At 35.9% G+C, this 210,242-nt stretch overlaps 10 protein-coding genes, 2 long non-coding RNA genes and 1 pseudogene across 33 annotated transcripts; 7 read left to right on the top strand and 6 right to left on the bottom strand.

Moving 5' to 3' along the window:
* Positions 1 to 866: 866 nt before the first annotated feature.
* On the top strand, positions 867 to 9,245 carry mrj. 6 transcript variants are annotated; one of them, XM_053769712.2, is made up of 7 exons: positions 1,183 to 1,497; positions 3,323 to 3,418; positions 4,456 to 4,565; positions 4,842 to 4,979; positions 6,613 to 6,795; positions 7,097 to 7,355; positions 7,612 to 9,245. In XM_053769712.2, the coding sequence occupies exons 2-7, from the start codon at positions 3,354 to 3,356 to the stop codon at positions 7,709 to 7,711; spliced, it is 855 nt and encodes a 284-aa protein (XP_053625687.1). In that variant the 5' UTR covers positions 1,183 to 1,497; positions 3,323 to 3,353; the 3' UTR covers positions 7,712 to 9,245. The 6 variants fall into 6 exon arrangements, with proteins under 6 accessions (XP_053625692.1, XP_053625687.1, XP_053625690.1 ...); XM_053769715.1 differs by lacking the exon at positions 1,183 to 1,497 and adding an exon at positions 2,857 to 2,908; XM_053769714.2 differs by lacking the exon at positions 1,183 to 1,497 and adding an exon at positions 2,889 to 2,985.
* Positions 6,388 to 12,321, bottom strand: LOC128683779 (uncharacterized). Its single transcript, XR_008406320.2, has 2 exons — positions 12,166 to 12,321; positions 6,388 to 6,834 (listed from the first exon to the last, which is right to left on the bottom strand). It is a non-coding gene; the product is annotated as an uncharacterized LOC128683779 (long non-coding RNA).
* LOC128683778 (uncharacterized) lies at positions 9,879 to 12,078 on the top strand. The gene is made up of 5 exons (XM_053769722.1): positions 9,879 to 10,033; positions 10,424 to 10,559; positions 10,648 to 10,733; positions 11,371 to 11,527; positions 11,632 to 12,078. The coding sequence occupies exons 1-5, from the start codon at positions 9,959 to 9,961 to the stop codon at positions 11,901 to 11,903; spliced, it is 726 nt and encodes a 241-aa protein (XP_053625697.1). The 5' UTR covers positions 9,879 to 9,958; the 3' UTR covers positions 11,904 to 12,078.
* A 2,621-nt stretch (positions 12,322 to 14,942) lies between the features above and the next one.
* On the bottom strand, positions 14,943 to 20,553 carry Hyccin (hyccin). Of its 5 annotated transcripts, none has more exons than XM_053769703.2 (8): positions 20,258 to 20,550; positions 19,928 to 20,155; positions 19,139 to 19,304; positions 18,953 to 19,047; positions 18,507 to 18,724; positions 18,171 to 18,415; positions 17,935 to 18,051; positions 14,943 to 16,109 (listed from the first exon to the last, which is right to left on the bottom strand). In XM_053769703.2, the coding sequence occupies exons 2-8, from the start codon at positions 20,117 to 20,119 to the stop codon at positions 15,646 to 15,648; spliced, it is 1,497 nt and encodes a 498-aa protein (XP_053625678.1). In that variant the 5' UTR covers positions 20,120 to 20,155; positions 20,258 to 20,550; the 3' UTR covers positions 14,943 to 15,645. The 5 variants fall into 5 exon arrangements, with proteins under 5 accessions (XP_053625678.1, XP_053625677.1, XP_053625680.1 ...); XM_053769702.2 differs by having other exon boundaries at positions 19,928 to 20,144; XM_053769705.2 differs by having other exon boundaries at positions 20,301 to 20,550.
* An 869-nt stretch (positions 20,554 to 21,422) lies between these two features.
* On the top strand, positions 21,423 to 23,882 carry Grasp65. Its single transcript, XM_053769273.1, has 5 exons — positions 21,423 to 21,573; positions 21,713 to 21,997; positions 22,078 to 22,389; positions 22,738 to 23,044; positions 23,192 to 23,882. The coding sequence occupies exons 1-5, from the start codon at positions 21,511 to 21,513 to the stop codon at positions 23,581 to 23,583; spliced, it is 1,359 nt and encodes a 452-aa protein (XP_053625248.1). The 5' UTR covers positions 21,423 to 21,510; the 3' UTR covers positions 23,584 to 23,882.
* Positions 23,883 to 23,997: 115 nt separating this feature from the next.
* Positions 23,998 to 40,423, bottom strand: LOC128683546 (uncharacterized protein). Of its 3 annotated transcripts, XM_053769270.1 has the most exons (14): positions 40,196 to 40,423; positions 39,667 to 39,770; positions 34,316 to 34,620; positions 34,010 to 34,175; positions 32,858 to 32,969; positions 30,745 to 30,812; positions 30,312 to 30,466; positions 28,083 to 28,326; positions 27,471 to 27,586; positions 26,706 to 26,805; positions 25,901 to 26,071; positions 25,296 to 25,450; positions 24,834 to 25,032; positions 23,998 to 24,373 (listed from the first exon to the last, which is right to left on the bottom strand). In XM_053769270.1, exons 2-14 carry the CDS (start codon positions 39,694 to 39,696, stop codon positions 24,098 to 24,100), a joined length of 2,097 nt encoding a protein of 698 aa, XP_053625245.1. In that variant the 5' UTR covers positions 39,697 to 39,770; positions 40,196 to 40,423; the 3' UTR covers positions 23,998 to 24,097. The 3 variants fall into 3 exon arrangements, with proteins under 3 accessions (XP_053625245.1, XP_053625246.1, XP_053625244.1); XM_053769271.1 differs by lacking the exon at positions 39,667 to 39,770 and having other exon boundaries at positions 40,196 to 40,422; XM_053769269.2 differs by lacking the exon at positions 40,196 to 40,423 and having other exon boundaries at positions 39,667 to 39,811.
* A 2,001-nt stretch (positions 40,424 to 42,424) lies between these two features.
* LOC128683790 (uncharacterized) lies at positions 42,425 to 45,801 on the top strand (annotated as a pseudogene).
* Positions 45,802 to 48,464: 2,663 nt separating this feature from the next.
* On the top strand, positions 48,465 to 51,323 carry LOC128683738 (uncharacterized protein). The gene is made up of 5 exons (XM_053769651.2): positions 48,465 to 48,682; positions 49,041 to 49,268; positions 50,172 to 50,304; positions 50,409 to 50,569; positions 50,828 to 51,323. Exons 1-5 carry the CDS (start codon positions 48,581 to 48,583, stop codon positions 51,047 to 51,049), a joined length of 846 nt encoding a protein of 281 aa, XP_053625626.1. The 5' UTR covers positions 48,465 to 48,580; the 3' UTR covers positions 51,050 to 51,323.
* Positions 51,324 to 53,259: 1,936 nt separating this feature from the next.
* RtcB (RtcB RNA ligase) lies at positions 53,260 to 56,377 on the top strand. The gene is made up of 5 exons (XM_053770117.1): positions 53,260 to 53,699; positions 53,947 to 54,077; positions 54,481 to 55,185; positions 55,337 to 55,501; positions 55,779 to 56,377. Exons 1-5 carry the CDS (start codon positions 53,408 to 53,410, stop codon positions 56,004 to 56,006), a joined length of 1,521 nt encoding a protein of 506 aa, XP_053626092.1. The 5' UTR covers positions 53,260 to 53,407; the 3' UTR covers positions 56,007 to 56,377.
* Positions 56,378 to 56,566: 189 nt separating this feature from the next.
* LOC128683981 (glycerol kinase 3-like) lies at positions 56,567 to 62,560 on the bottom strand. 2 transcript variants are annotated; one of them, XM_053770115.1, is made up of 12 exons: positions 62,319 to 62,560; positions 62,072 to 62,200; positions 61,305 to 61,434; positions 60,977 to 61,194; positions 60,488 to 60,700; positions 59,551 to 59,653; positions 59,274 to 59,381; positions 58,834 to 58,996; positions 58,094 to 58,295; positions 57,564 to 57,723; positions 57,301 to 57,396; positions 56,567 to 56,804 (listed from the first exon to the last, which is right to left on the bottom strand). In XM_053770115.1, the coding sequence occupies exons 1-12, from the start codon at positions 62,394 to 62,396 to the stop codon at positions 56,707 to 56,709; spliced, it is 1,698 nt and encodes a 565-aa protein (XP_053626090.1). In that variant the 5' UTR covers positions 62,397 to 62,560; the 3' UTR covers positions 56,567 to 56,706. The 2 variants fall into 2 exon arrangements, with proteins under 2 accessions (XP_053626090.1, XP_053626091.1); XM_053770116.1 differs by having other exon boundaries at positions 57,594 to 57,723; positions 62,319 to 62,559.
* Positions 62,561 to 63,398: 838 nt separating this feature from the next.
* LOC135310044 (uncharacterized) lies at positions 63,399 to 68,393 on the top strand. Its single transcript, XR_010370318.1, has 2 exons — positions 63,399 to 63,908; positions 68,259 to 68,393. It is a non-coding gene; the product is annotated as an uncharacterized LOC135310044 (long non-coding RNA).
* Positions 68,389 to 86,109, bottom strand: LOC128683979 (sodium- and chloride-dependent GABA transporter ine-like). Its single transcript, XM_053770114.1, has 9 exons — positions 85,555 to 86,109; positions 81,075 to 81,265; positions 75,353 to 75,487; positions 74,382 to 74,595; positions 73,620 to 74,116; positions 73,239 to 73,351; positions 70,789 to 71,068; positions 69,618 to 69,850; positions 68,389 to 69,271 (listed from the first exon to the last, which is right to left on the bottom strand). Exons 1-9 carry the CDS (start codon positions 85,965 to 85,967, stop codon positions 69,161 to 69,163), a joined length of 2,187 nt encoding a protein of 728 aa, XP_053626089.1. The 5' UTR covers positions 85,968 to 86,109; the 3' UTR covers positions 68,389 to 69,160.
* A 2,051-nt stretch (positions 86,110 to 88,160) lies between these two features.
* dpy (dumpy) lies at positions 88,161 to 196,351 on the bottom strand. Of its 10 annotated transcripts, none has more exons than XM_053767126.1 (136): positions 196,038 to 196,351; positions 182,019 to 182,080; positions 181,082 to 181,283; positions 180,453 to 180,557; positions 180,248 to 180,364; positions 179,040 to 179,171; positions 178,766 to 178,881; positions 178,432 to 178,681; positions 177,686 to 177,951; positions 176,881 to 177,616; positions 175,603 to 176,775; positions 175,317 to 175,526; positions 174,313 to 174,606; positions 171,233 to 174,226; positions 170,164 to 170,835; positions 169,328 to 170,038; positions 168,973 to 169,164; positions 168,658 to 168,840; positions 168,447 to 168,578; positions 167,271 to 167,991; positions 166,804 to 166,979; positions 165,807 to 166,718; positions 165,526 to 165,663; positions 164,119 to 164,892; positions 163,193 to 163,336; positions 162,904 to 162,978; positions 162,061 to 162,138; positions 156,268 to 161,277; positions 155,835 to 156,050; positions 155,368 to 155,550; positions 154,212 to 154,412; positions 153,837 to 154,127; positions 152,580 to 153,731; positions 152,092 to 152,427; positions 150,746 to 152,005; positions 150,110 to 150,415; positions 146,716 to 147,030; positions 146,233 to 146,550; positions 145,830 to 146,141; positions 145,427 to 145,738; positions 145,017 to 145,328; positions 144,629 to 144,940; positions 144,173 to 144,487; positions 143,768 to 144,094; positions 143,361 to 143,672; positions 142,859 to 143,179; positions 142,462 to 142,776; positions 141,984 to 142,295; positions 141,217 to 141,534; positions 140,781 to 141,110; positions 140,372 to 140,671; positions 139,969 to 140,289; positions 138,951 to 139,886; positions 137,912 to 138,856; positions 137,283 to 137,591; positions 136,897 to 137,199; positions 136,484 to 136,798; positions 135,385 to 135,705; positions 134,988 to 135,302; positions 134,575 to 134,904; positions 134,091 to 134,399; positions 133,707 to 134,009; positions 132,985 to 133,623; positions 132,582 to 132,893; positions 132,124 to 132,456; positions 131,413 to 132,018; positions 130,683 to 131,309; positions 130,224 to 130,538; positions 129,811 to 130,131; positions 129,064 to 129,366; positions 128,383 to 128,688; positions 127,446 to 128,081; positions 127,048 to 127,362; positions 126,538 to 126,870; positions 126,157 to 126,450; positions 125,773 to 126,078; positions 125,051 to 125,683; positions 124,657 to 124,977; positions 124,234 to 124,557; positions 123,853 to 124,155; positions 123,451 to 123,759; positions 122,592 to 123,218; positions 121,482 to 121,796; positions 121,003 to 121,332; positions 120,441 to 120,740; positions 120,050 to 120,355; positions 119,316 to 119,954; positions 118,599 to 119,231; positions 117,244 to 117,552; positions 116,209 to 117,141; positions 115,807 to 116,121; positions 115,358 to 115,690; positions 114,973 to 115,275; positions 114,261 to 114,566; positions 113,545 to 114,174; positions 112,998 to 113,303; positions 112,571 to 112,903; positions 111,954 to 112,253; positions 111,560 to 111,862; positions 111,036 to 111,356; positions 110,623 to 110,943; positions 109,351 to 109,653; positions 108,935 to 109,267; positions 108,531 to 108,824; positions 108,144 to 108,452; positions 107,391 to 108,035; positions 106,671 to 107,303; positions 105,707 to 106,009; positions 105,319 to 105,615; positions 104,478 to 105,131; positions 104,086 to 104,394; positions 103,637 to 103,957; positions 103,195 to 103,500; positions 102,799 to 103,107; positions 102,388 to 102,702; positions 101,974 to 102,297; positions 101,248 to 101,865; positions 100,540 to 100,845; positions 100,055 to 100,369; positions 99,667 to 99,972; positions 99,068 to 99,382; positions 98,138 to 98,437; positions 97,457 to 97,933; positions 96,914 to 97,270; positions 96,629 to 96,835; positions 95,906 to 96,100; positions 95,391 to 95,582; positions 94,532 to 95,293; positions 94,103 to 94,297; positions 93,296 to 93,481; positions 90,980 to 93,085; positions 90,327 to 90,715; positions 89,936 to 90,118; positions 89,578 to 89,848; positions 89,250 to 89,494; positions 88,161 to 88,891 (listed from the first exon to the last, which is right to left on the bottom strand). In XM_053767126.1, exons 2-136 carry the CDS (start codon positions 182,073 to 182,075, stop codon positions 88,505 to 88,507), a joined length of 59,619 nt encoding a protein of 19,872 aa, XP_053623101.1. In that variant the 5' UTR covers positions 182,076 to 182,080; positions 196,038 to 196,351; the 3' UTR covers positions 88,161 to 88,504. The 10 variants fall into 10 exon arrangements, with proteins under 10 accessions (XP_053623101.1, XP_053623110.1, XP_053623117.1 ...); XM_053767135.1 differs by having other exon boundaries at positions 118,599 to 119,225; XM_053767142.1 differs by lacking the exon at positions 146,233 to 146,550.
* Positions 196,352 to 210,242: the final 13,891 nt, after the last annotated feature.

Here is a 210,242-nt window from a genome sequence, read left to right as displayed (position 1 = left end):
CAGAAGATTTGAATTAACCCGCCTGAGAGTACCAAATCAATTTTCTAACTTTTTCACACGCCTGCTTCTTTCCACAGAATGGAGGGTTACTAATACACCTATTTATCGCTGAACTTAGACATTAATTTGTGTCAATGAATGAACATTGCGTAGTTTCTATGAGTGCTTTTATTTACCGCAATGAAAAACCAGCAACGTGTACACCGAATCCGACAAGTTCGGCTAACTTCTAATAGAGTGAAGGCATAAAAAAAAGTAATTCATGCGTGATACAAGCAAGCAAATGCACTTTATTATTACATAATATTTCAGGCTTAATCAAAGCACTTTTCTTCATAAGATCAGTTTTTATAGTTCAAACCACATATATTTTAACAAACTTGCCCTCTGACAAATGGCTGATAAACACAGACCACAAGTCTTAGCAAGGGTTGTAAATATTTGAAAAATTACTTCATACAGACAGCGGCGTAGCTACCTGACTTAGAAATTGTAAATTAAAGTAGTGAAAATTTCTCCCAGTATTTAAATATTACATTAATTTTGACTTTTATAGATAATCTGAGTCACGATGAAATCGGAATACGGCGAAAACAGAATAAACAGTTTTAAATATTTTAGATGGGTCCCTGATTATTTTTTTGTCCTAGGGCCTTTGCATCCCTAGCTACGCTACTGGCTGGATACAGTAACAGAGCAGTATCACGAAGGTATCACGTAGTTCATATTTTTGTGACAACCCTGACTGCATTGTCAATGTTTCTCCTTTAGCGTGCTATTTTTAACCTTGACGTTGGCAAAATCATCTTTAAAATGAAAGTACTAACAACGGTAAAGTTACCGTTAAAACAGTTTAATTTTACATTAAAGTGACTGTTAATGTGATCAACAACGCCTTATTATCGAAAAAGTATCTATAATTGTAACGTTAACTGGTAAGATCGCCAATTAACGTTAATTGGCGACCTTACCATATGTATTTATCATCGATACATTTCATACCGTTACCGCTATAACGTAACTTATAGTAGTTTGGTAACAATATAAAACATACCTAGCTAAAATAAGCGAAGAGATTACTTATGCGATACATCCCGCACATCATACATGACACTGACATGCTATGTCAATTGTCAAGAAAAAAAGTGGCGGGGTGGGAGGGGCACTGTGGAATTGACTGAAGTGAAGTTCGATTCGTTTCGTTGATGATCGAAACGCACCGAACTGACTGATTGAAGAAGGTGTCATTGAACAAAAAGAAGAGCCTTTTTGTGCAGAATATTCGTTTATTGCATGTTTAGTGCTCAACATTTGTGTTTCTTAAATCGGGATTGTGATTCTGCCTATCATGAACTTTAAAACAACGTTCACATTAATTCGGCTGACGTGATAAGTGTACTCCATAATTTGTTTAGATTCACTGAGGTGGAAAAATTGCTGCTACTGTCTCTTCTGTTTGGCACCTTCTGTTCACCGGAAGAGTCAATGTCATTTTAGGTTCGTACCTTTACCAATTTTTACAAAATTCGTAGTTATTAATTCCATGTTTTTACTAAACAATTTGTTCATTACGAAACAGGTGTTTGTACGTGAAAATGTCGTAGCGATATCGTCGTGCATGTGTCATTATCGTAACAGAATTTTGCATGACTAAAATCATAGGTAGTGGAAGTGTAGGCGTAAGGTTCGTGAGATGTATACATACATCAAGTAGTTTATTGATGGAATATTATTAAGTTCTTAGTGTTTTTATCATGTAGGTATGGTTATAATAATGTCACGTTTCTGATAAGGATGAAAAAAAATAGAAATACCATACCCTATCCAGTACATTTCCTACTCAGCCAGTAACTTCAGTAAATATGATTTCACATTGAAAAATAAAACATGAATCCTTAAGCCATTTTTACAGTACCTAATATATGTATGTATGTTGTACTTGTGTAATATTATTAAATTCCAAGAGTAAATAAAGGAATTTAATGATATTAATAAACATAGTACAATATAAATAGTAATGAAAAAAAAAATTATATTATTATACATTACTATCTTAATAAGAAGCTTTTATAATTTGTGTTTCTGTAGGTTGAATGAATTTCATTATTATTATTATTTTCCTGCTATCACATAAAATTCATAACCCAAATCTAACAAATCAGAGAATGTGAAATCCTGTCTGTTGCAGAGCTAAACTGATTTGCCAATTTTGATGAATTATTGTATTGGATACAGTTGAAATATTTGGTTGAACATTTTATATGTTCAACCCAATTTTTTTAATGCTTATTTTTGTACTTTTTTACTATTTACTTACTATTCTTTACTTTTGTTTTTAATGATCAACCTCCATTCAAACATCAACCCCAATCTTACACTCCTAATGTAAGCTGCATTATGACCCGGATATAGCTAGGTCATCAGCTACTGAGTAGATAAAGTATATTAACAATATAGCTTCATAGTTGAATCATTAGGTTTTTAGGTGGGCTATATTTTAGGGCCAAAAAGAAGAAAAATTGAGAAAGGTACTTAATCATTTTGCCTTCATCCGCAGATATAACAACATATAGTAATTCACTTCAATGTAATGTTCTTATATCTGTGCCTTCATTACACATGAAATAAGTATAAATGTAAAAAAGAGAGAAGGGGTGAAACATATATTTTGAATGTGTACAATAGGTAGGCATTTGCTGAATTACATTTTATGAATGGAGAATTGATCATAATTTCTAGTTGTCAAGTAGGTAATATATCAAACTTGACTTGAATAAAGTATTTATGCTTTTTGAATTTTATTAATTATTCTAGTTTTCAGTAAACTGTCAGTGTCATTAAGAAAAAAAAAAAAACAAAATCAAAATGTTTTAATTTCATATGACACTGTTTTAAATTAAGTATTTGAGTAACTATTCATAATTTCTTATTTCTTTGTATATCTCAATTTAAACACATTGGTTCTTGCAAATATAACTGCATTAGGTGGCAAGATATATTTATACTTATAAAAACATTTTTGTGAATCTTGGTACCTATCTTCATATTATGGGTGTTATCTGCCCATCTACTTTGTCTAGAATGTATTTGTGTGTAGATGGTCTTTGTATAAATTATATGACTGTAGCAATTAGCTATATGTAGTGAATTGAAATATTTCTGGAATTAACTAAAAATGGCATTTATTCAGTTATGTAAAAAAGGTTCATGTATGTCTCTTTCTACATCTGCCTTTTTACTTTTGGTTGTTAATATTAGGAAAGAAGAATATAATGAATGCAATTTTAGCAACTTATCAATTCCCAATTAATTCCAATTTCAGAATATTTCCAGCCCCTTGAGGGAAAACAACTATGGTGGACTACTACAGGATATTGGGCGTAACTCGGACTGCCTCAGAGGCAGAAATAAAAAAAGCGTAAGTGTTCATTGTGAGAGTATTTAAGACGAATGTGTGTTGTATGATTATTTGTGTGTATACAGGGTATTAAGGTATTTATTGAACCCTGAAACAACTTGTTGGTCCTGAAAATCTAATGATAAAGTAATTATTAAAATGAATGTTCTATTACTTTGTATTCATATATACATTTGTTTTTTTCATAGTAATTTGGGTATGGTGGGTATGCATACTGCATACCTGCAGCTCTGACAGCTGTGGGCGAAGTATGGGTTTGCATTTAACTTCTCACAATTGAATCGATTTAAAGTGAAACACAGCGAACACACACAATGGCGCAATGTGATTGCGCCATTGTGACGCAACGACAACCAAACTGCAATGTGATTGGTTCGCTGTGTCTCACTTCGAATCAATTCGATGGTGAGAAGTGAAATGCAAAACCACACTAATGCTTCTGATGTATGGCGATAGTGCATGGGTATCTTGGGATTATATTAGGAAAAATATACCCATTAGTTGATGGAATGCAACCATTTCTTATATATTTTTAGTAATTAAATAGCTAACAAAGTCCTTTTTTGAATGACCTTAACAATAAGCATGTATGGGTATTTGAAATTTCCAAATAGACAAAGGATGACACATCACAGTGCGAGTATGTCATATGAAATACAATGTCATATGAAATACATGTAAAACTTGTTTTGCAAGGGTGGGATAGATCATCCTTACCCTCTAATTTTAAATTCATTTAAAAATATTGTTTAGTTGAAAGAAAAGACTTTTTTGTTTTGTTAATAATTAAGACAAAAGTATCAGCGGAACATTCAATTTATGAGGATGTTTTTAGTATGAATTGTATCATCAGTTTTGAACTCTACAACCTGTGTGCAATTCTATTTATTATTTATTCTATGGTTGTACTAATAAAAGATAGTTATTATTTTAGTTTAGTATAATATACTTTTATTCGATTCGATTAAATTAGAAATGGCTGTTGGTGGTGTTGGTTTTTAACACTAAAATAAAAATACTACAAATTATGTTTTCAGATATCGGAAACTAGCTCTAAAATGGCATCCTGATAAGAACCCTGACAATTCAGATGAAGCCAACAGAAAGTTTAAAGAAATTTCCGAAGCTTATGAAGTTCTTTCTGACGGTAAGTTAAATTAAGTCAAGTAGAAGCATTTTTTAATATATACATGAGTAAATCAAAGGGAAGATTATATTTATCATTACGTAAATATTCATTGAAAGGGTCATAATTGATGCACATAAATGCATAAATTCTTTTTATGACAAATATGAATGGTAATTGTGCAGCGGCCATACAGTTAAGTTTCTTGTTTACTTTTCTGAAGAATGTGCGACATAGCTGAAAGAAGTCAACAAGGTTTTCGCTGTGGAACTGTAATGTTGTTTTATTGTTGGGTAGAAAACAAGCGGAAAATGTATGACGCGAGGGGATCCGGTCACCACGGTCACAGATATCAAAGCAAGAATGGAGTCAATGGTCATCGGCACTTTAGCTTCAAGGGTTTTTTCGGAGATACACCATTCCACCGCTTCTTTGGTAGTTGTCCATAAAAACGTTATGAATATTATCATTACAGATCAGTATCATAATTTGTAATATACACCTATATTTCGAATTTTGTAAAATGTAAACACTTATTTAACTTTGCCACACATAATTTTTAATAGACTTCGGTGTTGGTTTCTCCTGGAAAATAAATTTCGCGGTAAATAAGTGTCACACCTTAATTTGAATTTCAAATTTATTTAATCATATACTATTTGTTTTTAAAGTAGTCTTGGTGCAGTTGAGTTATAATGACCTTTTCTCCCGATGACTCCCCCTAGGGGAGCTATCAGATAACAGCATCAGATTTAACTTATCATAAAGTCAACTCCATATCAAGCACCAGTTATGGATATTCTAAATAGACAATTTGTTTGAGAGAATCTAATAATTAATGATTAATAATTGTTTTACTCTAAACATCCAATAATAGGAATACACTGAAGTGGAACATATGCAAAATTAATTTATAATTACCTATATATGGAAGGCCTGGTACTTATTTCACTGGAAGCATATTAACATGAACAGGGTAAAATAATCCAAAATGCATATCACCATTTGGATACTCACTTTAACTTGATACCTATGAATAATGAGGGAAACAAAGAAAGACCTATGAATAATGGAGCAATGTATGATAATATTCATAACACAAGGAAAAAAAATACTTTTCACAAATAATACTACTAACTAGAGTTTTGTGTGGATCCCGCTAACAACTACCTGTACTTATTCTAAATCGGTCACACGGTTCTGTAAGGATCTAGAAATGTAATAAAATATTAATTTTTAAAACCTTTCAATGACAAATACATTAAGCAAACTCAAACCCTTGGATAATTATAAAACATTTTCCCATTTTTTTCGGTGCATCCTGTTACCTGGTTTAAATAATCCTTACCGTCCAATACTATTAATGCCGCATGATTATTTCTAAATTCTAAAAATGAAGGATGAGGGCGGATTTTTTCCGTTATATGTGTACGTACACGTTGAATTGAACGTTTAGATAAAAAACATGCGTCAGACACTTTGCAAACCACCTTTTGCGAGCTTTGTTTATGAAATGTTGTTGCAAACAACTAGCTGTAACACACGCCGTCCAGTTTTAAAGCGGCGTGATATGTTATCGATGTCAAGACTTTAGTGGTGGCTGTACAGTACTGGGACTCTGTTGTATGTACGGTCGGCTGCAAAAGTCCTCACATACTTTTGTACCTTTATTACCTAGGAGTACTAGGAATATACGATTTTTTACTTTACTCTTAAAAGTGCAAATAATTTTAATTTCTAGTGTTCTTCATAAACCTAGTATGATGCAGCTCTGCTGGAGGAAGTTTTTTTTTTAACAAAGTGCCGCAGAGATTTTAATCTCTTCTCCATAGAAAGATATAACTCAAAACTTAAACTATTTGGCTTTATTTAGCTAATAATTCCCGTTGACATGTGCTTGACAAACAAAACAATTTGGTTCGTCTCTTTTAAGTCCAGTATGATTGGATTCGGTCGCATTAAGACCGCCACCGCCGCCGAAAGAAAATGTTAAGTTGTCAAGAGTGTTGCAAAATAGTTTCTTCTACCGATACTTGTATTGATGTTAATTAATACTTTTTTTGTACAGAAAGGAAACGGCGTGTCTATGACCAGTACGGAAAAGAAGGATTGAACAGTGGTAGAGGCAGGCGTTCGGGAGTGGACGACGACTATGACTTCGGATACGCCAGCTTCCCATTCACATTCCGCGATCCCGAGGAAGTGTTTAGAGAATTCTTCGGCGGCTCTCCATTCGGCAACTTGTTCGCTGGTAGGTAACATTCTTGAAATGCATTGTTCCGCTAACCAACTGAAAATGAAAGATTAGATGTGACATTTCACGCATACAGGTACATTACGGTAGATGTTTAGTTTCGCATATTTCTGTAATATATGTAAATAAATTACTTAGACCGAAAATAAAAACAAATACAAACATTCATCGCCCTTCCTATACCCAGTACTGGTAACTTTACGTGGAAGGTCATAGATGTATATGAGAACATTTGTTACTCAAGAGATTCCGTCAATGCGATGAAACCGAAAAACAATATGACGTATAATAATTGCAGAAATAAACGGTCACGGTCACGGGCACCGGCACGGGCGCCGCAGCCACCACCCCAGCACGTCGCTGACGTCGTCGCTGTTCAGTCCGTTCGCGTTCGGCGTGGGGCTGGACGACATCTTCGCCCACGGCGGGGGCAATGGGAATACCTTCACCTCTTTTTCCACATTCAACAGTTCGCTGGCCGGCCCCGGCAGCGCCAATATGAGGAGCACCACGACTACTACGCGCGTCGTCAACGGGAAAAAGATTACTACTAAAAAGTAAGTTGTCGGTTTCATTTTTAATAATTCAAATACTTTTTTTAATCTAAGTCATTTAGTTTTTCATAGGATTGAGTCTTCTTTTGAGCACTTAAAATGACCAAAAGCAACGTTTTTCATGGATAGGGATTACTTATATCATGCTTATTCCTAGCAGTGGGAAAAAGGAGGCTGTCAATGATGATGATGATGTCATCGTGCTATGGTTTTAGTTCAAGTGTGTATGTATTTTTTTTACTTTATTTTATTGTTACAGGGTCACGGAGAACGGTCGCGAAACGGTGATGTCCTACGAGAACGGAGTCCTAAAATCAAAGACTGTCAACGGTGTAAACCAGTCACTAACATACAGTTAAATTCGATTTATACTTTCAATATAACCAAACATGATCCAAATGTGAACTCTACTCAGTACGAACGAGTTAACGTTCATAATTTTTAATTTCGCTTATTATAAACATTTAGTCTTTGACACACTGTAAATTGAAGAAGTGAAAACACTTATTTTAATTTAGGTATAGGATAATTTGCTTTGATATCGAGTGAGATAGTAGAGTAGACACCGACTGCTCAATGTTGAAGTCTCACTGCTCGCGCGCCGCGGCTGATCTCACGCGGAGCCGCAACTCCGCGTGCTGCGACTGTATATTCATTTGCTGCCAATACATTAGCGAAATAGTTTGTAAATTAGTCCTAATTACATTTTTAATTTAATCTTAATTTTTCAGAACAAGTAGGCCGTAAAATTTACATACTTATTTTATATGTACCTATATATTCTTTTAGGAAACGATAATGAGAATTTATAAACTTACTCAGCATTAGCACATGTACGTGAAATTAATGCATTTTATTTTTGCTCTTTTTTGGCAAATTAACTACATATTAATAAATAATTTTTTATATCGTACATAGATAGCCTGAAGTGGCGAATTTGATTAGGTAGGTATAAATTTCCATTCAGTAGCCACTGAAAGGCTCTGGCAGTGGTGGCGTTAATCTATCATGATCACCTCTCGCTCGCACATTCTTAGTCCGTGTTTACACTTATTCTTAGTCCGTGTTTACACTTATTAGTGAATACCGCGAAGCGAGAGGTTAAGGGGTACGCCTGTAATAGTTCATTCTTTAAAATTGACTCGTGTATAACGATCGGCCCGAGTAATTTACGTACGCTTTCTTATTTCTAAATAACAAAACGCGTATTTTTATGATAATATGACAAAGTAACAGCACTAGTAGGACGCAATGTTTATTTTAGTGTTTGTAGGTACTCACGACTTGCCCTCGACAGTATAGTTGGTATAATTTATCTCAAACCTCGGGAGTAATCTCGCCAAACTGCACTGCATTATAAATGGAGACTTAGTTTTATTTTTTCCGCATGCATTGCGACTTTAGCGAGATTATCATTTACTTGTTTGGAAATGTATCATTCCGCACTGTTAGAGAAAATAACAATGTTTCACTACTGCTTAAGTGTAAAATCATTTTCTGATCATTCTCGCCTAAATTAGCTAAATAATACTAAATTGAGTGAAGTGAATATGGCCATTTGAACTGATTATATTTTCTTTTTTCAAACATCTTTCTTGAATATATCTTGACACAAAATCATAATTTAGGTACTTACCTAAATAATTAACGGGTGTTTTCTAATTACCAATGACACTTGTTCAGCATGTACTTAAATTCATTTCAGTGTATTTGTCATCATAATTATAAACGTTTCAAAAATATGTACATCTATTTGGTAGTGCCATTAGGATAACTATAAGCGAGAGCAGAACCTATGTAAATGATTGTTTACAGATCTCGTATGAAATAAAAATTGTCAACAAATTTTGAGCACTGCATTCAAGATGAATGATTAAATAAAATTTAATATTATTGCTGTTTTTATTTTATTAACATAATTTAATCTTTGGTTTTTATTGCAACGTGTATCGGTTTTGTGTAATCAGATATAGAAATAGTTCATAAATGCATATTTTTAAAGTTCCTATGAAATCCTCATAAAATAAATCAGTATTATGTGACGCTATTAAACCATAGCGGTGTTATAGCCGCTGACACGCGATGTGCGGTATGACACGTAACTCCACTTGATTCTATTAGATCTAAAATATATATTACGTATGGTTCCGTATATCCTGACCAATGAGTTAGGCGATTACTAAGCGAGTTAGGAGTAATAGCCTATGCTAAGTGACGCTAGTGCGTCATTTCACATTTTTATTTCTTAGGGAAAACTAAAAAATACTTATAACAGATTATTAAATACTTTAATAATTTTCGTAAGCTATAAGATAATAAATAAAAACGTGAAATGGCGCTAGTGTGCAAGGAGTATTTGCCCGCATTCTTGCTGATGCCATCGAGTGTTTTCAAAAAATGTTCAATTTATTTAAAATTTATTTTAGAAAGGTTTTTCTTTTAAAAGATCTCCAATAATAAACAAATAGGTATCACGAAGGCTTTAATCAAAATAATCAATGTAAGATTTAATCTATTTAATTGCTCGGGTTTTGATATGTATTGTTGAAAAGCTTTTATTGCTCAATATTCATTTTTAATGGTAATGCTTAGAAGCTTTTTGGAAAATGGCCTTTGTGTACAGCTGTTGTTTCTGGTTTTCACTTCGCTTGGGAGGAATTTTAATCGCAATATATTCAATAGTAAGGTCTACATGTTATAATATTTTGTTGCTAGAGTTATCTTGAGTGTAACTCGAGCATATAACATCGGGCGGTGTGCAACAAAGACTTGCGAGTTTCAGAGAAACCTATGCATATATTGGATAGTAAAGGACGGTTACTAGAAGAATTTTATATTCTGTGCTATGGTCTAGATCTAGATTCAAACGAAAGTACCTATGTAGCAAAGTTTCATCAAAATCGGCATAGGTAGCGGTTTAGCCGAACAAGCGGGACATACTTTCTCATTTATAATATTTAGTACGGAGTATTAATTAAAACTGACATTTAATAATGTCGGTTTAAATTAATAATTTGGGGCCTTCCTTACTGTAGGTAAGTAGACTAAACATCGACATGTCTTTGAATCAGGTGCAGGCGTTGGTTGTGCTGATCGCATTGTGTTGGGGGTACACACATTCTGATAAATGTATCACTATGATAACCGAGTTTACAGATGACATGGTACTTATTTATACCAAGGAATATGTGGAGGATTTTAAAGCGGGTTAGTATGATTTGAAACTATATCGATAACCGCGAAGCCGCTAAGAAGGGAAGACATTTGTTGCTAAACTGTTTTCTTAATATTGCAGAACCTGAAAGATATTTTAAATCGAGCATCGGAACTACGTCCATTTATATTATTATATGCTTTATATTCATATATGGAGCTTATACGGTAAGAGTCGAACTGGGTTAGGTACACCTTACAGGACTAGACAGCTAACCCTCATTGTCCCTTCTTACTCCAGGTAGAACCGTGTGGCACTAATAACTGATTTGTTAACCAAAGAGAACAAACATTTCTAATGTTCTAAACAAGGCGAGGCTCGGGTTAGTCCCTAAGTTTACTACTTATTTGATAGAGTATTTGTTGGTATTTTTTAAGTAAGTACCTAACCGTAAAATTAACCATAATGCCAACATGATGCGCTTCGCGTTCAATTAATAATCCTTAAAATGGTCTGTGCCCACCACACACACAAAATATTTCATATCTGTCCAAAATAGGAGTCCCAAAGGAGAGAGCTTTTATTATTGTTATAAATAGAAGCTGTAATGAAAGACAATGAAGAATTCAACAATTTGAGATTTACATATTATATTCATCTGTACATGAAAGCAAAATATACAGTCAACGGCATATCAAGCTAACCTAAATCAAACTATGCGGAGGTAATAATGCTGATTAAGCAATGAATATTGTCTGGTTGATGTGTTGTTGACTGTACATGTACTTGTATAATGTAGGACATACGAGCGCCCGATTGGTGTGAAATGATACTGAATAATGTTTGTTTTTGAATTGGAAATAGTGTAGCAACATGCTTATGGTTCCATACATATTGATTGAGCTGGTGCGTCTAATCATGCTGTCGATAGCAGTGTCCACCGCGCTCTTGGTTCTTAAACAAAACTCAATGGACATAGGCTTGCTCATTGGAGCCAGCGTGGCAGCGGGGTTTTATCTTTGTAAGTATACTTTTACTGCTATTAGGTAGTTTACCGTGCTATATTTTGGTATAGTGGACTTCCTGAGACCAAAGGCTGCATTTTCATTACAAATATGCTTTCAGTGGGACACTTCTACTTATGGGTGTGCACGGCTAATCTGCCCATACTTGTAAATGAGGTAGACCATGATGAACAAGCAGCGACTATCGAGAGACTGCAACGACTGCTGCGTGCAAACAATCAGAACACCAATATGGATAACATACCTTTAGCCACAGACTACGGGAATGCCCAAAGTGATGTTTTTGTCGTACCAGAAAATGCTAAAGCCGATTTTGATAACATGCGAAGCCGTGTTAAGGTATATAAAAACACTTATTTCACACAGCGCTAATTCCCGTAGGTACTTAAACATAACGAGTACCTATGTCAGACGGAATATGTGGAAGGCTGGAACATCGAGGAAAACCTATATTCCTATTACAGTATCTAATATAATATTATATTGTCTTCGTATAAGAATATAATAATTTAAAAATATATATTATCATTACTGATATTATTATTATCATCATCATCTGACAAACGCGATTTCAACACCATCTCTTAGAGGTCAGATTTTTCTGCGGCAGACAGTACAGTCAACTGCACGTTACCTGGATATCTAACGGTGGCGGCGTGGCGTCGCATTGCGGCGGTAATCGACGAATTTGGGTAGTTTCATGTGCACTGTACATATTTGCTGTCAAAAAATAACTTCTAAATCACATAGCTTTGAAAATATTTTAATTATAAGTAGGTAAATTGATAAAAAAAAGACCAATCATATATAAACTTCGATTTGATAATGAATTCCGCTGCCACGTTCGCTCTTCAGACGCAGATTGACGTAGGGAAATCCCACGCCTCCTGACGTTATTGTGACACTCGCCTGCGTGTGTTCGATATCCCTTGCAACGATTGCCTACGAACAGTAATGTAAGTAAAAAAACGGTCAAAGACTTAGAATTCTAAGGGTTCCGTATCGGATTTAGGAGTTCTTTGTTTGAAAAAATCCGAAATGTAAAAAAGAAATAAATGTTACTTCTTGCCAAATTTAATTCCCTTTCCCATCAACATGCGAAATAAAAAATAAAATCATCTGTCGGTATGAACGCGACGCGATAGACTCAAAACTACCAGCCGGATTTTAGTACGGATTTCACATTAGTGTGATTTTTAAGAAAGATGTATAATTTATTATTATACACCTAGACCTTTTAACTATTTTTTATACACCGAACCCGGAATGGGCCGCTAGTAAAATATAAATTTTAACTTTTAAGTAAGTAGGTACTTAAGCGTACATAAAGAAGTCTTGACAGACGGACAACTATGTTATCTTGTTAGAGATTAGTTTTTATTTTTTTGAAGGTAGATTCTGCATAGCTACTTTTATCTTTTGAGATAAAAATAATAAATATTGATGACTACCTTTTTTACGCACAGTAGCGCCATCTACTTTTTAAAGCGTCATTGGCTATCAATCTAACGGGAATCGCGTACTTTAGGTACACTATACTCATAGGGTACCTACTTTTTATATTGAAAATATCAGTAACCAAAGTATCAGCTACCTCAATACCAAATTTCATAAAAAATGGCCCAGCCATTTGAGCGGGAAGAATAAACAATAATACAAACTTCCGCCTTTGTGTGATAAGATTTCTTACCCTAATATTCCTTTGATCGGGGTCTGAATAAAACACTTCCTTCACTCTTTTCTTGAACGGGATCCCCATGTAGTCTGCCTTATGCTGCCATGCCAGATGTGAATTATAAGTAGTACCGACGATTAAGTCCGTACAATAACATTTGGAAATACACACGAGCGATATCAAAGATAAAAATAAAAACAAGTTCATTATGACTAAAATGACAATATTTTTTTAATGAACTGTGTTCTGTATGAATCTCGACAGTGTTGTGGTCACCAGTAAGCGCTGTCTGGCCAGTTATCTTTAGGTTGATGTCATTAAATATTTCAATTAAACATAGTAAATGGGTTTCGAGATAAGTTCGGTAGGTTAGGTACTTACCTACACCCTATCTATCAACAAAAGATACATTTGTAGTGAGCTGTCTTTATCTTTATACACATAATATGATGATATTAATATCGTATTATCAATACATACTCGTATAATAAAACAGTAGAAAAATAATTCCTGTACATTGAATATAAGTATTTACATAAAAACAAAATTAGGCGATAGGGTATACATAGTAACAGAGAAAGAATTTAATAAAGAGTATAGCTAAACTATAGGAAATATAGAAATAACGACTTAACAAAAGTTGTTAAGCATTTTTTGTAGAGGTAAAAAAATCGAAGATCTGGAATACCTTATGCAGACCCAAGATAACACAGTTAAACTACAGGAAATATAGAATTGACGCCCTAATAAAAGTTGTTCAGTCTAATGAGCATCTTCTCTTTAGTTATAAAAAATTAAGATTTAGAACACCTGATGCAGACCCATGATGGTCTAGCGAAACTATTAGGAAATATAGAAATGACGCCACAAAAGTTGTTCAGACAGATGAGCATTTCCTATTGATGTATAAAAATTGAAGATCTGGAACACTTGAAGAAGAGTCATAATGGTCCAGCTAAACTATAGGAAATATATATTTCAGTCGTATGAGCATCTTCTGTATAGGTATCGTTACGCTTTGTCTGTACAGTTAAATTTCCCTAATATTTTGACTCCTTACCAAAAATTGTTCGGCCACGCGAACGGAGTCGCGGGCATCAGCTAGTGTTGTTTAAATGTACAAGTCAATTATCACTTATATCGTCCGGCTCCGGCTTATAAGTACCTAAATCTTGTGAAAACCGGACAATAATTCGCCATTAATTAGCCAAATGGCAAAAACCCTTATAGATTCGTCATGTCTGTCTGTCCGTCCGTATGTTACAGCCACTTTTTTACAAGTTTAAATAGATGTTTCTACAATTTCACGCCTCGTCGTCTGATGAGACGATTTTGATGAAATTTGATATTGGGTAGAGTAGGTACTTAAAATATAATACTGTTGAAGTAACATTAGTGTGTCACATTATCGCGAGGTCATCTACCAACAATACTATTATACTAATACATGACTATGTCTACTAATACGAAAAGACAACCATCATTTCTATATAGGTACTACTTAGAATAGTATTTATAGGTTTCACAACGCTGAACACCCTAAAGAATAAAATTTTCAAGTATTTCTTTAAATTCCTATGTGATTAAAATGTAATACTTAATGTTAATGGAGTACCTATATAGTATAGGCTCTTATCTGGTCTAGAATTAGTAATATATAAAAGAAATCTATAAATCATTCATCTAAGTAGTTAAGAAACGAAATATAAAGCTGTGCTATTAAAAAAACAATATAATGAATACCTATAATATTTATTCAATAATGTTGAATACACGCGGGCAATATTGGCTTCCATAGTAAAAAGAAATATACAACAATCAATAAACTAGAAACAGATACAAAAAGACATTGATAGCTGGGTGTTTTAAAATTTATTAAATTGTTACGAACATTTATGTGCTGAGCCTAGGGTTGCTAACTTGTTGTGGAGAAAAATATAATATTTATTTCAAAATATGTACCTACTTTTGGAGAATTCGAAAAAATAAATAATGAAGACACCGATTTTTCCATGGCATTTGATTGGATTAGTTGCAATTCCACCACGCCTCTAACATTTAATATGATTGAACTGAAATTTTAATAGCATGGACACGAGACTACAAACATGGTATAGGACCGTCAAAAGAGAAAGAGCCCATTTTATGGTGTCATAATATTTTTGATTAAAATTAAAGAGCTAGTAAACGTTCGGTGTGTGCGTGTACAGCACATGTATTTTGATCCTAAAGTCATTGTGAAATAACTGGCACCAAAACCGTAAACGAATGTGGTATAGATACATCAATTCACCTTTCCAAAAACCCTAAATAGTCTACCATATCTCCTACACTACCTACATGTGGAACAGAATGCTAACACCAACAAGAAGTAATATAAACTCTTAAACTATAACGGGATTAATGACCAACATGACCTATGCCCCTGAAGGCACTATATTATACAGAGCTGACTTGCATAGCGGCAAATCGGGGCGTTGTTTCTAGATCCAACGAATCGGAAGTTATTTGTGAACGGGAATCTGAATTCTCTGTACTATTTTGTATCGAGCTCATAGAAATTTTATCATCTTTTAAACTGCCATTTGCTTCAGCTGTACCATCCATGGTAGCCGACTTTTGCTGCGCATCTACAACGTCCCCGCCACCTCCGCTAAATGAATTCCAGATGCCTTTGGTAGAATCTCGCATTGTGACTTTTTTATCAACCGAAGTATTTTTTTCTTTGGAATCTTTTGCCTTTTTGCCAATGACGCCGAATGAACCAAGTTTCGGTTTAGAATTTCGTACTGCGGCACCTCGTTGGATTGGCGTGGAGTCTGTTTCACCTTCTTCCGTTATGGATGTTAACATATCTGTGGATTCTGTGGGCACTACTTGACCGGCTTGTATCGGAATATCGTCTAAAAATGACATAATAATTATTATTACTTACGTAATTATAATAATAACTAAGTACTTATACGTTTTGTGATAAGTTATAGCACATTTGCGCGATAAAGACTTGTCCAAAAAGATATTTGCGCACTAGATACAAACCTACAGATTTTGGGTTTTTATTATGACTATTTTGAGCCCATCAGTAACTTACAAGATACCTTTTCAATAATGAATCATATTTAAATCTCCTACTAGCGTAGTAAAATTATAAATACGAAGGTTTTGATATATGAGAAGTTGTTTATTACGCAGTCACGTAAAATTTACTGGGTGCATTTCGATGAAATTTGGTACAGGGGTAAAATATAATCTGAATATTATAGTAGGAGCGCAGTTTGTATAAAATGATCTTTAAAACTTTTTGTTTAATATTTTAACAAGGAATTTCCATTCTATATATTCAAGTGGGAACGAATACTGCATAATTTTCCTGTGGTATAGGTATTTATTAATAATATTTTTCGTATGCTTTATGGCAGGACATAGTTAAGCATCTTCTTATGTATAATATCTACTTGTACCTGTGTACACGATTTGTATTATTACTTGAATGTTTGATGATGAGCAGTGAGAGAATATGTAAATTATTATGTGACCCCCATGTTAAACACTAAGTGATGAAATGATGTAAATAAATAGAAGAATACGAAGAAGAGGTACGCAGTAATAACTATGCAAAGAAATGCCAACTTATGAAGGATCTACATAGAAAATACGATAACTTCAACACGCACCGCTACACAGTCTCATTTATAAAATGTGGAAAAACGTGTAGGATAGGACCACACTCTAATATACTTAAACCATCCATCCTCCTGTGAATATCGAGGCGATTAAGTTTCAAATAATTAATTTGTAACTGCAGTTTTAGGTAGAGAGACGTTTCTTGCTACTATGTCTTATATTTTATCTATGGCCAGCGAGTTTTATAATTACCTATTTATAAAATATTATTATTACTATCAGTTGAGGCACAGATAAAATAAGCTTAGCATTAGTTAAAGTTGCCTAAATAAATTGAAGGTGAACTTTGTTCTAAAATATAGTGTTCTACAGTCTTGGCAACACGTCATTGCATATGACCCAGATGTAATTCAGATTGAATAGTGATGATGAAAAATACATAAACACATATTTAGTGTATAGTAGATATAGTATAGAGTCCACGATATTAAAAAATGAAGAACTAAATAAATTTAATTGCAACAATATTTTGTAAACTAACTAAAGTGCACAGTGTGACATAGAACACATTCACTGGTTTAATTATTATTAATGAATGTCACCTTTAGTTATTTTTATTATGCTATAAAAATTATCTGAACACTTTCGAAATGTCAGCTGGTTTATTAAACTTTAAATTTTCATTTCCAAAGGTATCACCACCGGTTAATGATAACTTCCAGTACTCTCCATCAAAGATCTTTAATTTGCCATTTGATAACAAATCATTTGGTTGTATTGTTTGAATATTGAGGAAATTTTTTATCCATAACTTATATTCGCAAGATTGTGATGATGAGCATTCATTTGGCAGCATGCTTAATGTTTCGTGATCATCTGTATTCAATAAAGTTAAAAGTTGAAGGATATTGGAAAATGTTGTCATGATCATGAATGAACTGTTCAACGGGGTCAATAATGGTATGAATATAAAGAATAATGTAATGAGTTTAATAGTAATAATTGATTCTTAAGGCCTGCTAGGTACAATTAATAACATAAAATACTTAATTATATTACAATACAATAAAATTCTTGCACAGAAAAGAAATATATAAATTTTACCTGGTAACTTTTTGGTACGAAATGAAGCATTTGTTATCATAGATTTAGACATGGTGACAGTAGTAGTTGCAGGAGACAATGCAACACTAATGCCCATAGGTCCATCACATGGTTGACCTAAAAATAAGAAAATCTTATGCAGCACCTACAAAATCGATAACACAAAAACAAGTAAATGACTCGCATGCATTTTAACTCATATTTTAACCAATTAAAAACATTTAAATGACTCTTACCTGAGGAATTATTTTTAAGTGAATTTATGACAGCACTTGTAACCAGCATGACATCAGGGAAAAGTTCATATTGCGCTCGCTGATCAATGTCTTTAACAGCCTGTAGAGCTAGTGTGTAAAACTCATTAAACATAGCAAAATATGCTCCTTCTACCATTTCCAACAGAAAATTTGGTGACACTGGTATTCTCGGAACTGATTTTGCATTGCTACCAAGTTTTTTCTGGAATCCTTGAGTGACTATTCTGTAAAAACAGATAATAATTGTTTTTTTTTTAAATTTAATTTTGTATAAATACCTAAATGCTATATTTCAATGTTTGTTTTACAATTTACCTGGTGGCTGCAATGCAGAAATGTCTCAGTGCAAGTTTGGGTAATAAACTTAACTGACGATTATAAATGAAGAATAGAGCAGCCATGACTTTGAGACGATTCTGCGCATTGATTGCATCCACTTGGGAAAGTGGTCCCCAGCTAACTAGTTTTGTGTTGCATTCTTCCCAGCGCCTTAGTGCATTTTCAGTAAGAAATTGGGACCCCAGTGATAATGGCTGTAACATAATAGGTATTCTATTAAGCACATATGTGTTGTACACAGTAATTATAAATTAAGCACTAAAAAGTAATTGGTATTATAAACTTAGAATGATATTTTATCATAGGAATCATAATCATAATATAATTCTGCTTGCATGTAAGAGGAATGCTAATTAATTATATACCCAAGATAAGAAATATTATTAAATTTTAATGGAAAAAAATGAAAAATTTCTTCATACCTCATGATATATAGATGGTTGAGCTAAAGAAGGCAGTCTAAAAGAGACAACTTTTGGTTTTCCAGTTTCATCAACAACTTCAAAATTATACAAACCTGTAAAACAGATTTAATACATAAAGATTTCATCACCATTATCACCATTTACAAAAAATTTTTTAAAATTTAATATTTATTTAAAACTTACCTATAAGCAATGTTTCTATACATCGAAAAGTTTTTTTATTCCCAAGAGCTACTGAACTCAGATAATTAAAAATAAGAGTTGGTAAGAACTGCAGAGTAAATCTTTGTAATTCAACCTCTTTTGATCTATAAAAACTGAATAACTGGGTACACACATTTTCTAACACCTGTAACAAAACACATTGTCTTGAAAACATAAGGAAAAAAAAGGATGAATTTTTTATATTTCAACATTACTCTAGAAATTGAATTGGACATGTTTCTTTTCTATCCTAGAGATTGCATTAATAAAATAATCAAATAATTACTAAACTTCATCAGCAAACAGCATTAGCTGCATAAACTTGTCTATTATTATATGTTTATGTTGAACTAGATGTTGCCCAGGGCTTCGTTCCTGTGGGAATTTTGGCATAAAATATAGCCTATAGCTATCTTGGATAATGTACCTATCTAATGGAGAAAGAATTTTTGAAATTGGTTTGGTAGTTTTGGAGATCACCCACCTCAAACATACAAACTCACAAATACTTACCTCTTTATAATAATAGTATAGATTACATTATATCATTGTGTAAGAAGTAATCAATAAAACAAAAAGTATTTTTCTAATACTGTATGCTACAATTAGCTGTAGGCTGTGTGTAGCTTACTATGAATTGTTACATATCCTTTATTATTATTGCTAAAAGGAGCCTTCATGCCAACATAAAGGCTTGGCCTTATGCATATAAACTTCACAACAATATACAAGTGAATATATAGCATAACCAGAAACATAAAATCCTACCTCTTCATATAGTGAATCACTATCTGCTTTGATACAACAATCATTTTCACATCCATTATAAAACAAGTTGAATATGGCTGTTGCAATTTCATGATTGTGTTCATGTTCTGCTGCAAAGCTTTTTATTTCATTTTCTTGTAGTGAGGCATATTCTGATAGCCACTCTTTGATTAAAGGCTCGCATTCAGTCATTCTTATTGATTGAAGTTAACCTGGCCTGAAACAAGTCTAATGATGTCATCTTAATTTGTACCTAATGAGTGTTATATACATGAAAGGATGGACTTAAAATCACACACGCTTATACATAGAAAAAAACACGAAACTCACGTGAAATCGAGTGAATATATGTGATGTTTTATTATGTACTCACTGAAGTTGATAATGTAAAATAATGTATAATCTATCTGCGATTGAGAACGTTTTTGATTGATTTATTCCATATTGTAGTTTTAATTTACTTGAAGTAGAATAAAAAATACTATGATTTGGGTGTTGTATGATGAATTTATCCAATATCCAATGATAATCAATGATTGAATTTAATTCAACTGTCATGGAACACAGCTTGAAGGACTGGTTGAACCATGACTGAACCTCTAAGGACTGAACTGGCTGACTGACACTAACATTGGCAGTTTTATATCATTTTTAATTATTCCATAGTATCCCATATTTCATAAGTCTATGAAGTTAAGTCTATGAGTATTCTCAGAGAATTTTTTTCAGATCGTTCTTTATTTCCGATTAGAATTTCTTTTGGAAATCTTGGGCAATCGATGAAAAAATTTGAAGTGCTTGAATATTTTTCTGTTGAAAGGAATAACCAGAGATAAGATGGGAATAATCGAGGCCACGCGCTGAGCCCTTCTATATCTATGGGAATAACATTACTTAATTATGTCAGAAAATACTATCATAATTTTCTGTAAGCCAATAAATTTTAAATAGGGAGTATTACTGCACATTTATCCCACCAGAGTACTGATGATAGGTACACAAAAGCTTTGCCGCCTTTTGCTAAGTCGATTAAAACTTATTATACGTTTATATAAGAAGCTCGGAACATTTCACACGTGAAGACTTATTACAATTAAGATTTTCTTCACGTGTGAAGTGTTTCGAACTTCTTTTCGATTGTTTACTGGCTCGAAAATTTTACAGCGTGAGGAGTATCCCATAGTTTTCGAAGGTTTTTATCTTATGAAAAACTATTTTTCCCAATATTTTGGCACCCGAACATGCTATATTGTTGTATATTTTCACAAACGAATGCTTACCTAATGAAAGGATTAATAAAATACTCTAAAATAAACGTTTTAGTAGATATAGCAAAAGGTGGCAAAGCTTTTGTGTACCTATCATCAGTACTCTGGCGGGATAAATGTGCAGTAATACTCCCTGACAATGCTTTTTCGTTGGCCAAAATGCCACCTGGGCGTTTACATTTTAGTTAATGTCAGTGTCACATGCCACGTAAAAACAAAACGTCAAAGTCAATATGTCATCGTAGTAATTTTGGTGTTTGTGTCATCAAGTCATCAACAATTTTGATATTTTTCATTTGTTTAAAGTTTCCTATTATGGGTTCCTCGCATAGTACAGAAATTCCAGGAGGAGGATCTGAAGGGTATCATGTTTTACGGGTAAGTTCTTTCGTATGCGATTTTAAGCACATTAATTTATATCCATGTAGAAATGAAACCTACCTTCTAAAAAGACACGTCAATTATTATCCACAGGCTTCGATTACAGAAGTATTTATTAAGAATTCTTTATCCACAGGTTCAAGACGGTTCCCCTGGGCAAGCTGCGAAACTTGAAGCCTTTTTCGACTTTATAGTAGCAATAGAAAACACTAGGTTAGACCAAGATAATGACACATTGAAGGAACTTTTGAAAAATAATATAGACAAAACAATAAAAATGTTAATATATAGCAGTAAAACCCAAACAGTTCGTGAAGTTATGATAACTCCAAATGCAAACTGGGGCGGCCAAGGATTACTTGGAGTCAGCATTAAATTTTGTTCCTTTGAAGGTGCTAATGAAAATGTTTGGCATGTATTGGTAAGTAGACCACAATTTATAGGGGTTATATCAATGTAACCTAGTTCATAATCTTTTGACAAGTGTATTTTATTTTTTAGGAAGTTCATCCTACATCTCCAGCAGAAATTGCAGGGCTTAGGCCATTTTCTGATTATATAATTGGAGCTGATTCAATCATGCATGAGAGTGAAGATTTCTTTACATTAATTGAGGCTCATGAGGGTCGGCCATTGAAGCTCTATGTATATAATGCAAATGATGACACTTGCAGAGAAGTTCAGATCACTCCAAACCACAATTGGGGAGGTGAAGGCAGCCTTGGATGTGGTATTGGCTATGGATATTTACATAGGATTCCTGTCAGGAGTGTTCCTCAGTCACAAATAACTTATTCTGCAAGTACACCATTGGTATGTATTTATACTCAGTCAATTGAAATCATGAAACCCTGATCCTAAAGCCAGGTTTCCAGTAAATGTTTTTTTTTTAACTTAAAAAATAATCTCAATACTTTAGTTTCTTGACACACATTGTGGACAAAATTTAATTTCTCAAGCAAATAAAATGGGTTCTGATATGTCCATGCCTTGGCACGGCCCAAGTCCATGGTATAATTGTACTACTAACCTGATTGGGGTACATAAAAGGTTTCACCATTTGTTCTTTCAAGTAAAAGGATCTTAACTTTTTATTCATTGACACATTTATTTATATCAAATCATTCAATGGGGTCAATGTTGATTATATTTTGATTTTAGATATCATCACAAGCAACAAGTGTACAACAAAACATTATATCAGGAGTTCAACAATTAAGCTTAAATGAAGAAAAAGTTCCACTGACAAGTGGGCCTCAGGTGCCTAGTTTGCAGCCAGCACCAGTGCAGAACTCCCCTCCACCTTTCTTATCTGGAGTGCCAATGGTCAACCCTGTTACCCACACCACTGCAGATAACATTCAGGCCATATCACAAGAGCCAATTGCGCCTCAAACTGTACCGCTACAACAGCAGCCTATGTCACAGGCACAATCGGTCATATCTAATATGGCTGCCTATTCCAGCAGTAAGTATATTTGTTATTATGTCTTGGCCTTGTTATAATTGGCCTTTCATTGATATTCTTTATTCAAATAACTTTACATGTTTACTGAAGATTGCAGACTTATTTATTACAATATACTTAATACTGATAACATTATTCTTTCGTTAGGTTTTGCAGAAGCAACATTGACCAACCTTGGTAGCGTACCCACTGTGTCAAATATACAACCGCCAGCGCCGCTGCCGTCACTACCCGGTATTCCAATGAATCAGCCACAACCTTACATACCTATGATGCCTAATTACACTCAACCATCAGCCAACCTCATGCAGCCCTCTCCGGCACCTTATAGTTCACCAGACTTAGTACCAACTTTCAATATGAGCAATTTCCCTCAAGCTCCCATACAACCACCACCTATATCAAGTGGCATTTCAGTTTTAACTCCAGTGAGCTTGCCAGGCATGCCTCCGCTAACAGTAAGTGCTACGCTGCCTGTCTCCACTATGAAAGAAATTCATCAACAGCAGTCCATGCAGCAGCAAGATTTGTTATCGTGAAACATCAAAGTGGTAGGTAATTAGATAATACATATATTTCATTTATTTGCCCATAAAATATGATTAATATTGTTTATGTTAAAATCATGTACAATCAAACATAAGGTCAGCCAAAAAAAAAATCTTATGCTGTGCAATTAAGAATTATATTTTGACATTACTTTTGTTTGGCATTTAAGTAGCTGTACCTTTATTTTATTTTATTTGTTGTTGACACTATAATAATTTATAACTGCTTTCACTTACTATAACTTAAGTATAAATTTTACTGGAAATTATCAAATAAAGAAAGAAAATTCCATTGTGTTTTACTATAAAACAAAAGATACCTAAATATCTTCTAGTACTAAGTAGATCATGGGCCTACTTAGTAGAGTATCGTGTCCAGACACCTAGGCACATAAAACGCATTTAATATTTCTACTTATGATTTTATTAAATAAAGTTACTTAAAAAAATAACTTAAATAATTTAAACTCACTAAAATTACAAAAAATAAATAGTTACTTATGATCTACGTACTTCTCGCATGGTCTCCCGTAATCGATAACAGTTTAAAACTGGAAATATGTTTTTGGTCGTCTAGTGTAGACTTTTCGTTGTCTAGCCCTAACGCAGGGTTGTCGAGTCCTTGCGTGAGGCCGAGGCCGTCGCTGTAGAAGACGCCGCCCGCCAGCTCGGACAGCCGCCGGCGCCGGCGCGTGTCCTTGTCGTCCGACACGCTGGGCGGCCGCACGCTCGAACTGCGGCGACGCTCCGACCCCAGCCGCGTCGGGATCCGTAATGATTTCTAATCAAATATGTTTATGCGAATATGTACATAAATATACTACACTTAAGTAGGTGTCGTCGCTTACGACGTGCATATCTGTGCATGCATGCATATCTATAAAATGAGCAAGTGGAACGTCTTAGACGTTATCAATAGTTTAATTAAATCTACGCAATGGAATGTAGACGTTTCCCACTATTATTTCTTCGGGGTTGTTTACCTATATGTAGATGTAACACAAACTAAGCGGTCGCTAATATTCATATTCAATAATAAATAAGAATACGTATTGAAGATAGGTTTTATGTAGTATACATATATTATTAAAATAAGTCATTTCAATGTTTTTTAACGCCTTAAAAAAAATTCGACACCAGTGTTGTGAAATAACACCACAGGATAACACACTCGATTGGAAATAAAGAATAAAAACTTAATCTAAAGAAGTAAGCAATAAGTGATGACTAGTTGTTCTCACCTTTAATCTGTTTGGTAAGGAATTCAAAATCTTGACAATCGGCGGAGATAAGAGGTCAATTGGCACTTGACCGGGATTCGTGATCCCTGTAAAGATAGACACGAACAGTCCCGCCAGCAGGGTGGCCGCGCACCCTATGCTCGTGTACCAAAGGTACGAAATACGGAACAGCCAGAAAACGGCTTCGTCTCGATTATCTCTGAAAATATTATAAATAATAACTTTAGGTAATGGCAAAAGTTCATTGGGATTTTCGTATGTAGGTAATAGAAAAAATGTTAAGATCGAAACCTCATTAGGTAAGGATTCGCTCTTTTATATAACAGTGTCCATTTTAGTCTTAGAAATCGTTTCTAAAACATTATAAAATTAGAATTATCTGAATCTCAAGCAGCTATAAGAACGAAAGTGTTCTCAAATGAGATATATTTATGTGGATTTTTAAATGGAGACGACTCTTACATCGGGTAAATGGTCATGTGGGAGGTACTGTTGTGGCCCTCCACGCAGCCGGCGATGGAGGCGGGCAGATGTGGCAGCGGCAGCTGCGCCAACTGAGCACCTCCGCCCACCGCTACCACCAGTAGTAGGCCGAACACGCCGCCTGCGATGGCTCCCTGGAAATGGTGTCGGATTGTTTATATAAGTAGTAAGAGGCAGCACAAACATTTCGTATTATATATATTTATTTAGAAACCCTAAGTGCGAGGGACATTTTGCCGACTAATCGTTAAAGTGGGCGGGCACCTTTTGGATCAAAAGAATAGATTTCGTCAAGAAAAGAGTATAGTTTTCTCAAAAAGTCTGCGACTCATGTCTGTTTGCTGGTGAAAATGGGCTGTATTTACTTACCACCAGGCAACCCGCACGCTCGTTTGCATATCATTACATAGAATAAAACAAAGTCGCCCTCAGTGTCTGTCTGATTCCAAGCTTTCTTTTAAAACACGCAACGGATTTTGGTTCAGTTTTAACTGTTATTTAGTCGATTTATTCTCGAAGGTTTAGACCTCGTGCGAGCCAGGCCGGGTCGCTATTGTTATATAAAAAAGCAGATCAAAGCACACCGTGGCGTTGGCCCAGGGAAAGAACATGCCGAGTGTGAAAAGGCCGAGGGAGACGCCGCCGGCCATGCCGTTGAAGGACAACGCCAGCTGCAGGACCGGCCCGAGGCGCTCCACCGCGAACACTAGCCCGAACGACAGCGCGCCGCATCCCACGCACACCCAGCGCGCCACCTGATACATTCAAGTTTATATATACACAATATTACTGATAAAAAATTATACATAAATTTATATTTAAAAAATGGTAAGCCCTTCTGGCATAATAGGGATCAACACTGTTTGAATGAGTTTCTTTCGGCATTTCTTCTCGGCAGTGGTCGTTCCGAAATGCTAGTAGTTTGTAGCTTTGGTAAACATCATTTAATTTAGATTATGACGTGAAAAAGTGCCTGTGAAGGCCTAATTTCTGAATAAATGATTTGATTTTGATTTTGAAGTGCATGTAGAAGAATGCAAGTACTAACTAGGTACTAGATATTTGAATATTGTTTTAGTAAATTTAGTATATATACTGTTTCCCTGCTTCTGTGGATATAGAGTATCCAATGTGCTGTTGCAAAATTTTCGCATTTCTAAATATTAATGTCTCGAGTATGAAGTTCATTACGATTCATTCAACGTTCATACGAAGATCGTAGGTAGGTATTAAAGGAGTGCCCCCGTCGCGTCTGTCCGTAGGAACTCGATAAACTAAAAAAAACTATCGAATGGATTTTTATCGAATAGATGGTGTGATTTTTGAGGAAGGTTTAGGTGTATAATTTATTACTGGCCGTTGTACCTGATAATTTGATTAAGGACTTACTGAGGCCCCTTTGTTTTCTGGTAATGTTATCCCAAGAAGTCCTGTTACTAAGTCCTGACAAGCCACTGCGGCCAGAGAATTCAAGGCCGATGCTACAGTTCTGTAAAATAAACAATATACAAATAAATACTATTTACGTTGCTATAAATATTTGTAACCACATAATTTTCTGTTAATCATATGTCAAAATATTTTTTATTTTCAAAAAATATTTTGTTACGTTTTAGAGGTTTAAATAAACAACGAGCCACATAATGAAATTATATTCATCTTAGCTTTGGTATCTTCCAATTATGGCGCATCATAGAAATTGTGAACAATATAAATGTATCTTCTTAAATTAAAACCGGAATTTCAACTGGAAATGACCAGTGTAAATATTATTCAATACCAATGAGGAAATTTCAGGCAGTGTATGGGGTGCGTCTGATCTCTTAGGATGGTTCATGTCATTTTGTGCTTACTTTTTTGGTGTCATTATAAATATATAGTCATATAAATCTATAGACAATACAAGTAGCGGAAGTGGAATAGTGAAAATGACTGAGTTTGAAATTGAGGTTCGATTTTTCTTACGAGTCCTTAGGTACATGTGATATTGTTGAATTTTGTTGAAAATAAATCAAATGTTAGTTCCACCTTTTACATTGTAGAATAAACCATTTAGCCATCGAAAAAAATTACGTACTTACCTATTTATTTAGATGTCTAAATTAATGTGTAATATATAATAAGACTTGTAATAAATAAACTGAGCATATGTACCCTAGACTGGCGGCGAAGATGCCCGCGACGAAGAAACCCGGCACTCCTCGAGCGCTGCCAAGCTGCTGCACCACGTACAGCGGCAGCAGGCGGTCTGACGCCTTCGTCAGCCCAGCCTTCACAGCATACACGTCAGGTCAGTTTATTGCGTTCTTATTGTACTTTTACTGTTATCACGGGAAACCCAGGGCGCAGCAATCTCTGTCCTGTGCCGTGGGGCTCCCTGGGATGATGAAATTTAGAGATAACTAGTATTAGTTGGATAATAAATCTGGCTTCCATACAAGTAGTCATTATCAGATATCTATTTAATCTATTTTTGGTTAAAATGACAGTAGGCGACGAGCGGAGGGTGGTATTAATTTTGCCGTATATTCATAGAAAACACTTAGTTTTTGTAAAATTTATAAAAGTACCTACCTGTTGATAGTAGGTGGCATTGCGTAATACTTATATAAGACTTATGGAAGTATTTCAAACATAAATATTATATTTGCAATTGGTCTTCACAAGTATTTACTTGTAGACGAGGTGAGGCTAGAAAAATATATTGTAACTGTAATAAATAAACACTTGAAAGTCTGATTCGAATGCATATAGAGTCGAACCTACCTGAATGGGATCACAATCGGCATAATGAATGGCGAGGACGGCCCCGGTGAGGAAATTGACGGAGTAGACCGCGGTTAGGCCCACAGCGGAGACCCAGAGAGCCACCCGCACTTGGCTGATGCGCTCCACTGACAGGTACTTCTGGATCGAGGCCTGGTTGGCGCAGAACATGCTCAGCCAGTAGATGGTCCCGCCGACTACCACTGACCAAAATGAATGCCGCACCGTCGGGTCCGGATTCATGCTGAAAATTAAATGACTGAATAACCAAATCCTAAAATAAGTTTTTGTTACAATGTGCAAGTGCAATTAGTGAAAAAGTCGGCCACACATGGACAGTTATATATACATTCGTCTGGTATGCTAACGTGTAGGTGCATTTTTGCCATCTCATAGGTAGTTCATTGATCCCTTTACTAAAAAAACCATTCGGACGGGAATCAATAAAATCTTTGAAGGCGGTTTGGACTGTCCTATCGGAGTTGATTTTTTTCCCTTGGAAGAGAAATGGTAATCTGTTGGAGCAAGGTCCGGGGAGTAGACATTCCAATCGAAGCTCCTCTAATTAAGTAGCTGTCTGTTGTGCAGTGTGTGGTCTAGTGTTGTCGTGAAGCAGCAGTGGCGTGGAGCGATTGACCAGCCTCGGTTGTTTAGCAGCTAGCTTTTCCATCATAGTTTACAATTGCTGATAATAGGCGTCTGCCGTAATGGTCTGGCCAAATTTGAGAAAACTGTAATGAACGACACCGGCACTAGTCCACTAAACGCTTACAAGTAACTTTTTTTGGTTTGCTTCAAGTGGATTAAAATAGTTTTATTACTAACACCGAAGCCTGAAGCTAACTTGGACGTGGTTTGCGATGGATCCGCTTCTACAATAGCCTTCAATTCTTCATTGTCAACTAGGGTCTCCGGCCAAAAACGAAAACGTTGGAACCAAAAACGCACTGTGTTTTCTTTTGCGACACGACCGCCATACACATCATTAACCCTTCGAGCCGTTTCCGCGGCACTGGTGGAACTAGTACTCGTAAATAACGCGATATTTCAAGTTTTCCATTTTGTAAACTGAGTGATACAAACAGAAAAATCTGAAGAAAAAAAAACAAATGAATGACGGTTAACGAAACACAAATACATGTGTAAAGAAACTCAATAGCTGTATAAATTTGAATTTAGAATTCCTAACCAAAGAGAAATTTGTGATTATAGTGGCCAGTACAACAAAACGCCAATTTCATATGTAAGGACCTAATAATAGTTATTTTGCATCCTGCCCAAGGTTATGTCCAAATTGATAAAAAATATACGGAAAAATCAGTAGTCGTGGCGTACATGATTTCTCGATGCATTTCCAAATCGATAAAATAATTGTGAAGAATAGGTACCCCTAATTGCATATTAATCAATGTTTGCGCTACTGTTGATGAGCATCGCTATATAGAAACTAATTACATTCGTGTACTCGTGACCATCATCAGATTTTATCAAATGATTTACTGACTTTATCACGAATAGCATCATGTGAGATATTTCGGTCACGGTCATGTCAGTTGTAGCGGTGGTGGTTGAGTGGTTAAGATGTTTCCCTGTGGCCAGCTTGGAATCCTACTCATGATTCACGTGTTTGTAAGCATATCAATCTCACCACCCATATATAGTTATTTACTGAGAATAACTCCGGAAGTAGGTATTATATATTATAATCTGTGCTCTGGTGAAGGAAAACAACATGACCAAAACATATTCTCTAGTTCGTGATTTACCAACTAATGTGGTACTATATAACAAAAAATTTAACAATTCTTCATAAACTTGGATATTAAGTGACCATTTTTTTAATTTATTTGTGAATTTTGACAGATGCTATTTAAATATGTATTTGAGTACAAAGGGTTTTTGTGTTGGAACAAAAAAAATTCGCGTGCATTTATATTCCACGTGTGACAACGACAAGATAGCTTAATGATAGCTCTCTTAATAATAGATATGATGCTCTCGACATCTAAGAGGATAGACATTTGATGTACTTACTCAAAGAAATACATTCTGTCGGTTTGCCGGAAGTCGTCCCAGGTGACACCGGCGGTGAGGCTTTCCGGACCATTGAGTTGAATTCCAAAATTTTTTATTTGATCGAACCCCGGCTAACAAAATGACTCCAGCGTCACTGCAGCGGTAGGTCGAAAAGCGTCCGTCATAATTTAATAGACAGTGGATGGTCCTTACTCAAAGAAGTGTAGCCTGTTGGTTTGCCGGGCGTGGTCCCATGCGACGTCGAGACCTCCGACCTGCGCGGCTCCTAGTGCCAGCACGGCCGCCAGTGACCCCAGCAGCACGGCAGATTGAAATGCGTCTGTCATTATTACCGCCTTCATACCTCCCTGAAATCATTATTGGATCTTGAAGCCTAATATATATATATATATATATATTAGAAAGCTAATTTATAGATATTTTAACATTAATCAAACTGCACTTGTCGCTGCCTACATTATTATATTCATGATTGGAAATAAAAAAAAAATACTGCAACGATATGAGTATTTAACTAGATTTATGAACTCATACATTTTGAGGATAAGGGATAAATAATATTGTTGAAAAAAATAAGTAAATAAAAAATAATAAAATAAAAAAAGTAAAATAAAAAAGTGCATACCTGTGATGCATAAAATATACACACGGCGTAGACCAACGTCACAGCTAAATATGTATTTAAACCCGTCACTGAAAAAAATGCTTTATAAATCGATATATATCGATATATTTTATTAGTTTATTTCCTTCATAAAGATCTACTCAGTTCCAATTTACTCAGATCTAAAACAAAGCAACGGTTTCGCAAGTTACCACAAAAAGAAATGAATCACTGGCCATCAACATAAATACATAATTGTAATGATGACAGCGCTTTATGGTCGCGATGCATCATTGCAGTGGCTGTTGAAATCACATACTTAAAGTGCAATACTGTCATACTAAACTGTACACTATGTCATGTGCAAAGCATTAGCGGACTAGTTCAGTAGAAAGTCGTAAATAACCGATGTCCATTTTGGCAACACTCATCTATCTGCGTTGAATGCTTAAGTAATTACGAAATAGTTACTAATTTAATGCAACATTCTTACCGTCAGCGACTTCATATTGTATGTTATTGAATATGAAGAATTCTTAAACAAAAACTTCATAGCCAACTGTAAAATATTTATTATAATTGATTTCCATTGCCGTTTCAAAGTGCGCACCCAGTATGATGTGCAGTGTCAATGATGGGCTATTAACGCCATGTTTGAATCTAATAATGATTTAATTTATGTTCCCTTTGCCATTCTATTACATAATTCGGGTTATCTATGCGCGTGCAGTGCAGTAACTTCATGTCGTGGTTGGCACATTATATAGCATATAAAATGTGAGGAATGCAACGGCCCTTAACTTTCACCTTCCTTCACTGAATATCCAAGGTAGATAACATTTACTACCTATTGCTGTTTTAAAATATTCTATTTAATCTACATTTACATTAATGTCACTTACTGTATAAATGACTTTCTTTCGGCATTTCTTCTCTGCCGCATTTGTCTGTTCGCGATAAACTCAAAAATACCGGACGGATTTTTGTACGGCTTTCACCAATAGATAGAGTGATTCCTGAGGAATCATTCCCATTGAGATTATAGACGATATATAGGTATCTCGATTTTTACAGTAGGTAATGAACTTTATCCATACATGTTCTTATTTTAAAAAATTGAGGTTATGTAAATGCAGAGGGTTCTATCGACCACATCAAGTCTATTGTGTAACATAGTACTTATATCGTAACATCATGATTCCAATTTATACTTAGGTCAATTTTCGGTATGTTGCGTAGTACGTATTAACAACCTACATTCTTTGCTAGTAATAAAATTGTTACCTTAAACATGAGTTAGGAAAAAAAAGTTAGGGATTAAAAATATGCTTTGTTGACGTTTCCTCAGAGTGCGAATTTTAATCACAAACAGACATAAAAATGTATATCAATTGAGGCAGTATTTTTACTTAACTTGTTCCACTTAGTTGTAAGCATGGGGACACGTAGACGACATAGAGGTAGGTACTTATCTGTATGGCCCATGGCACCTATACCATGCCCTAAATCGACACCTATTTGGTCATAGCTATTGCAAAATTTTTCATGTGACATTGAACACCTACTTATTTAAAAATGTGATTTAAATGTGCTTTGTATAACTTGGATGTGTTTGTGTTACATAGTTTTTTTTTCTTTATAACTTAAAACCTTCTTATAAATTTTTACAGAATTACCAAAATCGAAAAATATGACAAATGTAATACATATATAAAATATTTGTTTCGAATGGATTTGTTATTTATGATTTAATTGTTTTAAGTACTTTTAATATAGTTATAACATTTCAAACAAAAGAGCGAGAAATATCCATTTTTATCTCCATATGTAAGAGAGGCTGGGTCTAATGATAGCGTGTAGCTATTAATTGTTATGGTATTCAATAATTACAGCTACAGGTATTATTACGTCATTTATAATTTTGCTTGTTTCGCCAGCTTTCTTATTACTTTGTAGTAAATACTTGAATGTTGTGATTTTTCTAAATGTTTTTTTATTATGGGAAATAGCCCACTCAATAAGTGTTATGTAATTATTCCATTAAAATAAGTCATCTCAAATTTTCTTTGTCTTAACTTTATGCCGGAGCTTCTAATTCTAGAATTACTGACAAAAGTTTGCAGGGAGTGCATACCATCAGATAGCGCGAGCGCCGGAGCGTAGACGGCCACGGAGGTGTACAGTATCATCTGCAGCATGTACAGGCTGCTCGCGTACACGCGAATCCACTTGCAGAAACGCACTTCCTGTAAACAAGGCGTTTCATTAGTGCCTCTCTCAGCCGCAACTGTGGCTACAGAAATATAGCAACGCCATTGCTAGCGGTCAGAAACTTTGTCATCTTTTATTAAGCCTTGTCTCCCATCCCAAGACTATGTTGTATTGTGTACATCTTTAAATCTATCCCTTCCCTTGCTCCCTAATTAATCACACAATGTACATATTATGGTTATTATTATATCACCATTAATCAGTAGTTGATCCCTTACCTTTACCAAAACTTAGAGGAAGAGAAGTAATGGTCTGTCCTATTATTTTCAAGTAAAACGTTACGAGTGTATTCGTTGATTGTTTTTAGTAATGATATGAGTATTTTAGTCGTAACTGACATATTCTATACTTTCATTATTTTATAACTGATTCACACACAGGGTCAGTTAGTCACGGCACTTGATTTAACAACGAAACGAACATTCAACAACATACGCTACGCGACATAGAATGTGCCTACCTAGAATAGGATCTTCAATAATGAAAATCATACAACTATTAAAAATTATTTGGTTTGAAATCCTTGCGTATGAACTACACAATGTCGCATTTGTCATGTACTTTTCGTTTCCCTTAATTATAGGCTTAAAAACATTTGTCTTTTTTTTTAGATAGTCAATAAAATATCATGAAAATCATAAAGTAATTAAAGTAATGTAAATATATTAGGACAAATCACACAGATTGAGCTAGCCCCAAAGTAAGTTCGAGACTTGTGTTATGGGATACTAACTCAACGATACTATATTTTATAACATATACATATATAGATAAACATCCAAGACCCGGGCCAATCGGAAAAATATCATTTTCCATCATGACCCGACCGGGGTTCGAACCCGGGACCTCTCGGTTCAGTGGCAAGAACTTTACCACTGCGCCACCGAGGTCGTCAAATGAAAATCATGAATGCTTCTATTTTGACACATATACGCTGTATCTGAGGCGTAGTCAACGTAGCGTTCATCGCAAGATGAGTTCGGGCAAGTTTTCACTAGAGATATTAATGTTTTACCAAATATTCGTAGCAAGAAGTGAGGCGCAGTCTCATGAAGACGGGCAGGTACAGCTGGCTCGCGATGGGCACGACGAGCACAAAGGCCACACAAATCATCCAGAACTGCGCTCCTGCCATGTACATCTCCGCTGGGTTTCCTAACAACTCTATCGCTGTTATGAAACTGAAACATTCAGAAAATAACTTATCATTTATTGTAAATACCCTGAGGTGATGGAGTGGCACTAAGTGATAATTTGACTTAATATAAAATGTTTTTGTCAATTGTTTACAAGAGAACGAAGAGATGCAAATGTTAATCACCTGGCGGCTAAGCTTAAAGCCATCGGCATCGTTCCCATCGACGAGCCCCCGAGTAGAAAGTCATCTCCCGTAGTTTGTTTTTCGCTAAAATATCCGTAGAATATTCCGATGGCACAAGATACGATGAGCATTGTCGCTAGCACGCTGTAGTCTTCCCAACCGAACAATACCGTAATGGTTTCATTGGCATGTGTTGCAGATTTATTTATCTTTGTAACATTATTAATTGAATTGGGTGCCGCTGCTACTAAAGACGTACATAGACAATTATAGCTCCAAGCAGCTAAGAAATATAATAAAAATTTCTGCAAAAGAAAAAAAAACACTTTTAATTGATTTCATTCATCGAGGGGATGTACTAGCTTAGTAAATCTATAATTTCACATTGTAAAATGTGAATATGAAAATAAATTCAATTAGAAAGATATCAACGCGTCAAAAATGAATTATAAAACAAAGTCCTGTGTCGCGTCTGTCTGTCTATATGTCTGTTCGCGATAAACTCAAAAACTACTGCACGGATTTTCGTGCGGTTTTCATCAATATATAGTATGATTCTTGAGGAAAGTTTAGGTGTACAATTTATTACATTTTTATGCGAGCGAAGCCGCTAATCGGTATCATAATACCCACTAGCGACGGGCCGCTAGTGGGTATTATGATAGATTGATACGAGTTATTTGTACAAGGTGATTTTCTCAATACACTATCGGGCAGTATAATATAGGATGTCAAATATAAAGAATATCAAAATGATTGTGTCTTAATCATAACTATTTTATCATATTTATTCTGACCTATCTTATATTTATATATATTTATTCTTATAGTGCTAAGTAATTAATTTGAGAATAGCCTTCAAAGCCATTCAAAATTTAAAACCACACTTTAGAACTGCAATTACACTCTTCAAGAATTAACATATGGAATCTATCAATCAATTTAAAAACATGAGGAGGTTAAATTGCATAATCGCCAAGGGATCGGCTAGACTGCACCACATCAACGAGAAATAATTTATTTAATTACGCAGATTGTACGTTCGTTGTGTTTTTTCAATTACGAAAATTAAACACTAGGTACAATTGGCTATAAATTGTCAGGAGATTAACCGCCTACGTTTGTGTCATTTTGTAATGAATCGCCACGACCAATTAATTTCATTGTCACAACGGAACTAGGTAGTAATATATCGCTTCAATGGGCTGCGAGCAGAACTGTTACTTCCGTAGCATACGTGTTTAAACACTAATAAACCTTAGGTTACGTATCAGAAATGTAATGACTTATTTAAGCCTATCTTGTTGAATATGAAAAAGGGTCTTTTCATGTGAATTTCCAATAATTAAAATAAAATGAGACATTTGCTGAGCAAGCTTAAAACCATGTGTAGTTGTTACACATGGTTTTAACTATTCTCGTTTATTTAATCTGACCCCTAAGTGCTGCTATGTGCTTAAAGTATGCTTTAACTTTTTTATGAATACCAGGGCTATCTTATTATAGGTTTTTTTTTAAATTTACCAAATATTTTGTAAATGAAGTAGCACCCTGTTTATGGTTGCATGCGAAGCATACGCATACATGGCATCGAGAGAAGCCAGCGGACGATAAGCGCGGCAAACATAAGCAGAATAATCCGGTTTACTGCTGTCAGCGGCCCTCAGAACCGGATGGTTCCGGACCCCAGCAGATCAGTTAATGAAGCTTAGGCTTGGACATGGGAACGACCGTTCTTACATTCCAAACAATTAAACATTGTATATACTTGCACATGTTTATTCGTTTACGCTTTTTTATTAATACGAACTCATCAACATATACAATAATACAATGTTATTTATATACTAAACCAGGTAAGACAATTATAATTATAATAAGTACTTATATTACTGATATGGTCTTATTATAAGTATAATTATAATTATAATAAGACCATATCAATTAAAATACTATTTCTGTGACAATTGTCACAAGCTGTCACAACTAGGCTTGGTTACTTGTCACAGAAACATCGTCAAATGTGGTCTAGGTCAGTCAGCTGACTGACCGGAGGTTGGTGGGCACGAAATCACGAAGACACGAAAGGACATTTACCGCCATCGTTAATTACTAGAGTAGAACTGCCTGCCCTACATCGCTGTTACCGTCAACCGTGTGATTTTCTAATTCAACAAATACCATACGAACACGACGCAGTAATGTGTGCGAAAATTCATTAATAACCAATTCAAATTAATAAATATGAATTCATGATTATTCATTTGCATTAGATATACATTTTTGTGATTACCTATGATATGATTGAAGGGGTTCGAAAGAACCCCTTCATTTTGATACTATTCCATCTGTCCAAATAAGAAGTGTTCAGTTTTCAGTCCTTGCGGTATCCGGTATAAGACAGGCTACATGACATTCAGAACAATAGCCGTAATTTTAATTGTTTCGTTAGGTATATATTATTCAAATTTCATACTAATACCATCGCGTCGAAATGGAGCCCAACCAGAAGATAAAAACAAATTTATACCTAGTATAAAACCTACTTGTGTAAAGGGTTAAATAATATTTGTGAAATCTTATTTTATCTCTACATTTTAAATAAAATACATTATAACATATATATTATTTACTGTTATATAAACTTCAATTAAATGCATGATTATATACTTTTATGAGGATGACGTACTGAATTGAGTTTTTCACTAGGTTTAGGACCTTACGCAACCTTCTTCTAACGCACTATACGCGTCAGAGAGGTCATTCGTGAAGCGGCTAATTATCCTACATGCAGTATTTTTTATTTTATTTCGACCATTAACACATAATGTCGAAATGTTAAACTTGTGAAAGATTACATTTACTTCACTTGCGATTCCAAATAAAGTTTAAGTAATAACATACATACGACTAACTATAATACATACTACGTTTTAAGCTCTATGGTTACGCAACTTGTATGAATTAATTTTTAGTAATTATTTATGTGTAGGATTAGGTAAATATTTACGTATTTTTATTGATTTGCAAAATCTTCCAGGACTCTCGCTTTAGCAGGTACAATTCATCAGATTTTTTTGAGCAAAAATGTTTTGCTTGAAGATTAGACATGATATGAAGAGCTTGCACAAGTACGAGTCTGATTCATGGATTTAGTAAGTACTTCACGGAGTACCTACTAATTCCATGTCAACTTCGATTAAAGTATATGACATGTGTACTGTTTAAAAAAGGGTAAAATCGATTTTATGCCAGCCAGCAATTTGTATACTAGCGCTTTCGTTTTTAATCATGTCAATAAATAGTACTTACCTATTTAATTTATCATGTGTTCCAGTTTCACCTGACATTCACATTCACTAATTCACGCAGGGGCGAAAGGATTTTAAGGTAAGGATTATCTATGCGACAGCTAAAAAGCCATATTACTACTTTAACCGATTCATTGCGGATGGCACGCCTGCCGTGCCATTACTTTCTTTTACGTGTGGCGTAGGGCGCGGGAGCCGTGTCATTTTTAAATCGATGATAACTCCTTCAAATTAGGTTTTAGGGAGATCTACCCAGAACAAAATTGTCGCTATTTTTCATCTAAATCAAGGTCGTAGCCTTCGTTTCTGGTAATTGTATGATTTTATTAAAAGCAGGTGTAACCAACCTTTTCAGATGCTTAAAATTGCAATTTAATAATACCTAGGCTACATGACTCAATTTTGTTTTGTTTAAATATGGAAACACCTCTAAAAATAAGCCCACTAGTAAAAGAAATACCATGATTACTGAAGAACTCTTTGACATAAAGTCACACTTTTTTGGCGAGTCCAAAACGTTCCATAGAGAAGGCTACCTAGGTGTGACGTCACTTCTAAATAATATGTATTTCGTAGGACACGTGCGTGAACTTTATATGATAACTATGTAAAATATTGTGTTTATGGTATAGGCCTCATAATAAAAGTTGCTTTGATTTTAATAAGTTACCTTATGATAATACAATTTTTTGCTTTTTCTATAGTTTTAAAATGGACTTGCCCAACTAACTTCAAATAATCTTTAATATAAAAATAAATCGCTAAATGTGTTGGTAAGCGCATAACTCAAGAACGCCTGGACCAATTTGGCCAATTCTTTTTTTTTAATATTCTTCGTAGCTCAAGGATGGTTTTTACGGCGAGAAAATGTATGTACCTCGGGCGAAGCCGGGGCGAGCAGCTAGTAGTTACAAAATTAAAAGTGTGATTATTAGTTTCGGTTAGGTAAAAATTTATGTATTATGAAACATTATTTCCAAAACTCTACTCCTGTCATGTAGCCTATTAGTTATGGAAAAATACCACGTGCGGTTCAATATGGCTAATATGAGTCTTATTGCACACGACACTTCATGTCCTAAACAATGGAGGATCCCTGCCGGAGAGATAACAAGTTGCATGTCCCTACGAAGTACCAACAATGTAAAATGACCAGTACGTTTTGTACAATATGGTCCATTTTTGCGTGGACAGATAAGAAAAAGGTCCTAAAAAATTCGAAGGTGAATGTTTTCTTATCTTTTGTGAATTAGTTCTGTTTTGCTATCCTTATACCTATTAAGTACTAAATCAAACTTGACAGTTTATCATTACGTAGTGTAAATAAGTTGAAATTTCTTGTGAGCAAAACCAAAACAATAATTACAAAACTAACTTAAAACCTCATTTAGTCAAGCCCACATTCCTATAAAACTATTCAAACCATTAGGACTTAAAAATAAGTTCAAAAGGTTTTGCACACCTTCATTAGAAATGTCACTTACCTTCCATTTTCAAAAATACACTTGTTATGCCACTTATAATCACTTGAAACAACGTTTCTGTATGTTCGCGTTAGATTTCGAATGTCAACTAAAAGTATGTAAGCCTAAAACATGTAAAAACTGGTTGAAATACTGTATTCTTTTCCACATGGCTGAAGACACAGGAGGCGTGTCATGTAATCGTATGGCGCTTGACCCGGCAGCCGTGTCACATAGTTTTTGTTGAACGCCATTAGTAAAAGTTTGCAAAATTAGGCATCGCAATGAATCGGTTAATGAAATACTGACTGGCTTTTTAAACTCTAGTCTAATTTTCACCGAATTTCTTTATTTTCGACTTTGAAGAATGAAATATTATTTATGCACAATACGTTATTGATAGGAATAAAGTACAATCATTTTATGTAGTGTTAATAAGAAATATATTTTGTTCCCTAAAAAAATTAATTTTGTAACTAAATCATGCCCCATAGTTTATTACGTAGTTAAATAAATAGTATTATAAATATTGACCAGTCAAAACTTTATTTTTGACACATAACATTATTCGACTTACCTTATACTTCCAGTTAGTTCTTGTAATCATTTTGAAGCTGTGTCGATATATTGACGTGTGATTGTTGTGCTCCCGGAATTAAACTGCGTGGCTTGGAAGATGTCCTGTTATGTGACCAATCCTCTTAACAATCAATGAGATGACACGAGATAGTGGGTGAATAAACGATGTGTGTAGAGTTCTTAAACGCCCGACTTGTATAGAAGATTTATTACTTCAATTTAAATCCTATTTTCCTTTCAGCTTCCGATTGGATGAATATTAATGTTTAGTCTATTTACGTATTTATTTAATGAAATTATTCTGAACTGTGAATAATGAAATAATGAAAATTAAGAAAGTCATGTCGATAATAAATCAAAATTTATCGACGTTATATGTTATTCCGATTCAGAATATTATGGGCGCATCATCTACTGTCATATTATTATATGCTAACTTGCAAAATAATAAACTCATTGTAATAATTAAATTATTCCATATTAAAGTCGTCTGACAAGATACCTGCCTTAAGTTATTACAAACTTACCCAATGCCCCACCAGTATTTCCACACATATTGTGGACAGGCTTTAGTTAGATCAAGGGTCAATTATTCCAACTTGGCACAGAAATTCATCCTTGTTCAATTTTCTACGGAAAGTTGTTACAATTTGATTCCTGGATATACTGCGTAAAACAGTTTTCCTGCTTGTATATTGAGTTACAATTAATCTTGAAATGTCTTAAAAACACGGTTCTTACTAACATGTGCATTGCTAATGACTTGTCCAACATTTAATAGTTGTATCAAATCTAAAGAACCAAGGCTAATATTTACCACTATCGTACTTAATAATTTCATGCTTAATTTTTCTTCATAAACCGTAAAAATACGCGTCTATATACTGTAATATAACTATTCTAGACGTGCATAGATTTGCTGTTAAGTTGTTATTTCTGTTTCATCCAGTTATTTCTCAATTTATTCTTGCTTTGAAGATCTGAAGGTTTATCACTGAATCTGAATCAGTAGGCAATAGTTATCAGAAGCAATTAATTCGTATGCATGTCGAAGACAGGCGGATCAGAAGTGTTTTAAAAATATTTGTAAATTTAACAGAATATAGACAAAATCGACCTGACTGGCCACTTTGAATGTCATGGTCGCGGTTGATAGGAAAAACAGCATTCCCAAAGAGAGTTGACGTAAGGCAGGTGGCCGGTTGTAAAATCACAGCCGAACTTCAAACCGGTTTAATTTTTACGCAGACCCTGGATTTTGCGACGTCATATCATATTCATATACGATTTTCTCGAAACCCTAAAAATGTCAGTTATTTCCGAGAAAGAATATCAACTCATGAAATCTCATGAGGTAGGATTTGACTTAAAATTATATAAATTTTTAATATTGTGTCATTTTATTTACAATGAATTTTCTATTTTTTCCTATAAGTAGTGTTATTTTAAAACAGTAAGAGAAAAAAACGGAACTTCGATCTTACTTAATCATACTCTCAGAATAGTATTATATTGGAAGGCAGTTATGGCGTGAGATGAGAATATAACCTACAAAAAGTAAATAACGGAAACGAGCATTTTTATCGTTTTTATAGGTATTACAGCATACTTTGTAACCTAGGCATTTATTGTTGTTTCATTGCTTTACTCTTAAGTCACTGTGTCTCATGATTATTTACCTAAGTCTAATATCGACGTAGGTAACACAATTTACTTATTGGTGGTTGCTAAACAGTGTACAAGAAAGGTTAGCAGTGTTGGTACCGGCTACCTAACCTGATATTAATATTTGAACTCGCAACAGATGTGCTACTTTACGTTCACCTCACTGCTACACTTACCCGGTGATTTCAACTGTCTAGAATGTATTCACCCAAATACGATTAACAGATGAGCATTTTGAAATATACGCAATTTTCGAAATCCAATTGAAGACTTATTATTTTGTCTTTAAAAAAGGAACGTATACCTACGTTCCTTTTTTAAAGACAAAATAATATCATATTTTATGTAGGTGTATACATACGAGTATACTCTTATATTTTAATGTTCTATACAAAATTAAATACTTACCAAAGTTGTGTAAAATGTATGGATTAGTTGTTTTTTTTTTCGCGATTTCAAGATTGCTTCCATACGAAAAGTAAATATTCAGTACCATCGACTGAGCATGTAGATAAAATAATGCCAATGTATAATAAGATACCACCCTGTATATTAGAATAAATATATACATAATTAAATAGACCAATTTAAGCTTATCTTTCTATATTGCAATATTGCAATATTTTACGTAAGTTGGTTTGCGAAGATATAATAAGTTGATCTCGCAGCCAATGGGGCTAGTGATTTTTGGGCAGAAAAATGTATTGGTTTACCACGGTGGTTGCTTTAGCAAGGTGGTGTTTAGTAAACATACCATTACAATTACGACTTAAGAATTATTTTACGATACCGTAAGGTAAGGTCCTAAAACCTTATAAGCCTGACCCATTTCTCATATATAATTTATTTGAAAAATAGTGTTACGAATGCATTTCAGTAAGATAAACCTTTTAAATGTAGGTACCTAGTTGAACAATTAAAGGTGGGTAATACATACGCATGTATATAGGATGCGGAAAAACTATTTATGCTGAAATTATGTGTCTCTTAACTGGACTAGTTTAGTATGTTTAAATTCAAATATCGAAATTCAAATAATTTCAAATAGGTGAGAGATAAGTTCAGTTTATATCCTGAGTACGTTGGATCACACGGTCGAAGCATTGATGTTCAGAGCGTCCTTGTCGGCAGTAGGAGGGCGGCGCGTGAGCACCATCGCGTTGCGCAAACTATGTGTACCATCGAAAGTGCCCCCTCCCCCGGATATGGAGCGAACATCTCTTATAAACACTGGTGGCGCCTGGTCACTGGACATTACACTATCCAAACCTGTGTTTAAACGTACCCAGGATGTGTGACAAAACGGTAGGTTCCAGTGAAATACTAAGTGGAAAAATATACCGGTCTCGTGGTCTGGTGATACCTTCGCCGAAGAGTTTGGATTTCATCGTCAGTGTTCATCAGTTTCCATGACAAAGTGTTAAAGTGATAATAATGTCTTCCTGTGAATTAATAAATCGATCAAATTATGAATAAAGTCCATTGGTTTGTGTGTGCAGGTGCTGAGGTCGTTGGTGTTGGTGGCGGTGGCGGCGTGCGCCGTCGCGCGCCCCGAGCCGCCGTCGTCTTATGGTGCGCCCTCCTCGTCGTATAACGCCCCTTCGAGCTCGTATGGTGCCCCCGCACCTCAGTACGGCCCTCCTCAGCAGCAACCCATAGTGCACAAACACGTTTATGTGCACGTTCCTCCACCAGATAATGAATACCCTGCGCCCCGCAAACAAATATACGTGCCTCCCCCACAGAAACACTACAAGATTGTGTTCATCAAGGCACCCACTCCTCCTACACCAACTGCTCCAGTCATCCCAGTGCAGCCACAGAACGAAGAGAAGACTTTAGTATATGTGTTGGTGAAGAAACCCGAAGACCAACCAGAAATCGTTATCCCAACCCCAGCGCCCACACAACCTGCCAAACCAGAAGTCTACTTCATCAGATACAAAACTCAGGTTAGTTCAATCTATATTTTTGATGGGGCTTGAAATGACGTGCCAAAATGAAATAGTGGTCATCGCGTCATTTTTACATTGAAGAGCTATAGTTGCCTTCAGATATAATCTAAGTACAATTAACAGGACAGATGCGAAAGTAGGTTTATTTAGGTTTGTTTCCTGTAAAAATGCCACTGTGCAGGTTTTTGAAGATACAGAAAAAGACTATCATTAGGTATTTGATGATCGTTATGCGTAAACAGAGCTACGCTTTGAGGTCAGCTTTTTAAAGATAGACTGTTTTACCTACCAGCACCAATTTAAAACGAAAATATTTTCAATACCTTGGAAAAGAATTCAACAATCTATTAACTTTGTTACAAATAAAATGCACATTCACAGCATATGCACGCGTGTGAAAGTATTGAGATTAAAATCAAAATAGCTATGCATCAGGCTGTAATTATCAGGAGATGTATCGCCAGAGCCATGTGCCATGACCCGTCTCGTGAAAGTGGCCGAACACATTTCCTGGTGTTCCAGGAAGCATAGCAGCGTGACCCAGCATGTCTACTGCACCTGCTATCATCATTACATTGATGCAACATAGGATGCTTTTATCCTCAAATAACACAATAACCGCACAACGTAACGCAATGAAGATGAGATACATTTTCTGTCATTAACGTCTGACTGCCCGAAGATTATTTCTTGCATTGTGTCATAGGCTGTGGGAACTGTTCAAGGATAAAGATATTGGATTTTCATTCCAATTAAGGTGTTAGTCACCACTGCCTGTAAACAATTATGCAAATAATTTTTGTCATTTTTTTTTTAAATATTTATGCTTGTATGCGTTATAGAATTAGAATGTCAGTTTGGGACACCTACACATTACATTCAAATACATGCGTACATTATATTTTAGTATATGGTTACTATAAATGGTAGTGGGTTAATTGCAGGTGAACGCACCATCGAAACTCATGCTACACATACATTATGTATTATGTAACATGTTAAAACTCTAACGACTGTAATTTCCAGCAAATAGCATTATAATTGATGCACCATTTGGATTCTGAATGAAGTCCACTATGTAATATGTATGAATAGGTACATGAAAGTAATTTACAAGCAAAGTTGTAGCTAGCATAATTACATGGTGTTGAGTTACGTGTTCAAGAAAATATTTAAGTAGGCCAGTTGCCATTATCATCGTATGGATACGATAACGTATAGATCATTATATGGCCATTGATTCGAATGGTCACAATACCTATTCTAATAAGTATTTTACCTAAGTGTCAACCGTATTATTACTATTATCATGTAGCATGCGGGGTCCGTGGTACCGGAGGCATGTCATACCTTGGGTATTTTTGTACTGACCCCATTACCTTCACTCACAACGGGAACTCTGACGGAGGATTGCATTACTTTCAGAATGTTATCCTGTAGTCTGTGCCTGTACCTAGTCCTATAGGTCCGAATATGCTAATCCAGTCGTTATCGAGTCGCAATAGTACAATATATGTGTCATAGAGTCCCAATCCACGCATCCTGCACAGGCCCTACTGAGAGGGCTGTCGACAAGTTTTAATTTTAAAAGGTGACTACGGTTTTTAAAATGACCTTATAGATCTCATCTGTGGGAAAGCTCATCGTCTAAAACATCTAAAGCAGCGAAATTATATGCATATAATTTCGCTGTCTATATTTTGAGCGTGAATTCAGATCTTATTATTGTAATTAAAACTACCAAGAACTAAGTTTCTGAATATTTAGGCAATATTTAGAAATAATATCCCTTATTTATTTCAAATAATATTTTGAAATGTTTTACAGAAACAAGAAGGCTATCCAGCGGCAGCCCCCGCAACCGAGTACGGCGCTCCCGCCGCCGCGCCCTCCTCCGAATACGGAGCGCCCTCTGGTGGAAGCTCCTACTGAACTCGCCTCACCCTGGACCTTGACCCGATCCACTCTCAAATATTTACCAAAAACGAACCGAGCGATATAAACGTGATGATAGGATAGTCGTGTAGTTTAGGTACAACCATACAGCTAGTACGGATGGTTGATTTGTTTTCAAGCCTATTTGAAATTAATTTTAATCGGCTGTATCGCGGCAAATTACTCCTTACGTAAATTACTTTCACTATTTACCAAATTTTATGCTTCGAGTTGAATAATATACTCCAAAGATCGAGTGATTGTATGGGCTTTCATATGTCGTTAACGAATTTGATAAATAGTAAAGTGACAGGTAAAAAAAATAGGGTTGAACTGACTTTCGTAGAGCTTGTTGGTTGTCTTGAGACTACAAGTATAGTGTTAGAGAAAATATAGGAATGCCGTGGCAAGTTCGCATCGGCCATGTCGGTAGAGCGGACGACGCGGAGCTAGCCGGGAGACCGCTGGCGCTGCCCTCAACTGTGCTGCATTCCATGTTTTATTTGCATCAAATTGATGTCATTGTTTGTAAATATATTATTTTATACTTATTATTAAATGTTTTATAATAATAATAACATTGTTTTATTTCGTCGTCCTCGTAGTCTGCTGCAAAAAATTATATATATTTTATTTATTTACTACTAATTACCTAGGCGATATGAATAAGCTAAAATCGGTAATAAAACTACGTACTAATTAATAATAAATATCATACCTAATATTATACATATGTAGTGCGTATATCCAAAACTAAGTATCTACTTAAGTATGTACCAATCGATAATTTCACATTTAACGCCAGTATTTCGTAGATCGGAATTCTAATTACACATAAATCTCTTATTTATGTGGCTTGACCTGACCTGAAGAGATGTGACCGATCTCGAGACTCCACAAATATGTTACCTATTTAAAACAGATGTCAGTAATAATCAAGTTGGTGTTGCAAATAACTATAAATTACAGCGATACTTAAGAATCGTGCGTTGTATTATAATTATTTCGTAAGCCCTCTGGCTGTTGTCATACAAAAAGCTACTTACATGGATTTTATCTCAAAACGATTACTAATTTGTGCATTGATGAATAAAGAATCAATAAGAAGCAGCGGAGAATATTCCAGCTGCTTGTCGTCGTCGATGTCGAAAGGTGTTAATCAACGTCCAAGAACTCCTGATTAGTGAACCGCTAAAAGCGAAAACTTACCTGTGTTATAAATGGTAATTCTTGTTGCAGAACGATTTGACAGGATTACGCAACACAAGTTTTCAAATTTCAAAAATTACATAAATGCCCTCTATTGAAGCAATAACAATAATTTTCGTTAGTTGCGTGTTACCGCTCTCCTCGGCTTCAAGTGGCTCTCCAATTGATCGAGGGCCTGCCTGTGCTTCGTCCGTCATTTGAGCTGATTCGATAGTACTTTGTTATAAAATTGTTCAAAAATAAATACTTAAATATATGATTTCGCAATAGAGCTGTGAGGCCAATTTTAGTTTCGAGATGAACTAAACTCGAAATGACCGATTACCGACCGGTTAGTTTGAAAATATCACCCTGTCGATGTCAATAATTAACAACTATCATGTTCAAATGCTATATGTTATTCTAATTAATATTAAATTATATATATAAAATTAAGGCATAAGTTACTCAATACAAAAGACATCAACGGTATACCTCCATAGAATTTTTATTATAGGTAAAATTAATAATTTATCTTAGTAATTTTCTTTTTAGTTACGGTACCTACATTTACTAAAATAATTGGAATGTTGTTAGTAAATAAAACGAAATCTTTGTATGTAACGTTAAACACTTACAAAGATACTTTATGAATATGTATAAGCCACATTTGTTTCGATTACATACGTACGCAAACCCTAACGAAACCCTAAATGCTATGTTTAGTTTTGCTAAAAACATTGAGGTTTCAGATTTGTCAATAACAATGATATCTGTGTTTAAATATAATGCCAACAAACAAAATCATCCTCTGTAGGTGTATTATTATCAAACAAGTCACAACTATACACTTAGTACTACTAACAATCACACAAATTTAATATTTTCACTTTCTTCTGAGTTTCACAGACTTTGTATAAGCTTCTACACTGCACCCCGTACGTAATCTGCAGCTGGATTTCATGTATTTGGCTAGGTATCTAATCAAACGGGGTATAAGTACTTAGGTATGGATAAGGATTAAGTATCTACTCAAGTTAAAATAGCACTCAATTACTAAGATTCTGCTGTCCGATGAACTGTCTATCACCAGGCTATCTAATATGAACCGTGATAGACATAACAACAAATACAAAAATATAGAACAAATCAATATATAAATGGCTCCCATACAACAAAAGTTACTTTTTCCGTTTTTACAGTGTCCTTCGTGAACGAGTCCGTCTCGCACTTGGCAGGTTTTTTTTTGCCAAGGATCACTTCAACTGTACTATATTTACGTAGGTAAGTATGCGATTATGAAACTGATTGAAGTGTAATGTAACGTAATGTTGCGTAGTTAAAACTCCTATCGAATTTATAAACTGACACTTGACCTGCGATTTACGACTTTCGCTAGCCATAAAATCATATCTATTAATTCAATATAACCTCAATGTATGATCCTCAATTACGATTCTGTACACTTGACGTACGCAACTACGACATTATACAATTACATTAGTAGGCATGTTTTTTTTATAATTTCATATTTAGGTAGAGTATACCCTCCTAGCTGGTACCTACCTAGTTAGGTTCGAATATTTTGAAGAAAAATATAACTAAAGTATCTTCTACTACTTTTATACATGTTAATGCATCACTCAGTATCCAAGTATTTAAGTAACTCGTCACTTTAATACCTATGTATTTTGTATCACAAAATTTGTGTCTGGGTTTTGTAAATAAAAAAATAATATAGGTATGCAATGAAAAAAAAAAATTTTTTCCTAATGTTTACGGGTATAGGTACCTACACTACAGTACTTAGTCAACTTCTAGGTTTTAGTTTTGGAATTTATTTTTAATTTCATCGGTAACTTCATGTCACTACGATTAATCAAAATACTTATTTATATTCATAGTAAAAACTTCTTAAGTATACCTACAATATTTCTTCATGAAAGCTACGAAATTGTAAAAACATTTTATTTATAGTAAATAACATCCAGATTCGTCTAGAATATTTTTAGTGGAATAGGTCAACATACGCATACTAGTGTTTTATTTTGGTCCCAGAGACGCGGTTGCTGGTAAAAGTACTTACGTACGTTTCAAATAAATCCACATTAAGAAGGCACGTGTATATCTATCTCTTTGATTATTGTCAATAAACCAGAGCAGGATATTATGTCACTGAAAATTGAAGCTGAAATTAAAATCGATTCCGAGCCCTGTGTAGCTGCTTGGGATAAGAAATTGTTCATTGGTACGGAGGATGGCTCTATAAAGGTATAATTAATTCAGTTATACGACTCTAAATCGATCTGTGGCTTGTTGTTATTAACTGAAATAGTTTTGGATGTTAACTTCTAGATAAGTTGTGTTTAGTAGGTCTTACTAAAGATTAGTTTCACGAAGATAAACGTTCTTATTACGTGATTCAGTTACAACATATTAGTGAATTATAAATAGTCGATTGAGACTACCAAAGGAATTCAGTTAGGTTAGGTAAATATTCAAGTAACTAGAATAGTAAAAAGTAATTAAATATTTGACGATACCATGCTAGGTTCTCGTAGTAGATAATGAGGTAGTAGTAGTAACACATAACATAATTAGTTGGATAAGAAAGTCACTTACTTTTCAGTCTTTCGATCAAGATCTAAACTTGGTCTCGTCCTGGCCGGCTCATGCCGTCCAGATATTTGCGGTGGCTGCAGGCAATGGTAGCGTGTACTCTGCATCCAACGACGGAGGAGTCCGAGTGTGGTCGGCAGACGGACAGAAGATAGTGGAATTGACCACAGCAGGGCCTGACGTTGGAGTGCTGCGTGTCTTCGGTAAAGCTGTTTATGTTGGGGATGAGGGCGGGAACGTAAGTTATTTTCTAAAGTAGATTAAATATATTTCCCGGATTGCACATCATATTTGCACGAATGCAGAAAAATTACATGAACCTTTCACGTACTGTCTGTTCTAATCAGGAATTAATAAGTATATTAAATAAAATGACAAATAATAATCTAATAAATAAAATGTCACTACCTTAATAGTACCTGGTATGAAGGTGAAGGTCGTTTTATTCTGACCAAAATCAATATTCGACGCTACTCAATTTACTACTGCCTCTAATCTGCTGATACCCTGCAGTTTTGTTCTTATTGATAAGGTTACTTAATTATCGTGCCGAGCAAAAAAAGCGGCACGCTGTACCATACTTCTCTTGAAGCAATTCAAGCCAATTTCGAACCCCAATAACTTCGTTGTGGATAAAACAGAAAGCCTGAATTTTCTGTAACTAAGCAGGTATTGTATAAACACAGTAAATTTTAAATTTCATTCAATTTGAACCACTATTAAAGTTTCTTTATTTTGTCACTCACTCACTGACCTATCATCAAAAGTCCAAGGCACTTCTAGCAGACATAGAAGCTTCAAATTTAGTGTCTAAATCAAGGGAAAACTTAAATATTGGAATTTCGGTCCACTTTTCTAAATACCTTTGTTGCAGTTAATGAACCATACCTGTATAATGGAAAGGGTGTGTTCAGCCCATGAAATTGAACAACATTCCCATAGAAAAATAATGCAATAACCAAGTCGATCTATTTATTTAAAACCTAAAAGATTTTTAATATTGATATGATAATAACTTACTATATTATAGGTATTACATGGATCTCACAATTTTTTACGGTAGAAAAACTGAGCTGTGAGACTTGGGTTTTTTACAGCATGTTTTTGATGGCATTATTTAGGTATTTCTAATGTATTTTAGGTTTTAGTTTTTGAAGATAACGCTGAAAAAGCAAGATACAATGTACTGGAAGAAGTAAAAGACTTGGAGTTCAGTCCGCCATACATGTTTACAGTCCGAGATCTTAATGTCACGATTACAGAAATAAAACCTGGTGGGTATTTATTAGTGAGGAATCTCTATGAGAATTCATAATTTATGTTTTTACAGTAACAGTACGGTATGTATGTCCTTCTATGATTACCTATACCATTTCAGAAGAATCAAAATCTCGGTTTGTCACACGCCACACAATGGAGGGAAGAGCACCGCTGCAAATGGCTGGCAAGCGCCTCTTGTGCACCGCGCGAGGTGGGAACAACTTGCGGCTTCATGACGCTTCCGTTGACTCCTCATTTAAACTGCTGCATGATGTGAAGGTTGATAGCCACTTATCATTTATTAAAATTTATTTAAATAGTAGCTTTTTAAAAAATAATGTGCGCCGCTATTCGAGAATAGGCATAAATACCGTGCATGATTACCACGTGAATATGAAAACCCGCGGTTATTACATTACGCGTACCATGACTACATGGCACTGGTGCTCGTCAATTGATCGAGTAAAATTTGATGTCCACTTAATCAGATATACCTAGCCATTACAAATTCATGTGCAATATTTTTTATTCCAATAGGTAAGCGATATGATACTGACCAGTTTAGTAGTAAATGGAGACTACGCTTGGACGGGCGGTTGGGACGGGTGCGTACGTCGATGGAAGATAGCCGAAGATCGGTTGGAAGCGGCTGGGGAAGTTAATCTAGGCGCATGTGTCAATGCACTACAGAGTACAGATGCTAATAGAGCGTATGCGGTATTGGCTGGAGGAAGAATTGTTTACTTAAAAGTTTTATAATTTTTCATTATTTATTAATGAGTTGTTGCCCGCTACATTTACGGTTATATATACATTTACATTATGTACCTAAGTAAGTTATGTAAGTTAATAACAATTGGAAATATGTATAGTCTCTACCTTTCTTTAATGAAGTTGAAATGTGATTTGTTAATAAAATGAACATGTATATTTGTATGTAGTATTTTATGTATTAAAATGATGATTATTTGCATTTGTACACTGCTAGATAGCATAAGTGACATACATATAATAAAACATTATAAAACTGTAAATAAATATCTTTTAGTTGAAAAACAGATGTTAGAGGGTCTGGAGTGGATTGGAAGCATAATAATACAAGTAAAAAGACAAATAAAGTATTTAATTTAAAATATGGATGTATTTACATAGATGTCACATTATTTATACATACAAAAAATATATTATTTTTCAGTATAAATTGATTGAAATCATCTTCTTGTTGAGTCAGAATGTCTATCATAATGAAGTGTTACTTATCTATGGAATATTGGGTAACAATATTTTACTTTCATTCAATGTTACCTTATGACTGGTGCAAATGTGTATGTCAAATAATTTTTATCTATTGTGTCTTGATTCTCTATTAAGAGATAATTGCTAAAAATTCCTATGAAATTGAGATATAGTAGAATAATGCCTTTGGTACTATATGATCTGCTAATTGTGTACCTACATTCAAAAGAAACAATAGTGTTGGCAGTACTGCTATCCTGCCAACACTAAACTTAATTAAATAAATTAACACAGCATCTTACCAGTCTAATGCAAGCACTAGACTGGTGATTGGTGACTCTTATTTTGAAGCTGAAGTTGATGCAATTTACAGTAATGGTAGGTAGATTGCCACAAAATAAAACATTAAATTCAGTAACAATATTTACTACATAGAAACAATTACCTACAATAAATAAAATTAGATACAATTAGATAATTATTTCCACATCTGCCAGTTGTGATTCTGAAGGCAGTTTCATATATTTCGTAGGGATATAATTAGGATCAATGGGGCGTAACCCTGCTCTTTCACGACGACGAAGTTCCAAGAAAGCTTCACGTTGAGCCCAATCTCTCATGTGTACATCAGGAGCATAAGCCCAAGCAAATCCACCAAATATGAGGCACAGAGTAACCGAGAAGAAGAACGAAGCATGATGATGATTAGTATCTTCTTTCTGATCTGTGTAATCGAAGCCATAGCTCACCCAATTCTTTGTTGGTTCACATGGAGGGTTCACAGGGGGACAAACTGTATCGCTATTCTTTTTGTTATTAGACGTAGAAATGTTTCTGCACATTCTGCTGTAATGATTTAAAATACACCTTTGCATCAAAGGGATCTGGGGTAATTTAATCAATGCCGCCATTGTATTTACTTTATTCTTGGGTGTTCTATTAAAAACACTCGAAAAAATACTTTGTAAGATTTGACATAAAAGAAAGGTTACGAAACCAGTTTTGAGTTTTAGCGTTTTCTTTTGCTTGCTTTGCCTACTGTAGTGTTGCCAGATAATGGAATGTCTCTTTGCGGCGTGTGGCTGCAGGCAGTTCTCTTCCTGCCCTACTGTCCTGCTTACTATTAGGGCGCCAACTTTATTTTCAGTTCTATTAGACGCATTGCGCTATGCGTTCAATTTGAAAATTTCATTTCTGTGATGTAAATCGTATGATTTATTCGCACTGGACGGATGGCCACAATGCGGCTAACCTTGTTGTTGTTGTGATTCCTACCTACTAATTCCGTGATAAATACATAATTGATATTATTTAAATCATTTCCGAGAACCGATATAAGAACATTGCGTAATCTATATATATAAAAGAACATAAAAGCTAAACGCGAAATTTGATGAAAAGAAATAACGAATAATCCTATTCAAAATTTCGTCAATTAAAGATACGAGTAGACAGCTCAGCGGTAAACACCTTTGAATTTACCTTGTTACTGTTAGGGCTAAGGCGTGAGGCGTATCCCATGGTTTTCGAAGTTTTTTTATCTTATGGAAAACGATTTTTCCTAACATTTCGGCACCCGAATATGCTACATTCTTGTATATTTTCATAAAGGAATGCTTACATAATGAAATGATTAATAAAGTACTCTTAAATAAATGTTTTAATCGACTTAGAGTACAGTGCTGTACTCTGTCGGGATAAATGTGCAGTAATACTCCCTATAAACTGGTGGTAAATTTTTATGTCGCAACACAACACTATCTATTCGTTCGAATCAACCTATTGTAAAAAGGTTTCTTGAGTAGTTATCGAATTTACTTAGTAAATAGTTACTTCTAGTAGAGATAGTTATTTTACGTTTCACTAAAATAATATAAAAAAATGGTTGTTAGGCAATATAACGAAGAACTAAAATACTTAGAAAAAATTAACCCACATTGCTGGAGGATTAAAAAAGGCTTCCAAACTAATATGAATGTGGAGGGTGTCTTTTATGTTAACAGCACTTTAGAGAAGTTGATGTTGGACGAGTTGAGGAATTCCTGTAGGCCTGGGATGACTGGTGGTTTCTTACCTGGCGTGAAGCAGATAGCTAATGTTGCAGCTTTGCCGGGTATTGTCGGCCGGTCTGTCGGTCTTCCTGATGTGCACTCTGGATATGGATTTGCCATTGGTAATATACATAAATATATAGACTTATCAGTATTCTAAATTTCACAAAAATTGTTTGCATTGAACAGCAATACCCAGTTTTCGTGGTTTTAGCAGCTAATTCACAGTTAATTATTTATTCATTCAAAATGATTCTGTATCTATATGCTTGTTTGTTGCTCTAATCTAAAAATTAACACTTAGTGAAATACCTATGATAAATGCTAAATATACAAATACCTAAATATTTTAATTTCATAAATTTTCAGGAAATATGGCAGCCTTTGATATGTCTGATTCTAAGTCTATAGTATCTCCTGGTGGAGTAGGATTTGATATCAATTGTGGTGTGCGTTTGCTGAGAACAAACTTACATGAGAAGGATGTTCAGCCCATCAAGGTATAAAAAGCTTTATAAAATAATCACTTACATTATATTTTTAACTAGCTGATGCCCGAAAGAAGAAGAAAATGCTCATCAAACTGAACAATTTTTGTTAAGGTGTCATTTCTATAGTTTCGCTGGACCATCATTGTTCTCCATCAGGTGTTCCAGTTTTTATTTATACCCTATATGTTTCCCAGGCTTAATAGCTATATAACAAAAAAAGTTTCATTCAGATTCGTCCAGTAGTTCTGAAAATTAGCATGTACAAACAGACAGACATATTCTTACTCTGTTACTAGGACTCTATCATCTAATTTTGTCTTTGTGCAAGTTTATTAAATGTACAGATTTTTTTTCTACTGTTTTATTATATGTATTGAAGTAAATAAGCAGACAATAAAAAACTAATTTTCAGGAACAACTGGCTCAGAGTCTATTTGATCATATTCCAGTAGGAGTAGGCTCAAAAGGTATAATTCCAATGAATGCACGAGATCTGGAGGAGGCATTAGAAATGGGCATGGATTGGTCTCTTCGTGAAGGGTATGTTTGGGCTGAAGATAAAGAACATTGTGAGGAATATGGACGAATGCTTAATGCTGATCCTTCCAAAGTCAGTCTTCGAGCTAAGAAAAGAGGACTACCCCAACTTGGCACATTAGGTGCTGGAAATCATTATGCAGAGATCCAAGTAGTTGATGAAATATTTGATAAATATGCTGCTGGTAAAATGGGCATTGAAAGAGTTGGACAAGTGTGTGTTATGATCCATTCAGGGAGCAGGGGATTTGGTCATCAGGTAGCTACTGATGCTTTAGTGCAGATGGAAAAGGCCATGAAAAGAGATAATATTGAAACAAATGACAGACAGTTGGCTTGTGCTAGAATCAATTCAGTAGAAGGCCAAGACTACTTGAAAGCCATGGCCGCAGCTGCCAATTTTGCATGGGTCAATCGAAGTTCAATGACTTTCCTCACTCGGCAAGCCTTTGCAAAACAGTTCAAAATGGCACCTGACGACTTAGACATGCATGTCATATATGATGTATCACATAACATTGCTAAAATTGAAGAACACCTTGTTGATGGAAAAATAAAGACATTGCTTGTTCATAGAAAGGTCAGGAAACTTATTTGAAATTATTGCATAGGGAATACTATTTGTTATTATTAAAGTTTACATAATTATTGTATTGCATGCAACTCTATTTGTAACAATTTGTAAATGTTTTATTGAAAAATAATAATGTTGTTTACACTTTATTTTGTAGGGATCAACCAGAGCATTTCCACCACATCACCCTCTGATTCCAGTTGATTATCAGTTGACTGGGCAGCCTGTTCTTATTGGAGGAACTATGGGAACATGTAGTTATGTCCTCACTGGGACTCATCAGGGAATGACAGAGACATTTGGATCCACATGCCATGGTGCTGTAAGTAACTAAAAAAAGTTTTTAATGATGTTATCTCAAGAGTCCACCAAGGCCTCATTTCCAACTACTTCTATTGCTCAACAGCTATCCCTTATCAAAGATTAAGTTTTATAATTTAATTTAAAATACTTATCCCATGTAAAGAAAATGTTTCGTCACTATCACATTTTATATATTATTATACTACCATTCACAGAAAAAGACAAAACATATTTTAGCTTAAAGTATGATTTAACAGGTATACTGAAAATGTATTATTATATTTCTTAAATTTCAGGGCCGTGCATTGTCCCGTGCAAAATCTAGACGAAATCTTGATTACAAGGATGTTCTAACTAAACTAGAAACTTTGGGTATATCCATAAGAGTGGCATCACCAAAGTTAGTGATGGAGGAAGCACCAGAATCTTATAAAAATGTAACAGATGTAGTAAACACATGCCATGCTGCTGGTATCAGTAAGAAAACTGTGAAATTACGACCTATTGCAGTAATTAAGGGATAAAAAGTTTATATTTTACTATTTATGTATGTTAAGAATTTTGTTCATAATTTACGGAATCTAAAGGAAATTGTGAAGTCAATTGTTTTTTGGCCAAAATGTTTTTATTTACATTCAAGTTAACTCTTGAATATATATTCTTAAAATAGACTACTATACTATATACTTGAAAAGGCCAGAAGCTAAAGATAATGCACCATGCATTATCGCAACCAACTTCAACAATCTTAATACATAAAATATGTAATTACTACTTATTTTATACTGGTATCCAGCATTTATGCTGAAATAAAAATGTTATGATTTTATGTAATGTATAATTGAAATTTTTATACTCTGTGATTTTGTGATGAAATTAAATTTAATAATGCAAATTTAGTTTAAATTTTGTTTTTTCTATCACTACTCAAATGTTTAATCGGTTTTCAATGTATATGCTCAAATATCGCGCGGATAGTATCACGATTTTATGTGGAATAAGGTGATAAGAAAATTCCAAATTGAGTATAAATAATACTCAATTTGGAATTTTCTTATCACCTATACCATAAAATATATATACAAAACTTTTAAATCTTTTATTAACAACGGACAACAACTTATTCACCTATAAGTAATAAATTAATACTTTAAATTTTTTTGGAGGTATGTATGTATCTAAAACTACGATTGAGCCCGCTCAATATTGACTATATAACTTTGACTATATAACTTGTAATTTATCAGCTACGACCATCAACAGCGCGGTGCCCAAGAAAAACAATCCTGAAGGTAATGCCGCTATTGTATTGTCTGGTTCCTCTGAAAATAAAAACAAAATAACTGCATATATAATAGGTGATTCATGGACATCAAAATTTTCAAATTTTTAACAAGAATTATTTTTACTATCCGACTTTGAAATAATTAATTTGTACTGTGGTAATATTGTCAATTTTATGAATGATTGATTTTGGAAATGATCCTTCCTCAAGAAAATTGACGGGTCGTAATGACAGTGCGGCCGCAGCGGTCGAAAGCTTTGAGAACCATCCAATATAATGATTTATTGATATTCTCCATTAGCCTAGTCCTACGACCGGCCGCCTACCTGACGCTAATCGTCTTCGGGAGAGCATGTTGTTGCCATTAAAAGCTTTTTATCCCTTACTCGCCTAGTCCATCATCGTGGTGTAGTCTAATAACGCGCGTTAACTGTACCATACTTTTGATTATAGTGCATTATTATCATATAATTAATATACACAAAATCGTATAGATAAGAAGCGAAAATGAAATAGAAGCTTGTTGCGCTTACCAGATTGATGAGGTTTCACTTTTCCATCTGAATCGTTGGTCCAGCCCAGACAACGTTCAAGTGCAGATTCCCAACGTTCTCGTCTGATGTCTCTTTCTGTTACATAAAACATTACAAAAATATCATATTTTGTACAAGTTAGTTTGATGGGGAGAAGTTAGTCTGTAATTTTTAAAATAACAAATTGAATAGTTGGTCAAAACAGAAGGGCTGAAGAGTTACATGATAATATTTTATAAAAATACATTTTCCGTATTATATACCTAGACAATAAACATAAAAGGCCATTAAACCTTCGCTAGATATAGATGGTAAGAATGTATCAGCTGGGGGAACAGGAGTGGTCGCGGGCCAAACACTGAGCGCCCGCCCGGCCGCCATCGCAGCACCCAAAGCCGTGCTCTCCATCATTAGGGGTCGGATCTGCAATACATAAAGTGGAAGGATTTTAATTGATATGTGAATACATCACAACATATAATGTAAATAAAATTTACTGTAGGGTATTTCCAACTCATTAAAGACTTTTTTCTTAAATACTTCATGAAATATCGATATACCATTCTCGAGAAAATGTTTGGATAGATGTTAGTCACCTATAAACAACTATTTCACGCAAAACGGACGGAGACAAAATTCGATAACATTACTTGTCATTCCAGCCCTTGGGCGCAGCCATGGAGTTGTAGGTAATAGGCAGGTACAGACTGTCAAGAAAGTGACGAACTAGAAAACGAGAGAAAACAAAAAACATTTTTGGAATGAAGAGATCGAATTTTTTTGGCATACTTACGAGCGGTATGCCCAAGACGTCGGCCTGCATCTGCATGAGCAGCGAGTTCTGCGCCATGCCGCCGTCCGCCAGCAGCCGCTGCAGCGGCGCGCAGTCGCGCTGCAGCGCCGCGGCCGCCGCGCGCGTCTGCTGGCACACCGCCTCCAGCGCCGCGCGCGCCACGTGCCGCCGCCGCGTACGGCTGCTCAATCCGCACAATATGCTAAAAAATATTTGCATTCTTTGTATCGCTCGAGGGATCCAGCCAATGCCGGAGCATTTATTCAGAAATTAGACCTTCAAGGGCGCTTTTTCACGTCAAATTATATCAAACTACTGGCTAATGAAATAAAGATGTTATTAATTATAAATTATTTTATATAGAAAATACTACTTTTGTACATGCTAAGTAATGTCAAAGATGGATGTCTGTTTTCAATCTTAAATTCCTGTCTATGAAATCAGGTACACGAGTAGAATTATAATCTGGAATACTTTTTGAGCAAATCTTCATTTATTTTATTATATGCAAATAGTCCTTTATTTTATTCATGACCCGACTATCTATAGGCCCGTCCCGACTTCGCTTGAGTAAAACCATGATATGTTACTTCTGAATGTTTTGTCTCTGTGCCAAATTTCACCAAAATCGGTAAATCTTTTCTCTTTATAATTTTAGTATGGATAACCATCACAGCAAATGATGAAAATTATAAAATGCATACTACTTAAGTAGGTATGATTTGTAAAATTATATTTACCCTCTAGCATCTTTCCTCCAGTGTGGTGTATACAACCCATTGAAAGCTGGTACGAAAGAGACGCTGCCTTCCTCGTCGTCCTCCGCCTCAGCGGCCAGCTGTTCACTGTCCTTCACATCATTTATTATTTCGAGACTCTCCTTCAGCCATTGAATTGTATCTCCTGTCGAAGCGATAATATTTCATATTAAAAACTAGGACTTATATTGCATATTGGAAGTAATAATTAACGTATTATAATAGGTATGCACGCTAAGTATATTAAGTACATTGAGAATAAATTTTGCATGAATATTTAAAGCCATATCTGAACAATTTCCATATCAGATCAGATTATAATAAAACAAAGTAGTAATAAGACTTTCAGATATTTACATTAAATTCTTAAATGATTTAGGTCAAAACTAATAAAATAAATGGATAAACTTAATTGCTGTTACCTGCTATTGCCACGGAGCCTTCCAAAGCATATACTGGTGGGGCATCTGGCCCTAGTTTATATGCCACAGTAGTGATTAGTCCATTCTCAGAGTAAACTATCGAATCTCCTAATTAAAAACAAAACATTTAAAACTCAAAATAAATGTTACAGATACTTTGAGATATTTCAGCACATGTGTTATATTAGATCCATCTCAAGTATTATGTTGGTAGAGAGAATAAAGGAAAAAAAAAAGAAATTGGCAACAATAAAAATTTAAAGTATTTTGTTATTACCCGTATTGTACAACAGGAAGCAACCGGTCCCAAAAGTGCATTTTACTTGTCCAAATCTCATGCAACCTTGTCCTACAAGCGCTGCTTGCTGGTCTCCCAAGCACTGTAAAATCAATAAATGGAATTTTAGGTGGTTTGCAAAATGTTACTTTTTATTGAATAAAGGATCTGTAGAAATAGTCCATACATCACATTGGCCTAACATTATGTCGCCAGTCCATATTAACCATATCCATAATAATATTATAAGGAGAAAAGCATCATCTTATCTACGCGCAAAATGTAAAAATATATTATAATATAATAATAATATATAATAATAATAAAATACTGATTAATAGAATAATGTCTACTGTATACAGACAAGGGAAAGAAAAATGTATTTTATAACGTGAATCATTACAGTAGTACGTGAGCCTTCGTTACTTCGTTACTGACCGTTGATTGATTGCCCACTGATTTAAATTTTGACGCGGATTTTTGCTCGCGGCAACACGCCAAGAGCGATTTATTAGTAAAACACACGTGGCATGTTTTGTCGCAGTGAACGTGTTAATAATGCCTATATATATACATGTGGCAATGAGCTCTTTACCTTTATGGATTGCTCGTAATTGACATGTGAACACAGTCACGGAATTACAGTTTAGGTACTTCGCACATGTATAACCAATATATTGCAGTCAATAGATCTGTAAATTAATTAATTTCTTACTTTAAAGCAAACTACAGTTAAAGAGCTATCATCAACCATGTATCAGTTGTCACAGGTTTCAATTCTTTACTTAATACTTTATCTATCAGTGTTGTTATAAGCACAAATTAAAAATGTATTGGGTATCAGTTGACATTAGTTTTGTTACAATTGAGCTGTGTGTGGTCAACTTTATCTACAATTTCAGTTCTAGAAGCCATTCAATAAATAGGTAGAACTTACTCCTGCTATAGGGACACCAATAAGGGACCCTGTGGAAATATAACCATATATTTCAGAGGAACTTTTAATTTTGGGCAAAATTTGCAATGGTATATCGAAAAATCGTAGTAAGCCTTTATCCCAATTAAGACTTTTAAGAGACATGAGTTGTGTTCGTGATGCATTGGTAACATCGGTCACATGAATCCCACCAAGATTGCCACCTGTTAGATTCTGAAACAAAATTTATATGTATTAATTTGTGTATTATGGAGCCACCTCCTTTAGGAACTCTTACCATACTTTAGCAAAAACCTTACTCAATTACAACTGTTGCATCAATTTGTCCAATGAGTATTGGAATTTCTTATGATAAGCATAAGAAAATCAGTGCCATGTATAATGGCCTCACATAGGATATCTAAATTGCTTACCATCAGCATAATAAATTGTAAATAAACAATGACACTAGGGCTAAACCAATTTAATTATAATATTTCTATGCCTTACCCATATTAGCCAAGAATCAACAGTGCCTGCCATACAATTCCCATTCACCACAGACTCTTTGATTGCTGTTACATTTTGCAGCAGCCATTTGAGCTTAACTGATGAAAAGTATGTGGACAGTGGAAGCCCACTACACCGCACAACAGCATTTACACATTGAGCTCCTTTATTCTTGACTAATTCATCTACAATTTTAGATGTCCTTACATCTAACCAAACTGAAAAAAGTGGGTTATTTTTTATTAACCTTAAATAAAGAAATAAATAATTTCAAGTTCTAAGTATGTGTAAGTATTAATATATTAACAAAATAAATACAGACGCACACCTATTGCACTATAGAGAGGTTGTCCTGTGTCAGAGTTCCATACTACAGTAGTTTCTCTTTGATTTGAAATACCTATGCCAACAATATCTTCCGGGTTTATATCCAATTTTCTCAGATTATCTGTTGTCACCTACAATAAAGAATAACTATAAAAAATAATATTTTTAAATAGAAACTAATATTGCATTACAATTGAAATGTAGTACCAAAAAGTGTGACAAATAGAGCACTACTATAATCAAGGCATCAAGTTATATAGAAATTTCTCTAAAAGCTACAAACTATTGACATTAAGGAACAATGATTGCTTAGAAAAAATGCTGCAAGAAAGTAATTTAAACAATATTTGTTCCTATCATGCCAGAATGGCTGGTATAAAAAAGTACTTGGTTCAAAGTAAACAAATAACATGTTCTGATTGGTTATGTATGCAACCATGGTTGACAAACATGTTTAACTAACAAAATAATGACAAATTGAGCTGACTAGTTCCCCCTGGCAGCACCTGTAATAATAATTTACAAATGGGTTAGACATTGGCTGTGGCTAGGCAGAGACATCCAGAGTGGAAATGTTTATTCAATTATTTATTACATTTATAATTATGAGTAATTATGATATAGACATTAATAAATTAATTTATTGTTTAGATGTGGACAATATTAAAGTCGCCAGGGCCAACCTTGACCAGGATTGCAGCATCAAGATATTATATATGTATACATATATTTAGAAATAGAAGAAATCAGGACCGAAACTATACTAACATCTATACATTCCAAAACAGCATCAAGAATTTCTAATGCATCTTGTTCAACCCAACCTTCCTGAGGGCTAAATCTCTTGAGTGATATTTGATGGTATGTTAACACTTCAGATGTATTGGCGGCAAATATCTGCAATAGAATAATAATAATAATTAACGACATTATGCCTTTAAGAAAAAAAAAACAATATTTATATATAAGATTTACATAAAGAAAATTAGATCTATTTATCGCATGATTTTCTTACCAAAAACTTCACATTGGAGGTCCCTTCATCAATAGCACCTATTAATGGGCCAAATCTGCCAAATTCACGCATATTCATAGGGTAGGTACTACATAATGTAGTGTAGTGAGTTTTAAAGTTATTCCGTAGACTTATTATACATGTTTCTTGGATTCACAAATAATACCTACTATATGTAGCTACACATTTAGAGAAAAGACCGACAACGGCACGACGACACAGTAGGTACCTAGGTACATTTATTCATTGCTCAGATGAGTTTGACATTTGATTTGATTGACAGCCGTTATGTCTAAAGTGTGTCTAGCACAGATATAAAAACATTACCTACATAAATCTGTGGTCCAAAGCATGGAACATGAATTTAGCAAGTGCTTCGGTTGTACCGAGTACCTACTAATAGGGCTTTATTATCGTATCGTATTATATCGTTTTTCATAAGATAAAAAACTTCGCAAACCAGGGGATACGCCTCACGCTGTAAAATTTTCGAGCCAGTAAACGTGAAGATTTATTAAAATATGGACTTCATACAGGTAAGATCTTCAGTCAAAATCAAGTTTGTATCAGTTTATCACCACAGTTGACCAAATAATGCAGAACATAACCTAAAATAGTGTTATTATTTTCAGGACCAGTTATCCGCCCTTCAGTTTTCTCATGGTCTAAAACTAAAGTCTTAAAAGTGTACTCAAAGGCGGTAAAGAGCCGCTAAACGTGAAGCTGAAAAATGAAATATATGTCGTCGTATACGAAGTTGACTCTATAGATGGTTTTTTGTATTTATATTTTTGATTTGAATAGTTTTTGGGTGGAAGTGGTAAATTGATTATGTTAAAGAAGTGGTGGTTGAAAATAATATACATATCCCAATCCCACAAATAGTGCAATGTGATATCAATAGTGTTCAATAATTATAATATATGTATTTGTGTTTTACAATGGACTTGAATCATTTATCACATAATTCTACTTGTATTTAACACTTTGTGATCAGAAAGCCTATTCAATAATCCACTAAATCCTTCCTTTTTCCTTTAAACTCGCACAACGATTGCGTAGGTGTTTTTGGTCGTAAATCTGAAACAATATTGACAATTGGCGCTTTTTGCCTCCATTGGCAATGTTCGTTAACCCCAGTACACTAGTAGTGCCATCTGCGCCGAGCTTTACGTACTATTCCCTATTCCATGAGCTGGGCACTTCATCGAACCATAAACATAGCTTTCGTTGTCACTGTCACTGTCCTCTATCAAATTTGGATAAAAATAAACTCGATGTCAAAATAAAATGATATTGATTGTTTACATTTTCTTAATTTACGTGCCTAAAATTAGTTACGAAAGATACGATCATTTAAAATACAATTTCTATTTTGATTAAAATACATACACTTAACATTACGTAACCACGCGAGCATAATGGTTCAAGAGTTAAAGTTAATAATTTCAGATACTAAAAGAACAATTGATACCATATCGAAAGAAACTCATGACACTAATCCTGCGTTCATGGTCCAGGCGTTAAATGAATTCCGTCAACAAGTTAATGCTGCAATAACAAAGTTAATTGAAGATCCTGACGATACAAGTATGTCATATTCAGTTAAGATTACAGTTCAGGATCAGTAAGGTTGAGATTTATGAAGGAGGCGGACGGTGGCATAGCTAAAATAAAGAAAAAGTTCAGCTTAATTTTTTTGTAATTATTGATGAGCTGCACCAATAGTTGACAAACTTTTGGATTTGATGACTATACAAAAGCCCTTATATTAATAAAAAACACTAATGAAAACTTACTATGATTATGATAATGCTTTTAAAGATGTGACAAACATAAAATAAGATATTTTTTACTCACCCAAATGCTTCATATACTAAACAACATGTAGCGACATCACATGTTGTAATATATTCACAAAAAACTACCTATGATTTGTCTTATCAAAGTTGTTACAGTTTTTTATGATGGTTGAGTTTGTTTTTTGATAAATGTGACTGAATATGTAGTATAGGTATGCCATACAATATATATGTGATTTTGTTTATTAAAAAAATCACATAAATTAAATTTTATCTAAGTAGTAACCATCATAAATACTAACAAAATTTTTGATTATTTATGTACACAACATAACAGTGTTGACACAACAAATAGGAAACTAAGTACAAAAGTATTTTTATAGAAATTTCTTACAGTAGATCTGTAGTCTTTTGTTTTTTCCAGTAGTTTTTTGTTTTACATTAATTCAAAATTCAAATCATTTATTCAGAAATTAGACCTTCACAGGCACTTTTTCTCGTCAATCTTTAAATTTATAGTTATTTCTCACAAGCTAGAAACTACTGGCATTTCGGAACGACCACTGCTGAGAAGAAATGCCGAAAGAAACTCATTTGAACAGTGTTGGTCCCTATCATGCCAGATCGGCTTACCATTATTGTTTCTTACAAAAAATTTTTTTTTTCTTTTCTTTCTAATAATATATAAAAGTACATAATGTACATAGTCAAAAGGTATATCAAAACAGGTTATGATTGTGATCCGAGTGCTGATTATAATATATATATATATATTATATATATATATATATATATATATATATATATATATATATATATATATATATATATATATATATATATATATATATATATATATATCGATGTGAAACACAATTAACTTACATGAAAATATATGAGAAACGAGATGACCAGTTCCCTCTGGCATTTCCTTGTCCCCTTTGAGTGAGCATGACACACTCGATTCCCATGACTTCATAATTACAATTCTTATTCGTCGAAATAGAAGTATAATTCAGACACTTGAAGATCACAAATCACGTACATGTTTTACAAATAAAATTTAAATGCCATACGAATTATTATAACAAAATTCAAAATTGTGAATAAAATAAAAATTAGGAGATCATGTGTGGAGTGGCAAAGTTGTCGGGAGGATCCAAGCGTTTTTATCAGTCAAATAGGCGTTAATTGTGTAATACGCTTTATCCATTAAATTTTTCTTAACATAAATTTTAAAATTTTTCATTGGCAGATTAATAGCCTCTGCAGGGAGTTTATTGAATAATTTTACACTTTGACCCACGAAAGACCGCCGAACCTTTTTAAGCCTGAATCTATTCATACAAAGTTTGTGCTTATTTCTAGTGTTTACACTATTTACTTCGTTTAATTTTTTATATAAATGTAAATTTGATTTGACAAAAATAAGCACATCAAAGATATACTGACATACCACAGTGAGGATGTTAATTGATTTGAAGAGTTCTTGAAGAGAATCTCGAGGTTTTAACCCATAAATAAAACGGATAGCTCTTTTCTGTAATACAAAAATTTTTCCTATGTCAGCTGCATTACCCCAAACTAATAGTCCGTAGGACATAATGCTATGAAAGTAGCTGAAATACACAAGTCTAGCTGTATCTATGTTCGTACACTGTCTGATCCTTCTCACTGCAAAAGCTGCCGTACTAAGTTTTTTGGCCGTGATTTCAATATGTTTATCCCACTTTAATTTGTCGTCCACAGTAATGCCCAGGAATTTAGTACTATGTACCCATTCCAGAGCTTTACCATTTACTGTTAAAGGTATAACATTGTGCGAGTTATTTAAGAGAGAAAATTTAATACATTTTGTCTTCTCTGTATTTAGAGCTAAGTTGTTGGTTGTAAACCAGTTAAGCACTACCGACATGCTATTACTTATAAAGTTATAGTTTTCACTTTTTCTATCGACTTTAAATAATAAGGATGTATCGTCTGCAAATAGAACTACTTCGCATAAATGTTGGGCAAGGCATGGGAGGTCGTTAATATAAATCAAAAATAAAAAGGGACCGATAATGGAGCCTTGAGGTACGCCTATGTGAACAGGTGCACTATCGGAAATTGTTTTGTTAATTTCTACTCTCTGTGTTCTATTATCTAGGTAAGACGAAAGAACACTAAGAGCCGCGCCAGTGACACCGTAATGTTGAAGTTTATTTTTGAGTATATTATGATCTACACAGTCAAAAGCTTTCGATAAGTCACAGAAAATACCTACGACATCTTGCTTGGATTCCCAAGCTTCATTAATTATTTCGACTAAAGTGGCTGCTGCATCAGTAGTTGAACGACCTTTGGTGAAACCGTATTGACGATTATGTAAAATTTTATTTATATTAAAATACGACACAAGTTGACTGAAAATAATTTTTTCAAATATTTTACTTAGAGTGGGTAATATAGAAATAGGTCTATAGTTTGTGGGATCATGTTTAACGCCTTGTTTAAATAGAGGAATTACTTTACTTATTTTCATTAAGTCTGGGAACACGCCTTCAGATATACATTTATTGAATATTATGGTTAGGTGAGGAGCAATCAGGTCAATAATGCTGCTCAATACTGAGACGGAAAACCCCCACAGGTCCTCAGTGTTTTTAACATTTAGGGCTTTAAAAGCAGATATAATTTCATCTGGTGTAATATGTCTGAATGTAAAAGTGGACTTAGGGTCCGGAGCATTTCTTTTTAATAGATCATCTGCCGCATAGGAGCAAGAGAAAAGGGATCCTGTGATATTCTTAGAAATGTTGGAAAAGAAATTATTAAATTCGTTGGAAACTTCGTCATCTGCACTTATGGTTTTACCGTCAAGTTTTAATACAAAATTTACGTCGCGCGTGTTAATTTTACCAGTCTCCTTATTTATGATGGACCAGGCGGTCTTTATCTTATCACTCGAATTTTTTATTTTATTAGTTAAATACAAAGATTTCGCGACAGAACATACTTTTTTAAAAGTTTTAGAATAGCGTTTAACATATGTTATGAATTCCGCATTAAGATTGTACTGTTTTTGGCCATAAAGTTCATAAAGTCTGTTTCTACTAATATAGATACCGTTTGAGGCCCAATCACAAAAGTTAAGTTTATCTTTCTTGATGAAAGTTTTGATAGGAAAAGATTTTTTGAATTCTTTTTCTACTATATTGAACACCTCATTGTATTGGTCATTCGGGTTTTTTGTGAGGTCTACATCTGGCAATTTGTTATAAACGGATTCGCGAAAACGCATTTTACGTTGCTTAGTTAGAGGCCTACAAGTTACAGGAGCGGTGCTTAGGTCAGACTCTCCGTCACGTATAAGTGATACCTGTTGACCCAGGTGGTCAGACCCCAGACAGGCGAACAGTTTTTGATTATAAACAGCGCAATCGCAGAAAACGTTATCTATACATCTGGCTGAGGTCGAGGTTATTCTAGTGGGTTCAAAGAATGTGTGCTTTAAGTTAAATGAGTCTAGTAGATTTTTAAATCCATTGGTTTCCGAACATGAAACTAAAATGTCTATATTAAAATCACCGCATAAAATTATATGCTTATTGTTAGATGTAACTCGCCTGAGTGCTTCCTCCAAAACGTCTAAAAGAGTTTCGCAACAAGCTGATGGAGGTCTATAAGCAGAAATAATAATATATTTATCCAACTCCACACAAGAAAGTTCTATAGTACATTCAACTGATAGACTTACTATGTCTTTCCTTTCTTTATACTTATAACTCTTATTTAATAGTATTAATGATCCTCCGTGTTCGGCATTTTGTCTTACAAATGCACTTGCTAATATATACTTATCGGGAAAATTTAATTTAATTTCATTTCTAAAAAAGTGTTCAGTTACACAGAAAATATCAATACTATTATTTTCTAAATATAAACAAACTTCATTGAATTTGCTGGTGAAGCCCTGGATATTTTGATGTATAAGATTTAAATAGGAGGGCTTCACCGCTGTCTTATTATCTAGTTTAAAACTAAATTATTAGTACTTGTACTAATATTTGGTAATTTCGTTATATCGGCTATAACGGGTCTATTATATATTATTATACAATGTACTTTTTGTTTTGAACAATATGGTTGTCTGCAGGTGACATCATGGAAGAGGATGAAGGTGACAATGATAATGATGAAGAAATAATTGAAGTAAGTCCCAAGAAGCAGAAAAAGTAGTTAAATATGTAGTTTGTTAAGTATTGTAAGTAAATAAAACTAATATACATTTCTTCATGAATTTTATTTTAAACTTCTCAAAATAACTTTGTGATTTATGTACACTTTCAATATTTACACTGGTAACATTTCCTTTGTATTTAGTTTGTTATTGTACTTTTATTTAAATGTAGAATACCATTCAATAGAATATTATTCTAATATTGTAATCACCTTTATTGTTCTGACAACATTTAAACAAAAGCTTTTCCATAGCACAACCATAAATATTGCTTAACTTGGTCCATAATATTACACTTTTATGTACTTAATAAATAGCTCTTATTCATTCTCTTATCACCTTTTTAAGGTTCCTACTTAAATCTATTTCATTTATCTAAAACTGGAATGTCTTTTGATCACAAGTGTTTAAATATAATATTTGATATGTATTTATTACATATATATGTATAATAAAAAAATAATAAAATGTAACATTCGTTATTTTGGTTTAAAATCTTTAATTTTGTAGATATAATCGATAGTTAGATACCAGTAAATAGATATCAAGAAATTTACTATGTTATAGATAAGTATGTGGATTATCGTCTTTTTAACATTTCTAATTATGTAGGTTTTGTACACTTAGTTAATGTTCGTTATCTAGAGTGGTTCGGTGACGAGTGGCGCAAACTGTGTCACCGGTGTTTATGACTACTATTGTTGTAGGTCGAATGCGGTCGGCAACTATAAATTATGACGACTAATGTGGAAGAACGCGTTACCACATTGTTCGTTCGTCATGTGATTTGAAATCTTTAATGCTAAATTGAAAATGGACTAGTTAATATTAGTTTTGTCGTCTGCTGGATCCGACTCAGAGCCACATATATCACATCCGTTCACGCCGCAGTCGCATATTGACGTCGGACGGATGGAATTGCGTAATTTCTGCAAAAAAAACAATATTGTTTTATATATTATATCTTATCAATCATGCAATTATGGAATATACACAGGTAGTTAAGCTTTATATAATCAAAATAAATATATTAAGATTATTTATAATCGATTAAAGGTTGTACGCATCGAATATGCCAAGTTATAATAGCGTCTATACTACTTATATTACCTAATCTGATGTCTGATAGAATTATTTCTTTAGCGTTATAAAACAGATGTGTATCTAAAATATCATTAAACCTAAAAGTACCATTTATCCATCACTATGCTCATGTGGACTATATTTACTATGAATAAAACATGAGAAAATCCCTTCACACGGACAAACACTCACCTCTCTCAAACTGTCACCTGGCGATCTAATCACCATGACTACAGCATACACTGGTATGCACAAGAGTGACAGTGAGGCAATGGTCCATCCAAGGACCTGCGCCCAGACAGGGTATTGGTACTGACGATAGCTGGGTGGCGTGTAATCTACCAAGCTGGCCACCCACAGAGCCAACAGCAGTGCGGGTGTAGCCAGAAGCCAGCAGAAACGGAAGTAAAATGATGGATAACGCCCTGAAAACATTTATATTATCATTATTGCGAGTAAAAGTTTTTAACGATTTTGATGTCAAAGACATAACACAAATAGTAGACATCAAAATATACACTTTAAAAATAATTGTGGAGTTCAAACTTCAGAGTGATACTTTGCATGTTCTATTATAAAAGGTATATTGTTTTAGGTTAGTAGTAACCAATTGACATTATGTTAGGCATATAATAATACGGAAGTTCATTGAGTGAAATAACCTCGTTTACATCATACTCCTTGCACATGGACAATGCGCAACCACGAAACGTAACAACCTTGTTGTTGTTGATATGGGATAAATCATAAGGTAAATGGCGTGTAGGCGTGACGTGACCCATATATAAGTAGAGCGGCACGGTCTCTTCACTCTACATAACTTTGTTGTTTTATTATTGACAGATACGAGTATATACACAGGTATATAGAAAAGCTCAAGTTACTGGACTTGAGCAAGAGACTTGAGGTTCAGACATACTGTTGTTTATTATGACCTACTAAGATAGGTAGGTGTAGCTACATACGAGTACATGCTGTCTGAACATAAGAGCATAATGTATAAAAGTTTAATATACAAGTGAAACAGAATAGCGTAGGAAGAAAAACGTGTTGCGAAATTAGCAGATATTTTTAGTGACCTATTACCGATGTCGTGTGAACATTTAGTGGAAAGGCGTACTTATTTCTGGCTTCTAAAGGAGAGGTTATTATAAGACCACGCATAATATGACTTGTAAATACCTTTTAGATTCTATTCTAGAAATCTTTATTGATTTTCTTATTATTGTATCTATGTATTTTTTAAGGTATTCATTATAAATTAACCAAATATTTATTAAATGGATAATAGACTTCATTCTTTCAGTTTATCTGTTAATTCAAACAAAGTGATTGATGATTTGGACTTATATTTACAACTCACCTGTCATTTGTTTTATATTTTGTGACAGTTTTCCAACTCCATAGAACCACGCTATGGCCACGACTTCGAAGAAAGCCAAATATGTAATACTGAGGGAGGCGGCGTAGTAATCCATCAGTTGAAATACATATATACCGCTGTGTATGATATGTGGTAGGCCGAAGAAGAGTGAAATAGCACACACACACAGCACTAGTAATTCGTGGTATACTAATTTCTTGCGAATCATATCAGGGAAGCCATCCTGTATTGATGTCACGACCACTTCGACTATAGCAAACTGTAATATGTAAAAAAAACTATTATTAAAAACTAGCTGATGCCGGCGACTTCGTTCGCATGCCTGATAAATTTTTGGTAAGGAGTCAAAATTATTAGAGAGATTAAAACATTTCTTTATATAACTATATTAAATAAATATATAGAAACAAATCACACAGATTGAGTTAGCCTCAAAGTAAGTTCGAAACTTGTGTTATGGGTATATATAGATAAACATCCAAGATTCAGGTCAATCTGAAAAAGATAATTTTCCATGGTAACTTGACCGGGGATCGAACCCGGGACCTCCAGTGTAGCAGTCCGTGACCATCAAGGTCACGGAAGTTATTGGAGTTCTTTTCTTCGGCCACCAAGTTATTGTTTATTGTGATAAATTATGAATAAAAGAAAAACTTTATACTGAACAGTTCTTCGATGTTTTAAATATTTGAATATATGTCTCACATTGTACTTGAATCCCGAATCTCCGAAGATACCAAACCGATTTCAAAAATTCTTTCACCATTAGAAAACTAAACTATCCGAGATTGCTATAGACAATATTTTGTTTTGAAATAAATTAATTTTCAGCAATATCAATGAACACATGTATTAATCCGAAAAAGCTACCAAAAATCTTAACATGCGTGCGCTGGCCCTACTCTTGATTATACATGCATATAATGTACTACAAAAATATAGGTTTTTAGTAGATCCATAAAAAAGTTCGCGAAACTATACATCTATCTTTTATAATTAAGTAACTATAAGGCATTTTATATGTAAAAAGATATTGTAAAATAAAAGGTGCATTTGGACAATTATTACTACACAAGCATATTAATCCTTATGATTAAAAGTTATTTCATCATCTAGATAATTTCATGAAGATAAATTTTATCCTTTACAGCACTTTACAGCATAAATTGGATGAATAGATTCTGAAATATCATGGAATTAAAAAATACGCACGCCAAATTATTTTATATAGGTAGGTACTAGCTATATATTGTCGTGTGAAGTCAAAAGACTGTAAGTTTGAAAAAGGTGTTTTGAGATATTTGACATTATATCTTAAAATGTAAAAATAAATTGCTAAAAATTTTGTATTCGCGAAGTCTACGTTCGCGGCGAACGACTAGTTATAAACACAATGGAAATAAATTTAACTGTACAGACAAAGCGTAACAATACTTATACAGAGGGGTTAGTGTGGGTTTGCATTTCACTTCTCACCATCAAATCGATTGAAGATGAAGTGAGACGCAGCGTACCAATCACAATGCGCCATTGTGACGCTACGACAACCACACTGCAGGCTTAATAGATAAAAAGTTTCATTCAAATCCGTCTAGTAGTTCCGGAGATTAGCGTGTACAAACTGACATACCGACAAACAAACAGTTTTTTTTCAAATTCTTGCTCTATTGCTTTGACTCTATCGCCTAATTTTGTTTTCGTGGACATTGAAATATATTCAAAGTACAGATTTTTTTTCTACTCTTTATTATATGTATTGATAATATAATAGACTACTACAATTCCTTCACAAAGTAAACCTCAGAGTGTAATTTGTTAAACTTAGGAGAAAAGCCTGCCCGTAACCTTTAATCGAACTATACGTATCAAAATATTTTCAATAGCAAGTTCATTATTATACCAGACCGGTCAACATCACGAGTTCTCAACCAGACACAAAAGAAGTTTCAAGTTTTTAAATGTGTCCGTGAAATTGTTAAACCAATGCGATGATTCATACTATGGCCACTTAGGTAATTTATTACCTACGTTCATTATTATGATGGTTTGTCGTATTCGATTTGTCTGGTTATTCAACATAGAGCTATTGATATTATATTATTAGTTTAATCTCCATTATTCAATTAATTATATTCTAATACTTGACTCTATGAAATCGTAGATCCAAGTAATTTAACATTTATAACTTTTCCTTCTAGACAGTCAAACGGATATGAAAAGATACAATTGATTATTAGATATAAAATATATTATTACTACTAACCTAAATACCAAATGAGTGGCCCCAAAATGTCTTTCTACATATAGATTCTTCACTTTTATATATAATTTTGTGACAGACGACATGAATGACAGAAAATTGAGATTCACGACTGCAGATGAAAGTTAACGAACATGACATGAATATTCATCAGTTACAAGTTAATTACCTGGCTGTTCAATCCCAGACAAAGAAACATGAAGAAGAACAACACAGCCCATAATTGCGATGCTGGCATCTTGGCTATAGCTTGTGGATACACGACAAATAACAGACCTGGGCCTGAAATTAATATAAATTTTTAAAATTTGATATTTTTAATCCACGCAGTTATACTATTGTGGGCAGTTTATCAGATTGCACTTGTTGATTGTGTTCTTACGTTATAATTAGTAGTATAACTTAATGCACTAGTTAGTCATAACAAATTGCTAAATCAAATCTTTGTTCGAAGTCCATAAAGAAGGCATTTAGTAATATTTAACAGCAAAAAGATTTATGTCAATCATTAGAATATCTAACAACAATAACTGATTGTCATTATACTCACTATCTGCAATAACGTCCTTCACGCTAGTATTCTGTTCAAAAGCTATGTTTCCAATAGTAGCGAAGGTAAATATCCCTACTATGAGACTGGTGACCGCGTTGATAAGAGAAACCGCCAGTGTGTCGTGAAGGAAGTTGTTGTCGAATCGGTTGTATGAAGCGAACATTATCATTGAACCAAATGCAATGCCAATTGAATTGAAGATTTGTGAAGCCGCATTCACCCAAGGTCTCGATTGTTTTAATAGTTCCCATTCCGGCTTGAAAAAAAATCTTAATCCCTTATCAGCACCGTCCAGTGTTAGAGATCGGCCAAGAAAAACTATGATCAAGAGAAAGGGTAATGTCGTGGTGATGTATCTGACTTTGGCTGAAGATTTGATGCTTTTCCATAGGGCAAAGTAAACTAGGAGCCAAGCACAGACTAAACAGGCTGCCAGTTCCCACCGCATGCCACCGGGCCACTCAATGCCATCGCTCATGCTCAAGACCTTTTTCCTGGGAACAATATTTATAATATTTATTTTTATTTTGCACCAAATATTTATAAGAAATTTAAGTCAATATAGTAATTAAAATTTCAGTATTTGTGAAAGTCCTATAGTGCTATACGTACATATAGTCATATAATTTAATCATTATGTTATATATCGACGTCAGAGTCACGTTTAGAGACTGATTTGTATGATATGATGCTATCTGTATCTATTTATCAATGGATTTGAGTTTTTATTTATAGGTACAACAAAAAATCAAACCTTACTCGAAGAATTGTTCGGTGGGTGTTTGAGATCCGTTAGGTTTGCTGATGTTGTGATGCGGCACCCAGCATTGGGGAGTGTTCCAGCGGTTAGAGCAACTAGCCCATGGTACTTCAGACTTAAACGATGTGAAGAAGTAGTAGATTGCCCATGCAATTATCACAGCGTAATATGTAGACATGAGAAACGAGATCACCACACTTGCTAGGCCGGCACCTTCAACAGAGGACGTCATAAAATTAACATAGCTAAATATTCTTCAAAGTGTATTATTTTACTGACGTCATACAGTGGTGGACGTATAATTAGAAACACTCAAACACAAAACGGTCCGTGATACTTACTTGATAAGATTCTTCACCGCAATCGATTTTATTTTGAAATTAAACAATAAATAGGACAACATTTATTAGAAAAGCCCATTACATATGTAAATCCCATTACACAAGTGCATTTTCAATATTACATTACGGATAAACATTTAAATTACCGGACCGCTATGTATATTCGAAATATTCGAAAATATGTATATATTTTCGAATATTTCTAATTAGGCGTTCACATGCGTGTAAGACTCATTTTAAAATTAAAAAGTAAGATATGTTTTATTTTTTATCCATTTAATTAGTTTTTTATTTGAGTACCTTGATATTACATGGTTATTAACTATTTAATATATATATTTTTCACGAATATTTGTACGTTAAAGTCATACTTTTTTTATTCATAAGAGGTGTTTTAAAAAATTTACAACCACTGTATTTCTAGCGGATTATAGCAAGCTTGTATTAATAAAGTTTCATTTTATGTTTTACTTCAGCGTCACAACGTAACGATTGCGCGTTCACTATAACTGTCTGTATTTTATGACATTTATAAATTAAGCCATTATCTATTGAATCATAATATATAGATATAGATTAATATAATAATTTATATTCTATAAGATCACTTATTAAAAATATTACGTTACCTTTAAAGAGCGGACAAATTTGAGAGAGGGCGCCGATGGGTCCATGTGCCGTGTACTGTCCTACAGCTAACTCCATAAATAGCATAGGTACACCGCATACCAGGAGTATTATGAAGTAAGGAATGAGAAATGCACCTGAAACAAAAACATTATCATTTAATTATTATGACGACTATATAGCTAATGAGAGAAACAGTTCAACATCGGACCAAGATAAATAAAATACATATTGTACATTTATGTTGACAATATAAGTATAAAATGGAAGAAGATTATTTACATACTAAATTGGTCCATAAGTTAGAAAAGAAGTAATGGTAGAGTATGGTTAAAAAAATCTAATTGCGCACTTTTGCATTCATTAAATTTATTTACTGCCGGTGATAAAATTTAAAAGGTATGTAGGATCTGTCAATAGAATGTTTAAGTTCGTGGGGCATCAAAATCGGTTAAGTCGTTTTCGAAATATTCACAATTTTGTAAAACCTCATCAAAATTTATTGTATTCGCGAGGTCTACGTTCGCGGCGAACGACTTGTTAAATATAAATTGTAGGCCGCCTACAGTAACATGCCGCTACACACATGCGAAGGGGCCTGGATATTTCTCGATGGCTTCCTAGATGAATAAATAGGACTATGCGACCTACAGGAACTGGCACAATTAACCTGATAATTGGCTCTTAAACGATAATTTAGTCACGCCGTGCCACGGTCATCTTCACTCATTTCAGATTAGCACTACGTCCTATCTGCGTTTTGTTCATACATTCGTTGTCCTCTATCTGTGTAATAAGTCAGAAAACTTATTTTATCATTTATCTTTTTCTGTTTAAATATATAAACTTAACTTATCAAATTACCTATAACTAGATTAGTCAGGTTTTTGATAAATAAATATATGAGAAATAAATAGATAAATATATGAGTCATTTTGTATGTTATTTTTGTTGGGAGAAATGTTAATGGTTGACGGGTTGCACTGACGTTTCTTCCCATTTTCCATACCTGGTCCCATTTTACTTGGGTTCGGATTGCAAGGATTGTTTAAAACACACACACACATTTTTACTATAAATCTAACCCGTTCATTAATGAAAAAGCCTGATTAGGCCTCGTTTCGTTTCGTTTCGTTTCAATATCAAAAAGTTTTTTTTACAAGAATGTCGTCGTTACTTTTATTGTCGTCAAAGAGATCTCATGGCATTCAATACGTTATAATAACTCATGCCCATGCTGTAAATCGTTGAGGAGTTCCATCGTTCATAATAATGCATTGTTAGCCAAGCAAAACGTGTATGCAGTGTTGAACGTGAATGTTGATTTGCAAAATTCCACCTGAACTAATATAGTTGGTCTCAAAATACATTGTGAGTTAGATAAAAGCTTGTTAAAAAGGAAGAGGTGGTTCCTATCCATGTTTTAATCTCCTTGCACAACTTTGTATTATGCTATTTGCAACGATTTTTTTACATGTTTTTAAATTAGTAAAATATACTAAGTTTGATTGTATATTTTATTTGCTCAAGCCATATATGTACCATAGTTTTAACTTGTTATATAGTAAAAGAGTAACAAACACTTTGTACTATTGTTCATTATTTTTCATACAGATCTGGAGTGGAGCAGTTACAGGAAGAGCCCAATGAGGGAGTCGGAGGGACATGGAAGGAAGACGCGCACAGGATAATGAATCGGCCACTTTATGCCGCCACTGCACACTTGCATCATAATTCGTATGTAAGCATATGATATTCATACCTATATAATGTTTGCGAAAAATAATATGAGGATTTCCTCTCCGTTTGTGCATACGAAATGAAGTTACAATAGACAGTAAATGTACTTCTTAGAATTTATTCGTCGAAGTACTGAGGTTATCTGGTTACTCTGTCAACTCTGATCATAGAGTAAAATATTTAATTTTTTGATTAATCCAATGGGTACGAGTAATTCTGTAACTCAGCCATTTATCTTCCATATATATAAAAGCGAAAACTCACTCATCACGAAATCTCAAAAACTACTGAGGCCATAAAGATGAAATTTGACATGAAGTGACTAAGGAGACGTCCTCTAAGACAGGTTATTTCGAAATTCCCTCTCTAAGGGGATGAAATAGGGATTTCCGGTTTGTATGAAACTTCGTCATTTTTGAAGTGAGACACATGAAATGTTTAATATAAATAAATAAATATATTAGGACAAATCACACAGATTGAGCTAGCCCCAAAGTAAGTTCAAGACTTGTGTTATGGGATACTAACTCAACGATACTATATTTTATAACAAATACATATATAGATAAACATCCAAGACCCGGGCCAATCAGAAAAAGATCATTTTCCATTATGACCCGACCGGGGATCGAACCCGGGACCTCTCGGTCCAGTGGCAAGAACTTTACCACTGCGCCACCGAGGTCGTCTATTAATTATAATTTGTAGAATATAAATTTGTAGTTGGTAAAAATAATAATGCATTAATTCGATTTTGAAAATTCCATCCCTACAGGGGTAAAATAGGGGTTGCAAGTTTGTATGAAACGTCGCCATTTTTATTTTGATTGAAATTTGTAGTTGGTAAAAAATAATAATGCATTTATTAGATTTTGTAAATTTCATCCCCGAGGATGAATTAGGGGTTGCAAATTTATTTGAAACTTCCTAATTTTTGAAGCGAGATTAAGTGGCATTGTTGACAACATTTTACTATTTTTTGCTTACACAGGTTGGTTGTGACGAGACATGAAGGAAATAGAACTAAAGATGAGAAAAAAATACGAATTTGATTCATATATGTTTACCAGTCTTATAGTATACGCGATAAAAGAATAATTAAGATTTTACTATGAAATAACTATGAACGGGCAAAAGCTAGTTATAATTATACTATACGACGAAACTATTTGACTATTATTGTAAGATTAGCATGCATGCTCTATGGATTAGTAACAATAAACTAAATGTGGCTCAAAAATGGACATCAGAAGAATACGATGATTATAAGAATATTAATTAAGGTAGGGTTGAAATATTTAGACATGGACTAATACCTCACACGTAATCACGGTACATGAATTTAATCGAATAATATACAAGATTCCTTGCAACGTCGCTACGTTTCCCTTCTTTGAAAATTGGATAGTGTTGCTCGAAAACCGGTCCACCTGTCCATGGCCTCACACTTTTCATGAAACTTAGAAGATTATGGACGCTAGGAATTGAGCCGAATTTAAGTTTCAGCTTTATATAGTTCTACTGGGATGCTGACTTCTGATAAGATACGATATAGCTTTACTAGATCCGTTAGTTAACCGAATTGGTTAGTTACGTTCTTTTGGATCCACTTTTATTATTTTTTCTTCCTCTACCTAATCACAATGTGAAATACCTCATATCCTTAAATGCTTGTTATAATAAGTGATAAATCATATGATATCTCAAGACATGTAAACATACGCGGTGTCAGTTTACTGAGACTATCAACAGTAATTCACACCAAGTTGTTGTTGTTGGTTCGTGTTGTAGCCTCAGTGGCAATACTATCAAATTAGCGCGCGGGACACAAATAGAGATTGGTCACGATTTCTCACCAATATGTGTATTAAAAATTCTACACGGATATTTATTAGCCTTTATTATCATTATCTTCCGCGGTTTTTCGAACCTCTCCTCTGGTACCTATTTGGAGGTTGGTGTATTTAAAATGTGGCCAATGTTAAGTCGAATAAGAATCCAGTATACATGATGTAGTTATTTTACAGACATTCTTCAAATTCTTATTTTTCGGTTAGTTGCGGAGAATAAAGCTTTGTTTTATAACTAACATAATTACACTTTATTGTCTTTATTTCAAAAGTGATATACAATTATTAGCTATATTACTAAATATTAATAGCTAGGTATACTTATTAAATTAGTGCTCATATTGTTAAGAGCTAAGCGTTTATTTTCACGACCGTCTCGCCTTTACACTGAGACTGCAACGTCTATCTTGTCCTAATTATTGTATTAATATCCTGTCTTAATTAATTTTTTAAATTACCAAAGTAAGCAATAGTACAAAGGCGACATATTATACTTTCTATCCTAAAGATCCCAAGGGGATATCCTATTATTGCATTGCAATACCTGAGTCATAGGATGTTTTTAATAAGTATTTTATTCGTATTATTCATTTTTATATTTAATGTTATTATTATTATTATGTCTCAATCTAAAACCTTTATGCACGTGTATTTCCTCGCTTTATCTTTTACATATCAGTGAAAGGTCCGGAGTTTTTAAATATTCAAGGTTGATTATATAAATTGGAAGATTTGTTTAAGACGTAGCATCATTACACAGTTACTAACGTATTTTATATTAAAAACTGATAAAATTAGTATGATGGATATATACATTCTCAGTGGATCCAGTGCAATAATTTATTTTAATAATTAAAATGACGATTTGAAGATGTAACGAATAATATTATTCCCAGAACTTGTTTTCACGTAGAGGTGTAGAAGCAATGTCACGACCATCACGATCTTTTTGTCACCCTAATTAGTTTAATTTACATAGGCAATCCTTTGTAGACATTTTCGTTTAGCCCATGCGAAAATACTTCTCACTAGCAATATTCTACTAGCAAGGGGAATTGAGAGATATAGGTACCTAAAAATAGATAAGTCTCACTTTTTTCAGATTTATGAAATGTCAATCTCAACCTTGACGTTGGCAAAATTATCGTTTTGGATGGAGCCATAACACAAAATAATAATAATAATTACTCTCTCTTTCTTATCTAACCGCGTTTAGCTTAACATTCTCGGCTGTGACGTCGAGGGCCACGGTGTGTGGTGGATTTCACCGATATTTTCTAAAGGTTTATATTTAAGTGGATTAATTCCGCTTAAAAATTGTGAATATTTCAAAAACGGCATTTGAAACCGTTGCACAAGAGCGAGCGAGATCTAACATGTACTTGGGGCAAAAATAAATTTTTTGTATGTATGTATGTATGTATGTATCTATTTATGTATGTATGTATGTAAGGTCGATAACTTTCGAACCGTGGTCCGATTTTGATGAAATTTAAAAGGTATGTAGGTTCTGTCAATAGAATTTTTAAGTTCGTGGGTCATCAAAATCGGCTAGGTTGTTTTTGAAATATTCACAATTTTGAATTGAAGACCTCGGAAGGCTTGGCGGAAGCATGACATGCCACCAATATGAGGTGTAGTGTTACTACTTACTTGTACAAGGTAATGCTCGTTAAATAAATGTGTCACTGTTTATCTAAGGTTCGAGAGTGCCGTGGGAGTTTACTAAAATTTAATAAATGTAGTAATATGAGTTTCTCCATCATTTCGCATTGCTGAGGGTCGTTAAATTTACTTACTAGTATTATTAGCTACGTATTTACTACTGTATTTATTCGCTTAATAAGTTTTTAGAAAATTTCACCACTCAATCGCTTAAATTTAGGCTTACATTATAGAAAAAATATAGCGAATTATCTAATCCCGTAAATCCATAATAAAGTAATAAACTATTTCGATATGAGTAACGCTAAGGAGTAACGATATGATCAAAGATACTGTATAATATAGAAAAACCAAATATCACATGAAGTTGCTTGTATGTACTTACATACTATCATTTTATGTGAGAGAAAATCTCGTTTTTTATTAGAAAGTTCATTGATGTATTTATTGGTAACCAAATCAGACTTACCGCCGCCACTTTTATAGCAAAGGTATGGGAAACGCCACACGTTTCCCAAACCCACTGAATATCCAACACAGGCCAAAACAAATTGTATTTTATTGGCCCAGAATGGTCTTCGAGGCTTCAGGTGTGGATCTTCTTCATCTTCTTCCTCTTCCTCACAGGTCTCGTGTGATCCTGTATCTTCATCGGGCGGCCTGTCATGAGAAAATGTTTTTCGTTAAGTAATTTTTCTTGAAAATGTGGGCAAGTTAAGAAATCAATTCTACAGTTTTGCTATCATGAAACAATTGATTGTGAAGATACTGTTGGATGATTACTGGTTATTGGTTTTATTTGACAGGATTACGTAATTGCTGCTCCAATTCATATTTGCAATTTAGGATTTAGGATTACTAATAAACTGGAAATAATGAAATATCTGTGTTGGTCTATTAAAAAATAGCTGGCTCTTGCTATCATAACTGTCACTCTAATAGGAACGATTTACATTTGTAATGGATGCAAAAATATAAGAAATGTAATGAAATCGAAAAAATATATTATAATTTAAAATCTGTACCCCGTGGCTACTTTGATATAAAGAATCATCTGTTTCTTTAGAAAGATTTTTCTTTCATCTGTTTTTTCTTTTCTTTTGTGTAGAATATAATTTTCATTATTACAACACGTCTTTTTGCATTAGTTTGGTTGCAATTAAATCAATTCGTGTCGAGTCTATTATTTAGTGTTATTTGTTGCTCTGCTACTTACGCGGGAAAAAGATTTTGAAATCGAATATATGTTTGGGGTAACAAATAAAAGCGTCTACGTTTAGTGTTACATAAATCAACAAAAGATTTAAATGTCTGAGATAATTTGATCATATATAATGTGTTGGTTTCAAATTAAATGACACTTTGTTGATATAAGCAATGAAATATGATACACGCAGAGATAACGTCACTATGTGAAGAAAATAATACAACTTTAACAAATATAAATTGCTGTTATATTTTACGCAGACGCTATCGTTGCAATAAAATAACACCAAATAGGATAAGTCCTTTAGAAATAAAAATATGATACAGAATTGAAGACTTCGTCAAGGCAAGTTTCCTTCGTCAACGTTAAGTGCAAGTTAAAAAAGAAAAGAAATGCTAAATACTTAACTGTCCTATTTCTAATTTAATCGCACTTCCTGATTGTTACGATGACAGGCTTTTAACCATGAAATATTCCGTCTACTAATAACCTTGATATTATACTTTGTTTGGATTAGAGATGGATGACCTACAATGATAGCTTGTAGATTACCTGTGCATGGCGTCACGTAGCTAAAAGGCTTTTCTTCGCGCGTACATCAAGGCAAGATTAAAGGACTATTACTTTTATGAGGGCCGGACTATTAGCTATCTATTCTATTACAAGGTTACGATTGTTAGGTGTTTGAAATTACGCCTACCATTTAGTAATTTGAATTTCTCCCTTTCATCTTTTTAAATCGTAAACTAAGATTCTTGCACGTGAAATCACTGTTTCTAAACATTGCCTTGCATGTACCGTGCGTTTCGTTTTCCAAACTAAAAGCATATGGTAATGATGTTCATGCTTCTTACTTGAATTCAAAGTATTTTTACCTATTTAAATAATTACGTGTTGATCTGTGGGTAGAGAGATAGAGACTGCTAGACTAGATTCTAGAATAAGGTAATCTTTTGCTCATTAATTCATTTACATACGAAAGCATCTTTCAAACGAGATTGAGGGTGAGAGATATCATGCTATTAAATATTATATATTGATATTTGTGTAACCGATACGGAGAGAACTGTTCAGATCAAATCAACCTGCTACGATAATTACTAACAGTAAATATAAGTAGCTATTCTACGAGTGTGGGTTTGTTTCTGGTTCGTTTTTATAACGATCTTTTTAAGTAGGAGACATTATTATTTGTACAAATATTGAAAATCCACATATCGTTTGAGTAAAATATCAATATTGCTCTACATTTGAGATGAAGATTTCATGACAAGATTCATTATTTCACTCATACATTTTAATTGATGTTGCATTTTAATTGTTGTTATCATTTTGGGATTTTATGCACTTTAGTTTCTTGTTCGATACTACATCTTATTATCGGAATAAATAAATTTTAGAAAATATATAGTAATCCTAATGTCAATGCGTAAGTATAAAAACGTATTTTAAAATCATTATCAAGTAGGCAGCGATAAGACCGGCCGCACGATCAATCGTGGTATTCATGTCGTATGCGAGATATGCGAGAACAGATAACGTTGCAGCTATATCACTCCTGTCTTGAAGGTCATGAGTTAACAATTGTCCCTGTAATCCTTAGTAATACAAGATTTGGAGGCTGTCGTCGAAATCCGCGGCCTGTCACGGGCTTTCCAACGTAATCTTCTTTACCTATCTATCTAATGACAATTGATAAAGTAGTTAAAACTAAAACAAGTAAATATAATGTAAAATTATTTAACTCGGCATATCGTCTATATAACTTGCAGAATTTTTAAATTATCTGTAGTGAAGTTGAACGAAATAAAAGTAACTGAATCAAAACCTCGCTACACAGTATGTATGTGTATATAGTACCAAAATGCCCTTATACTTTAAATACTTTTATATCTCGGGTTCATACTAAATCTTGAAACAGGAATTCCTGGAATCTGGATAAAACTATCATGTTTCCATGAGATACAGATAGCTAAAAATTAGTTCAACAATAATTACATTTAGTTTTCACCATTCGTAAAAGCAAAATGAGAAACGCACTGTGATAGGAAAAATCGTAAATCATTTTTTGATTTATCAGTCAAAGGACTTTGTTTCGTTAAATAAAATAAGTTATCAGGTCTACTACCCCTTAGAGACAATACTAAACGACATTTTAAAAATACGCTTACGCTATACGCTTAATTTATTTTACTTGAGGTTTTTTCCGCTCAATAACATATATTAACCAATCAAATCTACTGACAGTAGATCATCATCACTAGGTTTTCTAAAATTTTTTGGTACAAAATTTCGAGTTTAATGTTTCAATATGAATACTTCAAGTATCAAATTATGTATCCAATTCCATGGCCATAGGAAAAATAATTATTATAGATTCATATTATAGATGCATGTTCAGCTCAAAAACAGGGAAGATGGTCTTTTCCCGCGACACATGGTAGGCAGATGTAACTAATTAAGAATTTTATAGTATTTGAATTGCTTTGTATGGATATTCGAAATAAGTATAAGTGATATAATAATAATAACAATAATTTATTTCAGATTTCAATCGATATGGGAACATAAAAGATTTTATAGTTGGTAATCATTCATTAGGAAGTTCTAGTAAGTAATAGATTGTTTCCTTCGCTATCATACATCGAAACTGGGTTCCTCCATTGCGTTTGCCACAGACAAGTGACGAAGTTTAAAGAGTGCATTATTTATGTGCTACGTCAATCTACGTCAACTGTCTTTTCATTATAAGATATTTTATAATTATTAAATATTTCAAAATTATATACTAGCGGCCCGACCTAAACTTTCCTCAGGAATCATACCCTCTACTGGTGAAAAGTGTACAAAAATCCGTTTAGTAGTTTTTAAGTTGATCGCGTGATAGTGCCCTTATTTTTGTATTTTTGTAAGGACGTAATCGAACAAATAATATTGTTGGTTATTTTTACTATAATTTTTTGCGTCAATTTAATTGCGTCATATATAAACCATTTTGTAATAGTTAATACGTACTAAAATGTTGTTATGGTCATATGGTGCGATAACTACCTAGGTACCCAATATATGTAATTATTACATAATGTGATCATTTAATTTATTTGACTAGTTGTAAACAATATAATAGTTACTGTATAAATCAAACAGTAGGTTCTGAAATATACTATGCATTTGAAACACAATAGTATAATAATGTTTTGTTGATGCAAAAGATCAGAAATGTGTATACTAGAGGCGGTGCCGGTGGTTATAACGTGATAACCTAGGTGAACTTATGCAATCCTGCTCCTATAATCTGGTCGGTCTATTAATCAAGTCACATTGATAATATCATGTCAATATCACAAACCCGGGTTTGTGATTACTGGTTATTGGAAATAACAGACAGACACATACATATTTACTACCGGTAGTAAATTTGTATGTAAACGTCTGTCTGTTTACTATTCACAGTGGAGTTTAGAAATTATCTCTGGAAAGTAAGCTTGTCCCACTTGGTGTTTTACAAAGGTAGTAAGTAGGTACCCTGTGATTTGTAGTCATTTTGTATTATGCATGCATTTTTAAACCTCATTGTAGGCATTTATTTATTTAGGTACTTCTTTATTCCGATAATTTTTTTTGCTTGTTTAATTTTATTTTGCAAATATTTTTTCACAATGGAGGCAGGATATGGAGGAACAGTTTGATACTTAAGTCAATTGAATAATGACAAAGGATGTTAGCACATCCAGATACTCACGTAGGAGGTCGTACTAGATGGAACAATTCCGTAGGTGAAGTTGGCACACGCTTTATAACCATTTTACGGCCATCCGTGCATCCCATTCCAATCGAAGCCAAGGAACGTACAGATGGAGCTCCATAGTGAGTCGTACCACTTTCCGAAGGCTCAGGGAAGGCATTTACTTCATGGCGGTCGTATGGTCGGAGACACCTTGCTGAGGCTGCTCCAGATGTATCTCTTATATCGTGAATTCGGTGTGTATCTGTAAAGCTCTTCACTTTTCGCATTTGCCCAGAGGGCGTAACAATCGGCGTTGGAGCGTGTAGTCCGAGAAGCTTTGAGTTTTCTTCATCCTGGTCATCAAAGTGGTCCACGTGGATTGCCACGCTGGGCGCGGCGGCTTCCGCCGAGACTTCGGCTTTACTCATGCTATCACGTCACAGGGTCATGACGCGGTGAAATATGTCGCGTGCGTCGCTAGCGACGCGCGACTGTGAATAATAAACTGAGACGAACGAGTTACGCCTGTATAGTTGACCGAACGACTAGTTCGTCAGTTTGAGCATTTGGTAAACAAAGTGCGATTCCAGTAGTGGGGAGTAGGCGAGTCCGAAGTGGGGGGGAGTCACGCATGCGCAATGACTGCAGAGCTATGTAGAGTTGCGCCTGCTCATTTTCAGGGTTACCTATTTATCGCGAATAATTATATCACTTTGATAATTATCTTTAAAAAAAACCTAATTGTAAATTAAGGGTCGTAGGTAGGTGAGCATCTGCTCACCTACCTACGATCTATCAAGTTTGGAGACGTAGTTGTATTAAGTTATGGCACGTTCCTAAAATCGTTATAATTGATTTTTATTTTTTTGAATATGTAGTAATCAAATTGAGTTATTGGACTACATAATATTTACTTAATACGAACGTCACTTTTTCTATATAGTTATATCCACAGGACTCAATGTAGTCATTATTCGCTTATGACATAATTAGCCTGTTTTTTTTTATGCCATCATATAATTTCATATTGTGCCCGTCAATAAATAATGTTCGAGTAAATTATAAAACTGTTGATCAAACTGAGTAACAATTGATTCTGAATCCTTCTTTTTCTAGACAATGTATGCAAAAATCCACATAGCAAATTGAATGCATGCTCCTGAAAGTTTCTAACCCGGGTTCATGAGTTTCAGTCCCATCGTAATCTTATTTAAACGGTCTCAACATCTAGATCACGGACGGAAGCAGTTATATATCATCATTTTTTGTGTTGTTAAAATATGCCATTCTTACCTTACTAAGAAATATTTTTTCTTGATAGAAAATAAATCCGGAGTCATTGCAGCCAGGCGAAAATGGAACTAGTCACTCGATAACTCTCAAGACCACACCTCAAGCGCTCAAGACTTTTATTAGTTGCTTATGTACTGTCTATGAATTGTTAATTCCCATTCGTTACTTCTTCGTTATCACGTAAGTTAACAAGTTCATTCAGTTCGGTTGATGTTTTTATTGTGTCGTCACCACAGTCGTCACATTCTATTGAAACTTATGTGACAAATAGATATCTTCCGTGTGTTCCCATGCGCTTGTGGGTTTGGTTGCGTTAAATTTGTCCAAGGTCAGTCCAATTTTAAGAGCGTTGTATTATTTTGCAATAATTCAGGATTTCTCTGGCCAGATGCTGTATTATGCCCTGATTATATTAGACTTGTTGGTTCAGCCACTTAATTCCTAGAAAGTAATGGAATACCCGAGAGATGAAGGTTGTTCTCGTTTTAAGTTTCCGATTATTCCAGCAATTTCAGCTGGATTAAAATACGAGAATCAAATTATTGTCTAGATCGATGGTCACATCTACTTTATCTTTTATCCAGTTATTTAACTACAAATTCAATAAATCCAATAAATTAAGTAAATGTCCGCTCTTACCGTTTACCTAATTTTATCGCAATCTCCCCAAATGATTTTGTATGATTGAGTAACAAGCATGCAATATTTGTGGGATATTTAGCGAGTTATTAAAAAAATCAAAATAATTATTTGATTATCTAATTTTTATTGGCTCTCAATTAGGTGTATCAAAATCTATACCTGTTCTGTAAAAAAATATCTACATGTCACGTATTACGTGACATGTAGATATTTTTTTATGAAAAACAGCAAATCGCATTTATGTTTACAAGATTTTATTTAACTTGCAATGTATGTCAGTATGTATTTTTGGGTGGAATGAACCAGATTTCTTCAACCGATTGTTCTGAAATTTAGTACACTCGTTAGTTTGTATGACAATGCATGAGCATGACCATGACCCGATTTTGCACCCTAAAAACGGCTCCCAACGAGGGAACTCCTCAACGGTTATAGTTAGTAATTAACTTCAAAGCTTTAATATTTAATGAATCCCATCCCTGGTATAAAATAAAATTAGCCCGTATAAAGTAAATTTTGCCATTATAGGTTCTGGTTTCGATTCGAGGTTTGTACTAATTGCGATTTTATATTGCGATCTTAATAGATGTTTGCGGAATTGGAAGTAGGACTGGAGTGGAACTTCTCGTTTCTGTTAGTCTCCATTATTATGTACTTATATCTATTGTTAATTTAAATAAAACTCGTTATTTATTATTAATATTATTATTTTCTTATCCTAAAGTATATTCAATATTCGCTTTATTTTACATATAATGGTGTTTTCGAATATTTATATTATATGAATATCACAAAACTTCAAGGAGGCGACGATTCCACGTTAAAAAGAAATATTATAAAATTATTATATAAAAATAAAATAATCTAAAGTAGGGCGTTGTGAGCGCGGCGAGGGTGGCACTCACGACGCCCTCGCCCGGCGGTCCTCCGGCGGCGCGCACAGAATGAAGCCGTATGAGGAGAAGGAAGAGCCAACACCGCCCGGCGCCGGCGGAGGAGCGGGGCGCGGACTAGCAACTGCGGGCAGCGCTTAGCGCTGGAACAGCGGGTTTGGGAAGTCGGGCGGGTGCGGCAGCGGTGCGGGCGGCGGCCGCGCGCGTCTCCACGCTACCAGCCAGCACGCGACAGCAGCTGCCACGGCCACCAGCGCCAGTAGAGCAGTTAATGCTAAGGCTACTGCCAACCCAGCAGCCGACACGCACACTTCGCCTGCGTTGCCCGGACCACCCTCTAAGCCGGAACCGTCGCGCTGCCGTGCTACCCGAGATGGGTCGCGTCGCTCCAGCGCAACAATAGGGTTGGACTCGACCGTCACCTCCTCCCTGAGTTGACCTTCGTTGCTTACCAGACGAACTTCGTTATCGATCGCTTCTCTCTTTCTTCGTTTTCCGAAAGCGTCGAATCCACGGCAATTAACCTGTTCGTACAGATAAATGAAGAATTATTACAATTATTAAATGTTACGAAATGTTGGAATATGAAAGTAGTTAATTGTATATTTCTATTTCTTTTAACACTGCACAAATTACTATCATCATCTTGTCTATAATTCTTATCCATAGTAATATTATAAAAATAAAATATTTGTATTTTTGTTTGTAATGAATGAACTCTAAAACTACTGGGCCGATTTCGATGAGATTTGGCACAGATATAGACGAAACCTTCAGGAGCAACAGGCTCCTTTTTTTGTTTTACTCGAGCGAAGCCGGGGAGAGGCGCTAGTCTATAATATATATCTTTTAAAATAATTGGGAAAGTTATTTTCTACTTACCGGTTGACATTTACCAAAGCAGACTCTAATATTGCATTGGAATCTTATATTGTCACTACTTGGGAATTTGAAAGCATTAAATGACGCTCGAAGAGCACTGCCGTCTTCACTTCGTTCCCACTCTCCGAAAATGGCTGTGTCCGTAGCACAACCATCTGCGTCGGTTACAATATGTTCATTTTCAGCTTTCGTTGACACTTCACTGGTCTTTGCGATACAACTTCGAGCAAAACCACCGTATATACCTAAAAGTGTAAAATTTTGTATTAATTACACGTTCCGTAATTCATACTTAAATTATTTTTCTTGTTATTTTAGTATTACTTACTTGAAGGTTGTACGTCAACTTGTAAAACCAAATTCTCTCCGATTTCAGCAGAGCTCACTTGGTCACCAGATCGAGTTACAATTCTCATTGAGCACGTGGGCGGTGGCCCAGTATTAGCTATGGTTCCAGCGGTGGTGAGCATCGAAACGTTGAATGCTAGAGTCACATTCTTTTCACCAGTTTGGTAGATGCATTTTATGTGGAATGCTTTAGCATTGGATGTCACTAGTTTAGGATGTTTCTGCATTACTAATACAAAACTTGCCAAACCCTGTGAAAATATTAATATTAGTAAGTCTTGTTTTAAGAATTTCCTAGCCTAGAATATGTAAACCAGTTATTCAAAGACATAACTTACGTTAATATGCACTAAGCCGCAGTCTCCAAAGTGAACAGTGAAGTCCACTGGGCTTTCTTGATTTTCAGAAGTGTGCACAACTCGGTGGCAGCGTTCGTCTTTACTGTATCCTTTCACGTATAATACTCCATTGAAGTCCTTAATTTTTAAGCTGACACGGACACCATTTGCTTCGCAGTTAACCTAAAAGGAAAACAAGAAGTAAAGCTGTATTTTGATATGTTTACTAAGATTGATACTATGAAGTTTAGCATCATGATCACATGATGCTAAACTTCATTTTGTAAATGAATAAAATCTACTATTAATACAACATACAGTGTCCGTATATGATTATCATTTGTTTAAAATGTAATTAAAATTTTGTTATTACTCTTAGTAGACTACTTACTTGCATCTCTGGTATAGGGAAATCTGTGCGGTAGTTGTGGTCCGGTGGAGTAGTAGCATTACAGTGGACGCGAGCATTACCAACGTAGCCTGGTTTACATGTGCAGATAGAGCGATGATTAGTGGCATTGCAATAGGCGGCCACTCCGCAAGGCTCAGCGGCACAAGCCTCGACACATGCCCCGTTGATGCAGCGAGAGTGATCATCGCATTGGTCGTCGGCGCGGCATCCTGCTTGCACGCAGATGTCTCCTCGCGGAGAGAATCCGCGTTCAGTATCGCATACACACCGGCCACGGCTGTCGACAATGCGACCTTCGTCTTCGTAACATGGTGCACATTCACCTAGTGTGTCTATTCCTTGTCCATCAATACATTTTGCAATTGGTACTGGAAATATATAAATATTTTTATTTAAAATTATATATCTCGCAGATATATTATTATTTAAAATTAAATATCTCGCTATATTATTTTAAGACAAATAAAGACAAACGAAAAAGTAATTAAATTACTTAAGCTCATGTGGCTTCAGTCAGACTGGTAGCCCTAAAGTTTGACGCAGTGAAATAAAACCCTTGAAATTTATTATATTATTAGAGTAGGTAGAGTAGTAAAGATTAAAAAATCAAGATTTAAAATATTTAAACTTACTTCTATTTGGTGTACATTCTAACAAAGCATTTCCTTTGTATCCCGGCAAGCACTCGCAGATCATTGTTCGTACTGGCAGTGTATCGGCAACTTTACATTCTGCATTGTTTCCACACGGCTTGATTTCTAGGCAAGGGTTGACACATTTTGCATTTAGACATGCAGTTCCAGGCGGGCAGTCGATATCAGATATACATTGTGGTTCCTTTATTTTTTCACAACCTGTTTCTGTGCTTCGATAGCCAGGCGGACAAACACAGTGGATGTCATGTAAATGGACTCTACATTCAGCGTAGTCATTGCAAGTTTCAGGTGTACATGGGTTTACACATTTTGAGTTAATACACGATTTATCTGGCGGACAATCACTGTTGGCACGGCAGCCGATGGCTGTACAAGCTATGGATGGATTACCTACAGTACCAATTTTACATCTACAAGAGGCCCGATGATCCGTGCCGTAACATTCAGCAGACTCACCACAGATGTCAGATTCAATAGAACAGGCAGGTATACAACGGCTATTGATGCAAGTCTCATCGTCAGAACATTCAGAGTCTGACTGGCATAAAATCTTGTAACATCCAAGTCGTGCATCGCCAATATAACCGGGTCTACATGCGCAAACTGGCTTATGATCTTTGATTTGGCAGTCAGTATTAGGCCCACATTCACATGGGTTCTTACAAACAGAAGTTATACAGGCATTATTTGTAGTGCAATCAGTATCGCTCTGACATTCGACGTCAAGAATAGGTGTTGTAGGGCGGCACATACCACCACCGCTGCTTACATATCCAGGCGGACATGTACAGAGCAGAGTACGAACGGGTAAAGTAGGTGATACTTCACAGCGAGATGGTATTGCACACGGTTGGAGAGTTGTACATGGTTCCACACACTTAGATGACAAACATGCAAGTTTAGATGGGCAATCGGCGTCTACGTAACATTCAACGGTTCTTTGTGGTTTACATTCTACATATGGATTACCTGTATAGCCTTGTTCACATTTACACATAGCATTGTGATTTCGTACTAGGCAAATTGCGTAGTTACCGCATGTGTTATCAGAAAGACAAGGATCTACACAACGATGAGCATGGCATTGCTTGTTTTGTGGGCAGTCTCCATTTGATCTACATTCAACTGCGTTACAACCAGCATAGGCATCACCTTCGAAACCAGGGCGGCAACGACAAAGTGGCTGATTTCTTTCCACGTAACATTCAGAATTTGGTCCACATGTGCTGTTTAATAAGCAAGGACTGATACAGTTTCCATTGATACATGCTGCACTTGATTCACATTCTGAGTTGGCACGACAACCGACTGTACGGCATGAGTGATACGGATCTCCATCAAATCCTTCATGACACGAACAAATGGGGCGATGATTTCGAACAAAGCATTCTGCATTATCTCCACAATTACATGGGTTGCGACAAATTCTGTTGACGCAGGACTCTTGGTCACTGCAGTCTCGGTCTGAAGAACAGCTTAGTGGTGGTAACTGTGCAGGTTTACACGAACCTCTTTCATCCGGTACATACCCATCTGGGCAGCGACATATTAAAGTTCTAAAAGGTACACTATCGGAAACAGTACACCGAGAATTACCTATACATGGTTTCAATTCCGTGCAAGCCTCGCGACATTCTTCTTTGAGACATGCATGACCGCTGGGGCAATCGCTATCTAGACGACATTCAGGTTCACCGACTACGTTTAGTTTCTCACAATGAGTCAATGGATCTCCAAATGGTAGCGCAGGTGGACACTTGCAGGAGGCTGCATGATTTCGTGCGAAACATTCAGCATTATTGGCACAAGGATTGAGGTCGTAATTTGAACACGCATTGCGACATACTCCTGTTACACAGACGCTATCGTCGTTACAATCATTATCAATTTGGCATTCCGCTGAGCGACATCTCGTGTATGGATTTCCAGTAGTACCTATTGGACATCTACAATTTGGTCGATGTGATTCTCCGTAACATTCGGCGCTTATAGCGCAAGGTGCTTCTATGATACAGGGATTTATACAGGCGCCATTGTAGCAGGTATCGCTGTCAGAACATTCAGAATCCGAAGTACAGCCAACTGTGAACAATATAACAAAAATATAAATGTATAATTATGAAATATTTGAATAAAAGGTTTTGCTATTTATTTTAGTAAATATCCTATGTTAGGCATTATAGGAGTTTTACCCGTAGTCCTTGTGAGTTGATCTTCAAGTCCACGGGTAAGTTTAAGTAAAGATCGACTGTTAGACAATAACATACAATTTTCAATTTTATAAAATGTTACCTTTAGTACATCCAGAGTAAGGGTTGCCTGAGTATCCGTCTTCACAGTAGCAGACTGGGTGATGTCTTATAACGTTGCATTGTGCATTGGTGCCGCAAGAGCATGGATTGGCACAGGCACCATTAATGCACGCTTGCGATAATGGACATTCTGAGTTGGCTTTGCAGCCCACTGAGCCTTCTGATGCTGAAAACAAATTAATATTTATTGAAAAAAAAAATAGGACTACGAACGAACGTTTTATTGGCATTACTACAAAATATTGTTATCATTTCTCATATTTGAAAAGTGTAAGTTTCATCATAATACGAATTTGAGATGCGAAATCAGACCACCGAGTAAAAACTACTCTACTAAAAAACAGAACCATAAAGGATCATTCGTGTGTCTGTCTGTCCATCCGTCTGTCACAGCCTATTTACTGGTGCTCCGAATCTACTGGGTCAAATCAGGTGAAATTTAGTAAGATGGTGTAATTATATGACCAAAACACAGACGTAAAGAGTAAATATATATTTTTTAATAAGGGTAGTTTTCTTAATAAATGGTTGGATGGCGCTAGTGATTTTAAATGTAACTAATTCCAGAAAAAAATGTGGTTTTAAATTTGCGCGCTGTGGTATTTATTTTAAAAAATGTTGTTTAAATTTTAAACTTTGATCTCCGAAACTACTGAGCATAAAATTTGGAAAAAAATACAAAATAAAATTGCTTGTAGATTACCCGAAAACCTATATGAATTCTACGTTATCCCATTCACCAAGTTCAACCCGCACTTAACCTGTCTTTTTTATCAAATGTACTTACGTGGAATACATTGAACTGTTGCGACACCTGTAAATCCTTTTGGGCAGGTGCATTGCGGCTTATGTTCAATTACTCGACACAGTGCACCGGGTCCACAAGTGTCTGTACATGGGTTTACACACAGGCGATTGATGCATGCACGTTCGGAATGACATTCGTCATCGCTGTAGCATTCTGCTGTAGGTTGTCTTGATTCTGTACAAGTAAACGTTTTTATTAAGAAGCTTGTTTTTGATTTCAAGTTTTCAACCGGATAAGTGAAAGTTGAAAGTGTGAAACTAAATTCCTCAGGTATTTAGTTTCACTTACATGTTTTGTCTGACTGAATTTGATGATAAACTGATTTTATAATAATAGCCCGATGGTACTTTAAATATTTTTTCGAATTGAAGTATTACTGTAAAACTATTGCGTTGCACTATATCATACCTGGATTGCATTCGATTCTCGGGTTTCCATTGTAGCCTTGAGGACAATTGCAGTGCGAAGCGTGATCTTTTGATTCGCACAAGGCGTTGAATCCACATGGATCAGCTTTGCAAGCCTCCACGCAGCTTCCGCGACGACAAATTTGACTGAGGGCACATTCGAAGTCTGAAGTACATTCAGCTGAAGGTGGTGTTCGGCAACCGCTATCTGGAGCGGCACGACCGCCATCAGGGCATATACAAGCAACTGCTCGTAGTGGCAGAAGGTCCACTGTTTTACATAGAAGGCCAGATTCGCATGGGTTATTCAGACAGAGGTCAATGCATCGGGAATTAACACAAGCAAGAGGTGCAGCACAATCTGAGTCTGATGTACATTCTGTGGTAATTTCTTTGCTACAACCGGTCGAATAGGGATCACCAGAGCGACCTGATGGGCAGGTACAGTCTGGCCTGTGATTACGAGCAGTGCACAAAGCACCTGAAGCACAAGAGTTTTCTGAGCAGGCAGGCTGGCAAACACGGTTGAGTCTGTTACATATTTGAGTGTCGTCACAGTCTTCATTGTAATGGCAAACAGCAGAGATACAAGTGCGATGTGGGTCACCCTGAGTGCCAGCAGGACACCGACAGGTGGGGACGTGAGCGACAGCTTCGCATATAGCATCACGACCACATGGCGATCCCAAGGTGCAAGGATCTCGGCAATAATTATTGACACAGCTCTTGTCGAAGGGACAGTTGTCATCGGATGTGCATTCAGCTGAAACAATAATGGACAGTAAGCGTACCGTGTTGAACGATTGCTAGATATCAACATAAATATCGATGCTATGTTACTATGTCGTGACACAACTTACGTGTGTAGCAATTTCGAGATGGGTCACCGGCTGTGCCGGGTGGGCAGCGGCAACGCGCGCGGTGTTGTATTGCCTCGCATAGAGCGCCGGCTCCGCAAGCGCCTGCACATGCTGATACGCAGCGCTGCGAAACGCACGCTTCTGCAGCACCGCATTCCTCGTCAGCTACACATTCCGGACTTGGTACGGCTTCTGTTTTAAAATTGTTGAAATAAGATTTTATTTTTCGATATATTTAAAGCTGTTTATCCGTACTAATATTATAAAGAGAAAATATTTGTATTTTTGTTTGTAATGGTTAAACTCTAAAACTACTGAGCCGATTTTGATGAAATTTGGCACAGAGATAGACGAAACCTTCTAGAGTGACATAGGCAACTTTTTATTATGGTTTTACCTGAGCGAAGCCAGGACAGACTTCTAGTATAAAAATAAAGTTATATTTAAATAATATGTTTTTGGCGCAAGTAGTAATCATTAAATTAATTTTTGTTGATGATAATATATTGGCCTACCTGATGAAGCAGAGCATGCTCGCTGCGGGTCTCCCTGCAGCGGCGGTACGCATCTGCATGAGGCGCGGTGTGCCGCAGCGCGACACTCGGCACCGACGCCGCATGCACTGCCCGTTGTGTCGCACGCATTCACACATCGTTGGTTAGAACAGACTTCCTCATCGTTACACTCGGAGTCTACTGAGCATTCACCTCCTGAGAATAACGTTTTTGTGAATAATTTTAGTACATCTAGTAAGTTTTATGAACATGGCCATCGGCCATCGAATCCAATGGATCAGGTACGTCTGGACGTGTCATCTTATCAGAAAGAGATTAGAGAGTTGTGCATATGTAACAAAACTGTGTCATGAAGTTATAGAATTAAGTCCTTTACCCATTAGGCACATTAGAACCAAAACTTGGTTTCCATTTAAGTAAATGGTACTAATGGATACAAGGTACAAGGTCCCAAAGGTTTTTAATCTGAAAGAATCCCAAGAGATCCTTTTATTATATTATCCCTGAGTAATGCATTCAGAATTATTCTAATGTTGCTGTATATATGTACAAGTGCATAGTGATAAAATTACATCTATGCCGATTTCACTTCTATTTTTTTATTTTGTTTTATACCGTGCCATTTAGCCTCCCAATTCTGCAGATAGTCTGAAATACATGAAAATGACAATGAGTTACTTGAGTTAAAACATTTTCTTAATAAATATTTCTACTAAAATTTACCTGGTTTACATTCTACGGAAGCGTCACCGGTAAAAGGTTTGGGACATTCGCAAACCAGTGTTCGGAATGGTAATGTATTCGCAACACGGCATACAGCATTTATTCCACAAGAAGTCACATCACATGGATTCTTGCAGTGGTTCTGGAGACAAGCGAGATCTGGCCCACATTCTGCATCAGTTTGACACTCCAATGTTGTTTCTAGTACTGTAATGTCAAAATAAAAGTAATAAAATCACATTACAGTGTAAAACTATATTACGTTATTAGTAAATGAATTCTAACCTGGTCGACATTCGATCTTTGGATTTCCTTGTGTTCCTCGTGGACACTCACAATTCGGTGCGTGGCGTATCACAGTACAAACAGATACCTGGGCGCAAGATCCTGGACATGGATTGGTGCAAGTTCCACGGCGGCAGGCCAACCAAGCAGGGCATTCGTCATCAGAAGAACACTCGTCTCGGCGGCAAGTCGTCCAGGGATTGCCCCGGGCTCCCGCGTCACACTCGCAGCTAGCTGTGTGTGCGCGACCGACGCAATGAGCTTCCACTCCGCATCGTACGCGTGAGCAAACTTTCATACAAGATCCATTCTCACAACTTTCATCATATGGACAGTCGTTGTTGCTATGGCATTCAACTGCAAAGAGAAAATGATATTTATCAATCTATGATTACAATTAAAATATTTGCATAAGTTTAATCGAGAGGCGACTAAAGTTGAAAAATGACTAAGCATAACAATGTCTACAATCGAATTATAATAACTTCCAAAGCCGGGGCACACCGGTGTACTATTTAAAAGATATGGAAAATATGCTTTTACCTGAGTAGCAGCCTCTGTACGCATCGCCTTCATACCCAGGTAAACACGTGCATCGTGCTCTGTGTTGTCTTGCCAAACACCGGGCATTGATACCACAGTTGTTAGGTCCACACACTGGTGTGCATCTTGAGTCTACGCAAGCAGCATTATCTGCACATTGATCGTCCTTGACGCATTCGGGTACAGGTGCTGGTGGTGTTGGAATTATAACTCGTTCACACCGTACCAGCGCGAAGCCCGAGTATCCAGGTGGACACGAGCAAACAGCATTATGTCTGATACCAGTACATAATGCGTTAATACCACATGCGTTTACACACGGATCAGTACATTTTCTGTTAATACAAGCACGGTTTCCTGGACAGTCGTCGTTGACGACACATTCTGGATATGTACAAATTCCATTACGGCAAGTTCCATGTGGACCACAGCGATTAAGATCACAAGGATCGTATTGCGGTGGTTCTGGTCCTAGTTCTAAAAAATAGAAATATTGTATTATAATAATGTCTTCAACATTTTAATACGCTGTTTGTTATATCATAGTTAGAAACTAATGATCAATGCATGCGTGTGTCTAAAGCCATCTTCAACAAACTGTGACGTAAAACTTCGAATAAAAGACTAGTTAGTGCAGCTGAAATGTTACTATCAAAAGTTATGTTGAAAAAATAATAATACCTCTAACTCGACATTCAAAGAAGGGATCTCCTGTCATAGAAGGTGGACATGAGCATATCGGAGCATGATCGAAAACTCTGCAAGTAGCTCCATTTCCACAGGCACCAACACAAGGGTCAACGCATTTGTTGCGGACGCAAGCGCGGTCACGTGAACATTCACTACTAACAACACATTCCGGACGGCAGCCACTGGTGGCCGCGACACCATTGGTACCGGGTGGACATGAGCACTGTGCCCGGTCTCCTATTACAGAGCATAGGGCTCCCGGACCGCACGGGGAAGGGGTGCACGGCGGCGCTGTAAATTTATAAGAACTTGTCATTGTAAAGTTTCTAATTTATTTATTAAGTTAATTTAATTACGGCTAAACTAAGACATTTCATATACTGGATAATTTAACAGTTGTCCGACAAATATTGTCCGGTATTGTTTGAAAAATGAGAACATAATTTAAATTTGTGAAATAATGGGTACAGGCAAAATATCTGTTTTTCCTTTTGAGGTTTGTACGTCGGTAAATTACATAGCATTGTCGTTTTGAATAATCTTCAATAGTTTTCATATGTCTACTGTTTCTCTTTATCAAATATTTAAAAATAATTATTTATGGTTTTGCCCGTGGCTTCATGAGTCCCGCATGAGTTTCTCGAGCCCGCATGAGTTTCTCTGCAAACGCAGATTAGACATCATTTTCATACAATATATCGCCCCCCATTTGGGGTTTGATTCTTAAAAACATGTATCTGTATCTGTTACAGGTACATGTATCTGTTATCAAAATTGGTCAAGCGGTTTAGCCGTGAAAGCGGAACACAGACAGACTTTCGTATTTATAATATTAAAATGAAATGATTTTTAAATAATGTGAATTATAAAATAATATTCTATTGAATTGTTGATAAATGTAGTTATGTTATGGAAACTCACGTGATACTATGAGGTCACATTTTTCGAAGGCATTTCCGCGAGTTCCAGGTGGGCAGGAGCACAGTGGTATGTGGTTAACAGTTTCGCAGTCAGCATTAACACCACAAGTGCCCACACACGGGTCTCGGCAGTGCGATCGTATGCAAGCTCGAGTAGGGGAACAGTCGGAGTCAGCAACACATTCTGGTCGACATCCAGTGTATGGATCACCAAGTAATCCAGGTTCGCATTCGCAAGACGCCCCAAGTCCTTTAGTGCGGCATATAGCTCCCGGTCCACACGGTGAAGGGTTACAAGGATCTTGTGGTTGTGGAGCTAAGAAATTTAAAAAGTTGGTAAGTATTGGATTGCATGTACATATATTTTAGCAAGTCGGAGAAGCACTCTTAATGACTATATTCAAAACATCTTATATCTTTTACAAACATCTTAACGGTTTATCCAGTTTCACTAGTAAAACCCATGCCTAAGCTTTAAAAGTGAAGACATAGACTCGCCGTCGTGATTACATTTTATCGACCATAATTTAGCAACATAATAAAAATAATATAATTTAATTTGATACTTTGAAAGCGACTTTCATATGATGTCTGTCTTACGGATATCTGTGGTGGGACGACATTCTAAGAGAGGATTTCCAGTGGTGCCCTGGGGACAAGTGCAATGTGGTTCATGCGCCGTGGGTGTACATATAGCTCCAAGACCGCATGCTCCAAGACAAGGATCCACACATTGTTTGTTGATGCAAGCAAGACGTAATTCGCAATCGCTAGAACTGATACATTCATAGCGACAGAATGGAGGTGATCCTCGGTAACCAGTCCTACAACGACATTGGCCGTCAATACAGTCTGTGTTGGGTCCGCAATCCAGACAGGATGGTATCTTGGGTTCTGTTTCTTGTGCTGTTAAAAAAATTTGTATTAGTAAGTACTCTTTTTTTTTAATCAATCGATATTAGGACGCGAAATGAAATCGTTGTAATACCTGGTAAACATCTGATAAACGGATCGCCCATAAAATTAATTGGGCAAGTACAAATTGCTGAATGTAAGCGCACACGGCAAATGGCATGCGCTCCGCAGGCACCAGGACAGGGGTCTCGGCACTTATTATTGCGACAAGCTAGCTGAGGGCTGCAGTCTGAGTCCGTGTGACATTCTGATCGGCACGCAGGAGGTGCCTCTATTTTGGCTGGCAAACAGGAGCAATGGGCTACCGTGCCAGCTGCCCGGCATACACTGTTTGGTCCACAAGGGTTTGGCGTACAAGGTGAAATGGAAGCTTCTGTATACATGACGTCTGTAAATAATTTTTTCCATTTTTATTAAATGTAATTATGGAGACAATAAGAATGTACAGGTTTTTAAAACTTATATGCCGCAAACTAAATTTGAAAACATTTCCGTAATGTACATATAGATAATAATTTCAGCTATCGACTCTTGTTTTGCTGATGTAAATAAGCTTACCTATTTTTCGGCAAGCTAAGAATGGATCGCCTGTTAATGGTGCTGGACATTCGCATATAGCTATATGATTATAAACATTGCAAATTGCGTTTGTGCCACAGGCATTTATGCAGGGATTGACACATTTGTAGTTAACACAGGCCTGTTTTTGGGCACACTCGTTGTCGTTGGTACATTCTGGTCGACATTCTGTGTAAGGATTTCCTTGGTACCCGGCTATACATAGACATGTGCCATTGTCGCATATTGCGTTTATTCCGCATGGAGATCGTAGACAAGGATCTACGGGGCGTGGGGTTTCAGTTCCTGTAATAAATTCGATTGACATGTCTGAAATATGTTTGTTTCAATAAATAAAATCATTATTTATTGAAACAATTGGTTTTACTCAAAGTCCTAAAGCTCATAAAATAATCATCGTCTTATCTTAGTCCATTTATTAGTAGTAGGCGAAAATTACGAAATATAAAAAAGAATAAAAATATATGGTCAAGTGGAATCCGAAATAGTATAGTTGTACATGTATTAAATGAAATTCGATATTGAATATTCTTCTCATTTAAATTATAAAATTATCTATTCCTCGTCAACATGTGAAGGACAGTGATAGGTTTTCTATTCAGTTTTCTATCCGTTTGCCGGATTGTTTGAGGAAGGTCAGGCAAAATGTTTTTAATAAAAAAACTGTAACAAAAATTGTACACTAACCAGTATAAGCATAGCAGCCAACAAACGAGTTGCCTCGGTAGCCAATTAGGCAGGTACATATGGCGAGATGATTCATTGCCCGACATTCTGCATTAGCTCCACAGGATCCAATACAAGGGTCTAAACATCTTTCTCTAACACAAGCCTTGTCGTTCGGGCAGTCTTCATTGATAGTACATTCAGGCGCGCAACGAGGCGGGATTCCTATATATCCCAGTTTGCATTCGCATATCGCATTACCTCCCATATCTTGACAAGTTGAATATGGACCGCAAGGATTTGGTTCACACGGTGATAATATTGGTGGTTCAAAAACTTTCTCTTTCGTGCATCTTATGAATGGATCTCCTTCAAAACCAGAAATGCAAGTACAGAAAGGACTATGGTGATGTACACGGCACTGTGCATTTTCTCCACACATGCCTGTGCATGGATCTATACATTTTTGTTTTACACAAGCCTTATCTAGAGGACATTCTGAACTAGTCAGACATTCCGGTCGACAATTTGGTGGACTGCCAATGTATTCTGGCAAACAAGTGCAAACACCGTTGTTATTAATATTTCGACAGGTGCTAAATGGTCCACATGGTGATGGATTACATGGATCCTTAGTTTCTGAAAGGGAAAATGGTACACAGTTCAGGAGATAAACATAATTTATTTACAACTAGTTACAGCTAAGATTACATTTCTATCTGAGATTAATCTTCAAAGAGTGCTTACCTTCTCTGATAATACAATTGTCATACGGATTGCCAATGTAACCAAATATGCAGATGCATTGCGGCATATGATTCACAATTTTGCATTGTGCATTGGTTCCGCATAACCCTGGGCAAGGATCTTGACATTTGTTATTGATACAGGCCCTATTTTCTGGACAATCTGAGTTTAATAGACACTCTGGTCTACATGATTCATAAGGATTCCCGAAGTAGCCACTTAAGCATGTACAGCTTCCGACATTATTTTGATCTTGGCACACAGCATTTGCTCCACATGGATTTGGTACACATGGTTTGCTCGGTTCTGGTCTTGGAGCTGGTACTAAAAATATAAATACAGTGTTTATAATTTAAGTACTTATACACAATACTCGTACAATAAGACGAGTAAGTAGTTGTATGTGTTACTTACTAGCAATTGGTTTACATTGTTCGAAATAATCTCCTTCGTATCCTTGCTGGCACACACACTGCGGCGAGTGACTAACAACACGACATTCTGCGTTTCGTCCACATGCTCCAAGGCATGGATTTGCGCACTTGGTATTTATACATGCTTTGTCAAAATCACATTCGCTATTTGTGACACATTCAGGACGGCAGTACGGCGGATTTCCTGTAAAACCTGGAGTGCACGCACACAAATGAGAATCTCCTACTACTCTGCATACTGAGTTTGGACCACATGGAGACGGTTCACATGGCGCTGGTTTAATAGATGTCGGATCTGTAATAATGATAATTTTCTTTAATTTTGTCCTGCTGTCTCTTATAAATATAATATATACTTAAAAATTTCTAAAATTAAATTGATGATACTTACATTGAATTTCAATGCATTGACTGAATGGGTTACCACTAAATCCATTTCGACAGTAACAAATCGGTTTGTGATTATGAACCTTACATTCTGCGTTAAATCCACATGAACCTTGACATGGGTCAATGCATTTCTGATTCGAACATGACATCAAGCTTGTACAATCTGAATCTACGACACATTGAGGTCGGCATGAGGGTGGAGCTCCAATGTATCCTATCAGACATGAGCATATAGGTTGATCGTTTATGGCTCGACATATACTGTACGGACCACAAGGTGATGGCTCACATGGGTTTCCTTTGACTTCATCTGAAATTATTTGAAGATGATTTAGTAAGTCAAAACGTAACAAAGTCTCCACCAGCAAAAACGGTGTTATGTTGTAAGTATGCTTACCAGGTGCTGGTGTGCAAGATATAAAAGCACTTCCAGTAGTTCCTGTTGGGCAACTGCACATGGGTATGTGGTTATAGACCTCACAAATTGCTTGTAGACCACATAAGTTGATACAAGGGTCTAAACATTTATTATTCAAGCAAGCCTTATTTGGTACACAATCAGCATTGTGTGTGCATTCGGGGCGACAGCTTAAATATGGATTTCCGAAATAACCTGGTCTACAAATGCATGATCCGTCATTACACTCTGCGTTTGAACCACATGGACTTGGATTACAATTGTCATATACAGCAGGTGATGGTTCTGAAACGGAAAGTATTTTTTATTTCACTTGACTAGGTATCTAAGATGATAAGTATAAATAAAGTAGCATGGTTCCATTTCCTTTTTCTGTATTTTCGATTTCAGTAGTATACAGTTCATATCCTCATATATTTACCTATATGATCTGATACGTAGCAATTTTGGAATGGATTTCCTGTATAGCCCTCCTTACAACTGCAGATAGCTGCATGTTGATATACTTGACACTCCGTTTGAAGACCACAAGATCCAGGACATGGGTCGCGACATTTTTGGTTTATACACGCCATGGTGCTCGGGCAGTCGGAATTCACAGTGCATTCAGCTCGGCAATTTGGTGGCGATCCTATGTATTTGTCCATGCATGAGCACATGGGTAATGTGTTTACCACTTGACAAAGTGAATTTGGACCACATGGCGAAGGCACACATGGATTCACTGCTGTTGGTGGTGGTTCTGAAAATTGTAGAACATTGTGTCTTAAATTTATATAAAGTAAAAATTGAGAAAACGTTCAATTATGTCCAGGCTCGCTTATCTCAGTTTGCTTTTGATTGCATTATCATTATAAATTATTTACTTACTTTTTATAATGTTACACCTTATAAATGGATCGCCTTCGAAACCTTGTCGACAACTACAAATTGGGGCATGATTTACTACTCGGCATTCGGCGTTTTGTCCACATACGCCTATACATGGATCGACACATTTTTGCCGCTCACAACTCTTTGTAGATTGGCATTCCGAGTTTACTGTACATTCTGGACGACAATTTGGTGGAGATCCGAAAAATTCGGGCTCGCAAGAACATGACGTGAGACCATTGTTGTTCTTGCAAATACTATTGCTTCCACATGGATTAGGAATGCATGGATTCTGCGTTGGTGTATCTGTGAAATAAGTATTTCCAAATAAAAAGATGGCTACTGCTTTCAAATTTCAAAATATAAAAAAGCCACTTATTTAAACATACCTTGTTCACCTTTTATAATCAAGTGGCAATAGTCATAAGGGTTTCCAGTGTATGAAGGTGCGCAACTGCACGATGGTATATGATTTATTACTTGACAAACTGCTGTTGAACCGCAAACGCCTGGACAAGGGTCTTCACATCGATTCTTTCGGCAAGCTTTATTGAATGGACAATCGGGATCTATAACACATTCCGGTCTACATCCTTCATAAGGATTGCCAAAATAGCCAGGTTCACAAATGCATGCTGCAGCACCATTATTCGATGTTTTACAACGTGCATTTGGTCCACAAGGAGTTGGATTGCAAGGATCTGTTACTACCATGTGTTGTACTGGATAGCAAGAAGTAAAAGGATCGCCTGAGAATCCTTCTTGGCAAGAACACATAGGGCTATGTAAATGTACTGCACAAATAGTGTTCAGACCACAAGAACCTGGACAAGGATCTTTGCACTTATAGTTAATGCAAGCTTTATTTGAAGAACACTCGTCGTTTACAGCGCATTCTCTTCGGCACTGTGGTGGTGTTCCCTCAAAGCTTGGTTGGCAAGTACAAACGTGAGAATTTCCGTTAGATGTCACGGTGCATAAGCTATTTGGCCCACAAGGAGATGGAATGCATGGATCGTTTGGAATGTCCATAGGTGCAATAACTGTAAATAAAAAGTATTCATTAAAATCTTAGTCTTAGTAATCTTAATTAAACTAGTAAGAACTAGTCTTGCTAACTTTCTTTTAAATGCGAAAGTTTGGACAATGTTGTGTATGTGTGGATTTTTATTATGTGAATATTTTCATTTCATAACATTGCTTTAGTAATGAAAAATAACAAATAATTACCATAGCAGTGGCTGAATGGAGATCCAGTAAATCTATCAGGGCAGCTGCATATAGGATTGTGATTGTTGACGTTACATATGGCGTTATGACCACATGAACCAGGGCAAGGATCTTGACATTTGCGATTAATGCAAGCTTGTGATGGCGAACAGTCCGTACTCTGAACACACTCAGGTCGACAGTTTGGCGGATTACCAATAAAGCCAGTTACGCAGGCACATACAGCTTGGCCATTAGCTTCTCGACATATACTATTTGCACCGCAAGGAGAAGGTTCACAGGGTCTAACTGAAGGTTCTGTGAAGAAATATTAAGTAAATATTTGTCAGAACGATATCACTTGTTAACTTAGACGTTGTTGCATAGTTATTCTGGTTATTATACTTACTTTCAATAATAGAACACTGAACAAATGCATTTCCCGTCATTCCGCTTGGACAGCTACAAATACCAACGTGGTTATAAACGTTACATTCTGCATTTACACCGCACAGGTTACGGCATGGATTGATACATTTCCACCGCAAACACGCTTTATCAGAAGGACAATCTGAGCTCAATACACATTCAGGTCGACATTCAAAGTATGGATCTCCTTGGTACTCAGCTAAACAAGTGCAGATGCCGTTATCACATTGGGCATTAGCTCCACATGGCGATGTTTGACAAGGATCAACATTTTGAGGTGATTCTAAAAATACATAACACTGACTTTAGGATAAAAAGAAAAATAAAATGTTGGTGTCAAATAACAATTAGTACAGTCACTTTTTTTAGAGTTTCGAATTATCAAATCGAGTGTGTTATTGCTAACACTGGTGTTAGATTTTAGTCAAGTCGCCTAAAGGTATCTGACTATTGCAGTCGTATGAACTAAACTGTCCACCAATGTACTTTATACTCAATATAGTTAAGAAATTACTATTTATATTTTTACTATTTAAAATATCTGTTTAATGTATATACTTATATAGTCAACCTAATAATAATTTAATTTTCATATCTGTTTAATATTTATGTTTGCACAGTCTACTTAAATATAATTTGTTAATAATAGTGTAATTTTCATATATATATATATGAAACCACATATATATATATATATATATATGTGTTTCCTCACGATTTTTTCCTTGGAAGCAAGTGGTGGTCTATGAAAACTATTATACATGAGTCAGATGGATATACAAACTAAACAAGGAACTCTCATTTCTAGTTTCTAATATATTAAACATTATATTTGCAAAATGTTCAGCTACCTCACAACAGTTATTTAATTGTGGAAACTTTACTGATGTATATGTTGTTGTATTGTTTTTATTTTTATGTGTAAGGAGATAAAATCATGTTACCTGGGGGCTTCAGATTACAAATTGAAAATGGATCTCCTTGATACCCGCTTGGACATGTACAAATTGGTATGTGTTTAATGACGTTACACATAGCGTTCAATCCACATGAGCCCAAACAAGGATCTTGACATTTCATATTTATGCAGGCTCTATCATTACTGCACTCTGTATTAACTACACATTCTGGTTTACAGTTAGGAGGGCTGCCAAAGAATCCAATTATGCAGGAACAAGAAGGAATTCCCCCGATGTTTCTACATTCCGCATTTAGCCCACAGGGAGACGGAATACAAGGATTAATAGGCTCTATTTCTTGTTTATTTGGCTCAGGGATAATATAGCACATTGAAAATGGATCGCCTGTGTAACCTTGTTTGCATATACAAATAGGATTATGTTTTATCATTCTACAATCGGTATTTATACCGCATGATTTGGGACATAATGATACACATTTCTGGTTATCACAAGCTTTGTCTAAAGGACATTCCGAACTTGTTATACATTCGGGTCGGCACATAGGTGGTGCTCCTTGATAACCGACTGAGCATGTACATATAGCTAGTCCATTTTGTGCTTTGCAGTTGCTGTAGGGTCCACATGGTGACGGATTGCACGGATCTGACATTTCAGCTGAAATATAAAAAGATATATTTAGTATGCCATATTTATTATAAAAAATTAAATTATCATTAAATTTTTAGCAAACTTTTCACTTACTTGAAGGATTGAACATACATAACTTGTATGGGTCACCCTGGTATTGTTCGGGGCATGAACAAGTTGGGATGTGGTTGATAACGTTACATATTGCATTCAAGCCGCAAGTACCAGGGCAGGGATTTTGACATTTATTCTGAATACAAGCAAGATTTGATAAACAATCTGAGCTCAATATACATTCCGGTTTACAAGATTCATAAGGATTCCCAAAATATCCTGGTAGACATGTACAAGAGCCAGCGTTATTCTGTTCTTTACATTCTGCATTAGCGCCACAAGGGGAGGGGACACATGGTGTAGGACGTTCTTGTATAGCATTTTCTATAATTATAATATTACATGAAATGAATGGATCTCCACTGTATCCATTTTGGCACAAACAGATAGGCGTATGGCTTATTACTCGACATTCTGCGTTCAACCCACATGAGCCAGGACAAGGATCTCGGCATTTTCTATTGATACATGCAGTTATTGGAGAACATTCAGTATTACTTGTACATTCAGGTCTGCAGTTTGGTGGCGCGCCTACAAATTCTGTTAAACATTGACAATTTGCATTGTCTCCATTTTCTATGCATTGTGCATTAGGTCCACACGGTGACGGTAAGCAGGGGTTCACTCTTTCAGGAGGCGCAGCAGCTAAAACAAATACGGCACAGAGGAATGAAATATAACAATAATGAAATTATTGAATAGTGTCGTAACAACAATTTTGATATTCATAAACACATTGTATATGATACTTACAAATAAATTGGCAGCTTGAAAATGGATCTCCTGCATAACCGGATAAACAAGTACAAACTGGGTTGTGATTGACTACTATGCATTGCGTGTTACGGCCGCAAGCCCCAGGACAAGGATCTATGCATTTTTGATTGGAACAAGCTTGGTTCAAGTTACAGTCAGTGCTCACTGCACATTCTGGTCTACAATTGGGAGGACTGCCTATATAGCTTTGAACACAAACACAAACTGCGTGTCCATTCACTTCTCTACATTGAGAGTAAGGTCCACAAGGTGAAGGTTCACATAGATTAACTGGTATTGGAGTTTCTGAAAAAAATGTTAATAAATTATGAATTGGCTTTGAGAGCTACAAAAAAAAAATCAACTTTCATCAATAATTCTTACCCATTAATTTCGTGCAGTATAAAAACGGAGATCCTGTAGTGCCCAACGGACAAGAACACATAGGAATGTGATTGATGGTTTCGCAAATAGCACCACTTCCACACGTGCCAATGCAAGGGTCAACACATTTGTTCTTCAAACAGGCTTTTTCTCTCGTGCAGTCGGAGTTCAAGACACATTCTGGTTTGCAACCTTGGTATGGATCGCCATGATACTCGTCCAGGCAGGAACAAATTCCATCGAGACAAATAGCGTTAGGGCCACAAGGTGATGGTAAACATGGATTTGGTGGTTCTAAAAACATATTATTGGTGAACTTATTGTACAATTTTATAACCGTGTTTATATGTTTCTGTAATAGTAATAATGTGATAAAATGTGTAATTACAAATCACTTTACCTACCATCATGCATAATATTGCAAAAACTGAACGGATCTCCTGTATATCCCGGCAAGCAAGAACATATGGGTAGGTGGTTATTGACGTTACATTCAGCATTATTTCCACAAGCTCCAGGACAAGGATCAGCGCATTTATTGTTTATGCATGCCTGTACAGCCATGCACTCGGAATTTATGGTACACTCTGGTCTGCATCGTGGTGGTGTATCTATATAGTTCGGGAGACATGTACATCTAACAGTTCCACCATATTCTTGGCATTGTGAATTTGGTCCACATGGCGATGGTACGCAAGGGTTGATGGGCGTTGGTGGAGATGGAATTGATACAGGCACTACAAATGAACAAATATATAAATAATTTCTTTTTCACAAGGATAAATCACGCAGTTACTTTTCTTAGCCAATAGGTACTTACTTGGGACGCAATTGGTGAATGGATCGCCAGTAAATCGATCGTGACACGAGCAAATCGGATTATGAGCTATAACTCGGCAGTTTGCGTTTCTAGCACATTGATTTGTACAAGGATCAACACATTTCCTATTGATGCAAGCTTTATCATTTTGACATTCGCTATTGATGATACATTCCGGTCGGCAGTTTGGTGGTACTCCCAAAAATAATGTTTGACAGCTACACACTGCTTGACCATTAACTTCTCGGCATTGACTGTTAGGTCCACATGGTGATGGAGTGCAAGGTGATGGCTTAATAGTGTCTGTAATCCAAATAAGAAAAACTACTAATAAGAAAAAATATTTTTTTTGTCTGTTTATTTCCGTATTAGTAATTAAGAGAACTTCTAACATAAAGTCAATACATATAATAAAAGTCAATACATATAATAAAACAATAAAAAAGTGTTTTTGTACATTGAAGATATTTAAATCAATAAAATTGACATCGATAGAGAATCAGTAATAGAATAAGAATTGAAAAAAAAAACAGTCTGTTTGCACACGCTAATCTCTGGATCTACTGGACGGATTTGAATGAAACTTTTTTGTTGTATAGCTATAAAGCCTGGTCAACATATAGGATGTAACATTATTTTGGAAACTGTAACAGATATGACAAAACCGCCTTAACAAAAGTTTGTTGATCAGCCTAATGAACATTTTTAACATAGGTATTGATAAAAATAATCATTTGGTCCACGTTTTTAACCATGATTCACAAATATCTTGAGACTCTCAAAAATCTATTTTAATCCCCACATCTTATTTGCCGTGAGCAACAGCTCTTTTATAATATATATGAAAATGACGTCTTGGTAAAAGTTAACTAATCTGATAAGCATTTTCTGTTAAGTGAAGTCTTAGCGGAAATTGTTCAACCTGAGGATCAGTAACGGAGGATCATTAAAATAGAAGATTTCGATCATTTCTGAAACGGAAGTTCTGTAATAAAGTTAATCTTATATTTACTCTATAACATAAGCTGGAAGTACCTCCACGTGGGGAAGGCGGAAACAGTTTGGGCTAAGTTTCGATGACAACGGAAGGTATTCGTTGAAAACTTGCCTGAACTGGCTAAAACTCCTATTTATGTATAGAATATGCCTTCGGGCTTATGTTATTTTCTCGATAATAATTTTGATTCCTTACCAAAAATGGTTCGGCTACGCGAACGAAGTCGCAGGCATCAGCTAGTAAATAATAAATGATTATATTAAATTATTAAATACCTTCAACTCTCTCTACGCAAAATGAATAAGCATTTCCAGTTGATCCCGGAGGGCAATAACATGATGGTAAGTGATTAACAACTTGACATATTCCATTTGGAGCGCATAAGCCTGGGCATGGATCCATGCATTTGTTCTGAATACAGGACAACATGGGAGGACAGTCACTATTTATTACGCATTCGGGACGACAACCTTCGTACGGATTGCCAAAGAAAGATTCTGTGCATTTACAAGATCCAGCGCCGTTTCTTTCTGTACACTCCGCGTTTATACCACATGGTGAAGGTTCACATGGCGAACTGTATTCTATTATAGTATCTGGAATATAATAAAGATTTAAGTAAACCTTTAAATTTCATTGTTATAATATATAATATTACCATGGATATAAACATATATTTCATAACTACCTTTTAGTGGAGTACAATAAACAAGCGGATTTCCAGTTTGGCCCAACGGACAGGAACATATTAAAGCGTGGCTGATAACTTTACAATCAGCATTATAGCCACAGCTTCCGGGACATGGATCTTTACATTTCTGATTAATACATGCGAGATTACTCGAACATTCGGAATTACTAATACATTCGGGGCGGCAATTTGGTGGTGAACCAATGTAATCGTCCTGACAGGTGCATGATGGTGATTCGCCGATTACTCTGCACACCGAGTACAGACCACAGGGAGAAGGTGTGCAGGGGTCGCTTGAAGCCACGGAGGGATAATTCACTGTGAATGTAAAAATTTTAGACTTCAAGTAAGTACAGTACTCTTAACTTCACAATACAGGTAAAGTTGCGCGTGAATATATTTTGTCGACTTAGTTTCTTTATGATTTTTTTAGGTTGTAGGGACACGGATAAGATATTTTCAATGTTTAATTTAGAAATTGTATATTTTTAATTAAGCAACAAATCAATGATGAAGCTTACCTATCGGAGTGCATCGTGTAAACGGATCACCAGTATATTGATTTGGGCATGAACATATCGGATTATGGTTCACCACTACACATTTCGTTCCTAAACCACATGAACCAATACAAGGATTTATGCACTTGTGATTATTGCACGCTTCGTTCAGAGGACATTCAGCACTAATCGTACACTCAGGTCGACACGAAGGTGGGCTTCCGATGTACATTGGTAAACAAGAGCACACTGCTTGGTTATTTATTGTACGGCATTGACTATTTGGTCCACATGGGCTTGGAGTGCAGGGTTCTACAGTTTGTACTAAAAGAAAAATATTATGTTAGTTTTATGTTGCATAAATAAAAAGGTACGCATAGAATATTATATTAGTATATTCAAATTTAGGATATACCTTCAAACCTACTGCATTCAATAAATGCATTTCCAGATGTACCCTCTGGGCAAGTACACATTGGAATATGATTATAAACACTGCATTGTGCAGTGAGAGCACATGCTCCAGGGCAAGGATTTATGCATTTGTTTTTAGAGCAAACTTTATCGGTAGAACAGTCCATATTTGTTACGCATTCTGGTCTGCAACCTGTGTATGGATCTCCAAAGTATTCACTAATACAAGTACAGACGCCATCTCTACAATTTGCATTGAAACCACACGGAGATGGATTACACTGATCCTCTGGTATTTCATCTGGAAAAGATACAAAATTAACAAAAACATTAATGTGTTTGGATTTTTTAAAATCTATAATATACTACATACTTATCAATAAGTAAGTTTGATAGTTAATTTTTAAAAATTAACTTTGAAAGTTAACTTTTAAAAATTAACGCGTTTGAGTCTTTCATATGCAAATGAGGTTTCCAATGTGTAGTATTCCGGTAGTGTGTGAAGTATTAGATTCTCGGATTAATGAATATTCCTAGTGTGAGTGTAATTTATAAAAGAAAATCTGAACTGGGGTCTATCGATCGTAAATAAAATGATAAAAAAATGTTAACACTTACCTTTTGGTAACATTTGAGTGCAGTAAGTGAATGGATCACCAGTAAATCCTTGGGTACACGTGCACGCTGGAACGTGAGTGAAAGTAGTGCAAACGGCATTAGATCCACAGCTTCCTGGGCAAGGATCGCGACATCTCATGTTTATGCAAGCTTTGTCGGACGGACAGTCCTGATTGATTGCACATTCGGGTCGACAATTTGGTGGAAGCCCTTGATAGTCATGCATACAGGCGCAAGAAGGAGAACCGTTGATGTCACGACATATAGCATTATCACCGCATGGATTTGGTATACAAGGGTTGGCGTTTACCGATGGCTGGACTGGCGTTTGCTCTATAACAAAATAAAATACTAATAAATGTCCGTTCTTTTTATTTTTGTAATAAATGTAAAATAAACAGGCGAAATCTCAAAATTAATCACTTACGTGGTAAACATCTAGTGAAAGCTTCTCCTGTGAAACCAGAACTGCAAGAGCATATAGGACTATGATTTATTACTCTACATTCGGCGTTGAAACCACAGCGTCCAGGACAAGGATTAACACATTTTTGGTTAATGCAAGCTTCGTTAACAGAACATTCAGAACTGACGACACATTCTGGCCTGCATCCTGGAGGTGATCCAACATAATTGGGCATACATGAGCATGCACTTTGACCGTTAACTGGATGGCAAATACTATTTGGTCCGCAGGGGTTTGGTAAGCACGGTGAAGCTGGTTGTGGTGGTTCTGAAAATTGTTATTGATTTAAAATCATAACAGAAAACAGAAAATAATTAGGGTGGGTTGCACCTTCAATTTTGACGTTAACTTTAACTTGCGCAAATAAACGCAAAGTAAGTACTTACGCCATTTTATCTAACCGTCAGCGAGGCTGCGCCGGATGAAATTAACGTCAAATTCGACGGTGCAACTAAATCATCCTAAAGGTTTGATTAATCTAATACGATATTAATGAAAACTAACTTACCATTATAAATATTACATCTACTGTACGGATCCCCTGAATATCCAGGTGGACAACTACATGTTGGCAAATGGTTAACAACCACGCAAGTTGCCATAGGGCCACATGTACCGGGGCATGGATCTTGGCATTTATTACGAATGCATGCTTTGTTAGGAGTACAGTCGGTATTTACTGTGCATTCTGGCCGACAACCTTCGTATGGATTTCCAATATATTCTGGTAGACACGAACAAGATCCAGCAGAATTAAACTCTTTACATACGGCGTTAAAACCACACGGTGAAGGTTCACAAGGAGATGTTTTTTCTGGTATAACGTCTTGCTGATAACAGTTAGAGAATGGATCACCGGTGAATCCATTATCGCAGAAACACATTGGAGAATGTGAAATAGTTCTACACTGAGAATTCTGTCCACATGCACCGATACACGGGTCTTTACATCTTTGATTTACACATGCTTTATTTGTTGGACAATCACTGTTACTTGTACATTCTGGTTTGCAATATGGTGGTGAGCCAAAATAGTTTGGCATGCAAGTACAAGACGGAGCATCTCCAACTTCTTTGCAAATCGAATAAGGTCCACATGGCGATGGTGTACATGGCTTCACATCAGCTGATTGAGGAGCTATAAAAATTACATAATTTATTCATATCATTATTTGATATAGAGGTATAATGCAAAATCCAAAATGTTTGAAATATATAACTTACTATATGGAATACATCTAGTAAATGGATCACCAGAGTATTTTTGTGGACACGTGCATATCGGATTATGTTTAACAACATTGCAAATTGCATCTACTCCACACGAGCCTTTACACGGGTCTATACATTTTTGATTGCTGCAAGCCTTATTTGGTGGACAATCCGAGCTTACAATGCACTCTGGTCTACATGAAGGTGGGCTTCCCAAATAGCCTAATACGCAAGAGCATACGGCTTGTCCATTTATTTCTCGACATTGACTGTTGGGTCCGCATGGAGATGGTAAGCATGGGTTAACTATCGTTGGTACTGAAAAAAAATTGTTAGCTTTTAATGCGTATGTGGTGAGGTTACTATCTGCGACACGGGGGTTCGCTCCCGTGGGAATTTCGGGATAAAAAGTATCTACCCTATATGTTATTCTAGGTTATATTCTTTCTACCCGTGTACCAAATTTCGAATAACAAACATGTACACATACATACATACACATACATCCTCACAAACTTTCGCATTTAAAATATTACTAGTACTAGTATAATAATAAGTTAACTTGCTTATTTATCCAGAACTATTTCTGTAGAACCTTATTAATTGACGATACTGAAACGTCCATAAGTCATTAAAAAATATGAGAAAAGAAACCATAAAGAGCTTTATAGCATAGCTAATATATTATGAAACATAAATCATCCACATATACAATAATAGTTACCTCTAATTGGCTCACATCCGTAGAATGCACTTCCAGTCATTCCTTGTGGGCAACTGCACATAGGAACGTGGTTTATCACATCACATATAGCATTAGCAGCACAAGTACCTATGCATGGATCTATGCACTTATTCATGACACATGCTTTCTCTCTAGAACAGTCAGAATTTAGTACACATTCTGGTCTGCAGCCTATGTAAGGGTCGCCATGATATTCTGCTATGCATGAACAAACTCCTTCTCTACACATAGCGTTGGGTCCACAAGGAGATAGATTGCAACTGTCTACAATGACGTCGGCTTCTGTAAAGTTAAAGTACTTGTAACAAATTGTTATTATAGTGAAGCATTTTAACTATACGAATTTGTAAAAAAACAGCCTTACCTGGAAGTTTGGGCGAGCAAAGAGTAAATGCATCGCCTGAGTAACCATCTGGGCAAGTGCAAATAGGAGTATGACGTGATACTGTGCAAATAGAACTTATTCCACATGAACCTGGACATGGATCACGGCATTTTTGTTGAATACAGGCTTTTGTAGTTGAACATTCTGCGTTTATAGAACATTCTGGTCTGCAGTTAGGCGGGCTACCGATGTAATTTGACATGCATGCACATGATGGCACATTTCCAATCTCTTGGCAAATTGAATTTGGCCCACATGGTGATGGCAAACATGGATTTTTATACGGTTCCATAACAGAGTTTGATATAGGCGCTAAAAATAATGATATGATAATGAAAATGATGATTGAGGTAGTTATTTGTTAACAAATTAAATAGAATAAAATTCTTATAAATACTTATCGTTTAACCTAAACTAGATATACTTACGTTGTATAGGATTGCATCTAGAGAATGGATCACCAGTATATTGTGATTTGCACGTGCAAATTGGACTATGGTTTATTACTCTGCATTCTGCATTTGCACCACAAGCATTTAAACATGGATTTTCACACTTTTGATTAATGCATGCTAATTCTTTAGAGCATTCTGTACTTATGGTACATTCTGGGTGGCATCCAGGAGGAGAACCGATGTAATTTGGTAAACAAGAGCATACAGATTGTTTATTCACTTCTTTACAGCGACTATTAGGACCACAAGGAGATGGCTGACAAACATTGTTTGGTGTATCAGATATCCCTGCAAAAATGCGACAAATATAAGATTATAGTGTTCGTTCCGTGATAAAATACCGATAATTTAAAAAGTAAAAATAAAACAACTTACTTTCCGGTATGCAATATCGAGAGGGATCGCCAGTATAGCCGCGGTCACAAGAGCACATTGGAATATGATTTATTGCTTGACATAAAGCATTTGGAGCACAGGCACCTGGACATGGATCTTGACATTTGAATTGAACGCAAGCCTGATTCGATGCACAATCTGTGTTTACAACGCATTCTGGTCGACAACCTTCATATGGATTACCATAATAATCGGGTAAACAAGTACAAGAACCAGCGCCATTGAATTCTTTACAGATTGCATTAGCTGCACATGGGGATGGTTGGCATGGTGTAGCACTTTCTTGAGGTGCTGGTTCTAATTTAGTACATTCAAAGAAAGGATTTCCTGTGTAGCCAGACATACAAGAACACGATGGGGAGTGACTAATCACGTGGCATTCTGTATTTAGTCCACATGATCTTATGCAAGGATCCGCACATTTTGTATTTATACAAGCCATTTGTAAGGGACATTCGGAATTACTAATACATTCTGGTTTACAATAAGGTGGCGAGCCCATGAATCCACTTGCACAGGAACATGAAGGGGCTCCCAAACTTTCTTTACAAATTGAATTTGGCCCACATGGAGAAGGTACACATGGGCTAACGGGTTCAGTTTCATCCAATTGAATAACACATCTGACGAAAGGATTGCCAGTGTATGAAAGTGGACATGAACATATAGGATTGTGATTAATAACTTGGCACTTAGAATGAATACCGCATGCGCCTTGGCATGGATTGACACATTTTCTATTGCTGCAGGCTTCACTTGGAGAGCAATCAGAGCTAACCAAGCATTCTGGTCTACAAGATGGCGGACTTCCAATAAAATCAGGTAAACACGAACATACTGCTTGTCCATTAATGTCACGACATTGGCTATTTGGTCCACAAGGAGTGGGCTGACATGGTTGTGGTTTAATAACTAAAAGAAATTTTTAAAATTAATTTCATTACAATGAGACGATATCAGCAGATATTAATGTAGTGTAGTGTAGTATGTAATTAATGTAGTTAATTAATTTACCTTCTACTGATGAACACTGAACAAATGCATTTCCAGTCATTAACTCAGGGCATCTGCACATTGGAATATGATTTATTACTTCACATATTGCATTACTGGCACATACACCATTATTGCATGGATTTGTACATTTATTTCTTTGGCATGCCTTATTTGGAGCGCAATCTGTATTAAGCACGCATTCTGGACGGCATTCAACGTATGGGTTGCCTAGATACTCAGGGAGACATGAACATGCGCCGTTGGTACATTGAGCATTAGGTCCACATGGTGAAGGATTGCAAGGATCAACTTCATCTTCTTGTACGTCTGCAATAAAATATCATCATCACCATCAATACATATAATAAAATTGAAGAAAGGCCAAATTTGTACATTGGATTTTTTAAAAATTCTTAATTGAATATACTTAATTACTGATATAGATGACGAAAATATAGTTTTGGTTTTTTTTGTCTGTCTGTCTGTCTGAACGCGCATCACTCGAAATCTACTGGACCGATTTGCTTGATATTTGGTATGTAGGTACCTTATATACATCCATCTTAGATACATTTCATCCCAGGTCAGGTTCCCGTAGGATAATTGAAAAACTAATAATGAATCAAAAATATCTCGGCATCCCGGGTTAACATCTTTTAGACATTTCATCCCGGAAAATGAGGAGAGTCTTGTAGAAAAATTAAAATAACAATCCACGGAGCCGATTTACTATAAAATTTTGCAGAAAGAAAAAGGGGTGATAAACTGTTAATATGAAAGTTCTACACCGTTGAAGTTAGTGATTTAAAAATTTGGATTTTGGTTGTTTACAACAAAGTAATGAATACGTGTTTCAGATTTTTCTGAAAATTAACCCTCAACCTTCAAAAGGGGGTTGAAAGAGATTGTATGGGACTTAATACAACTTTCAAGATCAAAAGATGCAAATTGGCATACTTACTTTTTGTAGTAAATATCAGTAAGTAAATACAAAAAAACTTTAATTTACGTTTGTGGTTAATAAAAAAGTGGGACGTAAAACGTCATGGAAAATGGGACGCTACGCGTTGCAGAAAGCGGGAGTGGAAGTCGGAGCGGGAAATGGGAAGGAAACAAGTAGTGGGAAACGGGACGGGATACATTGCGAAAAACATGATGGTACGTTTACCGGATGGTATGTTTACCAGTCTTACAGAGTACGCGATAAAAAAATTACTGAGATTTTGCTATGAAATTCACGCGGGCAAAGCCGTGGGCAAAAGCTAGTGTAATATAAAAGGCGTAAGAATTGGTCATGATGTCTAATTCAATATAACATGCAAAACTATAAAACATGCATTAATAAATAAATGATTATATTTTTATAAAATTACCTGGTAGTTTACATTCAGTGAAAGCGTCACCAATATAGTTTTCTATACATGTACATATAGGTGTATTTTTATTCACCGTACACTGAGCATTTATGCCACATGAGCCTGGACAAGGGTCTCGACACCGTTGATTAATACACGCTAGATTACTGGGACAATCTGAATTAATTGTACATTCAGGACGACATCTAGGTGGTGCACCGATGTAATTTAATTGGCAAGAGCATGAGGGCATTCCACCAATATCTCGGCAATAACTGAATGGTCCACAGGGTGATGGTAAACAGGGATCCTTTGGTATTTCCGGACTTGTCAGAATTATAGGGTAGCATCTGGTAAATGGATCACCAGTGAATCTTTCTATACACGAGCATATTGGACTGTGATTGATAACATGACATTTTGCGTTCTTCCCACACTGTACAACACACGGATCAACACATTTTTGAGATACACATGCCTTGTTAAAAGGACACTCTGCACTTATAACACATTCTGGTCTACAGTTTGGCGGTGAACCACTATATTCTGGTGAGCAACTACATACTGCTTGTTCATTTAATACTTTGCAGGCACTGTTTGGTCCACATGGGGATGGTGAACAAGGATCAGAATATGCAGGTTGTTCTGAAACTAAGTAATGGTAATTTATTACTTACATAGAGTATATATTTTTGTTATTCATAGAATAAGGTGATATTCATAATATAAACTCACCTAATATAATACTGCATAGCTGGAAGGGATTGCCAGTGTATCCAGGTAAACAGCTACAGATTGGTGCATGATTTACAGTTTGACAATGAGCATTAATACCACAAGTACCGGGGCAAGGATCATGACATTTATTCTGTTGACAAACTTTATTAGAAGGACAGTCAGAGTTAACACTGCACTCAGGTCTACATCCTTCGTAAGGATTTCCAAAATATCCAGGATAACAAATACAGGCCCCAGCATTGTTCCTTTCATTACAAACTGCATTGCTTCCGCAAGGTGACGGAGTGCAAGGAGTGGGTCTTTCTGATGGCAGACTTTGTTGTTCTTGACTACAATATGTAAATGGATCTCCAATATAGCCTGAAGGACAGACACAGTTTGGAGTATGACTTACAACTCGACAGTGTGCCATTGAACCACAAGCTCCATTACATGGATCTGCACATTTGTTATTTATACAAGCTAAATGATTCGGACATTCACTGTTACTGGAACATTCTGGGCGGCAGTTTGGCGGAGCTCCAATGAACTCGGGCATGCAAGAGCACGATGGAGAATCATTTATTGTTTTACATATAGAATTGGGACCACAAGGTGATGGTGTACATGGATTCAGTTGTGGAGGTGCTTCCAAGGCTGAAATAAACAGATAAGTATAGTGAATATTAAAAATATCTCACATGAATGTAACAAATACCTGTTTGTATCTCATCATCAAAATATATACATACGTTTTAGAATACAGCGTCTAAATGGATCTCCAGTAAAACTAATTGGACAAGAACAAATAGGATTATGATTCACTACTTCACAAAGTGCTTCTAAACCACAAGCTCCATTGCAAGGGTTGATGCATTTGTAATTACTGCATGCATTGTTAAGTGGACATTCGGAGCTTGTAGTACATTCTGGTCGACACGTTGGTGGGTTTCCAATATATCCGGGTATACATGAACAGACTGGGACATTATTTATTTCACGACATTGGCTGTTCGGTCCACAGGGGCTTGGGTTACACGGATTTGCAGGCAAAGGAGCTAAAAATACATTATTTAAGTAAGTACACAGTGGGGAATAGTAAAATATATATTAATTTTTCTTGGTATTAAAATAAGTATTCACCTGATATAATGTTGCATATAACGAATGCGTTACCAGTGTAACCCGCGGGACAACTACACATTGGAATATGATTGATGACTTCGCACATTGCACCACTACCACAGGTGTCTGGACATGGATTAACACACTTTTTCCTTACACAGATCTGGGATTTTTGACAATCTGTGCTTACAGTACATTCAGGTCGGCAACCAAGATACGGATCACCCTGATATTCTGGTAAACATCTGCACTCTCCATTGTAGCATTCTGTATTCGATCCACATGGAGATGGATTACATGCATCTGCTTGAATGACATCTATAAATAGAAATAAATACTTATCCATCAAGTACATTGTATATTTTTTGGAAAAAAATTGACTAGAAATAATGTAAAATGTTCTTTGTTTGTTTTTTACATCATTACGCTCTCTTTACTCAATCAATCAAGCTTCTTCGTATGTTGTATACATGTAATTAGAAGTATTCCGGTGGAAAAATTACGCGTGTGAAGACGCGGGCAATAGCTAGTATTTCAATAATAACGATAATAAGCATTTAACCAATTTGTAATGAAATACCTGGCTTTGGATTAAAAGTACACGATGTAAATGGATCTCCGCTATATCCTTCCGGACAAGTACATATTGATACATGATTGATGACTGCACATCGGGCGTTTAATCCACATGATCCTGGACAGGGATCTGTGCATTTCTGCCTTATACATGCTAAGGAACTGATGCAATCTTGATTTGCTACACATTCGGGTCGACAGTTCGGTGGGCTACCAAAGTAGCCAGGAGAGCACAGACAAGATGGTTGGTCACCGATATTGCGACACATCGCATTAGGTCCACATGGTGATGGCACACATGGATCTCGATCTTCATTTAAAACTGGTTGTGGTTCTAAAGAAAGAAATAGAATGTAATGTGTACAAAATTAAAATATTACATTTACATTTAAATGTAAATAATTACATGCAAAAGCATGATTTTTTTATGAAATATTGGATTTTTACCCGGGCACTTGTATTATTATCGTTCTGAATACATACCTGGTTTTGGATAACATCTTGAGAATGGATCTCCTGTGAAGCCAGCTCTACAGCTACATATTGGATTGTGATTATATACTCTGCATTCAGACTTTTGGCCACATGGTTTTGGACAGGGATTAACACATTTTTGATTAATGCAAGCCTTATCAGACGCGCAATCTGAATTAAGTATACATTCTGGCTTACATGAAGGCGGTTGGCCTATGTAGTTGGGCAAGCATGTACATACGGCTTGGTTATTGACATTTTTGCATTGGCTATTGGGGCCGCATGGGTTTGGATTGCACACATTAATAGGAGCAACATCTTGGACTGAAATAATAACAAAATAACATTGTCACATAGAAAGAAAGCATAACATACATATATTAAAATAAATATAAATAAAAACGCCAAGAGCAAATTGGACTCGCGCACCGAGGCTTCTATACAAATTTGTAAGAAAATGTTAAAATGATGTTTCTTTAAAAAAAAAAGATTAAAGAAAAAATCTTCGGTTGTCGGCTCAAGCTCGAACCGGGTACTCCTTCAATAAACGTAATCGAAATTGCACGGCTTTAACCCCTAGGTTAGCGAAAGCACATTGGCGAGGCGTGGCGAAATTTCAAATGAGATTTTAGAATTTTTGACTCGAAAATAATTTCCAGTAATTTTTCTTTAAGACTATCTATAAATTACATAATTTCGGATTTTTCCCTTTATATACATTGTTAATGCTAAGTTCATGCAAAATTTCATGCTTCTACAAAAACAACGGGAAGTAGTTAGTAGGTTTTGAGTTTCTTGTGCACTCGCAGAATTTTCAACACAAATAGTCATATATTTTGATCGATATTTGTGAAAAAATAAAACGTGCAATTCTGTTGACTTGCAAGTTTCATTTTTCTAGAGCTTCAAGGGACCATCGATATGGATATTTCATGTAAATCTCAACTTTATACATGTACGCTTAGAAAAAGGTCCTTGACAGACGGACAACGAAGTGAACCTATAAATTAAGCTATTTCGTTTTTACCTTTTGAGGTACGGAACCCAAAAAACAAATAAAAAATACGCTATCAAATGAATATATTATATTATTTTGAAAGCGTATTTTTTGTGACTTACGTGGTAAAGGATTACATCTTCGGAATGCATCACCAATGAATCCAGATATACAATTACAAAGTGGTGCATGATTTACTGTAGCACATTCAGCATTTATTCCACAAGTACCTGGACACGGATCTTGACATTTATTACCGATACATGCCCTGTTTCCTGGACAGTCCGAGTTACTGATACACTCCGGACGACATCCTTCATTAGGATTTCCGTAATATCCTTCAATGCAAATACAAGATCCTACTTTATTTTGTTCTCTACAAATGGCATTTGCTCCGCATGGAGAGGGTGAGCATGGTGTCAACACTTCTATTTGAGGCCGTAGTGAACATTGTGTAAATGGATCTCCTGTATATCCTAATAAACATGTACACATTGCAGAATGACTGACGACGCGACAATCTGCATTCGCTGCGCATGCGCCAGCGCAAGGATCTTGACATTTTTGATTAATACAGGCAAGATGTGGGGAGCATTCACTATTACTTATACACTCAGGTTTGCAATAAGGGGGTTGACCTTTATATTCTGGCATGCAAGAACATGAAGGTGTTCCGTTGATATCTCGACAAATTGAATTGGGTCCACAAGGTGATGGTTGACAGGGATTCACAGAAATTGGTAGTGAGCCTGAAAATCAATATTAAAAATAAGTAGAATCATTTATTTATCATCTATTGTGGCAATATATATTGATAATAACTTGCATATGATAATAACTTGCGTAATAATTTAAGACAAGATCCCTTAAGTAGGGACTAAATAAATTAATCAACATGGATCTCACAACTTTTTACGGTAGAAAAACTGAGCTGCGAGACTTGGGTTTTTTATAGCATGTTTTGATGGCATTAAAACTTACTTGAAACTAATTTACACTCCATGAAAGGGTTTCCAGAGAAAGTCGGTGGACATGTGCAAATAGGATTATGATTGACTACTTTACATGTAGCTCTTATTCCACAAGCTCCAATACATGGATTCACGCATTTTTGGTTCATACAAGCTTGGTCTTGAGGACATTCTGCGCTTAAGACACATTCTGGTCTACATGCCGGTGGAATTCCCAAAAAGCTTGGAAGACACGAACAGACGGCCTGATTGTTACGTTCACGACATTGACTATTTGGCCCACAAACTGCTGTATTACATGGATTAATCGCGGGCAAAGCTGTTGAAAACATAATACATATTTAGTTACAATAAATCATTGATAAAGATGATACATTACCTACTTTCATTTTATTTACCAGTAGATACTTACCTAATATATGGTTACATATTATAAATGCGTTTCCTGTAAAACCTGATTGGCAACTACACATTGGAATGTGATTAAATACTTGACAAATAGCATTTTGTCCGCAAGCTCCTATACATGGATCGACACATTTTCTTTGTAGGCAGGCCTTGTTTTGATCACAGTCCGTACTAAATACACATTCAGGATGGCAGTTAAAATACGGGTCTCCTTGGTATTCTGGGAGACATTGGCATTGGCCATTTATACATTCTGCATTTGGACCGCATCGAATATTTGTACAGGCATCTGCCAGAGCAGGCTCGACTGAAAACGAAATATAAAGTAAGGAAAGGCTATACGCATGTCCATGAAATAAAAAGAAATCTAAGACTTGTTAAATACCTTCGAGCGGTTTCATTCTACATCCGATAAATGGATCACCGACATATCCATCTATGCAAGAACAGATTGGTATATGATTGAGAATATTACAGTTTGTAGAAATTCCACATGAACCTGGACATGGATCCTGACATTTCGAGTTGATACAAGCGCGATTACTTGGGCAATCTGAATGTATAGCACATTCTGGTCTGCAATTTGGCGGGCTTCCTATAAAATTTTGCAAACACGAACAGGATGGAGTATTGCCTATTTCTCGACATTCAGCATTAGGTCCACATGGAGAAGGAATGCATGGATTTTTTAAATCTGGTGGTGTTTCGACTGAAAATAATTTATATTGATATTTTAGTATTCAAAACCTATTATAATTAATAATTAGTCACATTGATAATTCAACGAAAGAAAAAAAACGTAAAGTACCTGGTGAAAATGTACAAATTGTGAATGGATCTCCAGTATATGATGTTTTGCAAGAACATATTGGGCTATGATTAATAACTTTACAATTGGTATTTACACCACATGGTTTCGGACAAGGATCGACACATTTGCTTTTTATACAAGCTTTATCATGCTGACATTCAGAGCTCACTGTACATTCTGGACGGCAATTTGGAGGTGTTCCTACATAATCTGATAAGCAAGAACACACAGCTTGATCGTTAACAGATTTACACTGACTGTTAGGCCCACAAGGTGATGGGTAACACACGTCAACAGGTACCGCCAGTGGTGGTGTTTCTGAAAAATAAATCGTACTTACAAACAGAGAAATATTTGCATTAAAACAATTCATAAAACAAATAATAAATACCTTGGTAAACGCAATATCTGAACGGATCTCCGGTATAGCTGTTTATACATGTACAAAGTGGAAGATGATTTACGACTTGGCATATAGCATTTGTACCGCAACTACCAGGACACGGATCTGCACATTTGTTATTAATACATGCCATATTAGATGCACAATCGGTATTAATAACGCATTCTGGTCTACATCCTTCGTATGGATTCCCAATAAAACCTTCCACACACGCGCAAGATCCAGCATTCTTTTTCTCTTTACATATAGCATTTGCTCCACATGGAGATGGAGAGCATGGAGTTATAATTTGTTCTGAATATATACGTTCTGGAGTGCAACTAAAGAACGGATCTCCGGTAAACCCGATCGGACATAAGCAAATTGGTGAATGGCTTACGACTCTGCATTCTGCGTTTGGAGCACATACACCTTCACATGGATTTTTACATTTCATATTGATACAGGATAGATGCACAGAGCATTCTTCGTTATTATTGCATTCCGGTCTGCAATTAGGAGGTTGACCATGATAACCTTCTAAACAAGTGCATGTAGGTGTTTCAATTGTTACTCTACATAATGAATTTGGCCCGCAAGGCGATGGTACACAAGGTCTTAATGGTTCCGGCAATCTTTCAGCTAAAACAATCATAAAAGTATAATTATAAGTAAATCTGAAATAAAATAAAAATCGGAATTTAGACGTACAAACACAATAAAATACTTACGCAATTTAAAGCATCGTGCAAAAGGATCGCCAGAATATGTTGCAGGGCATGTACAAATTGGATTATGGTTTACTACTTTGCATTCAGCGTTTATGCCACACGATCCTATGCATGGATTTATACATCGTTGGTTGCTACAAGCTTGATTCAGGGGACACTCTGCACTTATTGTACATTCAGGTCGGCAAGTTGGAGGGCTACCAATATTATTTGGAGCGCAAGAACAAGCGGCTTGACCATTTACTTCTCTACACTGACTGTTCGGACCGCATGGAGACGGTTGGCAAGGATTCACAGGAACAGATTCTAAAATAAACATGTGTTAGTCAAATTTAATAAAATTCTTGCATCGAATTTGCATTATTTCAAAAATATTTAACATACCTAAAACTGGTCTACATTCTATAAATGCATTTCCTGTCATTCGTTCTGGACAGCTACACATAGGAACATGATTAACTACTGTACAAAGAGCGTTTGAAGCACACATGCCAGGGCAAGGATCTTGGCATTTGTTTCTTATGCAAGCTTTATCTCGGGCGCACTCAACACTTTGTACACACTCTGGCCGACATCCAGTGTATGGATCACCCTGAAATTCTGCTATGCAACTACATTGGCCATACAAACATTCCGCATTTGGTCCACATGGTGATCCCACACATGGATCATCTTGTTCTGCAATAAAATTTTTTTTCAATGATTGCTAGGAATTCGTGTTATATTTTTTTTTATTTATTAGAAACTTATTTAAAATTTAAGTACCTTTTTGTGGTAATAGGTAGGTGCATTGCGTAAATGCATTGCCCGTATAACCGTCAAAGCATGTGCATACTGAGATGTGTGTTATTACTTGACAGTTCGCATTAATGCCGCAAGAACCGGGGCACGGATCTTTACATTTTTGATTTATACATGCGAGGTTACTGGCACAGTCTTCATTTATAGTACATTCTGGTCTGCAGTTTGGAGGGCTCCCTTCAAAATTAGGAAGGCAGGAGCACGACGGAATGCCTTGGAGGTTTTTACATTGAGAATTAGCCCCACAGGGAGATGGAATACAGGGATCTCTTTCTTCTAGTGTATTCATAATTGAAGCTGTAATGCAAAAATGTTATCAATTACTTAGCCATGGGAACTGTCACACTCTCAAACCTATCCGGTAACAATGCCAAGGAAAGTTTATTCATAATTAAAAGCAATACAGCAAAAAGAAATTTAATGAAAAATTAAAAGCGCTGGAATTTATCTACAGTGAAAGTAATCTTCACTCACTTGTAATTAAACTGCATCTGGAAAATGGATCTCCCGTATATCTGTTTTGACATGTACAAATTGGACTGTGATTTATAACTCTACAATCGGCATTAATGCCACACGGTCCAGGGCACGGAGATACACATTTCTGGTTTTTGCATGTTTTATCCATGGGACACTCTGTGCTGACGACGCACTCTGGTCGACAGTTAGGTGGAGATCCATTGTATTCAGGAGCACATGAGCATACACTTTGACCATTAGATACTCGGCACTGACTATTCGGACCACATGGAGAAGGTTGACATGGTGTAACATTTTCATCTTCATAATCTGAAAAAATAACATTTGATTAGAAATCTATCGTTACATCATAATGAAAGTTATTGTAGGTATTGTATAGTATTGTAACTTACTTAATTTTGTGCAAAATCTATACGGGTCCCCTGTATAGTATTGTTGGCATGTACACAAGGGTGAATGATTTACGACTGTGCAGTCAGCGAATGCAGCGCAAGTGCCTGGACAAGGATTAATACATTTGTTTCTAGTGCACGCTTTGTCACTTGCACAATCCGAATTTACCAAACATTCTGGACGGCAGCCTTCGTACGGATTGCCGAAGAAACCAACCACACAAGAACAAGAGCCGGCGCCAGCGCGTTCTCGACATTCAGCATTAGCGCCACAAGGCGATGGCGAACACGGGGAAAGTATCTCTTGAGGCACTAAGAAACTCATAATGCATTGTACAGCGGCATCTCCAGTAAAACCTTCGGGACATATACACATTGGCACATGACTCACTACACGACACTCAGCATTTGTTCCACATGCCTGTTCGCAAGGATTTTGACACCTTTTGTTAATGCAAGCCCTTGTAGGTGCACATTCACTGTTAGCTACACATTCTGGGCGACAGCTCGGAGGTGACCCGATGAAGTCGGGCAAACATTGACAAGATGGGATCTCTCCTCCAGTAGGCTGACATATAGAATTTGGTCCACAGGGAGATGGTTGACATGGATTTATAGGTTGTTGTGGTATTTTAGCTGTAACAAATTGTTGTATTATAATTTAGACCGCGCAGTTTCAATAATTCCCAACATTATGGGCAATGTGCCTTGGCAATGTTACTTGGTCCATAGCATAAAGTAATATAATAAAGCTATTAGGTTTTTTGTTGTATTAATGCTAATCTCTAAATAGAAAAAGCAGCAAAATAAAAAAATTGTTTGCCTGTACTCGATTTTATCAGAAACCTTAAACAGTTTAATATTTGTAATAAAATGCAACATTTTATTTTAGCAAATTTTCTGTAAAATGTGATGAGATCATAAGAACGTAACTTACGCAAAGGAAAACATCGTGTAAATGGGTCTCCAGTAAGTTCTGGTGGACAAGAGCAAAGAGGGTTGTGATTAATAACTTGACATGTTGCATGTACACCACAGGCTCCTTGACACGGATCAATACACTTTTGATTGCTACATGCTCTATTAAGTGGGCAATCTGAACTCGCTACACATTCTGGGCGGCACGATGGTGGTGCACCTCGGTAACCACTCACACATGAACACACAGCTTGACCATTAATTTCTCTACATTGACTATTAGGCCCACAGGGGCTCGGTTGACAAGGGTTTAGTGGTACGGTATCTGAAACAAAAGTTATAAATATATAAAATATTGACTCTTAACCCCCATTGAAGCGATAAGAGATGTGTACTAAGCGTTGAAGTCGATTGGTTTTATCGGACGTCAAGATTTATTTTGGGTCATTGTACCACAAACGTTTAAGTTAGGTATTTGGTTTTTTCAATAGCTAAGCGGATTTTGATATCATATGATACAAAAGTAGAATGTCATATTACCTACCTACCTACATTTAGATGGGTGAAAAATTAGGGAGTTTAGACCCCGAGGTGCTAGTATTTAAACAGTAGGTATGAATATAGTAAGTAACCAAATAGATTATTCTTTCGTGGTTATAGATTTCATTTGGATTAGTTGTATCGTTTAAAATAGACTCACCTTTGATAGGATCACACCGAATGAAAGCATTGCCTGTAGTTTTAACTGGACATATACAGATGGCCATATGATTAACTACTTGACATAGAGCATTTGTGCCGCAGGTACCACTCAAACATGGATCAATGCAACGGTTCCTTACACATGCTTCATCTATTGGGCACTCTGAACTCATTGTACATTCAGGTCGACATCCAAAGTAAGGATCACCTTGATATTCAGGTATACATGTGCATATGCCATCATTACAAACTGCATTTGATCCACAAGGCGAGGGATTACATGGATTCGGCGGCTCCGGATCTGATGAAGATAATTATAATAATGGGTAACGTATAATATGATGTAAACGTTTTCCAAAACACGAATAGACAATCTTTTTTATATAAAAAAAAAACTTTTTAATAATGTATATATATTTACTTAACTTATATACTAAGGGTGGGTTCCACCATCAAATTTGACGCTGACATTTAGCCAAAATTGTTTCCTTTGCGATTGATTTTCTTCGCACGTTAAAATTAATGTCAAAGTTGATGGTGTAACCCACCCTTAGATATTACATTTGATCGTAATTATTCGTAAATCATATAATGTTTGGTTGAAATATAGTAATTATTCAAACTTGTTCATTTTACCATATTTATATAGTATAAATTCATATGCCTTATTATGCATATATTATTGTTCTGAACTAAAAATTAATATTAATTAATATATGATAGTAGTATAGAGATAGGTACATACCCATCTGAGGTTTGAAAGAACATCTAGTGAATGGATCACCAATGTAATCATTTAAACATGTACATATTGAAACATGATTTTGCACTCTACACTCTGCATTTATTCCACATGATCCGGGACAAGGGTCTGCACATCGCTCATTGATACAAGCCTTATTGCTGGGACAATCAGTATTCAAAGTGCATTCAGGCCGACAGTTTGGTGGACTACCAGTATATTGTGTTAAACACGAACAAGATGGAGAACCGTTGATATCACGACACTGTGAAAATGGACCACAAGGCGACGGCAAGCATGGGTTCGTTGTAATAATATCCGCGACTGCGAAAATTAATGAAAAAGGAAATAAATAAATAAATGATAATATACAGTGTAACAAATTATCAACATATTCAGATCAGTTTTATAAATACCTGGTTTTTCATAACAACGGCTGAAGGGATCACCGGTATACCTCAATCGGCAAGTACAAATTGGACTATGATTCACAACTTTACATTCAGTATTTTGTCCACATACACCTTCACAAGGATTTTTACACTTTTGGCGCAAGCAAGCTTGTTTTTGATTACATTCGGAGCTTACAAGACATTCGGGTCTACATGATGGCGGCGTTCCTATATATTCCGGTAGACAAGTACATACTGCTTGATCATTTAAAACCTTACATAAACTATTTGGGCCGCAAGGTGATGGCAAACATGGTTGTCTTTGTACAACTGGAGTATCTGTAAGGGATTTGAATGAATAATAAATATTTATATTTAAGAAATCAAATCTAAACAAATTTAATTTATATTTATATAATTCATTTCTTAAAAATTATAAAGTGATAATTAGAGTTATTTGAAGCAGGTAGCATTAATGTATACCTGATATACGTTCATAACAATTTTGATTTGGATTTCCTGTTAATCCTGGCAAGCATTCGCATCTTGGTACATGATTGATGACATTACATATCGCATTGCTTCCACAAACATTGTTACAAGGGTTTTGGCACTTATTTTGAATACATGCCTCATTGCTAGCACAATCTGAATTAACTACACATTCCGGTCTACATCCCTCATACGGATTTCCGATGTATTCTGGTAGGCAAACACATGCTCCGGCACCACGAGATTCTTTACAAATGGCGTTTGATCCACATGGCGAAGGCAAACATGGTGTCAATGGAATATTCATGACAGTACATTGAATAAATGCATCGCCTGTGAAACCTGGAGGACATAGACATTGCGGCCCGTGGCTAATGACTATACACTCAGCCCCTGTGCCGCATAAACCAGGGCATGGATCTTTACATTTATTATTTATGCATGCTAAATTGTTGGGACATTCAGAATTTGCTATGCACTCTGGTTTACAATTCGGTGGTCTACCAACAAATTCGCTAAGGCAAGCACATGATGGTGAGCCACCTATTTCTTTACATTCTGAGTTGGGACCACAAGGAGATGGTTCACACGGATTCACATATGGCAACTCTTGATCTTCTGAAATTAATAATTTTTCGTAAATGTATGAAACTGTATATATGAAACTATATGTTTAGAAAATATATTTACTACATTTATGAGTTTAATTTTTAATGAATACCTTGCAAAATGCATCTGTTAAATGGATCGCCAGTGAAACCGGCGGGACAGGAACAAATTGGATTGTGGTTGATGACCTGACAGTGTGCCGCCGAGCCACAATTACCATTACAAGGATCGATACAACGTTGATTAGAACATGCTTTGTTCAGAGCACATTCTGCACTTGAGACACATTCAGGTCTACACGTCGGAGGTGCACCGATATATCCATTAATACAGGAACAGATAGCTTGCCCGTTAATCTGACGACATTGGCTATTTGGGCCACATGGCGATGGATTGCACGGGTTTAATACTTCAATTACTTTGTTTCTTCTGCATTCTAAGAAAGCGTTTCCACTATAACCTTCTGGGCATGAGCATAACGGTATGTGATTGTAGACAGTGCAAATAGCTTCTCTTCCGCAGGTACCGATACAAGGGTCAATGCATTTATTTCTCAGGCATGCTTTATTATGCGTGCAATCGGTACTAGTTAAACATTCCGGTCGACATCCCACATGAGGATCTCCTTCGTATTCAGGTAAGCAGGTACACACACCATTATAGCATTGTGCATTAGCGCCACATGGAGTTGGATTACATGCATCAGGTATAGTATAATCTGTGTAATAAACATCGATATTAAATATCTACACATAATACAGAAGAAACGCGATTAACTTATTTGACGTTACTAAAAAAAATATTTAAGTTAGTAAATAATTACCGTCTTCTGCTGGCATCGGTACACAGCGAGTAAATGGATCACCAGTATACTGTTCAACGCAGCTACATTGTGCAATGTGGTTAAATATAGTACATTGCGCATTAAGGCCGCATGCCCCAGGACATGGATCTCTACATTTCTCATTAATGCATGCTTGGTTACTAGAGCATTCAGAATTGATCGTGCACTCTGGTCTACAGTTTGGTGGATTTCCAATGTAGTTTAGTTGACAAGCACATGACGGAGCATCTCCAATGTTGCGGCATTCAGCATATAATCCGCATGGTGAAGGAATGCACGGATCTCGTGGCATATTGGAAGGGGGTTCCGATACTGAAATGGTTTTATAATTTAATCAATAAAACATAAGCTAAGTATGCTTCAGTTTTAATAAGAATGAACTGATAAGTTAAAAGTTTTGGCTTGGTTTACTTCACAATCTTGCAATTATAACTTACCTTTCATGGGATAACATCTAGTGAATGGATTACCAGTCAGACCGGCTTTACACACACATATGGGACTGTGATTAATCACGTTACAGTTAGCATTTTCTCCACACGTTCCAATACATGGATTGGTACATTTTTGATTTTCACATGCCAAATTCAATGGACATTCAGAACTGATAACACATTCAGGCCGGCAGTTAGGTGGAGCCCCAACAAAGTTTGGCAAACAAGAGCATACTGCTTGGCTGTTTATTTCTTTGCATTGACTATTTGCCCCACAGGGTGATGGACTGCATGGATTGCTTTCGAAAATTTGAGCTATAAGAGATGTTTATGAAATTAATTAGTAGAAGACATTATTTATTAATTATTACCATTTATAGTAGAAACTATTCAACTAAGAACTTACGTTCTAGCATTAAAGTGCAATAGCTAAATGGATTTCCAGTATATCCTTCTTGACATATACATATCGGCATGTGGTTGTTGACTTGGCACAACGCATTTGAGCCACATGTTCCAGGGCATGGATCAATGCATTTTAACCTTGAGCAGGCTTTGTTGAGTGGGCAGTCTGAATTCACTACACATTCCGGTCGACATCCTTCATATGGATTTCCAGAATAACCTTCTAAACATTGACATGCTCCAACACCATTCTGTTCTCTACAGACAGCATTAGATCCACAAGGACTAGGACTACAAGGTGTTAAAACTTCTAGGGAATCCATAACCGGTCTTGGACTACAATAAGAAAATGGATCTCCGGTATATCCTTCTTTGCATACGCACATAGGTGCGTGACTTACTACTCTACAGTCGGTATTGGATCCGCAAGTGCCAATACATGGATCTGAACACTTTTGCTTGAGGCATGCCAAGTTGAAATTACATTCACTGTTACTTATACATTCCGGACGACAATTTGGTGGAGATCCTTGGTATCCTGGCAAACAAGCACACAGCGGGTTTTCGCCAGTAATCTTGCAAATAGAATTTGGTCCGCATGGAGTCGGTTCACAGGGATTAGCTTGAGGCTTTATTATCTCTAAAAAATACAAATTAATTTATTTTTTGTAATTATAGTAATGCGTATGTTATTACATACGTAATAATTTAAAACTATACTACCTTGAACATTGCATCTTATGAATGGATTGCCTGTGAAAGATGGTGGACATGTACATATGGGACTGTGATTAATAACCTCACATATAGCCCCTGAACCACATGCACCTACACATGGATTTACGCATTTCTGATTGTTACAAGCTTCTTGAAGTGGGCATTCGGAACTAACAATACACTCTGGCCGACAAGTTGGTGGACTGCCTCTATATCCCGGAACGCATGAACAGACGGCCTGTCCATTTGATAGGCGGCATTGACTATTAGGCCCACATGGTGACGGATTGCATGAATTTTGATCCATAACTGAAATAAGAGTGCAATAGCAATATTATGTAATATTCAATAACAGAAATCATTTATAAAATATGTAAATAAATATTTTACCAGGGGAAAGACGACACTCCACAAATGCATTGCCATTCATTCCTTTAGGGCAGATACACATAGGTATGTGATTAATGACATCACAGATTGCATTAATGCCACAAGTTCCAATACATGGATTTATACACTTTTTGCGCTGGCAACTCTTATCAAATGGACAATCCGTATTATATAGACACTCTGGTCTACATCCAATACTTGGATCACCATGATATCCTTCAATGCAAATACATACGCCTTGATTGCACGCAGTATTTGGCCCACAAGGGTTAGGTATACATGGGTCATTAGGACTTGAAGGTCTTGTATCTGAAATATTAAGGAAATAAGTTAATATTAAGAATGGTATAAGTTTTTACAAGATCATTTAAAAAAGTTCATTGTATAACTTGTCAGTTTTACAATTTCATGAAGTTATAGTATCGTATAACTTCATGAAAACCTTTCCGCTATGTATATAGAAAGAATTGAATGTGTTATTCACCTTCAATCGGTTTACGAATGCACTCCCTAAATGGGTCGCCAGTGAAACCCTCTGGGCAAAGGCAAACAGGTACATGGTTGTTTACAAAGCAACGTGCAAATAATCCGCAAGAACCTTCACATGGATTTCTGCACTTCTCTGCTATACATGCTTGATCGCTGGGACAGTCCGAATGGACCACACATTCTGGCTTGCAAAATGGTGGAGAACCTACATATGACGAAAGGCAAGAGCATGCTGCTAAACCATTGTTATTGCGGCATTCGGCATATAAACCACATGGTGATTGCATGCAGGGGTCTGATGGTGCCGACACAGTTGGAGATGTAGCTGGAAAAACATTTTATTGTATTAATTAGTATTTCATTAAAATATTATTAAAGTAAATAATTAATCAAAACAGGAAAACTTACTTAGAGCTAGAGTACATCTAGTAAATGGATCTCCTGAATATCCAAGCTTACATGAACATACAGGGCTGTGGTTAATTACTTTACAATCTGTGTTTTGACCACAAGGTTTAGGACAAGGGTTTACGCATCTCTGATTTATACATGCTTTACTTGGTTTGCATTCTGAATTAACCATACACTCTGGCTTACAATTTGGTGGAGATCCTATAAAGTTAGATACACAAGAGCAGACTGGTTGACCATTCACCTCTTTACATATTGCATTTACACCACAGGGTGATGGGTTGCAAACATTAATTACGGAAACGTCATTATCTGGAATTTAGAAGTAAGAGTTTATAATTATTTAGTCAACAAAAGTATATGTAACATTTATTTTTCTTTATATGTTTCTTACCTCTTATGACAAGACATGATGATAATGGATTTCCTGTATATCCAGCTTTACAAGTACAAGATGGTTTGTGATTTGTAACGAAACAATCAGCGTCATATCCACATACACCAGGGCATGGGTCAATACATTTATTTCTGTTGCAAGAAGATACCAAAGGACAGTCGGAATCAGTCAAACACTCAGGTCTACAACCTTGATAAGGATCGCCAAAGTAATCGGGTAAGCAGGTACATGATCCAGCATTTCCTTCTACTTTACAAACAGCATTTACACCACAAGGAGAGGGCTCACATGGATTTAAGTATTCAATCTTCGGGGGAGCTGAAAATATTGTTATAAAAGTGATGAATTCACTTACCGATAAGTTTATCAGTCACCGTAGAAGCACTTCTCGGTCCGAAGCGTTAGTCGAAGCTTACTGGGCTCGGCGACTTTTAGTGACTTCCGTAATCCGTTGACAGCATCACTATCTCTAGCGGCACCGTCCAAAGCGGCCATCACAGCGAACGGCCAAGCTTACTGTAAGTGCTAGGTTATCTCCGCGTGCTCCGAATAAAACTTAAGCAAGGCATTAATTTCACATAAAAGTTATTTCGATTGTTACGCCCTTCTGGAAGCATTTAAAAAATCTAAACAATTATTATTAAATTCGTTTCTCTGCCATCCTTGTCCGAAGGCTTATGTTTGAAGCGCATGAATGGGTACTGCATCGGTGAAATAACTCGCGGACTAAGCAGCGGGCATGGTCGCCACCTAATCCCAAAGTTAAGCCACTGATACAGCCCTATCATTTTTTACATTAGTAAACCCTGTGAGGCGTGACCTTTTGGTATTTTTACAATGAGCACACCTTAAAGCATGATTTATCACGCTTTGCAAAGCAGAGTGTTACATGCATATCATATTTATTTCTATGCCTATTTATAATTCACACAAATATTTATAGCGTTAATATTTATCAATAAGTATAAAATGTATTTACCTTACGTATCTAACATTAAAATCGGTATTTTGTTTTTATATATTTCTGTTTCAATAAGGTACAAACAAATAGTGTAATTCGTAGTTAAAGTTGTTTTTATAATTAATATTTTCTTACCTTTAGACGGAGAACAGCCCTGGAAAGGATCACCCTCATAACCCGGTTCACAGGCACACGATGCCCGATGATCCACGACAGAACAAATAGCGCGTGAGCCACAGGCTTGTTCACATGGATCTTTGCATCGTTGAGCTACGCAAGCGAGTACCGCCGGACATTCAGCGCTTATCGTACATTCTGGGCGACAATTTGGTGGTGCGCCGATAAAACCGGGTTGGCAACTACATGCGGGTGTCTCGCCAGAGTTGATGCATATCGAATTTGGTCCACATGGCGATGGTTGGCATGCATCCACTGGAGCAGGAGGCAGTGCTAAAATATTAAATTAAATTGTATGATAAGAAATAATGTATTAGGTAGGTTTATATGAAATATGTTTTCTGTGTGCACAAAAAAAAATATAAATTCACCTGGAGCTGGATAACAGTATATAAACGGATCTCCGGTATAACCGTCATTACAGGTACAAATAGGTGAATGTGCTATAACTTGACAGCGAGCATCGCGGCCGCAAGCACCCTCACATGGATCACGGCAGCGCCGTTCAATACAAGCTAATTGCAATTTGCATTCTGAGCTGACTAAACATTCTGGTCTGCAAGATGGCGGTGAACCTATATGACCTGCTCTACAAGAACACGCAGCGGCGCCGTTGGCGCTTACTGTGCATTCGCTAAATGGTCCACAAGGTGATGGAGAGCAAGGAGTTTCATCTGAAATTAAATAACATAGATAGGTACAAAATACCATCCAGTGATAAATCATTTTGTAAATAAGTAATAAATCAGAAATATACCTCGTCTTTCTATTTGAGTACAGAACGAGAAGGGATCACCAGATGTATTTGGTGGACATGTGCAAGAAGGAATATGGTTATTTACTGAGCATATTGCATTCGTTCCGCACGCAGGGCAAGGGTCGATACATTTTCCTCCTTGACAAGAGCGAGTCGGTGAGCACTCGCCATTAGTAGAACATTCGAGTCGACATGCTATATAAGGATCGCCAAAGTATCCAGGAGAACACCTGCAGATACCTGCTTCGCATAGTGCATTACTTCCACATGGAGAAGGATTACACGCATCTATTGGTGGTGTTGGTACAACTGAAACGATAATGTAAAATGAATATAAAGAAATGCATTAATGAAAAATCTGAAGAAGGGTCAAAGTACATTGTATTGTATTTTTTGGAAATTAATAAGGGAATGGACTCATCTAACGATATGATCACCAATTTTTGTCTGTCTGTCTGTCTGTACGCGTATTACGTGAAATCTACAAGAACTATTTAATTGAAATATTAAGAACTTAGATATAATTTACCCCGAACATTTTGGTATTCAGAAAATCAAATAATTTCATTATATAATTGTAGCAATTAGAAGGGTAGACGGGAAGAAGCAAACATTTGAAAAAATCTCACCTAATACTTCTGAACATTGAATGAATGGATCACCCGAATAATCAGATGGACAGCTGCATATTGGTATATGGTCATGTACACGGCATTCGGCTCTGAATCCACAAGAACCTTCACAAGGATTTCGGCACTTTTCTGCAATACATGCTTGATGTGACGGACAATCAGTATTGACCAAACATTCTGGGTGGCAATTGGGTGGAGCACCTGTATATCCTTGACTGCAGGAACATGATGGACTGTTATTTATGGGTCGACATTCACTGTATGGACCGCAAGGATTTGGTTGGCATGGGTTGATAGGTGGAGTATCATCTTGTTTTACGACCGTTTCCCTTTCTAAGCATCTTGTAAAAGGATCGCCACTTGTGCCAGGTGGACAACTACATAATGGACTATGATTTACAACTTGACAATGTGCACCAATACCACAAGTACCGCGACAAGGATCAGCGCATTTTAATTTATGGCAGGCGCGATCTGATGGGCATTCACTGCTTACTGTACACTCTGGACGACAATCTGGTGGTGCGCCTATGTAATCTTGGAGACATTCACAAGAAGCCAAGCCACCACTTTCTCTGCATATACTATTTGGACCACATGGTGATGGTTGACATGGTTTAGGTTCCGGTATCGGAATATCTTTAATACATTGCATGAAAGGATTTCCTGAATATCCTTTAATACAGGCGCAAGTAGGCACGTGATTAATAACAGTACATTCTGCATTAGAACCACATATTCCTGGACATGGATCGGTGCACTTATTTCTTATACACGATTTATCAGCCGAACAGTCAGAACTTAGCACACATTCCGGTCTACAACCATCGTATGGATTGCCTTCATAACCCTCTAAACATGAACATGATCCAACTCCATCTCGTTGGTTACATATTGCGTTAGGACCACATGGTGATGGGTCGCATGGCCGTGGTTCTTTTTCTGCAACAAAAATATAGCAGTTTACAAAACAAACTATTTTTAAAGAAAGTAAATTAATCATAGCACTAATTGTAAAAATTTATATATAAAGTACCTTCTTTTTGTATACATTGTAAGAATGGATTTCCAGTATATTTTTCTCTGCAACTACAAGATACAGTATGACTGACAACTATGCAATCTGCATTAATACCGCATGAGCCAGGACATGGGTCAACACATTTATTTCTAATACATGCTTGATTAGATGGACAATCTGGACTTATAACACATTCAGGTCTACAATTGGGTGGTTGTCCGATATAATTGTCGATACACCGGCAATTTGCTTTTCCATTTCGTTCCATACATAATGAATTTGGTCCACAAGGTGTAGGATTACAAGCATCAACTGGTGGTTGTGGAATATCTAAGACGTGGCAGCTCTTAAATGGGTCTCCAGTTTCACTAGGATTGCAGCTACAGATTGGACTATGGTTTATTACTTCACAACGAGCTGATATTCCACAGGCGTTAATACAAGGATTTATACATTTTTGATTGACGCAAGCTTTTGTTGATGGACATTCCGAGCTTACAACACATTCAGGCCTACACGATGGTGGAGATCCTTGGAATCCTTCAATACAAGCACATACGGCTGTATTGTCCGTAGTTCTACAAATACTATTAGGACCACATGGTGAAGGGTGGCACGGATCCCTTGGAGCTTTTTTATCCTGTTCAATTACATTGCAAAATGTGAACGGATTTCCTGTATAACCAGTCAAACAGGAACAGCTTGGTATATGATTGATGACATCGCATTTAGCATTTTGTCCGCATACTCCCGGGCAAGGGTCACGACATTTATTTCGGAAGCACGCTTTGTCTCTAGGGCATTCTTGGCTTCCAGTACATTCAGGTCGACATGACTCGTAAGGATTTCCACTGTATTCAGATAAACATGTACAAATTCCATTGTCACATTGGGCATTAGGACCACAAGGTGAAGGGTTACATGCATCTGAATAAGATGGAGTAGTTGGAGCTGTAAAAAAAGTTAAGATTAAATTTAAGTCTAAATTAGTTATGCACTTAAAAATAATAATTCAAAGTCTGATGATTGTTACCTTCAATTATTGGTTGGCATCTTGAAAATGGATCCCCAGTATATCCCTCATTACAGACACAAACTGCTACATGATTTAATACATGGCAGTTTGCATCAATACCACAAGAACCTGGACAAGGATCTTCACATTTTTGTCGTACACAAGCCAGGGAGGCAGGACATTCAGAATTAATTGTGCATTCTGGTCGACATGATGGTGGAGAACCGATATATCCTGACAAACATGAGCAAGCTGGTCCACTTGGTAGCAATTGGCAGCGTGAGTGAGGTCCGCAAGGTGAAGGTGTACAAGAAGGTTTTTCAGGTTCAAAGACAATGGCTGAAAAAATATTAAATTATGTATTAATTCGCATATGTTGTTAGTAAAAATAATCAAATTCGAATTGTAATATAGTACTTACGGTAACATTGAGTAAATGGATCACCAGTCATACCAGCTGGACACGTGCATATTGGATTATGATTTTTTACTAAACAATGGGCTCTCAAACCACATGTGTTTGGACATGGATCGTCACATTTTTGATTAATGCAAGCTTTAGATGTATCACATTCACTGTTTACGATGCATTGTGGTCGACATGAAGGGGGCGATCCCACGTAGTTAGGGAGGCAAGAACATACTGCTTGCATATTAACTTGTCTGCACTGGCTATTAGGTCCACATGGGGTAGGCTCACATGGGTTAGGAGTTGGTGTAGCTACAAACAATTAAATAGTGATTTTACAACAAATTATTACGTATAATTAATATTATTATGTTTTGAAATTAAGTATTTATAACGTAAAAGTAAAATTTTCTGAACTTACGAGTGACTAGAATTTCTTTGCATTGGAAAAATGGATCTCCTGAATAGCCTCTAGGACATGTACATACTGGAACATGATTTTCGACGGAACATTGAGCATATTGACCACATGTTCTTGGACATGGATCGATACATTTAAATCGCGTGCAGGCTAAATTCAATGCACAATCATCATTACTTTCACATTCCCGACGGCATCCTTGTGGACTGTATGGGTCACCTTCAAAGTCATTGGAACAAACGCACGCACCAGCGCCATTATGTTCACGGCATTCAGCATTAGGGCCACATGGAGAAGGCGAACATGGACTTGAAGTTGTCATTTCAGTTGCTGAAAAAAAAAATTCTTACATACGATTTTACACATTTTTGCAAATGATTGTCTAAATGTACACTTTAGTGTGTCAGCTTTTAATTAATTAAAATGACTAACTTACGTGACATAACAATTAGTACGCAGTTTTGTGATGCGTCTCCTGAGAATCCTTGTTGACAACTACATATTGGTCTATGATTAACAGTTAAACACAAAGCATTTAGGCCACAAGCACCTTGACATGGGTCTTTACAGCGTTCATTAACACAGGCTGCATTGCTAGGGCATTCAGCATCAATCGTACATTCTGGTCTACAGTTAGGAACTCTTCCAATGTAATTCAGTTGGCAAGAACAGGCTGCTTGATCTCCAATGACACGACATTCTGAGTTCGGCCCGCACGGAGATGGTACGCATGGATTTTTATTAACACTGGGTTCTAAAATTTAAGTAACAATAAAATAGATATAAAATAGGGTAAGTATTTAGGTTTTATAGATTATTTTATAATTGTCTCTCTTTATAGTCGTATTTCTCTCATGGCTGATGGTCGTGGCCATTACGTGGAATGAAACTCACGCAACAACTTTTGGCACTATTAATGGAGTGATTTGCCATTTCCTTCTTCATTTTATATACAATTTAATGATCAACCAGTGCGCAGATTTCCTCACGATGTTTTGCTTCACCGGTAGATAGGGATGGTCGATGAAAACTACTATGTATAAGTCATATTGGTATACAAACTCATGTGGCATGAGTAGGATTCGAAGCTGGGATCTTTCGATCTACAGGCGGGCGTCTTAACCATTTTACCACCACCGCTTATAATTCTATATGTTTAAAAGATTTTATATTAATTTCATGGTGTTGATTGAATATACTTACTTTGTGGTTCACATCTTGTAAACGGATCTCCCGTAAAGCCTGCCGAACAACTGCATATAGGATTGTGTGTGATAACTTGACAACGAGCGTTAAGCCCACATGTATTTGGACATGGATCTATACATTTTTTGTTTACACAAGCCTTATCTTGAGGGCATTCTGAACTGACAATACATTCTGGACGGCAAGAGGGTGGTGTACCAATATAACCGATGTCACAAGTGCATACACTATGACCATTAATTGCCTTGCACAGACTGTTCGGTCCACAAGGTGATGGTTGACATGGATCAATCGGAGGCAAAGATTTATCTGAAAATATGTTTCGATTGAAAATATTTACATAGGTAAGTATTTTACAATTAACAGTGATTAATAATTAATACCTCAATAGCTATTTTATTTTTACGATTACAACAGTTTTACAGATTACTCTTTTATTGATATGTATCAAAAGCAAATAAGTTTTTTGCCATACCTTCTACGTTACATTTAACCAAGGGATTGCCAATATATCCGGTAAGGCAGGTGCATGTTGGTGCATGATTGACGGTGCGACATTCTGCATTCATTCCGCACGCTCCTGGGCACGGATCTTTGCATTTATTATTTGAACATGCCTTATTACGATCGCAGTCTGAATTTGACACACATTCGGGCCGACAACCTGTGTAGGGATCACCGAAATATTCTGGTAAGCAGGTGCAGGAACCGACTCCATTTCTCTCTTTGCATAGTGCATTAGCGCCACATGGAGATGGATTACACGGATTTGGCGGAGGCTGTGATGTATCTGTAAAATAATAATTGAAACATGAACGTTAATGCCATTTATAAATATGGCAGTGTTACACTGATGCCAATCATATACTTACATTCGATTGGCGAACATCCACTGAAAGGATCACCTGTATAGCCTGGCACACAATTACACAAAGTGACATGATTTGCTACAGTACATTCCGCATTGAAACCACAAGATCCAGGACAAGGATCAACACACATTTCATTTTGGCATGCAAGATTACCAGGGCATTCAGCGTTGATTGAACATTCCGGTCTACAGTTTGGAGCAACACCAATATAATTCGGTAAGCATGAGCATGCAGGCGCTTCACCAACTACTTTACATTGAGAATATGGACCACATGGTGAAGGCACACATGGATTTCCTTTAGGCCCCGTGATCATAGGTTCTAAGAAAGAAAACACAGGAGATTAAGAAAATAAGAAAAAAGATAATTCAGAAATAGAAGTGAAAGAATGTATACATGCATATGGAAACAAGGAACAACATACACATTTTTAGGAACTTATTAAAAATAATAATACTTTGTAATTTTTCGACTGTTTTTATTTTGTTAGAATGTTCCTTACTTGGTTCCAACTGGCACGCGATAAATGGATCACCAGTAAATCCTGCTTTACATGTGCAAATCGGATTATGATTTATAGTTTGGCAGCGAGCATTAACGCCACAAGTTCCTGGACAAGGATCCCGACATTTTTGACGCATACACGCTTGATGTTGTGGGCAATCCGTACTTATCACACATTCTGGTCTACATGATGGTGGCGAGCCAACAAAACCTTCCTGACAAGAACATACTCCATGACCATCGAATTCTTTGCAAGTGCTATAAGGACCACAAGGTGATGGCACGCATGGATTCGCATCAGCTAGCGGAGCTAGAACACAAAAAGTAAATTTTATTTTCAGCCGTAATTTAGTTTCTTAATATAACATAAATATTTTACGTAGATATCAATAAGTTTGTACTAACGTGATCTTTGCGGATGACACGAAACTACAGGATTTCCTTCATATCCGTCAAGGCACAAACAAACCGGTGTATGATGTGCTACTGTACATTGAGCATTAATTCCACATGCACCTTGACATGGCTCAATACATTTATTATTTGAACATGCTTTGTTTAAGGGACAATCATTATTTGTGACACATTCTGGACGGCAACCCAAGTACGGATCTCCGAAATATCCTTCTTGGCATATACAGGATCCTGCATTATTCTTCTCTTTACATAAAGAGTTCGGACCACAAGGTGATGGGTTACATGGATTTGTTTCTTCTTCACTTGGTATAGCCACTAAAACATATTTTATTGCTTTTAGTTTTTAGTCATTTGATTTTATACCGACAAAAATCGACACATTTACGAACTTACAGATGAAACGACAACCGCTAAATGGATCCCCACTATATCCTTCTCGACAATGGCATATCGCTTTATGATTGATAACAATACATTCTGCATTACTACCACAGGAACCTTCACAAGGGTTGGCACATCTTTCACGAATACATGCAAGATTGCTAGGGCATTCTTCATCGTATATACATTCAGGTCGGCAATTAGGCGCTCTACCAATATATCCTGGCTGACAAGAACATGCAGGTGTCTCCCCTATCACACGGCATTGGGAGTTTGGACCACATGGTGATGGGATACACGGATTTCCAGATGGTTTCGCTTTGGGCCCTAAAATGTTTCTCGTTTAATGAAAAAACATATATAAATCGGTATAAAGCATTTTTTTATTAAATTTAATAGCATTTTAGTATTTAATAATATTTAAGCATTTTAGTGTCGTAAGTAACGATAATTTGAAATTTAACTCACTTTCTTCATATGTGCAGTATGTAAACGGATCCCCAATATAATTAGTTGGACAACTACATAGTGCATTATGGTTGACGACTGTACACTTTGCATTATTTCCGCAAGCTCCAATGCATGGGTCGACGCATTTTTGGTTTAGGCACGCCATATTGGGCATGCAATCGCTACTGACCATACATTCCGGTCGACAGAAAGGAGGAGACCCGTAATATTGTTCCTGACATGAACATATTGCATGTCCCTCCGTCACACGACATACACTATAAGGTCCACATGGAGACGGTAAACAAGGATCAACCGGTTCAATATTTCCTAAAATGAAATTTGGCTTTTAATAATTTACCTATTGGTTATTAAAACACAATATTTGATATCAGATGTAACATACTTATGTAACAAGTCGTAAATGGATTTCCATCATAACCCGGGAAACATGCGCAAGAGGGAGCATGGTTATTCACTGTACATTCTGCATTCATTCCGCATACGCCAGGGCATGGATCTTTACACTTATTACGAATGCAAGCTCTATTTTTGGGGCAGTCCGAATTCAATACACATTCTGGTCTGCATTCAATATAAGGATCGCCATAATAATCTAGTAAGCACGAACATGATCCGATACCGTTCCTTTCTTTACATATTGCGTTCGCTCCGCATGGTGATAGAACACAAGGACTAGCATCTTGGGGTTCTCGTACTAAAAATTGAAATAAAAATATGTATTTATACCATACAAAACAGTAAATTTTGTGGTAATAACTGTAACTTGTTTTAGTAATAACTTTTGTAACTTACATGGAATTATCGAGCAACCCGAGAACGGATCTCCAGTGTACTCTTGCTCACAAGTACAAATGGGTACGTGTTTTATCACTGTACATTGTGCGTGGAATCCACAAGATCCGGGGCACGGATCTCTACATTTCTCTGATATACATGCCAAATTTCCTGGGCATTCCGCATCCATAACGCATTCGGGTCTACAACTAGGTGGGCGACCAACATAGTTCTCTGCACAAGAGCATACCGGTACCCCATTTATCTCTTTGCATTGTGAATTCGGTCCGCACGGATTTGGTAGACATACATTAATAGGTATCATCGGCCCTGTTACAAAATAATATGATGTAGGCACTTTCTTTTATTTATTATTATCAAATATATAAATCAATCAATGTATAAATAAATAATAACTTACTGTCATCAATGAAACATCGTACAAACGGATCTCCAGTGTAACCCGATAAACAACTACATATTGGATTATGATTTACCACTTGGCATACAGCATTCAAACCACACATGTCTGGACAAGGATCCTGACATTTTTGATTAATACATGCTTTGTCTGGTCGACAGTCGGAACTAACAATGCACTCAGGTCGACAGTTTGGCGGAGAACCGATACATAACTCAAGACAGGTACAAACAGCATGTCCGTTAAATGTACGACATTTACTATAGGGTCCACAAGGTGAAGGATGACATGGGTCCACAGGTTCCAGTGGAGCTAAAGTAAATTTGAAAGAACAGTATGAGAAAATAAGTACAGTTTGAAAAACAGACGGAAATAAAAAGAAAAGAAAGAAAGAAGGTCTTACTCTTAACAGGAACACATGCATGAAGTGGATTTCCAGTATATCCAGGTAAGCAATAGCAAGAAGGTGCATGATTCGTAACTCTACAATCGGCATTTTGTCCGCAGGTGCCAGAACATGGGTCCACACATTTGTAATTGAAACATGATTTGTCTACAGGACAGTCAGTGTTCATAACGCATTCTGGACGGCAACCCAAGTACGGGTCCCCATAAAAGTTATCTACACAAGTGCATGCCCCAGCACCATTTCTTTCTCGACAAATTGCGTTAGCTCCACAAGGTGATGGGTTGCATGGTTGATGTGGAACATCTTTTGGAGCTGAAAATGTATGTACACACATGCTATCATAAACAGCATTCCAATATAGCATGCAAGTGCTAATATGCCAGTGTAAAAAGTGTAAAAAGTGTGCCAAATATTTAATTATATGTTGCGTTTATATTAAATTAAATAAATATTTATTTCTATACTTCAGGTACTTACTCTCTATTGGACTGCAACCGGCGAACGGGTCACCAGAAAATCCCTCGTCGCAGGAACAAATAGGCTGATGATTTTGCACATTGCATCTAGCATTGAATCCGCACGATCCTACGCACGGATTGACGCAGGTGCCAGCAAGACAAGCTAGCGCCAGTGGACAGTCTTGGTTGATAATGCACTGAGGCCGACAAGCAGGAGGTGCACCCAGTGTGCCAGGCTCACAGGCACACACCGTGCGACCACCTTCATTGCGGCATGTTGAATGAGGACCACATGGTGACGGCATGCAGGGATCAGTTGTAGGAGGTGGCAAAGCTGTTAAAAATAATCACGCTATAAAAATTTCCAACTCTTCTTCAAATAATATTCTGGTCTTGATACACAGACATTTTTATTTTTTTATGATCCTGCTAAATTTATTAATTAACAATTGGTTAATTTAGAAAACACAAACATATATGTGATGTCGTCGACCAATCGAACATAAAAGTAAGAAGTTCGTAACATTTTAAAACAACGGGTTTTTAACTATTCTGGTCTTCCATCAGGTCCTGCTTATTGCAATAATGCATTGCCATCAGAACTAAAGCCATGTATAACATTTCATAATCATACTGTTTTTCAAAATAATACTTAGATACCAACTTATAAACTTGGTTTTAATCAACTTAAAAATTATAACGACATTTTTATGACGACACTATTGCTACAAGAATATTCGGTCATAGAATACTACATTCAACTTGGGTGGTGTTATTCTAAGCTGTAGTCTAGAAGCCTACGAGGTAATCCTCTCTGGCGACCAGAGTGACGGGGTGTGGGCTTGGCTTCAACATTGGTAGCAGTTTCATCAGTTTCTTTGAGATTCTCTTCAGATTCTGAAGACTCGGAATCTAGGTGAGGCCAGGGAGCTAAAGTCTATTATTAATAGTAGATTCTCTTCCATCTGGTAATCGAACATATGAGTATGAAGGGTTTCCATGTAATAATTGAACTTCTTCTACAAGAGGTTAATATTTAGAAGATAAGTCATATTTCTTCATTAAAATTGGTACAGGAATAAGTAACCACGAAGGCGTTGATTCTCCAGTTGAGGACCTACGTTCGTGAAGTCGCTCACGTGGCGTCTCTCCTGTAGGGGTACATACCTAATAACGAACGTATCGAACGCAGAGCTACTGGCAATGCTTTCTCCCATTCGGTAATTGGCAAATCATTCGACTTTAATGATAATTGAATAGTGCGTCAGAGTGTTCCATTTAAGCGCTCCACTGCGCATTTCCTTCTGGATTATAAGGTGTGATTCTACTAGTGGCTACACCGAATGAAGATAGAAATTTATTTTCTCGACATGAAAGCGGACCCTCTATCAGAATGTATAAAAGCTGGGGCACCATAAGTGAAAAATAGGTCTCTAAGACATTTAATGACAGTTTGCGATGAAACGAGTACGTCTTTGCAAGCATACGCAAAAGGAAATCGAGAATATTAATGTATTATCGTAAGAATATATTTGTTGCTGGTACTTGAAGGTATCGGTCTCTTAAAGTCAATATTCAGACGCTGAAATAGATGCATGACTTTAATAAGCTTGTTATTACATCGTAAAAAACGAGCTTTTATCTGGGCGCAAATTTAACAGGAAGTGGTCATCGATTTCACTTCATCTAACGTATAAGGTACATTTTTAGATCGTATCCAGTGAAACATTCTAACAATTCTTAGGTGACATAGAAGATTGTGTAATTCGCGTAACTTATTAGGAGCTAAAAAAGGCTGTAATTCTGGAAAGTGCATCTGCAGCAGCATTTTCCTTGCCCGGCCTAATGATAATATTATACTTGAAGCAAGATAGTTCGAATCGCCAGCGTTCAATTTTCTCATTTTTTATCTTACCTGGCTGTGTGAAAACATGAAAATCACAGACTTTTGATTAATAGAAAATGTCGGCCCAAAAAAATGTTTAACATTCCACGATTGCGGATGCTTCTTTTTCTATAGACGAATGTTTCTTTTCTGAAGTATTCAAAGACCGTGAAATAAATGCTATGGGTCTATACTATTATGTGAAAGCGTCCCTGCAATAGCATTATCTGATGCATCCGTTTCTACAATAAGCATTTCAGTATCGTTGATAGCGGATAAGGAGAAGTTTGCTATCTCTGTTTTTAAATCGTTGAAACCAGCGACAACTTCTTTGTCGAGCGGTAATTTAGCGTTAATCAGCATTTGTATTTTTGATGAGAAATTTGGTATCCATTTACTATAATGAGCGAACATTCCAAGAACTCTTTTAAGAGATGATCTTTTTAAATTAAATTGTTAAAATAATACTTAGATACCAACTTATAATGGGCGTGTGGTCTGAGAGCCCACTTCTTGTAATTCTATGAAATGATACTTGGGATTTAGTGAACATTCCATATAAACAGCCGAAACTCGGCGTAGGAAGCTGAAATTTGGCATGAAGATTCCCTGGGGAGTGTAGTGTAGGTGAGCACTAAAAGACAATTTTCGGAAATTCTACCCCGAAGGGGGTGAAAATCTTTTATATGAAAGCTCTACACCATTGAAGTTAGTGGCTTGAGAATTTGCATTTTAGTTGTTTACAACAAATTAATGAATACGTGTTTCAGATTTTTCTGAAAATTAACCCTCAACCCCTTCAAAAGGGAGATGAAAATTTGTATAGCACTTAATACAATTATATATAAGGTATAAGTATATACTCTTCATCATTTTTGAAGTAAAAATAACTTGAAATGTTAGGCAAGAGGTAGAAGAAAAAAATATAATAATGCATTACCTATTTTTTGAAAATTGTACCTTTAGGGGAATTATGTAGGTATGAAAATGTATGTATTGAAGAGAGACCCGTAAAATGTTCGATTTACGTTTGTGGTGAATAAAAACACAGGACGTAGTACGTCGTGGAAAATAGGACGGCACGCTTTGCAGAAAGCGGGAGTGGGAGATGTAGCGGGAAATGGGACGGAGACACGTAGTGGAAAATTAGACAAGTTACGGGACGAGACACGTAGCGGGAAACAGGGAATTGAACTAAAGATGAGAAAAAAAAACGAATTTCAATGATATATGTTTACCAGTCTTAAAGAATACGCGACAAAAGAATGACGAGATTTTTTACTATGAAATACACGCGGGCGAAGCCGCGGGCAAAAGCTTATATAGTCGTTGCATTTAGTTAGCACGTGGCGAGTTAGGTGTCGCTATAAAAATAAACGTGGATGCGTAATTCGGCTTAATATCTGATTCAAAATTGAGTTGCAAGATTCCACCCGAACATAATTAGTTTTCATACATAATTATATATTACAAGTAAAATAAAAACTTGTTAAAAGTGATAATTTTATAGTAGCGATGTCTTACTTACATTTTCTGTAGCACCTGATAAATGGATCTCCCTCTGGCATATTTTCAGGGCATGTACAGATTGGATTATGTCCTACAACGTGGCAACGGGCATCCAATCCACAACTGTGAATGCACGGATCTTTACATTTTAAATTTATGCATGCTCTGTTTGCTGGGCAATCTGAGTTGACAGCACATTCGGGCCGACACGCAGGCGGCGCTCCAAGGTATCCGCTGCGACACGAACAGGCAGCCCTATCGCTCACCACGTGGCATTCACTGTAAGGTCCACAGGGGGAGGGCTCGCAAGGATTTTGATACACAGCTGCAAAAAAGAATTTATTATTATTTTACGATATACGATGTGAGATAACAAAGAAACAAAGTCGCTTCTTGCTGTGTTGCGTAGTTCCAAAATTCAGGAATTTTGGAACTACGCAACGAATTTTGAATACTATTTCACATTACTAATAATATTGAGTTTATCGCATTCAGACAAACGCGGTTTAGTGACTGTTTCCGAATAAATTGTGTTATTTTGTCGTACTTATATGATTATTTTTATTTAACATTCATTTTGCTAACGACAAAGGTTTATATACATCAGTTTCAAAATTAAATTAAAAATACGTATACAGATATTAATTGCACTTACGTGTCTGTTGCGTTGGGCGACATGAGGAATATGCATCACCTTCGTAGTTTCTGAAGCAAGAACATAGTGGAACATGATTTGTCACACTACATTCTGCATTAATTCCACAAAGATCTTTACATGGATCGCGACAGTAGTTGGATAAACATGCTAAGTGGTTGGGGCAATCTGAATTTATTGTGCACTCTGGCCGACATCCGCCAGCGTACGGGTTGCCGATATTAGGAGGTATACATGAACATCGGGCTGCATCGTTAACCACAGTACAAATTGTGTTTTCACCACAAGGCGAAGGATTACATGGCGTTTTTGTTTCATTCCTTGATTTGACCACACATCCAATGAATGCGTCTCCTCTGTATCCCTCTAAACAACTACATAACGGGGTATGATTCACAATATTGCATTGAGCATTATTTCCGCATGCCCCCAAGCATGGATCCACGCATTTTTCGTTTATACAAGCTTTGTTCGATGGACATTCTTGGCTAATAACACATTCTGGTCTGCAATAAGGAGGTGTGCCTGAATAACTGGGTCTACAAGAGCACACTGGATGATTAGACTTGATTTCACATACGGAATTAGGACCACACGGTGATGGCACACATGGATTTTGAACATCAGGAGTCTCAAGATTGTCATAACATGCAACGAATGGGTCTCCAGTTTTTCCAGGGCCGCAGCTACATATCGGATTATGGTTTACCATGATACATACTGCATTGAGGGCACAGCTGCCTTGACAAGGATTTACGCATCTCTGGTTAACGCATGTCTCAGTTTGCTGACAATCTGAATTGCTAACACATTCTGGTTGGCACATAGGAGCTACACCTTTATGTCCAGGTAGACAAGAACATACTGCGAAACCACTTGGTGATAAAATACATCTGCTATATGGGCCACAGGGAGATGGGTCACATGTTGTCACTGTAGGTGGTAGATTAGGTGTTGGCTGGCATCTTACATAAGGGTCTCCTGTATAACTTTGTTCACAGTAGCAAACGGCATGATGATTTACTGTTTTACATAGTGCTCCAATTCCGCAAACACCAGTACAAGGATTTTCACATCGATTATTAAGACATGCTAAATCTGGTGAACAATCACTATTAACAACGCATTCTGGTCGACATGCTATATACGGATTTCCGTAGAAGTCGGGTAAACACTGACAAGTTAAAGCTCCATTTAAATTAGCACATACTGCATTTGGACCACATAGTAAGTTATCACAGGTGTTTTCTACGAGAACGGCTGAAATATAAAATATATATGTTTAAACGGATTAATTCCATTGATTCCTTGTTTTACAAAATACTAACTAAATACAGTTTACTTACGATGAATTGGAGGTTTGCAATTCTCATATGGGTTTCCTTCAAAGTTATTAATACACCGGCAAATTGGATCATGATGATATACAGTACATTCAGCATTAGCTCCACATGAACCTGGGCATGGATTTATGCATTTATTTCCCAAGCATGCTTTATTAAATGGACAATCGGAGCTTAACACACATTCCGGTCTGCAAGCTGGATTATTGGCAGCATTTGGTCCGATACAACTATTACAGATAGCAAATTGATCACCATAGGTATCACACGGAGAATTAGGGTCACATGGATTCGGAGAACATGGTTGAGCAGTAGTATTGTCAGGTGTGATGATAATAGCTAGAAAGAAATATTTTCTTTAAAATACATGTTTTATTGAAATCAAGCCCGATTTGGTTCATGAAACTTACATACCAATTATTCTTACTTGAATTAATTAATTATTTTACTTATTTCAATAAACTACTATAAACGGTATCAGTATTACTTACGACGATATATGCATTGCGTGAGTGGGTCACCGATGTATCCATCTTTGCAAAGACATGACACTGTGTGATCCGAACATAAACATACAGCATTGATACCACAAACGTTGTCGAAAACGCATGGATCTGTACATTTCTTATTTACACAAGCTTCGTTTGAAGGACAGTCTGAATTCATAACACATTCTGGTTTACATTCCACTGTTGGATCACCAAAGTAGTCAGGCGGGCAAGAACATAATGCATTGTCACCAACATCTTGGCATATGGCATTTACACCGCATGGTTGCTTATTGCAAGGTCTTATTGATTTTTGATCTTCTGGAGGTAAACAGCAGATTAATGGATTTCCTATAAGTCCATCTTCACAAGAACACAAAGGCCGATGAGATTCTACTTGACACTTAGCATTCAATCCGCATACACCTGGACAAGGATCGCTGCATGTATAGCCAATGCAAGCTTTATCGTGTGGACATTCATCGTCTACTTCACATTCGCGCGAATGACAACCGTTGATACCATATGGGTCGCCAGAACTTCCTGCGGGACATGTACATACTGCGTCACCCTCATAGTTAAGATTACAAAGAGCTTGAGGGCCACATGGATTAGGTATGCAGGGACTCTTTCTTGGTTGGCATCCAGTATAAGGATCACCAATAAACCCTGTTTTGCAGAAACACATTTCTGTGTTACTGCTTACATAACAATCAGCATTTTCTCCACAAGGGCCGGGTTGACAAAGTCCATTTGGAGGTAAGTAAGGTCTATGCACACATGATTTGTACGGGTTTCCAATTGTGTTTTCCGGACAATAGCAAGCCGGTATTCTGTTTGGATCGCATCGCGCCCCATTTCCACACGTATTTGGATTACATGGATTTCTTGCTTCTATACAACCTCGAACTGTGTTTGGACTTTCCACGTAACCTTGTAAGCAAGTACATTTTGCAAAACCGTTAGGTAATACTGTACATTGAGTATTAGGACCACATGGATATGGGTTGCATGGATTGTTTGGCATTTTACAGGCCTGCCTTGGGGGATTTCCTTCATAATTTGGTAAACAGAAGCAAGCTGGTTTGTTATCAATTAGCCTGCATCCGGAATTAGGCCCGCATGGATTGGGCTCGCATTCATTACCTTCTGGTACTGAAAATAAATAAACATTTAACATGTATTTAAAAATAATCAAAATATATACAAATAGTTACATTCTACATTTTCTTTATTTAATTTAATACATTCACTACTTACTGCAGCTTTGGAATGGATTTCCAGTTAATCCTTTAGGACAGTGGCAGATCGGGCGTCCGTTATCATTTTCACACAATGCATTCGTTCCACATTGGTTAGGAACACAAGGATTAGTAGGAGGCTCGCAACCTATTGCAGGATTACCCGTGTATCCAGGTAGGCATTTACATGAAGCACGATGATTCAGAACATCACATACGGCATTCACTCCGCATCGACATGGAGAACTACATTTTCCGTTAATGCATGCTTCTGAATTTTGACATTCATTGTCAGATCGACACCCTTGTACTAAAAATATATGATTTTTAAGTATAAGAGAACAAACTAATGACTAATTATTTATTTGATTAAGAAGTTTACATTCACTCTTACCTTGGAAACATTCTAGGTAAGCATTACCGGTATAACCAGCGTAACATTTACATTCAATTCCATGATTTGACGGTATACATTCGGCATTTTCTCCGCATGTATTGACTGCACATGGGCTAATACATACTCTATTCAATCGATCACATAATAACTCTGGGGGACAATCTTCGTTATACTGACAAACAGATCCAGAAGTAACAACTGAAAAAGACAATAATTTCAGCACAATGTTTAGCTAAAAGAGCAATTTAATTTTATTAAAATATTCATATACTAGCCCGCGACTTCGTTCACGTGGTCGAAAAATTTTTGGTAAGCAGTCCAAATTAGAGAAATATTATAGAGAAAATTAATTGTACAGACAAAGCGAAAAGATACCTATACATACAGAATACGCTCATACGACTGAAATATATATTTCCTATAGTTTAGCTGGTCTTTGATTTTTTTATATCAATAGAAAAAGCTAATCAGGCTGAACAACTTTTATTAAGTCGGTATTTCTATATTTCCTATAGTTTAGCTGTACCATCATGGGTCTACATCAGGTGTTCCAGATCTTCGATTTTTTCACCTCTACAGAAAATGCTCATCAGGCTGAACAACTTTTGTTAAGTCGTTATTTCTATATTTCCTATAGTTTCATCCGTCATGGGTCTACATCAGATGTTCAAATCTTCAATTATTATACCTCAACAGAAAATGCTCATCAGGCTGAACAACTTTTGAGGCTTTTGTTAAGGCGTCATTTCTATATTTCCTATAGTTTAGTTGTACTCCATCACTGCTCTCTATCAAGTGTTCCAGTTTTCAAAATCATTTATACCCTATATTTTGCCCAGGCTTAATAGCTATATAACAAAAAAAGTTTCATTTAAATCCGTCCAGTAGTTGCGAAGATTAGCGTGTAGTAACAAACAGACAGATATACAGACAAACCGACAGAGTTTTTTTTTCAAATTCTTTCTCTGTTACTATGTATTACTACTGGTATTTTGTTATGTAAATATATTCAATGTACAGGATTTGTTTTTCTCTTGTTTTATTATATGTATTGGTGATTGATTTAGCTTCGATATTGTGAGTAGTTATTTGAATAAATATTTTTTAAATAATTGTAAATTATAAAAAAAAATGAAAATAATTCTTTGCTTACCTGCCACACATCCAACATAGCCGTTTCCTTGAAATCCTTCAGCGCAGCTACAGTCGGAACCATGGTTTGTATTTATACAGACGGCATTATGTGCGCACGGATTGTGTATGGCACACGGGTGCTGACATGCATTGTTTATACAAGCCTCAGTGACAGAACAATCGTCGTTCCGAGTGCAACCAACTGAGTAAAATGTAAAAATTATCTATATAATACAGTTTTGAGTGCAGTAACTGTACAAATTGCATGTTGTCAATTTATTTTACCTATTTATTATTGTTTATTCAATATTGTACATTTATTAAATCCATAACCTGTACGTGTACATGTTTCAGTTTGTAATTTTAATGGCCATTAATTACTTAATAATATAATATATTAATGTATTAATATGTTTATTACATTTACAATTATTGTGTACTTATGTATGTTTTATAAGTATTATTAAGTATGATGAGTTAGCTTACATATTTTGGGTGAACATTTAACAGCAGGGTTCCCATCGTGTTCTGCTGGACACGAACACATTGGCCTTTGTTTTACTGGTTGGCAATTGGCTCCAATACCACAAACATTGTCAAACTCGCAAGGGTTATGACACAGTCCCATGAAACAAGCTTCGGTTTCTATACAGTCACGATCAGAATGACAAGGTTCCGGTTTCTTAGGTGTCCCAGGTGATTCTAATATGTTACATGTTAATTTAATTATTAATTATAATATTAGTTTGTGTTACACAATATAAAACAAGTTAATCACTGTGTATTTACAAAGTTTATTGTTTAATTTTGTACACATTTGTCCGATATAACGTATAAATATTACAACTGTCTAACTACATTACTAAAATTTGAATAACTGCGTAATCAATTTAAATCAACAAATACCGTAAAGTTATACCTCTCAAACAGTTGTTCCCAGCGGCATCATCACATACACAGCCCGCGACGTGGCCGACTACTTTACAGGACTTATCCTTTGCACATGGACTCTGCGCTACTTCGCATGGATTCTGGCATACTCCGTTTAAGCAAGCTTTGTCCGTCGGACAGTCCAAATTCGTTTTACATCGGTTTACAAAGTGAATGTCAGTACTAGTGTCATTGTAATATGTTTCCGTTGTTGTCATTTCCGTTATTGTCGTGATAGTCGTTGAATCGTCCCATGCAGATATATCTACATCTTTACTACGGGAAGAAGAGTTATCTGTAGACGTACTTATACTCGGTAAAGATGTTGACGAGTTACTCATGCCATCTAATGTAAATGTATCAGTAGGTGTGGTGTAATGTTGTGTACTGGCTGTATTATGATCTGAACTAATTTCCGTAAGATATTTTGTTGGTGGTGATGATGAAGAAGTTGGTGTATCCAGTGCTAAATTTTTTTGTGTAAAATCAGACGACTTTTCCGTAATTTCCGTTACTTTGTGAACATTGTTGGGTAAATTGGTTGTAGGATAAGTGGACTTTATATTTAAAATATGATTTCCCGTTGTATACTCATTGGTTCCTGAAGATAAGGTAGAGTCTGGGGAAACAGTAACAATATTATCTATTGTGGATTCGAAATTGATACTATTGTAATCATTATCTTCAGATTTGGTTGAAAAAACACTATCTGTAGAAGGTTGAACGAAAATATGTGATGCAACTTTATTACCAAACTCGGACATAGTTGTTAAATCTGCAGTACTTATCGTTGTTTTATCGTATTCATCAAAAGTATTATCTAAAATAATGTTTTTAAAAACAATTGGTTCACTAGTTGTAACGTCATAAAATTCGTTTGATTCGGTTGATGTTGCAGAAGGTTCCTCTTTGTGTACAGATGTAGAATTCTCTGTTTGTATATTATTTTCTTCAATATCCGTACTTACTAAAAATGTTGTTTCTAAATAACGAGTAGTTGTTGTGTCCAATTTTGATTTAGAACTATCTTCTGTACTGATTTTCTTCGTTAGTAATATACCATCTTGTTGAAAAGGAGTACTATTTTCATTAAAATGTACATCAGTCAAGTATGTAGGTGTGGTTTTAATCTCATCTGTAACTTGATTCATTTTTTCACTTTGAAATACGTTAGTTGATGTCGTAGTTATGGAGCTCAAGTCATTTAACTCTGTATTTAAAGTCAAAAATGTAGAACCAGTTCCAGACTCATAATCTTGTTCCTCTTTTTGGTTGTTCTTATGATGTATTACATCGTAACTATTTGTAGGTTGCTGAGATTTCTCAGTGACTTCTTTATAATAAAACTGTGAAGTAGAGCTTTCAACTTTCGTTATATCATCGTCGTATTGTTGGGCAGTTGTTTTATCTTTATCAAACTCTTCAGAACTTATGGACTTTAAATTCGTATTTATATTTATTAGTGGAGTTGTTCTTGAAATAACTTGGTTATTGTCCAATGTTATCTCAATATTATTATAATTTAAGGTTGTAGTATCTAATACAGTTTGTTTTGCTATGAAGTAAGTAGTCTTTGTTGTATTTTCCTGACCAAAACTTGTTGATGTCTTATTTTGAAATTTATCCGGTGTCAAAGGTGTTGTATGAGTATCGTTTTTCGTAGTTTGATCTGAATTGTAATCTATAGTGCGATCATTTGAATTAGCTATGTTTTTATTTACATAGATATTATCCGAGTTAGTCGTTGTTAAAAAAGGTGTATCTGTAATTTCTGTAAAACGTGAAATTAATTTAGGACTTTCAGTCGTTATATCACTTTCATACATGTGGACAGTTTCTTTATCAAGGTATTCGTTACTTGTAGACATAAAATCTGTATTTGATGTAATTGGATGATTATTAGAGCTAACCAAAGTCAATCTCGTTGTCCAATCATTATTGGTTGTCTTCTTATTATCAAAACTTAAGGTAGTGGTGTCTGATTTTGAATTTGTTTGTATGAAGTAAGTTATTTCTGTTGTCTCATCTCGATAATCATAGGTTGGCGTTGTATATACGTTATCTTTTGTATCACTTGATGTTTTATCTTCATTGTGAATGTTATTTTTCTTTTGTAATAAAACATTACTATCTGTAGTATTCTGAAGCTCTTTGTTTTTACTGGTTTCAGTTTCTTTGTCGTACAAAAAGGTTGAAATACTTGTGTAATAAGTAGACTCTGTGGTTAAAGAAGTATCAAATACGTCATCAACTTTCGTTGTGCCTAACTTATTTTCAGGTGGTATTGTAGGTATTGTAGTTTCTACAGATAATTTAGGTATATCTGCAGTTGTTATTGTATTCAATTTGGATGAATTGGCATCTATTTCAGAATAAGTAAATTCTGGTTTCATAGATTCGGTAACAGTTGGTAAACCAGTATAAATCTCATTATTTTTAGAATCATTGCCAGTGTAAATATTAAGTATCGGTATTTCAGTCATATCGGAATAATATGTATGGTGTTCAGTCATTCCCGTTCTTGTTAGTATGTTTTGTGTTGTACTTTCTTCATCATTTAAATCAATTTTAATCATAATTGTAGGTCGAGAAGTTGAATTTACTAAACTAACATTTCTAATTTTGGTACTCTGACTGTGTGTTATTGAAATATCGGTAAAATAATCTGTGTTAGTAGTTAGAGTTTGTGAAGATAAATATTCGTCTGCATATTCTGTCACTTCTGGTTTATTATTTAAAGCTGCAGTTATATCATTTTGTGTCACTCTATTCATTGTTGTTATTATAGTTTTGCTTTGAGAGTCAATATTTTCTGTATTTGCAAAAAACGACTGATTTTCAATTTCTGTAGAAGTTTCTGTATTTACATTGTACAGTTCTGGTATCAATGTATAAGCGAAATCTTTTGTGTTACTACTAGTATGGAAGTCTGTTTCTGTGGTTGTAGGATAGCTAATATCTTTAAATATGTTATTGTTATTTACAACTACATCGTTAGTATTAGCAGTAGTTAAATTTATTTCAGATTCGACGGAGGGAATTGCGGCCACATTTTTACTATGCGATATTTTATTATTCACTATTGTCGTTTGTGGAGTGGTGTTTGGTGACTCTTCATCATTATACTCTGTGCTATCAGTGATAATCAATCCAATATTGTCTTCTACCCTTAAGGCTGGAGTTGTAGTTATTTTAGTTGAAGCATTAGGAATATCTGAATCTGCTTTTGTAGAACGAGTTTTTGGAAAATCAATAGTTGTCTTAACAGGTCCATCAGATAATGTAATAGGTGACATCACATTAATAGAATAATTTATTTCGCTAAATGTACTACTTTCCAACATACCATCTGGTATAGAGGTTGAAGTTCCTTGCTGAGTTAATGATGAATTTTCTGTTTCTGAAGTTAAAATATTAGGATTTTTTGTTGGATTTAATTCTGTAACAGGTTCATACGTATGCAACATGTCATATTCTGTAGAAGAATTGTCATGATGCTCTTCAATGTGAACGTGAATTAACTTTTCTTCAGATTCAGTGGACTTTTCTGTTAAATTATCGGAGAATGTAAGTTCATGATCATAGGTATTTGATGACTCCTCTACACCGTGTAAAGATACTGTAGTCAAAGAAGTCAAAAATTGGGTTATTGATTTTGTTGAATGTATTTTTGATGAACGAGTTGTTGTTTCCATAAGCGGCGTCATTGTGGTTTCTGACAAATTAATTTCCTCGCTTGTAGTTAAAGCTACTGTATGTTTATATTGTTCTTCACCAATTAATTCCTTGACAGTTGTTGAATATCCAGTTATATCATCTGATAATGACACTGAAGTTGAATAATCTGTGTTACCATTATTATTTACACCAGATGAGCTTTCGGTTAAACCATAAGAGGATACTGAGTTCTGTGTAGTTGAAAATAGTTGAGCAGTTGATAATTCTTTAGAGAAAAATTCCGTTGGTATATTTGTATTTTCTTCAAAGTTTGTGGAACGCGCCTCATTTTCTACAAAATTATGTTCTGATGATTCTGAGGTTTCAATGTCTGTGTTTGGGTACTCAGTTGTTTTATCTGGTCTATTTTTCATGGTTGTGCTACTGGAAACTAAAGTACGTATATCCTTATGTACGACTTCAGTGGTATCTGATATGTGTTTTGTCTGCGATGTTGTAAGTATTGGCGGCATTGTATAATTACTATTCAATTGTCTTTGATTTTCAGGCGTCTTCGTGTTTTTGTTTTCACTTAAATGTGTAGAAGATTCATTACTAGTCGGTGATCTAGTAATGAAAGGTTTAATAGTACTTTCAACATATTTCGTACTATTACTTCGCCAAGATTCATAAGGGTCTGATGTAGGATTATATGAACCTCTCTTTTCTGTGGTGTATGAAGTAGGTGTATTTGTTTGCTTTTCTATGTTTTCAATAGTTAATGATGTCAACTGATTGTCCTCCGGTGAATCTGTTATAGAGTATACATTTTCAGTAGGCATTGTCTTCGAATCTGTAGTAATGTCTTTTTCCGTAGTAATAAATGATGTCGTGTCTACAACTTTGAAAATTGTTACAGGTTGAATATTATTATCTTTTGATGTTGATATTCTGGGAGAAGAAGTTTCAGTATATTTGGTGACAGTTGATTTTTGAATTGTATATGCTTTATTTGTTTCAGTGCTACCACTAGAGATTGAACTGTGAGACGTCACTTCTTGGTTTTTTTCTGTACTTTTATCAATATCCGTATATGAAGTACCGTCAGTAAAATGTGTAATATCAGAAAATGTAGATGAAGTGGTTTTTGATTCATCAAAATCATTAAAAATGTTCTGTGTGGTCATTATATTAATGTCAATATTGTTATTAGCGTCTGGATTAATATTAGTAGTGTGTATTTCGTCGTCGTTTGATAATGAAGAGTCAGAGCTTGATTCCAACGTGGTCTGAGAAGATTCGGAGTATGTTTCGGTTAGTGGGATATTTTTAGATCCATCATCTGTTAATGGGAATGGAATAATATAATTGTTTATTAAATACACCTTAATTTTAATTATTAATAATGATAGGTATTTGACACAATATTAATTTGGCATATTTACAATTATATGATACTTTGTTTTAGATAAAATGTAAGTAATAAATGAGTGATTATAGAAGTGATTTTGTTTAGCATGCAAAGGGATATTAAGAATAAGCCAAAGCCGTACCATATGAAAGAAAATAGTATTGGAGTGAAGTAGTAATGATTTTAAGCTTTAAAAACCTTCCATAAATTAACTTCTGCAAGTTCTCACAAAAGCCAAGCATATGTTTCTGTAGTCTTTAAGGCTAAAATCGTAAATATAAGAAAATATAAAAGTCTCAATGCATTATATAAGATGTTTAAATCCTGTGTAAGGTATTCTAACCCAAAGTATTTGAGAAGTATTATTATACATGTTGTATATATATGTATATCGTATTGCCTGCCGGGTCTGCCGAGATATGTGGCCAGTATTTTGTGGCGTTGTATCGGACAAATGGTACGGTAATTATAGCAATAACCAGTTCATCTGGAGTTAGTTTTGCTATTCACAGTAAAATAATAGCGGCAAACTTGCTAGCTTTATAGTAGCAGTTCACAATAAAACATTTACGTGAAAATGGCATGTAAGTACATAGGTACGATAAAATTCTATTAAGTGATAATTTATTATATTGATTTAGATCATTAACAAATCCATTAGCATTGTTAAATATATTAAAACCAAATTCAAACGGAATTAAAATAAAAACTTACGTTCCATGCAGGCGCCTGAAAATGGATCGCAGGGTACTCCAGGTCTGCAGTGACCACAATTAGTAGTTGGTTGTTTCCCTGAGAAAAAAAAATGTAATTTCGCTATGAAATAATCAATTTCTGTAATAAATAAAATTAATCAATTAATACACAATACGTAACAATTAAATATCGAATAATATTAATTAAATTATCGTGATTCATTATGTGAATGCATTTATATCATTTATTTTATGCCCAAACAGCTACCCTATTCATTGTGTTTTTCCAACAAATACTCAACAATCAGTTCTAACCCAATTATAAATGGAAAAGTTTTGATATGAGTGTGAGGATTTCTGTTACTCGCAACCACGTTGAATCTACTGAATGGAATTGCATGAAGTTTATATAAATAACTTTATATCCCGACATTTACATAGGAGTAAAGCATAGGTAACGAAGTGGCGCAGCTGTATATTATAAATGCGAATGTATTATATACGTATATGAGGATGTACGTACATATGTGCGGATGTTTGTTTCCCGCACAGTTACATACATATTCATGGCCGAAATAGCTGTTAAAAGCTGACATTTAGTAAATATTTTTAGGACTTCCAAAGAACTTATAAGGAAACACTAAAAAAGAATTAAATAAAATTTGATGATGGGAGGGAAAACCCATGTATTATTTATTACTGTTTCTCCTTTTAGGATTCACGGCATATAGTCCGGTCCTTTGATAGATTTATTTGAAAATTTTATTATTATTGTATTGTTTTGTATTTGCTACAATGAAGGATTTATTTTCACATAGCAATAACTGCCTTATGCCTATATATGCCATATCCGTGAACGTACCTTGTATGCAAGCACAACCGTCGCAATATGTGTTAGGATACCTAGCACAATCCGACGACGTCTGACATTGACACACTGCCGATAAAAACAAAATATATATAGATATAAACACACACAGCTAGTAAAAAAGATTAGCGAAAAATAAGTGAATGTATGTATGGGCATGGCACATCTCTAAGCCTCCATTTATAAAGCTATATTTATTTTCTACATTGTAAGAACTAAAAATGAATGCTAGAATAAATTACAACTCTTAAATTTCTCATCGATAACTTAATATAAATATCACCTTTGGAACAAACAGGTTGGTGATCGACAACGGCGCAATGTTGCCCCGGCGTGCATGGTCCGCCGTCTGCGCAGGGGTTAGCGCAATGTCCGCTCACACACGCCAGCCCCGGCGCGCAATGCTCGTGCGCACCGCATTGCAATGCTGCACACGTGGAGTACCAAATTACAATACGTCGATTTATCACAATTATAAGTATTTCGTGTAATTTTATTTATTTCTTAGTTTTATATATTAATATTCAAATTCATAACTATTAAAATTAAAAATAACTTTCCAAATATATTTCCAAAAATATTTTTTTATAATTTATTTATGGGACTAGAAATAATGGATTGCTTTATGTTAAATAGGTAATTGTATTAATTGTAATGGAACATAAGTTTATTTATCATTATAATCGCAATTAAAATTTTTATACAAAAGGTACTTAATAAAGACGATAAAATTGACATTTATTACTACCACAACTAAATATATGTAAATTAGTTAGATTTTATATACCACATTTTGTAAACAAGTGCTAATAAATATCAGTAGGCATTTTTTCTAATTGCAATCTCTGTCTCGTGGCAGTTTTGTTGCATTTCGTATTAATGCCAAAGCATTCAAAGCATTAAAGTAAATTAAGCGCAACCACCACCAAATGTTTAAGTGAAGTTATCTCCACAACTGTATGTATGTACACAAATATATGTAATAACATGCTTAGAGCTACCTGATAAAGAAAAACTGTGGAAAAAGATAAATATGATCATGCTAAGAAGATAAGAACAGCAAAAGAGCCGCAGGAAGTCATAAAGTAGATACTATCAACATTTCCTGTAATATGAAGAACAACAAAAAAGATTATTAAGAATCATAAAGACACTAATATACTAGTGGTACTCTAAAACTTTGAACAATTTTGTTCACCGTAAAATTACCTTTGATACAGCCATGTTTGACATCGTGTGTGAATCCATTAGGACAGAACTTGCAAACTGGGTGGTGGTCTTCTACTGAGCATGGGGCACCACCACAAGCGTCTTTACAAGGATCTTTGCATTGGTAATCTTTACATGCTAAGTTATGCGGACAGCCGTTATCCGTTAAGCATATTGATATAGTCGGGTGGCAGTCTTCAACGCACACACACATGACCCGATGTTCCAGTACTTCACACTGTTTTCCTTTGGGACACATAGGTTCCCTGGATGCCAAGCACGGATTTACGCACTTGGAATTTCGACAGACCGCATTTGATGGGCATTGTTCATCCCTTATACATTCTGCGTGTTCCGGGGCACAAGTTAATTCGCCTTTTTCGTTAAGAGCAAAACCGTTACGACAAACGCAGACAGGTACATGATTGCGAACTTCACATTTTTGGTTTCTTCGGCAGCTTTGAAAACCAAGACATGGATTGCGGCATTGATTTGTGTTATAGTCACAGGCTAATTTAGATGGACATGATTTTGTTTCAGAACAAGTAAATGTCACGTTGAGATCAGAGGTTGATTTACATGTTGGATCTAGCTGACAAACCAGTCTTGGATTGCCCACATAGCATTGCGGGCATGCACACTGCGCACGATGCATTAGAGGTACGCAGAGTGCATCTTCTCCACAGACGCCGCGTACCGTGCACGGATCCACGCAGTGCAAGCTCAAACACGCTTTGTCTACTGGGCAGTCCTTGTCGCTCGTACATTCAATACCTAGGAAGATGTGAAAGAAGAAAGCAGAGTCGAAAGAGCGGTACCTTCAGCCGCGAAGAGGAAACTTTCTCACGAGACAGTGCATGCTTTTTGAAACTGATAGTTACGAATATGACCAGGAAATGTATAAAACTGGATATAATACAAGCGATATGTACATGAAGCCGAACATAATGTTACTGACTGTTTGATAATTCAAGCACGAACGGTGAGAATGCTTCCACTAATGTCAACATAACATTATTACATAGGTAGTATATATGATATGTTACTACCACATCTAACAGATATTTAACTTTTGAATTCAGTTACGGAAACTGAATATAAAAGTTAATGATTTAATTTATCTAATTTTCAGGATTAAAAAGTTCTATCAAACCACATCCAATAAAACCAAAATTGTATTCTTACAGGTGGTAGGTGAAAAACTGATGCCTTAAAAAGTTTGGTTGATTTTTTTACAACCTGCACCGAGATATGTATTTATTATTTGCTAAACAAATACTTTTATGTACAATTACGATTATAATACTTCATGGTTATAGATTATATTTATTCTGGAACTAACCATGGTGCATTTTTTACATGGTGTGTAAGATGATATTGAATTTGAAATATTGGGTTTATACTCACTGGTATGACATTCTACGTCGGCTTGGCCTTCTGTACCTGGGATACATCGACAAACAAACTCTGCGCCTTCTCGTAAACATTCTCCATTAATTCCACATCCAGTTGTGCGACAATCCACAACACTACGTTCTTGAGAACCTAAGAAAGGTATATTTAAGATTTAGTATACTTATAGATCATAGTTACGATTTATTTTGATTCTCTATTTCTATTTCTCTTCATCAATTAAATTTTAAAACACGAGTAAAACTTGAAATAAATATAAATAAATAAATACTTACACTCTATATTTGGATCACCGTTAGGATGTTGTCGTGGACAATAACATTGTGGTTCGCCTTTATAACCAATTCGGCACTGTGCATTGGTACCACACGCTTTGTAAGCACAGGGCTCCATTGCCCCACAGTAACATTGTTTTTGTGGATTACCGGCACAACTTGGAGGACATGTGCACTCATAACTTCCATCATCAAGGTCTCGACAACGAGCATTTAATCCACACGGATTACGTAAACAACTTCCAGCTGGAGGTTTTGAACACTCGATTTTAGGGTTTCCTATATAGTTTGGTGGACAAGAACATTGAGGCGATCTGTTCACCGGGCGGCAAATAGCATTAATTCCGCAGGCACCTGTGCATACATTCTTGCATTTTCCTTCAGACTCGCATTCTTCATCAACTCCACAGTCATCATTGTGTAAGCATTCATAGGATTTGCATTCTTTAATAGGATCTCCTGAAAATCCGCTAGGACAGCTACATACAGCACGATGTCGAGTTGCTAAACAAATTGCATTTTTGCCGCAAGAACTGTCACTGCAAGCAGGTACGCATAGTTTTGATGAACATAGCATGTCTTCTCCGCAATCTCGATCGGTATTACAGCCTGGTAAGCAGGCGCCTCTAACACAAAGCTGTCGCTCGGGACACTTATTTCTTGGAGAGCATAGCGCTCTACATCCTCCGTTGAAGCATTTCTCTCCACAGGTACAATCAGAATTTTCTTCACAAAGAGTAATACAGTAACCACTTTCGTCACAAGGGCAGTAACCATCACATGCAAGCTTTTTCTTTTTACATTCCACAAGCGGATTTCCTGTGAAATTACTAGAACAACTGCATTGTGCTCTATGGTTAAGCACTTTGCAATCTGAACAGATTCCACATGTTCCACCCTCCTTACAAGGATCTGCAACATAAACCAAACTTACTATAGATTTTACTACTCGTATAATCGTATAATGTCAGATAAATTAATTTACAATAATATTTACCTCTGCATTGACCACTAATACATGCTTGATTAACGTCACAAGCATTATCATCTCTGCAACCTTGTTTACAAATTCTGTTCTCACATATATGCCCGTCACTACAAGCATCATCACTGTTACATACAACTCTACAAATGCCTCGTATACATTTTTCGTTGGACAAGCATACACTATCACTGAAAATAAAAAAAGAATACCTTTAAATGCATATATAAAGGCAGGGAAATACATTTTATATCCACAAGTTTAAATTTAATCCTAATATTATAAATACGAAAGTAAATTTGTTTGTTACCTCTTCACACTTTATCTGCTCAACCAATCTTCTTTAAATTTTGCATACATGTAATTTAAAGTACGGAGAAGGAGTTGGGTATCTTTCATCCCGGAAAAATTAATGCTCCCGTAGAAAATTTACGCGGGCGAAGCCGCGGGCAAAAGCTAGTATAGAATATATTAAAATTTACCTTCTACAAGATGGATGACACATATCACCATAACATATGAAATCTTCCAGACAGTTTTTATTTGCATCACATGGTGTTGACGTTCTTCTGCATACTTCTTTTGGGTCTCCAATAAGTGTAGATGGACACTCACACACTGGTTTGTGATCTTTAGTACTACATAATGCATTCGCGCCACATGTAGCGGGTTCTGTGCAAGGATCTATACATTGACCTGATATACAAGCTAAGTTATTCGCGCAATGTGAATTTGATCTGCATCCTGTCACGCATAGTCGACCATCGCAAACTTCAACATCGGAGCAATGATCGTCTGAGGTACAAGCATACCTACATACCCCTGAAGAGCATCTTTCACCTTGTAAACATTCTGACCCATCTAGCGTACAGGCGGGGCGACATCTGTCATCTTCACATCTCCATCCATTAACGCAATCAGTGTGTTTACGGCAAGGCGATGATGGCGCTCTGACACATCCAATGTTAGGAGTTGGGTTTGGTATTAGATCCTCTAGGCATGAACAAATCGCCTTTCTGTCTACTACAGAACACGCTGCATTAGGTCCGCATGGATTAATTTCTCGGGCACAAGGATTTTTACAAATGTTGCTTCTACATAATTCATCAGGTCCACAGTCTTCATCATGACGACATCCATACTGGCAACTATTTTCCAAACATATATGTCCAAGAAAACAGTCATTATCGACCCGACAGGTTACTGTAATTATATTTTAAAAATTGAGCATAGTTTAAACATTTATTGAAGTACAGCATAAACAATATTCAAGTTATTCAAACATATTTGCAATGAACTTTGATGACATAATCACACACTTGTGAAATTACAAAATATCCGGCAAGAAATTGATCTTGACAGATGGACAGACAGATCAAATATTTATAAAAAAAAACAATGGCGTTTAAAATTGTTATCTTTCATTACTATGAATTATTATTTTACGTTTTAGTTTCTATTAGTTAGTATCCCGTTCCTCAAAATGAACAGACGCAGCAATTATTATAGAATCACTTCGTTGTCCATCCATCATGTCATGACTTAGTTTCCAAAGAAAGCTTAGAGGCATCATGAAAAAATTTATGTCAAACTAACTGTTGCCACAGACCATTATACTTAGTAGGTAATTAAATAATATTTGTATTTTTAATACTCACATAAACAAACACCTTTTGAACATTTTTCATTTAAGGCACATTGTTCGTCACTGTTACAACGTGGTAAACACATTGAATCTTGACACATATGATCATTCTCACATTCTCCAGCTGACCCACATAGCCTTGGCACTGAAAAAATATGCAAAATGCGTTAATCTATATTTGTGCGTTAATAATAATATGTAATTGTTGGATAAATAATACTGACTTCTTACACACTCCACATCTTGATTTCCCGTAAAACCATATGGGCAACTACATTGCAGTACATGATTTTCAGAACGGCACAATGCATTTAAACCACAAGCCTTATCTACTTGACACGGATCTACGCATTGCCCATTGAAACATTTTTCCGAATTATCGCATTCTTCATCGACTAAGCACAAACCTATAACAAGAACATTTATTTTACTCTCATTATGTTTGAAAGTATAGTCTCTATAAGAAATTGAGGCATGTTTGAGTAACAAAGAAACCTCCAAACTTAAATTAAGGATTGTTATATTATTTTTGGCGTTACCTTTGCAAATGCCTTTATGGCAGTAGTGGTCACTAGGACATTCTGCTTTAAATGAACATGATGTTTCTTGAACTCTGCATCCTTTTTCTAAATCAGGATTACCAGTGTAACCTGGTTTACATTTGCATTGTCCAGTGTGTCTCAAAGACGTGCAAACTGCATTTTGTCCACATTTAACGTTCTCACAGGCATCTGAAAAGAAAATGTTTATTTCAGAAAATTAACAGTAAATAATATAATAATTTAGTCAAAAATGATAATGTCAACAAGTGTTATTATATAGCCTTAAACTCGAAAAACAACTAAAAGTACACGCCGCATTAATATTAAATAGTCTAATAATCTTAATACTAACCGGTACACTTTCTTATGCCATCTACAACAGTGCATCGAGCCACGGCAGGGCAGTCGCGGTTAAATCGACATTCTTGTGATTTACGACATCCTTCACCATATGGGTCTCCAACTGCACCCGGCGGACACAAGCATTCTGCTCGATTTCTTGTGTTTCTACATTCTGCAGCATTACCACATGGATTTTTTTCACACCAATTTATTTTAACACATCCTTTCATGGGATCTCCTGTATATCCAGGCTGACAATAGCATACTTGCTTATGATTTTCTGATGAACATACAGAATTATCTCCACAGTTATTTCCCATCAAACAGGCAATTTTACATATATTTTTATCGCACAGTTTATCATTAGGGCAATCTGCATTGATATCACATTGTTTTCTAGTACATCCTTGTAGGGGATCTCCGAAAAATCCTACCTTACAAGAACATATCGGTCGGTGGCCTTTACCAATACACACTGCTTGTCTTCCACACGGCTGTTTCTCACATACATCAATACACTGTGGTATTCCATTCCTTCCTTTAGAACATTGCTCTCTATCATCACAGTCATCATTGGATGTACAATGAATATCCTTGACGCAAATTCTATTCAAACAAAATTGGAAATCTGGACAAGTGTTATTACTGTCACAAGTAATCCTGCAGGTGTTTTGAATACATACTTGGTCGTTTAAACAATCTCTTGCATTTTTACATAATCCTAAAAAGATATCATAGTTTAATATAAAACTTAATACTTAATATTTATCAATAATGATTTGGTAAATGAAACAATTTCTCATGGAAACTATACATTTTTGTTTTCAAGTAGAGAAGTTATCTTACCAACGCATAGATTGTCAACACATTTTGTTCCTGAAGGACATCTAGTATCATCTGAACAATCTTGTATTGGAACACATCCTTGTACTGGATCTCCAGTGTAACCTGGCAAGCAGGTACAATGTCCTATATGGTTTCTAGACAAGCACCCAGCGTTTCTACCACATGCACGAGGTATGCTACAAGAATCTTTGCATTTGTAATTTACACATGCTTCTTCAGAGGGGCAGTCTGTATCCTTAGTACATTCAAATTTTGTACATTTTGTTAATGGGTCGCCATGACTATCAGGCGGACATTCACAGACAGGTCTATGTTTAACTACACTGCATACTGCACTTTTAACACAAGGTGATAATAGTTTATCGCAAGGATCAACACATTGTTTTTTAACGCATTTCGTTTTGTCTGCGCAATCATTATCCGAAAGACAATCTCCAGGCAATCTGCAATTACCACTGAGTGGATCTAATATAGTTCCATTAACGCAAGAGCAAGTATATGAACCAAGTGTGTTGATACAGTTAGAGTTTAATGGACATGGGTTATTCAGGCATTCATTCAAGTCTTCACATTTGTTATTTGATAAATCAAAACCAGATGGGCATGTGCATAGTGCCTTATGATTTTCAATTTTACAAGTCCCGCCTTGACATGCCAAATCTTCACATTTATCTGCAAAAATAAATATTATTAGAATTAAAACTTATGCTATCTATATTATTAAAGCATAAAGAGAAATAAGAAATAAAGTCGCGAGACACTCCTATCGCCTAGCGACTTAGTTCCTGTACAAATTTGTATTCCTCGATAGCCATATTATAAGGACGAATATGGTTAATAATAAAATGTCAAGTCGTACTTTATACATTAACACATTTAAATAATCAATTTAGCTTTATTATTAAATTAACAAGTAAAAATAAAGGGGAAAAAATAATAAACTATAAAAACAGATTTTCACATGTTTTTACAAAAAGACTTAGTCGTATGTGAACAAAACTTAAAAGGACAAACTAGACAATCTATGTGAGCCACAAAGCTAGTTATGTTTAGAAACAACTAATCTTACCTGAACATTTGTTTGTTTTAGAATTACAGTATTTTTCAGTAGTACAATCAGAATCTTCTACGCATTCTACTTTAAAACAACCAATTTTTTTATCAAATGGATTTCCCAAATATCCTTTTTGACAGGCACATGTTATTCGATGACTTACTACGGAGCAGATTGCATTGTAACCACAGGCTTTATTCTGGCAGGGATTAGCACATTTTCCGTTTATACATGCAAATGAGTCTTCGCATTGACTATCACGACGACATTGGTTAGGTAATAAGCAACCTGTTGCATAGGGATCACCGATTGCCCCTCCTGGGCATATACATTTAAAAGAGCCAGGAGTATCAAAACATTGAGCAGATGGATGACATGGATTAAGACTGCATTCATTAACATTTACACATTCGTCATTAATCATTTTATATCCAGATGAGCACTGACACTGCGTTCCTTTGCAAATCTGGTTATTTAGACAATCTGAATCTGCTTTGCAACCCGGTATACATATACCTAAGCTACAATGCTCTCCGTGTAAACAATTGCTGCTTGAATGACAAATCTTGTGACATTTATTATCACTACATTTTTCTCCGATAGCACAGCCCGCATTATCTCGACAAGGCACTTGGCACAACAGTCCAATACACATATGATCTGGTGGACAGTCAGATGATCTTACACAAGAACTAGGTTTTCTTATACAACCCTGTTGAGGTGTAGGTGTTCCTTCAAATCCTTCTGGACATTCACATTGAATATTATGATTTATTCTTGAACATATAGCATTTGGACCACAAACCCTCGTTGCTAAGCAAGGATTTGCACATTTATTATTTAGACAAGACTCATCGTTAGGGCAGTCTTCGTTACCTCTACATCCAATCAAACATTGATTTCCTACACAGGCTTGACCAATCCCACACTGAGAATGCTTGTTACATTGTGTGATACAGAGATTCTTTGCACATACTTCACCAGTATCACACTGACTTGAATGTTTACATGCCGTAAAACATTGGCCATTAGAACAAATATCACCATCGCAGTCTTGTTCACTTACACATTCTAAAACCCTTTTCTTACATGCCGTACCTCCTTGAGTATCTTCGTAACCATCAGGACATAAACAAATGGGTTTTCTATCAACAATTTTGCATAAAGAATTAATTCCGCACGCTCCATCGCAGGGATTAACACAACGTCCTTCAACGCAAGATGTTTCAATGGGACAGTCATAATCGCCGTTTGGACATTCACCTTGTGCTCGACAACCATCTTTATTTGGGTCTCCTATTAGTCCTTGTGGGCATTTACAAATATATGACGATAGTCGAGGTTCACATAAGGCTGTCTTATGGCATGGATTTGGATTACACGATTCAATTTTCCGGCAATTAACATCGGGCAATGGGTCTGCCTTATATCCACTAGGACACTGGCAATTGGTCTTATGATTTTCCGCTATACATACAGCATTTTCACCGCAAGAATCCTCATTACACGCGTTAATACACGTGTGTGTCATTCTGTTGCACAGTTCGTGGGATAAACAATCTGCATTGTAAATACATGGCACCGATTGGCATCCTTTTTCTAAGTCGTTAGGATCTCCTGTAAATGGTCCAGATGGGCACTGACATTTGGCAACATGGTTGTTAGTTACACATATTGCATTTGGCCCACATACTAATTGTTGACACGCTGGTACACATTTATTTATATTACCAACAGATTTACAAACTTCGTTTTCTCTACATTGTGCATCACCAGTGCATTCGTTTCTATTTATGGACAGACAGCCATCACGATCGTTTGGATTTCCAATAAAACCAGGTAAGCACTCACATTGACTCTTATGATTTCTAGAAACACACTTTGAATTTTGTGGACATGTGAATATTAAACAGTTATCTTCGCATTTTTTAACGCCAAGTACATCTTTTTGACAAGATTTATTATCATCGCAGTCACTATCGACTTCGCAATTTGGCGTTGATGGTTGTTCACAAGTTGAGCTAACAGGGTTCCATAAGAAACTATCTTTACACTCACATCGTGGACTCTTATCTACAATACGACATACTTCATTAGCGCTACAAGCAATAGCAGAGCATAAATCCAAGCACCTGTAGATAGAGCCATCAACTGGTATGCAAACTTGCTGATCTGAACAATCGCTATTTTCGCTGCATTCATAATCGTTAGGTTCTCTTTGCTTCAAATGACATCCCGTTTTAATATCAGTTGGTTTTCCTATATAGCCTTCAGCGCATACACAATGTGCTTGATGATTAGCTCCAATACACAAAGAATTCGGTCCACATTGTAATTTACTGCATGAATCCACACATTTTCGAGTACCTTTAGCAACTTGGAAGCATATTTCAGAATCTCTACAGTCACTATCCATCATACATTTGTCATCTGGGATACAGCCCTGCTGTAAATCATTTGGATTTCCAGAATGACCAGGGAGACATTGGCAAAGCCCTTCTTGGCATAATGATTTAGGCCCACACATTACAGTGCGACAAATATCCACACATTTAGATTTTTCACAAATATAACCATCTGGACATGTTGCGTTATGAGAGCAGGTGCATATGTTACCTTCTATGCATTTTGAAATCGATACCTGGGAACATAGTTCGTAAGGATTACCCACATAACGGCTTTTACAGATACAACTAAAACTTCCCGGAGTATTTATACATACGGCATTTTCGCCACATGGCTTCGAACTACATTCATCTATATCTGTACATTGTATATTGGGATTTCCTATGTAACCTGGAGGACATAAACATTCTACATGCGATCGAGTTTGTTGACAGACAGAATTCGAGCCACAACTAGTTTTAGCGCAAGTAATTTGTCTTCGTGGCAAACATTTCAAATATGGATTTCCCGTAAATCCTTTATTGCATTTGCAAGCATTAGTTTGACCATAGACACAGTGAGCATTCTCCCCACAATCAGGTTTACAAGCTGGAGGAGCAACAGCTGTAAAAAATATGAAAGAATATGTTATTATTCTGTAAATAAATATTGAAGATATTTGAATGAACATTCAAAATAATTGTACTTACGTGGCATACATAATAAATCAGGATTTCCAATAAAGAATGCGTTGCAAATGCATTTGCCACTTTCGTCGTCACAAGATGCCCCCACGCCACAAACAACACCTTCACATCGCTGTCGACAGCGGCCAGCGACACATGTCAGTGGATCCTCGCAAGGCTTGCCTGATCCACAAAGGTCAGTTCTACAAGAGCCTCCTGGGAATGGATTACCTACCATTCCCTCTGGACAAACACATGTCGGCCCTGTTTTCGATATAATACATTGTGCGCCAGTTCCACAGGAATATGTATCGCAACCTAAAACACGTTCAGAAAAGTATTAACGAATGTGAAGTTCACATTCTAGTTTTATAGAATATATGATATAAAAATGTAATTTCCTTGTATAATTCGTGATTAGCACAGTAGTGGTGACGCCAAATTACAACTTCTTAACGTCATGTGTAAGTCGATCGAAACAGATGTTTTAAAGGTTCAAAATATCGAAAAAATTGAAAACATCGAAATAATTGAAAACCTTCCCATGGAGGTATACATCATGCTTCTGTTTTATAAAAGTCATGTCAGATGCCTTCAGGCGACTTAAATAAAATCTGATATCAGTGTTAACGTTAACGCACTTGATAACAAAAAGAAGAACGCAAAAAAATAACTCGGTAATAAGTTGAAGCATTTATAGAAAACTAGCTGCTGCCCGCGGCTTCGCCCGCGTAAATTTTCCTGTTATTTTTCTGGGATAAAAAGTATCCTATATCCTTCTCCATATTATAAACTACATCTATGCAAAGTTTCAAGAAGATTGAGTATATAGAGCGTGGAGAGGTAACAAACAAACAAACTTACTTTCGCGTTTATAATATTAGTTAGGAGTTAGAATAGGATATAAATAGTATGCATATATTTTATAGTAAATAGTGTTATAACAATATTTTATAGTATATGCAAATTATTGTCAAAGAAAAATTGATATTAAAAATGTAAATTGTACAACTATAATTTGGACTTGCCTGATATGCATTTTCCTCCTTCAGGTTTGGTGTAGCCTGGATTGCAACGGCACCACGCGGCGTGGTCATCTACTTCACAAAAAGCATTGGAGCCACAAGACACAGTAGCACAAGGTGATATACAAGTGCGATTAATGCAAGACAAGGTATTTGGACATTCATTGTCTGAACTACATAGTTGTTTTTGAGTTGGTCCTTCCTCCATTGTACCTTAGAAATACAATATAAGTAATTAAAATATATATCTAGAACATAAGTAGAACAAACTACTTTTAAATATACTTACAACCGCTTTTATACGGATCTCCAACCATACTATCAGGGCAAACACATTGGTATCCACCTTTTTGGTCGTGACAAATAGCTCCATAAGCACACGGTGCACTGTGACATTCATTTCTATTGGTACATCCCGTGTATGGATCACCCTCGTACCCAGTCATACACATACATCTTGGAGGATCACTTGGAGTACATTTGGCATTTATTCCGCAGGTGAAGCGTTCACATGGACTTTTACATTTTTGACCATCAGTAACATCGAGATAAAATGGTGGAGGGCAAACACATTTTCCGGGCTGTATACATTTCTCATTTGGAAAGCAGTCTGAATCACTGATACAACGCTTTTGATTTAATGTACAATGTCCCGATACTGAATCCTTACCGTAACCTGGTGGGCATTTGCAAGTATAGGAGCCTACTGTATTTACACATTCCGCCCCAAATCCGCAGACTGGCTGTCCTGATGTACATTCATTTATATCTTCACAAGCCCCATCTACAGTCTGCGTATAACCCACAGGACAAGCGCAATAACTTACTTCGTCGGAAATTTTGATGCATTCTGCACCTTTGCCACATTTATTATCCTTTGTACAACCAGATAATACACAGTTACCGTCTACTAATTTGTAAGGCGGTTGACATTGGCAGCTTACATCATTACACATTTCACATAAATTGTAGGGATTACCACTATAATCGATTGGACATTTACATTCATAGCTGCCGGGCAAGTTTTTACAAATGGCGTTTAGTCCACAAGGTGAGCGAACATGTTGAGTGCATTCATTAACATCTTCACATAACCCGCTTTCTTTGTTCCGCGAGAAACCTTGAGAACAAATGCAAACGTTTTCGCCATCGTGTAAAACACATTGTTCACCCTGCGGGCACGGATGAATACTGCTGCATCCACTTAGCATTTGAACTGCTATACAACCTTCAATATAAGGATCTCCACTAAAACTACCAGGACACTCGCATTGAAACAATCCTGGTAAATTTTTACATACAGCACCAGGTCCGCAAGGATTTACGTCGCATTCATTTATATCTTGACATCCGCTGGGTAATAACGGATCTCCAGTAAAGCCACTTCGACAAGTGCAAAGAGCAGTTTGCTCATTCAACAGGCATTCTGAATTACTTCCACATTGTAGAGTTTCGCAGGGATCTGCAAATCAAATATCATTATTTTTAATATATTCGCAAAAAAACATAATCAAAATTAAATAACTATAATCGACTTTTAAGATATTAAGAAAATTTTAATACTTACGTCGGCATTCATTTCCCACGTTCGGCTCTGGGCATAAACATCTAGAATTCGGGTCACATAAAGCATTTCCGGGACAATCATTGTCACTTTCACATAAAAGAATTTCAGAACATCGTATTTTAGGATCTGGGTCTGGTACAGTACTTTCGGGACATTCACATACAAAAGAACCTTCTTTATTAATACAATCTGCGCCAACTCCACATGTTCCATCGATCTGGCATTCATCAATATCCGAACACTGTTTAAATGCGTCTCCTGTATATCCTTCAGGACAATGGCAGGCGAAACTTCCGAGGCTATTAATACATCGCGCATTTGTTCCACATTTACCCACTGGCCCAATTGATGTGTCGCATTCATCGATATCGATACATCCTGCTGCTATATCATTGGGGTCGAATGTCCATCCTTCTTCGCAGACACAATACGCCTCAGCGCCATCCGGTTTGCAATATGCGTGCTCCCCGCATTTAACGTCCTCACATGGAGCGCGGCATGTTATTTGTGGTGGAGAGCCAATAAATCCTGCTGTACATTCACAGTTATATCCACCGAGTGTATTTACACATAAAGCGTTCTCACCGCAAATACCAGCTTTAGTAGAACATTCATCAATATCAAAGCAAATAGATCCTTTGGCATCAAATCCTTCTTTACAAAAACATTGATTTTCAATACATTCAGCATTATTTGTACAATCAAAGTTTGATTTACATAACGTATTTACGTCGACCTGAAACAATACTTCTATGAAACAATATTCTCTCGAAACAAAACAATAAGTTTTGAATCTTTACAGTACCTGTTCACAAGCTATTTGTGGAGATGGTTTTGCCCTATATCCTTGGGGGCATATGCAGTTGTAACCTGGTGCTGCGTTATCACACACGGCAGAAGTGCCACACGGTCGTTCAAGGGTTTTGCACTCATCCACATCTTGGCAACCGCCTGGCACTCGAGCATCTCCCGTGTACTCCGGCCCGCACGTGCATATGTAGCTGCCGAGTGTGTTGGTGCACACGGCATGTTCACTGCACACAGCTTCGCTATTCTTACATTCATCCACGTCTGGTGTAACAAATAACGAACTTCAAATTACATTTGCCACCTGTGGCGTCAATAACATGTATACATACGCAGGTAGTAGTAGGTACGCCAACAGCCACTATGAAGAGGAAAAGAAGAGGATACACACAGACGATTGAAACTGTGTTAGAAAAGACCACCGTACTGAAGACAAGAAGAATAAAAAGAAGTTTTGGTATCGTCTGATGATATGTTGAATTCATATAATATCTGTCGTCAAAAATTTCTCAGTTGCCGACGATAAAAACGACGCCCTGTGCTGAAATGTCAATTACTTTCACGTAATTTATCTTTAAATGTTTTAAGATGTTATATGTTAGTGAAAGCGTGAAGCTACCGCGCGTCCAGATGCGGTAGTACTCTGCGCCTCAAAGTTAAACAAGTAGTAAAGCGTTAGACCACAGAAGACAAGATTTTGTTAGCTTTCTTCACACCTACTGGCGCACCTTGTCAAAATCTTACCAATACACTCCACATCGGGGTCGCCTTCAAAACCTGGTGGACAAACACAGCGGTAGGCGCCAGGAAGGTTTTCACAGAGGGCTCCGCGGCCGCATGAAGCTCGTGCGCACTCGTCATGGTCCCGACAGGCGACGCGGGGGTCGCCCTCGAAGCCGGCAGGACAACTGCACTCGTACCCGCCGTCCAGGTTGCGGCACACCGCGCCCGTGCCGCACGCGGATACACTGACACACTCATCCACGTCCACGCACTAATAGATAACCAATTGCATAAATATTTTTATATTTTACTGCGAACCAATATCTTATACATTTTAAAAAAACTTTTTGCTTACGCCATCAAATCCATTTCCAGTGTAACCAACTTGACATGAACATGTGTAATTTCCTGGATAGTTCTGGCACACAGCGTTGGCTCCACAAGCTCCGGGGCGACGACATTCGTCAATATCTACAAAACGATCATACAACTTAAGATAAAATGAAACTACGTTTTTAATGGTCTTGTTATTTCCATATTTGATGTTCAGAATCATACTTCGTACATATGTATTCAGAATTTTGCTTTTATTCGCTTAAAAAGTAGTAGGTAACTTATTTTATCATTACCTCGACACTCTTCTTCGCCGTCGCCTTCAAAGCCTCGATTACATTTGCAGATAAAATGCGCGGGCAAATTGCAACATTCCGCGTTTTGGACGCATCTTGATGCTATCGCAGGGTCTTCGCACTCGTTTATGTCTAAAATAAAAATTATTCACGTCAAAAAGTAAACAACCCGCTCGTCGACAATGTACCAATAATATCATCATCACTATATTAATAAATACATACTATGAAACAGTAGAAAAAATCTGTACAATGAATATATTTACATAAAAATAAAAATAGGCGATAGAGTCATAGTAACAGAGTAAGAATTTGAAAAAAAATCTGTCTGTTTGTCGTTTGTACACGCTAATCTTCGGAAATACTGGACGGATTTGAATGAAACTTTTTTTTTTGTTATATAGCTATTAAGCCTGGGCAACATATAGGGCAAATAATAGTAAATGATTATGAAAACTGGAACACCTGATGAAGAACAATACAGCTAAACTATAGGAAATATAGAAAAAAATGACGCCCTACCAAAAGTTGATCAGTCTGATGAGCATTTTCTGTTGAAGTATAAAAATTGAAGATCTAGAACACCTGATGCAGACCCATGATGTTGCAGCTAAATATACAACTATAGGAAATATAAAAATAACGACTTAATAAAAATTTACCAGTTTGATGAACATTTTCTATTGAGGCAAAAAAATCGAAAATTGGAATACCTGATGCAGACCCAAGATGGTATAGCTAAACTACAGGAAATATACAAATGATGCCCTAATAAAAGTCGTTCAGTCTGATGGACATTTTCTGTTGGGATATAAAAATCAAAGATTTAGAACACCTGATGCTAACATAAATGATAGTCCAGCAAAATTATAGGAAATACAGAAATGACGCCTTGACAAGTTGTTCAGCCTGACGAGCATTTCCTGTTGATGTATAAAAATCGAAGATGTGGAACACCTGATGTAGTCTCATAATGGCCAGCTAAATTATGGGAAATATATATTTCAGTCGTATGAGCATCTTCTGTATAGGTATCGTCACGCCTTGTCTGTACGGTTAAATTTCTCTAATAATTTTGACTCCTTACCAAAAATTATTCGGCCACGCGAACGAAGTCGCAGGCATCAGCTAGTAATAAATAAATTACACAATAAAATATATAATATGTAAACATACAGAGATATACATATATATAATCTGAAATTAACCTCTGCATGTGAATCCGTCGCCTTCATAGCCAGGGAAGCAAGAACATTGAAAGCTCCCCACGGTATTTGTACAGTGAGCGAAGACATCGCATGGTCTATCTTTACATTCATTCACATCTGAAAGTTGAAACAAAGTCTATAATAATTCAACAGTTTGTTCTGTGTATGTATGTTTGTCTGCACTGTTAGATAACGGTAAACGAACCGAGGTCCTGGCAGTTGCAGCCGCCGAAACCATCGTTGCAATGGCACACACCGTTCAGACAAGCACCATTTATACATTGTGCGCCATCTTCTTTGGTACAGTCATCTAAAATTATACAAAAAATAATTTAATAAAATCCTTTAATCTAATCATTTAACTTATTCACTCATTATAAATATTTCAAAAGGAAAAAGACCACAGACATTGTATTGTATTTATGCAGTTATATAATTTGAGCCTCCATGGTAAAAACCCAAATAAACAATACCTACTGGCTGAATTACGTTTGGGCTCAAGAAACTGAAAATGACAATGAACAAAAAGTTCATTTAGGGTTAGGAGTCGGTAAGGAAATGGTGCAAACGCTTTTATTACAGTAGGTACAACAAAGTTATGGATGAGCTCATAATAAGCGTATATTCAAATGATATCATTTGCATTCAGTTACAATTGTATATGGAAAATGTGTTTTTACGTCTTTAAAGTATGGTTTTTCTTATTTGTAAACCTAAAAGTTTAAACGGGTTTGAAAATGCGATATTGGCATCTCGGTAAATTAACTATAGAATATATAATACAAAATTTGTCTCAAGTTGTTAATAATGTGATTATGGAAAATAGGAACTTACCTGTGCATTTTAACTCTGACTTGAGTTCGTCGGATGCCTTATAACAATCAGGCACGCCGTCGCATAATTTAGATAATTCGTATAACTGTAATATTTGTGTTGATTCGTTTACTTGACAGCCAAAATAGCCGTCTTCTAAATTTAAGAAAAATACTTCTCGTTTTATTCCTAAACCTATTCCATATTGGCTTTGTGTCGCTACCTGTGGAAAAATATAAATGTTTCACCATATATACAAAAAATAATCACTTTCAAGAATCTTATGTATCATCTACTATACATATAATTATTTAACTATTTCTATTACTAGTTCATCAATAAAGTACACATAAAATACTAAAACCGAAGACTTGTTTTATAAACTATGTGATAACACTTAGTATGAATAGGAAGGCTTCAGGATTTGTATTTTATTCAAAAGACTCATGTCTATTTATTAGAAATATTTAGGTTGCCATGTATTTAATGGCAAAGATAAAGTAAAGCTATTCTTCATTTCATGATTTGTGTCAAGCAATCTTTGTTCTAAGTTAATTAATGCCAAGTACTGAATTGAGAATACTCTGTAGATTATATTTTGATTATTTGATACAAACAAAATAGAAAAATAGATACTTTCAACTAAACAGGGTTTTATTTATTGAATTTATTTTTGGGATATTACAATTCGTTATTTGACGTACTGTTACAAAATTCCCACCTGTTAGCCTTATGGCAATCAATTGCATTATACAAAATTCGGAGCGACAAAATACAGTAAAAAGACATCCCTACATTGGATACTTACCTAAGATCGACATTGTACATATATGTTTCGAGTATTAATTTCCAATGAATATACTTATTTTTCATACAATAAAGTTATTACAAACTAAACTGAAAAAAAATTACTCACAAATGAAATAAGTAATTAATTAAAATAGAACTATGTACTTACATGTGTCGTTGTGACTAAAAGCGTCCAAACCACGAGCGGTAAGGTGTCTATATGCATGGTCTCTGCAACAACAGAACATAAATATTAGTTAAATAATCAATATCTTTAGAATTACTTAATTAAATTAACTAATCTAGTCAACAAACTATGGTTGCTCTATCTATGTGAGCTCTCTCTACGAGTATTTACAGTGAGTCTCTAACTAATAAATTATGATTAAGATTAATCAATCAATACATATAATAAAACTGTAGAAAAAAAATCCTGTACATTGAATAAATTTACATAAAAATAAGATAGAGTGACAGCAACAGAGTAAGAATTTGAAAAAAACATTTTGTCTATTTGTCTGTCTGTTGTCTGTTTCTGTGTGTACGCTAATCTTCCGAACTACTGGACTGACTATCTTTTTTGTTATATAGCTATTAAGCCTGGGCAACATATAGGGTATAAATTATTTTGAAAACTGGAACACCCGATGGACAACAATGATGGTACAGCTAAACTATAGGGAATATAGAAATTACGACTTAACAAAAATTGTTCAGTCTGATGAGCATTTTCTGCGTAGATATAAAAATCGAAGATCTGGGACACCTGATGTAGACCCATGATGGTGCAGCTATAGGGAATATAGAAATAATCTGAAGAAGAGTCAATAATAGTTGTGCTAAACTATAGAAAGTATACTTTTTCAGTCTGATTAGCATTTTCTGTAGGTATCGTTACATTTGTCTGTATAATTAAATTTCTGTAATAGTTTTGACTCCTTACCAAAAATTATTCGGCCACGCGAACGAAGTCGCAGGCATCAGCTAGTTTACGATAAGAAGACATCAAGCACAGAAGAATTTTTATTTTTATTTTTATTTTTATTTAAACGATTGGCATGGATTTAAATAAAGTCTACAAACGCTGCGACCTCCTATCATTTCTAAATTGATTATTTATTTGGGATAATAAAGCATAAAAATAATCTCGTCCAGGGTGGATGGTTAACTCTAAGGTGGGGTTACCTCCCTTTTCTGCCATTTATGAGGAAATTAAACATACAAAAGAATCTTAGGTTATGTACCCAAGATTATATATAAATATTTTTGTTTTATTGTAGATTTTAGGTACCCAGTGAACATTTTTCACCATTCATACATCGAGCTAACAAACAATCAGTAAACGGTAATTCTGACGTTCATTTGAAGAATATTTGTAAATAATAGAGAGTAAAACTTTCCGGCGTGAAAAAGGTCTTAACAGACAGACGGTCAGCCAGACAAACAACGTAATGATGCTATAAGCAAAACAATAGATATGTTTCCTTTCAAGCCCTAAAAAGATAATTTTATTATGACCATTTATAATTGTTGTATACGTGCTAAGAACCTCCCATGACATAACTTATATCAATCTGTTATTTTCTTTGATTTGTAACTAACAGTACTTATCTGTTTGAAGATCCATTGAGGAGTTATGATCATAATGAATCATTAAACCTAGCAGTTGCCGGCGCTCAGGTTATTGTTTAGAGAATTAACGTTACTTGTTAAAGTAACGTTACGTTAACGTTGAAATTATTCTTAGCAAGTAACACTTCTGTTTACAATTGCCCACGCGCGAAAAGGCGAAGGCTTTGCCTCGCGAGGTCAGATAACTGTGTGTGTGCGGTATTTTGGTCGGCAGCTTATATCATATCATACTCAAAATATTGCCCGCTGACCACTAAATACTGATATTTTTTTTTTATGATTTATTATTATTATTAATTTTTGATTGCTAATTAAATAAATTTAGTATTGCATTAATATAGAGGTATATACCTATACCAGACTTTTTACAAGCTTTTTTTAGACGCACGTCTTTTAGTATAAACTTCCAGTGTAAAGTATTTTTCATATATAGATTATTTCTTGTAAGATCAAATGTAAAGTTATATGTTTAGTTTTAACATATATAGTCTACGTACTCAAGATAAGAAATAATTACACGAATTTGAATTCGTCTGTAACAGATAAGTAATTTTATAAAACTAGCTGCAGCTTGTGATATCTCAATGACGTATTTAAGTTTTGCATTTATATTGTAATAGGCAAACCTTTAAAAATTATATGTAACTATAACAAGCAACCGGTCATGCAAAGATTTTAATCTCCAACCATAAATTTTATGGGCAAAATATATCCAAAAACTTTCACTCTTGAATATAAGTATTCAAGAGTGAAAGTTTTTGGATGTTTAACTAGCTTCAATATACTTAGTTCCAATAAATAATTCGATCGAAGGAATTTGTAAAGCTATACTATAATCAGTAAAGTTTTCAAACAAGGATAAAAGACTTTCCATTCGCTTTACATATATATAGAGACCATGTCAATTTTATGCCTAGTATTGTATAGGAACTGAATATATAACTTGAATATTAGGAATTATGAACATATGTTCATAATTCCTAATATTCAAGTTATTCCGGGATATATCCAGTAACAGAAAATAAGCTACATTTTACTTTATAATATATTGTATACCAAATGTCATCAGAATCCGCCTAATCTATTGTGCGTGGTTACATAAGAAACATCCAAACTTTCTGAATTAATATTAGAGTACATTTTATTTAAAAATACTAGAGTTTGACGACTGCAGATTGGCGACGACGATCGGCATCAACGGTACTGGCCTTATTTGACAATGAGGTCATTCCAATATGCAATGTCCTTATAAGAATTTCAATGCTTGGAAAATTTTTACTCAACTCAATACATTGAACAAAATCTTTATTTTTAACAATAATAGTATAATGACCAGATGTAGACCTCCTTAAACATCCATACGGCGACTAAAAGAATCTAGAGATATTAGTCTTTGCTTTGTCTCTGGCCTCTGCCTCGTGCCCACGGAAAACAACCGCCTCTATAAAATTTTATTTTGCTCCATGGGTGGACGGGGCGCGGCTGAATAATAATTATAATTAAGATAAGTACATTCGAAAAGCTTTTTGGAAAGTATACAAAGATGACTAGAACAAATGCCCCGTCTGAAGAAAGAGAAAGCGATCAAAAATCAAGTGTAGTGTGTGCACAAATCGTGCAATCATCTTAAGAGAACGCTTGATATGAGTGATAGATCTTACGTCATGAAATTTTAAGTAGAGATATGGATTCGCGTGTACAGACGGAATGTATTGATGCGCGTTCACAAAACACGTCCACGCCCCGCGGCCGCTGCTTGCTTCGCTTGCACCATTCACTTTCACGCGCCGACGTCGCCAGCTATCGCATTGTCAACTACAGCGAGTACATGTACTCACGGAAAGTGGGCTGCGAGTGCAAACAATGCATCGCCAATTTCTCTCTGATGACTAGGTATTCCATTTGTATCAATTTTCGCATCTGAATGGCACGATATCCACGGCTTACTGATCCATATGTTTTTGACCAAGATGTTTTTGGACTCCCATATTGGTTCAATAACTTGGTTAAATCTCTTGTTTTTAGTAGGTGTTTTATAAAAAATAAAATCGTTTTAATTAGTATGTTAGATATATTAGAGTTGTTAGCAAGGAACCTTACCTACGTGGCCATATATAATTGAATGACAATAATCTAGAATGAAGCGAAAAGTGACTTAGAAAGTTCAGTTTGTCCTTGACGCCGCTGGTAAGGTAACCCGTTCTACCGGTTGCTTAGTATATCAGAAAAACTACGCTTGTTGATGGAGTCTTAACAATAGATTAAGGTTGAACGGCATTTGAACTTTGTATCTTTGCGGTTATTCAACCAATTTGGCGACACATTCCATTAGAATTAACATATTGGGATGTACCAACTAACTCGTACAGTTAAATTCCCATTGGCATTGGCATTGACCTCAATGCTACATAAGCAGTGGTAATAGCTGCGAATTTGCTATATATTTGGGTACGCTCAGATATATAGACTGGTACACTACGTAAGGTAATGATTGTTTCCAATATAATTGGCAATAGCTGAATATTAAAGCCAGTGGTATCAATGCAAATTGACGCTACTGGCAATAGTAAATCGTTAAGATTGAATGGTGTCTTTTGTTACGGGATATAAGATTTGAATAAAATAGGTAGACAAGTGATATTTTATCGTACCTCGTTTTAGCCAATTGGTAGAATATACAATGCAGTCGTGTCGTGTCACAGGTATAAGTTTTTCATTGCCTCCATAGTTCGCCATATCATCTTCTCCTTCCGCTACAGACCGTTCTTAAATGTATAGCGTTCTAAATATCGCAATGTGTATATAAATAAGAAGTATATGTAATATAAGTATATAAATAAGAAGTATATGGTAATCTGACAAAATCAGATTACTTTTTAACGCGTTGATTTCTTCATAAATAAAAGACACCGAATTTGAAAAAAAAAATTTAAGCGTTCCTGAGAAAAAGGATCTTGACAGACCACGAAGTGACTCATAGGCGCAGAACTATAAAAAAAATACATCCTAATATTCCTAATTAAAAATAACTGTACAATCCATAGATAAAAGAAATATGGTACAATATATGGAGAAAAAATGTTTTAAATTAAACTCTTGTTAATTTGATATCATTCGAACGCGAAAGAATATTACACAAATTGTTTTCTCGTTGATGTGCACTATCTATATAAGCTTTTTAACTTTTTCAACAGTTTCCTACCCCCACTTATAAAATATACTAAAATTTGTTTTATGTTTCTTTTTTTTATGTTCGATAAAAACTTTAAAAAATATAGGATAATATAAGATAACCGTTTTACAGATTTTCTCACTAGCTTTGGACCAGTTTCGCTTATTCTAAATGATACCTATATGACTATGAAATAATTCGGCCGAATTGGCATGATCATAATAGGTCAGTGGTTAAGAGCACTTTCCCAATTTTGTCCTGTGAAAACTTGGCCCGATTGGGTTGTGGCAAAAATATAATTTTTTTTTTAAACAATCGAGTCGATAGACAGGGTCTCTGAACTGGATTTTAAATGCCACATTCGGTTTTTCCGTTTTCATACGTCTGTCTGTCCGTAGACCTGCACAGCAAGACTTTTAGTCTAATTGACTTGAAATTAATTACACATAAAATATTTTATTGTAGGTGTCAACTTTTAAATCGATACGATCACTGCGGCATGATGACTCATACCGCAGTGATCGTATCGTTTTAAAAATACACCACTATTCTATCACGGATTTCCGCAGCAGACATCTCATAAACATAAACTGGAAAGTCTGTTAGTGACTACAGTAGCTTGTAGACTTTAAATATTCGTGTAATAATTTTGTCTTTCTTATAGTTGCTCTCTCATCCCTCCATGTTCCCGCTTTCATTTAGATGCTAGTTTAGATGCTAATGCTATCTCACAATGCTATCTCTATTTGAACGATTATTGTTAACTGGTAGAGAATGCCTTAAAGTGCAGCATTGATACATATTTTTTCCTACTATTGTGCAATATCCGTTTATAATTATCCAACCGGCCGCCTACATGACGTCAACCCTCTTTAGGAATGCTATTGTTGCCTATCAGCTGTCAGGGATATGTGTTCCTTAATCGATTCGTATGATATCCACGGATATGGAGTTAATTGTGTTTCACATCGATATATATATATAAATAAATAAATAAATAAATATATATATATATATATATATATTTACCATATATTTACCATTATTGTAAGTAACAATAATGGTAAGCCGATCTGGCATGATAGGGACCAACACTGTTCAAATGAGTTTCTTTCGGCATTTCTTCTCAGCAGTGGTCGTTCCGAAATGCCAGTAGTTTGTAGCTTGTGAGAAATAACTATAAATATAAAGATTGACGAGAAAAAGTGCCTGTGAAGGTCTAATTTCTGAATAAATTATTTGAATTCGAATTTGAATTTGAGAGTGGTCCTATACTAGGGCGGACCACGCCCGGCGTAGGCAGCAAATTGATGTTAGTAATCTTTTTCTTTCTTGCATTATCTAAATCTTTGCTAAAAATACATAGTTTTATTTGTCTGGGTCAGAAAATATAACAGATCGAACGAGTTACTTTGACTTAATAAATATAAATATTAATACAAGTATAGATTGGTATGGAAGTGGTGTGGAATATATATGACTAGATACAGTTTATACTGGATCACGTGTGACAGAATACCGATAACGAAGCCGTCTATGGAAAGAGATCGAGCGGTGCGTGCGGCCGAGTTCCGGTGCGCTGGCGGCGGCGGTGACCGGCGCACGCGCACGGAATATATAAACACTCTTGACTTAACAAACCTTTTGTAGTCAAGGCATTATTTTCTCATATACAGGATGCTGTCGCCTTATTATTATTGTTATTCACAGACTTCGATATTTTTTAATGAGTCATCAATCAATATTCCTTTGCAGACTGCGATAACACATTTTGAATGGGCAATTCAATTTTTGTTTCTATCGAGTGTTCCGGACTTTTGACATCAGTGAAAATAAACTAGATATTCATGGAAAATATTTATTTTTTCCATGATTGATCGGTTGCTCAAACATCTGAGCTATACCACAAAAGGTAAAAAGAAATAGGTATCTGCCTCTATTATATAGCTAGAAATATTTTAAGAATACTGAAAACCATCCAAACTTTCAAGATTGGTAGGTAAATACCACAAAAGGTAAAAAGAAATAGGTATCTGCCTCTATTATATAGCTAGAAATATTTTAAGAATACTGAAAACCATCCAAACTTTCAAGATTGGTAGGTAAAAAATCTTCTATCCCATTATATATTAAATATATATATATATATATATAATAGGAAAAATCACACAGATTGAACTAGCCCCAAGTATATATATAATAGGAAAAATCACACAGATTGAACTAGCCCCAAAGTAAGTACGAGACTTGTGTTATGGGATACTAACTCAACGATACTATATTTTATAACAAATATATATATATAGATAAACATCCAAGACCCGGGCCAATCAGAAAAAGATCATTTTCCATCATGATCCGACCGGGCATTGAACCCGGGACCTCTCGGTTCGGAGGCAAGCACTTTACCACTGCGCCACCGAGGTCGTTATCATACAAATTATGCGGTTATTAGAATATACGTATAAACGTAAGCTGCTAAATGTAGCAGCACATCTGTATTTATAGTTACGATTAACACATAATCGAATGTGGCCTCACGCTGTGCTCACCTACATTATATAATATGGACACTTAATCTGTCCCTATGTGTTGAGCTTGAACATTGATTCGTCTACTGTTAAACGTAAAAATGGATCTGTATATAAATTACTGATTCAGAAGATAAAAGAAGAGTAGTTTAGATGAGATTAAATTGAGATATTTTAGTCAGGAGTTTATAGTTTACCTCACAATCCTCACATAATCACATTATAATGCCATAACGACGCGGAGCCCTAATGGAGGCAAACATGTGTAAAGAATTCTCCCATACGTTGAAGATTGATGGTTGCTGCGTGAGAATATGGGATGGATTCTAGTATTATAGTGGTATATTACGGAATGATATAACGGGGCAATGTCGCCAGCCGAAGCTTCCCACATTAACTAACGAAGAAATAGAAATATTACTTGTGTGTTTACCAAGTTCAACTGGTACTTTCATTATCATCATCTATTTTAATGTTCCCACTGATGGACACTAGCCTTCCTCATCGATGATTCACAATACTTGCCAAATTTGAATTGCTAGCAACTTTATTCAACTGTTATTTCAACAGAACTCATGGAATTCCAAGAGTGATGAGCAAGAACGCATTTTATAGCCGCACGTCTTATACTCGCTGGTAATAAAAATCGATCAAGAAATTGAATTGCTCTATTTATAAAAGATGAACGAACATGAATCTAAGTTTGATATCACCGATACTTTCATACTCCAGGAGCAATTTTAGACAACATCTACGTCCAGAGCACCGTTAAGATGAAATGACAATAAGATGTCATTTTAATTTTCAACAAAATTCATCAAATACTTTCTGAGATCTAGGTGGCTCATCATCATCACCAGATATTTCGATTGCAGAACCACCTTTACATTGACATAATTTTGGGTATGTTGATGTACATATTCCAGGATATGTGGTACAAAATATCTTTCTTTATGGAAAAAATGAAGCCCCCCCCCCTCCTTTTAAAATCTGAAGACGCTTCTCAGTCCCATCAGTCCAAACGTACGCTGCGGTTATAAAAAATCGCTTTTGTTAAAATTGCTTGTTGATAAACGAGGTTATTGTCATTTAGTTTATAAATATTTATTTAAAATAAATTTTATTTATTCAATTCAATCTTTCTACGAAAGCCTCATTAATTGGATCGCATAGGGTCGGGCGACGACCGCAGGCCGACAGGTGCGCGGGCGGCCGATGGGACGCCATGTGCTGGTCGCAATCGGAACCCTACCTGTCTCGCACCCGACATAACTATAGTGTTACATTTATTTTGACATTGGCACCCGCTGTGTCGCATGACATGCTACAGTAAAACATTTTATATAACGGTTATTTTATATCTTGAAACTAAAAATAAACACTGTTGCAATTTATGTTTCATATGTAAAGTCTGTATAAATAGTAATAGTGATCTCTACTTCTGTGATAGGGTCGTATAATTATAATATGATTTGTCTTTCTGATTTTAAAATGATGTAATTGATTTGTGTTATAGTTAAATTACACTTATAACTACATTATAGTTATTATTCATATTTCATGCTTTAATTTCCTCAACATTCAGCGTCGAAAACAAAATAATTGCGACCTTTTGCGTAATTTTTGATAAACAAAAAATAACTGTAACTACAGTACGTTATAAAGGTTCAAAGTAACCATTTAATATGTCTACTTAGCAGTAACTTAACGGCAACATTGTTACTCGGCAAATTAATTATAAAAATATTAAAATAACCCAATGTTTGAGATGGCGTGTGAAGTCTCAACGCAGAAATAATGGTATCTATTTCGAAATGTTAGAAAAAAGCCTTCTTGATCCGTTTGCCGATTACAAGTAACCGCTTTGTGGGAACAGATTGCGCTAGAACAAAGGGGCCTTGGAGCACCAAGCATTTGTTTGAGGCGCCACGCTCGGGTGGCGCTCGGCTTGCTACCTACTCATCGTGTGCCGTCTCATCGTCACTTAGGCATTTTAGCAATACCAGAACGTATAACCTTTTTTGAACAGTCATATGTTCTAGCTATCAGGTTGCTAAAAATAGTACTATCTGCGCCACGAAGTTCTTCGTGATAAAAAATACCTACCTACCCTATTTTTGTTCTAGATTATATTTTACTGGCCATGCATCAACATATTGTTTTGTATATTTTGCGTGTTTGAGCAATATACATTTATAACTACATCCAGAGATAAACACACGAATCCAAAGTTCTGAATGTGTAATGTCACTAGACCCTCTTCCTACTATCTTGACTCTTGAGATATATATAAATTGTATATTCAGGACACGCGATGAGATTCATCATCGGCTCATGGCTTAGCTATTACCTATAATATACATATTCAGGGTAACACAATGTTAGCTTTGCAGGCACAGTAAGGAGAATACAAAAGTCGTTTTTGATAAATATTGTAATATTTTAATAAATGTGCTGGAGTAAGAATATGGTCCCGAGCGACCAACATAGGCACAGTACGAGAGAACGCTCGTGCGTGGTTCTAATGGAATATATATTTTTTATAATTACTTGTACCATCATATTCCTTTACACTGTATAAACGTAATCAGTCACCATAGAATCAGTAGGTACTACGTACAACAGTACCTATTAATTGCATGTCAGTCACTAATACAATTTCAGTTACTATGCCAACAAATATTTTTGCTGCTGGAGTCATTCATTATTATTCTAAAACTATTACCGTCTATATTGCAATGAAAACGTCTTGGCTAATTAGCTTTCTAAGAGAATTACAATGAATAGGCGAGGTAGCTAACCTACAGAAAAGAAACAACGTTGCCACAGCGTATTGTTGACTAAATATTCATTTATGGTAAACTATAACCAAGGCTAGCCGACACGTAATGAACCATTGATTTTATTGATTTAACTCACTAAAAACCTTGAGTCGCTTATAAAGTTTTAAATAAACATATAAACTGCATTAAAATTATATTTATTCTGTATTTCAAAATTCATTAGTGGACATTGACTTAATTTCTAGTATTCTAATTTTTATTGGTTCTTTTTAGGGATCCGTACCTCAAAAGTAATATCGGGACTCTTATAGGATAACTTCACTGTTAGTCTGTCAGTCCGTCCATCAAGACCATTTTTCATTTTTCTCAAAAAATCAGACTATCACACAATTCATAAAAATGTTCGAACATATTTTATGCTTAGGATGTTTTTTATCTCTCTCTGTTTAAGTAATATAAAGTAATGTAAGGCGACAAATAACTAAAATATTTTACCCGTAATTACCATTCTAGTATTCATCAACGCCAAATGACACTAGAAATTTACATAAAAATTTTCTAATGTCATTCTAAAATTTTTACCAAAAAATATATTATTGTCTTGTAATAATACACTACGGCTGTACCATAGAAAAATATTATTACAAGATGTAGATAGATAGATTTTCAACTAGTAAACTCTCTATCATTTATCGCGAAAATAGGCATCGTTTCCACGGGTAAGTAATTTCCACTCGGGCAAAGCAGCGGCTGCCCTATAGGCTATAACGGACCTCTAAAATATATGTAAATCGTAATTATATTTATTTAAGTAGTTAGTATTCATGTAGGACATTCAATGACAATTATAATGGTTTACCCTGTTATCCATAATAAAGTTAAAATAAAAAATACTCTTAGCTAAAATATGTCACTATCTCACTTTATAATATTTGAAATGGACAGAAAGATTATAATATTTGATCAAATCTTTTATTTTCTATTAATTTACACGTACATTTACTTATATTTGACGACCTCGGTGGCGCAGTGGTAAGATTCTTGCCACTGAACCGAGAGGTCCCGGGTTCGATCCCCGGTCGGGTCATGATGGAAAATTATCTTTTTCTGATTGGCCCGGGTCTTGGATGTTTATCTATATATGTATTTGTTATAAAATATAGTATCGTTGAGTTAGTATCCCATAACACAAGTCTCGAACTTACTTTGGGGCTAGCTCAATCTGTGTGATTTGTCCTAATATATTTATTTATTTTATTTTATTTATTTATATCGATAATTTTCATTAGCGATCATGTTTCGATCTTTAATTATTAATTATTTATTTAATAAAAACCTTTTTATATATGGCTAATAACCTGTTTGTCCAGATAATATAGAAAGTGTTTTAAATTTATTTCCGCCTTAGTTATTGGCCACTAAAATTATTTTATCAACGAGTAACTGTAAACTCTAGGAGAAAAATTCACACGTAACTTTTGCTGTTGCCGTCAGCGCACATCTGGGTTACCTCCGAGGCGCATGCTCGGGACGGAGATACATTTCTCTATTTTTTATCCAAAACTATTCATATATTAAAAAATATTCGGTGCTTATAACTGTCTGACTTGTATTTTATTTATTCTCCATAACTTTTCTACTCTTACGGGTTTATACTCAATACAATAGAAATTATGAATGATTTATTTTCGTAACGGTGTCAGTGATGATTTTTTTATATGAAATACACTTTTACTGAACTGGGTCGAAACTACACAGTAATATACTTTTGTGGCGATTGAATCTCCTAGAGATGATAATAGATCCAGTCACGATAAATGGAAGGGTGGTAAACAAAGATACTGAATAAGAATCTAATTAATGTTAAAAGTCTAGCTTTATCTTTTTATGAAGTACGTATTAAAACTGATAGTATCTAATTGTCTGGTAAAGTGGAGATTGCATCATGTGGCGCGACTACTCACGACACGAGTAAGGGAAATCGACAAGTTTATCCCAATATGGAGCTGCAGCTTACGTAACAAGCCACTAAAGGACACATACCCGACTCGTTTTGTGGCTAAATGATGTGTGATCACACTTATTATTATTATTATTATTTCCTTACGCAATACCCCTCTAATATTTTATGTCAAAGAGTGCATATGAAAACCGCTTTCGTCTCTCTCTCTCATCTGATCGTTTGCCTTGTTTTTTCTCAGCCATAGACCCCAGCATCTCCAGTTGCATGGTCCTCGACATCCTTAATTATCAGATTATTGGCACGCAAATAATCTTTGACGATGTCAAACCTGCAATACTCCTTCTGCCGTCTTTATATTCACAAAGACTTGTAGTAAAATTGTTACTTTTATGCAAATGAGTTTACTTTTGTTAAAACTGTATACAATAATTTTATCTAAAACCGTTATTTTTTTTTTTAATTCTGTTACCTATGTACAGGATTTCGAGATGTTGGTGGCAGAAGAAGCATTATGTGATAAAACATTACGACAACATTAAATGAACTTTCCCCTTTCATTTATGCCAGCTGAACTTTATACTCAAGTGCATATGCATCGCTTACTAAATTAAAATTAATGCCTAGTGCATCTCAAAAAGGGAATTGTTCCAGTCAAACCTACTCGTCATTTGGCAGAATGCAAATAGACGGAAGAAGACGATTACCACTCCTACCAGCTATCATACAGTACAGATGTTAGCTGTGGGTTTTGCTACAAGAAAACATAATTTTTAGTAGGCACATATCAGTTCAGAATTAAATTTAACTATTGGCGACAGAAGTATATCATACTAGCTTTCGCCCTTTTCGCGTATTTCATACGGTAATCGATCTATGAGCGGCTAGGAGTTGATACTCTAGCAATCACTGTTTAATAGTAAAGGTGACAAGACGACCTTTAAATTGTAACTGTTTGCAAGTTGTTTATCCTTCGGACTTGGCATTTTGTTATATTTTTTTTGTAAGTATATGTCAATTCACTAATATCAGCAAGTTTGTTCTTATGTTTATAATTGTGTAAAAGGAAGTGTGATCTTAAGTTTGCAGTCAATCTAATACCTGTTATCTTAACATATAAGCTTTATTGGATTAGAGAGATTTGGTTTGTTATTTTACTGTTTATCTATCAACTGCCTATATAAATTATGAAATAAACTATATTTCAGGCAGTGAAGCGAGTGCAGTCACTAATGAAAGTTTAAGTGTTTATATTAGTAAGTACATTGTAGCGTTGGTTCATTCCTGGGCGAGCGTTGACTCTGAGCCGGACTCGGGAGAATATATTAATAAAACCCTTTAGTCTTCTAGACGTATTTTAGTACTATTGAATGTTTTGTCAAAAAGCTTCATACTTAAATAATTTAATATTTAAGGTAACAAATTACACAAATTGATTTAGCCCCAAAGTAAGTTCGAGACTTGTGTTATGGGATGCTAACTCAACGATACTATATTTTATAACGAATACATATATAGATAAACATCCAAAACCCGAAACAATCAGAAAAAGATCATTTTCTATCATGACCCGACCAGGGCTCGAATCCGGACCTCGCGGTTCAGAGCACTTTACCACTGCGCCACCGAGGTCGTCATCTACTTATCAGATGTCTCTAGTAATGTTTATTATTTTTGGTCCTTCTTGTGATAAGTACTAGGAAAAGTTTGTGTTTATTTAATTTACTAATTATAACTTTCTTATCCAATGTGTTATTGCTCACATTTGTAACTCAACGTGCTATTAGGCTATTACAAGGATTCCAGTTCCGTTCCCTCGTCCAGCAGAGCGATAATGATTCATTGATCACTTTCAAATTGGATCCGTAGTTTCCAATAGGAAGTATTGAAAAGCAAAGAAGTGAATGTTAAAACAAAATCTATAAAGGAGTGAATGCGCCTTAACTACGAGTCTGCGAGTTAAAGAGAATTCGCATGGTATTGAAACGAGATCAGAATGGTGATTACAGAGGAGAATGCGAGCGCGGTCGCGGGGTCGTGTCGTGCGAAGTTGCGCCAGCGCATACAGACAGCACGGGTGTGCGTGAGCGAAACCCGACCAGATTCCAACCTTGAGATCATCGGTGAGTGCGGGATCGGTGGTGTGCGGGGCTCATTCCTCCCGGTAGAAGCGATCCGCCTTCCCTCGCCGGCAGGCGGACAACCGTCAGACAACTCCTGGGAACTCGCAACACACCCTTGACAGTGATACTTTGAAGCGATACACTTTAGCTTGTACAGCTGAAAACACACTATCACCACACTTCACGGACACTCCTGCGGACGGAGTGGATCGTAACGGGCACTGATACGACAAAGACAGTAGCGACACCGGTCGGCAGTGCGACCGCGGCGTTGGTCGGACAATGACTGAGCCGCGGAGTGGAAGGCTGTGGCGCGCGCGCAGGCTGCGCCGCTCCGCCCCCGCGCGGCCCTGCTCCACAAAATATCTAGAATACAGAAATATATCGCGTTAACGTCTAGACTCTAACTGCTAAATCATCAGCGAGCAAGTTTCCTAGTAGGTTTATTCCTAGTTTGATGGTGGATGGTTGAACGGTGGACCCGCTTGATAAATAGCTATTAAGTTTACGAACTTTGTATATACATAATGTCCTTAAATTTGTTGTCAATAAAAAAAAATTGAATTTGAATTTTTGAATTTGAATTCTTCACCATGTTTTCCCTCGCGGGAAGCAGTGGTGGTTGAGAGGTTAAAATACCTTAAGACGACTCCTGTGATCGAAACATACAAGTTTGGATCCGTCGCGTGTATTTTGCATGCTAATACATTATTGATTTCATGGAGCAACTTGCTCCTAGAAAACTCAGAATGATTAATCAGCGATTCATATTAAAAGCAGAAGGCAATTTCCGAAATTTCTCCCTTAAAATTGTCAAGAAAATTGTTATGATGTTACATTCTAAGTAATGACTATAATCCCGTCCTTAAGGTCCTTTTCTCTTGAATTGGAAGAAGAAAGTCACGTTCTACAGCATGGATTCTACTGAATTTTAATGAAATTAAATAAGAATCAACTTCATCTGTTAATTTATTCCAAGTTGCGAGCCAGTAGATGTTTCCTCTTCTCAGACATTCCGACATCTAAATGATATTTGTCGAGGTTGCCCCGACCATGACGCCATGATGCAGCACGCAGCGTCACATCTGGCCCGCTGTGAGCGCGCCGTCCTGCCTCCACGCCTCGCGCACGATTCCCGGAGCCGAGCTTTGCGCTCCAGCTTTTCACTTTGCGCGCCAGATAGGTAATAAAACTGCCCGCCAGATAAAACAACTATAAAAGCTTCAGCTAAGTTCACATCTGTTCCAAGTTTTAAATACACATAATTTAAAACTTTGAACAGATGTGAATTTAATTTAAAAATCATTAAAACGTATAAGTACTAACAAACCATAAAGTAGTTGTGTATTTTTACAGTGAATTATGATGAGTAATGTAGATGCGTATAAAAAACGCTTCTAGCTTCTGTATGGCTATTAGCATCCGCTCGGTCAGAACGCTGCGCCCGCGCCGCTCAATAAGCGTTCCTCGTTTTTTCCTCGATACCAATTACATCTATTTTTATAGATCCATTGAAAAACACAATCGCAGTAATGGCTCTTCAATTCGATTGTGTGCGAGACCCGCCAGAGATGTTCAATTCAAGCTCAGCGATAAAGGTAACATTCATTAAAAGATGTAGAGTAAGGTAGAGTTACAATGAAACAAAGGTTCGTATTGTGCTAAGTGCCTCGAGTCAAGGCAAATCAAATAGTCACTGTTTATTTTCATATTTAGCATCTTCTGATATTGGACAGCCATAACGAAGGTCAAATATTTGTCGTTATTATAAACTAACATTATCATTTCTGGAACCTTTTCTATATTTTATTTTTGAATTCGAAAAAATGTCAATATCAAGTTCACACGAACTCCAAGATTAATAAAATGGTTTTGACATTTCATAATAAAATATATAATTTGCTCATGGCAAATATGGCATGTAGACCAATTACTATAGAAATAACAACAAAAATGAATCGAAGCATCAATTGCGATTACAATTACAATTACACGCAGACAAACCGCAACTACTTAACTCGTAGGCGCCTTAATAAGGCTCATTATAGGAGTCAAACAGCATTAGCGAGATCGATGTTATTAAACTTTAAGCTTTATTATATGTATGGCATAAGAAATATGCATATTTAAAGTTGAGTTAACATAAAATAACTTGGAATATAAGCACAGTATAATCAGTTATTAGGCTAACCGTAGTCGGCTTCCGTTGCCCTATGTTAAAGACATCAACGCGCGCGCTCTCTGGATCTGGGAATGAAGCAACTCTCATTCCATTTTTGGTTTGCACGTGGTTCCTAAATACATAATTTTATGTCGTCACATAGTTTAAAACAAAGTTGTTTCCTGCTGTCTGTCTGTCCCTATGTATGCCTTTGGAACTACGCAACAAATTTTGATACGGTTTTTATTTCATAGTGTTATTCCTGAGGAAAGTTGGGGTATAATTTATTATGGTTTTACTCGGGAGAAGCCCGGACGGGCCGCTAGATTAATAATATAATATAATGTTTATCAAATTTTCATTTAGATACTGTATCGTACGAGGGTTTTGTCATAATCACCAACAATAAAAGATATATCATCATTAATATATTCTGTTTCTTTTAAATTTTAATACGATTTTAATTAATTATTTATGTAATACTACGCAAACGTCTGTAATGAAGCTATGATCAATAATATTACCAAACAAATTCCTGTAGCATCACAGTAAATAGCCTTATTGATTTATCGGTGTCTTTCCGAGCACCCAAACGTGACGGAGCGAGTCGTGAGGTCGTTGCAGCTCGTCGACACTAAACCCAGGTATTCTCGCTTCCCAACAATTTCCTGTAACATTATAGCAATCCCTATAATTGTATCGAAACGTAATCGTTTCTTATTAAAGTACTTCGTTAATAGCCGCGTGTATCCCGCAGCCGGCGATCGCGGCCGATTCAGATTGCGCCATAAACGGACTTTGTCGTAATCGTAACTATTACCAGTTGCGTGGATTTACGACAGCGGCCGCGGCTGTTGTGTCTAAGTTTCGCGGGTGAGCATGAACCGTTCTTATTTGTGATTCCCAACGGTTTGAATGTTGTAGTAATTTCCACGGCGTCGTCGGTGTGCGGCGTAGCGGTGACCGGATAACGGTCGCGGCGCGCGAGGCCGCGCTCCCAGCGCACTGCGATCTCTCGCCTCAGCTCCTCAACGAGACCTCTACTCGCTCATCTGCGATGGTCCCCATGTTCCCACTTCTTCAACGTAAAGTATATTGTTTGTAAAGTTACAATCAAAAACAATCAAGGCTAGTAGTAGTTTAACATATTTATGTTGGGAATGTAACTACAATCATTTTTTTGTGCTTCGATTGTTTCATATATATAGCACCATTACTATACGAATGATATATGTAAACGAACAGTCACGGCTGCAGTTAGTCCTTACCACAAACATATACATTCTAGCTTCACTGTGTACTTACCGAAATTTCAACAATATAGAACCTACCAACCTAACGTTAAAATTCTGTTCACAAAAATAAATTGATCAATGAAACCCTCGTTGTTCCCAGAATATTTGTCCAAAATGGAATTCAGCAAATATAATGCAGCTTAACTTTTTGTAGCCGAAGAAGAAGTAACAGCCCACAACAACGACTTTTTAAAGATATTTCCCATATTAGTCTGCATAATGTCTTTCTCATTTACGTCAATATGGACGACAACTTCGAAGAGCCTAACATTGGGTACACTCAGCATTTCTGAGTATTCTCAGTTGTTAGGCTGAACCAATTTCGTATCCAGTGCACGCGAAGTTTCAACCAGCGGTTCCATAACATATTATTATGTTCCTCATTACCAGCCGTCCGTCCGTCAGTGTCACGGCCGGCCCGCACCAAGCCATCGCAGCCCGCATCGCAAGGTTGCGTGGACACGTAATCTTATGCCATAGGAAGGTGCATGCAGTACGCCCGAGCCGTCACATCATTACACCACACTTTTTACACAAACAACATTCGTGACTTTGCTGTGGGCAGCTAACCGTAACGTGTGTGCGTTAAAACGAACATCCGTATAAGTTTTGCTGATAAAATTGTAGTATACGATAAGCATTGTCAGGTTTTTCTATAACTTTGAGGTTATTTTTATTATATGACCGCTTAACTAGCGCAAAAAATAATAAGTAGTTACATCATGCAATGTGGAAATGAAACTGCTGCTACCTGTTGTTTGTAGAGCGCACTATACTGGCTCGTTTTATCATCAAATGCATAATTAATTTTTGTAGATAGAATAATTCTGCCAATGTTAACCCTCTTTTATTAAATTATCTATTTTTATTAAGATCATAAACTTTACCAACGAATATTGTAAGTGACCTACAAAATAAGGCAAATTACAAACGTATTGACATAATCTTGCATTAGTTATATGTACAAAAACCTGACATATTCACATGTAAAAAAAACTGAATCTGGCTCGAGATCACGATATGGTACAAGAACCGATCCTTGACAGATTGTTTTCGAACCGAAACAACTTTTACTGATCTCACTCATTGAGTTTCCATATATGTCGTGTGGGTATTGGAAGATTTGGCACACTCAGTGGATGTGGGAGTGATTTCGCCAGTGGACCGCGACTTTCTCCGCGTGTCGCAATCGCGAGCACGTCACAGCTCGCAAGTGGCTGTCCTGGCGACCGCCGTCGCCCCGCGCCCACGCCCGCGCCGCCGCCAGCCTTTTGTTATACGTGTTCGTGCACGGCCATGTTTTATAATATTCGGATTGAGAACTAAGTCCAAAAAATTCTACGCTTAATAGATAAAAGTAGATAAGTTATTTTTTTATAATAAAAAACAGCAAAGTTTTATGATTTTTATCTAACACAGTTGATGACTGCATCCTGCTTTGATATTGAAGTTATGCATATGCTGTCGCTGTCACATACATGTAGTGTATGCATGTATGTATCTGTATGAAAATATCTTTCACACATCATGCCAATTTAATGAATATAGAAGTCGATTAAAGATAAAATCCTTATTTTTCTTCTTCTAGCACCTTTAATGATGTTATTTACGTTAACTCATACGTGATTACCACAAGCGCGACATTATGTTATATGACATTTTGAAATATACAACCAAATATCAAGGTGAACGACTCCACTAAGACTTTTCCAACTCTGTAAATTAATAACATAACAACCGGATTATATTCACTTGGAAATGGCAAGAAATGAATCACAGTCACCTGTGGAGGTGGAAATTAAATAGGAAACTTGTATATTGCTTGCCGTATTTGTTGAATCGCCAAAATGAATGGCCGCCGACTATTAGTTTTATATTTTATTTTAAAAAATCGTCGTATTTAAGTTGAACTGTAGCTTTAATGTAATACAACTTGTTTATTCTGGACATAAGAAATGCCTGTTTATACCACTTGTCGGCGTCAGGATTTTTTGATTGTAATTTCATACAATTTAAATAATAAAACTCACCCATAAATAATGCGTTAAATAGAACTAACATAAATTGAAAAACTGAACATAAATTAATGTATCATAAGTTTTTTATCTTTCTATTGTTTATGTTAATATATACACTATTAAAAATGACTACTTTCTATAGAATTTTAATATTCCGTAATTTAATTAACAGAAAACAATTCAATATTGTTTTATTATTGTATTTTGTTTCTATTTAAAAAAAAACGAAAATCCAATGAAATACATAATTTATATAAAAAACCTACAATGCCGTCAAAAAATATGAGATTTTAAGAAGAAGCATATTTTTTTCTATATTAATTTGCGAAGCAATCCCGTTGATTCCCAAACAATCCCGCAGAGGTTGGACTACCCGTCAACATTACTACCCGATAGTCAACTTCCTTCAACAAAATACTTGAAAACCACAATAAAAATATTAACAACATCATAATGAGTCCCATTTGAGAAGTTGAGTACAAATTCATAAATGTCTGGTTTCTTATCCAATTATGGTTGGAGCAGAACAAACGTAAATTATATCACTATTCTGATATAAATAATTACAACACTTGTTTAGCGTAATTTACGGGACTATAAAAACATGAAATAATAACACAGATACATAAATTTTATAACAGCATTTAAATTATACTACTAGAGTATGAAACACTTGGTCAAATAATAAATTGATACAGGTCGTCAGGCAACGACCACTGCGCTGCATTCATTTGAATCTGTGTATTTCCTGGTGGAAACTTATTAACTACTTACCGTCAATAAGTTTAAGTATTGTTTGTAATGTTTTGCCAATTTTCTTAGCAATTTTTTTTTTTGCAAAACTATGAAAGGTTATGCTCCGTAATAGACTGGCCTCACGTAACTGCTACTTTACAAATACCAAATACCGTTATATTGATCATATCTGACATTCGAATTGTACTTCTAACATCCAAATTACAACAACAATATCAACCATGTTCCACGATGGAACGGATATTGAATTCAAGTTTTACAATTGATATTATTTGTGAGCTGATATGAAAAGGTATTTTTGTTCATTTAAAATTGTTTACGTCATGTACCGTTATAGTACCATTCTATAACTGAGACATTAATCAGTCACTACAAAAACAACAAAGTTCCACGAAACCATATCGAAGAAGATTTAATCATCCTCGTCTGCAACCAGTATCGATCAGTGCACTATGCAATTAAAAGTGCTGAGCAGTTAGAATATGGAGATTTATGTAATATTAATTAATGAAGGGAGTTGCTAGAATACCATTTTTATTGCGTAATGCAGTTAGTCGTGGGTAGAGTCCTCGACAGGCGCGTAGGCCGCGGCAAATGCCAGCGAGCGCCAACAGTCACTGAATGACATCGAAATCGCAGCATCCGTGTGGGCGCTGCTGCCAGCGAAACCTACATCGAAACCTCCTTGACAGAGTACATACATAGCGACCACAAATTGTACGGTTACTCAATGGTCTTGGCGTGTCATAATGGATGATGAATCTCATAAAAACTCTCATTCATAAAGACGTTGTTAAGAAACCGTTGTAACTCCTTACGATCTTACGATGGTAGTTTCAGTTCCTCTTCGTGTAAACTGTGTAGAAAATTCATTACAAAGTGGGCCCTCAGACCACACGCACATATATAAGGCACTCTTCTGGCATGATACACCATTTAAATGAGTTTCTTTTGGTATTTCTTCTCAGTAGTTGTCGTTCCGAAATGCCAGATATCACGTGAAAACTCATCTGTGAAAGTCTAATTTCTGAATGAAAGATTTGATTTGAAATAGTATCACTATTTACATTAAAGTTATTAGTTATTATTATATTTAAATTGATAAAAACTTAACCAATAGAAAATAATTTCAAATTTGATAGGAATATCCTTACTCATGTCTGAAGCAACACAGGTTAGTTTTAATTTATATGCAAAATGTGCATTATTTCTCAAAATGTATGATTATTTTTATATTTTATTGAGTCATTTATAAGATTAAATAAAACACATAACACAAACACGAGACGTTTTTCATCCTGTTGATCAACTTCTCAGCTCGTAATGAAACTTATGCAATTTGATTTATATGTAAATTTGAAAACCCGCTATGTGAAGCTGGCATTAGTTGGTCGTAAAGAAACAACATTAAGTTGCGCCGCAGACCATGGCCTGCATTTGTCCTCCTTCCCTCACCTCTTCACTCCTTGTTTGGTTTATGGCCAATACTATTCGTTTGCTTAAACTATGTCTTTTTCCGAGAACTTTGAAACTTGTGTTGTATTTTAAAATACCAGCTAAATATGAGTCAAATAGAAAGTGTTACTTTGCTGATTTCATGTTCAAATATCGTAGGTATCTTATCTCACGTGAATCTTTTCTTCGTTGTATTACAAATCTTTTTAGTCTCTATTATATTATCACTGTTATACCATATAAAATCTGCGCATCGAATTGGTAATAGAGGTAAATAGATTTTTTGATATTTAGTTTTGAACCGTGACGATCTGAAATTGCATACTTATTAAAAAGATTACAGACATTTTATTATATCTATTACTAAATAACTACCTAACAAACATGTATGTACGAGTACACTCTACTTACATAAGAACAGAAGCACAAATCATGACATGCCAATGACATCATGACTCGTTACTTACGGTTAGCTGGTGAATACGTGATTAGAATTATAAAATAAATACTGTCCTGCATTCATAGAGTCAATGTGAAAGTTAAACGGACTCTTTACGGTACCTGCACTTAGAGGTTCCGAGAGAAAACCTGAAAATGTAGTTATTGAGATTTTATCACATCCTATGTACTTATTTTAGATCGAAAATCTAAAATGAACACTTATAGCATGTGCAAAAATATTATTGAGCTTTTAGTGGCTGTAATGGGACAAGCATAAAATATTGGAATATAAAATGTTTACTATCTTTGCATAATGGATATATAATATAACCACATAGCACATGCTATTTAAGTAGATCTCTTTTACGAGCATTCGTTAGTGTGAGGGCGCAGCATCCACAGCGGTGGGTGACACAGCGCTATAAATAGAGCCTGAAGCAGGAGCCGGGACGCGGCCGCGGCCGCGGCGCTCGGACCCGTCCCGCGAGCCCCTCCCCCCACACCGCGCCCTTCTCCAGTGCGCCATCTTGTCAGCCCTGCAAATGCGCCTGCGATCGCACTCGTCGAACTTGTAATCTGCATGCCAAAAACAAAAGAGTTTGGGTCACATTTCAAATATTCGCAGAATTCACATGCCGAATATTATAGCTGTTTTACCTGAGAAGGTATTGAACCCAAAATCGCTCATCGCATATTTTACTCGTCAATTCGTCGGATCTCAAGCGAGCGATATTATTGGATATTACATAACAAAGTTGAACCGGTTTACGATTCCTCTCTCTTAACATGATACTAGGAATCGCTATGAAACAAGTTAATAATACACATACTTTTAATGCACTACACAGTAAAAAGAATAATTTATTTGAGATCTTAGTGCTTTTTTGATGGTATAGTAAATTAATTATATATAATAGTACTAAGTAATTAATTTACATAAAATTTGTACTTGATATAACTTTTTCAGAGCATACTTCATGTAAGGACTTCTTCGGCCCCGAAAATCACGATCCAAAACTACTTAAAAATATTCTTCAAAAGTCTGCAGTCCAAAAGGACTGAGACCATAAGTTCTGCTTGACCAGATAAAAATCTGTGTCTGGAAATGTGGCAAAAAAAATCTGTAACACCTGCGGCACAATGGTTGGAGTGGCCATTAAGTATCGGTCACACCGCCGCGACTAATGCTACACGGGAGCAGGAACGGGATCTAAACCGTCCGATAATGCCGCCATTCCGCTGTATACCGTAACACGCTACCATAGCTATAAGCTTAGAAACAGTCACACGAAAATGAATACGGCTATAACTTTCCTTTTATACTTGAACTGCATCTTTACCTATCATACTCATCATAATCATATTCATACACTAATCATACTCAATTAAAATTATAACTTAATATTGCATGAATATGAATGAAATAAATGAATATCAACAACAACTGGAGTTGATTATCGATGCTATGCAAACGATTTGTTTGAAACTTCTTCCCAAGCTCTCTACGAGTCATAAGTGCCATGACATCTAGTCTGTCATCTTTGCGAGACTGATTATTATCTTCTCAAATTACTAGGTTGGCATCTAGGCATATACATATACAGTAATAATATCACGACGCACACATTGTATGACACTATCCTGAAGCAGGCGCCGCGTTGAGCAAACTGCATCTTCATCATACATACTACATACATCTTCCCGCCGAGGCAATTTTCCACCATTATGCGCAATGCGCCTAATTTCCAAAATGAATGGTATGGTACAAATGATTATCCTAAGGGAACTCCATCCTTATGGCGCAGTGTTAGTGCTGGAAGGAATACAAATTCCCCGAGGATTAAGTGACATAGTCAGACCAAGCATAATAAACGATTTTTGAATAATGAAATATTTGTATGGAATCCCACTTTTAATTGAATATTAATAACGAATCCCTAAACTTTAGAAGCAAAACTAATATAAAACCCAATTAAATCACATGTAACTAGACTTCAATGCTTTATTCTTCAAGATATATGGTTTTCGAACCATAAAATCAGATCCTTTTACCCTAGAAATTCCCACAGTAAAGATTAAAAACAGGATTGCAGCGGATGGACGAAGGCAAAAACTAATAGGTACACGGAGGTACCAGTTTCATAGATTTGTTGTTTTTTTTTATTCTGTACTATAGTTTAAAAATCTTTGCTAAATAACAACAAAATGTAATAGTATTTTGGTGAAAGGCACAAGTTTACAAATGTTTACCAATATATATTTCAAGTACAGCGATAAAATTAACAAAATTAAACGTATCTATGCGTTTAAAACAATTTATTATACGCACGTAATATCTTAATTCATTAAACAAATATAATTCTCATGAAGATAATCTAAGCGAAGTATGATTGATTTCAGTCGTGCTTTACGCTAATTTATCTGCAAATTACATAAACATGTTTAAGGCGAACAATTTATGTTCAGAAGCTCTACACTACAGACCTTAGGCAAGGTCGAGATGATTTCTGCGCGGGAGTTCAAGCGTGGATCTTGCTGGTGAAGCAACTAAACAATACAAATTAATTACCACGAAATATCAGTAATAACGAAATTAAATCCATGTTAGACGGAGTTTATGGAGTGCCATATTATTGTGGTTTTTTGTATTGTACTCATAATCAAATTTTATTAATTTTTAGTTCATTTGATTACGTCATAATTTTTTACCTAGGCATGTGTAATTATTACATATATTCTAAAGGACACGGCCTCTGTGCAGGAAGGTGATGTCACTACTTCGACTGGTTTTGCTTATTATTCGAGTGTCGATATGCTTCAGAGAGCCAAACACATTAGGTGGTCGAACCGCTATGGTACTTATTTATTCAATATATTTTACCTAAATAAATTAGTCAGATCGGTTTACGAAGATCCGTTCCCCTTATGGAGTGACTGATTCTTTAAAAACTTTGTCCTTTATCGGCGGTTAGGATGCAGTAATGTCAGCTTAAGAAATATTTAGTGGCCAGTTCTTAATGGATAGGGCAAGTTTTCATTGAAATCAATTTGTTTGTGGAGGGTGGTCGTCCCCTGGCCGCGCTTGCGCATGCGGTTACTGACTACATTCTTTGAACTTTAATTCCAGGACCGTTCCTTTTGCTCCATTTTTAATTCCATGTATTAAGAGCAGGATGAATTATTTCTTCTTGTGGACCTGATCACAGATTGAAATAAAAATACTGAGACTGATCACAATGCTTATTGAAGTATATTCCATAGCATAATGATTGATTTTGTTTCTATAAGCATCATTTTTTTACATCACGGCGGCGGTGCAAATTAATATATTTCAATAAAATCAAATTACGACTGGGCAATGCTACTAGTATATTGTAGTTACATAATTATATTGTTCACCAATAATGTGAAGGTTTGCCAAAGAGTGATATCATCCGAAGACCTCGACGATGATGACACAAGAAACGAATCAACAAAGGCTTTGGAAACGGAAAAATATAATATAAAATGTCCGAGTCGAGGTGTTCGCTCGCATAATGACGTGCGCAGAAAAACTCTAATTTGCGGATTTGTTCAGCTAACCGCTAATACACACACTGCGTAATAAATGCCGGAACCGAAATGGATTTTGTTGATAACTACTATGTTAATTAAATTTTCTCTTATAAGTGAATAAAAAGGTTTGATACAAACATACCCAAACAACTCCTATCCAATTTGTCTGTGAGCATACGGTTTTGTATTTGATAATATATTCATATTATTAAACAAAAAAGGTCTCTTTTATCTAAATTGAAACATTAATCCTCAACGAGCTAATATTGTAGCATCATAAGACGAAGTGCGATGTACGACACATGGTATGTAACCGCTGAGTTTTCCTTTTTTACCAATCGGTATCGAATTGAATGGACTTGATATAATCTAACACAAAAATATCTGACAAATGATTCATCTCAGTCAAACTATAAATAATATCTTTTCCTATCGACATGCCTATGGCATGCCCGTAATTATTGACTTCGAGCGCGATCAATGCGCCAGACCTTAGTCAAAGAACAATAAACAAAAAAGTGTTAATTGCTTGTCCCGAACACGATATCCGGGTGATAATTGAGTTCGATGTTACGATTAGTTCGGATTGGGGAATCATCGCTTCGCATCGTAGAAAAGACTGACAGGTAGTAAAAATATTGGAACTGAAAAAGATTTCCACCAAAAGTTATTTAAAATATATTTTTTTTCATTTTAGTTATATTAATATTTTGTTTTAGCAACGATCACTTGTGATAGCACGCTTTTCCTCAAATCGAAGCGATGCGCATGCGCTTTTCCAATTGCGCAGCAGCAAACCGAACCAAGTCATGTCGTTGTTTGTAAATTCGTTCTAGCCGTATTACTTCCATGTCGGTTTGCTTAGCCATTTAGCACATACGTTGCTCTGTTCAAATAATCTGGTGCGGGTGTGGGCCGGCCCCGCGCTATATGCGCCGGTGCTGTCGAAATCGCCGCTTGCGCAACGCATCTTCGGACGGACGGTAACACACACTTAAATTTAAACAAGCGCGACGTTCTGCCTGAGATCCATTTCCCAATACTTACATTGTGTACGCCTCGTGCAAACATTTTATACCTGCATGCACCTAGGTAAGAGGCAGTTTCTGGGAATTGATCAGCTGAGTTCTTTGACTGCTTAAATAATTAGTTACGATTTAGTTAATTCGCATGTTATTTGCTACAGCGGCATTTTTGCAATAGACATGGCATGTGAATTAGTTGTAGAAACAATAATAAATTAAACATGACATATACATTTTTTAAAATGTTGTTCTAGAAAATATGTACAACAGAATATATACAGAATATTTTTTTTTTCTACAATTAAGAATGTACTTTAAAACTTGAATGTATGACAGAATATATTAATGATTCGTTATATAGTAAGGTCGTTCAAGGCATCAAGCTTCATTTCATTATTGTTAACTCATTAGCATTACCTTCAGAAGTCCTTCTCTTTATCTAGATCCGTTGTGGTGCAATAACTAATGACTGCATTATTACTGACGACGACGACACCAATTATATGCAGATTGACCTTTACACGAGACGAGAAAATCACGAGCAATCAACTTGTGATTTTTGGAAAGTTTGGTTCGTTCAGTGTAAAAGACATCAACGGGTTTCACTCGTTAAAGGTGGAAATTAGCCGCCTGACGAAAACTATTGGATGTGAACTTTTAGATTTACTGCTTATATAAAATATGGTTAAAAGGAAGTTATTTTGTAGGAATACCTTACTATATAATCCAGACATCAATTTCAGGTCATCGTCACTATATGACATGTTTATATTGCTGTAAAGAATTTATTATGCAAGGCAAAACTTTATTATCAGTTAATGTACTCGTATAAGTTACAGACAAACTAAGGTCACACACACAAAAATTTACATATGAGTAAAAAAACGATTTCCCTCCATTTTCCTTGTACAAATTCTATTTACATTGAAGTTTTTTAATTCTTTTAACAACTATGCAATGAAAACGTAAATTGCCGCGCCTTTAAAACCTATTCATTAGCAGTCGCGGTAGGCAATAAGTTATTCAAGGTTGTCACACGGCGGCGCGGGAGACGCAGCCTAAAGACGGTGAGTCATGACTGCTTCAACCAAAGGTCATTTCAAAATGGCAAACAACAGGTATCTGATGCATCTGTGTCATGTGTCTAATCTTCTTTACCGCCCTCTAATCCGCCATCATGTATGGTGTCTTGTCTGCTTAAAAGCCCACAATACAACACACCTATCAAACCCATCCACATGAAGAGCGATCGGCATATGTTGGCTAAGAAAATCCTAATAATATTATAAATGCGAAAGTTTGTGAGGATGTATGTTTGTTATTATGAAATTTGTATAATATAGTATATTTGTATATATATATATAATTAATATTTGTAAAATATAACCTGGAATAACATATTATGCTACATTTTATTTCGAATTTCGATATTATATATGTAACTACAGATTTCGACCAAATCGTCATCAATTAATTCTAATACCAT

Source organism: Plodia interpunctella, chromosome 3, assembly GCF_027563975.2.
Source record: "Plodia interpunctella isolate USDA-ARS_2022_Savannah chromosome 3, ilPloInte3.2, whole genome shotgun sequence".
NCBI classification, from domain to species: domain Eukaryota; kingdom Metazoa; phylum Arthropoda; class Insecta; order Lepidoptera; family Pyralidae; genus Plodia; species Plodia interpunctella.
This window is presented reverse-complemented; position numbering and strand designations above follow the sequence as displayed.

Excerpts from the sequence above, each read along its gene's own strand:
- LOC128683981 (XM_053770115.1), bottom strand. The coding sequence starts at position 62,396 with ATGAATATGCGTGAATTTGGCAGATTTGGCCCATTAATAGGTGCTATT. Across the intron at positions 61,435-62,071 it reads CTGTTTTGGAATGTATAGAT|GTGACAACAGATAATCTGAG; the intron begins GTTAGTATAGTT and ends TCTTTATTGTAG. Across the intron at positions 57,397-57,563 it reads CTTTTATGTTTATTGTCTAG|AAAGAGACATCAGACGAGAA; the intron begins GTATATAATACG and ends TTTATGTAACAG.
- LOC128683778 (XM_053769722.1), top strand. The coding sequence starts at position 9,959 with ATGGCCTTTGTGTACAGCTGTTGTTTCTGGTTTTCACTTCGCTTGGGA. Across the intron at positions 10,560-10,647 it reads TGTGGAGGATTTTAAAGCGG|AACCTGAAAGATATTTTAAA; the intron begins GTTAGTATGATT and ends TTAATATTGCAG. Across the intron at positions 11,528-11,631 it reads GGCAGCGGGGTTTTATCTTT|TGGGACACTTCTACTTATGG; the intron begins GTAAGTATACTT and ends ATATGCTTTCAG.
- mrj (XM_053769712.2), top strand. The coding sequence starts at position 3,354 with ATGGTGGACTACTACAGGATATTGGGCGTAACTCGGACTGCCTCAGAG. Across the intron at positions 3,419-4,455 it reads GAGGCAGAAATAAAAAAAGC|ATATCGGAAACTAGCTCTAA; the intron begins GTAAGTGTTCAT and ends TTATGTTTTCAG. Across the intron at positions 4,566-4,841 it reads TTATGAAGTTCTTTCTGACG|AAAACAAGCGGAAAATGTAT; the intron begins GTAAGTTAAATT and ends ATTGTTGGGTAG.
- LOC128683979 (XM_053770114.1), bottom strand. The coding sequence starts at position 85,967 with ATGAGTAAAGCCGAAGTCTCGGCGGAAGCCGCCGCGCCCAGCGTGGCA. Across the intron at positions 74,596-75,352 it reads AATTTGTCCGCTCTTTAAAG|GTGCCGGCCTAGCAAGTGTG; the intron begins GTAACGTAATAT and ends CCTCTGTTGAAG. Across the intron at positions 71,069-73,238 it reads GTCTGGGATTGAACAGCCAG|TTTGCTATAGTCGAAGTGGT; the intron begins GTAATTAACTTG and ends TACATATTACAG.
- LOC128683738 (XM_053769651.2), top strand. The coding sequence starts at position 48,581 with ATGTCACTGAAAATTGAAGCTGAAATTAAAATCGATTCCGAGCCCTGT. Across the intron at positions 50,305-50,408 it reads GATTACAGAAATAAAACCTG|AAGAATCAAAATCTCGGTTT; the intron begins GTGGGTATTTAT and ends ATACCATTTCAG. Across the intron at positions 50,570-50,827 it reads AACTGCTGCATGATGTGAAG|GTAAGCGATATGATACTGAC; the intron begins GTTGATAGCCAC and ends TTATTCCAATAG.
- Grasp65 (XM_053769273.1), top strand. The coding sequence starts at position 21,511 with ATGGGTTCCTCGCATAGTACAGAAATTCCAGGAGGAGGATCTGAAGGG. Across the intron at positions 21,574-21,712 it reads AAGGGTATCATGTTTTACGG|GTTCAAGACGGTTCCCCTGG; the intron begins GTAAGTTCTTTC and ends CTTTATCCACAG. Across the intron at positions 23,045-23,191 it reads TATGGCTGCCTATTCCAGCA|GTTTTGCAGAAGCAACATTG; the intron begins GTAAGTATATTT and ends TTCTTTCGTTAG.
- LOC128683546 (XM_053769270.1), bottom strand. The coding sequence starts at position 39,696 with ATGATTACAAGAACTAACTGGAAGTATAAG. Across the intron at positions 34,621-39,666 it reads GAACTAACTGGAAGTATAAG|AAATTTTTATTATATTTCTT; the intron begins GTAAGTCGAATA and ends TTTCTTTTGCAG. Across the intron at positions 25,451-25,900 it reads TTCCCTGGGCCAACGCCACG|GGAGCCATCGCAGGCGGCGT; the intron begins GTGTGCTTTGAT and ends CACCATTTCCAG.
- Hyccin (XM_053769703.2), bottom strand. The coding sequence starts at position 20,119 with ATGACTGAATGCGAGCCTTTAATCAAAGAGTGGCTATCAGAATATGCC. Across the intron at positions 19,305-19,927 it reads GTGATTCACTATATGAAGAG|GTGTTAGAAAATGTGTGTAC; the intron begins GTAGGATTTTAT and ends GTTTTGTTACAG. Across the intron at positions 18,725-18,952 it reads AACCATCTATATATCATGAG|CCATTATCACTGGGGTCCCA; the intron begins GTATGAAGAAAT and ends ATTATGTTACAG.
- dpy (XM_053767126.1), bottom strand. The coding sequence starts at position 182,075 with ATGCATATAGACACCTTACCGCTCGTGGTTTGGACGCTTTTAGTCACA. Across the intron at positions 168,579-168,657 it reads AGATGTGGAGTGTGTAAGAA|TGCCAAGGCTATGTGGGTCA; the intron begins GTCAGTATTATT and ends ATATTTTTTCAG. Across the intron at positions 101,866-101,973 it reads CAATTGTATTATCAGAGAAG|AAACTAAGGATCCATGTAAT; the intron begins GTAAGCACTCTT and ends TTTCCCTTTCAG.
- RtcB (XM_053770117.1), top strand. The coding sequence starts at position 53,408 with ATGGTTGTTAGGCAATATAACGAAGAACTAAAATACTTAGAAAAAATT. Across the intron at positions 53,700-53,946 it reads TGGATATGGATTTGCCATTG|GAAATATGGCAGCCTTTGAT; the intron begins GTAATATACATA and ends ATAAATTTTCAG. Across the intron at positions 54,078-54,480 it reads AGGATGTTCAGCCCATCAAG|GAACAACTGGCTCAGAGTCT; the intron begins GTATAAAAAGCT and ends ACTAATTTTCAG.